Source organism: Phacochoerus africanus, chromosome 15, assembly GCF_016906955.1.
Source record: "Phacochoerus africanus isolate WHEZ1 chromosome 15, ROS_Pafr_v1, whole genome shotgun sequence".
Lineage (NCBI taxonomy): Eukaryota > Metazoa > Chordata > Mammalia > Artiodactyla > Suidae > Phacochoerus > Phacochoerus africanus.
The window spans coordinates 65,911,225-66,199,582 of record NC_062558.1 but is presented as its reverse complement, the minus strand read 5'-3'; the positions used below and the strand labels follow the sequence as shown (position 1 = coordinate 66,199,582).

General features: G+C 37.8%; 1 protein-coding gene across 1 annotated transcript; it reads right to left on the bottom strand.

The window, feature by feature from the left end:
• Positions 1-75,525: 75,525 nt before the first annotated feature.
• On the bottom strand, positions 75,526-200,322 carry CABCOCO1 (ciliary associated calcium binding coiled-coil 1). The gene is made up of 8 exons (XM_047762113.1): positions 200,034-200,322; positions 190,168-190,271; positions 184,260-184,429; positions 168,697-168,841; positions 164,092-164,164; positions 82,038-82,160; positions 81,479-81,619; positions 75,526-75,919 (listed from the first exon to the last, which is right to left on the bottom strand). Exons 1-8 carry the CDS (start codon positions 200,112-200,114, stop codon positions 75,845-75,847), a joined length of 912 nt encoding a protein of 303 aa, XP_047618069.1. The 5' UTR covers positions 200,115-200,322; the 3' UTR covers positions 75,526-75,844.
• Positions 200,323-288,358: the final 88,036 nt, after the last annotated feature.

Sequence of the window (288,358 nt, the reverse complement as noted above, 5' to 3'; positions counted from 1 at the left end):
CACTGACCCTCATGCCCACCCTGACTGCCCAGCCAAGCACCGACAAGTCAAACCCAATTTCCTCTTGGTACCTATGTGTAGCTCCTATAGGTCTCTGATCACTTCACAATCTACAGCCTAATACAAATGCAAATTAGACTTGAGGGCCTTTGGAGAAATGGAGGTCCCCTCCACTGGAAGAATGATTTGTAAGTTCAAAATGCTTTCCTGCTCAGAAATAAGATGGCACATATAAAAGTATTGTGTAAACTGGAAAGCGCTCAATAAGTGTGGCTTAGTCCTTTCACAGTCCTCTTTGGACCTCACTGTCTGGGGAATGAACAGCAGGCAATTTCTATCTCCACTCTCAAGATGGGGAAGTCCTGCACCAGAGAGGCTAAATGACTTGCTTGAAGGTATATGAATAGTTGGTGGCACAAGTGGGATTTGAAGTCAGAAAACTCACTTTTGAGCCATTATAATAGCACTGGGTACTTGGCATGTGTCAGTTACTATACTGAGTATTATGTCATTTACTTTTCTAGTCTTGTATCACTGAATACTATGAAATAGGCATTTTATAAATGGAGCAGTGGAGACTCGGAGAAGTTATTTGCTCAAACTTTTACAAAAGAACTGCAGTAAAACTTCTCAGGAGTTATTGCTGATATTTAGACATTTCACCAAAGGGGCCTGTTAGGGTATTGCCCTCACACTTTAGAGCATGTGGGCCTGCTTTCCAGTTCCAAGCTCCTGCATTTCTTTGCTTCATAGCTTCTTTTGGCCACCAAAACCTGCTTTACCTGCCTATGTGGTCAGCTGCAAATGCCCTGGAATTATTGCCTCTTAGGGACAACCTCATCCAAAGACTGATGACAGGTGATGTATAAATACCCCAGCTCCCATCTCTCTAGTGGGATAATTCTGAGGTGTGTGTTCTACACTGGCTCCCAGAGCTTTCCATGGAGATTAAGCTCAATTTTCCAACTTGTAGCTGGCTTATTAATACATCTCATGTCAACTGACCTCCCTCTCCTGTCTTGTTTTTCTGCGCCACATCTGGGGTTTCTTTTCCTCCCAAATCAGCTGCTTCTTCTTTTTTCTCTTTTTACAGCCACACCTGTGACACATGGAAGTTCCTGGGCTGGGGTTGAATCGGAGCTGCAGCTGCTGGCCTATGCTGGATCCAAGCCACATCTGTGACCTACACTGCAGGTTGCAGCAATGCCAGATCCTTAATCCACTGAATAATGCCAGGGATAGAACCCCTTGTCCTTATGCTAGTATGCCGGGTTCTTAACCAACTGAGCCACAACAGGAACTCCCCAAATCAGCTTCTTTCGTTCATCCTTGTCTCAGGGTCTACTTCTGAGGCAACCCAAATTAAGACAGTGCTTTTAAGGGCTCTTTTGTTCCATCACAGCTAGATATTTTGAATCTCATGACAATCAGCAGCAACATTTAAATTGTCTTAGGAGTTAATTCTTGGTCTAGGAGTGGTTTAACCTATTCTTACACTCAGCCTTCTGTGACTTCTGTGGGATTGTTGAGAGCTGTCACCTCGGATCTCCTAGACTCTTAGTATCAAAGAACTAAAGTACCAAACTTTCTCCTGAGAGAAAATGTTCTTACTTTGCAGGAATTTACTTTGTGAGCCCCCCTGAGGCAAAGGAGACTTAGAGAACAAGGTACTTGAATATGGTATTACTTTCCTGTTCCTGAATTTTACTGTTTCAAAGGAAGTGCTTATTGCTCTTATTGACAAAGGAACACAATAAGCAGCAATAAGCACATACTCATGCCTGTTTTGGGTGAGCTCTACCCCACAAGTCTGAATGGGTAAAACTGGGAGCCATTCTTATCTCCTTAGAGGGCATTTTCATTTTGCTGTCCAGCAAAAGCTTACTGAACTTTCATGGGGTTTGAGCCCCAGGCTAAGCAAGGTGGCATACATACAAACCCACAAAATGGCTAAAAGGCAGAGCTGCATCTAAGGATTCAGAGATCTGGGAACAGGCAATGGAAATACCTCTTTTCAGGGCTCCTTTAGGTGGTAATACATTGCATCTTGGAGGACAATCAGAAAAATCAAATTGACTTGGTACATTTGCTTGCTTTTAAAAATATAATCTCAGAGGGGTGGGGTGGGGGAAATAGCCTGTCTATGGAGACAAATGGTTACCAACCTTAAAATAGTTTTTATTTTATTTTTACCCAGCCAACAAACATTCTCTTTTAGAGTCTAACCTAATTTCCCAGAGTTGCCTGGCCTATCTTTCTCCTCCAATTTTAATGTTCTCTTAAGTCTTTAAGGTCTCAGTTGGTTAATGTTTAATGTGCTCCACGACCAGTATTTGATGTTTACACTTTATTGGGCTAACCAAATTTGTAGAGCAAATTAAAAGTGTGCAGGTCTTTGGCAAGCCACATTTAGATACGTGTTGCTCAGAAACCATCTCGTTGTTCAATACGGCATGCCCCAAATAGTTTCAATTAACTGTTCTCCTTTCCTGGCAATATCTGCAATTCTCTGCATTGCTTTTGGGGAGCTATCCTTCCTAGATTTGCAAATGTCACAGCCTCAAACCCTTCTGCTGCTAGAAAGCAATTCACAGCAGAGAGCTCCACTTCTCCGTGAAGTGAGTGTCAGCAACAGGTAACCTATTAAACCAGACTGACCAAAGACCATAAAAAAGTACATTTGAGAGGGCGCAGGGCAAGCTAGGAGGGGAAGATTTTTGTGGTGGGAGGAGAGAGTAAGAATTGAAGAGTTGGTATTTTTATTAAAAAAAAAAAAAAACCCTACATATTCCAAGAAATCATGTAAGTGTAACAGCACGCAGATTAGGTAAAGAGCCATTACTATAATTAATATATATTATTTCTTTTACCCCTGGGTTTAATTTCGGTCTCTTTTTTGAACAAACTGAATGGTCAAGATGGCATCATACAATGGACAGGGTTGGGGAAATAAAAGCTTGGGTTCTACGTCCAGCTGGGTCGGACTCCCCAGTGTGATGTTGCCCCTAACGTTGCTGGGCATCTTCCCCAAAGGAAGAGAGTTGACTGTGATCTCTGGAGTGTCTTCCAGTTCAGGTATTTTGGTATACAATGCCATCTTTTGTCCCTGTCATAAAGTTCCTAGGGAGTGGAATGTGGGGCTTGCACCCATCTTCTTAAAGGACACAAGTTTCTCAAGTAGCTTCCCAAGAGACTACAACTTAACTTTCATTTTCTTCCAAGAGATTGGGGCTGGCTATTAGCAATTTTTCTCCATCTTTCTAAGCCAATATTCTCTTTCACCTTTGCTGAGAGACACCAGATTTGACACAGTGTGAGAAGACATGAAGAAGGTTCTGGGGTATAATCAGCAGACAAAAATGAGGAATCTCCAAACTGCAGGGTCATTGATGGACTTGGGGGTTCAGGTTTCCTGGGGGGGTCAGATTTCCTCTGTCTCCTCAAGGCTACTGAGGGAGAGTCAGGCCAGGTCCGCAGTGATAGCTGCTTTCCTGGCACAGGAGCAGTGGCGGAACCCTCATGTGTTTAACAGTTGGACTTATTTTTAATCTACTGTATTAGGAGCGCAAATTTAATCAAGAACAAAATGTTACCAATGTTGTTTTTTTGTTCCCGCATATGCATATATCCTTAACACTGTTTTGCATTCCCTTGTGCTAGAAAGCTCTCCATCTGACATCTGACTTATTTCATAATTTTTTTTAAGTGCAAATATATGTGGAGAAAGACGAGAAACAAGGAGCTGAATTTCCACTTAATGCAGCCCCTCTGCTTAAAGAAATAACTGCAGTACAGATTTTAACAATTAACATTCCTGCAGTGGATGTCGTTATGGATGGAGCTATTAAATGTTTTCAAACACTCCTTGGCTCAAATACACGTTCAGCTTATTTTCTGTCATTTGATGGCATGGGTGGGTTGAGACATTCCTCAAAGTTTTTTTTTTTTTTTTTTTTTTCCCTTCTCCAAGTCAGAGAGATCTTAGCTCCCTCCCCACCCTAACTCACCCCTTTCCTCTGCCCCCCCCCCCCCCCACTTGGTGCCTACTTTACTGAAACCTGACTTGCAGGTCAGCGGGATGGTAACAGATTAATTTTACTCTGTGAGGAACACCAAGCATTTTGGCCAGGAAACATGAGAACCCTGTTATAATATTACCGTTTTTCTAAATTAAATATTAGGAAAAATTAAACCAAATTGTGGCGCATAGTGCAATGGAAAATATTTCTCTTCCAAACACTTCTCTGTGATAAATGCCTGTGTAAGTGAAAGCACAATAAATATGCACTACATTAAAAACCCAGATTATTCAGGTTTTAAGACTTATAGCTAAAAGTGGTTTAATGTTTCATGCCTAATAATAGATTACTCCTATCACATTTCTAACCTTTATTTCTCCTAGCTTTGAAGTCCAGCCATATAAAGATTGTTTGTAGAACCACACGAAAGTTAAAGCAAATATTACTTAGAATGATTCATACCAGCAAGAATTTGCAATGAAGGCAGAAGCTTTGTGTGTGTGTGTGTGTGTGCGTGTGTGTCTGAATCAAAGGAAATGAAATGTTTGTAATATTTTTTGGTTGATAAATTTATTAAAACATTTTAGAGGCTTGTAGTAGAGACACAGCTGACATAAACAGACCGACTAGAAACAGATTATATTCTGCTCAGTGGGGGAGGTGGAATTTAAAGGGGGAAAAATTCCCTGGATTTCAAAAATTGCCACCAGGTCACAGCAATACTTAATTAACTGAATACATTAACGGAAGGCTATAACATAGATGCTAAAAAGAAGGTGAGGGGGGAGCAGTCAAGTTCATTTAATCCTCTGTTCTTTGCTTACAGATTAGCCTTTTAGAATGAGCAACCTGATTTTTTTTTTTTTTAAGGATCCATTTACCTTCCAGAGCTTTTCATAGCAAAACATTTTGCATGGTTGCAAAAGAAATTAATTTGTTGCCAGTTGCTCCATACTGGCAGGAATTCTGAATAAAGAATGTAAGCAATCTATCTTTGTTTGCAAGATATAATTAATCTGGCAGTTAAAATTCTTTGGAAACATTCTGATGACTTATGTGGAAAAGTAGCACAGCATTTTCAAAGAAAACTCAGAACTGTATGCAGGGGAAGATAAAAGATATATGAAGTGTTTGTTCTAAGCGATACTATTCATTTAAAGATCATAATGTAACCCCACCCTAGCAATTATTGTGAAAAACAAGACAAATCTCTGTCTATAGCTTTCTGACACAGTCTTGATTTGAGAAACAAAATAAGCACATTACTGTTATAGTCTAATAGACTGCAAGCTGTTTTATTAGAGTCAGCTGAATCCTGTTTTGCATAAAAAAGAACTCTGTTTGCTATCAAGAACACATTTACATTAATATGACTTTGACAAAGTAAAATAAAATCGCATTAAGATGATGTAAGTAGATAAGACAATGAAATCTCTGTGAGAGAGTTTTGGCATACACTAATTACAGTCAAGTCCCTGCAGGAAAAGAACATATTTTTACACCAACTATCCATGTGTTTGAAAATGTAGAGAGCCCAAAATGCAATCCTTGGTTTAGGTATTTCCTGAATACATTGTGTTTTTGAGATAGATTTTTTTTTTTTTAAAGGAGCCTGCCTGATAAATAACACTTTCATTTACTATAATACAAGCAAGTTTCTTTCTGAATACCAGCCTGTAATCATCCTGATTATTTTAAGGGACTTTCCAATATAGGGCAGCTGAAAACAAGGTTTTAGATTACATGGTAATTTAGGAATGCATGAAAAGCTAAGCAGTTACCATAATAGGGTTCTGGATAAACTTCATGGTTTTTAGAGCAAAACATAACATATGTTTTGTGATTTGTTTCAATGATTTTTCTATATATTTTTTTTGTTCAGGTTCTATCAAAATATTTGGAGGCCTCATCTGCGTACAGCGTTTTTATAACCTTATTTTGAAAACTTTGATGTCCCTCTTTTTAGTTCAGTCATTAAAAGAAAGGCAATGATGGATGATGATAATGCTGTGGATTTTATGACTAATCAGTTCTTGGCAGTGGCCATATTTCTTCCGTAGTGAAACTTTAATATTCCTTTGGCCTTGTATAGGCCTAGAAAAAAATTTTTTTTTGGAACTGTGCTACACCAGCTACTTATTAAGTATTACCAAACAGTTATTGCACAAAAGTTAGCACTCTGATTTAAAACCTGACAAAATGAAGCAATCAGGAAAGAGTATTTTTCCTCCTTTCCAGCTACTCACAAATACTGCATGTCTTGCAACTGTGTTTTTCTCCAAGTTTTAAAGGCAAGAATGGGAAGAACAATCCCACATACAATGGAAATTTGAGAGGGAAGAGTCTCTCGAAGGGGTGAGATGGCCTGCCATCTGCATTTCCTCTCCTCAAATTGTCTTTGTGACTATGCAATTTTTATGAGGAGCCTGACTTTCTGGAATCTTTGATGTATTGTTCTTGAAGTTGCAACAACAAACACCAGGTGTCTCCACTTAGCTGAGCTAAAGGTTCTGCAAAGGAAGGCCGCTTTGCCAGGAAAAGTTGAAGCAGCCTTCCCTTTCCCTAGTGCTCTCAGCTGCAGCATGGATACATCCAGAAGGGCTGGCTGGGGTCAGGAGAGGGGTGTTTGTTTTCTCATGCACGTTCAGGTAGAGTCTGTTGACTCATCCTCCTACAAGGGAAACTGATTTTTGTATGGAAGACATGGGGACTGGTGCCTCTGGCAACACTAGTAGGCTGGGGAGGGAGTCTAGCAAATGAGGTGGCAGTGGCCCAGACTGCAGTCTTGGTCTATGCTGGTCGAGACGCACCATCTTGGAAGCCAAGAGGCCAGCACTGGGTGGATGGGAACCTTCTTGTGGGAGAGCCAACTGTAAGGGGACCTTCTGCTTGGGGACAATCAGACTGAAGACCCAGCAGCTCGTATGTTGGTTTCTCCTCTACCAATGGCTGATGCATCAATCATAACTTTAAATTTGTGATTTCCATGAAAGTGTATTCATTTCTGGAAAAAAAAAATAGTTCTTTAATCTCTAGTGTGTGTCAGGTCCAAGCGGTGAAAAAGACTAGACAAAATCTGTTCTCATGGAGCTTGAATGAAAATAATGATAATTCCATTGGATGCCAAGGGTAACAGTTGAGGTCAGTGTTTCCCACAGTGTGTTTCATGACAGTCCAAATATGGCGATAGGTATTGTGCTGAGAAAAGACTTCATATTTCATTATGCTCTGGAATTGCTGGGTAAGCAGGTGTCTTGATGCAGAACTTCTTAGTAGCCTTTATGTACTAATTTGCATTGTCCCTTTTCAGGAGATATCCTATTTCTCAAATGTATTTGGCTAAGGAATTTTTTTTGTTTTTCCAACCTAGAAATTACCTTAGATAGAAGTGAATATTTTGAGGAACATATTTTGGGGAAAATTTGTGTGGTGGACACTTGGAGTCCCTCTCCTTCTTTAGATAGACATGAGGTTAGGTTTGGAGTGTGGAAGCAAGCACAAAAACCAGAACTTGAAGGCCACCTGTCTGAGGAAGGAGAGATTTGCCCCAGAGAATGTGGCTATGGAAGAAGTACTGCTCCCTTTCCCATCTGGTTCTAAGTAGCCTTCAAATAACCATGGGAAGAGGGGAAGCTGTAGTTCCAGAACTGAGATGTGGGTTCTAGTCTCAGCTCTGCCTCTAAGTTGCTCTGTAATCTTGAGTAATTTGCTTATTACCTTTTTTGATTTTAATTCCTCATTCCTAAGAATTATCATTGACTATGTATTCAGTAATTTAATCATCAAAACAGCTTTATGAGTTAGGTCATGTTATGCCCCTATTTCATAGGTAAGGAATCTGATTAACAGGTACTTTAAGAAACTTGCTCAAGGTCATGTGGCTAAAAAGGAATGGTGCCAAGAATATTAAATGACCATCTTAGAGCAGATGGTCCCTCCTTCAAGATCTAATATTCTGTGATTTTATGAGAAAGTTTTTTACTACATCTCATCTGTGATTGGGCAGTGATCCTCTAAGTGGAAATCATTCACCACTCAGCAGATTTACTGAGCATGTACTCCATGCCAGAATTAGCCAAGGCCCTGGGGAACCCACAGGGAACAAGACAAAGTCCTTGCCCTCAGGACCTTACAGTCTAGTGGGGATTGGGGTGGGGATGAGGAAACAGGCAATCCATCTAGGTAACAAAAATATTAATTATCACCAATATTTCTATAGTGAATCATATTATTGAAGTATCATGGCAGACTATTTGGAAAAGCCAAAATGTAGAAATCAACCCAAATGCCCATCAACTCATGAATAAATAAAAATGTAGTATAGTCACATAATGGAATATTACACAGCCATAAAAAGGAATGCAGACAAGGGGGAGGAGGAGAGAGTGGGCTGGGCTGGGAGTATAGAATTAGTAGAAGCAAACTATTACATTTAGAATGGATAACCAATGAGATCGTACTATGCAACACAGGGAAGTATATCTAATTTCTTAGGATAGAACATGATGGAAGATAATACGAGAAAAAGAATATGTGTGTGTATGTATGTATGACTGGGCTGGTTTGCTATACAGCAGAAATAGGCACAACATTATAAATCAACTATATTTTAATTTAAAAAAAAAGGAATGAAGAATTCATATATGCTATAACATGGATGAACTCCAAAGCACCATGTTAAGTGAAAGAAGCCAGATACCAAGGCTACATATTATATGATTCTATTTATATGAAATATTAGGAAAACCCATGGAGGCAGAAACAATTAAGTGCTTGCCAGGGCCTAAGGGAAGGGGAGAATGGGGAGTGACTATTTAGTAGGTATAAGGTTTCTTCTTTGAGTGATGAAATATTGTGATGGTTGCACAACACTGTAAATGTACTAAACATCACTAATGATACATTTTATGCTATTTGCATTTTACCACAATAAAAAAATAGTGATGATAGGGAAGGCCAGACTTCTTATTCCCATTTCAAGTTAATGAATTCCTATTCATCACCTGCATTAAGAAAAACTGGTCTGAGCACTGTTGTGGATTTAAAGGTGAATAAAATGTAATCTCTGTCCTGACAGATTTTACGATCCACTTATTGGAAGGATAGAAGATCCATAATGAATTATAAAGAATCATTAAATCAGCATCATAGTGAAAGAACAGGCAAAAAGATGAGGAATATTTGGGAGAAAGAAACGATTTGTCACCACGGCAATGAAGACGTCATTAATGTTAAGTTCTGGCCACAAAACCCAAGGGAGCCCTCTGTGACATAAAGCAGGGGTTGGCACACAGCCACAGAGCTGTCATAGGCCAAGGGGACAAGAAGCAGAAGTCAAAGGAACCAAAGAAGGTGAAAGGGAAGAACCAAGCAACACAGTGAGAGTAGGATAAAGTTGCCCATTGCTCCAACAAGATGGCCATCATCTGAGGCACAGCCACAGACAAGTGGCAGGTGTCCATGAAGATGGGGGATGGGGGATGGGGGGTAGGAGAAACATTTCATCTTAAATCAAAATTATTAGAAAATCCTCAGGGAGAAGACAAAAAAAAAAGGAGTTCCCGTCGTGGCGCAGTGGTTAACGAATCCGATTAGGAACCATGAGGTTGTGGGTTCGGTCCCTGCCCTTGCTCAGTGGGTTGCCGTGAGCTGTGGTGTAGGTCGCAGATGCGGCTCGGATCCCGCGTTGCTGTGGCTCTGGCGTAGGCTGGCGGCTATGGCTCCGATTTGACCCCTAGCCTGGGAACCTCCATATGCCGCGGGAGCGGCCCAAGAAATGGCAAAAAGACAAAAAAAAAAAAAGAAAAAAAAAGAAAATCCTCAGGGAGGAAGCAGTGGTTCATGTGTCTTGAAGGCTGAATAGCAATTCAGTAGATGGAGAAGAGAAAGCTATCAGAAAGGATAAGTAACTTGTTGGAAGTTTCACAGCAGTGCGAGCAGGAGGGTCTGTGGAGCAGAAACTGAAAGGTAGGCTCCTCACCCTAGTTGAATACACTGTACATTTGATCCTTATTTGTGTATTCTGAATTTGCAAATTTGCCTACTCACTATAAAATTTACTTGCAATCCAAACCAATACTTGGGGCATTTTTGCAGGCTTTCATGGACTTGTGCAGAGTGGTAGATAATTTGTCACTGAACAGGAAGGTGTCCAGCTGAGGTCAAAGTGATACTCTGCTTTTCTGTTTCTTCTCATACTATAAACAAGCATCCTTTTCTCAGTGTGGTAAGCACCTTGTTTTCACACTTTGGTGCTTTTTTGTTGGTGATGTCATTGTTTAATAACAAATGTTGGAGAGGGTGTGGAGAAAAGGGAACCCTCCTACACTGTTAGTAGGAATGTAAATTGGAACAATTTCTATGGGAAACAGTATAGAGGTACCTCAGAAAACTAAATATAAAACTACCATATGACCCAGCAATCCCACTCTCGGGCATATATCTGGACAAAACTTTCTTTGAAAAAGACACATGCACCCTTATGTTTATTGTAGTACTGTTCGCAATAGCCAAGACATGGAAACAACCTAAATGTCTATAGACAGATGAATGGATTAAGACGATGTGGTATACATACACACCAGAATATTACTCAGCCATAAAAAGAACAAAATAATACTATGTGCAGCAACACGGATGGAACTAGAGGTTCTCACACTAAGTGAAGTAAGTCAGAAAGAGAAAGACAAATACCATAGGATATTACTTATATCTAGAATCTAATATATGGCACAAAGGAACTTTCCACAGAAAATAAACTCGTGGATTTGGAGAATAGACTTGTGGTTGCCAAGGGGGAGAGGGAGGGAGGGGGGAGGGAGTGGGATGGACTGGGAATCTGGGGTTAATAGATGCAAACTATTGCCTTTGGAATGGATAAGCAATGAGATCCTGCTGTGTAGCACTGAGAACTATATCTAGTCACTTATGATGGAGCATGATGGAGAATAATGTGAGAAAAAGAATATATAGATGTGTGACTGGGTTACTTTGCTGTACAGTAGAAAATTGACAGAACACTGTAAACTATAATGCAAAAAATAAAAATCATTTAAAAAAAAAGCCCCTAGCATAGTGCTGAAGTGCTGGCTACACTAGTGTTTCTGAGTGCAAACAGGATGTGATGTGCCTTATGAGCCTCATGTTAGATAAGCTTTGTTCAGTCTTGAGTTTTGATGCTGTTGACTATGAGTTTGATATTAAGGAATCAGCAATATATATTAAATAAGGTGTCTTTAAACAGAACCATATAAAAGTAGGTTGTAGATAAATAGATGGAGATGTGATCAGAGGCTCACAGGAAACTAACCCTATATTTCCTTTAGGAGCACTGGTTCAGTATTCACTAACTCGGTGCTAGCAACAACTTGATGGAACATAATGACCACAAGTAGGAGAATCAATAGTACTTTTTGTTGTTTATTCCCAGGTTTGAAATTGGACCATTCCTTCTCAGCTCATCACTCATCATTGACTTCCATCCCCTGGCTGAACACATACTCACAGAGGTATGAACACATGCATGCATGTGCACACACACAGGCACATACACTCACTCACACACACACACACACACACATGCTTCTCCCCAGAGATGCTTACATAATTTTTAGAATTCAGAGCAAAATGAAAGTGCAAGGCCCTTGTTCAATCATTAGGAAGAAATGAAAGATGCAGGAACAGAGCATTTAATCACTTACAGTGTCCTGAGCACATGTCAAATACCCACGAAGCCATCTCTGCTCCTCCCCACCCTCCATCAGTCACATCTTCACTTCTGTGCATGTGCTTCTTTTTTCTCTGGGACCAAAAAAAAAAAAAAAAAGCTCTCTGTTCACCCTATATCTTTTGAGATCAGTTTACCTAGCCAAGTGGACATACCAAATGTCTTCCGGGAAGAGGGTAACAGACTCATGACACAGTCTGTGATGACTCGGTGACTGAAGGGTTGGTTTGGCCTTTGGCCTCCTGGAGTTCTGGGACTTGGAGGGGATTTCATTTTCTCACTGACAACCAGCTGGATTCACATGGGCTTGCATGTCAGAGCACCATGGAGCTTCACGGCTCTACTTTGCCTCTCACCCGTCCCCTGGGGCCACATTCCCTGCAAGAAGTCGCCTTAATGAATTGATAAGTCCCAACTGAGCCTCCTTGAGCTTCCTGGTCAATGCTTGGGTCTGGGAAGCCCCTCTCAAGCCACCTTCCTTCAAGGACTGCAGACTCTCTAAGATAGATGTTCAGATTTCCAGGGCAGAAGTGAGGTCTGGGGTGGGGAGGGGCATTAGACTCCTGAAGTATATTTGTTTAGCTGCAGACTTGCTCTTTACAAAAGTTGTGGCTTAATTCTTCCGTGAGGAAAGGAAGGGAGAAGTGGAGTGGACATTCAAAAGTAACTCAGTGAAGGCAGATCCCTTGAGTGCAAGCCTTTATTTGGGATTCCTTTGCCTCTGCTCTTGCCTTGACCCAGTAGGAGCCCAAAGAAGTCAGGGAGTCTCACAGACTTGCGAGGAAGCAAGATGGGCCTCCTTCTGGGATCCCTATGTGCCTTTGCCATCTGCAGAAGTCCTCACTTCTCTTTGCTGTGTGGCTATATATGGCAGGGCCTTCAGAATCATCTTCTTCCAGAAAGCCTTGAGCCTTTGGTTGGGAGGATGCTGTACTATTTTGCTGGGGCTGCCTCCACAAAGTAGCAAAGACTGGGTGTCTACAGTGATAGAAATTTATCATCCCACAGTTATGGAGTCCAGAAGTTCAAGATCAAGGTGTTGGAAGATTCATTTGTGGCTGAAGTTTTGAGGGAAAATTTGTTCCACGCCCCTCTCCTGGCTTCTGGGGGGCTCACTGGCCACATGTGGCCTTTTGGGGCTTGTAGATGCATCCCCGATCTGTGCCTTCATCTTCACATAGTGCTTTCCCTGTGTCTCTGGTTCCAAATTCCCCCCTTTCATGAATATATTTATAAGATTGACCCTTCTCTGGACTGACCTCCTCTTAACTAATCACATCTGTAATGACCCTGTCCAGATTTCAATATGGGAATTTTTGGGGGGAGTTCAATTCAATCCAGAACAGAGGTGTGGTGGGAATGTGCAAGAGAGGTGGGACTTAGAAAGGTGATGCTAGCAGAGATGGGCCAGCCCAGAGTGCTTGGTGTAGAGGAGATGAGGTGGGACTTGGAAGTTTCACACAGATTGTGGACAGTTTTAAAAAGCAGGCGGAGTCAATTCAGGCTTGATGTAGATGGCAAGTGGAAGCCCTGTAGACTTCTGAGCTGACTGTAATAGTGTAAATATGGCATTTTAGGACAATGGTTGGGGTGGTGGGGTAGTGGATGGATTTGAGTATGTCCATATAGGCGGGGGTGGGAGGAGAACTGGAGTCCAGGATAACAATGGGAATGGAATGGAAAGGCCGAGAGAGTTTTTAAAGGAAAAGAAGATGGTTGGATTTGACTAATTAACTGGGTTCAGAGGATGGGAGTATTAATGATAGGGACCTGAATTGATGGTCAAGTGGAGAAGGGAAAGGTGGGGATTTTGGGGTCTGTGAATGCACATGCTCAGATGAAAATTTTAGTTTGGGATGTATTGCTTTGGAAATGATGTTTGGCAGTTTGGCATCGAAGAGGACCATGAGCTCTATGCAGAGGTCAGCAAACGTTTCCAGTAAAGGGCCCGTAAAGAGCCTACTCAACTCCCCTGTCCTATCAGGAAAGCAACCATAGGCAATATGCAAAAAACTTTACATAAAACAAGCAGCAAGCTGGATTTGGTATAAGGGCTGTAGTTTGCCAGCTTCTGCTCTAGGTAACTGGATATAGGATACAACCATCTGTTAAGAGGAGAGAAAGCATACATGTCCTTTAAAGGCTGATTTACTGATTTTGTTATGTCTTTTGGAATGATGAGTGTTCAGTATTCAATGGAAATTTATGCCCTCAACGGAAGCCTATTTATTTATTCATGCATGTAACAAACATTTTGTTGAGAACCAGCTAGGTACCAAGTATGTTCCCGTATTATTATTATTACAATCACTTTCCCCTGGCAACTTTGTGAGTTGGACAACTCTTATTCCCATTTTACAGATGGGGAAACGGAAGAAGCCCTCATAACCAATTTAGAGTTGTTAAACTTTCTGACTAGGAAAGAATCTAGGTGAAAGCCTTTTACTCAAGGCAAAATATTGCATAGACTCGAGTGTTTGCATGGGACAATGCCAAATTTAACACCTGCTTACATGTTCTCCAAGTTTTAACTTTGCTTTCAATTAACAGTCTTCAGGATAACTGGACTCTGTTCTTGCTAGGGAGTAAGGTGTTGAAATTGGGTATTATTATCTACAACCTTTCAAGATCCTAGAAGAGGAAAAACAGAGGGAAGATAACTTAAGGCTCATGTAATTTGCCCTTTTCTCTAGATTACCTACATTTGATCAAGTTGTCTGCTGAGTCACTCACAGAATCTGTCTCATGTAATTTAAGACATCATCTTGGAGTTCCTGTCGTGGCTCAGTGGATGACTAGTACCCATGAGGATGTAGGTTCGATCCCTGGCCTCACCAGTGGGTTAAGGATCTGGCATTGCTGCGGCTGTGGCATAGGCCGGAGACTGCAGCTCCAATTCGACCCCTAGATTGGGAACCTCCATATGCAATAGGTGTTGCCCTAAAAAGACAAAAAAGACATCATCTTGGTTTCTTTGATAGATTTGCTACAAAAAAGTTGTACAAATTTTGCTCTTGACTTAGCTGAGGGTTGTTACTGAAAATACTGTTTTTTACATTCTGCATATATTGCTTCCGATGAGGAAATTATCTCTGAATTTCACATAAGAAAAATCCATGTCTTCTGAGAAATGATGGTTCTGCTCCTCAGCTATGGAGAAAAATGCAATTGATCATATTTCCCTTTTGATTGGCTTTTCAGGAAGCTCAGAGCCCTGTTTAAAGTGCAAAGACAAGAACCGCCACTTACTACCAAATGTTTTCAAGGCTGTATCTCCTTTTTTGTTACTATTTTATTAATGTTATATTTCCTCCCATAAGCCACTTCAAATACTTCTTGGAGAGAGATGAGTGTTAAAGTTTTTTTGTTTTTTTTTGTTTTTTTCCAAATCGAATTGATTCAGAATCAAAGCAGTCTTTTGGCCAATCAAAATAATAACTTAGGTTCCGTTAGACTCAGGAAAAAATACTGAAAAAGACTTTATGATCAAGGGCAGATATTTGCTTTGGTAACTCCTAGAGGATACATGATTTTTACTCTCTGATGACAAATGATTGCACATCTGCTGAGTGACTTGCCTAAAGGGACTCCTATATACATGTGCTGTGACACTAGGGCTGGCTGAGGTGTTGAGACCCAGAATGAGCATAAGGTTTGGAGTTAGAAAGTCTGAGAACTCTAAATACTCATGTGTCTTCATATAAGTCCCAGAAGCTCAGCTGGATGATTCTGAATGTCCCTTCAAATGTCACTCTCTAGGAAACTAGGGCATATTTGCTGTTGTCTGCCATTCATTCACTCACACTGTTCCTGGAGTAAGTCTTACTCATCTAACAAGACTCTAAGCATCTGGGCATAAGGAGCTAGATCCCGGCTTGGCCCTATGTCTGTTGCTAAGCCTGTCTATCTACCTACCTACCTATCTACCTACCTACCAACCTACCTACACACCTATCTACCTCCCCATGTATGTATGTATCTACCTACCTACACACCTACCTACCTACCTATCCATATATATGTGTACATATATATACACATATATGCATACATATAGATATATATAGGTATACATATATGCATACACAACTATCCATACACACACGCACACACACATATTCATTGAGTTATATAACTACATTATTTCAAATTTAAGGTAGTTTACAAAGATGGATGCAAAAAAATAAGATGACGTAAATTGAGACTAAGTCAAAACCAGTTTTGTGCAGAGTGGAAAAAAAAAAGACTAGAAATATGAGAAGGTATGTAGATAGGTAGGTTGGTAAGTAGATAGTCACCTGTTGAATACAATACCAGCATCCATCTGCCTGCAGAGAACACATTCGGTTTCTGCACAAACATGAATTGCCTTGGAAACTGAAGCAAATAGTATAAAAGTATGAAGAAATCTCTTTGTCTTAAATTAAACCAACACACAAGGGAAACACAGCATGTGTTGATTGGGTGTTAAAAGTCAATTGCCAAGTCATTGATCTATCAAGGTGCTTACTGGGTGTGGTAAATGGAAATTCCTCCAGTCAAAAAGGGCAGTATGGAAGTTCAGTAGATTTGCTACATTGGGACAAGGAGAAGAGAGATTTCCTTTCAAAAGGATTGTATTTCGTGGGGGAAAAGTGTGGGCTCCTGATGGCTGCTTGTGGCTCCCAGAGAATGAGGAGCCTCTTGGAGAGGAAAGGAGAAAGTAGCAGAGAAAGTGGAAAAGTAATAAGGTAGCAGGTTGGGGGAATTCAGCAAACAGCACTTAGGAAATTAGTGAGTAATAAGATAATATAGGGCCCATTCCTCTTTATGGGGACTATTCTCTGGTGAGCTCCTCAGATGGAAAATTCTCAAATACTGTAATGCACTGATATGAAAGATTTATGTAGCAAGAAGCCAGAACAGATAGCAGAAGAAATTTGAAGCTATGAAGGTTGGCAGTCCTGCCATTAATACTTCATTCATTTAACAAATATTTATAGAGTCATTACCATGTACTAAATACTATGCCAATCACTTGAGGGAATGGGAGCAAGAGAGGAAATAATGAGTAATACTTCACATCTGTCTCTCAGAAGCATACTTCCTAATGGGGGAGTTGGCATAAAAGAAATCTGATTAATTCATTAAAGGTATTTATTGAGCACCTATTACGTACAAAGGCTAGTGCCAGGTGAGGTATACAGCGCAGTGAACTAAAATGAACATACTCTATTCTGAAATGTTAAATTAGAAATCTGCGAATCAGGAGGTTTTGTTTATTTTTTTTCTGTCTCAACAGAGGATAAACACAAAGACCTCTGAGAACCAAAGAGATTAAATGGAACTGACAGGGTTGAAGTGGATAGGCAATAAAGCCATAGGAAGAGAAACTGGACAGAACTTAGAGAGTTATTTCCTTCCTTCCCTCCTTCCTTCGTTTGTTTGTTTATTTATTTATTTATTTATTCATTCATTTAATTTTTGTCTCTTTGCCTTTTCCAGAGCCGCTCCCACGGCATATGGAGATTCCCAGGCTAGGGGTCTAATCGGAGCTATAACTGCCGACCCACGCCAGAGCCACAGCAATGTGGGATCTGAGCCGTGTCTGCAAACCACACCACAGCTCACAGCAATGCTGGATCCTTAACCCACTGGGCAAGGCCTGGGATCGAACCCACAACCTCATGGTTCCTAGCCAGATTCGTAAACCACTGAGCCATGATGGGAACTCCAAGTTATTTCCTTTCTTAGGCTATTCCTAGTGAGTTTATATGCTAGGCTTATTCTAGTATATTTACATAGGAATAACCATGTAATTGTATATAAATAGTAAGGTTTTCTTAGTCTAAAGATTGGGATTGTTGGTTACCTAAAATAGTGACCTCATACTTTAGCTAGCAGAAGAGCCTGGACGCATGCTCTGAGTCTCCAGGAGAAGAAAATCCAGAGGTAGCACGTATACAGTGTCTGTTGCAATAACCACTGTCCCAAGTCCAAGGCAGACATTATGAATGGATCACAGCACTATCTCCTGCCACGCCAGGTGACAAGGGGTGGGCTTGATACATAAGGATGGAGTCTTTTTGCCTTCTGAAGGCCCTCTGGGATTTGCCTCAGATTTACCCTAATGCTTCTTACTATGAGAAACAACTGCGTCTCTCTCGCTCTCTCTTTTTTTTTTTTTTTTTTAAGGCCACACCCACAGTACATAGAGGTTCCCAGGCTAGGGGTCAAATTGGAGCTACAACTGCGGGCCTACACCACAGCCACAGCAACGCAGGATCCAAGCCACATCTGTGACCTACACCACAGCTCAGGGCAACACCAGATCCTTAACCCACTGAGCGAGGCCAGGGATTGAACCCGCAATCTCACGGTTACTAGTTGGATTTGTTTCCGCTGTGCCATGAGGGGAACTCCAACTGAGTCTCTTTTAGGCTCGCTCTCACTCTCCTCTCATGTGCATGCCCTTGTGCTACATTACATGCATACAAACATGCTGTACTTAATGCTCACAATAACCTGGTCAGATAGGTGCTATCGTGGTCTCCTGAAACCAACTGGCCTGACATCCCACCAGGAGCAAGTAGTGGAAACCAAATTCAAGTCCACATCACCACGTGATCCCAGGGCTGAAGTTTGTCCCCACGTGCAGAGTCAGAAATGTGAGAACGTCAATCCCAGGAAGTAAGACTGTTCTTCTCAATGAAAAATTCACTCCCTCATTTCTAAACTTGAAGGCATCACCTATATCCAGGAGAAAGGATAGGGTTGGATGACCCCTCAGTCTCATGTTTCATCTTCTTGACTGGATGGAGGAAGAAACAAGATGCAGAGGCCCAGGTGTCTGTTCCTGCCTCCACCTCTCAACACAACCTCCAGTGATGTGACCATCAGGTGGAGGCAACAGCTGGTACAGAATAGGGGGAAATTGGAATGCTAATGCTAATTAGCTGATTTGAAACCCATTTCTCATCCTGCCCCACACTTATTTGGGGGTAAAAAGACAAGACAACAAGGAAGGCATTAGAAAAGAGAAACAAGAGACATAGACTTAGAGAATCATAATTCCCAAAGAATCAAGAGGTGACTCTCCAGGGGTAAACCTCAGTGTCTGAGCACATGTTCACAGGACTAAGGTGCAGACTGAATGAGAAGAACAGGAAATAAAACAATAATAGTATTTCCTGAGCTCTTACTCTATGGTGGATACTTTTTAAGTGCTTTTTGTGGACTAAAAAAACTTGCATAACTTATAAGGTTGATATTTTCTTCTCTGTTCTATAGTTGGATAAAGTGAGGATCAGAGAAGTTAAAACACTTACCCAAGATGACACAGCTATAAATGGTCAACCATGCTTCCTTAACCTCTAAAGCTCTTGATCAGTTTCGTACATCTGGCCTATGTGAAAATGGTATGAACTATCAGGCACCAAGAAACAAATTTACCATGAAACTAATGAATCTGAAGGTTCAAGGGGCCCTTTCTAAGATCCCAGGAGCAGCCTCAGTAGTTTTTAGTCCTAATTTTATACTCATTAAAGAGGTTGCCCTCACTTATATAAGCTTTGGGCCCACAACACTTGAACCTGCCATGAAGAGCACCATATTATTCTAGACTAGATTATCACATCATCCTTCCATTCTTTTCTTCTTTTCTTTTTTTGTTTTTTGTTGTTGTCTTTTCTAGGGCTGCACCTGTGGCATATGGAGGTTCCCAGGCTAGGGGTCTAATCAGAGCTGTAGATGCCGGCTTACACCACGGCCATAGCAATGCCGGATCTGAGCTGTGTCTGAGACCTACACCTCAGCTCATGGCAAAGCCTGATCCTTAACCCACTGAGCAAGGCCAGGGATCGAACACGCAACCTCATGGTTCCTAGTAGGATTTGTTAACCACTGAGCCACGACGGGAACACCCATCCTTCCATTCTTATCTCCACTGTTCCACAGAAAATCTAGTACGGCCTTTTCTTCCCTTGGGTACTATTCATCATCCCAATTCCCAGTGTTTTCCTCTCTGGAATTTCATTTTTTTTTTTTTTTTGAGACAGCAAGTTGTGTTGGGTGCTGACAGCTTCTAGCCACTCAATAGAAAGTATTCATCTTTTCTCTGGCGCCTCACATAGGACATTGCCTATTGCCTGTGGTGTGTTTGTAGCCCCTTGTAAGAACGGCCAGTCTTCTAATTATAGTAAATGCAGTCAAGGAAAAGGGCCCAGATTTTAAACAACATCCATGAATTCTGTATTTGCATGTCATGCTCTAAAATCATCTTTTTCTGAGTCACGGATTATCTATTTAGATCAAGCCACAAAAAGCATCAAGTTTTGTTAATTTAGGGCCTTTGAGAAGGGTAAAAGAATTCTAGTCAAATATCCTAAGAGATTCTGTGCTTTTCAAAGTAAAATGTCTTGGTGAATCATTAATAGTTCCTGAGTGACTACACATTTAGGGCAAGAATATATATTCATGCTAAGTGAACTGCAATTCCAGAACTGTGACAATGTAGAATGCACAATTATTGGAAGAGTCAATGAACACTGGAGAACACTGAACTTGTAAAACTTGATTTGGAAGCTAATTGGGACCATGTGATTACTGGGACAAGACTTATAAAATATTTATTTATCACTATGCATCCAAACAAACCCAGTTACGTGTAAGGGAGTATTAGATTAGGCAAGAGCAGTTACCAACAACCTGTCTGACCTTGTATAATGGTGGTGATGCTGTTGCTGATAGTGATAAAAGTTAGCATTATTGATCACTAGGTCTGGTATTGTACTGAGCACACTGTACATCCTTTATCCCATTTAATCCTCACAACTATCATAGTCATCATTTTCCAGATGAGGACACTGAGGCCCAGAAATGCAGAGTGGCTTAGCAAAGTCATTTGGTAAGCTGTGTATCTGGGGTTTCAGCAAGGTCTGTCTCATGGCAGAACCCAAGCTTGGAACTATGCTTCATGCTGTTTTGACTTTTGGGGTTCAGTTTTCCAATTTGCAACATGAGGGGCTCAGCCCCCCCCCCCCCCACTCTCCGCCATTTCCCCCAGCTCTAAAACTCTGGGATGCTATGATTTCAAGTTGTGATCCTCTGGCAGCACAAGAGTGCTTGGTTTTTCACTAATATGTTTGTTTCTCAAATTGATCTCTACCAGCTCAGGGTAATTAAAATCCTGCAGCTCCTACAGCTTCCAAATAAATACATGTGTACACGTTCAGCACTCCTCGTAGCATAGCACGTGGCTTTGTTTACACGGCGCCTGAGATAAAAGCCAAGGCTATGGTGAAAAGTGGCAAGATCTGTGCGAAGAAGGAATAAATGTGTGTATGTCCCAGACCAACAGACTGAAAGTTTCTGCTTCTTTACTGATGGTGCTCAGTGTTGACCTGATCCAGGGCTCCCAGAAACAACTTGAGATGTTCTTTGGTAAACTGCACTTTATGTTCATGGTATCTGTGCAGTGGAGTGGTGGGTTTAGAAATGCAGAGTATCATTCAATAGCGTGTAATCCAGGTAAACCTCTATTATGGCCAGAACAACAGCATTAACAGTATGAAAAAACGTGAAGTCTTTCTGGATTAGGATGTTATCATGGCAGAGTCCTTGGTGTACAACCTTAGTGATCATGAGGATTGTGATGTAGAATGCTCTACAAACGTTCTTATCATCTCTGGATTGTGAGTGTTTATTTACCCTTTGTGTAAGGTTCTATTCCCGAATGGAGGTGGAAACAGAAGAGGATTTTCCATGAGGAGCATGGGTAAGGGTTCCCTAAGTACAGTCTTTTAGGACAAGGGAGGGGATCCTTTGTTCATCTCATTAAGAGTAGTTCCTTTTCCGGCTTAGCCCTTGGTGCTATTAAGATAAAGTTTATGAGACCTTGTCCTCAGGAGCCTGTAGCATAGGTGAGAATATGTGCATAAAACTCCGTTTGTAGGATCTCCCTCCATGGACCAGTGGGTTAAGAATTTGACTCCAATGGCTCAGGTCACTGCGGAGGTGCAGGTTCCATCCCCAGCCTGGTGCAGTGGGTTAAAGGATCCAGCATTACCACAGCTACATCATAGGTCACAGCTGCAGGTCAGACTCAATCCCTGGCACCTCCATATGCCTTGAGTGCAGCCATAAAATTTTAAAAAATTAAAAGAAAAACCCAAGTCTATTTGTATGCTTACATGGTATATACTTCTTTCTCTATCTTGCCTTATGTTTATGAAGAAGATGGCATTAGATCTTGGCCTCAAAGGATAGTAACTTGAACATACAGACACTGGGGTGAGAGTGGAGAGGTCGGCAAGGTAGGAGGAGAGGTTAAATGAGCAGGACAAGGAACAGACTAGGCCTAGGACAAGCCTCTCCATATTTTTCTATTGCAGTATCAAAAGAGTTCTCGTGTTACAATTTGTTGACTGTCTCCACCAACTGGAGTGTAAGCTCCTTGAAAGCAGCGACCAGGAACAAGGACTGTTTTATTCATGAACACATCCCATGCACCTACGACCCTGTCTGATACAGAGAAGGGGCTCAGTTGATCCATATCACAGAGAGAGAGGAAGACAAGTTTGTAATGGGACACGATGAACTTTGGGATCAAAGACACATAGAAATTCAGTTGTGCAGACCACCAGAAAAGCCTTTTTAAAAAAACAGTCTAGAGACTTGCCTTGGTGTGGTCATAAAACTGGCTAAACAGATAGCAAGAATTAAAAAAAAAAAAAAAAAAGGAAAAAAAATGTAGACAGTAAGACTAGGAACAGGGATCAGAATGGGGGGCAATTTAATTCATTTCAGCCAACATGTGCCAACCAAGAGACAAGTATTACGGAGGTCAAGATGAACTTCAACAGCATTTCAAAGGAAAGAAGATTGTGTTTTTTAGGTAAATAGTAGTTTCACAGAACAGGCAATGTTTCAAGTACAACTTGAATAATGAGTAGGATTTTTCTAGAATGGAAATGGAGAGAAGAAGGTCATTCCAAAAAATAAAAATTAGAGCTGAGAAGAGAAAGAGCATTTAGGAAGAGCTGAACTATGTGTCAAGTATTTCAGTGTGGGCTTAAATCATCTTATTTCTTCTTTGCAGAACCAAATAGGGCAAGATGATAGCTGAGGAAACTGACTTTTCTAGTGGAGTTGTGACTTGAACCTTGTCTGACTTAAGTCTGATAAATGATAATAATAGTAGGTAGCATTTAATGAGCTCCCTTCTTCCTTACCCTCTTCAGAAACCCCACCCTTCATGAGTCAGGCCAAGCAGCACTTCCCTGACAATTTTGCCTGCAAACCTCTGGTATTTACAGAAATACCCTAGGTAGTTTATTGCACTATGTTACAATTGTCCAATGACATCTATTTAAAACACAAAGGATCATGAACTTGATGAGAAGAGGGCCTGGAAATATTTGCCATCTTCTATAGATGGGCTTTAGGTGGCCCCTCTTTGTGTAAACAAATTATGAATTCATCATCAGATCAGCTGTCTCATATGCATGTAACTCAATACATATGTGTGTTTATAAAAATTATTAATTATAGGAGTTCCCCTCGTGGTGCAGTGGTTAACGAATCTGACTAGGAAACATGAGGTTGCGGGTTAGATACCAGGCCTTGCTCAGTGGGTTAAGGATCCAGCGTCGCTGTGAGCTGTGGTGTAGGTCGCAGATGTGGCTCGGATCCCGCATTGCTGTGGCTCTGGCGTAGGCCAGTGGGTACAGCTCTGATTGGACCCCTAGCCTGAGAACCTCCATATGCTGTGGGAGTGGCCCTAGAAAAGGCAAAGAGAAAAAAAGAAATTATTAATTATATATTTATACATACATATAGACATAATATAAATACACACATGTGTACAAATGTGAATATATATCTAATCTGCTTTAGAAATAATGGTCTGGGTGATACCTATTTGAATCCCAATATGTATATGCCTTTGGTCTAGTTATATAATTATAGACCCAAAATACTCTTGGTACAAATATGCACCATCACACACAGTAGGGTTCAACAAACAACTGACAACAAACCAAATTAATAATGGTATAATGAAACCAGAGTGATTTATAATTAAAAAAACAAGAACAGCAGCAATTTAAAAACCACAACCAACTAACCCAAGACAACACAGGATCCTTCCCAACACGGAAGATCCAGCTGTGTGTACCTGAGCTTGTGTTGGAGCTTGCAGTCTTGCCAAGCATCATGTGGGAGCCAGGACTGTTAGCAGAGACATGAATTAGCAGCCTCAGTAAATGCATAATGTGCTAACTTTAATTTATGAAGATTAAAATTTAGTGACCCCTAATTGCCCACAAAGTAGTAAGTAGTCATGTCTATGAATTAAATCAGGATCAGTTTTCATCCACTGAAATGGCAGCTGATCAATGGGTCTCATTGGTCATAGTTTGATAATGATGAACCAAATTGCCCAACTTTTTCTATTTTAACCCTCTATAGATATCTATAAATAGATCTTCTGGCAAATACCTCCATACTTGAGTGCCCAGGCACTCAGCATCTGCTTCCTATACATTTTCAAAAAGGTCTTTGGGGATCTACCCATCACCTCTGAGGATACATTTGTTTTGCCAGGTGCTTTAGTGCTCAATGCCTTATGTCAAGGGTTTGCGGTTTGCTCCAACTCAGTGGTTAGCATCATGTTTCCTAAGGCTGGGAGCATGCCAACCCATTTGTGGACCAATAGAAGAGCATGACCAACCTGCTGCATGGATACAGTACCAAGGGAGGAAAGGGAGCTGCAGACCCTGGTGGAGGAATGCTTTTTGGATCCCTACCTGGGACAGCCTGGCCCAAAGCCTTTGTGTGACTTTTCTCTGGGACCCCCATCTGGACCACTACCCAGGAAATTTTGCTGGCTTCGCTATTCTCTCACCCTCCACTCTTGCACCCCTCCATTGATCCAAAGTAGAAAGAGGTGAAGGAAAATGAGTGACTCAGCACCTGTTCCAATGAACACTAAATAACTGAAGATGTTGAGGTGTTTTTGTTTTAGTTTTTTTTTCACATCAGCAGCATGTTGAAGTTCCCAGGCCAAGGATCAAATCCATGCTGCAGCTGTGACCTACATCACAGCTGCAGCAATGCCAGATCCTTAACCCACTGTGCCGGGCTGGCAATCAAATTCTCACCTCAGCAGCGGCTTTAGCTGCTGCAGAGACAATGCTGGATCCCTAACCCACTGCACCACAGTGGGAACTCCCTGAAGATGGTGTTTTTGAAGTTCAAGTTTGACCACTTTCAGTTTTAAATATCCTGCTGGTACAGCTGCCTATTTTCTCAGCATATATATCACTACTTAGGATACTCTGTGTTATGGGTTGAAATGCATCCCCCAGAACAAAAATATATTGAGGTTCTAATTCCCCAATATCTCAGAGTGTGATCTTTCTTGAGGATGGGGTCTTTACACAGGTCATCAGGTGAAAAGAGGTCATTAAGGATAGGCTCTAGTCCACATGGCTGGTGAGCTTCTATAAGGGGAAAATCTGGACACAGAGACAGAAGGGCACAGAAGTAAGATTGCTGAAGACACGAGGGATGCCTGAGGCCAGCGAAAGCCAGCAGAGAGGCAAGGGCCAGATTCTCCCTCATGATCCCACGAAGGACCCTGACAACACCGTGACTTCCAACTTCTAGCCTCCAGAGCTGTGAGACAATATGCTTCTGTCATGGAAGCCACTCAGTTACAGCAGCCCCAGGAAGTGAATAGATTACGTAGCTTGGCCAGTGGTATTAATTCATTAAACTTTAATTGTTTCACACGTGCCTGGAATGGTAATGGTTTAAGGGACTCCACCCTCCTCAAGCTTTCCAAAGTTCTTCTTCCCCACTGGGACCTGCACTCGGCTTCTCCTACCCTCTTCTCACTGCCCCCAGATCCCCTCAACATCCTCCATTTACTCTCCACCAGCTTAGACTTCCTGGGCCATCACTATTGCCATTTACTTGCATTCCATCAATGCACCCTCTTTCCCCTCAATTATTCTTTTCTGGAAAACCCTAACCTTGATTAAATTCCACTATCTGCCTGTAGCCATATGTTTAACTGTGGCTGAGAAAACACACATCTTAAACAGTAACACCACACTGAATTAATAACCAACAACCTGAACTACCTGGTCTAGTCTTTTCCTCCCTTTACAAAGGATTATTTAACCTCTTCTCCCTCCTCAAAATTCTAGTATCCTCCCCTGTCCCATTCCACTCTTCAGTCTGAGCCAATGACCTTGCTTCTTGTTTCACAGGCAATGAAAAGAAGACGTCTAAACACTCCAGTTTTGACATCTACCTGAACTTGTGCCATGGCCCTTGCTGGCCCCCTTGTGCTGTGGATGGGCTGTCCCTACACCTGCCTACAGCCAGCCCTGCCTGCCCCTGCCCCCGGCGCCGGCCCTCAGCTCTTCCCCCTGCTCAAGAATTGACCGCTGCCATTGCCTCCTCTCCACCATCATCAATGCTCCCTGTTTACTCATCTACCGGATATTTCCCATCAGCATACAGTCTGTGAGTTTTCACATTTAAAAAAAAATAACCTCTCCTGACACATACTTCTTCCAGCTGCCTCTCCATTTCTCAGACCTTATTTACAGAAAAAACAGTTGAACAAATTGTCTTTACTCCAGTTTCTCTCCTTTCATTCTCTCTTGCAGACTCTCCAGTCCTTTGCCCCCAGCACCAATCCTGTGAAAGTTCAATGATCTCCAAGCAGCGAAGGTCACTGGTCAGTTCTCAGCCCTCATCTTACTTCTCAGAAGTACTCAGGTCAATGATTATTTCCTTCTCGTTGAAATATTTTTTTTGGCTCCCAGACTCAATTACCTGCTTTTCCCCCATCTCTATAGCCACTCCTTCTCCATGTCCTTTGATGCTTTCTCCTCATTTCCCAAACCTCTAAATGTTCGCACGTCCCGGGACTCAGGCCTTGGACTTATTACTGTCTCAATCTACTCCCATCCTCTAGGTGATCCTATTCCACCTCATGGTTCAAATATCTAAATGCTGAGCATCCTGACTTTGTTTTTCAGTTTTTCTCTCTTCCCTGAATGCCAGGTTGAGATGCCTACTTGACGCTTCCACTTAGGGGTCCAATAGGATTTCAAGGTTAGCCCGAACTAAACCCCAGGTCTCATGTTCCCTCAGTGCTAAGTTCTTCACAACTCCTCCTGACTGTGGCTGCTTCCCTCAAAATTGACATTTAGCTCAAACTCGAATTTCATACTTAATCAAAAACAAACCAAATAGCTTCATCTTTCAAAAGGCATATAATACTCAATGACTTCTCCGCTTTTATCTCTGTCTGGCCCAAGCCACTGTCATCTCATACCTGGTTTTTGCAATAGCCTTCTAATGAATGTCCATGCTTCTATCCCTGTTGCTATATAGTTTCACCCAGGCAGCCCTGATGATAGACTGAACTTATTTTTTACAACAGTTTGAGATATGACTCACATAACATAAAATTTTCCCATTTAAAGTGCACAGTCTAATGGTTTTTAGTATATTTACAGAGTTGTGCAACTGTCAGCACAATAAATTTTAGAACATTTCCATTGCCCCCCTCCCCAAGAAACCCCATGTCCATTAACAGCCATGTTTTATTTCATCCTAATCTCCCCCGCCAACCCCCCATCCTTAGGCATTTACTAATCTGGTTTCTGTTTCTGTAGATTTGCCTATTTTGGACATTTCATATAAATGGAATCATATAATGTGTGATCTTTTGTGACTGGCTTCTTTCCGTTAATGTGTTCAAAGCTCATCCATGTTATAGTATGTATCAGTATTCCACTGTGTTTTATTACCAAATAATATTGTTACGTAGACATATTGCATTTCATTCATTGATTCATCAGTTAGTGGACTTTGCATTGTTTTCTCTTTGGCTTACTATGAATAATGCTGCTATGACCATTTGTGTACAGTGCTCACACTGGACATGCATTTTCATATATAAGGAGTGGGATTGCTGAATCATATGACAATTCTATGTTTAACCTTTTTTTTTTTTTTTTTTTTAAGATCCGCACCTGCGGCATATGGAGGTTCCCAGGCTAGGGGTTGAATCAGAACTGTAGCTGGTGGCCTATATCACAGCCACAGCAACTCCAGATCTGAGCTACATCTATGACCTACACCACAGCTCACAGCAACACCAGATCCTTAATGCACTGAACAAGGCCAGGGATCGAACCTGTGTCCTCATGGATGCTAGTCAGATTTGTTTCCCCTGAGCCACGATGGGAATGCTTATGTTTAACCTTTTGAGGAGCTGCTGGATTGTTTTCTCAAACAACTGCATCATTTTACATTCCTACCAGCAGTATGAAGTTCCAATTTTTCCACGTCTTTGCCAACACTCGTTATTATCTGATATTTTGTTAATAGCCATCCTAGTGAGTTGAAGTGATCTCTCATTATATAAGCTGTTCTTTCAAAAATGTAAGTCGACTCATATCACTCCTGTTTTCTAAGTGCCTGTATGGCAGGCACATCACTCATAGTAAAATCCAAAGTCCTTACAATAGATTTTTTAAGAAGTTGTATTGAATTATAATTGATTTACAACATTGTGATAATTTCTGCTAAACAACAAAGTGATTCAGTTATTCATGTACACACATCCATTCTCTTTCAAAGTCTTGTCACATATAGATTATCACAGAATACTGGGCAGAGTTTCCTGTGCTGCACAGCAGGTCCCCATTGGCCAGTCATTCCATATACCACAGTGTGCATGTGCCAATCCCAAACCCACAGTCATCCCTCCCCAAACCTGTCCCCTTTGGTAACAATAAATGTTTTCAAAGTCTGTGAGTCTTTTTCTATTGTGCAAATAAGTTCATTTATATCCCCTTAAAATTTTTTCTTTTTTAGGGCCACACACACAGCATATAGAAGTTCCTGGGCTAGGGGTCTAACTGGAACTTAGTAGTTTTGATCTGCATTTCTCTAATAATTAGCGATGCCGAGCATCTTTTCATGTGTTTTTTGGCCATCTGTATGTCTTTGGAGAAGTGTTTATTGAGACCTTCTGACCATTCTTTTGATTGGATTTTTTTTTTTTGACATTGAGCTGCATGAGTTCTTTGTACAATGGCTTTTAAGGCCCCATTTTAAGGTCCTGATTTGCTCTCCATCCCTTCCAACCCAAACTGTTAGCTGTACCATTGCTTTTTTCTCCTTCTGTTGGATTTGGCCACGTAATCTTTGTGGTCACTGCTCCCTCCGCCCAGAACATGTTACCTTCAGATACCTACCTGCTTTGCTCCCTCATCTCCTTTGGGTCTCTGTAAATTGCCACCTCGTCAGTGAGGTCTTTTCCAAGAACCTATTAACTCTGAGCCCACCCTCGTGCACTTTTCCCTTACACACCATGGCCAGCAAATCAAAGTGTGCAGGGCAGGAGAACTTTCAATAGGTACCCCAGGCCACATGAATTCGGCAGTCTGTACTTCCTGCTGATAAGATCTACACTGCCTATGGCCTTGACAGACTTGATACTTAATTTTTTGTTTTTTTATGGTTCCACCTTTGGCATATGGATTCCCAGGCTAGGGGTCAAATCGGAGCTGCAGCTGCTAGCCCGCACCACGGCCACAGCAACACTGGATCTGAGCCATTTCTGCAACCTATGCCACAGACTGGGGCAATGCTGTATCCTTAGCCCATCGAGAGACGCCAGGGATCGAACCTGCATCCTCAGGGAGACAAGTTGTGTTCTTAACCCACCGAGCCATGATGGGGAACTTCTTAATTTTTTTTTTTATTTCCCCAGTACATTATTTTCTTAATTTTTTTTTAATTTGTTTTTGTTTTTGTCTAGATTACTTTTAGTTCTTTCATGATGAGAGAAAATGAGGTGGAGTGGAAATGGCTCTTGGGTAGGCCACAAGATATAGCCTATAATATTTCCAAGAGAGAGTTATTGGTAGAAATTTGACTCCCTTGATTCCCTAAGCCCCCAAAAGATGATGCATTGTTACTATCTGGAATAAGAGAAGACAATGGACATGTGTGTACACATGTGTGTGGGGGTGCCCACAAGGCACCAATCCAATTCCTGCCGTGTCACTGAGTTGCTGTGTGATTCTGGGTAAATCACTTAACCTTTCTGGTACATTTTCCCTGTCTGTAAAACAAGGGAGTAGGACTATGTGCTCTTTGATGTCCCCTCAAGCCCTGACATTTTATATTCTGTCATACTCTTCGCCTAATGAGATATTAACTCTGGCTTGATTTTAGGCCTTGGGGTCCTGGGAACTGGCGGCTATCAGGAAAAGATCTCCAAATGCAATATGAACCCAGTGGAGCTTAATGTATTTTTGTATCTGGGCTTCAGGAGATCAAGCTTTGAGTTGGCAATATGGGGAATTCAGTTACTATTTTTGACAAGCGGTTGGATTTATTGAATGATACATTGCATCTGACAGCATTACTGATGAAGCAGGGAACAAGGACAGAGTTAAGAATTTTGAAATAGTTGAAGGACCTTAAAAGACTGACCCTAATGAGGACAGTAGATTCTTTGAAGAACCACAGGGTTTGTCTTGCAAAACCCTCCTTATGTGGCATGAGCTACTTAAAGACAGAGAGGGAGGTGGTCTGAGGGGAGAGAGGTTGGAGGGGAGGGTTTGGCAGGGACAGAGCTCAAGTGGGCCATGCAGGAGTTCTGTTACTCTTGCTCTTATTAGATTAGTTGGTTTCTTATTGGTGTGTGCTTGCTGGGAGGGGAGGAAAGTGATGTTCATGAAGTGAGGGTAGCAAACATTAGGGGTGGTTGGTCTCTATGTTGTTTATAGAAATAAAAGATTTTGTTCCTGTAAAACAGAAGGCCTATTTAGGACAAGTGAAGATCAGAGCTGTAAGTGATGACATGTTCTAAAATTGGCTTTCTCTGTGATAGCCTCCCCCTGGGTGATTGTTTGACATGCCCTAGAGCCGCCTCTACAGAAGACTTCCTTAGTGGTCAGGTTAGGGATGGATGGGGCTGGAGCCCAAACTTATGGATAAGACCCCTGGCCCTAGTCTAGTAAGAGGCAGAAAGGAGGAGGGGCATTGGAGAAAACAGGGACACAGTCTGGAACTTCTGCCTCAGTAGCTAAGGGTCCCCAGGTTCCTACTGACGCCATGGGCTCCTAGGACATCTACACATAAGCATCACTGGGGATACCTTGGCTTGTGACTCTCTGTACATGGTTCTGAGTATGCAATCATAGCTTGTGGGTGCAAGAAAGGAACTTTTAGTCCAGAAGTGGTCTATAGGTTTCACGTTGACTGTCAACATGGATTAATTAGTAGTGATTTCCTGGGGCACTTTGCCAAGAAGGACACAAAGTTTCTTATCTGGGCTTAGGAGAAAAGGGTACCTTCATGGATTAGCCTTGCCTCCGGTGAGTGAGAATCGTCAACAGGAAGGGCAAGCTATATACTTACCTAATTTTAGAGAGAAAGTCAGGGCTCCAAGAGGAGAGGGGACCTGCCCAAGGTCACACAGCTTGTTAGACAGCTGGGAATAAACCCAGGTCTCCTTCCTCCGAGGCCTCAAGTCATTACATCTTGCCACGCTGGAAGCAACTTTCAAAAGGCCTCTGTTCTGGAGGGTTTTCACAAAGCGCGTAGGGAAGCATGAAGCTGGGGATGACTGCCATGTGACAACACACAAACTTGCTCTTGCTTCAGCCAGGGCCAGAAGAGCATGAATTTGCTTGTGTTGTCTGTGAAAGCTGCACTAGGACAGAGACGTGCAAACACTCTTCCTGGGGTTATCCACCTTTTTAAAGGAAAGTTCACTATAGAGACACAGCAGGTATTCATATTTCTTTCCAATATTTTCCCCCTATAACCTATGTTTTGGGGCTTTTATCCTTTGGAATTCTCAGTATCTCCTTTTCTCTTAAAGGTGAAATCGCTAAGCTAACCCTGTGAAAGGTTTCCTTTTTATTATGAGGGGTTTGTGTCTAATGGGCTCTCTGGTGGATGTTGACGCTTAGGCCCTGCTGGCAGTACAGGCTGCCCGTCAGGAATTGCCTTCGGTGGCAGTGAGCTGTCTTGCCCATGGTATGGCCTCTCTCCAAGATTGGTCTTCGCTCAGGGACTGTCTGTGCAGGGGTTCAAGGGAAGCCCTGAAGGGCTATATCAGCTCTAGATCTCCCCTGGGATTAGCAGAGGCCTCTGCTGCATCCATTGAACTTCTCCCTATGCTCACTTCTGCTTTCCCCACTTTCTTAGAGGCACTGTTCCTGAGAGCAAACCACAGTAAACACTGTGCATGCAAATCTCTGTCTCTGAGTCTGTGTTACAGGGAATACCACCCGAACAGACTTTGGCGTGGGTGCTGAGCCATGGGAGACACGGGAGCCATGGGAGCTATGGGATGGAATAGAACACTGGATAAAGGGAGTTTAGTGAAATAAGAACACTCTTCTGGACAGAGGATTTAACACGCTGGCAAGTACTAGAGGAGACAGTGCCAGGATGGCTTTTGGAACCTTGAAGAATGCAATGGCTCACACCAAATGAGATGCCAGAACTGCCGAGGCAGATGGAAGAGGAAGGGATGAGAAGGCTCAGAGAAATGAGACCGCTAGGATGGATATTCCACATAAGGCCATAAACCCCATTAGCTGACTATTTTTGAGGGAAAGGTCAGGCAAACACTCTTTTACCCAAGCACTCAGGCACATGCTTGTGTGGTGGGAGCATAGGAATTTCTGAGAAGCTCAGTCTTGTCAATCCTCTGTAGGTAGGACTGACAGTAAGAGAGCTAGAACTGGGCTCCCTAGTCGGGACAGGGATGGCAGGATCCTCAAATAATAGAAGCCACATAGTTACACGTGATACCAGGAGCAAGGCAGGTGCAGTGACTGTAGAGCAGCAAGATCAGAGTGGCTGCTGGGGTGCTGGTGTGCAGAGAGCTTCAGGGGCATTAAATGGAATATGATGCTCTTTAGGGACAAGATAGGGAATCAATAAAGAATTTCTTAATTTATACAAGACCTAAAGGATAGATGGTCAGAAAGCTGAACGCCGCCACAGGGAGGAAAAGATCATGATTCTTTACCCATTTTCTGGACTTGAGAAGGTTCTTGGACCTGAAGCACATAGACTCAAGAAGAGGTCTGGCTCCTTGAGGAAGAAGCCTATGACATCATAACAAGTGTATGCAGCATCATTCCTTCCAGTTCTTTGGAATACACTCAGGGGGCCTGCCCACGCCTTTTAAAGAACATTGGATACAAGGGCTAGAATTGACTTTAATGTCCAGGGACACAAAACATCATCTTGGTCTCCCAGTCAGAGTGAGAGAGTTTAGAAGGCAGGTAATAATTGAAATCCATTCTCTGTCTGGCCCTTGGTGGGTCCACTGATTACACAGTGGTCATTTCTCTGGACCTTGAATATATAACTGCAATGGATAGACTTGGTTGTACGCAGAACCACCATGTTGGTTTCTTTGTCTGTGAGGTCAAAGTTAGCTTAGAGCAAAAGTTCAAGTGGAAGCCTCTGCAACTACCTGCCTACTCCCCTCCAAAATACTAAATCAAAACCAATAATGCATGTTGGAGAAAGGATAGAGATTGGTGTTACCCTTAAATACCTAAAGCAGGAGGCAGGGTTAATGGTGGCCATCATATCCCCACCTAATTTACTAGTCTGACCTCTACCAAAACTGAATGAATGGATTCTAGTGCTCAGCAGTGGCTGCCATAGTCTCAAGCAAGCGGTAGTCCTAACTGTAGTTGTGATGCTGGCTGAGATTTCATTGCTAGAGCAGGTTAACACAACCTCAGATGAGTAGACCTGTGTGTGGTCATTGATCGGATCAGTTGTCTTTTTCTTTTTTATGGCTGCTCCTGTGGCATATGGAAGTTTCCAAGTTAGAAGTCATATCAGAGCTGCAGCTTGGGCCTATGCCGTAGCCACACTGGATCTGAGCAGCAACTGCAACATATTCCACAGCTTGTGGCAATGCCAGATCATTAACCACTCAGCCAGGCCAGGGATCAAACTCATATCCTCACAAAGACAATGCTGCATCCTTATCCCACTGACCCACAATGGGTCTCATGCCTTTTTTGTTTGTTTTTCATCCTCATCCATAAGAAGGATCAGAAACAATTCACATTTATGGGAGTGGAATTTTTACCCCGGGGCTTTGCTATTTTCCCTTTTCACTGTCATCATATTGTCTGAGGGGATCTGGACCACCTGGCTGTGGCACAGAACATTACATTGGCCCTTTACATAGATGACATCATCTTTATTGGATAAGATGAGAAAACAGCAGCAAGTAAGTTGAAGTTTGGATAAGAGGTATGTGCTCCTGAGTGTGGGAGATAAACTTTATGAAGGTAAGTCACTACACTGGTGAAATTTTTAGAAGTCAAGTTGGGTCATGCCAAGACACCACTTCCAATTAAAAGTCAAATAAGGAGTTCCCATTGTGGCTCAGCAGAAACAAATCTGACTAGCATCCATGAGGATGCAGGTTCAATCCCTGGCCTTGCTCACTGGGTTAAGGATCTGGCACTGTCCTGACCTGTGGTGTAGGTCGCAGACTCAGCTCAGATCTGACATTGCTGTGGCTGTGGTGTAGGCCAGCTGCTACAGCTCCAATTCAACCCCTAGCCTGGGAACCTCCATATGCTGTGAGTGCAGCCCTAAAAAAAAAAAAAGACAAAAAGTCAAATTATTTAATCTCTCGTCTCCTACCACTAAGAGAGAAGAACAGTGTTCGGAAGGCAGTGCATTCCATGCTTGGGAATATTGCTTCAGTTCATTGACCAGGTGTGAATGCAGACAGCTTTGAGTGGGCCAAGAGCAGGAAAGGGCTCTGGAGTGGATCCAGGCTGCAGTGCAATCATCCCTGCTATTTGGACCATAGACCTTCAGACTCTCTGAGATGCTGCAGTGCTAGAAGACTCATTGTGTAGTTTACAGCAAGCTCTAGTAAGAGGATCACAACGCTGACACCTAGTATTCTAGAACAAGGCCATTCCATCCACAGTAGAGCACAATACAGCATTCAAAAAGTGGCTCCTGGAGTTCCCATTGTGGCTCACCAGTAACGAACCAGATTAGTATCCATGAAGATGAAGGTTTGATCCCTGGCCCTGCTCAGTGCGTTAAGGATCTGGTGTTGCTGTGAGCTGTGGTATGGGTCGCAGACATGGTTGGGATCTGGCATGGCTGTGGCATAGGCTGGCAGCTGCAGCTCTGATTTGACCCCTGGCCTGGGAACCTCCATATGCTGAGGTGTGGCCCTAAAAAGACAAAAACAAAACAAAACAAAAAACCCACAAAAAAACAGAGACTGCAGAGTTTGGTTCACAGGTGGATCTGCTCCACACTTGGATGGAAGCCAAGAATAGACAAATGCTGGGTTACAGACCTGCTATTTAAAGACGTCAGGGGGCAAATTTTCCCATGGAAAAGATATACAGCAGACTCTGTCACACATGGCTGGGCTGGTTGGACATCAGAAGCCTAGGATGTACCTTAGAAGACAGAGGATAAGATCTGGGCAAGAGGCATGTGGCTGGACCTAGGGAGTGGGCCTGAAGTGTGAAGACCTCTGTATAGCATATTAACTCCCACTTGGGTGCAGCCACCCCCAAACCAGCAATAGCATCCAAGTATTTTCTTACTGTGGGATCTTGCACGTTGGCCAGTGGTTGGCTGGCTTATCATTTCAGTTTCAGCCTATTTGCTTCACAGAGAACTTCCTCTACCACCTGAACTAAGGGCTTTCTGCTCTACTCAGCTGCATCGCCTTATTTGATTTTCTTCATCGTTTTTATGTTAAATAATCCCATTTAGTGTATGTTGCCTGTGTCTTTGATTAGTCTCCAAATCTTTGTCTATTTGCCACTTTATCTCCAACGCTGAGGACAATCCCTCACAGAGAGTATGCCCTCAATATGTATTTATTCAATGAAGGAATGGAGCTAGTCAGGGTTAGGTAACTTGCCCAAGGCCACACAGCTAATGAATGTCACAGCTGAAGTTTGAACCCAGGCTCCAGAGTGCTAGCTTTGTGACTTTGGTCAAGATACCGAAGATCTGTCTTTGTGCCTTTGTCGGTATATGGTGATAATAGTAATACCTACTTTGGGGATATTGTGAGGATAAAAGGAGTTTGTATATACAAGTACATATGATAGTGCCAGGTATATTTTTATCATGGCAGAAGTGTTGACTGTTATGAAGCAGTGGAATGGGATTTCAACTTGGGTCTGACTGGGTCTTAAGCTCTGGTGGAGACTCTAAGGGGCATTTGTGAGGGCAGTGGGAACCTGTGGGGAGAAAAGGAAAGGGTTGGTCCTTGATGTTAAGTTAACTTCATCATCTCCCCAGTCCTCGTGTATTGAGTACCTGGTGTATACAAGGCATGGTGGTGGGCACTATGGGAAACTCAAGGAAAACCACAAGATGGCCTCTGTCCTCAAGGTGGTCTTACCCTGCAAGATGATGTTTTAAATGCTTATGGTGGTATCACTGAGGCCCAGGCCATTGGGGCAGAGCTCAGGCCAAAGTGTCCTTTTCCAGGGTTAAGGACAGCCACTGCCCTGTGATACCTGCTTGCCTTTTCATACCATTGACATATTCCCCCAATCCAGATGCACAGAAATATCTACAGAATTCCTGGAAAGCCTTCCTCAGATACTGAGCACAACTTTATTTTGGCTTATGTCTCTGAATATGCCCTTCTCTCCTGAGAAGTAACTAAGGGTGGCCACCCTGTGACCTTTGCCTGGCCTTCTTTGTGTTGACCTCTGACTGCCCCAGACCTTGGGCACTGGCTAGGTGGAATTTACAGGCCAGCACTGCTTAAATTGATACCTCTGGCCCATGGAAGCACAAGGCCACATTTTTATTTCCAACGCTGAAAACTTGGCCCAAACTATTCTTAGGTGGGTTATATTGAACTTTGCCAGGTAGTTTGTGCCAGCATTGTTTGCTGAACACTCTAGTGAATGCTGAGCTTCTATTTACTTCGGGATTAAACTGTAAATTTGACTGTCTGGGTTGAACTCCCAGAGTCAAGGTAAATAACAAGGCCCATTTTGCCTTCTTTGGTAGGTTCCTTGACTGCTACATGCATGTTTGATGGGGCCGGGGGTGGGGGGGGGGTGCTGATCCCACACAGGATGCTAGGAGAGGCATTGCTTGGCTAATATTAGGAATTTGGCCTTTTCTGATGTGGACGTGTGTGAAATATCCTTATCCAGTAGTTTATTTTGCTTTTCTTTCCCCTCTGGCAATGTATTATCAGCTTCTCCTTTGCCCTTGGTCTCAGGAAAGCTTATATACATCGTTTAAACCATATGTGTACACAATGCCCATTTAGTACTAATGGGATGTATTCTTTCATCAGGACAGAATCGCCAATAGTACGCAAATCAGCACACTCGTTCTTCAACATTTGCTGAAGGCTCAGTTCTTGGGCAACATATGGTCTCTAGTCACCTCCTCACTCTGCTCTAAAAATTTTCCATTACACATCTTAATCATCAAATTTTTATTTTTTTTTGCCCTCTGCTTAAGAGATGAATTAAGGCAGTAAAAAATGAGATGACAACCATTTTTAGATTGATGAAAACCTCTCCTCCTTGCTGCTAAAACCCACTGTTGCATTTTTACATTTTTCTTTTTCTTTTTTTTTCTTTTTTACGTCACCAATTAGTGCCTCAAAGTGATTTTTGCGTCTGGCATGCATGGAGTGTGAACTATAAAAATTCTAGCTTCAGGAGTTCCCGTCGTGGCGCAGTGGTTAACGAATCCGACTAGGAACTATGAGGTTGCGGGTTCGGTCCCTGCCCTTGCTCAGTGGGTTAAGGATCCGGCGTTGCCGTGAGCTGTGGTGTGGGTTGCAGATGCGGCTCGGATCCCGCGTTGCTGAGGCTCTGGCGTAGGCCAGTGGCTACAGCTCCAATTCAACCCCTAGCCTGGGAACCTCCATATGCCGCGGGAGCGGCCCAAGAAATAGCAACAGCAACAAAAAAGACAAAAAAAAAAATTCTAGCTTCAAAGCTTCTTTTGCTCTATTCTGTGAGAAAAAAAAATTCCCCTTTATCAAGAAATTGCTCAGGCACAAGGGATAATAGTTTAAGATACATCATGAACAGCATTTGTCCAAACAGTCGAAGTAATTTTAGAAAATGTGTGGTTCTGATAAAAGTTAATCTGATGGATACCCAGAAAGAAGAAATTAATAATGAAAGAGCACCTACTATGTGTCAGGCAGTGTGTTTCATTTAGTTTTCTTAGTAGACAAGGCAACAAAAGTAACCTGCCCGAGCTCATTCATTTGATCATGCATTCTTTTACCAAAAAGTTATTTAACGAGCACTGTTTTTTTCTAGGCATTGTGCTGGGAAAGCATGCTGAATGTGGTACACTTGACCCCTATCTTTATGGGGCTTACAATCTCATTAGGACAACAGAAAAATATAACCCAACAAAGAAATAAATCAATGAAAAATAAATGGTACTTAGGTGCACCAAAGGCAGGGATAGGGAGTGAAGGTAGGGAATAGTTGGTGCTGCAGGGCGGGAGGGCCTTCCTTGACCTTGGAGGGTGCAGTGCAAGTAGGAAACAAAACCCTTGATTCAAACCCAAGTTAGTCTGGCCCCAAACCTGTTCCTTCCATTCCATTTGCATCAACTGGGCCCATTCTGAGTTCTGATCAAGACTGTGATGGCTACTAACGTTCCCAAGTCCAAACTACGTGCCACGTCCTACTGAATGTTATCGATTTGAGTGCTTCTTGAGCTACCATATGACAGGAGTTATTTTTCCTCCATTTTGCAGATGTGGAACCTGAGACTTAACAGATGTTTGTGACTTGCCCAAGGTGACACAGTACTATTTTCTCTTTGGCCCACAATGTTCATGTTCTTAACAGCTAGGTTTGATGGCCAAAATTTCTCCTCAGAGCATGAGGGGTTGTGTTCTCCTTGGGAACAGAGGCCTCAGGCAATGTGGACTGGCTGATGGGACACTGCATATTTCTCTATCTTTGAAAAAGGAGGAGGAGAAGGAAGAGGAAAAGAAGGAAAAGACACCCATGACTGGACCTTGAAACTCAAGAAAAACATAGGTTTTGAATGTTGCTTTACTTCTTTAAAAAAAATCATATGTTTTTCAGATTAAAAAAGTGACATGTGCTTATTATAGGAGACCTGGAGAAGTAAAACAAAAAGGAGAGAGAAATGCAAAGACAGGAATAAAAATCACTTGTAGTTCCATCACCAAGAAAGGGCAGTCTTTCTCAACATATAATAACAAAGATAACTGACACTTACATAACACTTAAGATGTCCCCAGTGTAATTTCACCCACTTTACACCATATTAACTAATTTAATCACCACAGTGACCCTGCGTGAAAAGGTACTATTATTATCCCAATACCATAGACAAGAAAAGTGAGGTTTAAAAAAAAAAATGGTTAGGTAACATTCTCAAGGCCACAGACTCAAAGCTACCCAGGCAGTCTGGTTCTGGATCTACACTACTCATCATTCTGCTATAAAAAGACATGTATATATTCTTTTATAAACCTGGGATCATATTTCACATACAAGTTTAGATTCTGCTTTTTAAGTTAACATTATTTCATGGGCATTTTTCCATGTCCTTATATGTTCTTCAAAATATTTTTGATGGCCGTATGGATATATTTTATATAACCACCTCCCACTGTTACACACTTAGGTTGTTTTCATCATTTTTGGTAATGGTAAAAAAAAAAATGATACAATGAATGTCTGTGTACATAAACCTTTGATCAGCTTTTTGATTAGCTCCTCAGAAAGGAGTCCTAGGAGAGGATGACTTGGTCAGAATTTTCACCATTTCTTCAAATCTGTGATAATTATTTTTAAACAGTGTTCAGTTGTGTGGCACTAAACCTGGTTTAAGTAACAAACGCTCAGGAAATTTAGAGGTCTGTGTGGGCTGGGCAAAACAATATTTCCCCCCCCCACCACAAACAAACATCAAAAAACAATCAGGGAAGACTTGCTAAGGTCGGTGGAGAATGAGCCAGTCTTGGAAGAAGAGAGGCTGGAGCATCCATCTTCCATAGTCTTGGGCAGGGTCAAAGTGAAAAAGGCTTCCCAGAGCAGAGCTGCACTCATGCCATATGAAGGTTTCCAGGCTAGAGGTCAAATCAGAGCAACAGCTGCCAGCCTACATCACAGCTCATGGCAATGAGGGGTCCTTAACCCACTGAGCGAGGCCAGGGATCGAACCTGCAACCTCATGGTTCCTGGTCGGATTCGTTTCCGCTGTGCCACGACAGGATCTCCCAGAGCAGAGTCTTAAAGGATGAAAGGAATTTTCAAGGTAGACAAGGGCTATGAGGAGAGGAGGTAGGTGGACCTTGTAGGCAGTGCAAACAATGAACAGGCAGGTCCTGAGACTTGAAGAGAACACGAAGGGCTTTTAGTTGATGCTAGAAAGATGTGGGAGATGAGTTGAGAAGAGGTAGGTAGGGGCTAAATCATGAAAAGGCCTCATACATCACACTAGGAAGAATGGTTTCTTTTCCTTTCCTCTTTCCTTTCCTTCCCCCATACCTGTTTTTTTTTTTTTTTTTTTTTTTTTTTTTTTTTTTTAGTGGTTGCACCATAGCATGTGGAAGTTCCCAGGCCAGGAACTGAGTTCGAGCTACAACTGTGGCAATGCCGGATCCTTTAACTCACTGGGCCAGGCCGGGGATCAAACTCACACCTCCACAGTAACCTGAGCCTCTGCAGTTGGGTTCTAAATCCACTGTACCACAGTGGGAATCCAAGATTGGTTTTCTTACGTAGGCAGCAGAGTTGCTTAAATAGTTTGACCTTTAAGAGAGATGTGGTAATGGTTTCGTTTTTGAGAATGCCAGGCAGTAGATGGGACAGGAGAGGGTGAGGGCAGAAGGACACCTGCTTAGGAGGATGTTGGGGCATCCCCTGGCATAGTCCTGCCTCCAGTAGCTTTGCCTTCAGTGGGGGCTGGGGTCCTCTTCCTCATGCCTCTTGCCGTGCTAAGAGGAGGAGCAAATATTTATAAGACACTGACGTGGAAATGTAAAAGCTATAGAAACAAAGAGCACAAACACTTCCTTTCTGTTGTGGAGAGTTAACATCCACAGGAAATATGCATGTATGTTAGAGCAGAAAATAATGAGGCAGTGTGCATCCTTAAACAGATTCATCCCATCATTGCTGGGCCCTAGGCAGAAGGGGGGAGTAAGGTGGGGGACCTTCCATTGTCGGCGCTCACTGCTCCTTTCCAAGCAGACAGGTCACTCCGTGCTTTCTTCTAGGCAATTATTTTCGGGATGACTGGAGATTTCGATCAACCAATCAAGCTTTTATAGGAGCCACTTTCCTTGATTATGTCTGTGATCTTTAACTCAGGGAGAGGTTTCCTCAGTGTGGCTTGACAACCTCAAGTTTTCAGTTAATTTCTCTCTCCCCACTTTCTGCATCTTGCTTTTGCTTTCAGCTGGGGAGCTGCAGAGTTCATAGGTTCACATGAGCTTCCCATGAGAGGTGTGTGTGTGTGTGTGTCTGTGTATTTTAAAGGTATCTGGGGAGTTCCCTGCATAGCTCAGGAGTAACAAACCTGAACAGTATCTATGAGGACTTGGGTTCGATCGCTGGCCCTGCTCAGTTGGTTGAGGATCCAGCATTGCTGTGGCTGTGGTGCAGGCCTGCAGCTGCAGCTCTGATTCAACTCTTAGCCTGGCAACTTCCATATGCTCCAAGTGCGGCCCTACAAAGAAACAAAAGGGGGGTTATCTGGAGCCTCTTTTGGGACCTCTCTCAATGAGGAGTGTCCTGTGCAAGAGCAGAAAGCTGAGTGAGCAGGAAGAACTGAGAAGATGTACTAATTAGTATAGAGGATTCTGATCCCTGAATTCAGGGCCAGCCCTGGGGGAGTTTAGAATGAGGCAGGATCAGTCTTTCCAAAGGCTTGAAATTTCTGCTTCAAAATACACTGATGAATATTTTGAATTTTAATGGACACACATCTATTTCAGTGTGATTTATTCCATGGAAATGACTGCCTTTCTCAAAATGAAATTATTTGCATAATATGTAAGTGAATTAAAGAAAATGTTAGGTAAATCTTGGTTCAGATGTTACGATTTAGGGGGCAAATCTCTTGAAGGTGGCATCTGAATGCCTTAAGATTAGGAGATGCTGGAATGAATTTTGGAATCAGAGAGACATGGATAAAATTCAAGCACTGACTCTTACTAAATATTAAGTAGGAAAATTACTTAGTATCTTTGTGTCTTCATTTTTTCATCTGTGAAATGGGCATGTAAAAGTCACCTTTTGGCATTGTTGTGGGGTTTGGAGATTCATTTGTTTACTTAGGTATTTATCCAGTCATTAAATATTTATTGAGTGTCTGGCTACATGCCACTCACTGTCCAGGCACAGGGAATACAGCAGTGACCCACAGTCCCTGCCCTCAGGGAGCTCACACCCTAATGGGGGTGGACACAGGCACCACATCTACAGTGGATGTGCAAGAAACTCAAGTTGTAAGAAAAATACAGTGGAGTAAGGGACAGCAGAGCATCTGAGGCAGGAGTGTGTTAGGTGTGTGAGAAGACAAGCAAGGTGGTCACTGTGAGTGGAAGTGAAGAGAAGGAGGGGGAAAAGGAGAAAATGACTGGAACAGGGAGTCCAATGCTGGGCTAGGGAGTGCCTTGTAGGGTATGGTAAAGACCTTGGGTTTGATTTTAATTGTGATGGTATGAGCAGTGATCAATACATTGTATATATCCATAATGACCAATTCAATTAATATTTGAAGAATGATTTGCCTGGTAAACCGTGTCACCTAGTTACTAGTACACATTATCTAGTGACATTTGTCGAGCACCACATTAGCCTCCCAGATTTAGGCAATACCAAGATAAGCTGTACAGAGGGGATCACATTCTTGTTGGAGAAACAGCAGTCTAATCAATGAATATATAGTATTTATCAAGCACTTGCTATGTGTCAGGCATATTCACAAGTGTTTTTAATACAGTAGCTCATGTAGTCCTTACAAAAGTATATTATTAGTTATTACACCCATTTTGCAGATGAGGAAGCTGAGGGCACAGCTTACCACCTCTCATCTTTCCAAAAAAGGAGAGTGAAATAAGTTTGAGGCTCAAAGGACAAAATAAATATTGCCCCAAAGGGGGAGAACACAGCCAGGGGGCAGCAGGTGCTCTAGATGGGAGGCTGCCAAACACTACCTGTGATGGTACCTCTGCTTCTCCTTCTGTGTCCTCATCCCTGAAATGGGGTCAGGCGGGGAGTACATCCCACAGGATGGTCCCAAGGAGGAAACCGGGCAGCATGAAGGAAATGCTTTTGCACAGAGCCTGGCATGGGACAAGTATCTCTCTAGTTCTAGCGATGCACCCAGGAGGGATTAGGGAAATGCTTCCCTTCCCAACTGGCCACCCTGGGTATCCTGGGAAGAGTGGCAGGAAGCAAAGGTAAATATGTTTTTGTTTTGTTTTAAACCTTATTAGGGCAGCACCTGCAGCATATGGAAGTGGGCTAGGGGTCAAATAGGAGCTGCAGCTGTTGGCCTATACCACAGCCATAGCAATGCCAGATCCAAGCTGCATCTTCCACCTACACTGCAAGTTGTGGCATCACTGGATCTGAACCCAATGAGCGAGGCCAGGGATTGAACCCACATCCTTACAGATACTATATCAGATTCTTTGCGGGAACTCCCAAAGGTAGCTATGTTAATTTTAGGTCGACAGAGAACATCCTGGGAAATTAACAGTGTTGAAAGTTCATGGTATGGCTGGGTGGTGGGTGAAAGTGCAGTGGACAATTCTTTCAATTCTGTTAACGTGTGACATGGAGGAGAACTTGGTGGCCAGCCTAAGTACAGTGAGCTTTTTTTTTTTTTTTTAAATAGGCCCATGGTAGCTTTGATCCTTTGGGCACTGGAAGACTGTGATCTGCCCTGTGCTTTTGCAGACCCTCCTAGCAGCTGCACGAGAAGAGCGGAGCAGTCTGGGTGATAAACACTGAAGGTCTGACCTGGCACAAGTAAGGGTGGACAGGAGACAGACAGGGACCTCACAGTGGCAGAATCTACATGGCTTGGAGCCTGATTTCACCAGCTCCTTGGAGCTACACACACACACACACACACACACACACACATACACACACACACGTGGCAAAAGAAATCCAGATTTTCCCATCCCAGCTTCTTTGTGTGTCCCCCAGAGATGAATCTACTTATAGTTCCTTAGTTTTCCCATCTGTTAAGTGGGAAAAATAAAACCAGAATTGCATGGCTCCCAATGGGATACAGTCATATGTTATTAGTGCCAAGGATCCTGTGGCAATGCAGATCAGTTTCACCCCTCTTGCTGACATACAACTGTCTTCCCAGCCCCACACAGTAGCAGCAAACTTGCATTTCCTGAGTATCAGAAAGCCATGGTTTGGGTTTGAGCTATTCACTCGCTTATGATCTGAGATTATTCTAAAAAGACTTCACAGCTTAGGCTAATTGGGTAATTGGGATGTTTCCAGATGAAATGCGACTTGTAATTTTTAAAAAATGCTTTGAAGAACTGGTTGCCATGGTGCTGTTCTGCTGACAAGATCCTTCACTCGCTCCCATGAAGCAGCAGCAATGGGCTCCTGTTTATTCTCAGTTGCAGGTCACCCCACCTGCACACCTTCTCAAAGGAAGCGAGGTAGGAACCTGGAGGAATTAGTGAGCTCCTTCCTTCGTTCTCATCCACAGGGGTGCATCTCAGCTGACAAGATTTGTCATTGCAGGGGTGGGAGGGCCTTGGCCTGGTGGTGGCCCAGCTGGCTTGGAGGGACTTCCCAGACCGCCCTCCCCTGGAGCTGGGGAAGAAACTCCACGCATCTGCCTCAGTGTAAATTGAATGGATGCTTCAGGATGAGAGCACTAATCCTCTCATTTTTGTGGGCAAATCGTTGCTTGGCAGGGAGAACTGGCTTTATTTTAAGAAATAACATGGTCTTAAGAATTAATATTTGTGTTTTTATAGTATCACTGTTCTCAATTTGAAAAAGCTTTTGTTCTAACTCAATTTTTCAACTTACTGGACAATAAATTCTTACCCATCGTCCTTCAACTCCTTGTACCGAGTATTTGTTATAAGAATGTGAAACATCTTCCCCAGATGCAGTACTGTTGGCGTCGTTAAAAGTTTCTCTAGTTCCTCTTCAGTCATGTCAATATTTACCTTGGACAATGCTTTGTATCCTTTTGTTTATAATTCCAGAATTCTCCAAGACAAACTGATTATTCATGACGCTCTGGCCTGGGTTACAATTTAAACACATCTTATGTTGGCGTTTTTAAGAGTTCGAGTCTCCCACCCCCCCAAACTATTTCCTCTACTTCTTCTCCTAAATCTATAAGTTGTAACCTTCCATGTTCATTTCACACCCTGTCTTCTCTCTGTAGGTATCTTCATCTGTTTTGTTGATTGTACTCTTAGAACAAATGAACTTTTTCTTCCTTTTCTGTTAAAGTCCCTGGATCCCTTCATCCTGCCAAGGATGCTCTTACAAAGAGGACTTGTACCCACATTCCTTGATCACGTCCATTATTTTCCCAGAGAGCCCACTCTTCCCCATGCCTACTCCCTCTTGGTGAATTTCCGGGTCTGAAGACTCTTCATTTAAACCTCTCAAGAACTAAAAGGAGGACTCAGTGGCTAAATGGGCACCATAAAGCTAAAGCCTGTTTTTCTTGAGAGGTGCGCTGACATAGAGCTGGGACCTGTTTCTTTAATCATGCAGCATTTTACCATTCTGTGCACTTCCTTCAGTTCTCTACACGTGCCTTATGGTCACAGAGGACTTAAAATTTACACAGTATTTCACATTCATTATTACATTTGATCCTTTTAACAACTTTGTGAGAAAGACCCAGAGGTGACCTGCTTGAGATCACAAAGTGACCGGAGTAAACCACAGTTTTGCCCTTGGGGATATTTATATTAACAAACCATTTGCTTTTATGTAAGTCTTTCTGTTTCTTTAAAACACAGTACTTTTTTTGATTTGGGGACATTGCATGTGCTGTTTCTTTTGTTTGAACTACCCAACTTTACCCTTTGACCAGCTGAACTCTTACCCATTTTTCAAATTTCAGCTTCGATTTCACTTCCTCTAGAAGCATTCCCTGGCCCAAGTCCAGGCTAGGATTTCCTCCTTTGTGTGCCTGTGACATCCTTAAAAATAGATACATAAGTTTATCATAGTGTCTGCCACCTAATGGACCTTGGGGAAGTATCAGTTGTTATTATCATTCCCTACATTCTCTCTTACCCTACTGTGCGTTTCTTGCTTGCCACTGCATCCCCAGTACCAAGCTCTGGGATGGCGCTCAGTAAATAGCTGTTAAATAGATGACACTCATTGTGTTTCCTGGTTGGTACAGTCCTGGATCCTTGAGTTCAAGAACAAATGCCAGACAGGGCTCCAAGAGGGTCCAGGGGATTTAATAGATTTCCAAGTTCATTCATGACACCATCTAAGTGTTGATATGTAGTGTGGCTATCTCTTGTTCGTTGTGCAAAAGATCCTTTCTCTTTGTCTTTACCTTCTGACTCTGCCCCCATCCCAATTTTGATTAGTGTTAGTCACATGTGGCTGCTCACAACTTGGGATGAGGAACTGGCCTAATAAGAACCATCTACCCCCTGGGTGCTATGACTTAACCAGGGCTGGTAACTCAGTTAAGAAAGAGTCTCATTTTCCTTCGAAGGTTGCAAGCAACAGAAATAAGCATAGAACTTCTGATTCTTTGGGAACTTGTGGAGACATCAATAAAGCTATCACAGAACAACCAGAGCCAAGAGATGGTGACAGAGGGAAAGGCATGATGACAACATGACTGAACACCTGGATTCAGCAGACTCTGATCTCTCAAATTTCTAAATTTAGGAACTATAAATTTCCTCTTTGGTTGCAATTTGTTTGAGCTGCGTTTTGGTCAGTCATGAACACCTGAGAGAGTTCTGACTAATTCAGTGAAAAATAGAACACTGCGGTATTTTTATGACTGACACTGGTGCTTTTTGTAGCTTTGTGGCTTTGCTTTATGCTTTCACTTCTTCATATATGTTTTGCATCCATGTGACTTGTCCTAGGTGGTTAATCAGGAACCAAGTAAGCAAGTATGTCTTTGGCTTATTTTCCCAGGTCCAGTGTCCTGGCAGTAGGCTCACTGGATGTGCCCTGCATCTTACTTGAGCTGAGCAGGTGCCTGGGATTCTCCTCCAGGAATGGCGATAATTTTACACAGTTGTCCACATGTCACTGTCCTACCTGTTGGTCTCTTGGGCTAAAGTGAAGGAGGATGAATACAGTGGGGTCTGGGAGGGCACCCTGTGATCTCAAAGTGATGCAAGACTCCTGAGCCTGTGGAATCAGGGCCTCAGAACTGACTCTGGATGAGCTTCATGCCTGGATCTGGGTAGACGAGGCCTTCATATTCTTTTCAGAGGCCACTTTTTGCCCCAGGTGGGTGGGGGGAAGGCTGGAGAATCACAAGAGTGCAGGCTATTGAACCTGATGGTGGGGGGACAGTGATCTCCAATTGTTGTGGTGAGCACATCCATGGGGCTTTCTGTTCTGTGGATGGAAGGAAAGAAACCTCTCTTTCCTAGAAACCCTTGATGAAATGCCAAGGAAGATTCCTATGGTGACTGTTACCATAAGCAATAAATTCACCCATTTCTGTCTACTCCCGATTCATGGACAGCATATTAGCAAATAAAGCAGGGAGGCAGAGACTAATTCCTAGCTCTTTGCCAAAACATATTCTGGGAAACTGGATCACTGAATACATCACCCTGTGATGGATAATACTTTTCATTTGAAGACTGTTAATGTTGTCGGCCACAGCTTCAGATCTATCAGGGGTGACCTTAACTTGTCACCAGATCCAAGATACAAGTGGCAAAATCTTAAGATTGTGAGATTAAAAATTTTTTTACAAGTTTTAAATGAAATATATGTCCCTTACCCATTGCTTAGATAAGTGCCTCAATTATTTGTGAAGTATTTAGATACCATATAAATATTTGACTATTACAATGTAAACAAAATGGCAATGTGCTAATTATAGAAGTGTTCATACTTTAGAATTAAATGAATTTTGCATATTTTCTTAGATTCTGGGAAGGTTTTTAGGAGGATTTTTGGATGATTCAGATCTCTAAATCACTGCCCAGTCACTTTTGAACTGCCCACCCCTTTTACATTTCCCTACAGTAAACATGAATGTGTAAGACTATTGTGTAATTAATTATGTTAGAAAATTCCTGTTTATAACAATGGTGATTTTAGTGATGTTACAGGCCCTAAACACGGGTAAAGACATGGAGAAGTGGCATGTAAATTTTTACCTGCATAGAGCAAAATTTCTATCAGCAAGAGGTATAAAACTATCCATTGAGTGGAATCCACTTTTGCTGTGAACGATATTTATCATTAGGAGGCAAAATCTGCTTCTTCCCTTGTGAGGCTGAAGGAGGCACAATGTAAGGCTCATTTCCACATGGGACATGGCCAGTCTCTTCTCGCTGGATCTGTTCTTTCCTCTGCTCTTTTGTTCTGTGGCATCCTAATGATAAGATCTGGGTTTAGGATGATGGGCAGGGAGAGGACCCAGAAGTCTTGGGCTGGGAGTTGGGCTCCAGCTTATCCTATCAGAAAGCCCTACCTAAGAGTTTGGGACACACATGACTGACAGTGAGGTGTTGATTTCTTTCGTCAAGAGCTTCTTACGCATTTGACTTCCCAAGAAATTGTCTAGGGATTTAGGTTGCTGGATCTCTAAGACAGAGTCATCTTCATTCCATCAACATTTTACATCAATTCCTAACAGAACCAAGAGAGAAAAAATTTTCTGCCTAATCCCCCCACACATACCTCCCCCACCCCACCCCGCACCGCCCCACCTCATGTTGGACTATACCTTGCAGGCCTACAAGCCTAGACCTTGCCTGACCTCGAGGCTGAAGACAGAGCCTAGAGTTAGTGACAGAGATGTCAGTGGTTTAAAAGATGGGGGACCTCACACATCTGAAGCAAGGTCCTAGAGTGGCACCCCACTGTACACAGTGGATAGTAAGCAGGACATGGCAGCAGTCTTTGCGCCCAAGAGGGAGGGGAGGACAGCAGTTATAGGAAGATTTGACATCAGGCTGGCTCATGGGTTACCAGGGCGAAAGCAGCAGAGGGGCACTCCCCTCACTGCCCCTTTGATAGGCTATCCTGGTGGAGATGTTCTAATCTAAAGGTTAGAACAATCACTAGCTGGAGTTGGAGCAAGTATTTAGGAAAGTCAGTCATGTGAGTAGGAGTAGGTGAAGCAGGCAGTAGTCGAGCAGGGGACATACAGAGAGCAAGAGAAGAGACATTTTGGGTGCCTGATCATACACTCCTCTCCCACACACCCTGTATAACCCTTACAATCTTGGTTTTCCCCTTTTCTGCAATATCCCTGGGGTCAGGTATGTGGAAAGGGGGGCACTGTAACTAGATATCACAAATGCAATACAGACACCAGCAGCTGAAGAGTATTAAGAGTTAAGATCCTAGTATGCTAAGAACAGTCATTTGCCAGGATATGGGCAAATTGAGGATCCAAGTGTTTACCAGGTCAGTGGAAAGGGAGTCAACAGTGCCAGCCTCCTGTCCAGTTATAAGGAAGGTAAGACCACCCATGCTTTTCACAAAACCAGAGCCACCCCCAGCTCTCAAAGAAACATTCTGGTGGCCTAGCCAAGACTCAGCAGTCACAGTATAGGTCTGCCACCTCATGTTATGCTGAGTGCCATTAGTGGTGGATCCATTAGATCTTTTCATACAGAAAACAGTTATTCAAGTTCCTCAGCTAGTTGGACTTGTGTGTCCAAAGCCTACCTATTCCATTCCACACAGCAGAGCCCAGGGAGGCTCCTGGACAGTCTGTTTGCACTAATATTTACAGACGAGGTCATTTTGATGTACTGGCATGTGGGACAGGAAGATTGTGAGAGTCTTTTCCCTCCATCATCAGTTATCCTCGAACAGTCACATTAGCTGAGTTGATTTTCCATGTATGTCTGGAGGAGGGCAACAACGGCATCTTACTGTAGACCTAGCAATTAGACTCATTTTGCAGTGATGACATTTTTGCTTTCCAGTCCCCAAATGGATTCCTTTGCTCAGTCTATGAATGAAATGTAAGACACCTAACAGGCACAAGGCAGGGCAGATCATGACCATTAAGCAAAATACAAGATCATGACTATTAAGCAAAGCACAATGTGAGATAACACACCTGCCTGTGGTTTTTGTCCTGGTCTGCAATACAGTTCAGAAAATTCCAATTTTCAGTAACGTGTCCACAACATGTCCAAAATCACATATACAATGGCCACCTAGTTTCACCTTGGATGTCTGAACCATAGCTACTCCATTTAGACCTTTAAATTTCCCTCCACAACGGCCAAAGCAGATGCAGAATGCATGTTTGACAGACCACAAAACAGGCCCCTCTGGTCAGAAAAGTTTAAGTTAAACTATGTATAAGCCAGAATGACTCCCTCATACCTCTGTATGTGAAGATTTTCCCATCATTTCCGCTTTTGAGAGACCAAAGTATATATCCCTTGAAGTAAGGGTGAAGGCTGCCTGACAGCCCTGGGTCCAGATCATGTGCCTCAGTGCTAGGCCTCCTTTACATTTGCCTAGTTATCTATGGTGGGGGGAAACTGAGCAGATATTATGAACACACCAGAGGTATGTTGATATGGAAACACTTAGAGGCTATACATTTTATCAGTTATAACAAATTGCTACAAAGCATTGTACATGTGCTTTTAGCAGCAGACCTACTGCAAGCAGTGTTACACATCCTGAGTAGTTATACTCTGTGACAACTCAGATGATAAATTCTCTTTTCCTCCTAATTCCAGGGCAAAAATGCAGCTAACAGAGTCAAGTTTCTTAAGTCTAGACCTCAATTAACAGGACTAGAATTTAACATTTATTGAAACATAATATTTCTGCCTCTAAATTATCTGCATCTCCATCAAACATAGCCAAATCAAGACTAATTTGTTTGCAAAATAAGTCTAATCAATTGGCCGCATAGGCTCCTCCAAACCAGCTGTGGTGGAATTCCCCAGGAGTCTTCTCAGACTGAATTCCCAAAAGGCCTCTCAAGGTCAGGAAAGCCATGTCAAAGGCCTGCCATCAGGCTCCTCCTCTCTTCTAGAGGTCCGCCAAATATTGACATTCCTACACATGCCAGGAAACAGTCTTTCCCGTTCACCTGATAAGGCTGCTTAGAACCCAGGAGTCTTCAATTTCTCAAGGGAACATATAGAGAGAAAAGAAAAATGTTTCACTTCTACCCATGGGTGTAGTTTACCCATTTGCTGTAAGTAGCAACTAACTTGAAGGGCTTCCCTATACCTGGAAAACACAGATCAAAACAAGTAATATTCCAGGCAAAACCCATAAAGATTAAAACCATACTCACTAGTTCATTCAGTAAGCAATTTTTTATTTTTATTTTATTTTTATTTTTTATTTTTTTGCACTTTAGGGCTGCACCCAAAGCATCTGGAAGTTTATAGCCTCCTTTGCTACCTACACCACAGCTCACTGCAATGCCAGGTACTTAATCCGCTGATCGAGGCCAGCTCGCATCCTCAATGGATACTAGTCAGGTTGGTTATCACTAAGCAACAGGAACTCCCCAACCCTTTTGTTAACTTTTTATGAAGCTATAAGTTTTCCCCTTAGGATTCTTTAATTTCTTATTCAGTTCAGTGGTATGCTCTGAAATTTATCAGAGATCTATACTTGTCAAAAGGTCCTTCTTGAAGAGGAAGCACTTTTGCAAAAGCATAAAAGCACAACTGTATAAATTAAAAGACTTAAAAGTCAAACACCTTATTACAAGGCAATTGTTAAAGAAACTTGCTGCAATAACTAGAATTACGACTGATTAGAATCTTAACCCCTAAAAACCTTAAATGTCTGGCAAAAACCAACAAACAAGTAACTGTGAAGTATTTGTCATACCAGCATTTCCTGATGCGGAAACTTATGCTTCAGTCTTCCTCTCCTAAGAAGGTAAAGGTGAATAAACTTAGACTCACCTAGCAATGAATGTTCCAAAATTTTATCCTTTTTGAAATGACCGAGACAGTCAATGAATCCTCTTCATTCAGCTAGCTTAGTTGCAAGTTACCAAAATCTGGAGACTATTTTAGATAGACATTCCCAAAACATAATTATTTTGATAGAATTTTAAAAGGCCTCTCTCTCTTTTTTAAAATTCACTCTCAGGGATCAGATGATTAAAGTTCCTCAGAGCCCAGATAGATCACTTACATCTCAAAGGCACAAGAAGAGAAGCTATACGTTTCTTCTATTCCTTCTAGAGAGCTAGCTTCCTCTAACAGTGCAAAAATCAGTTTTAGACTGTTAAAAAACTCCCACCCATCTTGGCCATTTTCAGGGATTTTTTTTTTCCAGTTTAAACAAATAACAGTATAGACAATAATCCATACCATTTACTCACTTTCACATGCCTCACTTTCAAAGGAACATGAATCACCATTTAAGTTACTAGGACCCCTGAATGAGGGTCAAAACCAGAAGGAGAGAACAGGATTTGGATTCAGGTATCCAGACACACACAAACTCAAGAGAAAAGCCAAACCAATTCAAAAGGCTCACTTTGATACAACAGCAGAGCCATTAGGGACCACTGTTCCCGTAATACCTCTTCCAGGGTTTGAGAGGAGTGTGGGTACATCCCCTGCACTGGGCCAGGTGAGAACTGAGAGCTGGGAGAGCACTTGGCCCTCACTGATGAGCTGTATAAGGGATGCCCGGCTTTGACACTTCTTGGCCAGTTAACACAGCTGTTAACAGCTAACATAATATCTTCCCTCCATTCCTGGGCGCCTAACCCTTGCCTCCGCTCTTAACTCAGCGTCTGTGGGCTTCCTCAACACAACAAGCAACAACCAGCCATAGCTGCGGCCACCGCCTGCCAGGCTAACTTCTTTTTCCCCTGTAATGCGGCAGCATCTTCACAACCCTTGACATTGACCGTGAGCTCTCTGGACTCTCCTGGTGGCCCTCAGCATCCAGGCCAGCACCACAGGGCCCCACATGTTAGGGGGCGGCCCCACAATTTCCATTCTCCTCCTTATTTCCTGACGTGTCCCAATCACTGGCGCTCCTCGGTCTCCTGGCTGCTCCGCCACTTGCAGGGCTGACCCCGCAGGCCTGCAAGCTCGGAACTTGCCAGACCTCCAGACCCAAGAAAGAGCCTGGACTCAGCAACAGAGACATCAGTCAGTGGTTTCATGGATTGGGGCAGGGATGGGGGTCTTACCTGCCTGAAGCTAGGTCCTGGAGAGATGCCCCACCGTGTGCAGAGGAAGACAGGAAGATGGACGGGACCTGGCGGCGGGCTTGGCTGGGGGAGAAGCGGGGAAGACACCAGCTATGCAGGAAATGACGTCAGGTTGGCTCACGGGTTACCGGGGAAACCAGTAGCGAGACACGCCGCTCACCTTCCCTTTGATGGCTACCAGGTGGAGATGTTCTGACCTAAAGGTTAGAACAATCATTAGCTGGGGCTGGGGGCAGGTATGTAGGGTGGTCAGCCATGTGAGTATGTGTAGGTGAAGTAGGCCCTGGCCAAGGAGGGGACATTCAGAGAGCAAGAGAACAGCCATCTTGGGTGGCTTGATCATACAGTCAGTTAACCTGAAAATTCAATTAAACTGGCCTCCTCCAAATAGTACAGTTAATTTGAAAGCTAACTATGCACATTCTTGGAAAGACCAAACTAGATGAAACTGACATTTTGAGAGCTGTAGTTTGCATTGAAGTAGAAATTGAAATAGGAATGTATTTTTGGTTGTTTTGATAGCATTTTATTGATAGGAAGTTTAAGATGAAGGGTTTAAGGGGGCAAATATCTAGTTTTTGGTTTATTATCAGTGAACATTTCCCCCAATTCTTACCCTACTTATTTAGTTACAAAAAGTAATATTATATTTTTGCTTTGGAGTTTCATCACTGTTTTCTCTCTTGCTTACCTAGAAGCTTTCGGGCTACTGAGCAATCACTGAGATGAGTGTTGACTTCTGCATTGGAAGGTTTTTCTTTAACTGTATCCCAGAATTAATGAAGACAACAAACAGCTGTGCTGATAAACCGGTCTGCTTTTTGACACACTCTTGCCAGAGCAATTGGCAGATAATCTGTCTTGCAGAGGATTTCAGCAGAATGGGGAAAAACACTGTTAGGAGAGAAGTGAGTGCTACTTATTTGAAGTGGTTTCTTCACTTTTCTCCTGATGCATAGCATCTTGCCTCCTAATTTTTTTTTTCCACTCTAATTACGTGGGTAGCCTCTCTTTGCCATGTATGTATTTCCACTTGGTTCTCCTTCTCTTTCAATTCCAACATTTTTATTCCTGGCACTGAAAATTTTGCCCAAACTACTCTTGGGTGAGTGTCTGGGGGGTGTTATGCCATAAGAAGCCCACAGCTTTTTTCAGTCTCCTGACGAAATTACAACGGGAAAACAGCAAAGTGAATAAAAGGAGACAAGAGGTGCTAACTGAATGACAAAGGCAATCTTGTCACCGTGGTGTTATCCTAACCTCCTGGGGCCTGGATGCAGAGTACAGCTGCCCATGCTGAGATGTGCCTGCTGCTATTTTGTCTTTGATTTTTATTAGCATGCCTCGAATGCAATTGCCTATTGGCTAACTTGTATTCCTCTTGGAACATGTTAACCTATGGCCTAGGACTTGGAGTGTAAGAAAATGACTTGTGAGTGACTCAAGTACTGAAGCCACTTTTGTAACTGGCTCCCAGAGAATATTCTTGAAATACTGACCCCATAAGGAAAATGTGTACTTCCTGGTAGGGGAACAAGCCTTAGGGGAGATTGTCAGGGTCTCCTCATACCCCAAGAACACTTGAACTATGGGATGCTGAGGGTCACTTCCAGTCCTGATATGATCCAGGAACATGAGAGTTCCTTTTCCACAACTTCCCTTCCAGGTGGAGGACATGCAGCTTTTGCTTGAGCGTCTTCCAAGAGAGGGAACTCACTACTTTTGAAAAGCATTCTTCTGGGTTTCTGTAATTGTGAAGGTCATCTGCCCACCCCCTGGATCCATCTCCCCAACTCCCATGGTTCCTCTCTTCTGGAGCAAAATGGGCCCATCAAATCCCTCTTCACCTGAAAGATCTTCGGTGCTGTCATATCTTATTTTTTGGGGGGCTAAACATCTCTGGGCTAAAATGCTTTCCAGACATTTTATCATCTTGATCACTCTTGCCTGTAGAAACTCTAACTGGCCAGGGTGTATATTAGAAAACAAAGCCAAGGACTGACAGTGCCCAGGTGACAAGATGGTCCATACTGACTGATGGTAGGATGGTATCCTAGATGTGGTCCAACCAGTGTGGAATAGGCCAGGGCTAAGGAATCCCTTTCTGCAACATTTTCATGTTCTTGCTTATAAGAAAAACATCTGCCTCTAGATACCAAAATTACCCAGGCTCATAAAGCAGTACCTAAGATCTGATATTTCTGTTTGGATATACAAAGAAATACATAAAATACAATTTATTCAAAACTCAAACCATGACTTCTAAACTGACACCACCTTTGATTCCTTGCCTTGGCTTTGCTGTTTCTGAGAGTGAGACCCCAATTCTTTTATGCATCTCTGTCACCTCCTCTTTCTCCACTATCTTCGTCCCAAATAGTTACCTTTTCTTCTCCATGGGGCATCCTGTTCTTCCTGGCCCCACTTCCTTTCCCACCCACCTTTCAGCGGACACTGGGCATGTGCAAAACGTCAGGCACTCTTGCACTAGATTATACAATTGGACCTTCTTCAGAAGTCACACGAAGGAGAGGGTGCCTGCAAAACAGCTGGCTGCTTGGCGGTGCTAATCTCCATTTTCTGAAAGTATATGTGCAAGAGGCAGAAGGGAACGAAATTATCCATCTTTTTAAAGAGCCTCAGGTTGAAAGGGCCACAAGAAGAACACATCCTCAAACTGAGGAGCCATCTACAAAGGTGAAAACAGAAGTTCCTCTGGCTGAGGCTACACCTCATGGAGTGGGGCAGAGGTTTTGATTGAGAACTTTGATTTCCTGCAGATCATTGGAGTCTTAGATGAAATTTGGAAAGGTTCCCTGACATCAAAGGCTGTTCCTTTTGGCTAATCGATTGAGTCTGTTGGGCCTGTCCTCCCCCATCCCCCCCCCCCGTGACTGGGAACATATGTCAGATTCTCCCTTTGCCAGTAATTTGGAGGCATGTGATAATAAAACATCCTTGTTCTTCGTTAAGTAAAGGGTATTCCTGGGGAAGAATGTTCAGGCAGCAGAGAGGGGCAATGACTGACGCCTCCCTGAAAAAATATACAAAGCCTGATCAATCCATATCTGCGTATCATCTGCATAATTTGAAAAGAATTGAAGGGAATAGGCCCAACCTCACTATCCTGTTCACATTTACATCTGGAACAGCTGCCAGGGCCTCTCGGAGTTGATTTTGTTCCAGTCTGCAGGGCCGACTTGAAGCCCAGGCAGAAAATGAAAGTGAGCAAATTTACCTCTGGCATTCAAAGAAATGCTTTTGGTCAAAGTGAGTATTTCTGACCATGACTCATTTTCAAAAGAAGCATTGAATTCGCTTTGTCATCTTTGCCTGGACCGGGCTCAATCGGCCCTTTTATGATTTTTTAAAATATCCTATATAGCCGGGATGGCATTTATTAGGCTTCAGCTATTCAATATTGCATTTCAATATATAAAAGTCACTGTTCAATTGAATATTGAGTTTTCTAAGGAAGTAAACCTACAGAAAAGAAATTTGCAAGAATCTAAAATAAATGAGTTTGAGGAAGATCAAACTGCCCTTTTGGCTGTTTCAAAGATCAAAAGATCTCTCTTTTATAGAAATCAGGAGCAGTTTGAATAGCTTCTTTCCTCTACCGCAAAGCCCCGTTTTTTCACTATCATTGATAGCTTGGGACTGTACCATAATGATATGAAAGGCCCTGGGAGGAGGGGAGATGGTTTCATTTCCCCCCAAAGCACCCAGGACTTTTGCGTCTGAAATAGCAAGTTTTTCATTTAATTTAGTCTCAAGCCCAGCAGAGTGAGAAAATGAAAATCTGTCTTTGGCTCCTTCGGAAGGAAGGGTAGCCTTGAAGGACATGAAAGGGTCTGTGATAATTGTTTTTAAAACCTGCAAGTTTCTTTGTCTCTGTCTCTGGAGAGGATGGATGATATTGGATTATCTATAAGGAGGTTATCTTTGGGTTTGCACTATCCTCTGTTCTGCAAAACCTTAGCACATTGTCTGATCTCCCTGGGTCTCTATTGCCTCTTGGGTAAATAGGAGATAATAACCTGTACTTCATGGGTTAAGCTCCTTCCTACCTCAGGGCCTTTGCTCATGCTGTTCCTTCAACCTAGTTTGTGATTAGCCTCCAGGATTCAGCAGAAATGGCTTTTCTTCTGGGAAGCATGCCATGTACTTCCAGACCACGTTATGCCACCTCTTCTTCTCCCATCACACGGTGTGCTATGGTTTTCCCTTGTAATAGTTACCTCAGTTATCACTGAGAATGCTCTGGGTGAGACACGTGGCATGTCCAGCTCCCTCTGTAAAGGAATGAGGAAACCTAGATAATTCATCCATGTCTAAAACAAAATCACGAACAAGATGTTCATTGAGCGAATGAAATTAATGGAGATGAAGTGCTCAAGAAATGGCAGATCCTATGATTCTCTGTATGGTGAGTTCCCAGAATTCAGGGTGAGCCTTGCCTCTCCACGAGGGTTGGGGTGGAGACTTGGCTGATCCAGGAACCTCTGTGGATGTACAGACAGACATCACTCATCATCTCTCCAGCCAACTGCCTTCTTTACCTGCTTGTTAAGTTACTTTATTAGTTATTAACTACTTACTGTAAATTGGTGTGTCAACTCATTTCATATGTGAAGACCGTGGCGGAGGGGGTGGGGGAGTAAACCTTAAGGCACTCGGTTGCTTGCGTTGGCAGGAAGTGTCCCTGTCAGAGTTTAGTTGTAGATACAAAAATTCAGTCTAGTTATTTTTAGCAAAAATGGATTTCATGCAAGGAACCAGTTGCTCACAAAAATCCCTAAAGTGCTGGAGGAAGATGCTTTTAGAACTCCCAGGAGTTGCACCCTAGAACACCTCAGAACTGACCCACTCAGCAGCTGCTGCCTCTGCCAGCATCAAGCTGGTGAAGGAGGGAATCACCTTACTATGTCCACCCCAACCTGTCCTGACAAAGCAGCCCTTGACTTGCTTCTTAACAGTCACAGTGCTGGGGTGTGGACCCTGGGGCCTCTGTGAGAGCTCCCACATGTCTCCGCACTGTGCTGGCTAGCAGAAGTGGTGGATGCAGCCTCCACTTCCATGTCTACTTCCACCCTCGGGATGTTCTGGGGGAGTGTCTGCTTGGCTGAAGTTAGGTCTCACCTGGAACCTAGCTGCAGAGTACCCTGGAAGATGAGTCCATTTAGCTTGTCAGCCTCTGTGGGGCTGAAGAGTGGCTCTGATGGGGTTGAGATGGACAAGAGTGAACCAGCCTGCAGATTCTACCATAGGGGCTACATGGTCGGCGTGTAGGAGAGTGTGTTTGAAAGAGAAATGGAGAAAGGGCTGAAAACAACGTGACTGACCCCACAACTTTGCTCTTAGAGCTGTTCCTGGCTATTCAGATGAGGCAATTTAAGAACACCACATTGGGGAGACATTGCAGTTTTCTTTGGGTGGTGGTTTTGCAGTCTGCATGTGAACTTTCTTGAGTAAACAAATACCCTTCTTACCCAATGCCCTTGGGGGTAGGGGTGATTTAAGTTCCTTTCCTACCAGAAGAGGAAAGGTGTTCAGACTGCTCTGCAACTGGGTAGCCCTTCTTTAGGCTGGGTGTCAGGCTGAGAAAACACTCTCAGGACAGTGACTGAAAAAGAAGTTTCAGATGTGCCCTAGAAATGTGTGGCAATTCTACTTACCAGCTGAATCAATATTTCCCTGGTGAGGAGACTCCAAATGAGGGCTCAAAGTTGTTCCTTTCGGATGGATCGTGGGAACCCCTCTGGGTGGAGAAAGCAGCCATCAGTGGCGCTATCCTGCCATCGTCTTTTTAACATTCAATCCAGCAAACACCTTAAGCTTTAATAAACATCTTCTCTTTTAATAGCATTGACTCCAAGCTAATAAGGCAACTAGTGAATCAAATGAAGGTAAATTTCTCATTAACAATTTATTTAAACTTGGTGGAAGAGAGCAATTCCAATTTCTGCTAATTGAGTTTGTAACAAAAAGATGGATCCATTTTACTACCACCCTCAGGACCTTAATCAAACTCTGGGAAAGGTAAAACAATGCTCATTAGCAGACTAAGAGGTAAAATCAGGGATGGGATGGAAGGTACCAGAACACAGGTTGAATCCAAATCCCCCACAGGATGATAAAGCAGAGGCTCACAGACTGGCATTTCAGATTATTTTGAATTTTATTGGCCAGAGGAAGAGACTTTGGACTTAAAGCTAAAGCCCTGTGTCAGACTTTGAAGATACTGGCTTTAGGATGTGGGTGACATGTTCAATTTCTCCCCCTTTATTTAAGATCGCTCTGCAGAATGTGGCAAAATGTGCTGGGTAGACCTATGAGAGACTTACCCTTTGCGGCTGATCCAAAGCCTTTCCCTGTGGCTCCAGGAGGTGGCTGCTATTTAGGAGTTTCGTAATGAAGGTCTGAGCGAGATCCCCTAAAGTGACAGCCCTGTGGGCAGTGGGACATGTGGCATGTCTGTGATTGGCCAGTGATTGAATTTGAAGGGATTTAATAATTCTTCTTGAAATTCTCGGCTTTTCCCTCTGACTTTCCTCGGGAAGCCTGATTAAATGCGTATTATTTCTTCTTAAGTGATTTTACAGGTCGTTTATTTTGGATTTATGAGCATCAACACATTTTAAAAGGTATTAGCGAGCTCTACTGCTGGATACTTGTTCTCTAAATCATTAACTTTACTCTCTATCAGCATCAGATAATAAGAAATCTTTCAAATATCACTTTGTTTTTTCTTCTTATGTATTCATTCAGGCAACAAGTATTTCTTAAACATCTCCTGTGTCCTAAGTTCTAGAAATACACCAATGAACAAGACAGGCAAGGTAGAAATTTTTTTTTTTTTTAAGTTTAGTTTGTGTGATTGTGAGATTGGGAGGAATGCATTTGGATTTGAATTAGCTTTCCCTTCCCATTTGACACTCCAGTCAGTGACTCAAGGTCAAATGGATGGACACAAACAGGATATGGTTCATCTGTTTTGACATACGCCCATGTGTGGTAACACTTAAGGTAGAAACGTGAGGTAGGTGGGGGTGGGGAACTACCCCGTTTCGTCTTCTCCCAAGGTACCTGTTCCACAGAATTTGAAATCGTCCAGTTGTTCTAAGGCTGTAACTCAAAAAGAAAAAATGTACCCAGTGGGGCCAGAAATCCTTATGTTGGCTGTTTGGGGCAGCATATCTCTGTTTCCACACCGTGTATAAGATTTTCTCTTTGTCTGTGTCCCATACTCAGGACTGGGGTGTCAGGGGCAGGAACCAAGGATGCGTGGGGAAAGGGAATGCAATTAAGCGAATGATTTACATCATGATGGAGAAGAGAATCAAAAAGCCCAAACCAGATAATTGGAACTACCTGGAGAGGTGAAGTCAGCAAGAGAAACAAATGCTAGTCTCAAGGTCAGGAACAAGTAGGTCAAGGTGAGGGTTCAGAATGGAGGCCGTGAGACATGTTGGGCTGGAGGATGTCATTTTTCTGTATTTATCTGGAGCCATATTTATAAGTGTCATAGGTAATGCATTTCAGGTGAAAAGCCCTTGTACACAGAGCCCACTAGAAGAGGTCAGCTATGCAGCAGCTAGAAACCTCCCCTCAGGACAGCCTATTCACTTTGCTCATGGCTTTGGGGAAGATGGATGAGGGAGAAGAGCCAAAAAAGCCACCAATTTCTCAGGAGGAAACAGTGGTTAACCTGGAGCAAGGAATTCAGCAGTGCCCCCAAAGCTTGAGACTCTACCAAGTGCTTTCGCACCCATGACACCTATTCCTCCTAAGGGCTTGGATGCAGATCGGTAGCTGGAGGGAGGATGGTTCTCCTCACTTGACAGATGATGAAACTGAAACCAGCGAAAGCAAGTGACTTTAACATCACATGACTGCGTAGGGTCAGACTTAGGACTTGAGCCCTAATCTCCTCAATTTTAGTTGTAACTCTCTTTCTAGTACAATTTGCATAGTAATCAGATATTATGCAAAAATAAGCAATAATGAAACACAGCATTAGGAAAGTGTTGACCCACTGAAACCTGCCATGGTAGCTATGTCTCTGTGGTTTCTTGGGAGACTTTGGCGATCGCCCTGGCCATCTCCTCTTTCAGCTTTCTGGCCTTGATGGGCACTGGAAGAAATGTGTCTTAGAGCATTTACTACATCTGTTCCCCACAACATGCAGACTGGCACTCTATCTATGGCCACAGTCCTCTGGGTAATTAGGATTGTGGAGTACCAGGAAACATTTATTCAGTGAGATTTCACTGATTTGCTTATTCGTTGCTGAATTATCTTCCAGGAGTAAATCAGAAGGTTTTGCCATTCTATTTGCTTGCTTTAGTTGGGAAAGGAATCCAAGTCACTCTTTACATTTATAATTAAAACTTTTTACATTTCAAGCTTTTTGATAGAAAATCAAAAGACCAGAAATGCTGTGTAGCAGGCAGCTTTGGGAAGACACACTCCGTGTGTGATGACTTGAGCAAGAAGGGTTAAAAAAAAGGCAACAACAAAAAAACCTGCTCATTTTTGCTTGCTTAAAAAAAACCCAACTCAAACCATCTCCAAATGTAGCTTAATCCATTTTCAGACTCTATACATTATGCATCAGATTTTGTACAAAAGGAATTTGAGAGGAATGTTTGCATGAAACCACTTCAGTGGATTAAATTTGTAGTTCAGCATATTAGACTCAAAAAGTACATGAGACATTTTCAGGGCCCCATCTCTTGCCTTATGTTCAAAATTCCTACTTCAGGTCAATAACTTGTTGAGAATGGGTGGGTTCCAGCAGCTTTTTTTTTTTTTTTTTTTAAAAAAAAAAAAAAAAAAAGGAAGGAAGGATTGTGTCTTCCTTCCACCTAGCTTAGCAATGGCTACAGAAGCTTGAGGAAATGAAAGCATAGTTGAAAAGGTTAACCTAAGCAGTTCTGCGGATCCTGAGTTTCTTTTAGGCAAAGTCATCCTATCCAAGGTGGAAAAAACTAATGTGAAAAGACATTCCCAGTTAAGAGGAGCTCATACAGGTACCCCTGCATAACAGCAACCCCCTTCCAGGATCAGTTCAAAGTGGTCTTGCCCCAACAGTTAAACATCTGGATGGAAAGCTCAGAACCAGTCATCTACATGTCTGCACTTACTGGGAGTCAAACATGGCTGAGACCACATCTGAATGTTCAAAGGGCCACCACCATTATTATTTTAAGTATTGGTTCATTGGGGTCTTGGAAACACAGTATCTATTTCCTCTTACCCCAGAGACCAGTACCGCTGGTGGAACACACTTTATGGTGCTCAGGCAAAAGTACAGAGCGCCCCCAAAGCAACCCATTTCTGGGCTATGAAGGATGAGCAGTCATAGATTGACAGGCAATGTCTGATTGGGAAGCATCATTACTGTTATAAACCATGGGCTGTCCAAACATTGCAAAGAGCATCTGCAAGTTTCTATAGTAACTTATTAAGTGTTGAAAAGTTCATAGTGACAAGACTAGTTGCCTGGGCTTCAGTGTTGTGTTGACAACCCTGGTCCTTTTCCTGGCAGCTGAAGATTAGGACAGTGACCAGCGAGAGAGTGGTGTTCTCCTTTGAACTTTCCATTAGGCTGGCGATTCATTTTGAGACCCACATTTTATGAATGCTATGAATTCAATGCAATGTAGCTGTTGAGGTGTCTACATACAAATTGGATTCCATTAACTTTATGGTCTGATTAAATGTCTGAATCATAAGGATTCAGGGTTGAATTTATGTGCCTTCTGAAAGCACTTTCGAAGACTGGCAGCTTCAATGAGTGTAATGTGATGCCTGGGATTGGGAGAACAAAACCTAAAAAGATACCAGCTCAAATGTAACAAGAATCTGAGAACCCAAATTTAAGAGTTGAGGTGAGCGATCACTCTCAGATGTACAGAGTGGAGCTGCTATTCAGTACACATATCTTTTCCATAAGAATACTTGATTTTGGGGGAGTTCCCCCTATAATGCAGTGGTTTAAGAAGTCGACTGCAGCAGCTCAGGTCACTGCGATGTGGGTTTGATCCCTGGCATGGTGCACTGTGTTAAAAAACACAGCTGGGTTAGCTGTGGCTGCAGCTGTTAAAAAACAAAACAAAACAAAACAAAAAACAAAACAAAACTTGGTTTTTGACATGAAGAGGGACTTGGTGGTCTGTCACTAGTGTTGTTTTCAAACTTTAATGTACTTAACCATTAATTGGGGTGCTTGTTAAAAATACCAATTTCCAAGTCCTCCCTGCTGAATCTGAAGGGCTGGAGTTGGGTGCAGAAAGGATTGTTCTCATTGGGTGAAACATTTAATCCTCTTATATCTGGAGAAGTGATGAACCTCACCTGGATTGCAGTGGTTGATAAGAAAGCAAGACAGAGCTAGATCTCTTTATGTTTTTTTCAGGTATCTTTCATTAGCTACTTAGTTCATGCTCATCCAGATTGAATTTAAGACATGGAAATTGTCAGGTGTGAAAACAACATGTACCATGTTAGACAAAGTAGAGAAAACATGGGGTGGCAGAGAGAGAGTGAATGGCACACTGCTTGCCATTTACCAAAAATGAATTCTGATATCTAAAAACTTAAAGTACTTTTCAACATAAAGGTGTTAAATGGGAGCTTCACAATGTTCTTCAGTATTTGGATCAAGTTTAGGCAGTTTGTGACATAGTCATATTGAAAATGCTTTCATTTTTGCACTTCCCTTTATGTCTTTTTTTCCTTCTTTCTTTTCCCCTTCCCTCCCTCCTTCCTTCCTTCCTCTGCCCTTCCTTCCTTTCCTTTCCTTTTCTTTTTATAGCCCAACCTGCAGCATATGGAAGTTTCCCAGCTGGGGGTTGAATTGGAGCTGCAGCTGATGGCTTACACCACAGCCATGGCAACATCAGATCTGAGTGGCATCTGAGACCTACCCAGAAGCTTATGGCAATGCTAGATCCCTAACCCACTGAGTCAGGCCAGGGACCAAATCTGCATCCTCACAGAGACAATGTCAGTCCTCAACCCACTGAGCCACAATGGGAACTCCTATGAATTTATTTTGCTTCAAATACCCTACAAATACATAGGTAGCATTTGGAAATTCCAGAACTGATAAAGTTAAAAAAATTTTGTTACTGCTGACTATTTATACTTAATCTTTTTTTTTTAAATTTCTGAATTATTTTTTCAAATCCCTTGTGATTTCCTATTGAGTTATTTGAATTTTTGAATTGATTTTAAAAACTGCTTAAAGTTATTAACTCCATATCTGTCATATGCCTTTTTGCAAGTATTTTTCTCAGTTTTTTGTTTTATTTTTATTAATGATGAATTTTCTTTTAAATGAAGCAGTTCAGAATTTTTCTGTAATTAAAAATTATTCTTTTTGCTTGTTCTTTGTAATGTCTGATTACTTTTATTTTTTAAAGCCTTCTCCATCATAAGATTGGGAAAAGAGTCACTCTATTTTATTTTAGATATTTTGTAGGGTGTATTGCTTTTTTTTTTTTTTTGGTTTCTTTGTTTTTTCTTTTTAGGGTCACACCTGCAGCATATGTAAGTTCCCAGGCTAAGGGTCAAATCTGAGCTGCAGCTGCTGGCCTACACCACAGCCACAGCAATGCCAGATCCAAGCCACATTCATGATCTATGCTGCAGTTGGCGGCAACACCGGATCCTTAACCCACTGAGTGAGGCCAGGGATTGAACCTGCTTCCTCATGGATACTAGTCAGGTTCTTAACCCAAGGAGCCACAACGGGAAGTCCCTGTTTTGTTTTTTTATGGTCGCACCTGCGGCATACGGAAATTCCCAGGCCAGACTGAATCTGAGCCACAGTTACAATGTTGGGGCAAGCCAGATCCTTTAACCCATTGTGCTGGGCAAGGGATCGAACCTGTGCCTCTGCAGTGACCAGATCCACTGCAGTTGGAGTCCTAAACCCACTGTGCCATAGCAGGAACTCTGCAATTTTAAAGTTTTAATATTTGCACTTAATGCTTTCACTTGTTGGTGTACTCTGTAAAATGTTAACACAAAAAATATAAACATACAACATATAAACATTTTCCCTAAAATAATTTATTTTCCCAGCATCATTTCTTGGAGATTTCTTTATGTTTCCATTGGTTTATCAAGTATATCATAAGTACTCTTTACTGTATACTGAGATAATGTGCTAAATGTTTTTAATGAATTTTAAATGTTAATGAATATATATTTCATTTGGTCTTTATAATGACAGGCTAGTATAGTTACTTTTATCCCCATTTTTTAGTTGAGTGACCTGATGCTTAGATCTTTGTTATGCTTATTTACAAAAGGCAGATCTGAGAAGGGATCTCAGGATTAAGTGCCTCCAAATTCACAGACTCAGTCACCCGAGTACATCTCACCATAAAGTAAATTCTTAGTATTATGGCTGTTTGGGGGGTCCTTTATTCTGTCTCACTAATTTGGCTACTGACTATACTTTTGGTATCAATGTTGACCTCAGACTAACATTAGTAGATACAAATCCTGAGTTTTTCAATGGAATTATACTTAAAACGATATCTTTACAATACTTAAATTTTGCATCTAGCAAAACACCCTTTAAGACATTAATTTTATGTCTTCGTTCACACAGGTCTTTTACATTTCCTGTTTTCACTTTAAGTATTTTGTGTGTTTGTTACTATTGCAAGAGTTTTTTTTCTATATTTCCTAACAATTATTCATTTATAGAAAAATCTGCTTTTAGTCTTTATTTTTTATCTGATCTATTTATTTCTTTAGAATTCTATTTATTTCTTTAGAATAGATTTTTCTCATGAGTTTTCAATGTAGATAATCTTATAATTTACAAATAATAGTGATTTTAGCTTTGTGTTAATTATACTTCAAATTTCTGTACCTTTATTGCAGGGGTGGGACAAGAGAAATCGGTGGTGAAACCAGCCAGCCTGTGTGTCTGCTTGTCTTCTCTTCCGTCTATAAAACATTCATGAAGTACCTACTCTGTGCCAGGCACTGTGCTAGACCTTGGAGACAGAGCATAGAACAAGAAAGAAACAGCTCCTGCCTGCCTGGAGCTAGAGCCTGGGATGGGAGATAGACATGTATAAGGTAATTATATGATTAATTAATTAATTTCAACCCTTATCTCATTTTTTACTTTAATGGGAATACATCTGGTGTTTCAGTCTAAGCCAATGTGAGATATTCTTTAACATGCTGTGTTCTTCTAACACTAGTTTCTAATTTTTTAAAGTCAAGGATGTCCCTGAAGTTTTAAGAAAAGGATTTTCAATGTTGTCTTTTTTTTTTTTTTTAACCTATTGTCAATCCATCCATTTTGTAAATAAACCTGAGGCTCAGAGGGATAATGCAGCATAGCCAACATCCTGCAGTTTATTGCAACAGAATCCTCTGTAGAATCCCAGCCTCTAGGATTTATCTTAGTACCATAAGGGCAATGTGTCTGTTTACCCAAAGCTATGCACCTGCCAATGTATCCAACATAGATTGGGAGCTTTTTCAGGACAGGAGCCATTTCTGGGAAGCATTTTGTCCTTTTCTGGGTCTAAAGAGTTCCTGCTGCTTTCTAATGGCTGCTGCTACAAAGACACCTTACCTGCCCCAGAGAGGACATTGAAAATATCCCAGCTTCCAGTGGATTGGTCCAGAAGCTGGCAAAAGGGCAATGGCACTGAATGCTAGGGTGTAGCATCAGCCTATCAGAAACAATGTTTATTTCTTTTTCTTCCTTCCTCCCTCCCTTCCTCCCTCTCTCCACCCTCCCTTCCCTCCTTTCTGTCTTTTTGTTTCTTAAGGTTGCACCCGCAGCACATGGAAGTTCCCAGGCTAGGGGGCGAATCAGAGCTATAGCTACCGGCCTACACCACAGCCACAGCAATGCCAGATCTGACTGAGTCTTGCTGTAACGCCAGTTCCTGAACCCACTGAGTGAGGCCACAGATCAAAGCTGCATCCTCATGGGTACTGGTCGGGTTTGTTTCCACTGAGCCACAACAGGAACTCCTATTTTTTACTAGTTAAAAAAAGCTATATAGAAGTATGTATAAGTATGGAAAATACAGAAAAAATTAAAAATTACCTGTAACCTCACCAGATAAGTTCCATTTTATTTGAATGCTTTTTCTTTGTGTCAATTTTTTCCTGCACAAAACACTTATCATATTTAATAATAAATTTTCCTCTAATATGTCTTGAACAATTTCCCAAGTCTATAATTGCCTCATTTTTGGTTTGTTTTGTTTCCTCAGTTTAGCCCTGGCCCTTGAGTTTTGCTTTGCAGTGCTCTGGTGATTCATCTATCTATTCATTTTGAAGTAGTTTTAACAAATAAAAGAGCCTATAAGGACACCTTGAATAAAGACAGTTAACTGAATCTAAAATGGCCACACTTGGTTGAATGAATGATGATCATGTCATCAAAATTTCAGAAGAAAGGAAATGGTACCTATAATTCAATATGAGTCTAGCACCTTAAGAGCTGAATAGGTTTGGTTTCAAAAATTTCTAGCTATTTTTCATATACATGTTGGAAAGCAGTGGCTTCTTCTATGGCAAACATTTGAAAAACTACACCCACACATAGAGATAATAATCGGCACCAGTAGCATAATCTTTGAAAAAGAAGAAAAGATCTGTTTTTTACCTATCATCTGTCTGTCTGTCTGTCTGTCTGTCTATCTATCTATCTATCTATCTATCTATCTATCTATCTATCTATCTACCTATCTATCTATCATTGATCCATCCAAATTTGGAATTGAAGAATGCTGAAAATGCCAGGACATAAATAAAATGTTGTGGAGGAAAAGATCATTTGCTGGAGTAGAAATGGCAGTTATCTGTCCAATAGCCATTTTTTTTCCCTCATGAAGAGAACCCCAGTTTTGTTCAGCTACTGGCTGACCCCATCTTTCATGGGTAGCAGGTTGGGGGGGGTGATTCCCCCACCGCAGCTGGTGAATCCTGACTCACCTAATTCCATCATGATAATTCTACTTCCTTTACCAGCATCTGGTTTAGGGTTGACCATGTGATACAACTCTAGCCAAAGGGACAAAGAAGAAACTCTCCTGGCAGGCTTTGGGTAAAGTTTTTCTTCTTTAAAAAAAAAATGTGAGAGATAAAAAAGTTCCTTTTCTTTGAGTGTTTAGTCCTTTTGTGAGGATGTGGTTGTCACTTTGGGATTCTGAGGGGACAACTCTGAAGATGAACGCCAAGGTGCTGAAGAGGATGCCACAGACAGAAATGATCTGGGTTCCCCATGATGTCACTGCGGCTCCCAAACTCTGAACTATTTTTGGTTAGATTATGTAGCATATGTTTATAATTGCTTGATGCATTTTGAATTTAGGATTTTATTTACTAGTAGCCAAAAGCATTCTAACAAATGAGGTGGTCACCAATCACAAGTAAACAACTGGTGACTGAACATGCTTTGAAGAAGAAAAATCCAAGTTCTGTTTCTTTTGCAACTCTGCATATGCTTTGACATGCTGTTTATTTTAACCTGTGGACAGTCTGCTACCCAAATCAGAATCATGCTTCCAAAATACATATTAGTCTTTAAAACCAGATATACTTAATATTGAGTAGCCAACATAATAATGTTTGCCCTAGTAAGGGCTTTAGCCAGGTTCTAGAGCAGACATTTACCAAATAATTTTTAGTGAATCAAGGAGTATTTCAGCGGAGGAATAACCTTGGCCTAAGGGGAAAACTATTACCAAATTAATAATCTAGAGTCTTGTTTATACTTATTATATTAGAGAAATCCCAAGTCACCCATAGACATTTAAAAAATTACCAGCCTCACTTAAAATAGAAAGTATTGAAGGTGTGGCCTCTCGTGGGAAATGCCTAAGTGTGCAGTTCATCGTACTTGTGAGGCTCAGGCAATTATTTCATAGGACATCGGTTTAGGAGAGACTGTGGGCTTATATAGAAACTAAGGAGTAATTGCGTTATGCATTAAAACTATAAGCAGATCCCAAATGAATTTGCTGGTTGTTTCCCCAGTTTATAGACATTGACCCATGTGAGACATATGACATACACATCAACACTGAGAGACACAGTCACTAAGTTAATTAGGGCAGGCCAGACTACTTTGCAGGTAGACTCATGGCTTCATTTGCACTCAGAAATGGAAGTCTGTTTTCTCCTCATGTGACTGTCTGGATGCATGTTCTGGGTTGGTAAGTGTCTCCTGTCATGTGGCCCTTCAGGAATGGGGGCCGCCAGCTGCTCTGTCATCATTCTTTTCCCTGCTCTGTCATCATTCCCCAGAAAGGAGAGGGAGAGAGCATGGGAGAAGTGATGTCTGGTCTCGAGCAACACCCTTCAAGTAGCACATTTCACTTGTGCTCCTGTTCCACTGGTTGAACTTAGTCACGTGGTCATGCCTCACCACAAAGGGGTCTGCAAAATGGAGACCAGCCATGTGCCTAGGATGACAGGAGAAGGGATTTGCTGGACAGCATCTGACACTTATGTGGTGGCACAGAAAGAAGACCGGGGACTGCATCCTCCCTGGACCCTTCTTCCTCCCCCCGATGGCAGTTAGCTTCTCAATACATAGTTAAAACATGCTTGTCCTTCACCAGCCACCTCCAATCTCTGCTTAAAGCCTTTCAATCTACTCTCTGCTTTTATGACGTAGGCACATTTTTTAGAAAGATTCCAATTCTACTTGGAACTGAGAAGGTAAGGAGGGGTCCAGGACTGATGACATTTGCAATTTCCTCTAAAAATGGAATGAGCACTTCTTCCTTATGAGAATTCATTTTTCTCTCTAGTTTGCAAAATGGGTATATCTGAATGTTCATGTGTCATTTAGAACAGGATGTCAGTCCATCACTGGCGAGATCTGATGGTGGACGTCTTTTCTTTTAATTAATTTTGTTTTGACCAAGATTATTTTAAATTTATAAACCATTTTTAGAACAGTTTTAGATTCACAGAAAAATTGAGTAGATAGTTCAGAGTTCCTATACAACACTCTCCCTCTCCTAGTTATTTCCTGTATTATTACTGACTACTATTGTCACTATTCTTACCTTAGTACGGTACATTTGGTATAATTAACAAATAAATATTGATATGTTTTTATTACCTGAAGTTCATAGTTTATTCATATTTCCTTATCTTTCCTACTTCTGTTCCAGAATTACATCCAGGATTCCACATTAATAGTAGTTGTGGTCATGTGTCCTGATGCTCCTTTTGGCTGTGACATTGTTTCATACTTTCCTTTTTATGGTGACCTCAGTTTTGAGGACTGCTGATTAGGTATATTTTAGGGTGCTCCTTTAGTAAAATTTACCTGATTTCTTTTTTTTTCATGATTAGACTGGGATTATGCCTTTTGGGGAAGAAGACTACAGAGGTAAACTACTCTTTTTATCATTCCATATTAAGTATATATGCCATCAACATGGTTTATGAGTATTGATGCTGACCTTGGTCATCTGGTAGAAGTAGGATTTATCAAGGTTCTCAACTTTATGTAAAGGTACTCTTCCCTCCACCCTCATCTTTCTATACTATATTCTTCAGAAATGACATCGCTATGCACAGTCCACATGATTGGGAATTGTGTTTGTCCTCTTCTGGAGTGGAGTAGCTACATCATTTGTTTGGAATTCTTTGTTTTTCTGCAGACGATATTTGGACCAAGATTCTTTTAAATGAGTAGGCTTATTTGGGTTTGGGGATTATCCTGATTGGCATTGTGTGGCTATAATTTTGCATATTAAAAAATATGATCATGTCAATGTGATGGAGTAGAAAATGCACGGGATTAGGAGTGTGAGCATCTGAGGCTCCAAAGCAACCTTGTTATTTCCCAGAAGTGAGACTCTGGATCTATCCCTCTCCCTGGAGAGTTCTTTGAATGATCAGAGGTTCTACTGGGCAAGGTCACTTTATTTGCTATCCCCACGACCTGACACAAATATTCCAAGGTGTGGCTTGTGACTGGTTCCTTCTCCCATTCTGGTCTTAGATCAAAAGTCACCCATTTCAAGAAGAGTTCTTGGAGCACCTCAGGTAAAGGAGCTCTCCCATCTCCCAGAAACTTCTATTCCAGCCTTTATGGGCATCATTGATGGTGGTCTGAGAACACCTACTTGTTCACTTTTTATCACCTGCCTCTAGATTATAAACTTCCATGAAGTCAAGGGCCTTATCTGTCTTATTTCATTCTAGCACTTAGAAAGAGGCTGAAATAAATAACAGGTTAGATTAAAAAACAAACAAACAAAAAACACCAAAAACTACCAAAATGACCATTGGAGACGTATGCACTCAATATTCACTGAAGCTAAAAATTAAATAAAATAACACAAACCTCTGGCATACCTGACCAAAAACGATGATCTGACCTCTACTGCTGGTACTTCCATGAACAAGGGAGGGACCCTGAAAGTAAAGGAAATTTTTAGTATTCTCTCTCTGTTCTGAAATTTGAATTCTGACAAGATGGTATTATTTTGATTCAGATTCCTTTTCACTTAGCAAGCTTAAATTAATAGGTGTTTTGGCTGCCACAAAGAGGTCTTGACTTCTCTTATTTAACAAATCAGTATCCAGAAAAGAAAGACTTTGATGTCCTGAAGCGGGATGTCTTCCTGGGACTCTGAAATTTGAGATGTCACAAGTATTTCTCCTCTACAGTTGTTGGGAAAAGGAGCACGTTTATTCTCCAGGGGAACTGAAGCATAATGAAATGCAATCTAAGAACACGCAAACTTATTATCTACCAGGATGGTTGAATGGTTCCAATCAAATGGAGGATAGAAATAGGGGCTTTATATTCGGATTTTGGAAAAATGACTCCACAGTTATATTTAGGCGCAACAGTGCCTGCAAATACCTGAAATAGCGGCAGTCTGAGGTGTGTTCATAACCTAGTGAATATATTTTTCTCTTTGAAACTTATCACGGGGTGAGGAAAAAAGCACCCCCAATTATTCCTGCAAATGGAAAAAAAAGGTATCTTACCGTGGATGTTGAGAGAAAGGTTGCTTCTTGTCTAAGGGAGAGGTTGATATTGTTTTTCAACTGGCTCCTCAGAGGGCTGCCTTTATGCCAAACACTGCTTAGAGTAGGTGACCCTGTGACTTTTAAAAAGTCAAAAATTTTCTTTATTTCTCCCACTCTTAGAAATTGCTAAGAAGTGGAGCTACAGCACCGTGAGCAGCAGGAGCACTTTTACGAGAATACTCTTTCCGCATCTCCACATATAGAAGTTCCGGCACCAGTGAGATGCCTTTTTAAAAATTTTTAATCTGATGTCACTCCGCTACTTAAAACTTGTCAACAAGGTCCCACTTCTTTTCAGTTCAAAATAAAAATCTGGAATGTGGGCTATGGGAGCCTGAGCGAACTCTGGCTGTGACCAATTGTTTGGCTTCACTTTATGGCCCAGGAGGTTTGCACACACTTCTCTCTCTTCCAAAAACCCATCTTCCTCCACCTTCTTCTGTCTGGCTAAATTCTACCTAACCCTCGGTGGCAAAACCCACAGGAAGCTTCTCTCACTAGATCAAGCTCCTTTGTTCAATAATCTCATAATTCCCAGAAGCTTGTCTTTATCACCGTTACTATTAGCAGTCTCCCACTACTAGATTATTAGGTCAGAGACTGCATCTGCTGGGCTCTCTAATAAACGCCCTGGCACACAGCAGGTATTCAATGACTATATAGCATGTAAATGAATGAACAAATGGAGCTGGGTGATACATTCCATCCTTGCCTACATTTTCTAAATAATATGCTTACAATAGAAATAAATTTGTTCCCTTATTGTACCTAAAAACAAAAAGAAAGATCAGTTTTCACTTTATTTCATATTGACTAGGGGAGCATTGTCACTGCTGTGGCTCAGGTCAACTGCTGTGGTATGCTTTCCATCCCTGGCCCAAGAACTTCCTCACGCCATGGGTGCGACTAAAAAGGAAAACAACAACAACAACAATAGTGTGACAGTATTTTTTATCTACCAGAATACCAAAGATAAAAAATTGGTCAATGCATCCGTTAGTAATGATGTAGAGAGTTATTATCATACATAGTTATTATCATTTTACTGTTGGTAAAATATCTTTGGGAGGTGCTTTGACAATATCTACCAAAATTGGAAATTCAAATAAAATTTGACCTAAAAAATGTCCCTCTCTAGGAATTCATCCTTAGGTATAATCATACATGTTCACCCATATCGCAGTGCAACACTGTGATAGCAAAGTACTGAAAACAAGAAAAATGTCAATAGATCTAGTTAAAAAGTTATGGAGTATTAAAATGAAGTACTGTATGGTCATTAGAAAGAACTGATAGAAAATTAACTTAAGACACATTATTTGATGGAAAAAAAGCAATGTAAAGAATAGGCAAACTGTTTTACAAAAAGACCACCCTATACAAGCATCCAATTATTTAAATAGGTAAAAAATAGTTTTCTAAGGACTTACTGGAAGCTGTGGTTGTCTCATGGGAAGAGAAATGAAGGTACCTAGCTAGGGTGAAATTTATTTTGGTCTATAATTTTTTTGGTAATAGTGAATATTTTCCTTCATCAATAAATTTAATGAAATTTCCTTCATCAAAATTAATTTAAAAGAGCAGAGAACATAGGCTAAAATTTGTAGTTACTGCTACTATGATTGCTATCTTTTTAGCATCTGATGTTAGAGTCAGGCTGCTGCCTAGATCCCTGAGCTGCTCCAGCACAAAGGATGTTAGACAACAGTGGTTACCGATAGAGGACATGCTGATCCACCAGTTCCAGTGGGGAGACAGAGAAGGCTGGAAGTCCTCCAAAGAGGCTGCACAAATGATGGGACGGTGGGTTTGGGGTAGCCTGTGAGGTAACTAGAAACCAAAACTTACCACAAACAATCCTTTAATACAAATTTCGTGAATTCTTATAACTACCTCAAATTTAAGTATTAGTCTCATTTAAGAGATGTATAATAAAGGGGGAGCAGCCTGTCCCAAGTCACATACTAGCCAATGGTGAAGCCACTATCAGATTCTCGGAGACCTACTCCTGAGGTGGGCTTTAGGCACACTTTATAGCATATCATTCTTGTGAATTTTTAGGGAGCCTACTGCTATTGTCTACTCAGTTTTAGACTCTAGTACACTTGCTCAAAATAAGCCCTCTTTATTAGAAACAGAGGTCCACTCTGTGCCAAAGACTGCACTTGAAGCTGTTTTATTCCCTATTCATTTATTCCCATTTCTCTCTAGTTTCATCTCTGTCTGCCCTGGAAAGAGACTGCAAGACTTGTAAGCCCTTTGCATGGTCTCCTGTGGCCATCTACATTGTCAGTGAGGAAGGGCAGCTCAGGGAAGAAACATCCTTGCCCATCTCCAGGCCTTACAGACTCAGAACTGCATGAACAATAAACATGGTTTCATCTTAAGGACTTCTCTTACTTAATGATCAGTGTAGTTAGAAAAATAGCAAATGCTGTCAGACCTGTCTCTGCCCCAGATAAATACATTTTGGACAATCCTCTTGGTACTTATGGAGCAAGTAAGGTTATAGCCCAAGGTCAGAGCATGGACAGAATATATTCAACCAACTGCCACCCAATTCAAGTACATTTGGTTCCAATATAAACTGGAAATATCTTGGAGGAATGGTCTCCTCCTAGCAGTTCTCTCCATTCTAGAGTACTCTGAAATTTCAGAAGTTTGGAAAGGGCCTAGATAGTAATTAATTTAATTTGTCTAACTAGGGACAGTCAGTTGGCAAATGGATATTTTCTTTTGAAATTATATTTTAATAAAAGTATTTAAAGGCTTAAGATTTTTCAATCATTCTACTGCAATATAATGGTTAATTTTTAGAGCTCTGTGAGTTTGATTTGTATTTAAGATTTTTACAATCTATATATAGGTTGGTCTTTAATAACCATTTATACATTGCTTCTTTTTATATAGGTCATGTATTCTCCTGGGAGAGTAACAAGATTAGAAATAACAAATACAGTACAGAATAAATTAAAGTGCTTCAAACTGCATTATATAATTTCAGAAAATTGGTTTCACACTGAAACATTTAAACAAGAAAACCAAATGATTTAAGAAGAAAAAAAACCCCAAAAACCCTAGTATATGCATTTGAATTGCTATTGTTTAGCAAGTTTTATCCTCAGCAGTGTGGTGGTGGTCTCTGTTCACAAGGCTTCAGCAATGTGGCAGTTCATTTGGGTCAATATGGATAAAATTATTATTATTTTTCTTTATTTAAAAAAGTTGGCTTCATTCTCCTTGAAGATGAATAACATTTACTAGTCAAAATGTCAAAGGAGTATTGTAAAAGTAATTGTATTTTTATATATAGTTCTCCAAACTCTTATATACAAAATGTTCTTATTACAGACAGCGCAATAAATTCAGAGGCTGTTATGGGACAGGAGATAGCAAAATTGGGGCCAATACTTTTCTAATTAGTTAGGATAATAAAAAGTGGGGCTTAGTTTTCCTTTCCCAACTAAATGAAGGAGATCTGGTGCTCTAGAGGGTCTATTTTTTCTGCTGGTTTTATATGTTTCTGTGAAGTTTAGTATCACTCTCCAGTTCGGAGTCCTCAGGCCTTTTTCAATTTTTCTATTCGTGCATTAAAGGCTTCTTCCTGTATTTGCAGCTTTTCGTTTATCTCGGTCTGTGAAGACAATCATAAAAAAGTGGTTATGATGGAGCTATCTTTTGCTGCACATTGTCTTTGTGGTTTTGACATACTATAGTGCCTAAAGACAGACATTATCCCTCACACACCTTCCTGTTTTGCAGACGTAGCTGTGTTTCAGCCTGTAGTGATGTGATAACACTTTATCATATTTCTCTGCACATTCCCAATGTATAGCATGTCTGCTATGAACAGGAAGTGGTATTTGGACAGCCATTTTTCACATGGCCTTGTGTTGGAAGATAGGCTAATTTATCTGTATTTTCAGACAGACTTTACCAATAAGCGCCGAATCAGAATAACTGCTCTAGGCTCAGTTACTGCAGTGTTGTTGGTATCCCCACCCCTTTGCAAGGGATGTTTTTGTCTCCTGTGTAATACATTCTAAATGGGATCCCAGGAAGCTCTGTTGTGAAATAACAACACAAATAATCTCACAATTAGGACAATTCTCATAATTAAGAGTATTCATCATACATCTAACTCTTAGAATTATACCACTTTGTGGTACAGTTTGGTGGAAAAAAGTAAGCACTTGCTGACAGGTTTTGGAGTTTGCCGTGGCTGTGATAGCATTTAGCCTCTGGCAGTGATATTCTGAGGACTGACATGGCTACCTGCACAATTCCAAAAAATGTTTTCACATTATCTGAACATTTGTAGACCTGGAAATGTCTTCCTTTTTTCCCCTGATGATTTATAAAATTATGTATAGATAAACCACTTGGGGGTAGGGAGACATGGTAAAACTGGTGCTTTTTATTAGGTGATTTAAAATACTCTACATGTGTATGTGTAGTTTATACACATAAATGTTAATAAGTGATTTGAAGTTTGGAATGTTAATGTCTATAACATAATTTGAGGTCATTAGGGTAACTATTTTGAGAAACTTGTTATTTTAATTTATACAGAAAACATTTTAAAAATCAAATACTCTTTTTTTTGGTCCAAATATAACTCCATTCTCCTTTATTTATAAGTATAATTATAACAGCTAGTCTTGAAAGGTCCATCTGGTTACCTTATCTGATGAGATTTTGTTTTATCTTCACAGTTGAGTTGCTTTTTGTGAAAAGATGACATTGGTGTCAACAATTCTGAGTTCTCACATGAGAATCAGTCTTTTTTTTTTCTTTTTCTACTTTTTTTGGTTGCACCCCTGGCATGCAGAAGTTCCCAGGCCAGGGATCGAATCCAAGCCATAGTTGTAACCACAGCAGTGGCAACATCAGATCCTTAACTGGCTGAGCTCTGAGGGGACTCTAAGTATCAGTCTTTTTTTGGCTTGAGTTTTATCAAGCCCTGGGGTCAAGTCTAGCCTCTGGTCTCATCTTTTCCTTTCTTGGTAGTTGGGTGAAAAAAGCAACGAGGAATAAACATTGTCCTCTAGGTCATTTTTAGGACCACTAATCCCTTCAGGCATAATTTTGGTAGCATGCTGAGAGGAGCAAAAGTCTAGGAGCGTGGAGACCTAGGCATTGTTTGCAGGCTTGGGCAAGCCACTTAACCCCCTGTAGCTCTTATCTGAAAAATTAAGCAGTTGAAAATGAAGTATGGTAACTTTCACATATGTTAATTTAAATTAATAATTCCAACTCCTAATCTGAATGATATACTCACCATTGTACACTATTTCATTGATAAGACATTGTGATATATTTTAAAAATACGTTACTTCTGCTTTTTATGGTGTGCTCCATATTAGATCATACAGGGGTTGAAATGTTTTGAAGAAACAATCCTTTTACAATTCTAAAGGATTGGGAAGCACTGCTCTAACCAAACAATTGACCCTCCCTACTTTCAATTACGTCTATGTCCACCAAGAATTTCATTTGTTCAACTAAGGACAGATGTATTACCTCTTTCAGCTTCTGTTTCACTATCTCACCATGTTTTTTACATTAACCTGAAGGTCTTTCAGGTATTTCACTGAAACAGAATTTATGGACACAAGTGTGGGCTCTGGGGAAAAGGCTAATGAAGGTAAGGAGCATGCCTACCAGAGCATGGGTGACAGAGGACTTTGTCTCAGATAGCGATCAGTATTTCAATTCAGATGCTGGATGACAAGAATTCCGGTCTGGTGAAGACCAGGCTGTCATTGGTCTCCCATGTCTCCATGTTATTCCTCAGAACACTGCTGAACAGATGCACTATCCCATAACCACTAGGATAGGGTATGGCTCTATTTCCTTTTAGATAAGAATGGAGAATGCCTGAGAGATGGGTTTAGTGGCCTCTCAGTGGTCAATCCTTGAGGGGATTTCTCACTCAGCTTTTCTATCCTGGAAATTCATGCTGACCTAAAAATACCTATGATCCCAAGATGGCAAACTTTCCTCAAGGTTTTCACATTATTTTACCCTATTGCTTACACAGGGCCCACAGCCAACATTTAATGTAAGAATTCAGGGCTAGCATTCATATTTCTCTGAAATGTAATTCTTTAAATATATTAAAGTTTGCTCTACTGGGTATAATTTTTATTATACAACTCAGGGCCAAAATAATTTCATTTTGAATGTATCTTTAAAATTAAAATATCTAAACTATATAAGCTTAAAATGTTTGCTCTATTCAGTCTAGTTTTAATTAACATCTCAGGGCCAAGATAACTTCATTTTTAATAAATTTCTAGAATTATAAATTGAGTCAATGGAGAAGTAAGTAGATTAACATAAAAAATTTAAGGATTCACACTATTTTCAGAAATTTCTGAATTAAAGGAAGTGAAACACGCCTGTAACCACACTGGAGAAGGAGCTCTGAAAAAACCTATTTAAAACATGAATTCTCTACTGCCTTTCCTATTAAAATAATAAAAACTATGATTTTTTTAAATAAAGAAGGAAAAAAATCTATTGGAAAATGTAAAACATCTTAGAAATAAGAACTCACTGAATGTTCCTACAGCAGATCCATGTATTCAAAAGGCTTAAATACCCTGACCACTGACATGTGGCTACCTTTGAACAGGAATGAGGCAGTTTTAAGAGTCAGGAATGCTGGAAGGCAGGTTTTAGAAGTGGAAAATAACTTACCCATCTAAAACAGGGGGAGAAATTTAGGTAAACAGAGAGTAATTTCTTGACTTGGAATCTGACCAAGACATAAGGGTAAATACTGAAAAAGTGTCACACCACTGGAGTATTAAAAACCGAAGTAGTCTCGTCGTGATCTTAGAGGTTATGTGGTTTTGTGGATAAGACTGGAATTAGAACCAGAACCCAGTTTACAGCTCCCATTTAGGGCTTTTCATCAGTTTCTGACCCTGGAAACTCTGTACAAATGACTTAATCTTTCTGGGTCTCTTAGTTTCCAATTTATCAGGGAAGTCCCTGCCTAATCCGCATGGAGTTTACTAGGATTATTGAGAGAAAATACATAAAAGGGTTTGCGATCTTGAGACACAGGATAAATCCACACCATCATGTTATTTTGTTGAAAAATTGGCAATAATTTGGCCCAGGCTAATGTCCATGAATCTACTTAATATGGCAATGATCGAGGCACCTAAAGGATCTGCATCCCTCATCTCTGGTCCAAGTTCTTTTCTCTGCCTAATTATATTTAGATGAGCCAGCTGATGGATGTCCAGACTCAGTAAGGATGTCTGCAGGCCAGTGAGACAAAAATAATACTCATACAGCAATCCTACTCCTGCTAGTGGTATAAATGCTGCACACTCTACTATTAAAAAAATTTCAACAAATAGTTAAAAACATACCGTTCACTACACGGAACATGGCCTTGGTAAAGATGTTTTCAATTTGGGGGCCTGAAAACAATTCTATTACTGTCTAGTAGTTCCTCGGCAATAATTTCAGAGCCGCGGGATCGCAAAGGAGCCCAGGGCCATGATTATACATAAACTATATTTAGATGAAATGTTATCAAATCTAAAAAGGAGATATGTTCTGGAGTCAGCTTAATTCAACTGCACTCTGCCCTTCTACACAGTAACCAGTTATTACATTCATGGGGTTGTTAACAATAAAGCTTTGTGTAAAACGTGTTCTTTCACTATTTCTGGTAAACACTAAACACCCCTTATTAAGCGGAGGACTTTGGCTGATTCTGTTGGCATCAAATCATTAAATGTTCATGTAAATAGTACATGAACATTTGATGATTAAACAAGTAACAAGGTATGCTTATGCCAAGCTTATCTTTTGCTCCTTCTAAATTGGTTTTTAATACAGTGTGCTTTTTATATATAGTCTCATGCTCAGATAACAACTAAATCTTTCCTTGAGACGTGTTTGTATTTTAAACATGTAGTATATTGTCCTATTGATTCATGGTTATTTCCACAAGAAATTAGAAATTCTCTCAAAATATGCAATTCGCTCTTTCAATCATTTTGCCTCAGAAATGATACAAGCCTTTGTGTTGAAGTAGAAACTTTCTTTTTTTCTTTTTTTTTTTGTACAGGAAAAAAAAATTAAGCATAAAGCCAAGCGAATGGATTCATCATTGGCAGCTGCTACTGAGATGGCTATTACCATCACCATTTTCATGCGTCCTTTGGTGTCAGTGATAACACTATTCATACATAGAGCCAGTAGCTATTAGTGACAAGTGAAAAGACACAAACTGTCCGAGAGGGAGTTCAAAGAAATCTGGTGAGAAGACTTAGCTAAAAATTTAGGTCTGGAGTTCCTATTGTGGCTTAGTGGTCATGAACCGGGCTAGTATCCATGAGGTTGTGGGTTTGATCCCTGGCCTCGTTCAGTGGGTTAAGGATCCCGTGTTGCTATGAGCTGTGGTGCAGGTTGCAGATGTGGCTCGGATCTGGTGTTGCTGTGGCTGTGGTGTAGGCCTGCAGCTGCAGCTCTGATTCAACCCTTACCCTGGGAACTTCTATATGCCGCAGGTGTGCCCCCCAAAAAAAACCAAAGAACTGTGGTCTGATCCTCAGAGTGTTTACTATTTGGAGATGTACCCACATTACTCTTACATGAGCAACTGCCTATAGTGTGACTGGGCATGAAGTCTTTATCATGTTATTTTTCGGGTCTTGATGCTGAATGATTCTGTAAACTGAGAACACACACCACACCAGTTGGTGAATTTATTCGGATGACTCAACTGAGAATTAGCTGGAGATTTTTTTTTTTTTTTTTTTGCTTTTTAGGGCCGCACTCAGAATATGGAGGCTACCAGGCTAGGGGTCAAATCAGAGCTACAGCTGCCGGCCTCTGCCACAGCCACAGCCACAGCCACAGCCACAGCAACATAGGATCCAAGCCAAGTCTGCGACCTATACCACAGCTCACAGCAATGCCGGATCCTTAATCTCCTGAGTGAGGCCAGGGATAGAACCCTGCAACCTCATGGTTCCTAGTTGGATTCGTTTCCACTGTGCCATGATGGGAACTCTCAAGGTGGGGATGTTAAACTGAACTCTTCCATCATCAGCATCACTCCTGCTGGCAGAGCTGGAAGAGTGTCTATAGGCATTAAGGTTAAGGTTGGCTAATTTTAACTGGTAAGAAAGCAGGTGTGCACACTATCAAGGCTGAGTACCTGGATGCCGATTAATATATCATCTGTGACTTGACTCAGAACTGATTTTATATCTTCAATGGTGAAACCAACTAATGGATCAGTCTCTGAAGTGTTGGCTTCTGGATGGGACTCTTCAGGGCCTTGTTCTTGATGCAACTCCTAGAATATTAAAAGTAAACAACACACAAGTGATTTCTGGAGTCTTTATTGATTTATATGTAACCTCAAACTTATCTTGGATACTTTTCTACCAGAAATTATGTCAATCTGGGAGGATTTTGAGTTGACATTTTCCTGTATCTTCATTATTCCTGAGCATCATGACAGATCGAGTAATGTTGCTTGTACCTACTTTGGGGAAAATGAAGGTGGGGACTGGGGAAGACGGTGCAGAAGAGATGACAACTGCTGAACCACCCTCAGCTGGCCCTTCTATGAGTCGATGCAAAAAGAAATATTTATATTTAGTTGGGAAAAATAAGAGGGAAAGAAATTAGAAAAGCATTTTGTTTTTGCTCCTGTCTCTAGAGAATATAATGCTGAGATAGGTTGAATGAAGAGATGAAAGGAAACATACCTTCATTTCCATATCCAATGTTGGAGGAGGCTCTATAAACGTTGAGTAAATATCAAATGCCATTCCTTCTTCTAGAGGATCAGGGAAAGGGTGACCTACAGGCTTTACAACCTCTATTACTTGCTAGAGGGGAAGAGAAGAGCTGTATTACAACAAAGTCTTTGGTGAGTAACCACAATTTTAGCATATATATATATATAAATCTCTCTCTCTACATATAATTTTAGCCTTCTATATAAGTTCCAAGTATATTATTTTTTAAGTGTCATCACCTCTGAATTCTTGATACCACTGACCTTTTGGTACTCTAGTGCTTTTTGAGCTCTGTATCTGATAATTAGCATTCTACTTTTCCCCACTGTCTTATTTTCTACGGTTGAGGACTTCATTTTGTACTGCCTTGATCTCAAAATTGTTTCTTGGGTCAGTGTGCTCCTCCTCTTGCCTACAGGTTTTCTGTAGGTGGAGACCATATTTTAGATCCTCTGTTTATCTTCTCCAGTTCTGGCAGAGGGTTTAGTACCTGACATACTCAATAACAGCCTGATAGTGATTGATAATACTCAGTGGAGTGTAGCTGCTTTTGGAGGCAATAGTGAAGGGACCATCAGAACCTAGTGATGAGGGCAATAAAGGCTCTAAAGGTTAAAGTATAAAGCCAGCACACAGTAAATCAGAGAGGAGATTTGCGAAGCCAACCAAAAACACAGAGGTCAAGGCCAGACATCACTGTGAGTGTTGAACAATTGTTCAACAAGGGTTGAACTTCAGCAAGAGTGTGTCAATCAGAGAGAGGGTGACAGGTGGTCAATGGTGGAAATGAAGAAATGAGTCCAAGAAGTTAATTTACACAGTGTCTATCTCACCATGACTTGGGGGAGAGAGTAGAGGTGAGGGTACTAGTGGCATTCAACATTTAATGCCTCTAATTAAAAAGTTGCTCTTTTTCTGACTTCATGTTTAACAGGCAATATTCTGATCATAATGTGACTTCTCACTTCAACTGATCTAGAGACATGCCCAGGTGAGTACCCTGATTTTTATGCCTATTACATTCCTCACTTAAATCAATGAATCCAAGCTATAGTTTATATAGCAAGGTCTCAGGAGCTTGTTTTTGTGGCCCTGAGATGAAGCTACCCACTGGATGCTGACACAGTCATATCCCAAGCCTACAAGTTTTAAGACAAAACTCTTAAATGCATAAATTCACTAAGTAATTATCATCCCATGAGGCCTGGAAAAACACTGAAATCATCATATTCATTTCTAACTTCTCTGCAATATTTCAAATAAACTTACATGTTATAATACTTCATCATTTAAATATTATTTTTTTAATTTAGGTTTTGGAATGAATTGGAGGCTAGGCTATTGCTTGGTCATTCCAATGCATTTTGCCTCAAATTTGTATTACTAATTTTAATTTGATTTTACAGGAAGTTGCTGCTTAGTATAAATATACAGAAGAACTGAAGTGTTGTAACTTTATAGTCAAGGTAATTTGGAGATCAAGAGATTAAATGATTGGCTTAAGGTCAAATAATTACTTAGCGACAGGGCTGGGAGTTAAATCCTAGTGTGCTGACTTTGTGGCCTATGCAGTTTTCAGTAAACTGCAATATGTCATCATGTTGCCACTTGTAAATTATTGATATTATTAAACTTTTAATCTTTATTCAGTTAGATGACATCATTCCAGATTATTTAATATTAAGTTGACTAAATGGTAATCAAGATAGAATATTAAAAAACCATATCAGAACAACCCCACTCTCTCTTCATATTCACAAGACATTGTTTCTTTTCCTAAATGGGACATAGAAGCATTTTCACCTACCCACAAAATTGTTTGTACCTTTATTAACCATGCTTATTTTTTATCCTCCCACATCTTATATTGCTCTTTATTTTACCAAGCTAGGAAAATGAAACAGCTAAATATACTTTAGTGTTCCCTGAAACATTATATGTAAAATAATTAAGCTGTACACAGGAATTCAGAGGCAAGGGAAGATAATGAGGTATTTACTAAGTAATCTAAAGTAGATGAAATTTACTAAAGCAGACTTTAACATAGGGTGAAACCAGAAATTTGAGGAGAGTGGTGGTAAGCTAGACATTGAAAAAAAGAAGAAAGGAATTGAGTGGAAATTACTGAATTTACTGCAGGCTTGAGAAAGCAAGCATGAGCTAATCTGAATGGTAAAAGTATTTCCTTTCCTTTCAAGATAGAAGCAGAATTCTATCTTGTTGCCCTTGCCATAGTTGGCTTGCTGCTACCATTTTCCACACATAGGCTAGGACCTTCTGGCAGATTTCTTTCCCCTTGGTGGAAGTTACCACTAGATGACTTCTCCATCCTGGTAGTGGAGAATTTTACCACCTGCCCACCTGTGCCCTTTCTTCCATCAAATTATACTCTTAAGTACTTAAGGCAAGCAGGTATTTGTGCTCAAGCATCTCATTCTACCCCTCACACCCCTATTTGTCTGGATTTCTTTATAATGCTCATCCGAACTTACCAAGAACCCAGTTTTCTTAGTCTTTGGCACTGGTGTTGTGTGTGTGTGTGTGTGTGTGTGTGTGTGTGCTCACGCATGTGTGTGCTAGGCATTCACTTGGAAACTTGGAACTCCTTAGCCCCACGCTTCTTTGATGGACTGAAACTCCTATGTAATCACAAGAACCAGAAGCTCTGACTGAGAGCTGGGCTTTTCTTTTCCTTGATTTTTATGAGTGTAGCTCATATAGCTATTCATTTGATTTAATTCGTGCACAAAAACTGGTGGTGATAATTTCTTTGCTTCAGAGTATTTTGCATACTATCAATTAACCAAACCATAGTAATGTTTTCTTCTTTCACGAAGAATTTCATTTGGCTATGTTAGTAAGATACCATAAGGGAAAGAAATGTCCCAATTTCAGATGAGGATAAATATAAAGTCATTTTATTAGTAAAAAGAAGGTACACTGTCAAATATATCATTTGAAATAAATATAGTGCCCAGAAGCACCCTAGTGATTTTTTTCCTCATTAAGTAGCCTTTTCAAAAAATAAGTTTAAGGAAAATTAGAATCAATAATTTTGGTAAGAGCCCAGAGCCAGCAAATATGTTTAAATGAAACCGTCTGATGCAATACGTTCTTTAAAAAAATACAATTAGGCCTTTGTATTTTTTTTTTTTAACAAAACCTCATGTTTTACAACATCACTGGTTCTGTAATAAAATCTATGTAAAACAGAAAGACATGGTCAGCTTTATTAAGTTAGATTTTCTGAAAGAACACTATAATTTCCTCAAGTCTATGAATAGTTGAAGCAAATTAAATAAGGCTAGTTTTATAACTATTTTTATACATTCCTGTAGAATTGTAATTGTCTGATATTTTTTTCCTCAAAAGTACAATATGTTACCTCTTAAATCTAGAAAATAAAAACCTCTTAAATCTAGAAAAAGGATCAAGTATGTTTATTAAAAAAAAAACACTCCTATTTGGTCCTCTGATTTAGCTACCTGCCACCTTTTTTTTTTCTATAAGAGAATAACACCCATAATCTTCAGATCAGGAAATAAAGAGAAGGACTTTAAGTGACTTGCCTGAGGCCTAATGCTGAGATTAAAAATCAGGAGTTTCTGATTATACACGTACATCCATTTGGCCAAATGATTGGTTTTGCTTGACTTTCAAATATCCCCTAAATATTACTTTGAATGTAAAGCAATAAATGTGTTTCTCTTGCCATTTTTGAATGCTTGCACACAAATGGATATAATAAAAACAATCATGTTGTTCCATGTGAATGCCATTTATATTTTTTCTGATAATGAGCAGACCATTTGAACCAAGGTGAGTACATTAAAAGCTCTAATAAAGAAGAGAATAGATTTCTAAACAGAATAATGAACTGTTAAGTGAACATACAATAAATAACATCTACAGATGTGGTCGCCAGAAAATTAGTTTTGCATAACTCACCAATATACATTTTCCCCAGATGTTATCTGTTACATGAAAATTAACTTAAGTTACTTATATTGTTCATTAAGTGCACATTGCATTAGTGTTATTTAAGATGGTTTATAATCTGAGTTTAGTTGAATCTTTGTGCCATGATATTTAAAGAATATCAAGTAAATGGCTTTTTAGCATAATTTAATACTTATAAGTACAAAATTCCATCACTGAACATTATTAGCTTTAAAAAAAGGATCTTTACTTATAAGCCAAATGAAATCACTACCACTCTTTTAAGAATTTATATACTCAGTACAAAATGGACATCTACCATGGGAATAAATGATAGGAATTTTTAACTTTCTAGAACTAAGGACAGTTCAGCTTAGGTCTAAAAAATGCCGTTAGGCATTAGAATCTGCTTCTGGATCTTACTGTGTCTAAGAAGAATTATAAATATTATATCTGAAAATTGTGTTACATCATGTTTCTTTTTTTCTACTTTATGTGTTAACATTATTGGTAGCATTAACACTATTTTTGCTTGTTGTTGTTTTCCTATTGTTTTTTGTTGTTTTTGTTTACTGTTACTTAATTATGATTGTTTTGCTTTAGAAAAAAGTGTAGGTGATTTGTGGTTAGTGTTTGCATCACTGAAATCTATGATTAAGATGGCAATTATTAAATTCAGTTATTAAATTACTCAAAATATTAAAAATGCCATTGAGATGACAACTTTCTACTGTTTTAAATGGCAAAAAGCAAGATAAATCTGTGAAACTCTTTTTGAGCCACAGACACACATAGAAAACTGGTATGCTTCAAAAAGACATTTGTTTGGAATTGTCAAATGATGACTTCATATGTAAATCAAAACTTACTACAAAATGTCAAAGTTTCAAACAGCAAACTTTATGGCAAACTTCTCCCAATACTAAGAAAAAACGGCACAAAAATTCCTGTCATGTTTTAACTATTTTCTCTCCTTGAAAAAAGGCATTACTCATCTGCAAGTCTAATGAAGAAGTACTGTGTTGTTCTGGAAAATTTTAACACAAATTGTAACCCGTTGCCCACAGTATACTACACATAAAGTAACAACACATGAATGCCACCTGCAAAAGGCAATCAAATCTGGTAATGTCATATTGAGGCCATAAATTTAAAATCAAAAGACAGGAAATTCAAAAGCTGAGATTATCAGAGAAACTTTAATCCATTTCTCAAGTGTTTTTCTTTTGTGTTCAGGCCATTAAAAACTTCTTAATATACCCCATAAATGTAGAATATCAATTCTGCTACAAGGGTCCTCCCCCGCTTTGCATTTTTTGACTTGGAAATAAATTCGCAAATGCAGCACATTAATTTTCTTTCCTATGCTTAATATGCAGTATTTACATTTTGAAAAGGTTCAAAATGTTGCCAGGCTTCGGCAGGGTATGAATAGACATCTAATAGCAACTTCTATTTTTATCCACAGCATACTGGTAGTTTGAACATTTATAACTTAAAGGAGCTTTGAGACCATCAGATCCACATGCTAATCACCTAAACAGTGAACGGTAACACAGTACAGCAAGTCAGAACAGGAAATGAAGACTACCCATTCCAGCTGAAGCTGCAAGGAGGAATTTAAGTTGGCAGGCTCCAGTAAACCAATTTGCAATCTGGCTAGGACACTCCAGTTAACACCTTGTGCCCATTTTATTTATATCTCTTGATTTGATCTTGTTTAACTTGGGCTTAAAATATAAAAAAAAATTTAGATAATTAAAGAAACTGATTCCAAAGTATTTTAAACATCTTTCTAAGTGTACTTTCTCAGTGTACTTCTGCTTAAGGCCAACACTGTAATTTGAAATCTGAGCAGTCCTATCTTAATGACTTCAGACAACAAAATCCTCTCTAATGAATTTGAAAAAGAGAGTACCTTCTTGTAGTGTAAATGCAATTTAAAAGGAAAAGATGTTTTGACCTGGCTCTGGTACAAACATTTCCTGAGGGATAGATCAGTCCTTCAGATACCCAGATATTTTCTAAAGATGGCAATAATCTGGAAGATAGACCAGTGAATTATAGGCTTTAGATTTGGCTCTGTTCCTAATTGTGTGATGCTAAGAAATCCCTGGGCTTCAGTTTATTTATCTGTAAAAGAAAGATAATGATAATTGCTACCTGGCTACTTCATCGAATTGTTTCAAGGCACAAATTAGATAATGTGGACAAAAATGCTGGGAGTTCTTCAAAGAGAAAGTACTATTAAACCCAAAGGTGTATACTATTATTATCATTTGTAATTATGGTTATTATTGAAAGGATCATCTTTCTAATGCCAGCCCTGGAAGACAGAGCTGCCATGTTGGGAATCCTGATCCATGCTATTTCTATATTTAATTGTTAACATTGCCTGAGCAATCCAATTAACTCAGAAGAATTTGTTAATGAGGACATGCCATCACTCTGTTTCCATATAGTCTCAATTTTTAAAATACCAAACATATATCCAATGCCCTTTTATTTGATGAATTCCTTGGACCCAAACAACTTCTCTTTCAGGACTTAGCATGACATAATTAGGTAGTTATGTGGCATAGTCAGGACTAAGGCAAACCAGCTTATTTAGAAAAGGAGAGTGTTTACTTCCAACTTTCAAAATTAGAAAATCTGCTCCTCTCCCCTCTCCCAGTTTATCACTCTTTTTATCTTTTGTTTTTCAGCATCCAATGTGACCTGTGGTTTCCCAGTTTGAGTTCAATTCAAAAAGATTTCCTTTAACAAATTTTGTCAAAAGTAGAGTTAGGGCATACAGGGCATAGTTCAACATGTCTTTTTTTGTGAAAAGTGAAATACCAGAGCTCTTAAAACTACTAAGTTCAACACTGTATGTTTGATTCTTAGATTGACCTTATTTTGTAACTTCCTCAGGATGAGAGATGGTTCCATTATAAATAGTTAGAAAATAACTAATTCTTTTCAAAAATATTTTTAGAAGCCATTGAAAGTATATTTGTTTAGCTTATTAAGTTAGACTCTAAAAAGCTTATCCCTGAACTCAGTGTAAAGTATTTCAAGCAGTTCTGACAGTGGGTAAATTTTTGTTTGGTTTTATCTAGGGTGTCTATTTAAATTTGAGGTTTTTAATATTTAAAAAATTGAGGAAATAATCCTCTAAATTATTCCTTGTTTTAAGAATCGAAAATTAAGAATTAGAATTAGTATTTGTCAATTAGTGAGAATAATAAGGTGAGTTATGTAATTATCTTTGTGGAAAGCCTATTTAAAATACAAATTTAAAATTCTGATTTTATAAATGTTGCTTTTTAATTACATCTGGTGATAGCTTATATGAAGATGAAGTTATTTCATGGCATTTATGCTTGAAAATACTCTTTTTTGTACAAGTACCTGTAATTTGCAGAAATTATAGGAGACTATAAATCATAATGGTTAGAAGAGAAACTACAATAGAAGAGCCCTAAGTCCTTGGTTCTAACCTGTCTTTTTTCATGGACTTCCTGTTATTTTCACAGTTTAAGTTATCTGAGTAAAGGGAGGCTGAAGCTATTTGGATAAAACTATACATGTAATTTACTTAACTTCAAAGTATATGGATTGAACTGCACTTCAGTCCTTGAAATCATCAGTTGGAGAGAAAAAAATCATAAAACTGTATTAAAGTTTATCTCATTTAGAAATATAAAGCTGTTTTTTTTTGATTAAACTAGAATATAAGTTCGATGAAGCCTTTAGAGAAGTCAACATAATATTATTATTCCTGACCTCTTAGACCCAAGATGTCTATTTTAAGTAATCTGACATTAAAAATGTGCTGACAAATATAGATTAAAAAACAACACAGGAAGTTGTAAATCAGTTGGTAAGCCTTAGCATCAAGGAAATAAGAGACCAAGAAAATATACTCATTCACTTCAGTCAACCTCAACCTTAATTTTTAACTAAAGAAAATTTGCAGAAGGCATGATGTTTACATTTTGGATATTTTATTCATAGTTTGTGTGTTTCCTTTTTCTCCAGTGGGCTCATAAATTATTACAAGGAAACATGTTGTCACAGTTATAAATATTTTCCTCTCTGCTTAGCTCCGGTCACCTCCCTCCCCCTCCTTTTTAAAATCTCCACTAACTGATTCTTTAACTGTATTAGGCACTCTTTGGTCAGCAGGGCAGGATTTTCTTGCTTCTGAGGAAACTGCTCCTGTTGATTACTCTTCTGTGCCCCGCATTCTAGAAACAGGGCTCTTTCAGGAAGCACCCAGGCCCTTCCTTCTCTGCAGGGCAGCCCCTTATTATTTACATGAGGGTGTCACTGTTGCAAAGACCTAAGAAGAGGCTTGTTTTCCCTTGCAAGGAACAGCTCTAGGTACTTTAAGGTTCCGAGGCTTTTCATGGAATCTGAATTCTTGGAATTCTTGGAAATTAACTACCAAACTGATTTTGTGGACAATAGTGTATACAGCAAGATTTTTTTTTTTTTTTAAATCAGAAAAGACCTTTCATCTATAAGCTGTAAATCATGCTCGTTTAGTTAAAACCAGACAAACCGAACTGACAAGAACTCTGAAAAATTTAGGCGGTATCTATATTCCAGATTTTAATGTTTCAGAAATCTGGATTCCCCCCACCCCATAAACGTGTAGTCAGTCCTAGAGTGGCTCTGCCACTCAGCAAAGAGTATGTCTGAGATGTGGTTTCTTTATTTGTAAAATTAGGGTTTAGACTAGGTCATCTCTAGTCCAGTGACAGATGTTATTTCCCATGTTAGTAAATTTCAAGTGGCTTTTTCTCTATTTATACAAGACTCACAGTCGCCGGCCTGTGTAGACCCTCAGATTCAGTGTTTTTATGTCATGATGTGGAAGATTATTTGGATTACACACTCAGTACTTACTGGAATCTTAAACAGGCAGCAGCTTGTCCATTTATTTCTACTTAACTATCTTTTCCAACCAGCTCCTCCTTCCTTTGCTTTATCTCTCAGTAACATTGCCAGCTTCTTGGTTACCAGACTCAAAACCTCAGTTGTTACCTCTTCCTTGTCACTGACATTAAATCAGTCACAAAATGCGTCGGGGGTCACACCCACCGGCTTCTTCTTCGTGACAATGCTCACTGGGTAGGTTTCAGATCAAGGTCTTGCCTTAGATATCCTGAGCTCCAGCCATACTGAACTACTTGCTTGTGCCCAATATGCACAGTGCCTGGAATATAGTGGGTGCTCAATAGATATTTATTATATGGAAAAAAAAAAGCATGGATGGGGGTGCTTTTCCAGCTCAGAGTCTTGCCTGTGTTACCTCCTTTGCTGGGAGGCCACGTCTCCCTCTTTCCTGTCAGTAGACACTCCTTCTGGTCTTCCAGGAAAGCTCATTCACCTCAGTGATGTTCTTCTTGTGCTTCAGGGTATTTTGCTTATTCCTCTTGATAGTACTTGTTACCCTGTACCTTGAGTGACAGCCACGTGTGAGAGATCTCCCATCACTTTGTGGACACTTCTTGAGGGCAGGGACCATGCCTTACTGATCTTGAGACCCTAGCTCAGGTCTTTGTACACAGGAGGCATTCATTAGGTAATGAGTCTTTCATTAGGGTTTTTCATTTAAAAATTTCCAGGGATGTTAGTCTTTTTAATCAGCTATGGTTCAGTTCAAAGTTGTTGTGAAAAATGATACCACTTGGAGAAGCAAACCTAATGGCTTACTGTTGCATCAGTGCAATGCCTGTATTTCTCAGTTATGAATGGAGCCCTAGACTACTTGATTAGCACAATGTGAACAATTGAACAGCTTTTCACTGACTTGACTATATTGCTTGACCTGACTAATAGCTGTCTTATAGACATGGTGCAGTTTAAAATTCTAGACACAGTGCAGTTTAAATTCAGAGATACCACTCTCCCACTAGTTCCTAATGGAAGTAATATCAGAAAATTGCTAGATTTCTTGAGCTACCTGACTCCAGGGGGCATGATTCACATTGCTTTCCATGGATCGTTTGCCAGCACCCCTGACACCCAACGCAATGTGAATGGTATCCACTGGAGCTGTGGCAGCTCTGGCCACCAAGGGAAAAACAATATTGATGATGAAAAAAAGTAGCTCTCATTTACTGAGAACTTGCTCTCTGCATGGCACTGGGCTAGTTAGAAAATACACTGAAATGACTAGGTCCTTCAATTCACACCATATTGTGAGGAGAGGTTTTATTGATCTCATTTTTTGTTGAAGAACCTAAAGTTCAAGGAGGGTCAGTAACTTGGTCAAGGTCAAACAATTAGAGAATGTCAAATTCCATCAGAACTTGAACCCAGATCTATTTCGCTCCAAAGGCTCTGTAGAGGCAAGGGAAACTCCATTGGTTCTTATGGAGCCCCCCAAATGTTTCTCTCCAGTTTATAAGTAAGGATATAGAGGTTCAGGAAAGTAAAATGATATATGTATACTAGATATCTGAGAGCACAGGTTCTCAGGGAATTTTAGAAAGAGAATCTGTTCACTGGTTCCTCACAGTACCACGGTGCACTGTTCCGAAGTCAGTTAACAAAAGTAAAGTGTGGAGAACTGAATTTTTTTTAAAGATAGTAAGATAGAGAAAGCATTTGGTTTATAACAAAAGCTGAGAACACGCTTAATTCATCTGTGTAAACTGGAAAGTCTAGGAGCATCAGTTTGCTTTTGGTGACTACAACTGCATGTTCCTGCTCAAATAGCAATTTGTCCTATTTGTTGTAATTGTAATTACTGTTTTCATTGGAATCACAGTTTTCTAGGAACAGGCATGCAGGAAAACAACCAATAACTTAGATGGTTAAAAAACGCACTGAGAAATGGGTATGGTTGTGTGAACAAATCTCTTGTGATTACTCTTCCACTGTGTGCTATAATGTACTTTAAATCCATTTCCATATTTTTAATTAACACTTAGTTCCAAAAAACTTTCTGGAGGCCATTTAAATCACAAATGGGGAAAAAAACAAATTTGCTTTATCAGAAAATTGACTATAGACTGTTTTGGTGGCTTTTATTATTTTTACATTTTAATGATTAAAATTAAATATAGCCCGATTACTCACAACAGAAGACAGTGAAATAATTTTCATGGCTGATATAATTTTAAAGTCAAACCTGGGTGAATAAGATACTAGTTCTGTTGTGGATGGGTTTCATTGTCTGTCCTGTAGCTCTGGTTTCTGATCAGTTCCATTCTTTTCATAAAAAGAATTAAACAGCTGTGCTGAGTTCCTCTTCTAGCACAAACCCACTGGTGCTTTGGCTCCATCTCAACAGCTGTCCTATAGGGACTGCAGTGTTGCTCTTGTCCTGTGGATTTCAGGCACCTATTTTCAGAGTCTGAATCATTCATTTCTTTGTGGGGGAGCCAGAGAATGCACAAATATTATTTCAAAATCCTTTGCACCAAAGAACCAATATTATCTGTTAACACTGAAACACTATCATTGTCACAAGCAAAAGGCATAAGTGCAACTCTCTGAGGATGTGTATTTATCTATTTATCCATCCTTACCCCTCAGCAAGGGCCACCATACTTATCTAGAAAATGGGGATAACAATAGTTACCCCCACATGGGTTTTCATGGGGACTAAATCGATGTGTGTAAAGCATCTACACAGTACCTGGCATGCAGGAAGGACTTAAAAGTCTGAAGCTTGTTTTTGTTTTTTAGATTTTCATGTCACATAGTTATGTCTACAATAAACAAAGCTCTTTGAGGGTAGAGAACTGATCTGTTTTGTGGTTCCTTACTTTACTGCCTGGCAGGTGCCTGATAAATAGTGGGAAAATAATAAATATGTATTGAATAATTAAATGTAGGAAATTGCTGTGATCTCATATGGTCAGTAAATCATTCTATTACCATTTTTCCCCTTGTTCTAGAGCTTACTGATATAGAAGGTGCCAAATTTTAAGATTTTTTTCCGTATCTCTCCCCTGCCCTTCTGTTCTGACCTATAACCCAGGCTGCTCATTATCTGGGTGTCTGGCCCACCAGGTCCCTGATTTTACTTATTCCCCCAGTGTTCGTGGTTAGATTCTTCCAAGGGGTGTCCGTGGAGTTCAGCAAAATGAATAGACTGTGGCAGTAAGACTGGAAATATTATGATGAGTGTAATACTGTAGCCTGTTCCCTGATGAGGAAATTATTCTGGCCAGGAAAACCCTTGAAGGATCGTTCTGGTTTTCACACTTGTATGAACACAGCCTTGGTATTAGGGGTTGCTAATGAAGCTGGAGAATCTGGCCCAGCATGTTAATTTACTCGATTCAGGGAACTTCCTGGTATTTATAAATGAACTCTGTACATAAGGCAGCTGATATTTAGATAAGAAAATCACAAAACAGCACATGCTGTAATATAGTACTTCCAACAGATTATAATTATCAATCAATTCTAGCAAAGCTAAATGTCATTTAAGTAATCAAAAACAAGGAAGGACAATGAGCCATTTCAAAATTCTTCTGCTTGACATAAGAAACCAGACCTGGGGTTCCCATTCGTGGCGCAGGGGAAACGAATCCGACCTGGAGCCATGAGGTTACGGGTTCAATTCCTGGCCTTGCTCAGTGGGTTAAGGATCTGGCATTGCCATGAGCTGTGGTGTAGGTCTCAGACGTGGCTTGGATCCTGCATTGCTGTGGTTGTGGTGTAGGCCGGCAGCTGTAGCTCTGATTTACCCCTAGCCTGGGAACCTCCATATGCTGTGGGTGCAGCCCTTAAAAGCAAAAAAAAAAAAAAAAAAAAAAGAAAGAAACCAGAACTAAAATCATTCAAATAATAAAAGTACATTGCAAAACTAAGTCATAGTGTAAAGCAGGTTAATCTGATTATTCAGTCTACAACTAAGCCTTAACAAATTTGGAATTGGAGTATCACTGGAAACATCAGCCCATTTATTATCATCATTGCCCTGAGAGAAGATGAAGGTTTCACCTCTGAAGGATTTGGTGTCAAGCTATGTTTTGAGGAACTGATAGGTAGAATATCAAAATGTTATGGAAAGACATATTCTATTTCTGTAGCTTCTGTTTGTATTTGAAACATTTTACCCTTCTTCAGCTCAGCAGTGATGGTAAATACCAGGAAATGACTGGGAAGATAATAGTTTACAGTAATTCATTATTCCAAAAGTACTATTCTCCTTACAATTTGTTTTGTTATAATTGGTTTGTGTATTTGCTTATTGGTAAATAATTTTATTTTGGTTTGGACACAGAGATCTAGCATCGTAACTAACATTACTTTGTCAGCTCAATTTTTCTATTGGTAGATCATAGGCATTTTATTATTTTAACAAGAATTTTAAAAAACTGTTTGCTGTTGTATCTCTGAACTTAACCATCTCACTAGCATCTGACAGATTTAATCACCTACAGAACTACCTTATAAAGATTACCTTATCAGAAAAAGTGTCATCTTGTGAGCTTAGGTGTGAGAATTGCAAAATAAAGCTGAGCTACACTAACAACTGCTGTGCTAATTTATTGTAAATTATGTGTTTTTTTTGTTTGCAGAGATAAGACATGAGAAGTGTTTCCACTTAAATTCATTTCCTATTATTTTAACATAAATACCAAACAGTTTGACAAAAGAAAGTGAGAACACAGAATATTCCTTAAATAGGTTCTAGTGACAGAGAAATGTATTTTCTAAGCTCTTGGTACCAGTCATGTCACACTGTTCTAGTTGCAAAATCCGACAGGACAATTAAGACAAAACATGGATGCTTAGGATGCTAAATGGAAATTGCCGATTGTCATGTGAAGAGTGATGATTTATAGGATATGAACTGGAAATAATTGCCTAGCAAGCTGGTCTACAACAAAGCTTTAATTCACTGGGCTGACACTGTAAACTCATAATGTGTCGACCTGGCACCAGGCATGATAGATTACGGCTGCTCTGAACACATAAGCATGTCCCTTTCATGAGCATTCTGGGAACCGTAGTTCAGATGACCCCAGTAAAAATAACTGCAATGGTTTTTAACCAAGATGGTTCTCTAAGAAATGCAAAAATCACGATGAGTCATTATATTATTAAAATTCAGAACTAGGCGGCAATGAATCACAAGAAGTTATCACCTTTAAATCATAAGAAAGTATAAATTAGGTCCTATAAAGTACCATGAGTCTCAATGCATTTTTAACAAGATGAACCTCTTACATAAACAAGATTTTATTAGTATATTTATTATTATTATTATTAAAACTAGAGTGGAATTTAGTGCTCATAAAAGTGAAGGACTAATGTTGCTAGCCTGAGACAGAAAGAGTATAGACCTGTATTTGGCTTTATAGAGCTCTGCCAATAAATTCTGACCTATTCTTATTCTTATGAGACAATGTCAAACATGAGAATTTGTACGATTCTTAATACGGTACATGGCATTAGTAGGGAGCCATGTAGTAAGAGGACCTCAAATCTATTTTTTTAACCTAAACTGGAATTTGAAATGTAGTCCTGAGAACCAGTTACAAGTCAACCCATCTGTTTCATTCCTTCCAACTTTTTTTTTTTGATACATCGGCTCTTTCAAAGAAAAGAGTGGAAATACCATTTAAAAGTAAACAATCATTCTTCTGGCTTTGTTATGATTTTCTGCTAGTAAGCTTCATGCCGTACCAGATCACATATTTAAAAGAAGATTTCTGACACTTGTATAAGATTTAGATTTCAGTTCAATTCAGCTGGCCTGGGTGCATTCCATCCAGGCAGCCACATCACAGGCAGGACTTCTGCCCTCACAGGAGTTAGTCTGGAGGTGGAGTTAGAAGGCAGGGGATATAAATACCTGTGCAATCAGTTATAACAACATGCAAAAATGGCTACAGCTAAATTAGAAGAGAGGACAACTGGACTAGTCACACTTAGCTAACGACTGAATGACTGAATGATGTGCCCGTTAGGGAATCAGCCAGACAGACAAGAGCAAGAAAGGGACGGGCAAAGGGGACCATGTGGGTAGGATCCATGGCTAGCTGCTCTTAATAATGATTACCCAAAGCCAGAAGAATAAGTGGCATTAAACCACTTGCATATGAAAACATGTTAAAATAAACTCGGCTCTTAAGAAGTGCGGCATAACTGTTAATTACTGATAAATATTACTTTAATTATAAAGAACAGAACAAATACTATTGTTGGTTGATGATTATTTTTGCTTAAAATGTTTACAGTTGGAGGGACATAAATAGCTCTCTGGTCACAGATTATGAAAAAACCATTTGATAGCTAAATATAAAAAAATCCAAATATTAATAACTACTGTCATTTATGTAGTCCTTTCCTCCCAAAGCCCTGGACAAACATTACTGACTATATGTACACAAGAGTAGCATTGAAATGCTGTTACTCTTTCAAATGACTAAATGCTAACCCAAGACAAAAGCAGTAAATGGCTGATCTACTTAAACAAAGGTGTGCATTTAGAAATAAAAACACACCACAGCACCTCCCTCTCAGAGTGTTTGACACATTTTATTTAAACTTTATTGAATTATTGGTCTTTTCAAACTCCATTCTCTTATTAGGACTATTAAGGCGTTTGTATTTTTTCTTGGATGATGGTTTACCATTATTGTACAGCTGTGAATAAGTACCAGGGCTGATGGCACCTTTCTAAGGACATCAGCTCTGACTCTTTAGTGCCTCCTAGTGTGAGGGGGAGTGATATGCCAGTGCAACATAGGAATGCCTCCCACTGAAGGCCTAGTTTTATTTCATTATGAACCAAGATTATTAGTTATTTAGAAAAACCATCTGGCTCAAACAGTTTCATTTATGAAATACCAGATCAAATGAACTGTTGTTGCTTGGCTTCTTGGTGACACTGATTGAAAAGCCACCATGTTTTTTGTTATTTGCTTGAACAAAGTGTAAGTTTTATGGCAATAATCACTTTTAAAGGCCAGAAAATATAACATGTTTAATGGACCCTCTTAAGGCTCTTACTGTAAAATATTAATTATTTTATTGAATTCTCAATTTCATTGCATTATGGAAATGACAAAAAATATGATTTAAGTTCCTGTACCAATGTTATATTTTAGAGAATTTCAATGCAGGGATTACTACAGATGATTTGCTTTAAATTTTAACATTCCTTCCTCCTCTATAAATCCTCTATGTCTTCAAAGGTTCACCTAAATTCCTAGCTCAACCTTAAAGCTTTTATAATTTTTTTTTTCATACAACAAGAAGGCACTCTGTTTTTAAAACTCTCACTTATACACTAATTTTCAGTATGCCTTTACTGAGCAAGCACTACAAACCACCACTCTCTAGGCTCTGGTTTAAGGGTGGTCAACAAATATACTTTCAAGGAGGTCACAATCTAGAGCGTACATGGGTATCTTGGTAGGGATAACACAGAAGATAATTTGTAGAGGGAAATAATTACTAGAACTATATGTCGGGTATTCTAGAAACAGAGAGGAAAGACAACTATTTCATTCTGTGGGAGGGAAGAGGAGAAGGGAGAGTGTAAAGAGGAGCCAATACCTGTATTAAATCTTGAAGGGTGAATAGGGGTTAGCATGCAGGTGTGGTTGGACAGAGAGAGAGAATCCCAGACGGAAAGACAGGCAGGCACGGGGAAAATGTATGTTCAAAGGCACAGAGAATAAGGAGAGCATCCCAGGACAAGAGATGCACATGGTGTTGGTGAAAGCTGGGGTCATGCAGGCATGGATTTAGTTCCAGCTAACACAGTTAATAACTAACTGTACAGCCTTTTGGGCAAGTTATTTAATTTCCTATAAGCCTTAGGTTTTCCACCTGTCACATGGGGGCAAGTAACCTACTGACTGACAATCATCCCAACTAGTAGGGCCGATTTTCTTGAGGATTTTGTGGGAACACATATATCAAAAAGTGAAAAATCAGAAAAAAGCAAATAAAAGTTATTGCGTTAAAGTCTAACAACAAAATGAAATTCTGTTTGAGGTGTACTAATATTTAAAATATTGAAATGTTGCAAAGGTTCTCTAGGTAAGTCATGCCTAGAAGTAAGCGGGTGTTTGTCTTTTGCTATAGATACATTGAAACGATGGAAAAAAATAAAAAGAAATCAAGGGATTTATTTTCCACATGTCCAAATAATATCCAGCAATTTTAAAAATAAGGTTAGCAAAAGTTAGAACAATGTATTTCCCTCATCATTTGCTGAGAGGAAGCTTGCTTGATTAATGTAATTAAAGGGTTGCTTGTAACTCAAGACTCAATTAAAAAAATAAATTTGGCCTTATTACTTTACTTCCAACTGGTGGTTTTCCTAGTGTGATTTTTGAGCTAAAATCTGTGGCTGCTTTGTTCATGACACATGAATTGTTTTCGCACATCCTTTCTCCTGCTGTGCATATGATTAAGAAAGCAGAGGTTAAACAGTGCAGTAAAGAATTGGGTAAATTCATTCTATTTTTGCTCACAGTGCCTTTTAGTCCCCCTCCCCCTTTCTGGTACTGGAAGATTGAAGAAACCTATTATCTTCTCCTGAAATTATTTAAGATACATTCTTAGGTTGAAAATGTAACTTCTCCCTTTCTTAACATTTTCTAGTACACTGATTCTGTGATGCCTGTGCTATAGATATTATCTTTATTGGCAAGAAAACCCAATGCAAGTTCATCCGACCATCTATTAGGTGCTCATGTGTGCTAGGCACTCTGACAAGCATTTTGCATATATTGTTCTGTTTTTTTTTTTTCTTTTCTTTTCTCTTTTCTGGCCACCCTGTAGCATATGGAGTCATGGGGCCAGGGATCAGATCTGAGCCACAGTTGTGACCAAAACCACAGCCGCAGCAATGCTGGATCCTTAATCCACTGTGCCTGGCTAGGGATAGAACCTGGGTCCCAGTGCTCTTAAGATGTCATCGATCCCATTGTGCCACAATGGGAATTTCAATATAGTTCTGTTTTTACTTGTGATAATCCTACCAGCTAAGGATAATGAGTCTCATTTTCAGATGAGGAACAAGAGGCTCTGAGAGATGTAGTGTTCAAAGACCCCACCATTAGCAGGTGACAGAACTTAAAGTGTCTGGGTTTTTGTCCCTTTGCAATTTTTTTTTTTTGGTAGTAGGTAGAGTTTGATTTAAAGGACTTAAAACCAGGAGTTCCCATGGTGGCACAGTGGTTAACGAATCCGACTAGGAACCATGAGGTTGTGGGTTCGATCCCTGGCCTTGCTCAGTGGGTTAAGGATCCAGCGTTGGTGAGCTGTGGTGTAGGTCGCAGATGTGGCTCAGATCCCGCGTTGCTGTGGCTCTGGCATAGACCAGCGGAACCTCCATATGCCTTGGGAAGCGGCCCTAGAAAAGGCAAAAAGACAAAAAAAAAAAGGATTTAAATCCAGTTCTGCAAGAGCATCTTGCATGTAGTTGGTGCAACGCATGTCAAATTCAATTGAATGAAAATCTTATGCTCAAAAAGGCAAAGAGCAGTCAGTTGTTGCCCTCTCTGAGTTTACAGACTTGTGAGGGTGTGACTATAACATAAGGTATGATATAGTAAGGAGCACGAAAGGCAGCAGAGCATAGTGAGGAAACTAGGACAAACTCAGCATGTCTAAAAGAGCTCTTTGTTTCTTCCCTTACACCTGTCCTTCTCCAGTCTTCCAGGTAATGGTGCTAACATCCATCCAGCTGTTCAAATCAGAATCAGGGCACAGGGGGATCCTGGATTCCACGCTTTCCCTCCAATTCTTCAGCCACTCTTGCCAGCTCTGTTCTGAAATATATTTGGAATCTACTTCTCTCTACTTTCCCTGTCATCACCCTTTCCAAGCCACCCAGATCCGAGCCATCACCTTCTTACTGGTCCCCCTTGTCCTCCCACCCAGTAAGAACCAGGTATAAGGAGCTGCCAGAGCAGGCTTTGTGGAGCCTGAAGCTAAATTACAATACAAAGTTCTATAGAAAAATGAATATACAGAAATCACATAAGTGAATATACAGAATTATAAAGGAATCAACAAGTTGCATATATTAAAAAGATGAAAAATTTCAAAACATTACAACATTTTACAAAATTAAAAAATGTCAACTGCTTGACCTGTATCTCTAATACATTTCACTCTACTTTTAGGGCTTCATACTCTAATTAGCTTTCCAAATGACAATAATTTTGTAATATTATTTCCCACAGAAAGCCTAACAAGATTGTCTTTCCTCTAGCTTGGTTAATGAAACTGCTATTATTATTGATATAGTTTAGAAAAATTTCAGCTTTATAACTTATTACTGGTAATACCATGTGCCATGTATCATGACTAATGTAAAATTTCAAGAAACCTATAACAAGTTTCCTTCATATATGAACTGCAGACTTAGGGTTCTTTTCAGGTTTTCTTATGCAGTGAACAATTTAAAATAATCCTTACTCCTTGAATGGATGGCACTCATTAAGCAATTCATGTCAATGTCTTCACTGTAGAGCCATATGATACATTTGATATTATCTTTGTTGATGTAATTTTTGGAAAGAGGGCAAAAAATTAAAATCGCTTTACAATGTGTTTGGGTGATTCACCCTTCTTCACTAATTGGACTATCAAGCAATCTAGCCTCTTCATTGCTTGTATTTAAAATGTATTTCTTCTTATAATTGAATTATTATTTTTGTTATGATCTGAATTTTGGGGGAGGTTACAATTTACTCACTGATGTCAGAGTAATTCTATTGATTTAATTTCTCACTTGTATTGCTCGTTTCATATTCCACTACATTATGAATTTCCTCAGTTCTTTAATACATTAACTTAAAAAAGAAGGTACTCTGAATATAAGTCCAAAATCAGAAGTTGTAATTTCTCATTTGTTGAACTAAAACATTCCCAAAGTCTGTCCAAATTACAGTTAAAATGATATATTCAAAATTTATTGAATAAAATATTTGCATTTCATTTGCATTTAGGTTGTTATTCCAAGTCTTCAAAAATATAGAGTTCTTAAAATGTCATTTAACACCTATTACAAGGCTTGAATAACTTTTTACACAGCTGATGATTATTAGAATTTTCCACAGACAAACTTCTATCTCCATATATTTCAAATCTAGTTTCTCTACCACTGTTCACACGTGTCCAGGGCCAGGCCCTAAAGGACACTCTCACATCACACAATGACCTTGTATCATAATGCACCTTTGTTTCATGATGTCCCTGTGGGTGGCAGAAGCCATACTCACACAAAGATGGTGAAAGATTATGAGTTCCCTCTCTCAATTCAATCAATGATCTTTCTAATATACTTACCCAGCCATAAATCTCCAACTATCTGTAGGAAGTTTATATTTTATCATTCCAGTATCACATTAAATTTAATGTATTTGACATAAAAGTCATCATCACAACCCCTACTATCATTATGAAAAATTGTCTTTTCTAATTATGTCAATGGCTCAATTACTTTTGCATCCTTTTGTACAAGTTTTGATTTGCCTTAACTTCTTAGTTTTTCTTATCCAGGTTGTCATTAACTTCTACGTGAAATTTTCTTTATAGTATTTCTACCATATGTCCATTCCTTTCCATTTCTATTGCTGTATCCTAGTTCCATTTTTTTAATCACTTCTCAATTTCCTAATTTATCTTTCTGTTCCTAATCACTTTTCATTTCACAATATTGTGTATAACATTGCCAAGTTACTTTGCTCAAAATACTGCTTTAATCAATTGCTTTTTATAACATTTGGATCATAGTTCTTACCAAAGATGGAATTAAAAAAGAGCTCAAATTTCTGAAAAATTAAAGTTACTTTTATATCTATCTATCCACTATTTGGATGAACTGCATGGAAAGTCATTCTGAATTGGATAGCTGTCTGATTATGGAGTGTTTTCTAAATAGAACTTTATTTCCAAGTGGTAGAAATTCTCAGCCTCTCGACCAGGATTCCCAGAGAAGTTAGCTCTCATGCCCAAGACATGTATTGTTTATAATGAATTAACTTCTCCTGTGCATCCAGAATTTTTCTAGCTATGTACCATCCTTGAGAAAATTAATAATCATTTAAACAATTTTCTGTAGGGCTTAGTTCTCTTGCAGAACCCTGTTAAAAAGATGATATAGTAACTGAAATAAACTAATAAATTGTTACAAGTAGAAGGTCTGGATCTATCTTAATGACTTAGAAAAAAAACTCCACTTCATTTATAATGAGCAATGTCCATTTGCATATACAGTGAATGCTGCCAAATTCAAACCTTGTCCTACTTAAGAGAGCAAGCGGCTGTTTATAAACAGGCTCCATGTAATACCATCTACATTATATGCCTTTGTTCTTTTATAGACTAAAGTTTTACCACTAGTGAAACCCAGGCTGATGTATCTGAAATTCTAAGTTACTTGGGTTTAAATTAGTGAGGCTTTTAACTTTTTATAATTTGTAAGAAGATTCAAACTGCTCTAACATATATTGGCCCAATATAATTGTTATACAATATACAGGGAATGGTATTTAGCTGTTGAAGCGACAGAAAACCCCAAAATTAGCAGCTTTAACATGGCAGTATTTTATCTTGTCTTCACACAAAAGTCCAGAAGTAAGCAATAGAAAGCTGCTGCTTTGGCTTTGTTTCATATGACATCTTTTGGAGTCCAGGCTCCTTCTATCTCATGGCTCCTATATGTCGCCCTTCGTTGCCAAGATTGCCTCATGGTCCAAAATGGTTTCTCCATCTAAAGCCATCCCTTTCATACTCTAACCAGAAAAATATGAGAAAGGCAAAAAGAAAGGTATTCTCCTTCCTTTTAAGGACAGTTCCATGAGGACTATACTTCTGGTTATATCCCATCAGCTAGAGTTATTTTGGTTAAGTTTACCCAGTTACTGAAAAGGAGGTTGGGAAATGAAGTTTATCCTAGTGTACTATTTGCCCAGCAAAAAATATTCTGTTAAGGGAAAAGGGGAAGAATGGATGCTGGGAGACAATTCAGAGACTCTATCACAGACCCTATTGTCCTAATTTTGATGTCTTTCAATTGTCTAATAAACCAGACATACTGAATTCTTATCTCTTTGGAAGAGGAGATGGTAAACCTATGTCAGCAGATTACCCCCAGCTGAGCAGGCAAAGTTAAGCTGCTTGTTTTCAGCCATGCTTGCACATCAAAATCACCATGGAGCTTTTAGGAACTAGAGATGCCAAACCCTATCTAGACTTACTTGAATAGAATTACGGGGGAGGGGGTGATTAAAAGTTTATTTTTAAAAGTGCTATAGGTGATCCAGGTATGGGGTCCTGTTTGGATAGGATTCCCTTGGTGGGATGTCTGAACCACAGTATTTCAGAACTAAGAGGAGGGACTATAGGAAAGACTGAATCAGAATAGTTAGCATCTCAAGTGTTCCTTTTATCCTTCATTTATCTGATTTGGTTACCTATTTTTGTCTTCCTTGACCTTCATCAAGCCTTTAGAGCAGTTTTGCCACTGATCACATGGCAGAGGATGTAGAAAGGGGAATAGGAATTTATGATTGAAAGAGAATTTCTTGCAAGGACTTTTGGTGACAGACAATGACAACATTCATGGCTATGAAATGAACCTTTGAAGGCAAGGCCTTCATTCTTTTTCAAGAGGACCTCCAGTGCCTATGCAATGGTAGAAGCTTGAGAAATCTCTGTGTGGGGTAATAACCAAGATGTACTGTTACCAGACTGATAGAGCTCTCTAAGTTTGGCTGTTCCAGGAGCTTCTGGTGGGAAACTAAGCCTCAAGATTTAAGAATTGCCATTACCAATCTTAGATAATTTCGCTTTGCTGACTTTATTTTATTTTATTGACAGAAATCTGCTCTCAGGCCTGCCTGGAGTCTAGAAAGAAAGATTGAGTTCCAGGCTGTATTCTAAACCTCAAGTGTTCCCTTTTGACTATGGACCATGTGATCCTCATTTTGTAAACGGCTTTTGAGCTTTACCCTGGATTCCTGTGAGGGAAATTTTCTGGCTAGGCCCCAATTTTATTCCATTGACTTTACTATTCTATGAAGATACCTCAGATCTTATCATTGCTTGTCAGTGCAACACGTTTATTTCTGGCATTGGAGAATCCCATTCTTCTCCTGAATTATCTTTAAAACATAAAATGATGCTCAGTACATGCTTTCTCTAAAAATCTAAAGTTACTTTCAGTTAGGTTGAGCTTCTCAATTATGGTTCAAATCTTACTTGGTCTCAGTAATGAAACTCTTTTTACTAGAGGAAACTAATGCCATCCTCCACCCTGATCCACATTATCTCATCTTATTTTTGTTTTTATTTTAAGATTTTGTTCAACACTTATAGTTTGGATAAGCTAACGCATAATCTCTTTGATCATTGCTACTGCTTCAGAAGGAGCTCCACTTACTTCTCAAGTTATGAATGTTGCCAGTTGCCTAATAATCTGTAATTACAGACATTTAAACTTTGAAAAACCAGTGTTTCTCCCTTCCCACTTGCAGGAGACAGAGTTAAAAAGATTTATGTAAGGAGACAAAAATCCCTTGTATTTGTTGTTGACATACAGTGCTGCAGATAGCTTTCTGGCTTTTGTCTCAACGTGTTTTAGTGTTTCCCCCCAAACCCCACTTCTTCAGGAAAGTCTTAATTAGGTTCTAGCTGTTTTTCACACCTGTTTAATCTCCCCTTAAAGAAGTAAGGTGGTCTTTATGTTTTGAGTATTTAGCAAGTATTCTTAGCAGAGCAAATGAAAAAGGTTGGGTAGTAAAGCAGTGGGTCACTGGAAGAAAAGACTAAATACAACAGAGACTTGGACACATAAATCCACTGGTCTGAAAATTCTGCACACTTGGGATACACACACACACACATGCATGTGCATGCCACATATAGTTATTAACATTACATTACCATGGCCCTTAAATTAGAGGAAAAGTTTAGAGCTGAGAGGAAAAAAAAAAACAAAACCCAAATTACTGTGAAATAAATATGTAAATAAACTCAGAAAAAAGTTTAAATCTTAAACTGGGGGGAAAAAAGCTTGAGTTCAAAAGAAGTCATCTCTTGCACAGTTTTTTGGTATACATAAATGAGTGTACATTCTAAACTTTTATTGTCATTTTTTTTTCTGTTGTAATTTAAACATATTACAGTCTCTATGCTTCTAACAATAAAACTCTTTTTCATGGCAGAAATCTAAAAATGTCTTAGCTGAGGAATTTATCTTTCTAGTTAAGGATTGATTATTCTCTATTTTCTTTCTTCTTTATTTTAAGGAAAAAATCAAGGAAAGAAACCCATTTCAATAAAGTAATTAAGAAATATAGATAAAAAGCCAACATGCCTCAGTTGTACTTTAAACTGCAAATCTTCTGAACCGTGAATGTCTTTATATTTTAAAAATAATTTGACACCTAGTTACAAATGAAAAAAAGATGACCATACCATATCAAACTTCAGTAATCTGAATGTAATATTTGTGTCACCTAGTTTGTAAACCATTCTTAGGGGCACGAAATTAAAGTTTTAACCAAACCTCCACAGGAGGGCACTATAGTGTGACTCTGCTGTAAACTGCAACTACAGCATCCCAAATTGTCATTATCTGACCCTTTATTAAATGCTTAAAATAGTGAGTCATTCTCCTGAATTAGAAAATTCTAGTTTCCAAAACTCAAGATAGGTAGATTTCATATTTGGCAAATTTTTTCCTTGGTTAAAAAAAAAGCTTATGGGTAATTTAATCTTTCTTTTGTGACATATATTCAACATAAAATCTTAAAATACAGCAAAATTGGTAAGATGCATGGTCTGGATGAAGAAAAATCTAAACAGATTAAAATTATAAAATATTGTAACAACAGAGATGTTTTAGGACTAGAAGGTTAAGCAATCAAAGCAAAAGACGTTACAACAGATAAATGCAGTTATTACTTATTAGTGATATGTATTTATAAATAGTATATGTAAATGGTGTACAAAGCTGGTATTATTTACAAAAAGTATAATGGTATATATTACTTATGTTTCGCTAACTAGATGGTAAATAGTAAATCGATCTTAGTGAATGTAGAAATAGAATCAAAACATAAATACCAAAGCATCTCCAAACTAGTTCACCTCATCCCAGTAGGAAGCTGAAGACATTCACTGTAATGATAAAGATGGACATTTGATCCATATTAAGATTTTTTAAATGACCCTGATCCTAACTTTCAATTCCACTAGTGTATTTTCAAGTTGTTCTCCAGGGGATAAAATGTTATGATATTTTACTAGAGTTAAATCAATATTAAAGTAACTGTATTCTTGGTGGCTGCCAAGTGTCTTTGTGGGCTGTGCTTTATTATTCTGAGGACTAACAGAATGCTGTACCAGTCCAAGAAAGCTCTATTGAGTAGAAAGTTTCATTAAATTTAAAGAGCAACAAGAGCAGTGGTTATGGACATAGTTCTGTAATGTTACATAACAAATCTGTTTCCATTAAGAAAATTACTCATTCCATTATAGTTTTGCCAAAAAATGGCATTTAGATAAATCCTAATAATGAAGGGAAATGCTGGTAGAAAGGTGCAGTGATGAAAATCCCCATATCAATGGGCTAAACTTTTGGGTAGGATATGTCCCTCTTTATAGTCTAATACTGATAGCTTCAATGTTCTGGTAATTTATAGTTGAAAGAAAATGATGTAATCACAGTACAAATTTGGACAGATTTTGGAATCTGCTTTCTATATTAAAAATTGATGGCATCATATTTTTATACAAATACAAAGCACTTACTTAAAACAGAAGAGTTCTCTAAACTTTTGATGGTTCACACCTGGGTTGAATAATTAAAGTTGTTGGTAATTAAAATGCTGGTTCATCGCTCCCCTGGGGACTCAAAGCAGACCGTTTTAATTTAAATATCTTTTCTCCTAGCTCATACTTACAGATTCTTTAGGCAATAAAGAATTCAGAAAGTAGATTTAGAAGTAATAAAAAAAATGAAAAAGTATGACTTGGATAATCTCCTTGCACATAATAAAAATTACTTTTATATATTACTCTTAAGTAAAATTGGAAAATTATATAGTCAAATATTTAAATAATAGAATCATCCAAGATCAAGGTTTTCCTTTGCTTTTTTAATCTGGAGTCTAGCTAACCAGAACATTTAATTTGCTGGATTGTTTGTTTTTTAGAATTTCTGTTTAAATTTTTTCCAGCTTTATTGAAGTATACTTTTATTTATTTATTTATTTTTGTCTTTTTGTCTTTTTTTTGGGGCCGCACCCACGGCACATCGAAGTTCCCAAGCTAGGGGTCGAATCGGAGCTGTAGGGGTTGAATTGGAGCTGTAGTCTCTGGCCTGCGCCAGAGCCACAGCAACACCAGATTCGAGTCGTGTCTGCGACCTACACCACAGCTCACGAACACCAGATCCTTAACCCACTGAGCGAGGCCAGGGATCGAACCTGCAACCTCATGGTTCCTAGTTGGATTCGTTTCCACTGCACCATGATGGGAACTCCAAAGTATACTTCTCAATAACAAAAATTGCACACATTTAATGTATGCATTTTGATGAGCCTTTCCACAGAAAAGAAAATCATGGACTTGGAGAATAGACTTGTGGTTGCCAAGGGGGAGTGGATGGATGGAGAGTTTGGGGTTAATAGATGCAAACTATTTTTGCTTTTTTGCCTGCGCTTTTGGTATCATAGCCATGGAGCCATTGCCAAGGATCAGTGTTAACTCTCCTGTGTTTTCTTCTAAGAGTTTTATACTTTCAGGTACTACATTTCAGTCTTTAACTGATTTTGAGTCGATTTTTTGTGCATAGCGTAAGGAGCCTAATTTCACACATTTGCTTGTGAATATCCAGTTTTCCTAATACCATTTCTTGAGACTATCCATCCGGTTGTATATTCTTGACACCTTTTTTGAAGACTGTTTGTCAATATATGTGTGGGATTATTTCGACTGTAGTCAAATGACTTTATGTCAGTAACTTTAAAAATGCAATTTCTGGGATGTATATTAGGGATGGCCAAGTTTTTACTGATTTTTTCCTTCTTTCTCTTTCTCCTGCCTCCTTCCCTCCCTTTCTCCACTCCTTCCTTCCTTCCTTTTCATTATTTCCCTTTCTTTCTTTCTCTCTTTCTTTCTTTCCTTTTTAGGACCACTCTTGTGCTGTTTGTGGAAGTTCCCAGACCAGGGGTCAAATCAGAGTTGCAGCTGCTGGCCTATGCCACAGCCACAGCAATGCCAGATCTGAGCTGCACCAGTGACCTATGCTGCAACTCATAGCAATGCTGGACCCTTAATCTACTGAATGGAGCCAAGGATGGAAGCCACATCCTCATGGATACTAGTCAGATTCATTACTGCTGAGCCACAAAGGAACTCCTCTCTTTTTCTTTTTCATTTTCTTTTTTTTACCAAAGTCAGGAAGAGGTAACAATAAGATTTTTCACAAAATCTAGCATGTCAAAGGAAATGCTAATTTTGATTAACCAGAATGCTTCATTTCTTAAATACTAATCAAAATTGTGCTACAAAAATCTATTTAATTCCCAACTTTGACTCCAATAAACAAATCAGCATTTTGAGGGGTGACTGATGTTTCTATCTTAAAACAAGAACAATCAGAAGGTGAAATATGATATCAGGAGTCCTAGAAACCTCCACAATACAACAGAGGAAAGAGGAAGATAATGGGATCTTTACAACCCTGGATTTTATATGGGTATCATCCTTTTGTGAATGAAATGACACACTGCCTCACTGGAGATTATGTAACAAAATTCAATAGAAAAGGGAGCCAGAACATGTGGAAGCAGCTTTTCCTAAGGGCCCACATCAACATTCTCAGTGTTCCCATTTAGACCATAAGAGTTTAAAAATATTACATAGATTTTGAAAAAAATTGTTTTACTTTTTAAAAATAACCTCCAATTTACACATAAATTATAAAAAATAATACACAGAGTTCCTGTATAACCATTGAGATTAAGTTACAGACCTATGCTGCATTTATCAGACCTCAATGTGCTTTTAAGCACAATGATACTTTCCTATATAACCACAGAAGAGCTATTAAAATTAACTCTGATCTAATATTGTCATATAATTCCCAGACTCCAATGGAGTTTTGCCAATTATCCTAATAATCTCATTTTAGGTCCAAGATCCAATCCAGAAGCATGTTTTGTATTTAAGTGTTTCTTTTAGTCTGATCTTTCAAATTATGAGTTTATCAGTCTTTCCTTATTTTTCTTGAACTTAACATTTCTGAAGCGCCCAGAACAGTAACTCTTTAGGATATTTTCTGATGTTCCTCATGATTTATGCATTTTGAGAGGAGTGCCCTAAAAGTGATGTTATATTCTCCTCATTGCAGTACATTGGGAGGCAACAATGCTAATTTGCCTCATTTCTTGTAGTATTAATGTTTATTACTTGGGTAAGATGGTATTGGGTTAAATTTCTCTGCTTTGAAGTTAATTATTCAGTCTGTTGTTCTTAAAAAATAATTAGTAACAATTTTTATGGGAAGATACATTGAGACTACATAAAAGCTCAGTATCAAACTTACAACTTCAGTTTTCACATTCTTCCACCATTCACACCTAAATCAATTATTATTGTGATGGTAACCAAATAATAATATTCTAATTTCACTATTCTTTTTGATTTATGAGTTGTCATTTCACTGATGCATCCTATTTTGCCTCACATATGTTGTTAAAACTCATGTATTTATAACAGTAATGCTTCATGGATATGTATTTTACTCAAACAGTTACAGTTCATTAATATCATAATTTATTTTGATGTTCCAATTGGCCAGCAGGAGACCCTTTAAGCTAGATCCTGTGACCTTTGGATAAGATCCCATCATTCTTTGTATATTTCTTTGCTTTCCAGTACAATAATATATCTCAGACCCATCTAACTTTTTCCTTCCCCATACCTAAGAGAGACATTTCTTTATGGAGCCTTTGTTTCTTTTATTGGACAATGGTATTTAGAAACCAGGAGCTGGGTGCTAATCACTGTTACTCAGATATTGCTCTGGGTCCTCTCAGCAGACAAAATTGGAAAAAAAATACATTACATTACACTATATTATACTATGTCTGTCTGTCTGTCTATCTATCCATCCATCCATCTATCTATCCAGCCATCTTAAAACTCTTTAGGGAGTTCCCATCATGGCTCAGTGGTTAACGAACCCGACTAGCATCCATGAGGATGCAGCTTCGATCCCTGACCTTGCTCAGTGGGTCAAGGATCCGGCATTGCTGTGAGCTGTGCTGTAGGTCACAGACACAGCTTGGATCTGGCACTGCTCTGGCGTAAGCCAGTGGCTACAGCTCCAATTCAACCCCTAGTCTGGGAACCTCCATATGCCGTGGATGTGGCCCTAAAAAGACAAAAAAAAAAAAAGAAAGAAAGAAACTTCTTTAGTTCACACTGATAGCTCCAACACCATGTGGCTTATTACAGTCTTCTGCCTTACTACTTATGTAACTTCCTCTTCTACACAGACAAAGCCCTTGTTCTTGATGTATTTACTTATTTTCACTGTGTCTCCTCCCATGTACAACCAGTTTTCAAAGCTGTGTCGGTTAAAAGTTCAACCCTAGATATACACTGCCCTCCCTCTTTCCAAATGCCCCCAGCCAAGCTCCAAGAAGGAGAATGGGAAATGCATGAAGAAGGAAGGAGGAAATGAGGAATCTTGGCTCTGGCCACGTCAGTCCTCTGCACTGCTGCCCCTTGTGTTGACTGAAACCTGGACCCTGGATGGATACACTGGATCTCTCCAGCCCCCTGCTGGGTATGCTGCCAGAAGCTTAGATTAGTCAAAAAATTTTCAAAACCAAATTCTGAAGTAATCTTTTGGAGTCTATTCCATATTAATTGAAACAATCAGGTTAGCTATATAAACATATAAAAGAAACTAATATTGTTATATTCCCTTTGCCTTGAAATCTCAAGGATTCAATATATTTTTTACCTTTCAAGTAAGGTATAAAATGCATATAAATATTATAGATTATTCTTTCTTTGTAATGGAAAAGGGAACATCTAATAAATTTACTTATAAGGCTAGCTAGCTCTCTACTGATGTGTTTTTGCCTAGAAATCTGCAATCACTTGGTGACATTAGGTGCTGCTTTGTAAATACTGACAGGCCAATTGCTACACTGGCAGATCTATCTCCTACTTCCATATTTCAAAAAGATATTTTTATTGCCAAACATTTGAGAATTGATATGCCAAGTATTAAAGGCCTTGTATATAAACATGAGTAAGAGCTAAATTTGTATGTTTAAAAGAAAACAAAACAAAATAGAAAGAAAAACCAACAACACATTAGAAAACTTAGAGAGCTAAAGAAACCAGAAAAACGCCAAGACTCGTATCTTCAGATGCATTCAAAGGCATGTTGAAACAAAGGCGGGTTGAAAAATAGTTTTAGTCCTATGACATTTTAATCCAAAAACACTCCATGTGTGTGACCCACAGATTTTAGGGCTCTAGAAATAAAATTTAAAACCAATTTTGTAACAGATGCTAATGTAAATGATGCTATAGGCATTGATAAAACACTCTGCCTTCCTCCACTAACATATTCCCTAATTATACTGTGATTTAAATAGTTTATATATAGAGAGATGAATGTGGAACGGGAGAAAAGTATTCATACATTAGCATTCAGAGTGAGTAATTCAAACATCTAATTGTTTCAGCTCAAGGAATATTTAAAAATATTACCAGTTAGGTGTTCAAAATTATTTTGGTTTTATTTTTTATTGAGTCATGCTGATCATTTACAAAATTAGAAAATGTTCTTGATCATCATAGATGCACATTATAGAAAATACAGAAAAGGAACGGAATAACAGACAATTATCAGGAAAACATTTCTGCTTTCCTTTTATCCTAAATATAGTCAAAAATCTTTTTTTTTTTTTCAATGAGCTTGTGCTATTTTAAGAGTTACGGATGAAAACAGACATTTCTAGGTTTTTGGGTTTTTTTTTTTTTTTTGCTAAAGAGAAATGCTGTCTGTAAGCATTTGAATGTGCAATCTTTGAACTCTAGAGCTCTTTAAATGCAATATAATTAACTTGAAACAGTTTAAATCTCTTCTTTCAATATTTTGAGAACAGCAAGGAAAATCTTACTATTGTAAAAATTATTCTTGAGATTTATTCAGTGGCCAATTTATAAGTCTTTCCCTTTGTAACTAGTGTAGAACCAAACTAAAATGAAGTCATTTATGTCAAAGACAAAATGGAGTCAATCAACACAGGTGGAAAAACGAATCTGAACCTAACCTGACAGGAATTTATAACTCAGCAGAGGACACCTGACAATCCCCAAATGTCAAGTCTATTCATGCCATCTCTGGATTTCCTTGTTCCCTAACATATGATCCAAATAAGAAAGAAAACCACTACGCAACAAATCAGCTGAAAAAAAGCCAAGTAACTTCTGTAGTTTTCCCATAAAAACAGCTTTGTCTGTGAGTAGCTTAGAACTCATTGCACCTGTAGCCTTGAGTTTCCTGGCCTGCAGGTTGAAAAATCTTCAAATAATCTCATCTTTCTGCTTTGTTTTATTCAGTATACAGAGTTTGGTTTTGACACTAGAATGGATCTGAACATTTAGGATCTTCGAAAATTTCAGTTTTATTATTATAAGTTTAAATATTATGACTTTTAAAAATGGTTGCTTAAGTCCAATTGGTTCAACTCAATAAAGGGTGAGTACTTTCTTATGTTAAAATCTGTAGGAGAGTCAGTTAAATAAGTAACAGCTCTAACTTCATGGAGTGTATAATCTAACAGAAAGTGATAATTTAAGTCTCATTTTGTCTTTTAATTTATATAAGTGTCACAATGTGATGTGGGAGTTCGAATGAAGTCTTCCAATTCTGGGCAATCACATATGATTTCATGAATAACAGTGTTTTCTAAATATTATAAGTAATACGTTCCCTATCACAGCAATTTCCCCACTAATGAAAATCATTTTATTATTTTGATCATAAAAATAAACAGAATCATCTTAAAAGAGATCAAGCAATAAGAAACAGTAAAAGTATTTTTAAAAAGCTAAAAATCACCAAAATCCCATAAACTATTAACATTTAACTGAACAATTTCCTAGATATTTTTCTGAGATCAAAAATATACATAAAAATAAACATGTATCTTTTATACTGCTACATTTAATATTATACATTAGTACTATATTTAAGAAATAGGATAATATGATATAGATATTAGTAATCTTTCCTTGTCAGTCTCATGTGAAAATTAATGAATTCATCATTTTTAATGGGTATATAGTCTTAAATTGGATGAATGTACTAGCATGTGCTTAATTTCTCATCCAGGGATGCTATTTTCATGTTTATAGAAAGTACCACTAAGAAGAGAATCCATATAGATATATCTCTGCACACACTGAATTATCTTCTTAGGATAAAGCCATAAAACTAGAATTGACAGGTCAAAGGATATGCATCCTAAAATTCTGATACATTTAAACTAATTGCACTCTAGCAGAGTAGCAATTTGATTTCCACAAACAGTGTGGTGGTTTCTCACATACAGGCTAACTCTCAGGATTGCCCATCTAATAAAGAGGGCATGGTATCACATTACAGTGTTTTTATTTCTTTCATTACTAGTGAGCCTAGAATCTTTTTCATATATTTAGTAGCCATTTTGTTCCATCTTTTTATAAAGTGTACTATTAATAAACTGTTCATGTTGTTTATTTTACTGGTCAGGTGTTTTTGTTATTGATTTATGAGATCTTGCAGACTTTAATCCTTTACTTAACATGTGTTAAATATAACATTTCTTTTTGAAGAAAAATTTCAAATTTATTTTTGGTGTCATCTCAGTTAAAATGTAATTTTCATTATAAAGTTATCAGTATTTCCCTTTATGGCTTTATGTGACATGCTCAGAAAGGGCCTCTCCATCCAAAAGTTTAAACAAATTAGAAATGAATTCACTCATATTTTATTCTAGTTCTACTATGGTTTAATTTTTTAATTTTATATATTTTATTTATCTGGCATTTTCTTTGATGTAAAGTGAGGTGGCGATGAGTATTTTTCCATCCTTTAGTCATTTGAATGCCATCTTTATATTAAAATCCTATATATGCTCACAGGTCTTTCTAAATCCTGTTGTGCTACAGTGATCTGTTGGTCTTTTTCAGATCCTGCGTCACTATATCTGATAAGGATACGTTTCTCTTCATTAACATCATATTTTTAGTCTTCCAATTGGAAGGATAATTTTGTTATATTCTCTTTTGTCAATCTACATCATGATGGGGGTACTCCAGCCACAAATTTTAATAGGGTTTTGAGTGGCATCAGACTTAAACATTAAGAGCTTTAAATTTCACAATATTGACTATTTCCATGAAAGAAAAAAGTATGCCTCTTTCCAGTGTTATACAGCAGAATATCATTGCTTATCCATTTCATTCCAGATGCAATAGTTTGCATCTATTAACCCCAGATTCCAGTCCATCCCAGTCCCATCCCCTCCCCCTTGGCAACTACAAGCCTGTTCTCCAAGTCCAGGGTGGGACCCTGTTCCTACAGAATTAACTTCCAGTAGAAGAAGAGACACCAGAGCACACTGTCTGTCTTCTCTACCACATGAGGACACAGAGAGTAGGCAGCTGTCTGTAAGCCAGGAGGAGAGCTCTTATCAGAAACTTAATGTCCCGGAACTCTGATCTTGGACATCTAGCCTCCAAAACTGAAAGGAAATAAACAGTCTGTGGAACTTTGTTGAGCAGAATAATATATTTCTTATTTCATCCTCTTATTAGATTGGGTATAAGCCATTAAAAAAGGTAAGTAATAGCAGGAATCCTCATCTTGTCATTATTTTTAATGGGAATACTTGTAGTATTTTGTATCTTAGCTTTTGGTATGGTAAATGCATACTTTTAACTCATTAAGTATCCTATTCCTATTTTAATAAGAGGTCCTATCAACAATATTAACATTAAATTTTATCAAAAGTTTCTTAATATTTATCAAGAAGAAAACATATTTTTCTTCTTTTCCATTAAGGGATGACATGTCAACAGACTATCCTTGCATTCCTGTAATAACTCTTATTATAGTGTGTTATTCTTTTAAAGTATCAGTGAATTCTACTTAATCAAATTTTATTTAGGTCATTTGCACCAATATTCATGAGTGAACTGCTTTGTAGTTTTCTCTTTTGGATTACATTTGACAAGATTTGGAGTCATTATTTTGACTCCAAAAATGAGCAGCCTTTCTTCTGTAGTCCTGGGAGAGTTTAAATACTTGCCAACCTTTGTCACTCGAAGGTTATAAAAAAAATCATTTCTGAAGACTTCTTTGTCTTTAGTTTTTACCTTGTAGCTATTGATTGGTATAGGCTTTCAATATCATCTTGTGTCTATTTTGATAATTTTTTCTTCCTTTTCAACCATATTTCTCTGATCTATGGCCATTTCTTCCTTCCCTCCTCTTCTTTTCTCCTTCCCTCCCTTCCTTCCTTTTCTTCCTTCCTTCCTCCCTCCCTCCCTCCCTCCCTCCCTTTCTTCCTTCCCTCCTTCCTTCCTTCCTTCCTTTCTCTTTCTTTTTGCTTTTTAGGGCATAGTCTGGAGCATATGGAAGTTCCCAGACTATGGGGCTGAATCAGAGCTACAGATGCCAGTCTACACCATGCAACATGGGATCTGAGCAGCATCTGTGACCTACACCACAGCTCACAGCAATACCAGATCCCTGACTCACTGAACAAGGCCAGGGATTGAACCCACGTCCTTATGGGTACCAGTCAGATTCATTTCTGCTGAGCCACAACAGGAACTCCTCAGTTCTCCTTTGTAACTCATATCCATTTTTGAATTGGTGCTTTTCCTTCATGTTTTTAAAATTTAGGCTACCTAGGAAAAAATAAAATTCTTTTTAAAGAACAATTACTATCTACTACTTTTCTTTTGAAACTTCATTAATTTCTGTTTTATCTTAGTGGTTTTCTTTGGATTGTTTTGTTGTTACTGTTGTTTATTGCCTACACCCTTGAGTAGAATGCTTTATTAGTCCATTTTAATTTTTTAATTGTTTCAGTTAAAACAACTTAAAGATCTTGTGTAGAGCTTTGGTTGTATCCCAGAGGTTTGGCAATTAGTATTTAGATTGTTATTTTTCTAGCAATTTTGGTTTAGATTTAATTTTTGGTTAGAGTTATTCCAGAGAATTCTAATATTTGCAAGCAGCTATTGTATTATTGTTTCTTTACACATTTATTTTTCATTCCTAATTTTAATGCATTATTGTCAGACAGTGCATTATGTACTATTTCTAATATAGAAATTTGTTGAGGTTTTCTTGTGGGGACTAAAATATTACCTTTAAAATTTCTTGATGACTGCTTAAATTAATGTTTTCTCTGCAGACATGAAATACAAATATAAATAAAGATGAAATATAAATATAATTTGTGTCTGTGTGTATGTATCACATGTTAATGACCAGAGGCCCTTCATCATGTAAGAGCTAAACAACCAAGTAGACAAATGACCCAGTCTGTTGACATCAACTAACTTTTGCCATCAGTCTTCTCACTGCTGGCATGATGCGCACATGGCTGGCCCTTTTGCCCCTATGTGGGATGCTCTGATGAATAATTCTCACTCCAGAACTCTCCAATGGGTTGGCTAAAGTTTTGAAGCTCACTGTCTGCACTGTTTGTTCAATCTCTTTCTTGGTCCAACTCTTCTTCATTCTCTTTTCCATCACAGGTGTTTATCCCTAGTGTAGATTTAGCACACAAACTCCATCTCAGTATGATTATGGGGTACTCAAAATTGTGGCAATTAATTCTATAGAATGCATAATTCCTTAATCCTCTGCTTCCAGTTGGATTTGGCCAAATGGAGACACAAGCAGGATGTAAGAGAGAGGGCAAGGAGGAAAGAGAAGTCACAGTATTTATTGCCTCCTTACCTGCCGCTTTGTTATGGTTCTGGACTATACCATGCTATTTTGTGATACCAGTTCCTACTTTGTGGCGTCTGTTTCATGAGTTCACTTCTTATTTCTAGTGAAACCTTGCCCTTACCTTTACTCTTCAGCCTTAGGGCTAGTAGCCTAGTGAGAAAAGACTGAATTTGCCGCTGTAAAAAACTTACTCCCAAACCTCAGTGACTTAGAACTACAAGGGTTAATTATTGTTCATTGGTTGTGGTGCTGCTTCCTGATGCCCACTCTGAGATCCAGATGATGGAGAAGTACAAACTGGCTTAAAAGCTTCTTCCTATCTGTTTCATGACATTTCAGCTCACATTTTTTCGGCTGAGACATGAAATGGCCAAGTTTAACTTCAATAATACAGGGAAGTATAAGCTTCCCCTGGTAAAAGCAGAAATGGGTGAATAGCAACACAATCCACCAAAGGTATTATTGCCTTCCCTGCTGTTGACTGAACACAAGCACTCACCAGGATATGGAGATTCTCATCTCTATATAAATAGATACTTTAAGTTTTTTGAGGATGTTGTCTGTTTCATGCCCAGAATTCTGATAAATACTGCGGTGTTCAATGAGTCTTTTATCATTATTTTTGAAACATGAACATAAGCTGGTTTTTCTTCCAGGAACTGTAGTAATTAATTGTTTTATTCTTTGTTGATTAGTAATTTGGCCTTAATTTTAGGCTCAGCTGAACTCAGTACTCAACCAACCATCTCTAATCCTGTGACTTTACCATTTCTGTAATTTTTATTTGAATGATTTTCTATAATCAGCTGGATTGACAAATTGATTTTTCAGAAATGTTACCTGGATGCCTGGGACATATACATCCTTAAACTTTGTACATCTGAGCTTATTTCATATTGTCTGGATGTTTGAATACCGGTTTGACCGAGTATGCTATTCTATAGTAAAATCTCTTTTCTCCCCAAACTCCACTGACATCATTCCATATTTCTTGGCATTCAAAACTGCTAAGGAGAATTAAGTCTGTGGTTTGTTTGTTTTTACATCTTCCTTTATTAGTGACTTATTTTTACTGATTAAATGCTTTAATCTTGAAGTTCAGTAGCTTCACATGTAAACGTCTTGGGGTTTGTCATTCTTTACCTTTTCCTTCCAGGACATTGACATTTTTTGTTCTTCACCTTGCAAGACCTTTGGTCAATGCCTAAATGTCCTTGAAGTTCAGTCCTACTCAAAATGTCCATGCCAAAGGGTTTTGGACTAGCTTCTTGTCTTCCTTCACGACAGAAATGTTATTTCAGTTTATCTTTGAATAATTTTTATTCCATTCATTCTGCTATTTTCTTCAGATGTAGCAATCCTATGTACATTGGACCTCCACTGGATCTTTTATAATTCTTGTCTTTATGTCTTTTCCCTCACAATTCTTATGTGATTTCTAAAACTGGCTTTTGATGTCATGGCTTGGTTTTTCTAAAGAGTCATTTCTATTCTTCACTATTTCTAAATATTTCATAGTTTTTCAGTGTCATTATTTCTCCCTCTAGAATATCAGTTTCCTTTCTATTTTATTCTCTTTTATAATTTTAAATGACATGTATTTCCTTAATTTGGGGGGAGGGGAGTACAAAGCATTATCATTTAAACTCTTTTCTTTAGGATACATTTTCTTTATCTATCTTTAGTGGATCTACTTGTTTTTCTTCATTCCTTTTACTTCCTCCTCTCTTCCCCCTCCTCTTTCTTTCTCTCTTCCTTCTCTCCTCCTCCTTCTTCTCTTCCTTCTTTCTGATTTTTTGATTATTATTGCTAATTATACATCCATTTAAAAAAAACCTGATTATTTATTTTTAATTGAGGGAATCTCTGTCTACTGCCCATTAATGTTCCCTCAAATCAGTAGTTGGAAACTAAGAGAAAAATCACAAAACAGGATGAACTCCTAACACAGAAGCATTTCCAGTTCAGGAGTTTCAAAAAATCTAGAGAAAAACACAGAAGGAAGGCTCTCATACTCTACAGCTTAACGTTTGTCCCAAGATGGCATGACTTTTGATTAAAAGGACAGGTCAGAGATAGCAGTCTCCTGCTTGGAGAAGCCATTTTCCATCTACTGCCAATCTTGCTTATCAGCAGTAGAAGACTAGACCTTATGTTGACTATTTTATAGCTTTTTAAAGCTAACAACAATAAAAAAAAAAGTAGGAATCTTTAGATGGTCCATTGTATGTCATCTGCAACTCTGTACTGTGTTGATAAACTGCAGAGTTTAAGCCTGGCGTCAGTATCCTTTCTCACTGTGGTCTAAATAATATTGTACATGATAGTTGTTCTGTGGCATTACAGTTTTCTGTTTAGGCCTAAACTTTCTCAATTTCAGTTGGAAACCAAAGAAAGAAGTTTTGTAAACATGCCTATGTGTCATTACATTTCCAAGAAGGCCATTATAACTTTCATAATTTGTTTTACTAAGACCCAGGAAAGCAATGATTAGACTTAATGTTTGGTTTAAGATACAGGAAATCAGGGCTTTATTAATACTTCCTGAAACTCTGAGGCACTTAGAAGTAAATTATATATTGGAATTATTTTACTCCATTAGTAAGTGTATCCAAAAAGTAATTTATTTAACCTAATGACTTTCTGTAAAATTAGCAAAGTGTTTTCAAAGCATATTTATGAAATGAAAAGTAACTGATGAAAGTTTTTCATTTGGCATTTTTGCTGGATTTTTATTATGAATTGGAAATCAATTTTGAAGCACCTAGAAGATATAGGCATTGGGTAGAGACTAACATTCTTTGTGAGAAATGTACCCCATCAGACATCAGATTAATCAAATTTATTTCCATGAGAGAGTGACAGGCTGTTAGGTCCCACAAAATAACACCTGTATGAATACTTTTCATTAGATAAACTTATAGGAGGTTTTCAAAATGATTTGGTTAAATATTTTTTTTTAAACCTAGTTTTTTGAAATTTTCCAGTAAATTGTCTACTTTTTGAACTGAAATGACCAACTTGATGGGCTGGTTTAACTCGATGTAGTATTAATCTGCTTTCTGACCCCCACTTTGGAAATTATAACATATGTATACACATAACGCACATATGCACACATACACACCTAAGTTCTGACCTTTGCTTCATATTTAAATAATAATCTCTTTATGTAAAACTATGCTATTTTTATACTTTTATTTAAACAAACTGAGGTTGCTGTTCACAAATCATTTGTGACTGTTTTAATTTAAACTTAGTTGATTGAGTGTTTTCCAGTGAATTGACTATTTTTTTGGACTGAAATGAAGAGCTTGCTTAGTTGCCCTGACACTGCGTAGCACTAACCTGCACCTGACCCTGACTTTGGAAACTAAAACAGCTACACACATCATCATCTTCATGGACACAAATACACACCCAAACTCTGACCTTTGCTTTATGTCAAAAATAATAATCTCTTTATGGAAAATCATGCTGAATTTATGGCAAACAAGTAGAAAGATTTCCTTCCAACTGTGCTTCAGGAAGAATTTTCCTGTTAAACTCAGTAAAGTTCCCTTTGGTTCATTAAATACTCTCACAGTCAAGTACGAAAAATGGTTTCAGGTTGTTTATTGCACAAAGCCAGAACAACACTGACAAGCATCCGTTTAGAGACTGTCATAATCTAGTCGACATTAAACATTGAATTGTATTTTCCAAAGCTCTCCAATATGTAGCCTTGCTCAAGAGCAGTAGTTTCTTTCCTGTCATCTAGTTAAAAATGGACAATTATTTTTGCCTCCATGACTTTGCTCATGCCATACTATTTCCATTTTCTTAAATCTGGATTTTTTTTTGAAAGCTTATTTATTTATTTATTTTTATTACTCAATGAATTTATTACATTGATAGTTGTACAATGATCATCACAATCCAATTTTATAGGATTTCCATCCCACACCCCCAACACATCCCCTCACCCCACAAAATGTTTCCTTTGGAAACCCTAAGTTTTACAAAGTCTGTGAGTCAGTTGATCTGTTCTGCAAAGAAGTTCATTGTGTCCTTTTTTCAGATTCCACATCTCAGTGATAGCATTTGATGTTGGTGTCTCATTGTATGGCTGACTGCACTTAGCATGATAATCTCTAGGTCCATCCATGTTGCTAAAAATGCCAGTATTTCATTCCTTTTAATGGCTGAGTAATATTCCATTGTGTATACCACATCTTCTTGATGCACTCCTCTGCTGATGGACATTATGGTTGTTTCCATGTCTTGGCTATTGTATGTAGTGCTGCAGTGAACACTGGAGCACATGGTTTTCTCTGGATAGATGCCCAGGAGTGGGATTGCTGGATCAAATGGTAGTTCTATTTTTAGTTTTCTGAGGAATCTTCATACGATTTTCCACAGTGGTTGCACCAATTTACAATCCCACCAACAGTGTAATAGGGTTCCTTTTTCTCCACACCCTCTCCAGCATTTATTGTTTGTAAACTTTATGATGATGGCCATTCTGGCTGGTGTAAAGTGGTACCTCATAGTGGTTTTGATTTGCATTTCTATAATAATGAGTGATGTTGAACATCCTTTCATGTGTTTTTTTTGGCCATCTGTATGTCTTCTTTGAAGAACTGTCTGTTGAGTTCTGCTCATTTTTTCATGGGGTTGTTTGTTTTTTTGGTATTGAGTGGTAGAAGGTGTTTATAAATTTTGGAGATTAAGCCCTTGTCAGTCACTTCATTTGCAAAGATTTTCTCCCATTCTGTGGGTTGTCTTTTTGTTTTGTTTAGGGTTTCCTTAGCTGTGCAGAAACTTTTAAGTTTAATTAAGTCCCATTGGTTTATTTTTGTTTTTGCTGTCATTACTCTAAGAGGTGGATGTGAGAAGATGTTGCTGTCATTTATGTCAGAGAGTGTTCGGCCTACGTTTTCCTCTAAGAGTTTTATAGTATCTGGCCTTATATTTCAGTCTTTAATCCATTTTGAGTTTATTTTTGTGTATGGTGTTAGGAAGTGTTCTAATTTCATTCTTTTCCATGTGGTTGTCCAGTTTTCCCAGCACCACTTATTGAAGGGGCTGTCTTTTCTCCCTTGTATATTCTTGCCTCCTTTGTCATAGATTAGTTGGCTGTAGGTGCATGGGTTTAATTCTGGGCTTTCTATCCTGTTTCACTGATCTATATTTCTGTCTTTGTGCTAGTACCATACAGTTGTGATGATTGTTGCTTCGTGGTATAGTCTGAAGTCTGGGAGCCTGATTCTTTCAGCTCCATTTTTCTTTTTTAGGATGTTTTTGGCTATTCTGGGTCTTTTGTGCTTCAAAAAAAAAACCTTTAAAATATTTTGTTCAAGTTTTGTGAAAAATGTCCTTGGTAATTTGATAGGGATTGCATTGAATCTATAGATTGCCTTGGGTAGAATAGTCATTTTGATAATACTGACTCTTCCAATCAACGAGCATGGTATGTCTTTCCATCTGTTTATGTTATCTTTGATTTCTTTCATCAGTGTCTTATAGTTTTCAGAGTTCTGGTCTTTTGTCCCTTGAGGTAGCTTTACTCCTAGGTATTTTAATCTTTTGGATGCAATGGTAAATGGGATTGCTTCCCCAGTTTCTCTTTCTGATCTTTCATTGCTAGTATATAGAAATGCTGTTGATTTCTGTGTATTTATTTTGTATCCTGAGACTTCGCCAAATTCATGGATGAGCTCTAACAGTTTTCTGGTAGAGTCTTTAGGATTCTCTAGGTATAGTATCATGTCATCTGCAAACAGTGATAGTTTGACTTTTTCCTTTCCAATTTAGATTCCTTTTATTTCTTTCACTTCTCTGATTGCCGTGGCTAGGACTTCCAAAACTATGTTGAAGAGTAGTGGCGAGAGCAGACATCCTTGTCTTGTTCCTGATCTCAGCGGGAATTCTTTCAGCTTTTCACCACTGAGAATGATGGTAGCTCTGGGTTTGTCATATATGGCCTTTATCATATTCAGGTAGGTTCCCTCCATGCCCACTTTCTGAAGGGTTTTTATCAGAAATGGGTGTTGGATTTTGTCAAAGGCTTTTTCCGTGTCTATTGAGAGGATCATATGGTTTTTATTCTTCAATGTGTTGATGTGGTGTATCACACTGACAGATTTGCGGATATTGAAGAATCCTCGCATCCCTGGGATAAATCCCACTTGATCATGATGTACAATCCTTTTAATGTACTGTTGGATTCAGTTTTCTAGTATTTTGTTGAGGATTTTTGCATTGATGTTCATCAGTGAAATTGGCCTGTAGTTTTCTTTTTTTTGTGGTATCTTTGTCTGGTCTTGGTATCAGGGTGATGGTGGCCTCATAGAATGAGTTTGGGAGTGTCCTTTCCTCTGCCATTTTTTGAAATAGTTTCAGAAGGACAGGTGTTAGCTTTTCTCTAAATGTTTGATAAAATTCGTCTGTGAAGCCATCTGGTCCTGGACTTTTGTTTGTTGGAAGTTTTTTAATCACAGTTTCAATTTCAGTACTTGTGATTGGTCCATTCATCTTTTCTATTTCATCTTGGTTTAGTCTTGGAATATTGTACTTTTCTAAGAATTTGTCCATTTCTTCTAGGTTTTCCATTTTATTAGCACATAGTTGCATATAATAGTCCCTTATGATTCTTTGTATTTCTGTGATGTTCATTGTTACTTCTCCTTTTTCATTTCTAATTTTATTGATTTGAGTCCTCTCTCTTTTTTGCTTGATAAGTCTGGGTGAGGGTTTATCGATTTTGTTGATCTTTTCAAAGAACCAGTTTTTCATTTCATTGATCTTTTCTATGGTTTTCTCTGTTTCTATTTCATTGATTTCTGCTCTGATCTTTATGATTTCTTTCCTTCTAGTAACTTTAGGTCTTGTCTGTTCTTCTCTCTCTTGCTGCTTTAGATATAAAGTTAGCTTGTTTATTTGAGCTTTTTCTTGTTTCCTGAGGTGGGCTGGTATTGCTATAAACTTTCCTCTTAGAATGGCTATTACTGCATCCCATAGGTTTTGGAGTGTCGCATCTTTGTTGTCATTTGCTTCTAGGTATTTTTTCATTTGCTCCTTGATTTCTTCAGTGATCCATTGGTTGTTTGGTAGCATGTTGTTTAGTCTCCATGTGTTTGTGTTTTCTGTAGTTTTTTCTTGTTGTTGATGTCGAGTCATATAGCATTGTGGTTGGAAAAGATGCTTGATACGATTTCAATTTTCTTCAAGTTACTGAGGTTGGATCTGTAGCCCAGGATGTGATCAATCTTAGAGAATGTTCCATGTGCACTTGAGAAGAGTGTGTATTCTGTTGCTTTTGGATGGAATGTCCTATAAATATCTATTAAGTCCATCTGGTCTAATGCTTCATTCAGGGCCTGTGTTTCCTTACTGATTTTGTCTGGATGATCTGTCCATTACAGTAAGTGGGGTGTTAAAGACCCCCACTGTTATCATGTTATTGTCAATTTGTCGTTTTAAGGTTGTTAGCAGTTGTCTTATATATTGTGGTGAACCTATGTTGTGTGCATAGATATTTAAAATTGTTATATCTTCTTCTTGGATTGATCCTTTGAGCATTATGTAGTGACCTTCCTTGTCTCTTAAAATATTCTTCATTTTAAAGTCTATTTTGTCTGATATAAGTATTGCTACTCCAGCTTTCTTTTGATTCCCATTTGCATGGAATATTTTCTTCCATCCTCTCACTTGCAATTTGTATGTGTCCCTAGAAGTTAAGCGGGTCTCTTGAAGACAGAGTATATATGGGTCTTATTTTGTATCCATTCAGCCAGTCTGTGTCTTTTGGTTGGGGCATTTAGTCCATTTACATTTAAGGTAATTTTTGATATGTATGTTCTTATTGTCATTTTATTAATTGCTTTGGATTTGTTTTTGTTGCTCTTTTTTCTTCCCTTCTTCTCTTGTTCTCTCGTCTTGTGGTTTGATGACTATCTTCAGTGTTGTATTTCTTATTTGTTTGTGTATCAATTGGAGATTTTTGGTTTGCAGTTACTCTGAAGTTTTGATATAAGAATCTATATATATATATGTGAGATCTTTTTAAGTTGTTGGTATCTTAATTGCAAGTGCATTTCCAGTGTCCTGCATTTGCACCCTCCTCTTCTCAAGATTTCTGATTTTGGTGGCATAATTGCGTGTGGATGATTTCGTATCTTTATGGTATATATATTTTTATTGATGAGCCTTTTCATTTGTGGTATTTTTGTTTCTAGTCGTGGCCTTTTCTTTTCTGCCTAGAGAAGTTCCTTTAGTATTTGTTGTAAAGTTGGTTTAGTATTGCTGAATTCTCTTAGCTTTTGCTTATCTGTGAAGGTTGTGATTTCTCCTTCAAATCTGAATGAAAGCCTTGCTGGGTAAAGTAATCTTGATTGTAGCTTTTTTCCTTTCATCACATTAAGTATATTGTGCCACTCCCTTCTGGCCTGCAAAGTTTCTGCTGAAAAATCTGCTGATAACCTTATTGGGGTTCCCTTGTATTTTATTTATTTCTTTTCCCTAGCTGCTTTCAAGATTTTCTCTGTCTTTGATTTTGGTCAGTTTGATTAATATGTGTCTTGGGATGTTCCTCCTTGGGTTTATTTTATATGGTACTCATTGTGCTTCCTGGATTTGAGTGAGTGGTTCCTTTCCCATGTTAGGGAAGTTTTCGGCTATTATCTCTTTGAATATTTTTTCTGTCCCTTTCTCTCTCTCTTTTCCTCTGGCACCCCTATAATATAGATGTTGTTGCATTTAATACTGTCACAGAGTTCTCTGAGACTCTCTTCATTTGTTTTCAATCTTTTTTCTCTTTTCTGTTCTGCATCCATGATTTCCACTAATCTGTCCTCCACCTTGCTTATTTGTTCTTCTGCCTCCTGTATTCTGCTGTTGGCTGCTCCTAATGAATTTTTTATTTCAGTTATTATATTTTGCATCTCTTCTTGCTTAAGATTTATATGTTGTATCTCTTTGCTCAGTGTTTCCTGTAAGTTATCCATCTTTGCCTCCAGTTTATTTCCAATGTCTTGCATCATCTTCAGCATCATCAGTCTAATGTCTTTTTACTAGAGGCTGAGAATTTCCTGATCATTTAGCTGTTTTTCTGGGGTGTTTTCTTTCTCCCTCATCTTAGATATAGTTCTCTGTTTTTTCATTTTTATAGGTTTTTGGTGTGGTGTCCTTTTTGCAGACTATAGAGTTGTAGCTCTCTTACTTCTGGCATCTGCCCCCCCTTGTGGCTGAAGTTGGTATGGGGGCTTGCAGTAGGCTTCCTGATGGGAGGGACTGATGCCTGCCCACTGGTAGGTGGAGCTGATTCCTATCCCTCTGATGGGTGGGGCTTTGTATCTGGGTGAGATTAAAGGTAGCTGTGTGCCTGGGGGGTCTTTAGGCAGCTTCTTTACTGATGTGCAGGGCTGTGATCCCACCTGGATTGTTGTTTGGCCTAGGGCTTCTCAGTGCTGATGGGTGGAGCCAGATTTTCCCAAAATGGCCACCTCCAGAGAAATGCATGCTGATGAAGATTCCCAAGAGCTTTGCTTCCAATGTCCTTCCCCCACAACAAGCCACATTCACCCCTGCCTTCCCAGGAGGCCCTCCAAGAACTGCAGCCAGGCCTGACCCAGAATCCCATGGAGACCCTGCTTTGCCCTGGGACCCAGTGCATGTGAAAGTCTGTGTGTGCCTTCCAAGAATGGGGTCTCTGCTTCCCTCAGTAACGTGGAGCTCCTGTGCACCAGCCCCACAAGCCTTCAATGCCAAATACTCTGGGGGCTCTTTCTCCCAGTGCCAGATCCCCACGTGTGGGGGTTTGATGCAGGGCTCAACTTTCACTCCTGTAGGTGAGTCTCTATGATATAGTTACTTTCCAATCTGTGGGACTTCCCACCTGGGATGTATGGGGTTGCTTATATCGAATAATCTCCCCTCCTACCTCTCGATGTGGTCTCCTCTTTGTCTTCTGGAGTAGGATATCTTTTTGAAAGTTTCTGGTCCATTTGGTTGAAGATTGGTCAGCATTTGGTTGTAAATTTTGTTGTTTTTATGCGAGAAGTTGAGCTCCAGTCTTTCTATTCTGCCATCTTAATCCCATCACCAAATCTGGAATGTTTTTTGCAAACCTTTTTAAATTCTGCCCACCTTTGTAGGCCTACCTCAATTTCTAACTCCTCAAACAAAATCTTATTTTGCTGTTATATTCCATGGTGATTCTTTTCTCTCCTGACCTTTTATTTTATTTTTAAACTAACATCTTCCTGTTCATTTCATAAATATTTAATTGTATTTTTTCAAAAAGTCTATATAATCTGATATCAGGTACTACATTACACTCATTTTTTATTTTTCAACAGTCACAGGAACACAATACTTTTTGGTTGTAAAACAAAGGTATCAGAAATGTGTCTACTTTTCTCAAATTATAAGATTAGACTATTACCTCTAGGTAGAACATAATGTTTTTGAAAACTAACTTTGTCGGGTTTCACTTTTCCTGTATGGATGATTAAAGGGTTTAGCATTATATTAAAAACCACTCTAAGGTAATTTGAAACCCTGCAAGTTCCAATACAGCATTAAACGGATGATTTTGCTATCAAAAATTAGAATTCATGAGATAGACTCTACTCCATATAATAATGGGGATGTGTAGGTTCTAATTCAGAGGCAAGATGCCCTTTTTTCCCCTCAAGTCATTTCCTGAGTATGTTCTTAGTGTGGCTTTCCTCATCATGTAACCAACTTATGTCAGAATTTCAGAGGTGTTGGAACTCTTCAGGGTTCTACAGGATACATTTTTTTCCCCTGTCTCTTTTGTTTCCTTTGTTCTTCATTCCTTGGTTATTTCTTGCTTTTCTTCAAAACCTTGTAGGGGGAGTTCCCATGGTGGCACAGTGGTTAACGAATCCGACTAGGAACCATGAGGTTGCGGGTTCGATCCCTGCCCTTGCTCAGTGGGTTAAGGACCCGGTGTATGCCGTGAGCTGTGGTGAAGGTTGCAGACGTGGCTCGGATCCCGCGTTGCTGTGGCCCTGGCGCAGGCCAGTGGCTACGGCTCCAATTCAACCCCTAGCCTGGGAACCTCCATGTGCCATGGAAGCAGCCCTAGAAAAGGCCAAAAGGCAAAACAAACAAACAAACAAACAAAAAAACCTTGTAGGGCAGTTAGGAGAATAAAGTTCTCAGAGCTATGCCTGGCATATAGTTAAGAGCTCAGGAAGCTTTAGCCACTGTGTTATTTCTTTTTGTTTTGTTATGACATCCACCCCAGCACCAACATGAGCCTGGCAAAATATACACCAACATTATTTAGTGTCATTTTGCCTATTGGTATTTAAAAAATATAATTAAAGATAAGGAAGAAAGGGACAAGGCAAATGTTCTCAGAAGTACCTAATATTGGCCTATGAGGAAGTTTATATTTTATTCTAATCTTCCTCAATAGATGCTTACTAATTATATGTGTAAAGCAGTGTGAGTGAGGTGCATATTATCAGAAACAGATGCTGATTATTTTCTATGATATGAATTTCTTATTTAAGCAACTAGAAATAATGTTATTTGGAATGTAGAAGAGATAAGACTTAATATATAAATAATTCAAGGTTGAAAGTTAAAAGTTCCCCAAGAAAAGTACAGATAAAACGAGAGTTCACAGGGGGAAATGGAAGAGCTATTTTCAGTTTAGGGGGTTAATAATTCATAAAAGAAAGAGGATTTGAAATGAACTTTGATGATACAGCTAGTTTTGGACAAGCATATATTTGAGGGAGGTGGGAAGATGTGATGGATTATGGATGCTACAAATCCTCTGTTACTCCCCATGTTGAGAGGTGGAGTTTATTTCCTCTACCTTTGACACCTAGCTGGTTCTGTGACTGCTTTCCCTGGTGTGACATGATCAAAGTTACACTGTCAATTCTGAGCCTCACCTCCAAGAGGACTGGGCAGCTTCTGCTTCTTTCCTCTTGCAACCCTCACTTCTGGGATCCAAGGACCAGGCAATGGGCCCAGCTAGCTATGTGAGAATACATAAAGAGAGGTCAGCTTTTAGCAGTTTCCTTTCCTTTCCTTTCCTTTCCTTTCCTTTCCTTTCCTTTCCTTTCCTTTCCTTTCCTTTCCTTTCCTTTCCTTTCCTTTCCTTTCCTTTCTCCCTTCCATTCCTCTGTCTGTCTGTCTGTCTTTTTAGGGCAGCAGCCACAGCATATGGAGGTTCCCAGGCCAGGGGTCAAATCAGAGCTGTAGTTGCTGGCCTATGTATGCCACAGCCACAGCAATATGGTATCTGAGTTGCATCTGTGACCTATACCACAGCTCACACAATGCCATATCCTTAGCCCACTGAGCAAAGCTGGGGATCAAACCTGTGTCCTTGGAGTTCTCGTTGTGGCTCAGTGGTTAATGAATCCAACTAGGAACCACGAAGTTGTGGGTTCGATCCCTGACCTTGCTCAGTGGGTTAAGGGTCCGGAGTTGCTGTGAACTGTGGTGTAGGTTGCAGACGTGGCTCTGATCTCGCGTTGCTGTGGCTCTGGTGTAGGCCAGCTACTACAGCTCCGATTGGACCCCTAGCCTAGGAACCTCCATATGCCATGGGAGTGGCCCAAGAAATGGCAAAAAGACAAAACAAACAAACAAACAAACAAACAAAAAAACCCAAAACCTCATGGATGCTAGTCAAATTCATTTCTGCTGAGCCACCACGGGAATTCCAGTTTGCATTTTCTTGATGACGAATAAAGTTGGACATACCTTCTCATTTGGATACCTCCTTTGTGAAGTATATGTTCAAGCTTTTGCTCAGTTTTTCCCCCATTGGTTTATCTGTCTCATATCTTACTGATTTGTTGTTCTTTATCTATTGCGAATGTCTTTTGCCACCTACATTTTATGGCTAGTATTTTCTCCCAATCTACTTGAGGTTTTATCCTTTTGTGTCTGTTGTTGAAAAAAGTCTTTAATATTAAGTAGTATAGTTTATCAACATATTTTTTATGGTTAGTATTTTTTGTGACTTGTTTAAGGCCATAATGATATTTATTTTTCTGTTTTCTTCTGTTAGCTAAATGTTTTACCTTCATGTTCAGATCTGTAATTCATTTGGAATTTATCTTTGTTTATATTGGGATCCCAACAGTTCAGATTCATTATTTTTCTTTTGGAATATACACTTGATCCAGCATCACCTACTGAACAAATCATGTTTTGCCCTCTGCACTGCACTGCCACCTTTGTCATAAACTAAAACTAAAAGACCATGTTAGTTTGGGTCTCTTCCTATACTCTTTTACTCTCTTCCAGCGATCCATTTGTCCATCATTAAGCTAAATGCAAGCTGTTTTAATCACTGTAGATTATAAGTCTTGAAACACAGCAGTATAAACCCTTAAATTTTAATATTCAAGATTGTTTTAGCTATTTTTTCCTTTTATGGTTCTTTATACATTTTAGAATCAGGTTGTCAATTATATGCACAGAACAGGCTGGAATTTTTAACGAGGTTATCTTGGATATGCAGATAAATTTGGAGACCACTGACGTCTTTATATTGAGTCCTCCAGTCTATGACCATTGTATATTTTTCCATTTGTTTAGATGTTCTTTTAATTTCATTCAATAATGTTTTGTAGTCTTCTATGTATATATGCTTTACAAACTTCCAGTTCGGTATCTCATGCTTTTTAATGCAACTGTATATGTTGTCATTTTATTAAGTTTTATTTCTTAGATGTTTCTTGATAATATAAACAAAATTTTATTTTTGCATTGGTCACGTCCATTGATTTACAAAATTCTTTTATAAATTTCAATAATTCTTCTGCAGATCTTTTGCATCCATTCCACATACACAATTGAATCATCAAATGTGAAAATAAAGTTTTAAATCTTACTTTTTCATTTCTATATCTCCAATTTTTTCCTGCCTTAGTGCACTGGCTAGGATCATCAGTGAATTGTGAATGGAAGCAATGAAAGCAGACATCCTTATGCTCATTCTCAGGAAGACAGGTTTCAGTATATGACCATCAATTACGATAATTAAGAACATTATTTCTTCTATTCCAGGTTAGCAGATTTTATTAAAAAATGACTGGGTGTCAGATTTATGAAATGATTATTTTGCTTCTAATGAGATCATATGATTGCCTTCCTTTATTTTAATGTGGTAACTTACATTGATTCTCAAATATTATACAAACCTTTCATTCTTGAAATAAGCTTACCTTACTCATGGTGTACTAACTTTTCATATAGAATTGGATTTGATTTGTTAACATCTTGCCTAGAATTTTTGCATATATATTCATAAGGAAGATATGTCAAGAATTTTGGAGTTCCCACTGTGGTACAGTGGGTTAAGAAGCCAACTGCAGGTGGTTTGGGTCACTGGAGAGGTGCGGTTTGATCCCTGGCCCCACATAGGGAGTTTCAAGATCTGGTGTTGCTGCAGCTGCAGTGAAGGTCACAGCTGTGGCTTGGATTCAATTCCTGGCTCAGGAACTTCCATATGCCACTGGTGCAACAATAAAAAAAAAAATTCCTTTCTTGTAATGTCCTTATTAGGATTAAGTATGTTTATCTTTTTCTGAACTCAAAAAGATCATATTAGTTTTCTTTCTTTTTATAACCCACTGCACCAGATCCTTTAACCCACTGTGCTGGTGCAGGAATCGAATGTGCGCTTCCACAGCGACCAAAGCCGTTGCAGTTGGATTCTTAACTTACTGCCACAGTGAGAACCCCGGTTTTATTTCTTTCTTAAACATGAAGCTATCTGCCCTTAGAAATTCCCTTGGGGAAAATATTTTAAGTTAATTTTTAAAATATTTCAATTAAATTCAATTTCTTTGATATAGAGCTATGAGAATTTTCAAAATTTTATTTTATCTAGTATGAAAATTTAGATATAATATTGCTTATCTTATTATCTTTTTAATGTCATGAATCTTTAGAGATGTTCAATTTATTAGTTACATTGTATTTGTGCCATCTCACTCTCTTTTATTTTTCTTAAATAGTTTTGCTAGGAGATTATCAATTTTATTAGTCTTTCTAAAGAATCACCTCATAGATTTCTTAATTTTCTTTACTGGTTGTATATTTTCTATTTCATTAACTCCTGCTCTTAGCTTTTTTTATTTCCTAGCTTATCCTCTGAGTGTAATTTGGTATTTAAAATTTTTATTTCTCTAACTTGGTCTCTTGCTCAGCAGTCTGGGTTCTTCTGCAAGCATCCATGAAACCTGGACAGCTAACTTCTAAGGTATCTAAAATTTCAGTCCCTTCACAGATCTTGACAATACTATCCCTTTATTATGCTTTCAATATTTATAGAAATTTTAGTGATGTAACATCTATTATTGCTGATATTGATAATTCTCTCTTCTCTCTTTTTCCTTGCTCTGTCTTGACAGAAAATTTATTAATTTTATTGACCTTTTAAATAGCAGCTCAACTTTTCAAATTTTATTTTTTGTTTTATTAGTTTCTGTTCATTATGTTTGGTTTTCCTCTGTCTACTCTGTGCTTAATCTCTTCTTTGCTAGTCTCATAAGGCAGACATTGAGGTTGGAGATGAGGTACTTTTTGTTTAATGCTGCATATTTTTCTATAAATACTGCTTTAGCTTTATTCTACAAATTTTGATTTTTTAAAATTTTCATCCAATTCAAAATACTTTAAAAATTTATTTTGGATTTATTCTTTGATTCATGGGTTATACAGAAACTGTGTTACTGAGTTTATACATATTTGGGGATTTCTGTTACTGATTTCTAATTTAATTCAATTATAATAAGAAGATTTTTTGGATAACTTGAACCCTCTGAAATTAATTCAGACTTATTTATAGACCAGAAATAGACTATCTTGTAGAAATAGATCATCCTTAGTGTACTTAGAAGAAATGCCTCTGTTGTTGAATTATGTTGAGTTATTTGATAATATTGTTTGTCTTCTATATGTATATTAATTTAGTTTTCTTGTTCTACCAATTATTAAGAGAGGTATCGAAATCTCCCACTGTAATTGTGAATTTATCTATTTCTTCTTATAGGTTTGTTGTTTTTTGTTTCATGTATTTTGCATCTCTCTTATTGCACACATACATGTTTAGGATTGTTGTCTTCTTGAATTGACCCCTTATCATTATGAAATGACTTTCTTTCTCAATGGTCAATTCCTTGCTCTAACATCTATTTTATCTGATACTTACAAATATACTCCTCCTTGCTTTTAATTAGCATGGTCTATATATTTTCCATATTTTTACTTTTAACCTATTCATGTCCTTCATATTCAAAGTGTATTTCTTGTAGGCATCATATAGTTGGCAACTTTATGATCTTTGCCCTTTCATTGGGTTGTTATATTTAGCATGATAATTCATATGGTTAGGTTTACATTTCAATTTAATGTGATAACTCATATGGTTGAATTTAGGTATACCATCTTACCATTTGTTTCTATTTGTCCCATATGTTCTTTGTTCTCTTTCTCTAACTTCTTTTGGATTAGGTGTATTTTTATTTCACCCATCTCCTCTGTTGCATATTAGCTATAACTTTTTGGTGTGTTTTTGGCAGTTGATTTTGTACATACCCTTAATCCAGACTACCCTAAGTGATACTGCACCACTTTATATACAGAAGTTTATAGCAATACACTTCCATCTCTCCCTTCTTGGCCTCTGTACTATTGTTGTCATACATTTTACTTTCTTTATATATTATACATCCAACAATACACTGCTTTTATTTTTTCTTTAAATAGTCAACTACTTAAAAATTTTTAAAATTATTTTATATTGACTCATATCTTTACCCTTCCAATGCTTTCATTCCTTTGTACAGATCCAGATTTCTCTTTAATCCATGGGGCATGATTTTCCTCTGCCTGAAAGACTTTCCTCCTAAACATTTCTTATAATACAAGTCTGCTCATGATGGAATTTTAAGCTTTTATATATTTGGAAGAGTATTTCACCAGCAGTTTTAAAGATATCTTCACTGAATATAGAATTCTAGGTCAACAGTTTATTTTCTTTTAGTGCTCCACTGTCTTCTGGTTTGCAATATTTCCAAGAAGAACTCTGTTCTCATTCTTACCTTTGTTCCTCTATGAGAAACAAAGACACCATGTTTTTATTCTCTTGATGCTTTGAAGACTTCTATTTACCACTAGTTTTTAGCAATTTGATTACAATGTATCATAGATTAGTTTTTTTTTTTTCCTTAATGTGTTCGGGGTTTGACGAGTTTCTTAGAACCGTGAGTTTACAATTTTCATGAAATCTGGATTAAAATTTTACTCTATTCTTTTCAAATATTCCCCCCATTCTTATTTTCTCTTTCTGTGAGTCCAATTACACATAAATTTGGCCTCTTCACATTGTCCTACAGCTTGTCCACTTGTTTTATCTTCCTCTAGACAAGCAATGAGTAGGAGGTCACCTTAATCCAATCATGGACTAGAAAATCAAGGGGCTGGTTTTCAAACATTGTGAGGTTTAGTATATTCTTAATTCACCCCTATTTATATGGCTAAGTGTACCTTTAATTCACTCTCCATTCTAGGATCCCAACTGACCAGGACCCTCCCCTCTCTTGGTTTCGAACTTTAATTTGTTATGCTTTTAGCAACGTAAGACTCTGAAAGCTCTGTTCTTCTATATGGATACCCTCTGCACAGTGTATGGACCATTTTCCTGCCACAGTTTAAGATTTAGCACATGCCTGGAGTGGATGGCTATTACAGAGTGTCAGGTTCACTTCTACCACCTTCCTTCCTCCTTCAACTTTTATCTCTTAATCCTGGCAGCCATGGCATGTCCATACTCTAATTTTTGTTTTCCTAGTCTTATGAAATTGCCAGAAGTTTTATTGACTTCTCTGCTTAGGGACTGCCTTCTGCCTGCTTCTCAACTTCTTGCCTTATACTTCCTAAAACAAATGCCCCAGGAGATAAACAGCACACATACTTGGGCTTACTTCAAAAATATTGGGCTCACTTCTCTCTTGGATCATGGTCTCATAAGTCTTGACTATCTTGGAAGATATCCAAAGCCTTCAAATGGATTTTTAAAAATTTATCCACTTTTCTATTTGTTCTTGATTAGAGAATGATCTGTTTGTTACAAGATACTCCATCATTGCTAGAAGCAGATGTGTCAGAATGATTATTTTTTGATGAAGCATTTTTTTACACTGGAAAGATATTACTTGTAAAATTTATGCTTTTTTGTTTGATGTCCCCAAAGAACATATCTCTACCATTTTGAAAAGTGAGAATATTTTTGAGTTTCCTTTATATTCAGAGAATATCAAAAGCATCACAACTGATTTAGGATCCAAACTGTGTTCAACAGAAACTTAGGGTTTTTCTAGTTAACTATAAAGAGCTCCTTAAAGAAGCTATTATAATAAAGCCTCTATCATTATTTCTTTTTCTATGTCTAACTCTCTACACATACATATACACACATAGAGATAAATAGACTGACACACAGACACACACATAAATTCAGCATCCCAGTCATAATCCGTGGCACAGAACAAAAGGTTTCTATTGACCATATACAGAAAACTCACTGGAAAATTTATTTAAAATAGTAATTAAGTTTCTTCTTGTTTTTGGTGAATCAATGCATTACATTCTTAAATTATTGTCTTCATTTTGAGGTAACAAAAATTTAAATTTACAAATTATGTAAAATGCTTATTTTATGAAGTCATTCATGCTTTAATTCATGGCTTTCACCCTTTAATAAATTTTATAAGGCAAATGGAGCTTATGTTACCACAAACATGTTCTTTAATCTGAAAAATGTGTTTTTTGAAAAACCATTCAACGCAAATAAGGCTCTAAGTAAGGCTTCTTTTTCTAAATCAGTTAAAATTAGTTATATTTTAGAGAGTGATGCAGAGCTGGAGCCCTAAGAAAAATGAAAGAAATGGCATTGAGTTTTGTCAATGATATATATTTTTTCTCTATTTGAAGGGAAGAAAGAAGTCAAACCAATACTGATTTAGATGACTTTAAAACAAATCTTTCTTCCCTTTGTCTTTTGTTTTTCAGTGGTTGTTGGAGTTTCTTTTAGTATGTAAAATGAATTTGTGTAAAGGCATTGATTTAGTGTAGTTGTAAATTTATGTAAAGGCATTATGCATTTATTGTGAAAATTTAACTGAGTTTTTATGGCTATGGCATACAGCTAATAAAGCAATCCAAATATTTTAGCCATGTCTTAATTAAAACTGACTATCTTAAACTGACTTAATTCCAAATGTCTGGCCTTATTTTAACTTAATGGCTCTATGTCTAAGCAATAATCTAATTTTAAGCTTTTTGTTTATTTCAAGTAAAGTCAAACAATATGTGCATTTGTTAAGAATAATCTTTGGGCAACACTTGAGTTGATGTATCCCATTAGAAATGATTTGGGGAGTCTCTTTTGAATAACCTACCCAATTGTCTCTCATTATGATTTGTAGAAATAAAAGGGATAAAATTAACTATCTCTTCTATTCAAAATTAACTGTTGAATGTTGAGTATTTTCCACATCAATCCATTTTGGATTTATTAAAATAAGTTTCAGAAGTGGGGCCCCTTCCAAATTCTTACAGAATTTTAACCATAAAAGGCTTAAAAATATTTTGCAATCCCATGGGCAGTAATCTGATATTTAGGAGTTTTTTAAAGGAATGAATGGGGTATAAGCTTTCAAAATTAGAACTTCATGTGTGCCCATCATAGACAACATTTCAGAGTTTATATTATGCCAGGAACTTGAGATAAAGGAAGTAAAGGTAAAAGGAAATAAAATTTATGTAGTAATCTTTATTTTTCAGCTCTTTTAACTATTATCTAACTTATTTTTTACAGCCCTCCTATGAGAATAAAAAACATTATCTCAATTTTAAAGATGAAGAATCCACAGCTCAGGAGGGCTTGGAAATTTGTCCATGATTACCAGAAGGATGGAGATGGAATTTAAACACAGGTAGAGAAATGGAAAGTAAATAATAAACTGACCGCTTTCATTTCATTATCAAAATAACACATTTACTTATTCATTCACTCACACGGCTAGCGTCTGGTATGTGTCTATCTATATGTTGAACGCTGAGGATATAAAACAAGTAGACACAGATCCTAAACTCAGGGGTTTGCAGCACTGTATGAGATACTAGACAATTAGTGCTATGAGAGAGGAAAGCCCAGGAGAAGGCAAACTTAATTTGCTTGTTGCTTTCCTCTTATCTTGCTTATCCTCACAACTAAGAGAGGCAGATATTATTCCCCTCATTTTGTAGATGAAGAATTTGAGCTTCATAGAGACTCATCAATGATAACTCAACTAGTAAGTGGGGAGGGCTTATCTTTGAACCAAGCTCATGTATCAGCTTCTATTTCTACTTTGTGACAAACTTTAAACAAGACTCAGTACATTTTTGTATCAATTATACAGAGAACATTCATTACAGCATTAGTGACCAGTATAGATTTAACTGGAGATTTCTTTTAAAAGGGGGTTCCATTGTAGCACTCTTTTCTCCCTAATATTAAAAAAGTATAAACATGTCATAGGAATAGCAAGTGTGAGCTACATCCCAAACACAGCTCCCAGCCTCTCACCTCTTCAAAAAGCCAGCCTACAGAGAACCAACACCACTGAGTGACCAGTGACGGTAGTAACCCCTCATTTATTGCCCTGATGAAGAGTGTGTCCTCTGGACACTCCTAGGGGTAATGGTTAGCAAGTGGCTAAACAGGCTGTACATTATTTCATCATCCTGAACTGTATGAATTTTTCCTCTTCATTATAGCATGGAAGTTCTAGCACAATATTCTATTTGACTGTAGGCCACCACTGAGTTCATCCATCAGTTGGCCAGCCTAGCAGACTAGTAAAACCACTCCTGGGTACTCAAGTCACACTTTCAAGTCCTGAATCCTAGGTGAGTACACTCACATCAGTACATTCATCCTGCTCAACCTCTATTGTCTTCTCTTTTGTTTCATCCTTTTTTGTCTGATTCCCTAAGAGTCAACTCAATCAGGTTCCTGAGTGCTGCATCTCTATTTCCAACTCCTGTCCAGTAGGTTATCTGGACAATAAATTATCCAGATATTTATCCAGATATTTATTTGGAGAACTCAGTTCAGAATCCCATTTTGAGGGTCTGTATCCTGAGGCCACTCTTGCTATCGATTCCATAGTCAGGTTTCTATGAGAAAATGGCACACCAAAGCTTGGTGATTGAGGAAGGCATGGAAAGAGGGCTATTTACAATAATGCAGGCTGGTTTGGGGGAAAGAACCCAGGATGGTTTTGCACTCTTATCTGTTCTCATCCCAGGGCCAAGTAGGGGAAGGAGGGAACAGTTTCCAAAACACAGAGAGAAGAACTGTAGAGACAGGACAGGAACACCAACCTTTTGAAAAAGGATGCACCCAACCTTCGGTGACCCAATAGGGAGGGAGCCAGGCATGAAAACACCTCAGTCTCTCTCTTCTCCCACCCATGTTCCCACACTGGCCCAGTGAGAAGTCAGAGGGTAAGGAGCCTGCTGATGATTTCCAAGAACAGTGGTTTTCTGAGGCACAGAGTAGAGTAGAAAAGGGAGAAATTGCCTCTGAAGGAGCAAACAAAACATTCAAGCAACAGGCCAAATATTTCATGTAGGATTGTTCATGGTATTTAAAATCTATTTGGGCAACAGCTATATTCAATTATCATTGTTTTCACCTAGATAACTGATTATATTGAATAGGTGGCTGTATTCATTTTGCGAAAATAGAACAATTAAATATTCAGAACTCCAGTCAGAGTTTATCTTAAAAAACATTTCATGTTTTGAAAAATTTACATTTATATCAGTTATGTTCATTTACATTTAATGATCACATTGCTTCAAAACATTCATTATTTAACAAAGAATAATGAAGTACTTTTCACTTCTCTTTTCTCAATTTTGGCTGTAATTTAATATACAGTATGGTGTCCATGTTTATAAATTATATAAGCAGAAGCATACATATTTGGTTAGCAGTATTTATCATATAAAAAAGAACACCATGGGGTCCTGAGTAGAAAACATAAAGAATCTGAACAGGTTGTAAAAGTGATGACTATTTTAAAATAATTTTGCTATAATATTATTTATATATATGTATTTTTTAATATAATGATTTTTATTTTTTTTCATTATATTGTCAATTTTCTACTGTGACCAGACATAATTCCCACTGCTGTATTTTTGAGTGCATGTTTGTAAGGTGATAAAGTTAAAATGTGTCCTATTTTGTGTTTTAATGGCTTTAACTTCTGGGGGTAATCAACATTATGACATGCTGTTTAACTTAAAAATAGTCTAGATCATCTTTATCATTCAAGGCTTTCTTTGGTGCCCCTTGGGATGAAATCAAAACCTTTGCAGAAGTTTGGGACAGTCATTAAGCATGTGGACCTCAGTCCTCAGGGATCCTATTTCCAAGACATGGTTAAAGTGTTGCCTCCCTCCCACAGTTGCTGTGGAGGCTGCTGGCGTAACAGTTCTTAGACCATTCCTGGCATATAGCAAATGCTCAACTAACTTCCCTGTCTCCTACACTTTTGCCTAGTTAACTCCTATTATCTCTAGGTCTCCACCCAAAAAGACAACTAGCCCATAGGAGCCTTCTGTGACCCTCTAGTCCTCAAATTAGAGAATATTCTCTAATTCCTTCTTTACAATAATCTGTATTTTTCCTTTACAGTATGTGGCTTGTAATTATATGCCTGCGAGTTTATTAAATTAATGTTCATTTCTCATACTAGTCTATTTATTATGAGTAATTTGATAACCAATGTCACATATTGGTGTAAAAGTAATATCTGTAAAAAAATGAACAGTAAATTCCTGAAGCACTTAGTGTGGTAGGCATATTCCACTTGTTTAATAAATATCTTGATTATTAAAAGTGACAATAAACACCCTGAAGATAACAGGCAACATCTACAACTGGAAATGCATTTAGAAGACAGTGATCTTGACCCTATAATATGTTCCCTGGGGCAAAGTACTTGTTGAGCTTAAGGTGCATGGCAGCTGTGCCCACTTGGAGCTGAAACACCTACCTACTCCTGTTCCTGATGCCAAAGAGCACAATGCATCCACTATCTGCTTGGCTCAGGCTCCAGGTGAAGTTGTATAGGTATCAGTAATAAGTCTTGCTTATAAAAGTCTTAGCTCCACACATTGAAACATGTCTCTCTATAATGCTAGTCTGAGTAGTTAAGGAAATACTATTTTTCAAATAAATGGTTTTGTTGGCACACATCAAAACAAAGTGAAATTTCGTTACACTATGAACAGACATTGATTAAGCATCTATTATGAACCACATCTAATTTGGGAGATGAGCCGTTCGTGGTAGAGAAATTTACTTTCTACTGGAATTCCAGGGGCTTTTCTGAGAGCAGAGAGCAGTCAGAGCAGACCAGAGTGAGTTGCACAGGAGCGGCTTGACTCACGAGGAGAAAATGAAAGATGAGGAAGTAAATACTTGGAGGGTCACTGAAATAAGAGGTGAACACTTTCACAGAGAGATTGTTCACCTACTGTGGCAAACAGGAAATGTAGTAGTTACCTGTTGCTAGGTAACAAATTACCCCGCATCTAAGGGCTCAAGACAGCATTTAGAATAGCACTTTGTGAGTCAGGAGCCTGGGAGGAGCTCAGCTGACTGGTCCCGGCTCAGGGTTGCTCACTCCATTGCCCTTAGCCTGCTGGTAAGTGCTGAGGTCATGTCAAAGCTCACCTTGGGGAGGATCCCATTCTGGCCATAGGCAGGCCATGGGTCCTTGCCCAGTCAGTCCCTCCAGAGTGTCCTCAAGACGTAGCAGCTGGATTCTCCCAGTACAAACGACTCAAGGGAGGAACAGCAAGAGAGGGCAAGCAAGCCTCATGGAGACAAGATGGAAGCCACAACTTTTTCAGTCTAATCTTGGAAGGGACATCCTGTCACCTCTGCCATATTCTATTCTCTAAGTCCAGCCTGCATTCAAGGGGAGGGGAATTAAGCTCCACCTCCTGAGAGGAAACAAACTAAAGAATTTGTGCACATATTTTGAAAAGGGAAAGAGGAAACATGGAGGTGTATGAGGATATACAGATCTCAGCATGATGCCTTATGGATAATGTCTGGGCTGACCTTTTAGAGAAAACTAAATGTGTCTAGAAACTCACCATTTCCCTCAAGCTCCTAGGAACTAACTGTGTGTTTATGTGTATGAATGTGTGTGTCAAAAGGCCTGGACAGGCCTTAAAAAAACCCAGCTATAATCAGATGACATATATACTAACACTGCAAGGTAAAATGCCTTGGTGTCAAATTTCAACAGTGGTTTATAGGAGGGAGAATTTAGCATGGCCTGTGGAAGTCAGGGATGGCTTCATAGAAGAAACATGAGTTGCTTTGGACTATAAAGTTTAATATGTGATATTTATTTAATATATATTGCTTTTTGTTAAAGGAAAGATAATTCAAGTCAGATTTTCACAGTTTTAAGTGGAGAAAAATTATCTGCATTCATTTGTTAGCTGCATGCGTCATTTTCTTCTCATCTAAAATACATCATTTATTTAGCTGAAAGCTCCTAATTCTAAGTTACTCTGTATTGAATAAGGGTAGAAAAACTTTCTCTGGATAACAGAGCATCTACTTTTTTGGTTCTTCCTCTTTTCTCTTTTTAAAATGTTTGTGTGTGCATGCACACATGTGTATACATGTGTCTCCCACAAACACTGGCACATCCTGTGGATCCTGGGCATGCAAATCCTAATGTAAAGTAAAGTAGGGTGCCGCTCCCATCTTAGTCTAAAAGCCAAACTCTGGGAAGTGTGAAACTCTAGAGTCATCAGCTAAACTTTACACTTTTGCTATGGTCATTAAGTACTTCAAGCGGAGAGGAGAAATAAGCCATGGGGAAAAAAAAAAAGCCAAAACCCCCACTCTACCTCATCTATTCTTACATTATTTCCTTGATCAACACAGAGCTGGTCTTCCACAGAAAACTTTGGGTTTTTTTTTTCCTCTTCACTCCTATAGTGTCAGTGGTGCTGATGCAGCTGCATAATTTGCATAGAAAGTTGCTGGATTCTGTAGTCGGAATACCAATAAGGTGGCCTCTTTCTAAGGCTGTTTATTCTCCCTTGATAGACTCTTCACTTGCATGCTTTTCTGCACAATGCATACTTACTTGCACATTCTCAGCCATCTGTCAAACATTCACCAAGTCTTAAGGCTGGCCTAGTAATCAAAGTTGAACTCTAAGGAAACACTGGTATATGGCTCAATATTAAAGAGCTGTGACCCAAATCTTCTTTTTGAAGAAAGTAATCAATAAAATTACATCATCCTATAATCTGAGTTGACTTACATTTGCTTACATAAAGTTATTAACATTTAAGTCTGCATTCACCAAGATAGAGCTAGCTATATATTTATAGTAAATGACTTTCTAGTTATAAACAACTGTAGTTCTCTATTCATACCAACTGTAGCAGTCCAACATGATTTTCAGTCTGTAGAAAGAGATCTATTTTGTCATTCTATTAGTTATGCTCCCCAGAATAACACAGCTCATCATAAATTTGGGACTTTACCACCAAGAAGAATATTGGAAGTATACTCAAAGGAAGAATAGGACAAAAACAGTTTAAATTGGAATTATCTTGGAAAATCCTAGAAAAATCTAGGATAGATAGTCACCATACCTACAGATGATCTGGCTTAATTTTGCATTCACTGCTTTAAACAATAACAAAAACCATATAGTTAAATTTAGAATATATCCAATGAAGATACAATTTATTATCTCTCAATTCATTCATTATAATTTATTTGGTGCTTTCTGTCTGTCAGCACCTATGCTAAAGCATAAAAGTGAGGAAGACATGGGCCCTTCCTTTTCCCCTTTTACTCCTTCCATTTCTGGGTATATCCATTATTGAGAAAGTGCCTGCATTACTTGGACAAGACCTTCTATCAGAAGAGCCAGCCACTGATCTTTCGTCTACTATCTGGAAGTTACGCAGAAAGGCACATCTCTTTTTTATCTTGTCAGACCTTCAGGTCTGGAGACAGCTATTATATCTTCTCTCTCTGAGTGTCTTCTCCTTCAGAGACCTCTGGTCCTGGAAAAATCCAGATTATATCCTCTGGACACATTTTGATTTGAATATGTCCCTTTTCAAATGTGGGTTACTGAACCTTAGATAATCTATTTTAAACCTGTCTGGACATCTTAGAGAAGAATGAAAAGATGAATTTCCTCTAAACCAGAAACTTAGATTATTAATGGATTCTGTTGAGCATATAATCACAGAATAGATACATACTGATTTTTCTTAAGACTCCATTCAATTGCCCCACCCCCACCCGGCTTCTTGCTATCTATTGGCCAGATAGTATCTTAAATAATAGAGAAATTTCCTGGAGCTAGAGCCCTTGTTTTCTAGGTCTTATTGTGATCACCCTGGACATTTTGGTGATTTATATAACTCATGAATAATAAGATGCTCATCCTCAAGTAACAATTAAATCTTCATTTGCAATAGAACCTTTTGCTTTAGGGAAAAAGAACACTGCCTAATCACATAAACATGAAATGCATCTCTTCAAAATAAAACAGACATTTTCATAATGTTATGCAATCTTTTAAAGTTAAATAAGCAAGAAAAAAAGAAATAATGCTGAATAAGGAAAATAAAGGGAAATGGAATAAAACTTCGCTAGTTAAAGTCTTTACTCTTAAAAAACAGCTGTGTGTTGTAATACATGCTGATTGCAAAAAATAAATTCAGGACATAGAGACGTGTCAAGGGCAAGCAAAAATTCCCTAGAATACTATCAATATCAAGTGACTGTTGCTAACAATTTGATGTATGTCATTCAGGACCTATTCTCTATGTATATCTACATAAATAAGGATATAAAATTATAATTTGCAGCAACAATAGACACATGTAGTAGACTGGATTTTTCACTTACTTAACATAGTGTGAATAACTTTCCAACATAAGTACACTATATGAGTACTCTTAAAGATGACAGAATTATGTGTATAGAGACACAACGAGTTTTTAAAACATCCTTCTAATAACAAACATTTAGGTACTTCACAGTTTGAGGGTTCTTTCATAAACAAATATATGCACTGATAGTTCTGCCCATGTCTGATTATCTCCTTGGAATAAACTCAAAGAATAACTGCTGGCCCAAAAGATAAACACATTTTAAAATACAATATTTCTTGCCAAATTGCTCTCTGGAAATTTTACCAATTTACACTCTATGTTCAGTATACATGACTGCCAGTTCACCATACTCACAAGACAGTGCATTATCATTTTAATTTTTGAGAATCTGATACTTCTAGTTTAATCTGAAGTTGGAGTTCTCCAAAGGGTGAAAATCTGCAGAAGCTTATGGGCTATTTATATCTTTTCTTCTAAATATGCTTTGTTAATTTTTCCATTAGTATGGCTACCGCTTTTTCATTGCTTTGTAAGAAATTATTACATACAATATTAACACTGTATGCTTTTCTTTCATTTATACTGTACACTTTATTTTTAGAGTGTGCATGATTTTTGTTGATGGTGTTACCTCTGAAATAAAAATTTTTAAATTTTGATATGGTCAAAAATATTAGTGGCTCTCAGAGTTCCCATTGTGGAGCAGCAGAAACGATTCCGACTAGGAACCATGAGGTTGAGGGTTTGATCCCTGGCCTCGTTCAGTGGGATAAGGATCCGGCGTTGCTGTGAGCTGTAGTGTAGGTCTCAGATGCAGCTCGGTTCTGGGTTGCTGTGGCTGTGTCATAGGCTGGCGGCTACAGCTCCGATTAGACCCCTAGCCTGGGAACCTCCATGTGCCACGGGTGTGGCCCTAAAAAGACAAAAGCCAAAAAAAAAAAAAATTAGTGGTCTCTGAAGTCTTAGAGTCTCAGTGTATAACAGGCGTTCCTATTATATATTCAGCATTCCCAAGGTAGCCCATATAAAGCAGGTTCTCCATAATTAAAAATGATTCATGTAAGCATATTATCTTTTAATTATGACTTTTTATGTTCTGGTAACAAGTTCAATGATTGATATCTTAAAAGGCTGGTTGATATTTTTCAGTCTATACACCAAAATAATATTCTCCAAACATAATGTTCTGAAATTAGTCAATGAAATAAAATTTTCCTTCTTTTACATTAAATGATTTACTGAACAATTACAAAACACTAGGTGAATGAATATAAACAGGTCCTCTACTGAGAAATACAGTAGAAAAAATGTCAGAACATGTTAATTAATTTCCCAGAACTATGTAATTAATTTCAGGAGATGCAGTTCCATTCTTAGAAGGTGTTCGGAATACTCAGCAGTCATAAAAAAGAACAGAATAATGCCATTTGCAGAAAACATGGATGCAAATAGAGATTCTCACACTAAGTGAATTAGGTCAGAAGGAGAAAGACAAATGCCATATGATATCACTTATATGTGGAATCTAAAGTATGGCACAAATGAACCTATCTAGGAAACAGAAACAGACTCACAGATATAGAGAATAGGCCTGTGGTTGCCAATGGGGAGGTGGGGGTGGGACGGACTGAGTTTGGGTTACTAGATGCAAACTAGTCCATTTAGAATGGATAAGCAATAAGGTCCTACTGTACAGCACAGGGAACTATATCCAATCTATTGGGATAGAACATGATGGAAGATACTATAAGAAAAAGAATGCATATATATGTACTACTGGGGTCACTATGCTGTATAGCAGAAATTGATTTAACACTAAATCAACTATACTCTAACAAAAATAAAATAAAATTAAAAAATAAGTAAAAAGGTATTTAATGCTAAAGAAATTAAAAGTTAAAAGTAATATTAGAGAAAGTCCATTTGCCCATCCTTCCTTCTTTCTTTCTCTTTAAAAGAAGTTTCCCTCAAACAGCTATTAGTGGAAAATAAATTTGGGTGGGTTGAAGAGCATTTCAGGCAGCAGGAAAAGCTTAACTTCAAGATAAAAATAAGCATGAAACCTGAAATTATGAAAAGACCAACCTCTCAATCGGAGACCTAGTCACAGAGGAGCTGAGATTAATACTAGTGGGCCAACAGATGGAAAGACTTGAGTGACAGGTTCAAGAGTTTAGGTGCCATGTGATCTGTGATGGAAACCATCTTTAAATTGTGCTCCTGCCATTTATCAATTATTTTACTGGAGACAGATTACCTGAATTTCTCTTAAAAGATTTATATTTAGGGAAGGATTATTATTTTTCTAAGCTTTGGACAAAAAGGACTAGAGAGAAGTTTGATAAATTGTATGCCCAAGCGTCAACCATTTTCTTTTAGTGATAGATTCTAAAGCCAGTCACATATGCCAGATAGAGCAGATAGAGTTATTTTAACACAACAATTTCTGATTGATTTTCTTTAGTAACACCCAATGTGAGTAGGTCAAACTACAAATTATGTCCTGTATGATTTTCTCCTTCCAGCAGTTTGCTAATAGGATCATCCAACAAGGAAAAAAAAAAAAAAGCTTTTCTCAAGATTAAAAACCATCATTTGGGTAAGTTTAGATTATTTTGATAGGTACATCTCAAGGGTAAACTAAAGAGAAAAAAGATATCTTTATGGCTATGCTTCAGCTGCCTTAATCTGTTCCAAAATATGATCAGACATGCAATGTTGTTTTTTGCTTTTTTTTCATTAAAAGGGGGAGTATTTACATAAGTCTCATATTTTGTTTATTCAGGACACCATAACTTTATAGTTTAAAGAAAGAAAATAAAATTTATGTTTCTATCTGGTTATTTTTCCCCTCCAAAGCTAACATTTTTTAAGTACAGTGTCATTAACACCCATAATCTATGTGGGTTTTGAAATAAGGAAGAAAAAAAGTATTTTCTTTATTTTGTTTTTGCTCTAGGAATAAGTGCTCAGAACATAAAATTATATACAATTGACATTCACTGATTTTAGAGAGGTCTGAATTTTCTATATTTGCTGACTTTAAGTGGTATTATTTTGGGTTATGAAAGGCTGCCAAAATATGACTCTAGGCAAGGTAACCACTTAGGTATATTTATCATTCTCTTTAAATATCTTTCTGAGTATGCCTTATTTATAATCAGATTCTGCTACAGTACCACTTCTGAAAACAGGGCCTCCACCAAAGGAGGCTGTGCAGGCTGTGTAATTCACAATGCTGTGCAGGCTGTGTAATTCACAGTGCCATTAATCACATAGACCACAATGTGAATGGCGCCCCCTGGAGTTGTACAAAGGGGGGATTGTGTGAAAATGTCCATATTATAAAGTTCCGAAACATTAAGTATGTTGGCTTAAACAATTAGAAATAAAATTATACTTATCTATTACATTTGTAAATTAGGGAAACTATTAAAGCAGACAATCTTATGAGGCTTTTTATATTCAAACACAAATATGTATATGTGTGTATGCATCTGTTTAAATATGTATATATAATATAACCTTTGAAAGTACAAATGATCCAAGATTTGATGTCACTTTGGTGAAATTAAACTGAATAAATATTTTTAAAATGTTCTATGTATACATAATTCATGATATCAATTTTATTTTCTTAGAGAAAATTTGGGACGTTATATAGCACAACACCAGATTTTTAATCTATAAATGACTTTTCAGCTAAACCTAGTTTATACTTAAAATATGGCAGCAACACACTTGTAAAGCATTTAATTTTATGGATCAAGAGTTCACCTATTTTTTCTATGTAGTCTTTCATTTTGTAAACACCTAGATGATGACTCTTTATCAGTCAACATATTAGTGTGGAAACATGTTTATATGCCTGCACTTAATTTACAAAATGTGCCTCACTACTTCTTGGGAATGAACTAGGGAAAAATTTTATTGCCGTACAAGTAAATACCTGAAGTCATTCACAATGTAAAAGATTAACACAGTTCTGAAATACATAGAATAAAATGTCCCTCTTCATATCCTATTCAACTCCTGCTTTCACTCCATTGCCCAAAGGCACACCAGGAAAAGGTCAGTATAAATCCCTCTAGTCCTTCATTCACATGTACGTCTAAATATTTTCATATTTGCCTGCATCTTAAAAAGAAATGTATACACTATTTACATAGTTTCCCTTTTTTTTTTTTTTTTTTTTTTTGTGGCTACACTAGCAGCATATGGAAGTTCCTGGGCCAGGGATTGAATCTGGGTCCCAGCTGTGACCTGAGTCATAACTGCAGTACTGCTGGATCCTTTAACCAACTGGGCCGGGCTGGGGATTGAGCCTGCACCTGCACAGCAACCCAAGCCACTGCAGTTGGGTTCTTAACCCTTTGGACCTCAGTGGGAACTCCCTACTTCTATACTTTTTTTCATTAAGAATATGTTTGAGATCTTAAAATAACTATACATCAGGATTGGTTGGATTCCTTCTAAAGACTGTATAGTATGATTATACTTCATTTTATTTAACCCTTTCCCTTCTTATTCATTCTCTGAAATTATTAGCTGTTATAAATTATATTCTGATGAACAGTCATGTATAAATAGCTTTATAGAAGTATGTCCAAAGGGAAGATTCTTATAATCTTTGGGGGACAAAGGATATTTACCAATCTGCTTTCCAAAACACCTTTACAAATTTAACTTCTCACCAACCTCTCTCACCATAGAGTTGTGTTTCCTTGTTTCCCCATTAATACTGGGTATTAATCTTTTTTATTAGCCAATTTCATAGTTGAAAAATAGTTTTTTTGCACTTCCTTGACAACTAGTAAGGCTGAATATTTTTGTATCTCTTCATTGGTAACATTTATGGTCTGTTCAAATTATTTGCCATGTTTCTCCTACTCTGTGTGTCTTTTACTTATTTTACTTATAGGAACAATTTGTGCATAAAGTAATTTTGACCTTTATATTACCAGTTTGCAAGTTTTCTTCAGGTTCCTTTTTAAAAATTGTTTCTGTTCACAGTGTCTTTATTAAATTTTTACAAAAAAATTAGGCACCCAATCCTACAATTAAATTTAATCTCACAATTAGAAACATTTTCCTCCATATTTTTCTGATGTTTTTACATGAGAAATTTTAGATTTAGCACTTTAAACTAACAGATTTTATTACTCCATTTTCTTCCTCTGCTAGCTTAGCATTTATTATTTATGCAATGCTTACTCTAGAGATTACAATATGCATCCTCAACTTATTAAATGTTTATAAATCAGTACTTTAACTTTTCTTAAAAAAAGTCAGAACCTTAGAATACATTAACTCATTTACCTTCCTTTCAATTTATAAAGTAGCATCATTGTTTAATTCTCTATGTATTTAAACCATATAAAACATAGGTTTTTATATATTCAATATTTTTAAAAAATTTCTCCCTCTATGTATCTATCTATTCCATTTTACTTATTTTCATTCTTTCCTATTTCTCTTACTTTCCATTTGGAACCATTTTCTTTACGCCAGAGAACAACTTTTAGTATTTTCACAGCGTGTAACGAATTCTCTTACTTTTCATTTGTATGTATGAAAATACCTCCTTTAAAATTGTCATTATTTTTATTGAAGTATAGTTGATTTATGTTACATTACTTTTTAGCTATATTTATGTTGTATTAGTACAATAGAGTTATTTGATATTTTTAAAGGTTATGCTCCAAAGTCATTATAAAATATTAATTATATCCCTGTGCTGTATATTACATCGTTGTATCTTATTTAACCTAGTAGTTTGTACTCTTAATCTACTTCTCTTATATTCCTCCCACCCCCCCCAATCCCAACCCACAGTGGTAATTACTAGCTTGTTCTCCATATCTATGAGCCTGATTCTGTTTTGTTATATGCATTCATTCATTTTCATTTTTAGATTCCACATGTAAGTGAAAACATTGTATTTGTCTTTCTCTTGTTATTTCATTAAGCATTATACCCTCTAGGTCCATGTGTGTTGTTGCAAGTGGCAAAATGTCAGTCTATCTGTGGCTGAGTAATGTTCCATTTACACACACATATATATTTATATATTATATACTATATATTATTAATTATATGTTATATATATCACATGTAGACATCTTTGTCATATCTTCTTTATCCATTCATCTGTTAATGGACATTTATGTTGCCTTCATATCTTGGCTATTATAAACAATGCGCCAATGAACATCTTTTCAAATTAGTATTTTCAAATTAGTATTTTCATTTTCTTATACCCAGGAGTAGAACTGCTGGATCATCTGGTAGTTCTATTTTTTTATCATTTTTTATTGGGATATAGTTGATGTATAATATAAGTTTCAGGTGTACACCATAATGATTTACAATTTTAAGGTTATACTCCACTTTTAGTTATTATAAAATACTGGCTATATACCCTCTATGTCTCTTTGTAGTTTACTTATTTCATACATAATAGTTTGAACCTCTTAATCCTCACTCCTATCCTGCCCCTCCCCTCCTCCTTCTCTCTTAGTTTGTGATCTATATCTGTGAATCAGCTTCCTTTTTGTTATATTCACTAGTTTGCTGTGTTATTTAAATTCCACATGTAAGTGATATCATATAGTATTTGTCTGTCTTTATCTGATGTCTTTAACTTAGTGTAATACCTTCCAAGGCCATCCATGTTATTGCAAATGGCAAAATTACATTTTTTATAGCTGAGTAATATTCCATTGTATATATATGAATCACATTTTATTTATCCATTCCTCTGTCAATGGACATTTAGGTTGCTTCCATGTCTTGGCTATTATAAATAGTGCTTCAGTGAACATTGTGGTGCATGTAACTTTTCAAATTATGGTTTTCTCCAGATAGATGACCAGGAGTGGGATAGCTGGATCATTTTTATTTTATTTTTAAATTTTTTATGATTTTTATTTTTTCCATTATAGTAGCTTTACAGTGTTCTGTCAATTTCTACTGTATGGCAAAATAAGCCAGTCACACATAAATATACATTGTTTTTCTCACAGTATCCTCTATCATGTTCCATCATAGGTGACTAGATATAGCTCCCTGTGATATACAGCAGGATCTAATTGCTTATCCACTCCAAACACAATAGTTTGCATCTATTAACCCCAGATTCTCAGTCCATACCACTCCCTCCCTCTCCCCCTTGGCAACCACAAGTCTGTTCTCCAAGTCATTGGGTTTCTTTTCTGTGGAATGGTTCATTTGTGCCATATATTAGATTCCAGATACAAGTGATATCAAATGGTATTTGTCTTTCTCTTTTTTACTTACTCTGCTTAGTATGAGGTCCATTCATGTTGTTGTGAATGTCATTATTTTGTTTTTTATGGCTGAGTAGTATTCCATTGTGTATATATACCATATCTTCTTAATCCATTCATCTGTTGATGGACATTTGGGTTGTTTCCATGTCTTGGCTATTGTGAATAGTGCTGCAATGAACATATGGGAGCATGTATCTTTTTCAAGGAAAGTTTTGTCCAGATATATGTCCAAGAATGGGATTGCTGGGTCAATATAGTTCTATATATTTAGGGACTGCTGGATCATATGGTAGTTCTGTTTTTAGTTTTTTGAGGATCCTCCATACTGTCTTCCATAGTGGTTGTACCCATTTACATTCCCACCAACAGCATACAAGGGTTCTCTTTTTTCCAAATCCTCTCCAACATTTGTTATTTGTGTTCTTTTTGATGACAGCCATTCTGATAGGTGTGAGGTGATATCTCAGTGTGGTTTTAATTTGCATTTCTCTGATGATTAATAATGTTGAAAATCTTTTCACATGCCTGTTGGCCATGAACTATATGTCTTTGGAAAAAAGTCTACTAATGTCATCTGCCCATTCTTTCTGAGGTCTTTGTTTAATTAGGGCCCACCTGTCTCTTTTAGATTTTGTTTCCTTTGCCTGAGAAGACAGATCCAAAAAAACATTGCTAGGACTTATGTCAAAGAGTATTGCCTATGTTTTCTTCTATGTTTTTTTTGTTTGTTTGTTTTTTGCTTTTTTTTGTCTTGCATTTGGATCTTTAATCCATTTTGACTTTATTTTTATATATAGTGTGAAAAAAATTCTAATCTAATTTTTTACATGTAACTGTCCAGTTTTCCCAACACCACTTACTGAAGAGACTGTCCTCTCTGCATTGTATATTTTTGCCTCCTTTGTCATAGATTAATTGACCATCTATGTGTAGGTTTATTTCTGGGCTCTTTATTCTGTTCCACTGATCTAGGTTCTTGTGCCAGTACCACACTTCTTAGATTACTGTAGCTTTATAGTAAGTCTTAAAGTCAGGTAGTGTCAGTTATCCATGTTTGTTTTTCTCTTTCAAAATTGTGGTTCTGGGACTTTTGCCTCTCCATAAAAACTTTAAGATGAATTTTCTGATATTCATAAAATAACTTTTTGAGGTTTAGATTGGGATTGCGTTGAATCTATACATATGAACTTGGGAAGAACTGGCATCTTGACAATATTGAGTCTTCCTATCCATACATGGAATATCTCTCCATTTACTTAGCTCTTCTTCATTTCATTTATTAGAGTTTTATAGTTTTCCTCATATAGATCTTGTACATATTTTATTAAACTTATACCTAAGTATTTCATTTTTGAGTGCTAATATAAATGATAAAGTGTTTTTAATTTAAAATTCCACTTGTTCTTTGTGGTATATAGGAAAGAAATTGACTTTTATATATTAACTGTGTGTCCTGCAATCTCATTAGAATCACTTAATTGTTTCAGGAGGGTTTTTTTTTGTAGGTTAGTTTTTTTTTAAATTCTTTCAGATTTTCTACCTAGACAATCATGCCATCTACAACCAAAGACATTTTTATTTATTCCTTCCCAATCTGAATAAATTTTATATCCTTTTCTTGTCTTACTGTGTTAGTTAGAACTTCCAATACAATGATGAAAAGGAGTGCTGTGAAGGAGTACCACACCTTGTATTTAATCTTAGTGGGAAGCTTTGAGTTTCTCATTTAATGATGTTAGGTTTTTGGATATTTTTTCAATCAACTGAGGAAATTCCCTTATATTCATACTATTCCTTTTATCTTGAATGGGTGTTGAATTTTGTATAATGCTTTTTCTGCATCTATTATGACCATGTGTTTTTTCTTTTTAGCTACATTATAGATTATACTGATTATTATTATTATTTTTTATTTTTAGAGCCACACCTGCAGCATATGGAAGTTCCTGGGCTAGGGATCCAATCAGAGGTGCAGCTGCCAGCCTGCACCACAGCAACATGGGATCTGAGTCAAGTCTGTGACCTATGCTGCGCTTGCGGCAATGATGGATCCTTAACCCACTGAGCAAGGCCAGGGATTGAACCCAGGGATTGTATCCTCATGGATACTAGTCAGGTTCTTAACCTGCTGAGACACAAGAGTAAGTCCTTAATTGATTTTTGAATGTTGAACAAGCCTTGCACACCTGGGATACATCCCACTTGGTCATGGTGATCCACTGTTGGATGAGATTTGCAAAATTTTTGTTGAGTACTTTTGCATCTATGTTCAAGAGAGATATTGTTTGTAGTTTTCTTTTCTTGTGATGTCTTTGTCTAATTTTAGTACTTTTGTAATGCTGGCCTCATAGAATGAGTTAAGAAATATTCCCTCTACTTCTAATTTCTGCAAGAGATTGTGGACAACTGGCATAATTTCTTCCTTATGTGTTTGTTAGAATTCACTGGTGAACCCATCTGATGCTTGTACTGTCTCTTTTGGAAATTTATTTATTTATTTAATTTATTTCACAGATATAGGCCTATTCAGATCATCAACTTCTTCTTGTGTGAGTTTTGGAAAATTTGGTCTTTCAAGGAATTGGTCCATTTCATCTAGATTATCAAATTTGTGGGCAGAGTTGTTCACAGTACCCCTTTACTATCCTTTTAATGCCCTTTGGGATGGAGTGATGTCCCCTCTTTCATTACTGATATTAGCAATTTGTGTCTTCCCTCTTTTCTCCTTAGGTTCACTGAGGCTCATTAATTTCATTGATCTATTCAAAGAACCAGTTTTTGGTTTCATTGATTTCTCTATTTGTTTTCTGTTATCAATTTCATTTATTTCTGCTCCAATTATTATTATTTCTTTTATTCCGGTTACTCTGGATTTAATTTGCTCTTATTTTTCTAGTTTCCTAAGGTGAAAACTTAGATTACTGATCTTACATCTTTCTTGTTTTCCATTATAAACATTCAATGCTATAAATTTTCCTCTAAGCACTGCTTCTGCTGTATCCCACAAATTTTGGCTAATTTTAGTTTTATTTTCATTCGGTTCAAAATATTTTGAACTTTCCCTTGAGATGTCTTATTTGACCCAGTATTATTAGAAGCATGTTGTTTAATCTACATACTGTGGGATTTTCCAGTTACCTTTCTGTATTTGGTATGTTTTATGGTCTATCTTGGTGAATGTTCCATGTGAGCTTGAGAAGACTGTGTATTCTGCTGTTGTGTTGATAAGTGTTCTACAGATGTCAATTATATTCAGTTGATTGATAATGTTGTTGAGTCCAGCTATATCCTTAACTGATTTTTCTGCCAGGTAGATCTATGTACATATGACAGAGCAGTGTTTAAGTCTCCAACTATGACAGATGATTTATCTATTTTAAGATAACTAGATATATTTACTTGAATTCTATTAATTTTCCCTCACACAGTTTGATGTTCTGTTAAGTCACTTACACATTATGAATCTTCACGTTTTCTTAGAGAATTAACCCCTTTATCATTACATAATGTCCTTTATACCTGATAACTTTCCTTGAAGTTATCAGGTATAAAGTCTGCTTGAAGTCTGCTCTTTCTGAAGTTAATATAGCTACTTCTGATTTCTTTTGATTAAGGTTAGTGTGATATAATTAGGGTTATCTAAGCTCCCTAGAGATAGGGAAGTTAATTTGGGGAAATTTTCATTCATTATTGCTTCAAATATTTCTCCTGCTCTTTTCTTTCTTCCCACTTCTAGTGTTCCCACTATGCTTATGTTACACCTGTTGTAGACATTCCACAGACTTTGGATATTCTGTTTTTGTGTTTTTCGGTATTTGTTCTGTATGTTCTTTGGTTTGAAGCTTCTTTTGATAATATGTCCTAGCTCAGAGATTCTTCCCTCAGCTATTTCCAGTCTACTAATAAGCATAAGATACTCTTTATTTCTTTTACAGAATTTTAGTATGAACTATGTAATTAACCAAATATTGAAGGAGAACAATAAGAAGGCATTGCCATAGAAGATACCAAGAAATTCTATAATGCTACGGTAATTAAAACAGGGTGGTATTTGACAGGGACTGCCAAAGAGACCACTGGGATCACTGGTCAAAATGAGACAATTTTAACATTAAGGATAGTAATTGAAATGAGTAAAAAAACAATAAATACACGGCAAAACACAATAAAATCTATTTTAGTTTCTTATTCCTGCCGGCTTAAATCAACATAAATTTATTTTACAGTTCTGGAAGTCAGAAGTTCTCAATTTAATGTGTTGATAGGGCTGCATTCATTCTAGAGGCTCTAGAGAAGAATCTGTTTCCTTGCCTTCTCCAGCTCCTAGAGTGCAATGGAATTCCTTGGCTCCTTGCCTCTTCCTCCATATTTAAATCCATCAGTGTAGGACCTTCAAATATCTCCTTCCTCCCTTTCCCTCTTAGATGGAACATTATGATTACATTGAGCCCACTTGGATAACTCTCCCATCTCAAATCCTTTAACTGAATCACATCTGCAAAATCCTTTTTACCATGGAAGGTTACATATTCATAAGTTCTAGGAATTAATATGTAGGCATCTGGAGGTGAAATGGATTATTCAGTTTACCACCATCACTTTTGGAGGATACTTAAAAATCCAACTTATTATTTTGAAAACTATTAAAGAAAGGAAGAGAATTAAGAACTTATCCTATCTTTTCTATATGAACTATATCTCAGTTTAATACAAAAACTGAAGATTGGAAGTTTCTATTTATAGAAGCATCCAGCTCATAAATGAAGAAAGGATGACAAAATAAAATATCAATTTCAACCATCAATGAAATATTAGACCTAGGCAATGATGATCAGTGGTTGCTAACATCACAAAAAAAGACAACAGCAGACGTCATTTTCCTCCGTAATAAAAGTGTACCAAACCACCTATCAATTGTTCTTGCTAAACAAGTGAACTGAAGTCTAGTCAGTTTTCCAACATTAACTACCCATGTACTGGAAATATGGAAGATAGAGGTACATCTTAGATACCACGGAAATGCAATTAGCAAATAAGACTGGGGGAAATTTTATAGGAAAGAAGATCTGGAGTCTTCAAAAAATAAATTACAAGGAAAGAGAAAAAATACAAATAGTGAACCTATAAATTAAAAATGACTTAAGAATCTGATTGCAAAGTATGTATCATTTGAATGCTAGTTCAAACAAACAAATACACATAAATAAAACACAAACATAATGGGTTATAATCAGGGGCTCTTGAAAATTGGCTATATGTTTATATTTGATGATTTCAGAGAGTCACTTAAAATTTACTAAATTTTAGATTCATATATGAAAGCATTTAATATTTATGGACATAAGTCCATAAATGTTGATTCTAGGTATATGAGTTAATACTATTCCTTCTACTTTGTATATGGTTGAAATGTTCTGCAATAAATTTTTTCTTAAAGAATTACTTGGTAAAGTGCCACATTAATCAAGGCATTTTGAGTGTATTATACCGAGTTTACAGGTTAGAGTTTATGGGCTAGAGTGACATGACATCTTCATAAAATTGAGTCTCCTCAACTGGGAACAAACTGGCCCTTCCATTTATTCAGAGTTAAAGAAACTTCATCTTTACTAAAACTGCTTTCTTTTCTTTGTATTATTCTTGCACATTTTTGTTAGGTTCATTCCTAAATATTTTATGGTTTTCATTATTACTGATGTGATCCTTTCATAACAGGTTATTACTAAAATAGAGGTGATATTTTCTTTTTTTGTCTTTTTAGGGCTGCACTGTAGCAGATGGAGGTTCCCAGGCTAGGGGTCGAATTGGAGCTGTAGCTGTCAGCCTATACCACAGCCACAGCAATGCGGGATTGAAGCCACGTGTGTGACCTATACCACAGTTCAGGGCAACGCCGGACCCTTAACCCCTGAATGAGGCCAGGGATTGAAATTGTGTCCTCATGGATGGTAGTCAGATTTGTTTCTGCTGAGCCATGATTGGAACTCCCAGGTGATATTTTCTTAATGTCAGTTTCTTATCATACCATTTGCAAACAATGGCAACTTTGTATCTGGTTTTTCAATACCTTTCTTTTTCTTTTTATTTCTTTGTTTTATCACATCAGCTAGGAACTAAAAAGCAATGTTGATTAAAAATTATCAGCCTGTTTTGTTTCTTTTGGGTATTTTAATGTTTTAATTAAGATATTTTAGTGAGTTTTTAATTTTGGGTATATTCTGTGAGTTAAGAGTGTAATTCTGTTTTTTTGGTTTTTTTTGGCTGTGCCCATGGCATGTGAAAGTTCCCAGGCCAGGAATCAAACCTGCCCCACAGCAGTGACTGGAGCCACTACAGTGATAATGCCTGATGCCTAACCTGCTGCACCACAAGAGAACTCCAAGAGTGTAATTCCTTATTGCTGACTAACTAGAATCTTTTTAAAATGAGAAATGGATATTTAACTTCATCAAACGGCTCTACCATATCTATTGAGATGATTACTTGTTTTTATTTCCATAACCTGATAATGTACTAAATGACATGAGTAGACTCCCAAGGTTAAAGCAGCCTTCCATACCTGGAATAAACCCTATTTAAACATAGAATCCTCTGCCCTCACTTCCTCATACTTTACTTAAGGTTCTTGCCTCTGTTTTCACAACTGAGATTGCCTATGACTTTGTGTTATTCTTTTCCATATTTGGTTATAATTCATTATCAATTTATAGAGTAAGTTTAAAGGATTATACTAACTTCAGGATTATACTAACTTCAGAGAATTATACTAACTCAGAGATTATAATAACTCAGGATCATACTAACTTCAGAAATGAGTTAAAAGCTTTCCATCTCCTTCTATTCTCTATAATAATTTATGTAAAAGGGAATTACCTATCCTGAGAAATTTTGGTAAGACTAGTTTGTAAAGCCTTCTATATCTGATGTCATTGTTATGTGCAGATTTTTCAGTATCTTATATGGTTATCATTCTATTAAGGTTTTCTACATTCTCTCAAGTAAATTTATAGTTTCTCAAGTGAAGTTTGCAATTCCCTGAATACTATTTTTCCCTAGATTTTCAAGGCTATAAACACAAAATTTATATTTTTTCAAATTGAATTTATTTATTTATTTATTTATTTTTGCTTTTTAGGGCTGCACCCACGGCATACGGAAGATCCCAGGCTAGGGGTTGAATCGGAGCTGCAGTTGCTGGCCTACACCACAGCCAAAGCAATGTCAGATCCGAGCCGCATCTGCAACCTACACCACAGCTCACGGCAACGCAGTATCCTTAATCCACTAAGCAAGGCTGGGGATCGAATCCATATCCTCATGGATACTACTCACACTCATTTCTGCTGTGCCACAATGGGAACTCCCGACAAACTGCATTTTAAATAAGCAAGAACTCTATCAGTTCGTTTTTAAAGAAAATAATGAACTTTCAAACTTTTCTAAGAATATTAATCAGATTTAAGGTCTTCTACCACTTGCTCTATCAACTCTGTCCCTTAGCTACTGTTTGATCTATTCATATAGTTGCATGGCTCTCTTATGATTTTCTTTTCCTCAACTGCTTATTGATCTTGTGCTGTCAGCTTATCTTAACATAGATGATCCTAGCTCATTTGTGTGGGGATGTTTGCTTGCCTCTAGAGACTGTAGGGGAGAGGTGAAGAATGATGTAGGGAGGTGTGCCAGTAGCTTATATTCAGGGTCTATTCACTGTCTCTCCTGAAGGTCTGTGGCCACTTCAGAACTGCCCTCCTCTTTGGTGTCAAGGTTCACAAGAGTTTTTTTTAGCTCTGGAGCAAATGCCATGCAGTCCCAGTGCTCTGCACCAGCAGCCAAAGGTAAACAGTACAGTTGTTCTGCATGCTTTCTTTGTTTTCCCACTAAAGCTTTCTCCCATTTCAGTATCAACTGAAGATACTCACGAAATGTAGCATTAACTTTGCAGCATCTTCTCTGTAAACATGAGGCTATAGTTTCATTTAATCAATAATCTATAATTTTAGATGGCATTAAAATCTCTTCTCTAGAGCACTATGGATTTTGAAAATTTTTGGTCTTTTACGGGATTTGGGATGGAAGAGGAGCTGAACATGTGCTCTTAGTTCATTCTTTTGATAAAATCACTATTCCCTTTTGCACAAATTCTTCCTGCTTCTTTCGGGAATCTGCTCATCCTCTGTCACCCATTCAATACAGTCTACTTGGGTCTTCTAATAACACTACTTCACTTCTCTGGCCACAGTGATTAATTGCGAGTGGATATACAACACAAGCACAGACAATAATATTAGAATGTCTCTTTCTTTTGGAGTTGCTAAACTGGAGCTGCCTTTTTCATGTCTCCCAACAGCTGGAGGAAGCCTATCTGCAGCAGAAGGGAATGAGGCCCTTCAGAAAAAAGAAATGAGAAAAGTCTAGGAGACACGTGCATGTATACATACAACCACATGTACATACACACTTGGTATCACTGTTGACTACTTAGATCCAGCTGATTTTAGTACAGCTCTTTTTTTTTTTTTTTTTGGTCTCTTGTTTTTTTAGGGCCGCACATGCAGCACATGGAGGTTCCCAGGTTAGGGGTCTAATCGGAGCTGTTGCTGCCGACCTATACCAAAGCCACAGCAATGCCAGATCTGACTGCGTCCGTGACCCGCACCACAGCTCACAGCAATGCCGGATTCTCAACCCACTGAGCACGGCCGGGGATCGAACTCGCAACCTTATGGGTCCTAGTCAGATTCGTCTCTGCTGCACCATGATGGGAACTCTGATTTTAATCCAGCTTTCATCACGTGTATTTACTAATCTATTAACACACTATCCCCCTTTTTATTAACTGAACTCTTTTGAGTGGAATTTCTTTCCATGCACTAATATGTATGTGTATATATATTTTTTCTGGCTAACTCATTCACAACCCTTAGATTTCAACTCTTAGATTTCACTTGTTACTGGAAGCCAGCTTATATTATAATTACTTGTATAATCATCTCTCTCCTCTCATTCTACATTAAGCTTCTTGAGGACCAGAATCACTGCTTGTCATTGTATATCCCTAGAACTTAGTACAAGGCCTAGAGCATAACAGGAACTGGATAACATATGTGGAATAAACAGATAAATAATTGTTATAGCTATACCGTCTCATTTAAGTAGATGCCTGGCAGTAGATACTTGGTTAGAACCGTGACATTGGGTATCTGCTATGAGTTTTTGATTATCACCATTGCTAATACCAAGAAGGGTTCTTTGTGAGCAGTTATACAATGCTTCCCATAGTTTCCAGGTAACAAAAGCAAAGGACATAGCAGTTTCCAGGTTTCTTCTGGGGGAGTCCTTAAACCACAGAAAATATATATACATTAAGGAGATTCTGGTTCCCTCAGAATTCTTATGTCTGTTGGTCTATGGTCTAACTGTATTGTCAGAACAATAGACTTGGAGAGCTCCTGGCTTGGGTAATTAAAAGGGAGTCCTCCTCTCTATCGATGAAGTGTCACATAATACTTTACCCATTAAGATGGCTACAACTGCAGGTATCTGCTGCCTTCGTTTCCTGCTCCATTCTATCATTATTCTAGCTCATTCTGCCTTTTTCAACATATATGATATGTGAACCATTGAATGAACTACAAAACATGCTGCTTATAGAACTGTATCTACTAGATTTCTAGATTTTGAAAAATCTAAGTGAAGAATAATGACCCACTTAAACTGCCTCTGTGATCTAAAAATAACATGAAATTTCTTGGAAAAGGTGAGTAGGAATAGCTAGAAACAATTGTTAAATTCAAAAACACAAATTCAATTTTCTTTAAACTAAAACCCAAGAAAAGCATCAGTATGATTTATTTATGTTCTCTATTAATAATTAAAATTAATATTTAGCAGTTATTCTTAGAGGCAATTTTATGCATTTTGTTATAATCAAGTATCCACAATCAAGAAAAAACTAAAATTTGTCAGAGCTATTTAACTTGAATGCTTGCCTGAGAGTTAAATCTGAAACGTTTATGTGGTGTTTGTGTGGCCCTTGTTTGGTCCCAGAGCCCCAAGGTCAGCATGAATAATTACATTAGCAGGGCATGCCCCTGCCTCCTCTATGAATGGTTGTTAATTAAAAACGAGGTATTTGCACTAAAGGTTATCTGACACTGTTTTGCTTAACTTGCTTCGGTTAATCCTTTAGAAATCCATGAATGGTCTAATTTTTGAAGACCGAATATCTTTTAAGGATTTTTTTTTTTGGTAGTTCTACTCAGCTTGGAGAAAATACAAAAGACAATGGAAAATAAATGAGCCAATCCTTGTCTACTTTCTCCATTTTATCTTTCCATAAGCATAAATGTCACCTAAATATATCCTTACAATGAAGAAGAAAGGCACCATTGTGTAATTAACAAAAGGAAAAGGGAGTTCTTTATGAAATTTTTTCTTGATGATTCTAAATATGTGCTTATGCTGCTGTTGAAGCCACTCTCATTTTCCCAAAGTTTTGCTGAATGGATGAGATAGGGCTGTATTCCAAACAGATAATTATTGCAGTGCTGTCATACTATATGATGTAAGTCTGAAATGGAAGCGTTTTCAGTGAAACTCTGTCAAATGACACCTAGTTTAAGCAACTGTATGAAGAGATTGCAAAGAAGAAATTTTAAGGAACGTCAAAAGCAAAAAGGGTTCCTTGTTTTACTTCAGCTCATTTAAAAGGCCAGCATTAGAAAAAGTACCCAAATGGAGTGTGGGACACGGTAACCAAGGTATTTATGAAGCAAGTAATTTATAAATTCCAGAAAAACAATACTATGAAAGATAGAACAGCTGGCACATTCCATCCAGTTCTTAATAAAGACAATATAAATATCCCCTTATTCACTCTATCTCTAACCATGGTCACTCTTGTCTCTTATACTTTTAGGCAATACAGCTTCCTCAAGGAGTTGAGAATTGAAGAAGCCCCTTTTAATGATATCTTTAGCTTCCTTAAGATGTTCTCTTACCCAGGATTCATTTCTAGTCATTATAAATATGTGATTACATATAAGGCTGTTTAAAAGTACCTCACTTCTCACTGCAATTCTATGCACTGTCACCGAATCACTTACGTGTATAGACAGGTATGTCCTGCATTATACTATCTGCTGTGTAGAAAAACAGCACAAGATCCTTGCCTTCAAGGAAATTATAGTTGGATCATATTAACCATATCAATCCACAGGAAATAATTAGAAAACCACGTAACATGGTATAGATTTATGTGCTTATTTGTGTGTTAAGAGTAGTCAATATTCAGCAAAAGAAGACCAACTGGGATAAAATAATAGAATGTGACTGAAGAGTCTGTCTAAACCCTTCCTTTGAGATGCAATGCAATTAAGGAAGGTTTGCTTCTTTGAGGAAGTGAGATTTGAATTAGGCCCTAAACAATGAGTAGACTGAAAACAAATGTGAAATTAGAAGAGATTTAACTGAATTAGTTTATCTCACTGTCCCTGGTTTTATTTGTATGAAGACGTACACGCTCTATGCAATTGAGCTTTGTCAAATAACCCATAAATACATAAAGTATATGTAATTAGCAATGCTTTTAATGCCAGAAGACAGCTTATTTTCTTAATCCAATGCTCCCTTTATATAATTATTCTTTTTGCAAACTACTAGTTGGTTATATTAACACTTGAGTAATCTTGACAAGAAGTTGCTTTAAGCAGTTAAAGATCCAGATGCTGATCAGCATGCATTAAGTGATTCAGCTTAATTAGTTCCATCTAGATAAATTACTTACCTCAGTTCCTATCACAATTTCTTCCCTGGTAGCGTAGAACAGAAACTCATATAGCTTGTAGTGTTGAAATAGGCTGAAATACAAAATAAATGTGAAATTCAAATAAATTTATTTTGGAAAAAAAGCAATATGTAAGAATGTACACACACACACACACACACATACACACACACACACACATACATATATACATACATACATACATACATATATCTGGCCATGCCCACAGCATGTGGAAGTTCCTGGGCCAGGGATCAAACCTACACAGTACACAGTAGTGACCCAAGCTGCTGCTTTGACAACAGTGGATCTTAACCCTTTGTGTCACAAGTTAACTCTCATAAGAATATTCATTAAAGGAAAATTGTTTGTATTGACCAAGCTAAAGACATTAAACACTGATATGCAGTTAGCCACGTTCTTTAATCCAAAATAAGTGCCCAGAAATTATAAGAAATTAAAGATTTATTTTTTGAGACATTAACAATATAACATATTACCTAAATGAATATCAGTAAATTAATCTGTGATGAGTGGATAGATCTGTGACAAGGGAGCAATTAGACTTCATCTTGATTCTTCCTGGCTCATAACCAAACAAAGCACTGGCCAAACTTATACCAAACATCACATTCTTTTTCAAGTTTTGCTCCAAACTGGAGTCAGTTTCCTTTGGTATGAATGGCACTGAACTCTATAGTCTACTTCCATATCAATTATTTCTCACATACTCAAACTGTTTAAGATTAAAATAATATCTGATAATAGCTGAAAAATGATGTAACATTAAGTGAAATACTTTTTAGAAGATGTCTGATGTTCTTGAAGAACATTCAATTACACATCAAAGAGAGGAATTAATTTAAGAAAGAAAATTTCTTCAGTTCCTACTCTAAAGACTAGGTGGTCACTGTATAAAAACTATGAAGAGTCAAAAGATAGGAGTTTCTTAAAAAATACATTTCTAGTGAGTTTAAAGATCTCAGCAATGTGTTATTGAGAGTTAAAAATTTACTGAAGGGCTGACTTTTAATATCCTGTTTGTGATAATAGTTGAATTTTTCTAATTCTCTTCCTGCTGGTTGGGAAAATTAATAGACTCATAATACAGCAAAATGCTGAAGAACAAAAAATTGTCTTAGTGGTTTCTCTTTCACTCTGGTGCCTTTTGCTATTTAAGAAAATTGATTTTAATATAACTGAGAAATTAACATTTGCAAAATGTAGCTACAGAGCATGTATAATAATGGTTTCTCCTGAATGCTGTAATGGATCAAAGTTTCAATTCATTTGAAATCAATGAAGAAATCCTCAGGCAGCTGGGTCTCTCTGAGTTAAATTAGCAGTTGATCTCACTACTAACATAATCCATTAAAATGTGATGGGTGTGTAGACTCAGTCATGGGACTTTTTGAGGGAGGAAAAACGCTTGTACATTCAAATTAGTCATCAACATTCAAAAAACTCACTTAGCTTTTGACATTACTCTGATTTGTTGGCTAGAAAATACATCAAGATTAGTGAAGTTTGATGATTCAATGAAGCAAAATAAATTCAAACTCTCCTTCCCTTACATTGGGTTACCTAGAGAAAGCTTTAAGGTTAAAAATATTACACTGGTAATAACTGACTTTGAGTAGAAGAATTAAAAGACTGTAGAGTATTTTGGAAATAGCTTGGCTTCTTCTCAGCTAACCAGGGTAAAATTTTCCTTTCCCCAACTTGTGCCACAAATGAAGTTAATTCATAAATCTTCCTTCCCACAATTTTATAATCTTTCAGGCTTACTCTCCTCATTGCATATATTTATTAGATTGTTTCATGCCAAAAGAGAAATTCACTTCTATCAATGAAAATAAAATGCATGACTTGGATGCAGCAGTCAAATATGCAAGGTTGGGCAAACCTATGGTGAGACAGATGAGGGCCATGAAGGCTATGGTGAGATGGATCAGGGCCTTTAGGAAGCACTTTACTCAGGGACAGGTCAAATCACCTCCACTGCCTCATTCTGTCCCCCACTATGGTTGATGTTCTCTAACTTTACCAAGGAGCTATTAGATGGCTCTGCTATGGGAGTGCATTTTTTCCCCTCTTCCTTTGGATTTCCAGCTGCTCAAACCCCTAGACTATTTTGTCAGACATCTTGCCTTAGTCCTAAATCAAAGGAAGAATACTCAGAATTAAAACAGGTCAAGATATTTGGCTCCATGGCAGGGAGTGCTCTTGTGTAAAGAGGGACAGTGTTGATTTTCTTATATTGAGAATATGCCTTCATTTGATTTTCAGGGATTATGTAGAATACATAATGATACAAGTGTTCCTGAACCAGGTATAGATCTAAATGTTGTCTAATATTAAAAAGCTACAGTAAGTACTTATATTTGTTATGCTATACAATACATACAAATGTAGATTACACAGTACTCATTAGCAATGTTAGGGAAGAATTTTGGTATTAGTTTTTTCAGTTCACAGACACATCATATAAAGTGTAGATGCTATTAAAAGCATCATATGGGACTTCTCTCATGGCTCAGCGGGTTGAGGATCTGGCATTGTCATTGCTGTGGCTGGGGTTGCTGCTCTGGTGTGGGTTTGATCCCTGGCCTGGGAACATCTGTCTGCCACGGGTACAGCCAAAAAAAAAAAAAAAAGGCATCATGTGAAATTTCAACTTTACTGTCAGTTAAGTTTTGTGTGCTATAGGTCATGTTCCAAAAAACGCTCTCCCAAAACTGACTAAGGCTTTTACTGGTTGAGTAAACTTAATCATCAGATCAAACTGAAACATTTTTATACTTTTGATAATTAAGATAGCTCCATACTTATCAAACTTTTTTGTAGTCACTAAAATGAAAAGTATTATATGATTTAACTGCCTTTAAACTTACATTTGTGGACCTATGAGATATCCTGAACAGGTGTTGTAGAAAAACACATTTCTCTACACAATGACAGTATCAATTCCAGAAATCCTACTTACCAACTGATACATTATCTTCTGTGACAGAGTCACTTAAAACATGTAATTTCTTTGAAATTACAATATGAAAATTTAACAGTATCAAAAACTATTTACTTTGGCTATTCTTTGAATTTTTTTTTTTTTTTTTTTTGAGAAGACTAGGTATTTTGGGTATGTGAAGTTACCCTGGTTAGGATTTAAAGGTGACTAACACTGACATCCCCTCCTCTCTGAACCATTTTCTGACTGTCAATAAAACGTCAAGAAATGCATTAATGAAGATGCGATACATGAGAAAAGAGCCCCAGCTTTCATCATTCAGAAGGTGCATGGGTTTTGCTACTTGGTTAACTGTCAGTCCTTGGATCCCATTACAAACCTCCTGCACTTAGAGCTCAGCTGAAAAATGTGTTCTGCAAGAGAAACCTGGTTCAAATAGAGAGAGAAAGGAAAGAAGGATGCTCTACAAATGTGCAGAGAACTGCCCTTGCCCAGTGATTTCCAAACCCTGACGGGCAGAAAGAGCCCGGGGGATAGGTTCTCCTCCAATTCCGGATTTCCATTTCCCACACAAGGATGTCTCCTTAATCTAATTGATATGAAGACTACTGTGGTTTTTAGTGAGAGACACATATTAGGAGGTCTGTTGTTATGTTAAGCAATCATATTATTTCAAATGCTATTACATAAAAATATGTCATACACCATTAATTCATGCCAGAAACCAGTATATAAACCTTATCATATTAAACACATTAATTTTTAAAAAACTTCCAGACTACAACCAGGATCCTTGCCAAGCAAATCATAAGCATGTCTAGAACATCATGCAGCACCATTTATTTTGGAATTTTAAAACTTAAAGTTGGAAAGCACTGCAGTATACAGTAATAGAGGAACAAAGATATTTTGCAGAGCTTTTAGTTAGGCAAAAGAAAGATTTTTACCAACACTTGTTTAAATATTTGCTAACTTTATAAATGTCCCTTGGGAGAAATGCATGACTCTACTGCAGACCTTGTGACAAAACATATAATAAGACAGATTTCTCAGTTCACCAATGAAGAATCACTGTAATAAAAATACTCTTCCTCCACCCACCATCACTTTCTATGCAGAAAGGAAGACAATGAATTTAAAATTGGTCAATAATACAAAATATTTCAGGGCACATAATAAATTTGAGGAAGTATATACCTAAATCTCTTCAATTTCTAATATGAATCACTTAAACTAAATGTTTAAATGGAAATAAATGTTACTCTTTGAAATGTAAAATTTTAATGTCAAGGTCAACTACTTGAAGTCTATTGTAATCAAATTTGAATAATTAGAATCATTTTATTAATAAAAACAGTGTTAGAGACTCAGAGAAAAAGAAATCCTTAGGCAATTTTAGATGAAACTATATTTATAAAACACAAACCTTTTTTTAAGAATGCAAGTTTAACCAAAATGTTCAATGTCCTGGTTTTTATTTATTGGGTGGATGATCTGAATATAATTACTGGTTGGGGTTAGTTATTGCTAAATTCTGTAAATGTCTAACCTTATTAAAAACTGAATTAGTTTCTATTTAATAGACATTTTCTAGAGAACCTAAAATGAGAAATAAATACTACTGAAAAAATCCATACCTGACTTTTAAGTAATCAACAATAGCATTGGTTTGTTTTATATCAAAGATATTCCACTCCTCATTTTTTTGTGAATGGGATGGTCCTATTTCAGCCATAACTTCTCCAAGCCATTTTATGCTGTCTTCTAAGGACATACGCAGTGCTGAAATAAAATCCAGAGAAATCTTAAGCATCATTTTATTAGATGTTCCGGAAACAAAATAATCCAAGATCCCCTTGATGTGCAAAAATGTCCTTTTTCAGTATTAGTAGGACAAATGGTAAAACTATTATTGCTTTCTTATGCCAATTAATAATGACATTTTTTGTAGAAGAATAGCAGTTGACACACTCCAAAATTTTAAATTACCATAATGCTATACAATTGTCTAAAAAATATTTCTATTTTAAGATATTAAAAAAATTCAATCTATCTAAAGATTACTTTAGAATGGAAAAGAAAAGAAAAGAATTTTATGATCTTAGACTAAGAGTATAGATGGAAATGACACAAAGGTTTGTTGGATCAGCTGATAAGGAAAGCCAACGTGATAGAGTCAGCCACTCTAGACAGCAGAACTGAACTCAGAGCTGAAAATGTAAATGAACAGAGAGTCGACCAACACTTGGCTTTAGCTGATTGTAACCATGTGGGAATTTGGGCCTGAAGATTTTCAATAGATGCCAGAAATTCGGATTTTATGTAAAATATCAAGATTTTTTTTCCTTTTCCAAGCTATAGACATAACTTATGTAAGCTTTTTCTCAAACGTATGCCTGATGTGGTGGTGAGAGCCAGATGACACTGCAAAAAAAGAGTGACACTTTTGCTGTGCAAAAGCTTTTCAGTTTGATTAGGTCCCATTGGTTTATTTCTGCTCTTATTTCTATTGCTTTGGGAGACTGACCTGAGAAAATATTCATGAGGTTGATGTCAGAGAGTGTTTTGCCTATGTTCTCTTCTAGGAGTTTGATGATGTCCTGTCTTATATTTAAGTCTTTCAGCCATTTTGAGTTTATTTTTGTGCATGGTGTGAGGGTGTGTTCTAATTTCATTGCTTTGCATGCTGCTGTCCAGGTTTCCCAGCAATGCTTGCTGAATAGACTTTCTTTTTCCCATTTTATGTTCTTGCCTCTCTTGTCAAAGATTAATTGACCCAAATGTCCATCAACAGATGATTGGATTAGGAAGATGTGGTATATATACACAATAGAATACTACTCAGCCATAAAAAAGAACGACATAATGCCATTTATAGCAACATGGATGGAACTAGAGACTCTCATACTGAGTGAAATAATTCATAAAGACAAAGACAAACACCATATGATATCGCTTATAACTGGAATCCAATATACAGCACAAATGAACATTTCCACAGAAAAGAAAATCATGGACTTGGAGAACAGACTTGTGGCCATCGGGGGGAGAGGGATGGAGTGGGAAGGATTGGGAGCTTGGGGTTATGGGATATAACTTGGAATGGATTTACAATGAGATCCTGCTGAGTAGCATTGAGAACTATGCCTAGATACTTATACTGAAACAGCACAAAGGGTGGGGAAAAAAATGTATACATGTAAGTGTAACTTGGTCCCCATGCTGTACAGCAGGAAAAATAAATAAATTAAAAAAAAAAAAAACAGTGACACTTGACACCACCATTACCAAAAATAAACAAGTCAATGGTTATGGTCTATTCTTTGCAATTTAAAGCAAACAAGCAACAAAGTAAAACTGTCTTCTTTGGCATCTGTCCAGTTGAAAAAGTAAAGATATGTTAAATGCCTTAGACTTAACTTTCATAATGAATAGAGTACAAGCATTAACTTTCCTCTTCTTTTCCTATTGGTTATATTATTCTCATTTTTACTTGTGGTAGGCAAATACTATTTACGATACAAACATGGCTCCCCATGTCCTGAAGATGAATCTAGGTAACTGAAGTGTCCAAACTGTCTTTTGTTTGCTGACAGGTGAGGTATGTATGGACCAAACAGCATGGGGGTGAAAAGGTGAAAGGCTCTAGCGAAAATGAGGTTGGATTGGCTGCTAGCTGGAGGCAATGGTCAGCAGGGGCTTGACTGTCTGGATGAGGGCTTAAGGGAGAACTGTGCTGAAAGATGTTAACTCCACCTTCCCAATCCCAACCAAACCTCTCTTTCTTAGGAAAGCACTAGTAAACTTTCCATGTTTTTGTTTGGATTTTTTGGAGAGGTAGAAGGGGAGAGTGCAGAGGAGTTAGAAGAACACAGGCCAATTTTTGGATCCAGTTACCTCTGGGTTACATAGCTACTTTTTCTGGGATATAAGTGCTTGGTCCCCAAATTACTAATAAATGACAGTAAAGTAATTTAAAAATTTGGAAGACACTCTAAACACTAACTTGTAATTTGTTTAGTCTGGATTCTTTTCTATGTGTAGGAATTAGAAAAGAAGCATAAACATGTATAACAATTAAAATCTGGATTCATGAATGACAACTAGTCCAATTCTCATAGCCTCCTTCCAGATCTTTTTTTACGTCTATCAGAAACACAAATTATTGCTGGATAACTAGGCTTTCCTATATTATTCTAAGTGAAGCTCAATTATAGAATATTACTTTATCCATAATAAAATTCTTTTGAAAATAAGAGTAATTTCAGAAATGAAAAATCTGTTGGATAAAAGCAATTTAGAAATGAATGGATTACAATCTGAATCATTTTATTAATAAAACGGTATTAATTCCAGATGCAGAGAAAAAATTTAGATGATTATAATTCTAGATGTTATTATACTTATCCAAGCTTTAAAACAGTTTTTCTATGTCTAATGTCTTTCTATAGATAATGGCATTTATTTATTTATTTATTTATTTATTTATTTATTTATTTATTGTCTTTTGTCTTTTTAGGGCCATACCTGCGGCACATGTAGTTCCTAGGCTAGGGGTCCAATTGGAGCGGTTGCTGCTGGCCTATGCCAGAGCCACAGTAACTCCAGATCTGAGCCGTGTCTGCAACCTACACCACAGCTCATAGCAACGCGGAATCCTTAACCCACTGAGTGAGGTCAGGGATCAAACCTGCAACCTCATGGTTCCTACTTGTGGATTCGTTTCTGCTGCACTAAGATGGGAACTCTGATAATAGCTTTAAAAACTAGGAATGTTATCATTTCACTACGTAACTGAAATGTTTGCTCTTTTAAAAATCACATTTAGTGATGTGATTAAAATATGAAAGATTAACCAATTAAATAGTAAAAGTTGCTAGAAATAAAATTTTTCCATGAAAATTCAGGGTAATGAAAGAATACACTAGACTTATAAAAGACTTAGATTGGTACCTCATAACTGCCATTTATTAGTTAGGTGATCTGAGTTTCATTTTCCTTATTTGTAAATGAGAATAATACCAATTTTCAAAATAATAGTGCCTTGTGAAGATTAAATAAGAAATGCATGGGAAACACGTGGTCATCTAAAAAGATACATACACAAGTGTATAGTGCTTCTAGAATTCAGCCCAAAGCTGGGCAGATTTGATGCACAAGTCAGAAGGATGGGCTCTTGCTTACTGGGGTTCAGATTTAACCTCTCTGAATCTCATTTGTTTTTCTCATTTTTAAAATGAGGAGATGGAGTTTCCTTTGTGGCTCAGTGGGTTAAGAATCTGACATAATATCCATTAGGATGTGGGTCTCACTCTGTGGGCTAAGATTCTGGCATTGACATAAGCTGCATAGGTCATATATGCAGTTTAGATCCGCGTTGCCGTGGCTGCGGCGTAGGCCTCAGCTGCAGCTCCAATTCGACCGCTAGGCCAGGAACTTCCATATGCTGCAAGTGCAGTCCCAAAACAAAAAAGAAATAAAGTAAAATGAGGGGAATAATAGAACTATCTTATAATGCTCTGACACAGTGACACAGTATCTGAAAAGCAATTAATTGACACAGTATCTGAAAAGCAAATGGCACTGTGAGTGACACAAGTTAATTCTACATAAATGTTAATTATTATTATTATCATTTCTATTTGGAGGAAAAACAATTCAATTTCAAAGAACTAAAACGTATTCTATGGTTGTTTCCTATAGTCATGTTATATAGAGGAGACTCAATCTAGGCCCATTGACCTGGATGGAGGCCGGATATTGAGTGTTATCTAATACTCTGTATCTTGTCCTTGGTCAGGTTCTGGAAAAACTAGACCTCAAAATACATTTTGTTAAGGTAACTGTACAAATCCTATGTTTTATAATCTCTTAGTTTGATCTACCTTGGTTCCAGGTGTGTTGTCTGCTGAATGTCTTATAGTTAATGCAGTATAATCTGAGACAAGAGACAGATGAGAAACCTAGTCAGTATAAAATGCAGTCAGTATAAAATGCAGATACTAGAACTTCGTAATAGTAGACCACAACTATAGCTCACAGCACAGACTGCTCTTCAGGGCTTTTTCTATGAAGATGTTGCTCCAGAGGGGAGTGTATGCTAGGTGCCCAGGACGTCACCACCTCTGAGTTTGAGTATAACCATACTTTACTTCCTTCCCTGGCACACTTGGCTAAAATTACATTCTTGCCTGATGATCATGGATAACCTTGCTAGATTGAAAGGTTCGAGGGGATTTTTTTTTTTTTTTGTCCTGCCAGAAGGAAACACTAGTTGCCTTGCTTTTTTTCTGGTTAGGTTTTACATATATGTACTTTCACCCTCTCATAGTTTATGTGTACTTGGACAGGTCCTGCTCAAGTTTTAAAAAATCATTTTGGAACTGGTATCAACAATATAAAGTTTCACATAAAAGGAATATTCTTGAGTCAGTTATAAGTTATGGAAAAAGTTTAAAATGGAAATTTATTGTCAAATTTGAAATATGAGATCCATGAAATTTTTTAACTTTCCTTTATTCTGTGCCTAGTTTGCAAATAGTCAGCTCGGAGGCTGCAAAGGTTAAGTCTGTTTATGCCATATATTTCTTTTTACAATTTAATTCATAGGTGATATATTCACATGGTTTAAAAAATATATTCAAAGATGTGACATGAGAAGACCTCCTCCAATCCTGTTGTCCATGTGCCCAGTTCCTATGCTCTTCACACAGAAAATTTTGATTAGTTTTTTCTGTATTCTTTCAGCATTTCTTTGTATATATTATAAAAACATGAATTCATTTTTTCTCTTTTACAGATAAAAGACTACAAGTCTGTACCTTGTTTTACTCAGTAACAAATTAGGATACTTAGAAAACTTCCTCATTCTTTCCTTTTCTTTCTGCCACAGCCCTCATCATGTGGAAGTTCCCGGACCAGGGATGGAACCCATGCCATAGCAGCAACCTGAGCTGCTGCAGTGACACTGGATCCTTAACTCACTGCCTCACAAGGGAACTCCCCTCATTCTTTCCTTTTCACAGCTGCATAGTATTCCAATTTAGGTATAAGGTAATCCCTACAGATAAACTTGTAATTTTAGAGTAGTTTTTTGATTTATAGAAAAGTTGAAAGAATATTACCAAGTTCCCATATAGCCCATAAAGTTTTCCCCATTGTGAATATAGCTATGATGCATCTGGCACAACTAATGAGAAAATATTGATATATTATCATTTAAGTTCATATTTTGGATTTATTTATTATTTTTCTGTTCCAGGATCCCCTCTAGGACACATTATGTTTAGTCGTCATGTCTCCTTAGACTGAACTGTTTCCTAGACGTTCCTTCTTTTTAATGGCTTTGACAGTTTTGAGAAGTACTAGTCAGATTCCCTGCAGTATGCCCTTAAATTAGGGTTTATCTGATATTTCTGTCATAATTAGACAGGGGGTAAGGGTTTTGGGAGAGGAAGACTACAGTGTCATTCTCATCCCATTATATCGAGGGTATTGCTATTGAACATGGCTTATTCCTCAGTGTGTCGGCCTTAGTCACCTGGTTGAGGCTCTACTTGTCAGGCTTCTCTACTGTCAAGCCACTGTTTTTCTCCCTTTCCATACTGTCCTCTTTGGAAGGAGTCCCTGTGTAGTCCACACTTAAGGGGTGGGGAGTGGTGCTTCGACTTCTTGAAGGTGAAGCATCTACATATATTATTAGGAATTCTACCTAGGAGATTTGTCTCTTTTACCCCAGTTAATTTGCAATCACTAATTTTTATCAGTGTGGATTCATAAGTGTTAATTTTGTACTTTGGATTATAATTCAACACTATGTTATTTTGTTCAAATTGCTCTAATTTTGGACATTGGGAGCTTTTTCAGTTGGCATCTCTGTTTCTTTGACATATCCCTCATCATTTTGATTTGTGAGCACTTACTTTTGGTCACAAGCTGCCCCAGGCTCATCTTTTATGTTCCTCATTCCAGGTCTATGATCCTTTTTCTAAGGAGCCCTGGTTCCTTTATTTGAGAATGAAATTATACACCAAGAACTGGGTCCTGGGTGGTATGCTCCTTGCTACTGGATGTTATTGCTTTTGGGGCCTCTTTGTGAACAGAGCTAAGAAGTATGTGTGTATATGTGTTTACACTTAACTATTTATACATCTGTATTTCTATTAAGTTAAACAAGAGTTCACACTGATTTTTTCAAATGATATTTTTAGTTTTTTGTTTTTTCAAACATTACTGCAACTAATGACTTTACATATATATCAGGTTACATGTGTGCAAGTGGATTTGTAGGATAAACTCCACAAAATGGAATTGCTACATCAAAGAGACAAATTGAATGGATAGTTGCTAACCTACATTCCACAAGGGGGTTTTCAAATGTATACTTCCATTAGCAATATAAGATTTGTTTTATAACAGCTTTGACAGCTGAGAATGCTACCAAAATGTTAGTTTTGTCAGTCTGATATATGACAAGTGACATTTCTGTGTAGTTTTAATTAGCAATTTTATTATCTTGAATGCTGAACTTTTAAGAATAATTTGTATTTATTTAGTCATAGCCATGTCATACTCTTCTATAGCATTTTTGGTCTTTTTCTTCTTGCTTCTGCATGCTCTTTTTATATCATAGAACTTAATTGTTTGTTGGTATCTGAGATGCAATGATTTTCCAGTTTCTTATTCTTCTTCTGATTGTTCTTTTGGTATTTTTTTGAGTGCAGACTTTTGACAAACTTAACTATCTTTGTCTTCATGGCTTCAAAATTTTGAGGCATAATTATAAAGGTCTTCCCCATTCAGGTTATAAATAAATTAACCTCTGTTTTTCTCTAACATTTTTATAGTTCCTTTAATTTTACATTTAAGTATTTGGTCCACTTGGAATGTATTCTGGTTTATGGATAGAGACAGGTTGGAATCCAGTTTTATTTTATTTTTTTTCTAGATGGATACCCAGTTGCCCCAGTATAATGTATTGAATAGTAAATAATTTCACCAAAGATTTGGGATGTAATTTTACCAAATATTGAATTCCAATGCTTGAGTCTATTGCTAACACATTCTGCTTTGTCTCTTTGGTCTGTTTGTACAGTGAGTTACCACTCTGTCCAAATATTTGAGATTTTTATAATACTGCTACTACAAATACTACTACCACCACCACCACTACTGTCACTGCTACTACTACCACTACTACTGCTACTACTGACTACCACTACCACCACTGCTACCACTACCACCACTACTGCCACTGTTACAGCTACTGCTGCTGCTACCAATACTACCACCACCACTACTACTACTATTATTGCTCCTGCTGCTGCTACTACTACTACTGCTGCTACTACACTTACTACTGCTACTACTGCTACTAGTATTACTGCTACTGTTGCTACTAGGATATGCTATAGCTTATTATACTTTTTAAAGACAGTTTTTCTGGCTATTTTTATTGCTCTTCCATATTTTTATTATAATCACCTTGCTTAGTAACCTACCCCAGGTAAAAACATTAACCAAAAAATGTCAGTATTTTATTGGAATATTAATATTATAAATTAACCTGACAAGATTCATCATTACGATGTTCAGTCTTTCAAAAAATGTTGATTTTTTTCCTAATGTTGAAAACTTTTTGTGTGACCTTTAAAATGCTTTGACCTTTTATTCATTAGGGCTTGCACATTTCTTTTTAAAGTTTATTCTTACATAGTTTCTCTTTCTTGTTAGAGCATATATTTTTTCTTTTCTTTTTTCTTCTCATGCATGAGACCATTTTTATTGAGTATAATTTACAAGGCTGTGATAATTTCTCCTGTACAACATGACCCAGTCATACATAATATACATATCCATTCTCTCTCAGATTCTTTTCCCACATAGATTATCACAGAACACTGGGTAGAGTTCTCTGTGCTATACCTCAGGTCCCCATTGGCCAATTGTCCCATATACCTCAGTGTGCATATGCCAATCCCCCAGTTCATCTCTCCCAATTCCCCCACCTGTCCACTTCAGTAATCATAAGTTTTTCAAAGTCTGTGAGTCTATTTCTGCTCTGTAAATAAGTTCATTTGTATCATTTTTTCTTTATATTCCACATATAGGTGATAGCATAAGGTGTCTGTCTTTCACTAATTTCACTCAGTATGATAGTTTCTAGGTCCAACCATGTTGTTGCAAATGGCATCATTTCATTCTTTTTATGGCTGAGTAATAATCCCTTGTATATATGTACCATATCTTTATCCATACCTGTGTGGATGGACATTTAGGTTGCTTCCATGTTTTGGCTATTGTAAATAGTGCTGCAATGAACACTGGGGTGCGCCTATCTTTTCAAATTATGGTTTTCTCTGGATAGATGTCCATGAGTGGGATTGCTGGATCATATGGTAGTTCTATTTTTAGTTTTTTGAGGAGCCTCAATATTGTTCTCCATAGTGGTTGCACCAATGCACATTCCCACCAATAGTGTAAGAGGGTTCTCTTTTCTCCATGCCCTCTCTAGCATTTATTATTTGTAGACTTCTTAGTGATGGTCATTCTGGCTGGTGTGAGGTGGTATCTTAAGGTAGTTTTGTAATAATTAGTGATGTTGAGCATCTTTTCATGTGTTTTTTGGCCATCTGCATGTCTTCTTTGGAGAAATGTCTATTTAGATCTTCTGCCCATTTTTTGGATTGGGTTGTTTGTTTTGATATTGAGGTACAGGAGGTATTTGTATATTTTAGAGAGTAATTCTTCACCAGTTGCTTCATTTGAAGATGGTTTCTCCCATTCTGTGGGCTGTCTTTTTTATCTTTGTTTTCACATATAAATGTTTTTTAAATTATCATACAGTAAAACTGAATTTTCTTTTGATGTACAGTTCCATGGACTTAAACTTGGATAGGACACATAACTACCACTACAATCATGACACAGATCAGTTACATCACCTCACAAAACTCTGTCATAATATCCTTTCATGTCCTCTCCCCACCCCAACCTCTGGCAAACACTGACTTTGTGTCTTTTTTAGAATTTCCTGTAAATGTTGTCAGACAGTATACAATCTTTTGAGGCTGACTTCTTTAACTCAGTATGATGTTATTGAGATTCATCCAAATTGCGGTATCATGGCTAATTCACTTTTACTGCTGAGTAGTGTTACACTGTATATTCACTGTATACCATAGTTTATCTATTCACCATATTGACAGACATTTGGATTTGTTTTTAGTTTTGGACACTTATGAAGAGAGCTGTTACACAACACTCATGTACAAGTTTTTGTGGGAATATATGTTTTCTCTTCTTTAGAGTAATGCCTAGGAGTGGGATTGATGGAACATAATTTTATCGGAAACTGCCAACTATTGTCGAGAGTTGCTGTGCCACTTCGCATTTCCACAAGCAAAACATGAGTTCTAGTTGTTACGTATCCTTGTCAGCACTTGCTATTGTCAGTATTTTTTATTTTAGCCATTCTAATAGATGTGTAGTGGTATTACACTGGTTTTCTTCTCATGAGAAAAGAGAAGAATTTTACATTTTCTTAACGACTAATAATGTTGAACATCTTTTCATGTGTTTATTTGCTATCCTTATATCTTCTTTGATGAAGTTTCTGTTGAAATTCATCACCCATTAAAAAAAAGATAAACCTTATATCAGAATAGATTTATATTTATAGAAAAATTACAAAAATAGTATTGTGAATTCTTGCATACTCCACATAGTTTCTCTTAATTTTTTTCTATTTTTAACATCTTACATTATCATGGTACTAATAAAACAGTTGTACACATCATAATTAACTGAAGCCCATATTTTATTAGATTTCCTTAATTTTTACTTACCATCCTTTTTCTGTTTCAAGATCTCATCCAGGACACCACATTACATTTGTAGTCATATCTCCTGGGATTCCCCTAGATTGATAGTATCTCTGACTTTAGTTGTTGTTTGTTTTGTTTTGGCTGCACCCAAGGTATGTAGCAGATGTTCCACAGTCAGGGATCGAACCAGCATTGCAGTTGTTACCTACACCACAGCTGGGGTAACACCAGATCCTTAACCTGCTATACCACAGAGAAACTTCCTGACTTTTCTCGTTTCTGATAACTGTGTCCATTTGAAGAGTACCGGTCAAATATTTTGTACAATGTTCCTCAATTCAGGTTTGTCTGATGGTTAGAAGTTATGGGTTTTTATGGCTTTGCCCATTTTTAATTGTTGTTTTCTTATTGTTGAGTTTTGAAAGTTCTTTATTTATTACAGATACAAGTCCTTTTTCATGGATATAACTTAAAAATAAATTTTTACCTGTCTGTAGCTTGTCTTTTCATTCTTTTAGCAATGACTTTCATAAAACAAAAGTTTTAAAATTTGATAAAGTCCAATATATCCATTTTTTTTCTTTTATGGGATATGTTTTGGGGTTCATGTCTAAGAACATCTCAACAACCCCAGGTCATGAAGATTTCCTTCCACATTTTCTTCTAAAAGTGTTATAGTTTTACATTTTAAATTTATATCTATGATCAAAATGGAGATAATGGTATCAAGTGAAAAGTTTTAGGTTGAAGCATTTTTTTAATATAGATGAGTAGTTGTTCCAATAACATTTATTAAAAAGGCTACAATGAATTGCTTTTGCATATTTATCAAAAAATCAGATGACAATTTTTGTGTGAGTCTATTTCTGAATTCTGTCTTCTGTTCCATTGACTTATGTGTTTATCCCTTCAATAATTCCACATTACTACTGTAACTTTATTACCATAACTTTATAAGTAAAGGAAATAAAAGCAAAAATAAACAAAGAGACCTAATTAAATTTAAAAGCTTTTGCACAGCAAAGGAAGTCATCAACAAAACAAAAAGACAACCTACCAAATGGGAGAAAATATCTGCAAATCATATGACTGATAAGGAGTTAATATCTAACATATATAAAAGGTCAAACAATTCAATATAAAAAAAAAAACCCTAACAACTTGATTAAAAAATGGGCAGAAGAACTGAACATTTTCCCAAAGAAGAAATGTAGGAGTTCCCATTGTGGCTTAGTGGGTTAAGGACCCAATGTAGTCTCCATGAGGATATGGGTTTGATCCCTGGCTTTGCTCAGTGGGTTAAAGATCTGGCCTTGCTATCAATCTGTGGCATAGGTTGCAGATACGACTCAGATCTGGTACTGCCATGGCTGTGATGTAGGCATGCCACTGCTTAAGAACCCCTTGCTTAAGAACTTCCATGTGCCACAGGTGTGGCCATAAAAAAAAGAAATGTAGATGCCAACAGTACAGGAAAAGATGCTCAGCATCACTAATCATTAAGAAAACGCAAATCAAAACCACAAAGAGATATCACCTCACACCTATCAGATGGTTATCATCAAAAAGAATACAAATAACAGGAGTTCCCATCATGGCTCAGTGGTTAACAAATATGACTAGCATCCATGAGGATGCATGTTCTATCTCTGGCCTTGCTCAGTGGGTTAAGGATCCAGCATTGCCATGAGCTGTGGTGTAGTTTGCAGACACTGCTCGGATTCTGTATTGCTGTGGCTGTGGTGTAGGTCAGCAGCTACAGCTCCAATTCGACCCCTAACCTGAGAACCCTCATATGCCATGGGTACGGACTTAAAATGGCAAAAAAAAAGGGGGGAGAGAATACAAATAACAAATTTTGGTGAGGATGTGGAGAGAAGTGAACCCTAATACACTGTTGGTGGGAATGTAAATTGGTGCAGCTACTGTGGAAAACAGTACACAGGTATCTGAAAAAACAAAAACAGAACTACCATAAGACCTGGCAATTCCACTTCTGGGTGTATATCCATAAAAACCCAAACCACTAATTCGAAAATATATATGCACCTTAATGTTCATAGCTGCAATATTTACAATATCCAAGATGTGGAAGCAACCTAAATGTCCATCAACATATTAATGGATAAAGAACACACACACACACACACACACACACACAATGGAATACTATGTAGCCATAAAAAAGAATGAAATTTTACCATTTGCAGCAACATGGATGAACTTCCAGTGCATTATAAGTGAACTAAGTCAGAGAAAGACAAATGCTGTATGATTATATGATAATGTAAAAAAAAAAAAAACCCAACCAACTGGGGTAATTTCTGTAATTTCTTCTCCTTCTAGCCTTACTCCCCTATCTTTCCTCTAAGATTTTCCCTTCTCTTTCTCTTCTCCTCCCTCCTTTACATACTCCTTCTCTCTCTGTCAGGTTTTGGTAAAAGATAATTCTAGCCTCAAAACATTGTTAGGAAATATTCTTTCCTCTATTATTTCTAGAAGATGTTATATATAATTGGTGGTATTTCTTCATTAAATGTTTAATGGAACTTTCCAGTGAAAACATCTGGGCCTGTAGATTTTCTTCCAGAAGTTTTTAGCAACCAATTCAATTTATTAAATTGTTAGAAACTATCAGGTTATCTATTTCATCTTGGGTAAATGTTGTTAGTTTGTGGTTTTTGAAAATCAGTAATTTCCTTTTTGTTTTTTAGTTTACATATTATAGGTGGTATTCTCTATCATCTTTAGGCCTTTAGTTATATCCCTTTTTTTTTTAATACCTGGTAATGATAATCTGTGCCTTTTCTCTCTCTCTTTTTTTTTGTTGTTTTGCTTCATGTTTATCAGTTTTACTGACCATTTCAAAGATCAAGATTTAATTTCATTGGTTTTCTCTATTGACTTTCCATTTTCAATTTCATTGATTTCTGTTATTATTTCTTTCCTTTCTGTTTGATTCATGCTTTTTTTTTCTGGTTTCCTAAACTTCAAGCTTATATTATTTATTTCAGATTTTTTTCTTTTCTAATATAAGCATTGAAATTTTCATCACCATTGGCTCAGATGCACCACATAAATTTTCATGTATTTTGTTTTCATTTATTTAAAAATCTTTTCTAATATATGTTGAGATTTTCTCTTTGACTCATGAACTATTTAGAATTATGCTGTATAATTCCAAGTGTTCAGAGACTTTTCAAACATAGCTCTATTATTATTATTTTCTTGTTTAATTCCATTGTGGTCAGAGAACCTATCTGTATGAGTTTTTTAAATTTATGGTTCTGGCACAGGATATGGACCACCTTGGTGAATGTGCCATATGAACTTGAAAAGAATTGACTATTGTGTTGTTTTGGGGTGGACTGTTCCATAAAAGTCAATTAGATTCAGTTAGTTGATGGTATTTTTCTTTTGGTTTATCCTATTTGTGGTCTAGTCAGTCTCTTGAATTTATAAGCCTATTTTATTGAAAAATGGGCAAAAGACCTGAATAGACATTTCTCTAAAGAAACACAGATGGCCAACAAGCACATGAAAAACGCTCAACATCACTGATTATTAGAGAAATGCAAATAAAAACTACTGTGAGGTACCACCTCACACCAGTCAGAACGGCCATCATTAATAAGTCCACAAAGAACAAAGGCTGGAGAGGGTGTGGAGAAAAGGGAACCCTCCTGCACTGCTTGTGGGAATGTAAACTGGTACAACCATTATGGAGAACAGTATGGAGGTACATTATAAAACTATACATAGAACTACCATATGACCCAGCAATCCCACTCTTGGGCATATAGCTGGACAAAACCTTCCTTAAAAAAGACACGTGCACCCGCATGTTCATTGTAGCACTATTCACAATAGCCAAGACATGGAAACAACCCAAATGTCCATCAACAGATGACTGGATTAGGAAGATGTGGTATATATACACAATGGAATACTACTCAGCCATAAAAAAGAAAAAAATAATGCCATTTGCAGCAACATGGATGGAACTAGAGACTCTCATACTGAGTGAAGTAAGTCAGAAAGAGAAAGACAAATACCATATGATATTATTTCCATCTGGAATCTAACATATGGCACAAATTAACCTTTCCACAGAAAAGAAAACCATGGACTTGGAGAATAGACTTGTGGTTGACAAGGGGGAGGAGGAGGGAGTGGGATGGATTGGTAGCTTGGGGTTAATAGGTGCAGACTATTGCCTTTGGAATGGATTAGCAATGAGATCCTGCTGTGTAGCACTGGGAACTATGTCTAGTCACTTATGAAGGAGCATGATAATGTGAGAAAAAAGAATGTATACATGTATGTGTAACTGGGTCACCATGCTGTACAGTAGAAAAAAAATGTATTGGGGAAATAACAATTGATTACAATTAAGACTACTCGAAAAAAATTTTAAAAAAAGAAAGAAAATAAATGGGAAAAAAAAAGAAATTAAAAACAACCAAACAACTAAAAAGGAGAAAAAAAAGGAAGAAGAGAATGAAGGAAGGAAGAAGGAAGCTGTGTTCCACTGACACAAGCATGTCTTTCAATTGAGACACAAACACCTCATTTTTGCTATACCCTGGAACAAAACACCTCATGTTTATTGTGCTCATTGTCTTTTGATTATACACTCTAAGAGCAAGTTCTAGTTCTGCCATTTCCCAGATATGCAACCTTGTTCTCTAGACTACTTGCTTAACCCTAAGATAGTGGTTATGACACCTCCCCATTGGAGTTGCTCTGGGTTCCATAATGTATGTTAAAGATTACACTGCCTACCACTCAGAGTTGGCAATAAAAAAACAATAGATTTCCTTGCTCTCCTTCTAAGAAGCAATTCTATTTATTCTCAAACAAAAGTCTTTAATATCTAAAATTGCTCCAAGGAAGAATTTCCAAATTTCCTATAGTAACTCATCAAGGGTATATATAAAAAAAAAGTCACAAGAGCTAACAAGTATATTAGTAAAGTCTATTTCACATGGTTTTGATATTGACCAAAATAATTCCTCTTAACAGTAATTCTAAGATTTCCCAGTAATACTTACATGATAGTTCAAACAACAAAAAACTGCCTAAATAAATCTGGATTTCTTGACATTTGGGGAACGGATGACATTGATAAATTTTAAAATAAAATGTACATATCTTTGGAAAATTAATTATTAAGAGAATTTTAGCCCTGTTAAGTATTACTTGAGGTTTTATAACTTAATGAAGATATGAACTATATTTTTGCTATACCCTGGAACAAAGCATAATTTTCACTGAAGGAATTACTAAAAATTAGGAACTTTTGCTTAAGAACATTAATTTAGACAAATACACTAAATTTTCTTTTCTTAAAAAATAAAAAATAATATACTTACTTCTAAGATTATGAAGTAACATATCTAGTAAAGTTATAAATTTTGAATATTGAATAATAGAAAAGTCCATTCCTCTAGCCCACAAAAATCCAGATACATAATAATCCAGTAGAATGGCTTCCTTTAAACAGGTGTGAAGGTTTTTGAAATTCAAAAACTTTTCCAGTTTCCTGCAACAAAGAGAAAAATCCAGATATTAAAATAGATTAAATACTGACCAGTTCTTTTTCTAAGTTTCAAAAAAATATTGTTCTTGAATGAAAATTCTGTAATGCTCATAATCTAAAAATACTCATAGTTATATAAAAACCCTAAATGTAAAATGACATTCAAAAGAAGCGGGGGGCGGGGAGGGAGAGGGGGGGGAGAGAGAGAGAGAGAGAGAGAGAGAGAGAGAGAGAGTATGCAAACTCCTCTTGGTCTTCCTTCTCTTCCTCTTTCTCCTAAATCTCTCCTCTCACCTCCCTCTTCCTTACTCTGTCTTTCAAGTATAGTAACTTTACTTTTTTTCCCTCTCAAATTCAATGTCGTTTTCCATTTATATGATCAAGTTTCTTTTATTTATGACAATGTACTGGAACTAGATTGTTAAATATTGTTTTCTTTTTTTAAAGAATTCAAATTATGTATATATTACCCACTTTTTTCTATAGCTTTAATTTTCTCTTTAATCTTCAAAAATTTTTTCAAATCATTTGATTTTCATTTTATATACTTCTGTCATTACTGTCTTCGATGTCCTTTGTGTTTTCAGCAGTGTTAATTTTCCCTTGGCCTGCTTATAAATTTCACCTCTAAAAGATCATTCCTTTTCTCCTTTTTTTAATGTTTCAGCACCCTTTATTTTTTTATTTCTATCTTCAGTTTTTGTATCTCTGGTTTGTACTCTGCGGTTGCTTCATAAGTATTCTTAATTTATGATAAAGATTGACATTTTGTTATCTGTTCATGGGCATATTTTTCTGGTGTTTTTTTCTTTGCCTGCCAGTCCTTTTTTCTATTTTCAGGTTTTTTTGTTTTTGTTTTTTGTTTTCTGTTTTTTTTTTTTGTTTTTTTGTTTTTTTTGCAATGTCTTTGTAATGTGTACTCCTTGCTTAGTACTCAAACCTGGCTATATTAAAAGATATTTTCTATATGAAAGGTTTCCATCAATTATTCCAGTTTTTTATTCTTTATTCAATTAGCAAGGAAAAAGAATAAAAGAGTCATAAGTTCTTTTTACTATTTCATAAACCACCTATTTCTTGTAAAGATGGGAAGTATCTGCTCAAAGTCTGTATATTTTGGTCTTGCTGTTACAAACAAGGGTTCTTGGAATGGCACTTCAGGGCTTTCTCCTCACCTGGAAGGGTAAGTATACTTTTAAGCTCATTCTAAGTCTTCGTTCGACTATGTGCATCCTCCTTGTACTATCTTCGGTACTTTTGCTTGATCTATAATGCTGCTGGCAGGCATTCTCACCTTTTGTGGTTTGGGCTTTCAGCATTCTCCTTGTTAGAACAAGGATGGAGTTGGTATTTGCTTGATGCTTATATGTGATTCTGAGGGAGTGTGTATATGTGTGTGTGGTGAGAGTGGGGGATTGTGGCAACTTCATACTGTGCCATTTTCAAAAAAGAGAGTCCTTCTTATTCATAATATTGAAATAAATTATATGATCAGAATAATAAATACAGCAAGACTAAACAAGTTTGGGAACAAAGTAAGCTGATGTTGTGTTTAACCCACTCTCTAACATCCATTTCATTTACAGTGGTATCAAGGTAGACCTCAACCCACAAAGTGAGATCTAAGTGTTCTCAGCCCATCATGGTAACCTCATCTCCCTCTCATAATGCCATACAATGCCTTTCAGCTTATGATATTCTCTGTAATTACTCATCTATGGTGGGTATGCTCCTAAACTGTTCTAGTGAATTACAACTAATAGTAAGATTCACTTGCTTCTGTGGAACAAAAATACAAAAGAGTAAATCAATACCTTTGATTGCTACTGGCAGTTGTCTTACAACCATAAGAAAAATCAATTCTAAGATTAAGCCTCATTTCTTGATACTATTGAGGATTTGAGTCAACCAATCCTGGAGTCATTATACCATTTAGTCTTAAGTGAAGGTCAGTAAGAAAACTTCCATAGTAGTAAAAATTTGTGGCATTTTAATGGAATCAACAAATAGGCCAATGGAAAAGGGAGAAAGCCCAGAAACCAACCCAATATATATGGGAACTAGTATATGACAGAGGCAGTATTTCAACTCAGTGATGGAAGTATGAAATCTTTTAAAATGGTGCTGGCAGCACTGACTCTCCACATAGAAAATAAAATAATACCTCACCCAACATACATATTAACATATGTATGTAGGTATGTATGTATGTTACATAGATTAACTAAATACACAGATTAACTAAAACAACCAAATTAGCATTTTATTCTGAATTATATTCTGACTCCCTAAATTTTGGTTACTTGTCGCTTTACTCATTTCTGCTACCTAACATTCCTAAGGAAAAATCTGAGGCCTAGCTGATAATTTTATTCTCTAGGTGACTGGCTTTGTCTCAGAGATAACGCATGAAGTTTTATTATACTAAAATACTTAAATCAAAGCTTTTAAGAAGTTAATTTTTTTTTCTGATCCATTATGTTGGATGTATAGTCTACTAAATTCTAATTGCTTTGACCTGCATTTTGAAAGTTTTCTTAAACTTGTTTTCCATAATATTGACTTGATTTTCAGCAAGGTCTACACTGGTTTTACTCTACCTCAGTTTCTTGCCTTTGTTCTAAAAGCTTCTTATTTACATATTTTTATAATCTTTTCTTTCATTTTTGTTTTATGGAATCAATGCCCTCTTAATCATCAGCTTTTGCCTTACATTTTCTTCTGTTTCTAGCAGTTAGTCTTCCTTCTAAGTGTATTCTTCATTTGCAATCAGCATATTATTGTTTTAATTAATAACATCAATACTTTGAATGTGTTCTTTGCTTTTATTTTTTCAATGTTTAACAGTCTATGAAAGAAGTCAACTGCCTCTGAATATTTTTGGTGAAATATCTTTGAGGTCCTTCCACTTTGCTCCTCCCCAATGTCTCCTCTATCACTTCCCCTGGTACCATTTGAATCTTAACCTTCAACTTGAGCTACAAAGTTAATTTTTTAACATTTATTTTCTTTGTTCAATTATTTCACTCCAAAGGAGACTATGCAGGGAGGCATTTGGAGCAAGATATGGCTGCAGTTTGAATGCAAAGTGTCCACACATTTTACTGGGAAAATTTGTAAGCTTTTCCTCTGCGGATAAAGGGGGATGGAACAGGGGAGAGGGGAGAGATGGCCACAGATGTAACATGAAAGAATGTAGGGAAAGAGAAAGATGCTTAATAGTGATTTAGGAAGTTTTACTATAGTGAAAGATGATGGAACTATCTATGCTTTGTCTCACCAAGAATTTCAGTAAAAATATTACTTTACTCTTGCTTGCTCTTGAAATTGGAGTGCACTTTATTCTTTAAATATGATGACACATAGAAGTAAGCCTTAATGCAGGAGCTGAACAGCTCATGGAGACTAGTCATAGAAAGGTTATTAAAAGATATCTCCATGTTATTTCTATGTTTAAATAGTTATTTTCAATTTAGTCCCTACTTTTTTTTCAAAAGGGATTTGGGTGGATCTGTAAATAAAATCAGGGTTATATTAAAATACAAATGACTGACAGTAGTTAGGAGATTGTGAGAAATATATTCAGCTATTTAACTTTGCTTGAAGTGTACTCCAGAAATATATTTTAATCATATTTTAACATTTCATCTGGTTGGTTGCTTTTATGGAACAAAATTTTTAATTTTAAACAGTAGGGAAATGTGCTGATGTCCTATAATTTACCTAAGTACGTTTACAGTGTGGTAGACTATATCATTTTGGCATACTTCTGCCACTTGATGACAGGATACCTCAAATATATTTGTCATTGTGCAAGGTATATAATCCCTATTTATAATAATGCCATTTTAAATAGAACGTGAATGATTGACTGCAATATTTCAGGATTACTGTTACAAAAATCATGTAACAACCCTCGAGAAAACTGCTTTGTAAAGAAATGGCTCCTTACATAACACTTGGTGTCATTTACACAAACTCTATGTCCTAAAATTTCTTACTTTAGATGAATTCCATTAATGAGTTGGTCATAGATGCATGCTAAAAGGATGATTTCTTTGGTCAATGTGCTGTTGAATCTAGTTGTTTCTATGTTGCTAATTTCTGTATCAATCTCTGTATTATTTACTTTCTCCTAGAGCTCACCTCTTAAAGATTAAAAATACTTTTAGGATTAGATATTTAACAACAAAGAGAGTCAGTAATTGAAAGAAAGAAAAAGACTGTCACAAAATACTGTCATACACAGTACAACTTAAGATGTGGTGAGAAATACACGTCTAAAAAGCATTTGTTTGAAATGTATTTTATTTACTATTAACTGCATTTAATATAACATCTTTTATTTATGATTTAATACAAATAAATTATAAACTATGTTAAATATATGTCATTCATATTAATCTACTGTTGCCTAGTTAAAAATCTATATGGGGTTACCTAGAAATTGAAGATAACAGTTACTTGAAGTTTAAATAATCAGTGATATTAATACAATCAATGCATTTTTCTAATCAATTCTGACACTAAAAATAAGAATTCCCAAAGAGTATTTGTTTCTATAAAAATGATAAAATCACCATGAAATACTTGTTTAAAACCTGTGAAATTTTTAACTTATAAAGACGCATTTAGTAAGCAGTATGGTAAATCACGGATCACCAGGATTTCTAGCAGGATTAAAAAGTAGTGGAGGTGAAGAGCATCTTGGGAAAAGGCCTGTCAGTGTCATTCGCCTGCTCTTAATATGCCTTCCCTTCTCAGTCTTCTCTTCCAGCCAGTACATCGGTCATATTTCCTTCTCAGTAGTAAATCACCTCCATTCCATAATATTTGTAAGATTTACAAATGATAACCACTGACAGAGTCATTTTCTCTTTGCCCATTATGGTCTACAGTACCCTGCTTACATCCAGAGGACAGGCCTACAGAAATTGTACCCTGGAACATTACCGTCCAGAACATCACCATATCGCCCCCACTTTGCACACATTACTAACAATCAGGCTTCCATTATTACAGTGAGATAATTTTTAAAATGAGTATTACTGAAAATACCTTTTAGGAATTTGTGGGGTAGATATATCTGAGTACACATTAGAGTTCTAAGCCAATGATCTACTGTAGAAATCAGCTTTAAGAAAAAGATGTACATATATTAGAATCAATGCCTATAAATTCAGCTATATTCATGTATTTAAACAAAATGTATGAGATTAGTTAGAGTACTTAATAGAGCTTCATATAGAGTAAAAATCACAGGTGGGTGGCTAATATTTAGGATTTCCAAAATTATAAAATATATTGACTATTAATATTACAGAAAATACAATTTACTCGTCATGACGATACAGAAGACCTTAAAGGTTCTTGTGTGTACTGAAAGTTTCACATGTGAAAGAGGAAAGAAGATGGCATGTGTTAGTGGCTGCTTTTAACAATAAATCCCTAACTCTGTTAAGATTAACAAGTTGGTTTGAAATCCATTTCTCTCCATGAAGAAGACTGCTGAGCAGTGCAAAAAGTCACATCTTTGAGAATTTCTGTGTTCCAGAGTCTGGAGATCGATCGATCGATCGATCTATCTATCTATCTATCTATCTATCTATCTATCTATCTATGCACAATACAACAACAAATAATTTGAAAAGAGGGTTAAAATGTGTAATAACATATCATGGTCATTCACAGATGCAGAACTAGAACTGCTCCATGTTCAGTTTTAATATTGAAGTACTTACCGTTGAACTCCATCTGCATCCTCCGCTAGCATTTCTGTGATCTGGGCAACTGAAAGAAAATCGGGAGATAGAATCCTTTCATGCTCCTGGAATTCAGCTCCATTCTACCAAAAAAAAAAAAGAAATAAGTCATTTCAACCACATGTTTTGCATATGAATCCCAGTGACCTCAAAATTTGTTCTTACTTTCGTCTAATTGCAATCAGGAAAAAATTTAAAACCAATAGTCTCCAAAGTAACTACTTTTCTTTTCCATTTTGAAGTGATGGTACCTCTCTTCTGAAAAGCTGAAGTACTGGGTGATGGTTTTCAACTGCCAAACATTTTTGAATATCTATATATTCCTCATTGAACTCGGGGCTCAAGAGGAGGCAAAAGTAAGTAAGAAAGACTTGTTAGCCTCAAGAAGCTTAAGATCTAGTGGGAGGAACGAATCAAAGATGACTTTAAAAAAAGAAAACAAAATGGTAAGTGAGCCATAATAAAGGTGTCATTCAGGCTAAAAAAGGAAGGGACAAGGACAGGATCAGGACAAGGAAATCTATAGAGAAGAATGGTCTGTGAGACTGAGCATGCATGCTGCCCCAGGTGACTGAATCAGCAATACCAAGGTGATAAAGACAGGACAGTTGGGCATCAGTTCTGTAAACATCAAGTGGTGTTCACAGTGGTGCCTAGGGGGACTAGTTGAACCTAAATGGAAGATGGGCATTTGGAAGAGATTGCAGGAGATCTGAAACTTAATAATCCAAGAAATATTTACTGAGTGATTATAAGACCCAAGACACTGATTAAGGCATCATACATATTTTAGACCCTGGTTGGTTGATGAAGAACAGGCTAAAAAGTCTGTTCTTCATAATATAGGCAAGAAGGAACCATGAAGTTTTTTAGCAATGAAATGACAAGATAAAACTACACTTTACTGAATGGGAACCTGTAGCAGGGCGAAGGAAAGACAGATGTTAAGAAAGGACAAAAAGGAAGAATTAAATGAAAAGGTCATTAAAACAGTTCAGGAATAAGGCAGTGGGCTGCAATGGGCTCCTAGCAGCATGCATGAAAAGAAAGGGATAAATGCAACATATTATGGATGGGGGGGCTAAAAGAGGAAAGAATGAATGGAGATTCTAGATGACTGGAAGAAAAAGGAGGTGATCCTCTGAGCCTCCATAAGCACATATGCCACCTCTGTGTGAACTAGACAAAGGCATCCTCTCTGGGTGGAGGAAGTGCTAAAAGGCTTAAGGATGATGAAGCCCTGCACCCAAGTGCACTACCTGTGAACAGTGGTGCTCACCTCCTGCTCTGCCCTCAGCTAAGTCCTTTTGTTTGCAAAAACATACATGACACTCTCATTACATGGACAGAAAGAGGACTTCTGGAGGAGTTCCCATTGTGGCTCAGCAGTAATGAACCTGACTAGAATCCATGAGGATGCGGGTTCCATCCCTGGCCTTGTTCAGTGGATTAAGGACCCAGGGCATTGCCGTGAGCTGTGGTCTAGGTTGAAGATGTGGCTCAGATACCACACTGCTGTGGCTCAGGCTAGCAGCTGTAGCTCTGATTTGACCCCAGCCTGGGAACTTCCATATGCCGTAGGCGCGACCCTAAAAAAGGACAAAAAATTTTAAAAGAAAGAAAGACAGAGAGACAGAAAGAAAGGTGAATTTTTGGAAGACGATGGTAGTTTTAAGAAGGCAAGATGATGAGTTTGCTTCCAGTGGTTGAATGTAAGGTGGAATATGCATAGCAAGAAAGACATGTTTAGAGGTTAACTAGAAATGTGAGAGTTGGAAAGGTCAAGCTGTTGGTTTAGGAGTTAGTACCAACATAAGAATGGGTGAAACTACCCAAAGCCAGAGCTTGGAGAAGAGCTATAAATGAAGGATGGAAGAGGAGATAGAGAAACAGAGGTGAGATAGCAGCAGCTAAACAAAAATCAAAGAGATTTGGGGGAGAGAAGGGGCAAACATTTTCAATTCTACAGTTATTTATCCTCTCATGTGAATGATCTCCAACAAATAAGAACAGTAGGAAATGTTTTGCTATAGTTAACAAAATCACATCCCAAGTTTTTCTTATTCCTTTTTAAGAACAGAAAAATCCCAAAGCTAAGACTCATTGGTAATGATAATCAGCTTAATGTTTGTAATTTAATATTAGGTTATTATGATTTTATTTTTAAAAACCCAATTTAGAAATAAAATGTGCTATTTTATTAGCAATCTTTTTGTAATCTAGGGGTAGCAAATTAACCTAAACTAGGTCATACTATTAGATTATAAATTCAATAAGAAAACATATTTTAGTATCTAATATAATACCTTGCACCTAGTAGGTTTCAGATATTTATTAACTGAATTAAATGAACTCAGTTTTTAGAGTGGATAGGATGTTAGTCCACAATGTATGGTTATACATTTGTTTAAATATTTGTTGGTTACATGTGTATTTTTTATTATTGGCAGTAAAGTAAAGTGTAATTATTACTACACTGTTAACCTCATTAGATGGTAAATTCCTTAGGAACAATCATTCAATCTTTTACTTCTGTTTAGAATTCTGCAGGTCTTAGTTAGGTCAACATAGGTTGTTAATCAACTGTCTGAATTCATCTCCATCCCGTGATGACACTGCTAGATGATGGAACATGAAGAAAAGCCAGACTTGGATTTGGGGATCTCATGATGGTCTGATGAATTTTGTGACTGATGGGAAAGGATTTAAACTTAAATTTGGATTCATGTAAAAAAATCACTTTGATAGGTTTTAATACACATGAGATTGCTATCATTACTCATAATGAATAAAGATATACATGAAAGGTACATTATATAGACATTCGGATCAGTTTTATTAGGTTTGAAAATTCCTGAATATGAGAAAATAGGTCACACAAGAATTGTGTGAGAGAGAATACAATAATCTTAACCTTCTGTACAACAATAATTCTAGCAAAGATGCATAATATTAATGCCTCTTTTTATAACTAAAACTTGATAGCTTAAGATAATCATCTTTAGAAGGATTTACCTCTATTTATTTATTTTCTTTTGTTTAAAATTGAATTCCTGGGCCTATTTTAAAGAGAGCTTTTTTATTTGTTTATATACTGCCTTTCTATAGTAGAAAGGATATAAAGTGGCTAAAAATTCAATACATATATCCCAATTTATAAAAATTAAAGATACAATAGAAAATTCATAAACAGACTAATAAAAATATAAATACATAATTATCATTTTCCCTATAAAATTACATCTCTGACTAGGAGACTATGTTAGCTAAACTTCACTGTAACTCATTTTATTCCACCACCTGGTGGATTTTAGCTGTTATTCCAGAAGCATTAAAACTGTAAGCCTGATATTATTTGCCAGATAATCTTTTCTTTGAATTTTTTCTCTGATGTTACCTCAATTTTCCACATTTGTATATATGCCTTTCCTTTAGAATTTAAGCTTTTGGGGGCATCCAAAAACTGATAGTGTCTTAAAAGGGTCTTAATAAATGTTCACTACAGAAATGTAGCACAGCTTACCAAAGATGTCTAAGAGATGTTTCACAGTCATAGAGAACACAGGCTGGTCTAACATTTCCACACTTTGAAAGGCTTTCTTCAAGCCTGAAAACAAATGAACTAAGAAGCAGCACTGTGCTGATACATGTCGGAGCCTGAGGTAAAAAGGAAAAATCAGTAATACTATTGCTGTCTTTATTTAAAATTTTGATCCATTATGGACTTTTTTGCATTAATTTTGATTTTTTAAATATTGAATTAAAATATAGTTTCTCTTGACTACTGACTTTTTGGCATCCCTTAAATTTTGTGCCCAAGGAGAATGTCTCAGTCACCCCACTGTAGTCCTGGATATGGTAAAGAACCAATTTAAGAAAAACAGAAAAAGTAGTTGAAAGAAGGATAAGTAAAATCAGGAGCTAGTTCTTTTAAATAATGAAGAGAATGGGTAAATCTTGGGTAAATGTGATTAAAGAAAAAAGTATGTCATATTAATTGGAAATATATTTGAAAATTACAAGGAAATGAGTGACTTCCTAGGAATATATACGTCATCCAATTTGACCATGAGTAAGGGAGCACATGGATCTGACCACACATGAACTAAACTGGAACCCTACTTTTTATAAGGTCATAATGTCCAGATAGCTTTACACTTGAAGTTCTACTGAACAATCAAGAACACATAAATTGCTATAGACTGTAGATAAGTCATTTTTTAGAAGCCAGCATAGTCCATACACAGAAACCCGAACTAGCACAGAAAGGAAATTATAAGCCAAAATCATTAATGAATTCAGGTGCAAAAGTTCAACTTAAAATGGTATCTCAGAACACTGAATCCAGCATTGTACTAAAAAAATAATAAGCTGTGGGAGTTCCCATCATGGCTCAATGGTTAACAAATCCAACTAGAAACCATGAGGTTGTGGGTTGAACCCTGGCCTTGCTCAGTGGGTTAAGGATCCAGCATTGCTGTGAGCTGTGGTGTAGGTCACAGATGCAGCTTAGATCTAGCATTGCTGTGGCTCTGGCATAGGCCAGCAGCAACAGCTCCGATTAGACCCCTAGCCTGGGAACCTCCATATACCATGAGTATGGCCCTTACAGACCAAATAAATAAATAAATAAGTAAATAAAATAATAATAAGCTGTTATTATGACCAAATAAGGTTAATTTTAGAAATGCAGATCATTAATAGGTTTCACATACTTCTGTCAAATTAAATGATTAAACATAGTATAATTATATAAATAAAAAATAAACAGGCACTTGCTAGAATTCAGCAGCAAAACTTTCACTAGAATATGAATAAAAAAAGCTAAACATGAAAAAGGTTATATGCCAAAATATTATATTTAATGAAGAAATACTGAAGTATTTTTACAAAAATCAGGAAATTTTTTATTTCTGACTAGTAACATTATTATATTTTAACACACTATAGAGGGTCTAACTAGTACAATAAAAGTACAAAGCATGTGACTTAAATATTAGAAATGAGGAAATTAAAAAAATCTTTATTTAAAGATTACATGGTTCCATACCTAATAAACCTCCAATTGTACTAAAACGGTTTTAGCTAATAAGAAATTTTATAAGATGGTTACATATAACATAAATATATGAAGGCCAATTACTTTCCTCTATATAAGAAATTAATTACAAATGGAAATGTCAAAAACTTGACTAAAAATATAAGAAAGGTATAGGACCTAAAGAAATTATAAACTTTATCAAAAAGTTAACAAGATTTGATCAAAGAAATTTATTGGAAACCTTCAAATTAAAAAAAAATTAAATCCTTCTCATATTATAAATGTAATGCAAGGACAATCTCAAAACTCAACTGTATCATTCTGGAACTACACAAAATCATTTTTTACAGTTCTTATGGAAGAAGAACTTAAAAAGTTCTATGAAAGAGTACATATATATTGAAAAAAATAATAAGAGGGACTTTCCAAATTAGATATTAAAGTTAAATATAAAATAGTCTGGCAGTGTTTAGACAAACAATGGACAAACTGGTCAGTGTAAAAAAAAATGGAGAATGGAAATTTAAAAATATACATATATGTATAAATTTAAGCATATACAGACATATTCTCTATTCTGTTCCACTGACTCATTGGCCATGCATGTGCCCATTCATGTACATATATAATGTGACAGTGGCAGCGGGTCCATTCTCAATGCGAAGAGACAGAGGATGGCTTACTGAGTAAACAAAACTGGCATAATTGATGGTTACTGTCTGGAATAAAACAAAATTAGATCTTCATTTCATATGCGCAAAGTACATCTATCAAAAATTAATTTTAGCCGTGTTAAAGACCTAACTTTAGTCAAATAAAACTTGAAATATTAGAAGAAGATTGGACATGATTTGTGGAACCTGAAAGGGAGGCTGGAGTGGGGAGGAGCAGCAGGAAATAAGACAGGACTGAGACAAGAAATCCAAAGACTAGGAGTAGGATGAAAGTGAGCCTAGATGTTGTCAGCGCCTCCATGCCCACCCATAGCCAGTATTTCCAGAGGTTCTGAGTGTCTGATAAATAATACTACTGTGTATTTGCATGTTGAGGAATATCAGCACTGTTCTCTTAATATTTTGAGCAACTTTTGGGCCTCCCCCCCAATAGCTCTGCACAGGTCCATCTACACTATGTGCTGTGAATGGCTTCAAGAAATACCTCCTGAATGATATTGCAATTGCAGGAACTTGCTCATTTTGGTGCTCACGTAGAGACCCAACTGTTTCTCTCTAATCTGCCAGTGATGAGGTGGCAGCTATTTTCAAGGTCTGTAGGGACCGAATGTAGAGAGAATTGTCTATGCCACACCCTTTCCCAACATGTTGAAGATCTCAAGACAAGTGACATCATCTTTCCACTCAGGATTATGTAAGTGTCCCCTTGTCCTGATAAAGTCCCAAAGACACAGCAAATGTCATCCGTTAGGGGATTTGTTAACACTAAGAGACATTGTTCAGAAGAAGCAAATGGGAAATAATCATTTACACTTTCTTTTAGGTGTCTGAGTTAGTTGAAGTATGGTCCTTTAAAGAATACTGCTTAAGGGGAGTTCCAGTTGTGGCGCAGTGGAACCGAATCCAACTAGGAACCTTGAGGTTGTGAGTTCGATCCCTGGCCTCACTCAGTGGGTTAAGGATCCGGCATTGCTGTAAGCTGTGGTGTAGGTCCCAGACACAGCTCGGATCTGGCATTGCTGTGGCTGTGGTGTAGGCTCGCAGCTGTAGCTCCAATTAGACCCCTAGCCTGGGAACCTCATATGCCGTGGGTGTGGGCCTAAAAAGACAAAAGACCAAAAAAAAAAAAAAAAGAATACTACTTACATGATTATATACCCCAAATAGTATTTTTGAAAACATTAAAAGAAAGTCAGTTTATGAACAAACTATTGACAAAAGATTGATGACTGAATTCTAAGTATTCACTTACAAATTCACTTATAAATTAACTTACAAGCATTTCACTTATAAATCTATATATAGCAAGTCTTTATTTTCAGACTGTCATCATTTCTCTGGTCTTGTACATTTAAACAAATACCTCCCCAAAGTTTAGCCTTATCTTTTAGAAGGAGGCATTTTCTCCCATGTTACTAAAGAAACTGGACTGGTGGGATTCAGAAGGTTGGCAAGAAAAGTTTATGCTTAAATTAAAAAAAAAATTATTAAATTTTAAATTAAAAAAAAAAACAAACTTCCTGGACCTGCATCTCATGTTTGCTTGTTCAAGGGATCTTATATGGTAGATTTTGGTCTATGATAACTACCTTTCCTGGCATACATCAGACCATCTAGAATATCGGTTAGTTATATTTTATTGAGTATCTACTATATGACTGGGATAACTGGTTTTATTTTAGGTATTGACAACAAACAACAAATGGGAAACCTCAGACTATTGGAAACTTATGCTTTATTTCCAATACACTTGTCAAGAAAAGAAATATTTCACTACTTGGCTCAGATGACTGGATGGTCTTCTGGTAAAGTCAATTTGGGTACTGAATTATTAAGAAATAATACTACAAGGGACCAGCTTTTGGGAGATCAACTCTGGAAAGAATCTGATCTGAGCAGAATCTTTCAGCATCTAACTGGAAAACTGTAGCCTTGGGAAGAGAGACAATGAGAGAGAGGTTTTTGTCATCTTTTCTATCTAACCCCTGAAACTCATCATGGGCACAAATGGGTGGCAGGCAGGACTTATTCTAATGAATGACACAGCTTTAAGAATGAACTGTTTTTTCCATAAACCACAGGAACTCTGCTTTCATTAGAATGGAAAATGGAGTTTCCATCATGTAGTACTTTTTTTTTTCTTTAAAAAAAATTGTTTTTGGCCACGCCTTCAGCATGGAGAAGTTCCCAGGCCAAGGATCAAACCTGTGCCACAGCTATAATCTGAGCCACAGCAATAACCTGAGCCACAGCAGTGACAACAGACAGATCCTTAACCTGCTGAGCCATAAGGGAAAGCCATAGATTCCTACAAGTCCTTCTCTCTCTCTCTCTTTTTTTTTGGCCCTAGTCTGTGGAAGTTTCCAGGCCAGGGATCAGACCAACACCAGAGGAATGACCCCAAACCACAGCAGGCAGTGATAATGCTGGATCCTTTACCAGCTGAGCCACCAGGGAACTCTCACAGCAGGTTAATCTTAGTAAATGAGCACAGTTAAGTGAGTCCAAATTCCGACTTGATTCCTTCAGTTTGTTACAAACTCAAAGTCTAAGCATGTCCAGAATTGACTGTCATGGGAAATACCTGCTCCTCCAAGAAGTTTACAAATGTGCCCACTGACAGTGCTAAAATGACAGATAATCACTTAAGGTCTATAGCTGGTTCATTCCTTTGACTCATCCATGACTCATCCATTATTAAAGTGATTTTATTTTATTTTTTTCCTGGAACATGGCACTTCTAATCTTAAAAAAAAAAAAATTGGGTTTTTTTTTGAAATGCACATTCATTAATCCCAAATTATCAGTCTTTCTCATAAAGGACATTATCTACATGCATATGTATACATGTCAGATGTACACGGACAACTGTACATAAAGTAAGTTTTTGTACATATTTAAATAACACGATGTAATTGGGAAATTTCCGAAGCCACTTTTGAAATTGTATTACTTACATTAGAGATCACAAGGGAGTAACTGGCTTAGTAATCAGTTTATCACATTAAAATGTATTTTTAATGTATGTTAATTTCAAAAGGCTCATAGGAGAGTCAGCAAGCTTTAGAAGTCTGCATTTATAGCATTGGGAAGAACCTGTTGGGAGTGACTTCAGTATCTCTGGGCAAGGCACTGAATTATTGGCTCTGTTTCCTCATTTATAAAATTGCAGCTAATATTTATCTTCTGGACCAAAAAAAAAAATGTTACTTAGACTAGGTAATAAAGCCAGCAATATTAATTATAACATTATTATTCACCTTCAGAGTCATAAAAAAAAATGAAGAAAAAACTTCTTGGAGAACATGATTAACTCATGTGAAGATTTAAACATTTTTAGTAATATCTGGCATAGCAGATACATTTTTAATTAAAATCTTAGGATACTAAGTTTATAAGTAATTCGTTACCTAGAACCCATTTATTACTGAAAGCTGGTGATGGGAGGGGCCTGAGAAGAAATCTTTATATTACACAAGAAATTCACTGGAGCCCAAGGACGTTAAATAATTTTCCCAAAGACAAGGTGATGATCAGCAACCACGCCATAACGGGAAGGTCGAATTTTCCAGGCGTTTCTCCTTTGTCCTATCCCCGGTCATATATTTATTTATTTAGAGAAACTGTAAAATAATAAGGAAACACTAAAAGTTCTGACCCTCAGATATTAATCAGTCCACTACCAATGCGGAGTTGCTATTCCATGACAGCTTTTCAGCAACTGGAACTGTAATCATTTAAAAAGAATTATAGATTTCCAAAAGAGACGGGCCCATTTTAAATTTCCAAAATTCCCTTTTAAGTGCTGAGAATCCGGGGGAGAAGCGCGTACTGAGGCATCTTTATAGGCAAGGAACCGTCCAATGGGGGAATTTCTTATGTGAGGACAGATAGAGGAGACGCGGACCCCGTAGCTACAGGGCTCGGGCAGCGCGGGGCGGTGGCTCCCGGACCCCCTCTCACTCCCTGGGGCCCGCGTCGCCGCGGACCCACTCCCAAAACTGCCGCCACTCGGGGCCGAGCACAGAATCCGGGCGTGGGGCGCCTCCCCGGGACCGGCCTCGGCTGCAGACCCCGCAGGCAGGAGTGGTTGTTCAGAGGGTCATGGATACCGGGCAGGGGCGGCGTACCTCCGACTCGGGCGTGGTTCCCGCCGGAGTCATCCCGGCGGGGGTCGTTCCCCCGGGAGTTGTTCCCACAGATGTCGCCATGATCCCGCCAGAGCGCGGCGGCCCCTCGTCGCCTAGGCAACCGGGGCGGGGCCGGGGTCACTGGGCTGGGGAACGGAGACCCACGCAGAGCGTCTTCCGGGTTCGGAGCCGGGTCCTCACCTGGGAAAGGGCTGGGGTCGGGCGGTGGGAGCCCGAGGCCAGGCGGACCGGGCCGCTGCGAGGCGCTCTGCTGGGAAGGCCCGCGGCGGGGCTTTGAATCCTGGAGTACGAATTCTCCTTTTCAGTAAGAATGAAAAAAAGGAAAAAAAAAAAAAAAAAAAAAAAGCAGTGTAAACGAACTCGTGGCGGTGTCTAATGCTAACACTAATCAAGTTCTCAATAAGTATTAAAGTGAGGTATATTATTGGAATTGGCCGTTGATTGATATTTGCTGTTGAGGAATTGTCATTTTAAGGTGTCTTGATATTACTGTCCTGTTTAGGAGGAAGAAATGCTCTTATCGTCTAGAGATAACATTCTGCAAGATTTAGTGATGATGAAGTGATAAAATGTGCGATTGATTCCAGAATAATGAGAGGTGGGGCATGGATTAGAAGAATCAAGATTGGGTACATGGGGGTGGTGATCATTACACCATTCTTCCTATTTTGTATTGAATTTTTCCATAATAAAAATGTTGAAAAACAATGTGTTTAGTAATAGTACGAATGTTCTTCTCTGAGTGATAATACTTGCTTTGATAATGAAATGCTCTTTGCTGTATTAACCTGCTTGCGGGTTGCTTGCTATGCAGGAAAGCTTAGTGCAAAGATCAGACATTATGTAAGTGCTTCACTTTCCCCATCTGTAAAATGAGATAATAACAATGTTTGCCTCATAGCATTACTGGGAGGATTTACCATGTTAATATACAGGAGTGTTTAGAATAATGTCTGGTACCTGTAGTTAGATATTATTAGGATTAGGATCGGTTTGTACGTTTCTCTTGACTTTTGTCCAGCTTGTCCAACATTTGCCAAAATTGTATTTCCATTGTGGCCCTTTTTTATATTTGCCTACTGCTTTTCAGACCAAATCACTTTAGCTTTACATAACCTCATGCTAATTGTGCCATTTCCGGTGGTACTAAGATTATGCAATTTGTACTGTCACCTGGTGTTCATGATTTGTCTCTCTACTTTTGTATATGTTTGGCCAATCTTTTAAGTGGATTGTAGAGTACTCCGTACCTTGATTTCACTCCTAAAGAAACTGGTTTAGTTCTTAGTTCAGAGTATTCACTCAACTATGAGTTTATGACTTCCAACCCCATTTTAAAAGGGCTACATTAGAACCTCCTCAATTAGTGAAAATATAGTCCATTTCTAGTGATTGCCAGAGTTAATACAGGAGCTACCACCTTACAAACTCATTACAATGCTTAAATATTTGACTATTTCCTTCTGATCACTACTTCAAAGAAATTGAGAACAACGGGTCACCTTCTGCTAAGAACACTTTGCATTCTTTGAATTCAGCCTTTGGTAAATTGCTAAAGCATTTATTTCTCTAAACTATAGTTCTAGTTTTCTCAAAGGTCTGATTTATTGTTCTGGCCTTTCATTGTTCTGCCATTTCTTTGATAGTTTTTTACATTTTCTGCACCCCTTTTTGGTTTTGGACCCCAGCACTAGATGGAGGATTCCATTAAAGATGGAATCAATTCTAACAGTGACAGAAGAGTGGCCTCAGGGAGGGGATAATTTTTTGTAGGATTTCAATTTTACTGTATTTAATATTGTAATTTATTGGATAAGTCAGTTTTGAGGAGGTAATTTAATTTTATGGGGCACAATTTTTTTTTGCCCAGTAAGAATGGTGTTGAAAACCCATTATTAGCCTGAAGGTTACTTTTAATTTGCACACGTTGAAGCTGATTTTAGCTTCTCACTTTCTTTGTAGGGAGGTGCCAACAAGAAAGACAAATCTCAGTAGGTGATATGCTTTCTCACATGGAAAGGTCAGTTAAGTCTTCCTTCTCAAGTCTCTTTTGAAGATAAAGGCTTCTCACCAAAGCCTGCAAAATTCCTTTTGTTATCTTAGTTTATTGTTTTATGGTTTGCAGAGAAAAGGAAACATATGGGTCTTGTGGTTTATAATTTTTTTAAAAAAAAACCTCTGACTCTTAGCACATCACAGTGAAATATGAGGTAGCTTGATGCTATTATTTGCTCAACTGAATTGGCCCTTGTTCTAATGAAAGTACTCCAATCTCCACACCTATAAACTGGTGAGTAGCAGATTTTACAAATGGAATCAGATTTTCTTGTAGAGAGGGGCATTTTCATAATTTTATCAGTGGAGGTATTAGATATTTAAAATAAACCATTGTGGTTCAGTGTTCCCATTATGTTCCCATTGTGGCTCAGTGGGTAAAAGACCGGACCTTGTCTCCATGAGGATGTGGGTTTAAATCCTGGGTTAAGGATCCAGTTTTGTTGCAAGCTGCCTTGAAGTTCACAGGTGCGGCTTGGATCTGGCATGGCTCTGTGGCTAGGCCTGAAGCTGAAGCTCTGATTAGACCCCTAGCCTGGGAACTTGCATATGCCACAAGTGTGGCCATAAAAATTAATTAATTTAATTAAATTAAATAAGCCATAGCAAAGAAATATTTAGGAAAGGGCTAGATAATTTTCTGATGGGTATTGATGGTCTAGTGATGGCCTATTGCCTTCATATAAGGCAGTGAAAACAGACAGTGAGATTTCAGCTGTTTTCTTAGGGTAGGAAAGCATTTCTACTCCACTCATGATTTATGTGTTACTGGCTCATTTTAAGTGTAAATGAAGTTCTTTAACAATAAGTGAAATAATGTCACTAATGAGATTAATGATATATTAGTAGTTCTAACACTGCGATTCTGAGGTCTTCAGTCTATTAAGTGACACTCATGATAGTGTTAAGAGGATCAGCCTGGAAAAATTCCAATTAGTCCTTGAAATAGTACTGAGAGACCCTCAAGTTTTGGGGATGGAATTTAGATAACACATTGAATTTTAGTCTGGAAATACATTTACTTGTAAGATGTAGAAAGAAAACAATATATAAAAAGACTTTTACTTTGTGAATAATTGGCTTCACTCTTTGTTACATATGTAATTAACAGCAAGTAAAGTATTCCAATAGCTAATCAATTGTGAAATATATTTAGCTTTCTTAACCTTTACCTAATCCTCATATCTGGTCTTCTCATTTCAATAAAATGCCTTAATCTGTTCAAGTCCTCTGTGAGAACATTTTAAAGTCTAACTTTAATAAAAACACTTTAGGAAATGGCGTAGTAAACCCACTACAGTAGGATACATTCTAAGATTGACTCATTATTTTGGGTGGGGGGAGGGGAATGTAATGATTTCTAATAAACCATCGGTACGATTTTGACATTGTTCATGTAATGCTGCAATTTGTCTTCAAAACTGTATTCTTTTTGTGGGTATATCTGTTTTTCTTTATCCAGTTAAGCCCTTTATGATGGATCCTTATTCCTTTCAGATGAAAATTCTTTTCCCCAAATCAGAAAAATACTCTTTTCCTAACCCAGAGACCCTTTCAGATAGTTTTATAATTTGTTCTTTTTCTTTCTGATCAACTTATAAGAAAAAATAAAGCTCTCTTACTCCTCATCTCTCCTTAACTACTCCATGCCATGTAACCAGCCTCTCACCTCCTTTGCTCTCCTAAAGCCATCCTCTCAAAGGCTGCCCATGGATCCTGTCTCCCTTGGAGTCTGGAATTCTCTCTTTGCTTCTCCTATCCACTCCCTACACTTGGCCTTATGCCCTGGAAGGCTGACCCATCAGCTGGGTTTGCCACGTTCCTCTCCCTCAGACTTGCAGTTGGGTTTGGTCAGTGGGAACACACCAGCAGGAGATTGAGGGTGGGAGAGTGAGGTTAGGGTCATTTATTCTCTCTGTTTCCCTTCCTGCAGGATTGCAGTTGGGAGGAGATGTGTTCTCACACCAAAGGCCTTGCTGGCTACAGCCTGTCCCTCTACCCCCATTTTCCCTTCCAGCCCAGGGTAGTAATGGCTCCCTCCTGCTGCTCAGCCCAGAGATGCTTCCCCATCCTGTGGTTTCCCTGATGTCTGCTCACTGGTTTATCCATATCTCCTTTACCAAAGTTTCTTCAGCTCTCACCTTTGTGCCATGTGTTTCCTGTTGGTACCTTGATTGGCATCAGCAAAAATTAGCTCCAAACATTTAGACAAAGCCTGGCTCTGTCAATACCATTGCTGTCTACCACTTAGTTGTTATGCAGTGAGCAAACCAGTCTGTAAGTGACCTTGAACAACGATCTAGGTAGGACTGTATCCCACCTCAGTCCATTCTGCACTTGGAGGGCCTGCACCCCAGGACTGACGGTAGACGGGGGATGGTGATTACCCATGTGTCCTGTGCTATCCATGTCCTGGGCAGCCACTGATCCTGGTCTCAACAAGACTTCCTTAAAACTCGCCCTATAAAAAAGGTAAAATAATAGATCACTTGAGCATGGATGATGGGCGAGTGTGAGAGAGGAGCAGTGCTTTTCTCTTTGCTTGTTGATCCTGGCTTTGAAGGTTTGACCTTTCCTAAGAGAACCTCCCCTGTGCCCTGTGATAGGGAATTCACCTGTAAACCAGGAGGTAGAATGCATGTCCTGCAGATTCACTTGTTCCAGCACATTTAGATAGATAATCTATATTTGCATACAAGTCCCATTAATTATTTTCATTTGCACATTGTTCTTTATTATAGTCTTTACCTTAGCATTTTTTACCACTCCTTTTACACTTTCAGTGAACTACTTTTCCATCCTCAAGCCATATTTGTGGACTGGTAGTTAAATGCAAAAAACAAACCTCAGCAACGATGCGCACATTAAGTGAAAATACTTTCGCTGACAAAAAGACTGCACCCTGATTCCAGAATGTTAGTCTGGGCAGCCTGATCCAAATTCCTGAAGTACAGGCAGAATCTTTAAACACATGATTTAAATTAGCCATAAAGAGTTTTTGTAAAAATCAAAATTTATCCTACTTTTGCATATATGAAATATGTATGATCAAAACAATTTTTTTGGTTTTTTTCCCTTCTAAAACTGCCTAAAAGTGACCACCTAAGTGCCACTTAATTAATGACAGGGGGCTCCATTGCTCTTTGAATATATTTTTGAGAAAATTTATCCTGGGGGATTCTGGGAAGTGCCTTGACTGAGCAAACATTGCTCTCTTCCCTGTGCTACCTCCCACCCCACTCCACTTTTAAATATAGCAAGTCTAATTTTACCTGTTTTACATAATAGCTTTCTTACGCATTTTGTTTGAAGGAAGGATTTTGAGCTTTAAAAAGTTTGAAAGCCACTAGGTAATCTCTAAGGGAACTTCATCTCTGAAAATTCTATTACAATGTAATTTCCCACAGCAGTCATAGTCTGAAATGTTCATGCTGGCAAATGCACAGTATTGCTGTTATTAAACATGTCTTGTGTATATGCTTGTTTATGATTTGAGGGAAAGAAAATAATGTACATTATCTCATTTAATCATCAGAAGCCACTGTCCTGGTATACCAAACAGCATTGCTTTTGATTGAGAAACTTACTTCACAGCAGAAGTGCAGCAATGGGCTCACGCTTATGGATTGACTGGTCTTACCGTATTCCCCACCCTAATCCTGAAGTAGTGGCTTGGTGGAACAGTGGAAAGGCCTTTTGAAGACTCAGTTACAGTGCTGGCTAGGTGACCATACCTTGCAGGGCTGGAGCAGAGTTCTCCAGTTGCTTGTACAGGCTCAGAATCAGCATCCGATACATGATACTGTTTCTCCCACAGCCAGGATTTGTGCACTGTGGAATCAAGGAGTGGAAATGGGAATGTCACAACTGTAATGTTATAATGACCCACTAGCAAACTTTTGCTTCCTGTTCCCACGTCCTCATGCTCTGTTAGCCTAGAGGTCTGAGTGCCAGAGGGAGGAACGCTTCCATCAGGAGACACAACACTGATTCTATTGAACTGGGTGTTAAGACCACCACCTGGCCACTTTGAACCCCTTTTAAATCCCTGAATCAACAGGCAAAGAAGGGAGTTATGGTGTTGGCTGGGGTGATGAACTCTGCCTACCAAGGAGAAATTGGGCTGCCACTTCGAGATGGAAATAAAGAATATGCCTGATATAAAGGAGATTATAGCCTCTGCTAGTATTACCATGCCCTTGGGTTAAAGTCAATAGAAAACCATAAAAACCCAATCCAGGCAAGACTACTAACAGCCAGGCCCTTGGGGAATGAAGGTTTAGATTACCCCACCAGGTTAAAAAAAAAAAAAAGAAAAGAAAAAGAAAAACCATGACCAGCTGAAGTACTTGCTAAAGGCAAAAAGAAAACATAACATGTGTTAGAAGAAGGCAGTTATAAATACTACCACCACTAATCAGAGAAGTACAGAGGCAAAGACTATAATTGTCTAGAATATTTTCTCCTTATCTTGTTATGAATGCATTTGTGAGTGTTTTCTCTCCTTTCTGATTCCCTTATGTAATATAGTATTTATATATTATTAATTTCACATTGCAGTATTTATGTTACAGGATATTAAGGACAAAACTAAACAGAAAAAAAGACAAAAACTCTGTTTGCTCAAAAATTCCATTCTATAAATAGGTTCATTTGTGCCCTATTTTAGATTCCACAGAAATTGGCACAACATTGTAAATCAATTACACTTTAATTTAAAAAAATGGAAAAGAAAAAAATTCCATTCTAATGAGGTAGTAAACCTAGACTCTATTTCAGGAGATAAGAACCCACTGATCAGTATTTTGAAAGGCTTTTTATCTGTGCAAACCTGAGAACTTGAGATCTGCAAAGAGCTTGATATTAAACGTGATGTTTCTTTAACTGGGAATAATATCCTCTTGGTTGATTTATTAGTAGTTTTTTAGAAAGGGATAAATGCTATGGGAAAAAAGTAGGTTGAAGGAAGATCAGAAGGGGAGAGTTGGGAAAATCTGTGCATGTTGAAGTATTAAGTAGGATGGTGAGGCTAGGCCTTGGGAAATAGGTGAAAAAATGAGCAAGCTTATCACCATTATCATAGCTAGCATTCTGGCTAACTGCTTTCTGTGCATTATCTTATTTAAATTTCATAACAGATATCGTCACTGAAGATTAAAGAAGCTAATTATTTACCCCATATAACGCGGGTACTTAGGGGAATCTACAGAATTCAAATTCAGGAGTATCTGATTAAGGGCCCAAGTTGTGCCTTAATGGGCTGTCTCAAAGCGGTGGTTTACTGTGTTTGGAGGTTGCAGTGAAATTTGATTTGACATTTGGTTTTTCAAAGCATCTATTATTAGCCATATCTTCAAAACTCAGTTTAAAAACATGTACTCAAATATATAATAACTCATATATTAACATATTGGAGGTTCTCACCCTGTTAAACTGAGGGTTTTTTTTGCACATGTGCAAATATTTTTTCCACTTCTAAGCATATGTTTGAACATTGTACAAATGTTTCATTGATTAGGAATTTTTAAATTTTGCATTATTAAGAAAATTCAGGGAGTTCCTGCTGCAGCAAAGTGGGTTAAGAATCCGACTGCAGTGGCTCAGGTTGCTGCAGAGGTGAGGGTTTGATCCCTGGCCCTACACAGTGGGTTAAAGGATCCATTGTGGCTGCAGCTCACATTAAATACCTGGCCTGGGAATGTCCATATTCTGCAGGAGCAGCCATAAAAAAAAATTCAAGTGTTAGCAGGTCTCTTCTCCATAAAATTGAAAATAGCTCATACCTAGCACAGAGTAGGATTAGGAATGTCTGCTGATTACATGTACTCATCACAGTGGAATTATTAACTTGTTGAAAAAGAGAACCCATAAAATGTTTATATAATGTCATATAGAAGGTAATTCTAGCACCATTGGTTAGGTGTAGATGCTTTTTACCTGCCTTATAATTGATAAATAATCAGTAAAGTTGATTTTATTTTAAGCTCAGAATTACTTAATTGAAGAATATTCTGAGACTGCAGGAAGGTTTTCTTTTTTCCTTAAACCTACCACTTGCAATTATTTGTGTAGATCAAGTTTCTTTTAAAAAATTAAGAAACCAAGTCAGAATATTAGAATAAATTCAATATTAAACACTGTCATGGCTGGAATAGTCTCATTATGTTTGTTTTTATAGTTATAAACAAATCCATGTTATAATAAGTAAATATGTTTTAGTTATAATAAATACATGTTAAAGTAGACCATATACAATACATTCATATAAATAATATAACACTTTCATCTATTTATATTGAAGCTTAATTTAAAAAAAATTTAACAGGTGTGAGTATAGTGTGAAATCCATTGATATAAACATGGAAGTAGTTTCTAAAATGACAGTTACCTAGGGAATTAGAAAATAACATAGATTGTGCCCATAGATGCCCTAAAAGAAACTGGGAAATACTTTCTTAACAGATATAAATAGTTCAATAAACAAAATAATGGTTTTCTGTTGGTTATTTTAGTCTATATAATCATGCCATTAAGGAACTAGAATAGTATAAACTCCCTAATGATTTCAGTCCTCAGTCATTGACTTTAGATGACTGAACTTGGAAGGAGTTTACTGCTGGTGCGTTGGTGATGAAGGGACAATTCACTTGAGTTTCAGATAGCCACCGCTGTGTCCACAGGTCTCCAGACATTACTCTTCATCCCTCAACTCCCTTGGGGACTTAACACCTAAAGTTCATCTTATCTGGACCAGAATGTAAGTTGTTCTTGCTAAGAACATGAGAAGTGGGCATTTATAATATTATTTCCATAATTATTACTTTAGCCAGTAGAGTAGATTATATTCAGTGATGGATTAGTAAATTGAAAATGATTTCATTTATGTGGAAACCACATCTTCATGTGGAAAGATTGAGATAAAATATTAACCAACCCTAAATTTATTTTACATTGGATTAGTGGAATTATCGAAATGGATGTGAAGTAATAAGAAAACCAAAAACGCCCCAAGTAAAAAAAAAGATAAGAGTGTATATTGGCACATCTCCAAAGAAGAAATATTCATGAAAAGAAACAGATGAAAGAGGTTCAACCTCATTAATGATGAAAGACACACAGGTTAAAACAATCACAGCATCTCTTGCTGATCAAAATTGACAAATGTTTGGGGAAGTGGACACTCTCAGGTAGTTCCTGTGGACCTGTGATTTAATAGTGTTTCTGGACATTCATATGATAATATGCATAAAAATATAAAGATTCACATAATCCTTGACCAGGAAATTACATTTTTAGAAATTTATCCTATAGGCATAATCATAAATATCTGAAAAGCTCATCTATAATTTTTTGTATAGCATTGTGTTTAATTGTAGGGTGGGGGTAGAAAAATAATTTCAAATAATGGGGTAAAGATAAAAGCCAATCAAGTTAGATCCATAAAATGAAATCTGATATGGTTTTGAAGTATCATGTTTGAGAAACTGCTCATAATTAATTAAAAGAAAGCCCAATACAAAAATAAACACAGCGCGATACTCATTTATGCACCTGTATCATGTAACAATATATATGTATAATATAATATATAATGTATTATATATCTGTTTAGTAAAAGAAGTGAAGGAATGTTTATTAAAATATGCAGTGTCTTTGGGTGACCTCTTTTTTTGCTTATTTGTACTTTGCAAATTTTTTTTTTTCTTTTTAGGGCTGCATCTGCAGCATATGGAGGTTCCCAGGCTAGGGGTCAGATCAGAGCTACAACTGCCAGCCTACACCACAGCCACAGCAATGCAGGATCCAATCTGCATCTGCGACCTACACTGCAGCTCACTGCAACACCGGATCCTTAACCCACTGAGCGAGGCCAGGGATCGAACCTGCATCTTCATGGATTCTAGTCAGGTTTGTTAATCGCTGAGCCATGAAGGGAACTCCCACATTTTCTACACTAAAGAGACAACATTATTTTTTGCCTTTTAATGGGAAATTTCAAACTTAAACAACAATACAGAGAATAGTACAGTGAGCCTCCATGTACTTGTCATTCCATTTCAACAACTATCAAGTAAAGTTAAAAAAAATTTTTTTAAAGTGCAATCATCCACAAACTGTTGTGCCCAAAGCACCTGGAGCTAATTACTATGGTTCTTCATAAAGGATTTCTCCTATTTTCTCTTGAAAAATATTTTGTTTCCATTGCCCAAATCCTGTTTCCCAAACATGGGCTTAGTCACGAAAAAATTTTTGTTAGAGAAAGCTCAAAGCATTTTAAAGTCATTAATGAAAACAGTAAATCGATAATGTGAATTTTAAATTTTTTTATCAAAGTAAAAGCCATATCTCTGCTTTCTGGCAGTTTGTCACTGTTTTTCTGAATGTATAAATAAGAAGCTTATGAACAAAGAGACCCAAAAAGTGATGTAGCCGGTTGTGTGAGGTCTTTGCATCTCCTTCTTCATCTAGTTTAGGGATTAGTCATAATCTGGAAAAACACATTTAAGTACAAGGGTCCATAGACTCTGCCATCAGTTTGGGAAGCACTTTCATTCTTGAACTCATAATCTGCAATACAGAATGTGTTGTACAGATGCTGATGAGGAGTTTTTAGAAGTTAAGAGCCATGTCTGCTCCAAAGAATGATGCACTGCCCTGAAAAAACAGACTCCCACGAGTTTAAATATTTTCCCCACTGACAAATAAAAGACACAAAGAGGTGCAACATCTGTGATCTAGTATGGTTATAACAAAAAACCTTTCTTCCGGACTCCTGGTTTTGTACCAGTTTTAAAAGAACATCTCCACAGTGTGTTAGAGGAAGTGTGTGCATTTTGATGGACTAACCTGTCTGGTGAACTTTAAATGTGTGCTTTTTTTTTTTTTTAAATCCTAGATAACTTACTTTTGGCAAGTAGAAAATTGTTTATTTCTTTTATTTCCATAAGACCCAAATACTTGTGCTTCTAATGCACTCAGTAGAGCTGGACTATAAAAATAATAAATGTGTGACAACATGAGTATAAACATAATAAATGTCATGCTTTCACATGGCAAATTGTCAATATCTATTGACATTTGTTCTTATGGCATCTATTAAGGCCATACCATATTTATTAACTCTGGTTTGATTACACTGCTCCATTAACTTGGTAATTTCATTATAGTCTAAGAGGGATTTTAGCTGCGGAATTAGTTTAAATTTTATGCACAAGCTCAGAAGTCCTTGGACAGTGAACACATTTCACATATATATAATAAATAATTAATGAATAAAAGCTCTTTGAGAGAATCAGACAACAATTAAATCAGGATCAGATAACTTTTTTTAATAAAACAAACTGAGAAATTGCTCATAGATGTTATAGTCATAAACTGTGTCAGGTATGCTCCTAAGGCTTGTTAGTAATATACTTTGGGGGAGAGAATACCTTTATCAGAGGGAAACATTACTTAAATCTAGAAATAGATATTAAGCCCACCTGGATTGTGTGAAGCGATAAAGGAAGAGGTGTAGAAGGTACTAGGCTGAGTAAATTTGTTTCTGAACTAATTTTAAACATGATATTGCAGAAATTTGATGAGAAATGTGTTCCACATCTGATAAATCCCACAAAAGTAGCCAAAAGGACCAGGTAAGAGATGATATACTGGCTGAGGTCTTTGTGACTGAGCAGGACCCTATAGGGCCTTCCCAGGGCAGACCTCTCCTCCATCCTCAGCTGTATCTTCTCTTTGAGGCACCTAGATAAGACCACCTGATGTGTATTTCCTGAGTTGTTTTACAGGTGCTAAAATCCCACCAAATGGAAGGAATTAACTTGATGACCATGAGATCAAAGAACCCTGAAGGATTAATTGATCCTGCCCTGTTACACCACCATCAACCAATCAGAACATGTGCTCATCACTTGCCTTGGGAGGCCCCACCCTCACCTAGCCTTTAAAAGTGCCTTGCTTGTGCTGAGAATTCCGGTTTTTCCCAGTTTGAGCTGTCCTAGGCTCTGAATCTGGTATCATGCAATAAATGCTGCTCTTTCTTTCACCACAACCATGTGTCTGTAGCCCCCCTGTGTACTTCATGTGGCCAAGTGAACCCAAGTTTGTTTCAGTAACAATTTTGGTGTCCACCTGAGGGGTGTGGTACCCAATGGACCTCTTCCCCTCCCATCCAGCTGCTACCTGAGCTTCTTGGCCTGGAGGACGTCCCTGAGTGTTTGCCACCACCCAGGTGTCACAGGCCCACAGATTCTTTTGATATTTGTGGTGAAAGAAACAAGGAACATACATCAGCCTGCTGAGACATCTTTGGTGAGTAAAGGGGCAGACTACCCTTCCCTACTGCATTGGCTTTCCTTATAGCAGAGCACTGGTTTGGATTTTCCCTTTCAGGCAAAGTCATTTTGGCTTCATCTCCAACTGGGGTATTGTTTGGAGTTCTCTGCTTGGGATTCAAGCACGGTCATGTGGCTTCATCACTGGACTGAAGGATCATTGGTTGTACCTTAGTGTTTTTGGGTTGTTTTGTTTATATACCCAGGAGTGGAATTGCTGGATCATATAGTAGTTCTATTTTTAGATTTTTAAGAAACCTCCATTACTGTTTTCAACAGTGGCTGTACCAGTTTGCATTCCCACCAACAGTGTATGAGGGTTCCTTTTTCTCCACATCCAAGCCAATGTTTGCTATTTATAGTCTTTTTTTTTTATGATAGCCATCCTGGCAGGTATAAGGTGATATCTAATTGCCATTTTAATTTGCATTTCATGATAGTGATGCTGAATATCTTTTCATGTGCTTGTTGGCCATTTACATTTTTTCTTTGGAAAAATGTCTCTTCAGTTCTTCTGCCCATTTTTAAATTGGGTTGTTAGCTTTTTTGATAAGTTGTATGAGACGTTTATATATGTTGGTTATTAACCCCTTCTTGCTCATATCATTAGCAAATATTTTCTTCCATTCAGTAGGTTTGTTTTTTTAATTTGTTGATGTTTTCCTTTGCTGTGCAAAAGCCAAGTTTAATTAAGTTCTATTTGTTTATTTTTGCTTTTATTTATTTTAAGATTGGATCCAAAAAATTATTTCTGCTGTTTATGTCAGAGTCTTCTGCTTATATTTTCCTCTAGGAGTTTCATAGTATCTAGTCTTATATTTAGGTATTTAATCTATTTTGAGTTTATTTTTGTGTATGGTGTTAGAGAAGGTTCTAATTTCTTTTTTACATCTATCTGTCCAGTTTTCCTAGCACCACTTATTGAAGGGACTGTATTTCCTCCATTGCATATTCTTGCTTCTTTTGTTGTAGAGTAGTTGCCATAAGTACATGTGTGGGTTTATTTCTGGGCTTTCTTTCCTGTTGCATTAATCTGTGTGTGTTTTTGTGCCAGTACCATACTCTTTTGATTACTGTACCTTTGTAGTATACTCTGAAATCAGGGAGTATGATTCCTCTGGCTCTGTTCTTAAGATTGTTTTTGGTGATCCAGGATCTTTTGTGTTTCCTGTAAATCTGAAAATTTTAGGTTGTGTGAAAAATGCCATTGGTATATTGATAGGGATTGCATTGAATCTGTAGGTTGTTTTGGATAGTATGATCATTTCAACAATATTAGTTCTTCTAATCAAAAAGTACAGTACATCTTTTCATCTGTATCTTTAATTTCCTTCAATAATGTCTTATTATAGTTTTTGGAGTATAGGTCTTCTGCCTCTTTAGGTATGTTCATTCCTAAGAATTTTGTTATTTTTGATGTAGTGGTAAATCTCTGATACTTCATTGTTAGTGCGTAGAAATGCAACAGATTTTTGTATATTTTGTATCCTTAGAGTTTACCAAATTCATTGATGAGCACTAGTAGTTTTCTGGTGGCATCTTTAAGATTTTGTAAGTAGTGTCATGTCTACCTCAGACATTGTCTTTCATTGTATCTAGGTTGCTGAAAGCCAATAAGTTCATGCTATTTTTATCACAGATTTTGTCAGCAAAAGAAAAAAAAAGGTATGAGTTTCATCAGTTACAAAATAAAAGTGAAAAGAGTTTTCAGGTGAACTCTTTTAGGAATATTTATGTTTTGTGTGTGTGTGTCTAAAATACTTTGTCTAGACTTGAGTTTGCTAAGTTAAATGATGGGGGTTCATTGACCATCTAGGTCATTTCAAATAGAAGCTATGGGATATGTTCATAAATCCCAATTGGGAAGTGCTGGCATGACAGTTCACAATTGCTTGCTTCTTGGTTTCGCTAGAGATTAAGATGTTTAGGGGTTAAATTGTAATATATATAATTAAAGCTACTAAAATAATAAGGGGAACATTTCAGTATGCCAGGAAGTTAGGATGTGTGTTTCCATTAAAAGAAGGTGTGAAAAACACATTTTTGTCAAAGGGGAAAAAAGAGTTTATTTTATCCTACAGCTGGTTGTTTCTGGCTGGAAAAATAAGGGACAAACTAATATGGATATAGATAGTTATGGAAGGTTTGTAGAATGTGAGCCTTGAAGAAGGAGTTCTGTGCATGGTTGGGCTGGGATTAAATGTAATGTGGTAAATGGATTTTGTTAATTAAAACGTAGGCTGGTGTAGGACAAGATTTGGTTCCTCCCTATTAAAAGGGGACAAAGTTTTCTTAAAATGCTGCTCTTGGTACCAGATCGTGTCAACTTCCTTGCCTTGAAGTGATCTGTATGTGCTTTGGAAATCTTTTTATTATTTTGATTAAGTGAACAAATATTCACAGTGACTTATGATTCTATTTAAGTGTTTTGAAACGATTTGGTATTTCTAAAAAACTTGCAGCTCATTAAACATTCATTGAACAACTGCTTTGGCCATTGAGGAGGGGAATGGATTTGAAAGTAAAAATGGAGTGACTATAGTTTAGACATCCAAGGTAGAACTAGGTGGCCATTGTGGACGTGATTTCTGATACATCAGTATGTTGCTGAGAATTAAAATTTTCCAAACCATATCAGATTAAAAGACACCACCAGCCATTCTCAAAACAATATCTGCTAGCAGCTGCCAACTGTAACCTTACTGACTGAAGGTCTTCTCTAATAACCATGAAACATTTCTCTTACTTGGAATAGTAGTGACAAATGACACAGTTCAAGCTATAGTCTCCCTGCAGAAGGCACTAGATTCTTTAGAGATATATTTAATATCCGTGGAAATTAACTACTTGATGACCATGAGCTTATAGCCCCAGACCTACTAGAGGTGAAGGATGGCTGTTAACCCCTCTGGCCCCACCCTGTTACATCACCATTAACCAATCAGAGAACTGTGCATGAGCTGATCACAAAACCCTGGGACTCCCCTCCCTCACTGGGCCTTTGAAAATGCTTTGCTGAAACTCATCAGGAGTTCAGGCTTTTTGAGCATTCACTGTCCTGGATTCCTAGCCTGGCACCCTGCAATAAATGGCTGCACTTTCCTTCACCACAACCCAGTGTCTGACTGTGTGAGGACAAGTAGATCCAGGTTTTGGATCTATAACAGCTGCTTTGGCTTATAGTCAGTCTCACCTTCATAATACACAAAATATTCATCTGTTATTTTAGCTACTATCTATTAACAAGTCATAGACTACACTTGAATTTGACCTTTCAGCTCTGAGTTTACTAATTTGTTTAATTTATTGTCCTCTCCGAAGGCACTTAGAACATCCCAAAAAGAAAATGTTTTAAAAGCCTTGAAAAACAAATGAGTAAACACATGTTTTACTTATCATTTTGTCAGGCTGAACACAGCTCTCTGGAAGTGCTCAACAGTGCTTGATGGGGACAAGCAGGATTGGTTAAATAGATGAACGATTTCACTTTTTGGGATCAGAAAGTTTCAGCAAAAGCGATTGATTTTTATGAACATTAACCGACAAAAATATATGTATTTGACATAATCTATGTGTCTGTAAAACACTCCCTCCCTCGTAACATCAGGAACAGAGAATCAGGCAATTTAGAGCAAAATTGCAGCATATGGTAGGGTCTTTACAATGGTGAGAAGAGAGGCCAAAAATTATGTTTGTAAATTTCTGAAAATGATTTCCAGAAACCCGTTACAGGCTAAGTGCTTTCTACAGTATGTATTGTTAGCAGGTGTTGTGAGTACTTTATTTCTTGCACACAATGCTGACATTTTACTCCTTTATACTCTTTAAGGGAACAAGCAGCATAATTGAAATTCCTTTGAGAATGATTTGTTAGTTATTTTGGACCTTGAGAGGGAGTAAATGGTAAATAAGAGCTGAGTTTTTGGACATTAGTATCTATTGGTTGAGCAGATTATACTGTAAATTTTAAAAAGGAAGGGCAATTTAGGCAATGATACTAACAGCTGCACAGTTATTGTGTAATAGTGGCCCACCTGGGCTGAATTGTGAATTGCAAAACAAAGCTGAATGCTTTCAATTCCGTGATGTATTCTGCTACGAGGGAAGCTCTCAGCTAAGCAAAAATGCAGAGCTACTGTCAGACCATCCCTCTGCCAAATGACTACTGCCCTGAAAAATGATGACGGTGATGACGGTGATATCACTTGGTGAGCTCATCTCAGTCTGCTTCTCTTAATGTTTCCATCATTCCTGATACCAATTATACATCTCAGAAAATTGTTTTTTTGGTATCATTTTCTCCTCCTTCCTTATAATAATTTTTGGTAGACTTTCAACTAATCTTTAAAAAACCTATTCAGCTCTTTGAACGTTTGAAGTTTTCTCCCACTTTCATCACGAACAGTCTAATAGATGAACCATATCTAGGCGGTGAGTTACATGATTTGATTTATATATATAATGTGCAATTATTTTAAACATGAAGGATGTGGGGTTTTTGCTTGTTTTTGACCGTGCCCATGCATGTGGAAGTTCCCAGGCCAGGGATCAAACCCACACCACAGCAGCAACCCAAGGCACTGCAGTGACAATGCCCAATCCTTAACCACTAGGCTACAAGGAAACTCCAGGAATGATCTTATAAGTGGGTTAAACTTGGCCAAAGCAATCCTATTGCACTTAAAATTTGCTAGCAAAAAATTGGTTAGCCTTCTGTAGCTTAAAGGGAAATACTCCTTTATATCTCTATCTGGGCCGCTACTCCACATTTCTCTTTTTTTCTGTCCTTAGTGTGGAAGAGAATGGTGGAGGCTCTAGAAACATGAGCTCTCAGAAAAAGTAGTTGAGCCATCAGGAAACCATGTGGTCTCGCTGTGAATCATCACAAATAGGAGCCAGAGAAAAGCTGGGCAGTCTATCAAGCATTGTTTTCTTTCCAGGTTTTGCTAAATCTGGCTACGTTTTACAAACACTTCAGGGCAAGTTCAGAGTTCTGCATCTTATTCCTAGATCTTTCATATGCCCCTGAGAAGTCACTTAAAGCTCACAGATGTGTTGGAGATAGATTTTGAACCACCTTTCAAAATCAATCACCAAAGAAAAGTGTTCATTCGGTTGCTTTCTCTTCATACATACTCAGACAAAAAAGCAGGAATGGGTTCTTGTTTCTTCTGTTTTGATGCAAAGAGTAATTCAAATTTTTAATAAAGCCAAATGGCTGCCTGGATAAATCAGTTCATCAGTTTTTTCTTGTTGCTTGTTTTCTTTCAGTAATGTGGTTTCCATTAGACATTTCAATTCTGTTTCATTGCTGGTAAGCATCTGTTTTAAAATACAGTTAAAAATTGGTACTGTTGGTCCAATTCCAAGGGGCAAAATCAGGAGGCATAAGTAATCCCACAGCCTTAAGAAGAACCTTCTAAACAAGGAGGAAAAAAACTAATAAGTACTAAACTTTGAATAAAAGAGACATAAATGAGTCTGGAAGCCTCATTTACATTGTAATGTGCATACCAGCATGATGTCATTATCAATTAGTGTGAGTATTTTCTAACAGCCATCTATTTTGAGTATATAGTCATTTAGTTTATGGTTATGATTGTGGGGTATGTGTGTATGTGTGTGTGTGCTGATATTAGACAGCAAACACTAAAACAGCAATGTCCATGGGAAGTAGTAATATGGAAAAAATTTATGCCAGCCATGAATCACTCCTACTTCATTTAATGTTACTTATTTATATGAGGTAAATAAAACATCTCAATGATCTATGCGTGTTGAATAGAATAATACAATCTGGCTATAATATAATCTTTCTTCCATATGAGTTAAAGCAACAGATAAATATATATCCATAAATATATATATGTCAGTCCCATCGTTGCCAAAGCCTGGCTTCTATCCACTAGTGCTGAATAGAAACTCAAGAGACAGAGTTTGGGGTGAAGGAGAAAATGAATTCTTACTGCTTTGTCTGGCAAAAGAAGCCACAGCATACTAATGCCTTAAAGACTGCCCTCCCTTGGGGAAGACTCGTGAGGAGTTTTATAGTGAAAAAGGAGAAAAACAGGGTTCCAGATAAGAGTCAGGGCAAATATGCATTCTACTTTCTTTGGGGAAATCTTGGTCATTGAGGTGGGTGAGATCTCAGCGTAATCCTGGTGGTCTTCTGGGCTATCTTATCTTGATTTTTCCTAGAATACATAATTATGAAGAGGGTTTATTCATCAGAGATTAGGACAACCTAGGGTAGTTCCCCCCAAAAAATAAAAAAAAAATACAAATAAAACAACAAAAAAACCCTATGTGCTTATAGTCTTTGACCCGCAGGCAATTGTGTTCAGGGTGCCTAATCTTTAGCTCACAGGTTTAGGGTGCTTAGGGTGCAGTCAAGTCAGGGAGAGGCACAGGAAGAGCTCCAAGCTATTCAGTTTTAAATAAGTCATTTCTAAAAGAAGCATAAGGAATGTAACCTTTCTCTTGGGTGTATGAGATGCCTGCATCACCATCACAATGTAATGTTTTTTTCTTCTGGATTGTGGAATACTACAGGTATTGTCAAGACTCCTATTTCAGTTCGTGTCCTAATGTCTCACTCTCTGTGTTTAGATTATGTTTTAGGATTCCTTGTGCACTAATTAGTGAAATGGGGTGTGAGGTGAGACTAACCTCTTGAGTTTAGGGTTTGTTTTTTAAAATGCGCGGCATTCTGGGATAACATAGGGCAATTTGAATGGACATTGATAATCTGAGTAGAGATCTTGATGAGAATCTGTGCTTCTTAGGTCCATTTTCTTGGTGTGGGGATATCTTTTAAAATTAATTGTTTCTACTTTTTTCTGTATGTTACGAAATATTCCATAGCTTTTATTATTGTTGGTGTTAACATTTTGTGCTTTGCTGCATTTCCATTTATTAACTCAATGATTAGGAAATTTTTAAAAGTTAAGACTTCAGAAGATAAGTATTTATGACTGAGACTTACCAGTGAAAGATATCCAGGTAATTCATATCTTAATGGGGAGTAGTTCTCAATAATATTGATTAAAATATAGAAGTGTCACCTGGGTAATGTATACCTTCCTTTAAAAAAGACTTAAAACAATGCTTGGTTTACCTGTGCAATAAAGGGAAAGTAGTAAATAAAATAAAGCAGCCACAATAAGAAAACCCTATTTCTGGACTCTGCTCTAGTGAAGTATTTTACTGGTGGAGTTGGTTTGCTTGGGGATAGTGGTATACATGCCGTCCTTTAGGCTCTCCAGCTAAGGCTGGGGCTTTGCTCTGGATCACCCTGCAATTGGGTGATCTCTGTAATGTTCTGTGCCTTTGTTAATCTCACAATGGAAGAGCTCAATTTATTGGGTCATTTGCTTTATTACTACTCCAGAACAGCACTGCCAGGAACTGCAACTGCCTTGGGGAAACTTTCTCAGAGGGAGTTATTCTGGAGGCAGTCTCTTTGTAAATCCCTCCCTTCAATTCCTATAAATGGCACCAATGCATTCATGCTACAACTTGGTGAAAAGATAACATGACCCTTTGGAGAAGCTTTCCTAGTGGAAGTTGTTAATGCTGCCTTTAATAATCTCTTCATGGTGTTATCATACTAAATGGCTAGGGTGGTAATTGACTGGGCTAATGGATGTGAGTGCTTTGGGACAGTGCCTGGCAGATGAGCACTCTGTGCTAAATAACCAGCAATGGTGCTGGCTACTGATCATGTCACACTACACATGAGGTTTCAAATGGACATCTGCTTTTTTGAAACCTGTCTGTGCCCCTCCTTTTTTCCCCCAGCATATAAATGTGTATTTTTTTAAAAAAATATAAAATTCTTTGCTTTGATCTCATCCTCTCTCACTGTTTCCTAGACTTAGCTCCATTAGCTCCAGTGTCACTTCACTGTCTCTCTTGCTCCACCATCCTCTTTTCCACAATTCCTAAGTACCCTCAAGTCTCCCTCCAAGTCCTTTCCATAAAACATAGTGCTTATCTTTGATCTTAGCTACTCTTTAAGTAATTGACTTAGTGTGATTCTTTCCCTCATAGCCAAACCTCTTTACAAAGACATCTACTGGATGTCATCTTCCAACTCTCTGCATCATTTGAAAAGCAGCGAGTAGTATGATGGGACAAATAGAAAGGCTTAGGGGTGTGTCCAGCAAACCTGGGATCAATTGACTATAGGCTGTTAACTAGAAAAAGAAGATGCTGCCTCTAAGTCAGCCTCCCAGGATCTAAATTGTGAGCATAGATTATGAGAACGTATTACATACTGTGGGGGATGCCAAGTGAGGCAACTTGTGGTTTCTTTCTCTGAGCTGCTTATGAACTAGTTTTGGAAAGGACCACGCATATAGAAATATAGCAGAATGAATGGGAGGGCCTTTGGTTAGGAGGGGAGATAATGGCAAGACCAGAGCTGGGTCTATAGAGTGGGCTGAATGTAGCAAAGTTGAAGAACTACAGCTCCAGGTGAGGGAAAACTACATAAACGTGGTTAGTGATGGGAAAGAGGTAAACTGTGCTGGGTGGACAGGATCAATCTTTCTAGGAAACAAAATTCTTATGGGAGAGTGGCGCCAGTCCATGCAAAAATTACTACTCAATATACACTTCAATCAGTAAATATACTCCTGGAAATGGGAGGGAATAAGGACTACTGTATCTAGGTCTTTTAGAAGTAATGACAACCAGCTCTCTCTCATCAATGAATGAATGATAAAGAACAAAGTTCTTCTGTTTCCAGTCTGCACTGGAAATGGGGCAATTGCATTCATTCTTTCCAGCCTTTAGGTGATATATCAGCGGCTGTGTAAATAATTAACTGGCACCTACTATTTAATATACTAACAGTGAATATGCAATGCTATATTCAGTGCAGAATTGTGGGCCTCTTGGATGTTATTTTAATATTAGAATGCTATTCATGTCAACCCAGTTTTTAGTATTGACTATTTCAATAAACATTTGGGTTATGTGGGACTCTTTGAGACAAATTTAGGGAGGAATTAGACCAAATTTATAAATTACTAGGGATCTCACAGGTCCTTGATTATTTGCAAATTCTGCCAAGTTCATTAAATTGATAAAAATAGAATCTTAAAGGAGTTCAATTAGCCTAACTTTTCCAGGATGTAACTTACTCTTCGAAGCCACATATCAGATTTTACATGGCTGGAGGTTCATTTAATAAATGACTTCTTACTTGCACTAGATTGGACCCAAGAGACTTGGAAGTGTTCATGTGACTTCCAGTCATCCAGAGTTTCTGTGCTTATTTATTGCCCTATAGCAATATTTTATTGATATACTATATGTCAGTTTGTCATTTGGGATCATTTGTGTAATGTTAAAGAATATTCCTGATTTTTGTCTCCCTTCTGAAGACTGTGTTCCTCTAAAGAGCTTATATGCAATGCTTATCCATTAGCTATTTGGAGAGTTGATGAGGGTGAGGGCTAGAAGCCTAGAGGTAGAAGGGGTAGACAGGTTTGCTGGTTTATACGCACACTGGTAGATATTTGAGGAAGATGGAGTATTATTATTGAAAACATTAGATCAGGTCTTAATTCAGTGACTTGATATTAGCCATTCATTCAAAACATCATCAAAGGGACTCTGTGACACACCTAGCCAACTCTGATCTTTTGAAAGCAATCAATCTGGGTCGAGTTTCCCTTTAACATCTGAGTTTGACTTGGAGTTCTTGAGCCAAAGGGAAAACAGTGTATTAAGACAAAAATAATAAGAGAACATAAAATACTCAACTTCTTCCTGATTTTTTTCCTATTGGAAATTCAAAATCAGCTAGTTACTGGCAGGAAAATCCCCAGTATTATAAGTAACATATTTTAAGAGTTACATAATGTAATATAACAGAATCGGCAAGCAGTTGATTAGAAAAATCGGGGCTAGACCAAACATTGTCATATACGTGGAAGACCATTAGCCATATTTCTTTGCACAGAGTCTTATTTTTCTTAATTGTATTATTCCATGGACTAATTTTGGGGATTGAAATTCTTTAGCCATGGTTCAGAATCCTTTTAATAAAGTTACAAAAGGAATATCTACTTAATTATCATTCAAAAGAGATGATTATAGTTCCATATTTAAAGGCTAAAAATGTAACTTGAACATACAGTTGCTCTGAAATCTTCCCTCTGACAAGGCTTACCAGATTCTATGAGGTGGAAGAGAATCTTAAGAATTATTCAGTTTACCAGAATTATTCTGTTTGTAAGATGAGGAGACTGGGGCCCAAGGGTAATTGAATTACTCACCTTCCTGCAACCAGGCCACATCTTTTCCTGGCACCAGGCTGTGACATGTTCAGGGTACGGGATTCTAAAAATTTTAAGAGTCTACGGGTCTACTATTGTTTTATGCTTTGATATCATTTGATTCTTTGATCAGTTTTCTTGTGACTGAGGCATAGATTCTAATAGACAACTTTTAATCAATAATCCTGTTTAGGCTACTGAAGTTTGGATACATGATAAGTTCAGAGCATGAACTTTACTGACAGAAGCGATTCCAGTTCTGGATCTGCCAGTGATTTGGTGACATTCGACAAGTACCTTAACCTAAGCCTGTTTCCTCATAAGAAAAATAGCTTTTAGTTATATGAATATACTGAGTGATCAAAAAATATCACTCTTATTATCAAATATTTATTGGTCAGTTGAGTCTAGGAAAAATGTCTGGGGCTACATTATTAAGGTGATAATGACAGTATTTAGAGACAAAATTTGTGAACATGTTCAACTGTGTTCCTTGTAGGTAGTTTGCTAGATTTACAGCTTTCATGACCTCATCTGTATAATACAGAAAAAAACAACCCCAAAGTATTTTATTGACTTCCTGGTGGGTTGAAGAAAGATCAGAATTCAAGTGAGGTTTGATTTGGAAATAAAGTAGTGTTAGCTGAGATGCCATTTTCTTTTTTTATTATTTTTTTAATTATAGTTGATTTACAATGTTCAGTCAATTTCTGCTGGACTAGAGATGCCATTTTCTTTCTTACTATCCTCTCTGCCTGCCAAGTGTCTGTTTCAACCCAGAAGGGCTCAGCTTTGGTGAACTGAAAACTTCGTACTTCACTTTAAGCAATAAAAGAGAAAAGATCTCAAAGAACAGAATGGAAACATACTTCTTCAGAAATTCTCAGCAAAGATCTTGTGTTTCATTGACTCTGATTGGCCTCTGATCATGAGGTTAGAGATTGGACTTGCTGACTCATTTTAGATAGTCATCCCCTTCCCTATGGCTGGGGTTGGTTGAGTCAGCTTCTCTTCAGAAAATGTTGCTGCATTGGAGGTGGAAGGATACTCAAAAGGAAATCAGTATACTTATTAAGAGAAAAAGGAAATGGACAATGGGTAGGCCAAAGTGTCCACTGCATTTCCCCAAACTAGTTGTATGTCCCAAGTTTGTGATACTGTTAAGATATAACCATAGCTCTTTACACATCATCAAATTCTTTTGCTTTTGTACAGATTAATACTGGGTATGGACATATGTATGTCAACATGGAGATATTTAAAGAATTACATTTAATTTCTATTCAAATTTTCTTTCTTTTTGTTTGTTTGTTTGTTTGTTTTTTGCTATTTCTTTGGGTTGCTCCCGCGGCATATGGAGGTTCCCCGGCTAGGGGTTGAATCGGAGCTGTAGCCATTGGCCTATGCCAGAGCCACAGCAATGCGGGATCCGAGCCACGTCTGCAATCTACACCACAGCTCACGGCAACGCCGGATCGTTAACCCACTGAGCAAGGGCAGTGACCGAACCCGCAACCTCATGGTTCCTAGTCGGATTCGTTAACCACTGCGCCACGACGGGAACTCCTCTATTCAAATTTTCTTAATCTTCTCCGAAAGCAGCAGCCTCTGGAACACTTTACTGCCATTGGACAGGAGGTCTAGATTCATTATATTAAGTTCAGCATATGTCAGAATCTCTAGAGGGTGGTATTTGAAACTTGAGCCCAAAGATGAATAATTTGCATGATTGTGTATGGAAATGGAACTGAATTTCCCTCTGTAGAAACAATTCTTATTAAGCAAGATGAAAGTAAATTGAAATGAAATTCATTTGAATCCTTTTAACCACAAACACAATTTCTGCTTTTAGCAAATCCTAGTGTTAATATATAATCCTTCTTATTTTCACACAAAGTATTTAGCAAAATATTAGTCACATTGTTGTAACTTCTTTTCTGTTTCTATCAAGGCGTCTTAAGCGCTCAATTCTGACATCCTCTAAACACTGTGGATCACACTGCGGGGGTGTTTGAGGATACAATGTGCATGCAAGCTGCAGTAGGCTAAAAATAATTATGGCTCCAAAGTAGTTTGCATCCCCATGGAGCATACACACCTCACTCACAGGAAGAGTAATCACAGAACCAAATGATGCCAAGTAAAACAAGATGATGCAATCAGGCAATCTCAGAACTTTCAGAATGAGGAATTTGACTTATTTGGAACTTCATGGTTTTTAAGTGCACCAGGGTCAGGATAGTGATTGAGTAGCCTAGAGGAAGGCAATTCTAGGGGACAACTGTTAGGGCTTGGAATCATGAATTCTTCGAACATTGAAGGAAAACTACCAATGCTCACACCAGAAAAATGCTCCTCTATCCAAAATTTCACATATAATTTGGGAGGGGGGGGTTCATGGATTCCTTAAAGCTCATTTTTAGACTCAAGTATGTACATACACATTTTAATCAGAATGTAAAAACTGAATTCCTTGAATTTAAAAATTTTAATATCTAGCTTCTGATAGGCATAGCTTTTTATTTTCTTTTATTTTTAATTATTTTTTATTTTTTTCTATAGGATTTTTTAAAAATTTTTTTAAATTACTCAAATGAATTTATCACATCTGTAGTTGTATAATGATCAAAACAATCTGATTTCACAGGATTTCCATTCCACAGCCTAAGCACATCTCCCCGCCCCCCAAATTGTCTCCTCTGGAGACCATAAGTTTTTCAATGTCTGTGAGTCAGCATCTGTTCTGCAAAGAAGTTCAGTCTGTCCTTTTTTCAGATTCCACATGTCAGTGAAAGCATTAGATGTTGATGTCTCATTGTATGACTGACTTCACTTAGCATGATCATTTCTAGGTCCATTCATGTTGCTAAAAATGGATAGGCATAGCTTTTTAGAGATTGGAAAGAACTGGGTTCATTGTTCCTCAAAATACATTTCTGGGAGTTCAGTCTAACAGTCCTAAGATTATGTGAAGGAATAAGAAACTTGGAGCATTAATGGATTCTCCCAATGCCTTGCACATGGTAGGTACAGTGATTCTTGTATAAAGTAATGAAAAATCAGTCATAATTCTGATTTATGGCATTAGAATTGAGCTAGTATAAGTAATACTAGATGAATATTTATTAAAAATTCTTTTATTTTGTCATAATCTACTTTTCTTACTATCTAATTTTTAGGCTTCTAGGTAGGATTTTTTTAAACACGTGAATTCATGAGAATATACAAAACAAAGTACCAGGGTACTTCCTTTCGATTTCTTGCCTTTCTAACAGTGAAATTTTTTCAAAAGAAACAATATGCCATGGGTATATTCCAATAGTTTCATGAAGAATGTTCCTTATGTTTTGCATGTTCATGGCTATTTAACTCTATTTTTTGATTTTTATAATCTCTAATAAGCTGTTTTATAAAATCAGCACTCTCACTGGAGATGATCCAGCACGTCAACTCAAATGACTGAAAAAACATGATTGGTCCTAACACTGAGCAAAACTATGTGGAAAACTTGTAATGATTTGTAAACATTTTCACACTTATTATGATTCAGATATGGACTGTGGCCCAGAAAAGATGTGGATATATTTTGATATTCCCTGTAATTAGCTCAGCAATGTTTTTCTAAGTTATGATTTCATGCTGACTATTAGAAATTGCACATTGTTGAGATGCCACATGCAAAGATGGACTGGTATTATATGGCAATAATTAAAAACACTATTAAGTAAATTAAACAGGATTTCAAACCAAGAAAACAAAGTAAATGTGTCATAAAGAAAATTGATCAGGAGAATATCTCATCTTAAGTTTTAGATAAAATTCTAAGCACATAGCCAAACTGAATTTTACTGAAAAGTAGAGCAAAACTGAAGTACTGTTGGGTCAACAGAGAATATAGACTTGACTTTACCATTATAGGCATCAGTACAGAGAACAGGAAGCATGCCTTGGCTTAAACATTACACTACTAATGTTTTCTCCTAGGGTGTGTGACAGGCAGGACTGGCTCTCTAATTGCTGGGATCCAGTGCAGAATGAAAATGCAGGACTTGTAGAGATCAACATTCATCTAAAAAAAGAATTCAATATGGCGACAGCAATGCATTAAACCAAGCACAGGTTCCTGCATACCTGCCAGTCCTGGTGACAGAAGAATGGAGCTGTAGAAAATCTTTGGAATCCAGTGTTATTCCCTCCCCACACCTCCCCCTCCTTCTCCCCTCCCAGTCCCCCGCAGGCCCTGAGGAGAGGCTCAGTACAACACCAGGAAAATTGCCCCCCTCTTGGTGTATTTGTGAAGGCAATTGAGATGACAAGGACTGTTCCTTCTCAATCTATCCTTTAGATAGGTTGTGAGGATTAATGAGTTAATATCAGAAATAGCTAGAGGGCAAATATTCACTTGCCCAAAAGTGCATAAAATTTTTATTTTGCCTTTTATGCTTTCTGACAATCCCTTCAGTCTGCCACTAGGCTTTTAGTGGAGCGTGTGGAGAATTTAGGACAAGATGATGAGTCTTACTCAAGGGCATCTTGATAGCTTTGCAAACTTAATGTAATAATATAGGTCTTGGGCCCTGTGTCCTGGAATAAACGAAGACAGCCAAAACTTGAGATAAAAGAGGCTATAGCTCATCAGCTGTTATTTAGGAGACAGATTTTGACAATGAATATTTAACTTTTAAAATCACTCTTATCATTGTGGTTGCTCAAAATTAGGTAGATATGCAAAGTTTAAAAGATACCCTATTGAGTGTATAAGGCTCTCTATTCTTTTAAACAGTGAGTAGAGAATACTTCAGCCCCTTGGAAAAAACAAACAAACAAAAAACAGGTTGTACAGCTTGGAACAGGGAAAAGCCCCAAACATAACTGTTGGAAGAGCAAGGACAAACAAAGTTGCCACAACTTTTAATTTTGCCACACACTTGAGAATGGGGTCCTGAGCCATTGCCACAGCAGGAGGGCTCCTTGGTTGCCTTAAAAGACCCTTCAGGGCATCTACTCTTCCAGATCACTAGGAAAAAAATGTGTTAATGAGGCACTTAACCCTTGTACTTCAACTCCTGAGCTGAAAAAGAGAGGCTGAACTAAAGTGGAGATAATAGCCAGCGGCAGCCAACAGGGAAAGAGAGAGGGAATGGGAGCTGGGGCAGCAATAGCTAAACATCAAGGCCACCTTCAGTGTGATGTTTGGCAGTGTCTCTTTGCTCACCATCCACTTGGCTGTGTAGTTCAGTGAGTGAAGAGAACTTTTGATGTCTTCCCTTCAAGAAACCCTTGGAGATGGAGTGATTCAGTTCCTGCCTTGCAGGAGATTTGCAACTGGCAGTGGAGATAAGGGTAATCAAAAATGCAGAAAAGGACCAACCGAGAACATAAGAGAGTTGAGGAGGAGGAAAGAAAGAGGGAGAGTAGGAAAGTTTACAGAGTAAGGCTGTCAGGTGCCAAACCTTGAGGGCCTTGATGGGGCAGGGCAGGCCGGGGTGGGCTCTGGGGGAGGTGGCAGAATGGAAGGAAACAGGGACAGTGAAAAAAAAAAGCTATTACAGAACACCTACTGTGTAGCTGAATGGAATTAAGAACTTTCTGTAAATGTGTCTTCTGTGATCTTCATGATACCTCTGAGAACCCAATGCTTCATTCTGAAACCAAGTTTTCTTTTTTTTTTTTTTTTTGGTCTCAAAACCCAACACACAATGAGACGATTAAGACTGGTAAAACAGCTAAGCAAAAAGATTACAGTACCCCCTCTTAGATGTAATTAAAAATAGTTCCTCACACAATACTTGCACATGTATGGTAAAGTTAAAATAACTTATTTTCAGATTTATCTCATGGCTAAATCCTGAGTAAGTTAATTGAAGGCACACATGTATCACATTTGAGGGGCTCCTGTTCTGCTGTTTCCTAATTATATGGTCAGCACTGTGCCCAAGGGTGACAGAGTATGTAAGTGGCAGAGAATGGATTTAAATTTAGATGTGTGTGATGCCTGGGCTTTTGATGATGTGGCTTTCCCAGTGCACCCTGCCTAAGGTGTGTCCAAATCCTGGGCATGTATTCACCTCGTGGGAACCCGCTCATCACTAGGAGAAGTCTTGTAAGTGGAGACAGAACCTGCAGGAAGAGGCAAGAGTCTTCCTAGGACATTCTCCTACTGTTCAGCACAGGAGACTATATCCAGTCTCCTGGGGTAAAACATGATGGGAGACAATATGAGAAAAAATGTATGTGAATGATGGGGTCACTATGCTATAAAGAAGAAATTGACACAACATTGTAGATCTACTATAATAAAAAAAACCAAAAACACCCCACACTGGGACAGGGAAACAGAAAGATCTTTGTTAACCACAGAGCCATTATAACAGCCTATATGATCTACCTCTGTACCTTTTTAATGAAAAAATAAATAAATTTCCATTTCACTTTTTTTTTTTTAAACCTTCCTAGGATGCTCTGAAACTGGGTCACAGGAGTTTTGTTTTGTTTTTTTTAGAGGTAATGTTCTCATTTTCTTTTCATTTTTTTAATTATTACTTTTTATGGACATAGAGTTGATTTACAATACCATGTTAGTTTCAGGTATGCAGCACAGTGATTATGTTGTGTGTGTGTGTGTACACACACATGTATACATCTTCAGATTTTCTTCCCTTATAGGTTATTATAAAATATTGACTATAGTTCTCTGTGCTAGCAGTAGGTCCTTATTATTTATCTATTTTGTATATAGTAGTGTGTATATGTTAATTCCAACCTCTTAATTATCCTTCTCTCCACCACCCTTTTCTCTTTGGAAACCATAAATTTGTTTTCTATGTCTGTGGGTCTCTTTGTTTTAGAAATAAGTTCATTTGTATCTTTTTTTTTTAATTTTAGATTCTACATATAAGTGATATCATATTGTATTTGTCTTTCTTTGGCTAATTTCACCTAGTATGGTAATCTCTAGGTCCATCTATGTTGCTGCAAATCGCATTAGTTTATTCATTTTTATGGCTGAGTAATATTCCATATATTGTACCATATTTCCTTTATTTATTCTTCTGTTGATGAACATATAGGTTGCTTCTGTGTCATGGCTATTTTAAATAGTGCTGCAGTGAACATTGGGGTGCATGCATCTTTTAAAATTATTTTTTTTTTTTCTGGGCATATGCCCAGGAGTGGGATTGTAGAATCATATGAGGGTTCTATTTTTAAGTTATCCGTAAGGAACCTCCATACTGTTCTTCATAGTGGCTGTACCAATTTACATTCCCACCAATAGTGGAGGAAGTTTCCTTTTTATCCACACTCTCTCCAGCATTTATTATTTGTAGACTTTTTGATAATGACCATTCTGACCCATGTGATGTGATACCTCATTGTAGTTTTAGTTTTGATTTTTTCGAAGTGGCCTGAACCTTCCCTGTATCTATGGCATATTGTTAAATGAGAAAAGCACATTGCAGAGTAATGTTCACAACATAATCCCCATTTTCCCTAACAAAATGCTCCTATATCTATGTTTATTGCTGTTATTATATGTTTGCAGAATTACCTTGGGTACTGGAGGAAGATAAGAAAAAAAGGGCAGAAAAGTAAGTCATTCCTAGTACAATGTGAAGGGAACATGAGTAATAATGCAGTTTGTTCCACACCAATTACTGAAAATAGCCAGTCACCAAATGTGCCCATGCACAAGATTGCCAGGTAACACATTCAAAGACAATACTGATTTGTTGAGGTGATGGGGCTATAGGTAATTTAGGTCTAGGCTTCCTTCCTTTTGTTGTTGTGGCTTTTGCTTTAAGGCAAACTGTCAAAACAAAGATTTCCCCTAAATCTGCATGGAATAGTTGTATCTATAAGTGTATCACCAACAATGACACATCTGGACACAGAAGTTCCTCTCCCAGGCCTCTCAAGTCCCCTCTGTGCTTCTGGATGGGGAACAACCCATTCTGTTACCCTGTCTCCCACTCCACAGTAAACACTAAAAAAAAGGAGGGTGTCCCCTGGGAGCCTGAGGAAGGGTAGCGTATCCTCCCATTGAAAGGGGGCAGCTGCTGTTCCACTCGTGGAGATGGTTGCATTGCAGGATGGTGAGCCCAGTAGTTTTATATCTTCCAGTTCTTTTAGGAAAGCACAAAACTCTTTGTGAACATTCTATTTTTAATGATCAGCACTAAGTCACACCTGAAAAGATGGTATGCAAGTCACAGTAGATGCATTCACAATCACATGGCCATGAACCTTGAGGGGAAAGGGTCTAGTTCAATATTTGGACAGGAGCTCAGGAAAGTTCAGGCCTTTGCATCTTGGGTGGAACACAACACTGTGAGTGTGGTGGTAGGGTGGGATGGTTAGGATGGGGAAACTGAACATCAAGAGAATCACAAAGTCACATCTTGGAGGAGAACGGTAGCTGTGGACCCAGAAAAAGACATTGATGATATCTTCTGCTGATTTCAAAGTATTGCTGAATGTCTGTCTTTCCTCAGCTATTTATTCTCTCCTAGATCCACTGTTAAAATTGAACTGTGGAGCTCAAACTTTGAGAAGGTCACTTTAGTAAGGAGTGAAGCCATTCTCTCTCTAACCCTAAACACACACGCACACACACACACACCCCACACACATTCCAAACATGTGAAAACATGGAATGTTTTTGTGCTCCTTTTATTACTTAAGAGTTGGACATGAGAATGAGCTGAAGAGGGAAAATACTACACTGCATCATCTCATGCTCTGAATTCCAGCATAATTCAAGCACCTCCCATTAAGAGTTGTCATGAAGCCTCTAGGCAGGACTGTTCTTAAAAGTGTTTTGACATGTGAGTATCTGTGGTATTCATTAAGCCCTCCTGGAAAGATCTCCCTTAAAATACTCAAACTATCTCTCTCTCCAAGAATGAAGACGTGCATCTCCATCAAAAAGGTGAAGGTATAGCCTCCACCCAGCTATGTATTAAAGGGCAAGAAAAGTAGGTTACCACATAGGGAGTAGAATTAAGTCAGCACGAGCAAGTATTCAAGAGGCAAGTCTTCTGTAGCTTGTGACTTAGTATCAGCAAAACCCTCCTCCCCACTCTGTGTCTTCAGAAAAGGGCACAGAACTTCTGGAACATCATACTCTATTAATTTTGAAACGCTGCTGGAAATTACTGCTTTTAAACATTGCAATATTAAGATTTGTTCTGTACCGAAAACAGATATTCTTATTTTAGAAAGTGCTTCTTCACGAACTATCACAACATTCTTTTGCAAGGAACTAGCTAAAAGGGAGTCAAGTTTTTTCTGCATTGCAAGTCTGTCTCCTCTGTTCTGGTTGAAGCCAATAACTCATTTGATGCAGCCACAGACCAAGAATTTTGAAATTTCGGAAGCATCACTGGAATAGCATTTTCTCCATGATCCCAAAGACACATTTCTTGATCACACATTGATTACTAAATCTCTAAATGGATATTTCTGGTACATTGTCTGTCTAGCAGGCATATATTCCCACCTATTTGTCTGGGTAATTTCTGGCTCCAGAAGAACATATGGGCCATATTCACAACTTCTAACCATTTTCAGTGTTTATTCCATCAAATTTCTTAAGAATTTTTTTCTATTTCCCTTCTGTCTCTCATTCTCTTCATTTTTCTTGAATGCACTGATTAGTAATTCATTTTGGTAAAGCTCCAGTTTAAAAGTTGGTGGGGTAGACAAGCTCATTACTAAGAAAATGGTAAACCCACAGGCTGAAATTTTCATCTTTGCTGTCTTTTTTTTTTTTTTTTTTTTGCTTTTTAGGGCCTCACCCGTGGAAATTCCCAGGCTAGAGGTCAAATAAGAGCTATAACTGCAGGCCTACACCACAGTCACAGCAATGCAGGATCTGAGCTGAAATCTGTCACCTACACAACAGCTCACAGCTCTGCCAGATCCTTAACCCACTGAGCAAGGTCAGGGATTGAACCCACATCCTCATGGATACTAGTTGGATTCATTTCTGCTGTGTCACACCGGGAACTCCATGTCATTATTATTATTTTTTCTGTCATTGTTTTAACATTAATAGTTTATGTAGGAGTTCCTGCTGTGACTCAGTGGGTTAAGGACCTGACATTGTGAGGATTGGGGTTTGATCCCTGGCCTTGCTCAGTGGATTAAGGATCCAGTGTTGCAAGCTGCAAGGCAGTTTGTAGATGTGGCTTGGTTATGGGGTTGCCACGGCTATAGCATAGGCCAGCCGCTCCAGTTCTGATTTGACCCCAGGCAGGGAACTTACATATGCCATAGGCGTGGCCATTAAAAGTAAAATTGTGTAAATCACTAAGCATCCTCATGCTTTAGAGTCCCCACTAACCAAATGCAATAAAGGCAGTCTCCTCCTGCCAATTTAGCAAAAATAGTGTGGCAATGATTAATACATGTGAATTACTTTGAGACTCTTTGGAAAAATATCTGAGTTCTTGACCCTGCCAACAGTTCTGTTTGCTGCTGTGCACGTCACTTTGGTCACATTGATTGTCCTTTGCTTTGGTTTCTCCATCTGAACAACCTGAGTAATTCTTTCTCTACCTATTTCATAGAGTTGACTGGGTCTCAATAGGCAGTTGTGATACTTTGAAAAGACAAACACTACTGAGAATTGAAGGCAGTGTGGCCTGGCTTATAGAATAGAAATAGTAATGAACACTGTGGTTATTAATGCCCTGTGAGGTGCGGGTGCCCATGCTTTGTGCTAAAATTACGTGATCTCGTAATCTTTGCACTGTCTCTGCAATTGTGATCTGAGGAGCTCTATTTTTATGCATATAATAGAAACTAGGGTGTGGTGTGTGAAAACTAATTTATGGCCACCAAAGTAGTAAGAGCCTAAACTGGAACTTGAACCTCATTTGTGAGTTTTTGAGTATTTCTTTTTACTTTAAAAATGGCTATGTATTGACTTATATTAATTGTTATTCATCATATTGGTGTTGGTACAATTATCTTTTGTTACAAAATTTTTGGAACATACAGCAATGTGGCCTAAACTACTGCATGTCATCTGGTCATGCATCAAAGAAGGCGTTAACTTCAGAAACACCTTGAGGGCCAAAAAAGGAGTGGAGTGTTGCTTCTAATGAGGGTTAAAATATAGATGCCACTAGGAAGTGCTGGCCCTACCTAATCTTTCATGATAGAAATCAGAACATTGATGGCTGGGGGCCAGACTTAGTTGGGGGTAAGCTTGGAAAAGGCACAGGGGAAACTTTGGGGTGATAGCGGTGTTGTATGTCTTCGTTGTGGTAGTGGTTACACAGGGCCATTCATTTATCAGAATTCACTCTCCACATTTGCAATGGGAACATTTACTGTAGATATATTATGTCTCAATAGATTTGACTTTTTAAAATACAGGTACCATCATCTGCTTACTGTCTGAGGAGGCAAGCTCCTTCTCCTATCTCTGTCTTAGCTTCCTTCTATGAAAGTGGAGATACTAGATGAATCCACCTCCAAAATGGAGGGGACTATCAAATAAGATAAGCCATATAAAGAGCTTACTATCAGACTTGTCCAGAGTGAGCCCTCAACACATGCTTATTGGGAAAAAAAATTGTCAGTGTTCTCCTAGGTGTGGAAGAATCAGTGGTAAATGACAATTTCTGCCCTCAAGGCACTTGTATTCTAGACTGGAGGAGGCAGATAAAGGCAAGCTGACAAAGAAATGACCAAGATGCATTACATCACAGGAAGAGCTACAAAGCCAGTGAAACAGTGATGTGATAATAACTGAGAAGGGTGAACACTTCCATGAGTGGTCAGCAAAGAAGTGGCATTTCAAATGACACCTAGATAATATCAAGGAGGTAGCCCCAGGAAATTCTGGAATCAAGTGTTCAGGCACAGAGGGCAGAATGTGCAAAGGACCCAAAAGTACAAGTGCAGTTCCCATGAAGGAGCCAAAGTCTGGGGGAGATGTCTAGGATGTGACTTTGGAAATCTCAGGAGCTGGGCAACTCCTCTCCCTAATGGGAAAACCCGGAGGAAATTCAGCACTGGATGAGGTGTTCTGACTTGCATTTAAAACAATTTCTTTGATTTTTGTGGAAAGTCTGGATTCTCAAAGGGCAAGAGACGCTACAAGGACAGAAGGCAAGAGATGGTGGTGCTTGGATGAGGATGGCAGGAATTAGTGACGGTAAAACATGGCCAGATTTGGGATCTATCTCAGAGTAGAAAAAGCAGAATTGCCAACAGTTTGGATGTGGCAAGAGATAGAGAAATCATTTTTTGGCTTAAAGAATGAGGTGCTATTTACTGGCTTGACATTTACTGATATTTAGTTATAATTATACTATTTTTTTCCTGAGCAGCCACTTGCTGAGCTGTTAGGTATTATATTGTAAAGGGCTTCTGGGCTGACTACTGATCTTAAAGTGAGTGTATGTGCTAAATGCTAGGTTGGTGTCAAATTCTTGGCATTAATCCTTAGTTGTCTTTTAGGTAATTGGTTATGCTGGAACTCATTTGTGTGTGTGTGAGAATGCATGGGTGTGAATGTGTGTATAAAGTGTTCTTGAGGCTGACGAGCTCTGCTGGTTGGGGGTGACATTCAAGGACAGAGCCAATCTTGAAGTTGCCTCTTGCTCACTTCACTTAGACCATCCTATGCTCTCTGTCATCTTTATGGAGCTAAGACTCTTCCCACCTGTGGTTCTCTCCATACCATTTTAAGTTTCTAAAACAACTAGAATTCCAAGTCTTCCTCAGTATCTCTGAAGTGGCAAATGGAACCATGTTCAGGAGACTTTTTATTGTTTCTTTCCATGGTTTAGAATTCAGAAGCTGCAGATTAATTGTATCTCTTTGGGGGAGAGGCTCAGAGTCAACTTCTCAGTCACTGACTCATGGAGTTTTCTCTTCCACCTTCACTTTCTTCCTTCCTGATTATTCTCCCTGCCTTCCTCCACTTGCTTGCATTTCTTTTTGGAGGAACTCCTGGGAAGTTTCATTCAGTGTGAAGGGACTACTCTGTGATTGGTCAATGAATCAGATGCCCCAGGAGTCCACTGACAACTGATAGAACCTTTAATTTAATAATTGAGTCATCGTCCTCTGCTGAGTCCACACTACCCGGAATGCTTTATAGAAGTTCTCTGCCTCCTAATCCTTCCAGCAAACTCAAAACTCTCTTGTACAGACTTGTAAAACTCTCTTATTTTCCACTTTTACAGGTTGAGAACACAGGCTCAGAGAGAAAAGTAATTTGCCGAATGCCACACAGAGCCTGGAAATGACAGAATTGGAACTTCAACTCAGGTCTGTCTGGTTCCAGATCCCAAATTTATCGTTACTAAGCTGTAGGGCTTCAATCTATCTAAACTTTGAGTATTGGATGTTGCAACAAGATTGCTCAGAATCTTGATGGATTACTCCATCAACCGCTATTACTGACCACTGTTGCTGTCACAAACATGGCAGGTGCTGTCTTAATTAATGACCAGATTTTGTGTGTCACTTAATATAGAAGGATCTGCTTGTTCTGTTCTTGGCCTTCCATCAAGGCATAGAAAATAGGATCCTCTTAATTTTCAGACTCAGAATTCTCTGATTTTCTGCTGATGACTACATTTTTTAAAGGGCACTTTTGACCCACTATTAATTCATTAAAAAATTGGCCATACATTATGAACCCTGAAATTTTACATTCACCAAATCTCTGTCAGATTGAATGTTTTTTAGTACTTAGTGTTTTTACATGATGTTTTTACCTCAGACATAGAATGTTCAGCAAGTAAGTTCAAATAGAGAATTGGTGATTGACATATACACAAAAGACTATCTTCAGATCCATGTTGCTTTAAGTTCTGGCCAGAACTACTTGTGAAAGGAAACAATACACACACACACATTTCTACCATACTTTTGAAGGATGAAGTATTTGGTTTATATCCTGGAAGCTGGCTGTAGAACCAGTCCAAACAAAATCTACAGTTCTTCCCTGGCTCCTTGCAAACTTTATTTGTTGGAAATGGAGGGCCCCAAATTATTCACCCTCCTATGACAATTTGCTATTCAGAGACTATGTCTTTATGTGACTCAGATGCACTTCATTCAAGTAATGGAGAAATGAAAGTCTGAATCACAGATTGCTAACAAAGCCATGCAGATGAATCTATTAAAATATATCTCCTCACTGTTTTGTTTTTGACTTCCAATTGGCACTTCTTCTTGCCTCTCAGCTTTGAAACTCAAGAATAAAATGCCTCTGGAAACAAAGCAAAGCGAGCTGAAGTGTGTGTGTGTGTTACACAGAATACTGAGAGTGATCGTTGTGTTGGGCACAGCTACAGCTGTCACCGATTTTTCATCTACAGTAAGGTCAGCCAGACAAAAAGCCCCAAGACAACACATTCAGTAGCATCTTTGTTCTCATCTCAGTCTAAGAGAGGTAACTTTCAGTGACTTCCAATTATGGTTATAGCGATTTTTCAGCACAGCATCAGATTGAATATTGTTGGTCAGATGGGGGAGTTCTTTCAAGCTCATCAAATAAAATAAACACGTAGCTTTCATTAAAGATGTTAACTGCAAAGCCACAGGGATAAATGACTTAACTCTCCATGAGGAAAACTGATTGGTTTAACCCCATATTGTTTTGTGGGGCTAAAGAGTGGGTAGGAATTCAAAATGATTTTCAATCATAAAGAACCTACTCAGCAGTCAGTGTTTGGTCCCATAAATTATTATTGAGATTTTTGGGTCTTTTTTGTCTTCCATGTAGTTTTCTCCATCCCTTTCCACAACAAATGGCTGGAGGACATCAATTCTCTACTTCTTAGTTACCTAAGGAACAGTAAATAAAATAAGATTTAGAGATTATTGAACTAATAACTCCTGGTTGTCTGTGGCCACTAAAATGTCAATTTTTTGTACATTTTCCTTTCTGTTAATATTGACCCTAGTACAGCTAAACAAAAAATGAGAGCTTCTAATTTTTGAGACTTCAAAGACGTGCTTTGGAGAGAGACTTCCTCTTTCTTGAAGCATTTTACATGATAAGAATGTTTATTTTTGGTGATGAAATGAAATGGAGAGTGCCAACTTAATTTTTCCCGGTAGACGGTTATTATTTTCTAATGTTAAACTTAAGCTTGAATGGAACTCAGTGTCTTCCTAAAAGATTGTTTCATGTTCTGTCTGCTTCCAGAGTATTGAATTTTATAAAAAAAAAAAAAAAGTTCTAAGGGAAGAAATTGCACACCATCCTACCAAGACCAATGCAAAACAGTGTTTTCCTTGTGGTGCTACTATTTACCTTTCTCTCTCTGTTCCTCATGTGGTTATGTACGGAATGGAAAAAAGGTAATGCAAGCCTTCACAGACCTCAAAATCTATAATTAAGACTGCCTCTGACAAGAGGTGTGGTTTTTTTTTTTTTTTCCTACTGACAAATTAATGTCACTTTTAAAGGGAATAGAACAGGAAGAGTGATAAAATTAGGCAAAAGGGCAAACATTCTTCCCTCTCTTTCTTCGTGGCAGAATACAGGAGAGTTTTTTTTGTTTTGTTTTGTTTTTTTGATAAGTACTTACAATGACTACACTGTTGACTTGGCATGCAGATCAAAAGACTGACAGATTTAATTCATGTTTCTGTGCTATACAAACAATGACATGTACGAGCCAATCTGTGCTCCTTTCAGTAAGTAATTGAAGGTAGTGCAAACACAGACTTTAAAGGATCAGTGGTGCCCAACGGAACGATTCGACAAAAAGAGATCCGACAGCGCTTATTCTTTTTCCTGTTTCGCTGGGATTCTGCTTCGCCTGGCCTCTGCCCTGTCCTTACTCTGCTGGAATTAATAGCGACTGAGAGTCTGGGCATTGTGTCAACAGAAATGGACACACAAGCACTTTCTATTAACTTGCTTGTCTGCTACTGGGGAAAGAGATAAACTCTCAGAGTGTACAAGAATAATCTGAAGACATTTGGAAGTTAACTGCAAGAAATCAATGTTTGCATAAGCGTCCATTACACAGGCAGCTTTTGCTTTATAAGGTTGGGATGGTCTGGGTAATAAGGTAGTATATTCATCCACAAATGTAGAAAGGATGACCCTGCAGGATTTTGACATGACATTTTTCTGCAGATCTAACTTGGTTGGAAACTACAGGCAGCATTTTTCTTCAGTAATTTGTGTACTTCGTGTATTTTTTTTTTCCCAAATTGCATGGTGCCAGCAATTTGGCTTTTAAATACAATAGTCTTTTGAAAAGTACTGAAGAAAATGAATAGAAAATCACCAGCATCATAGCAAATTATCCTAGGTCAACACATAATGCCTTCATTTTCCAGATGTCTCAATTCAGGCAGCTACTTTGGGCATTTTTATCTAAGGATGCTTATAAGTATTCCAAGCTTAATAATACATTTTCTGTTGTGTGTTACGGTAGGCTAACATCATTGTATGTGTATCTTCCACATTAAGGTTCTCAAAGAAATGGATTTAAAACAATGTACCCAGAGTCAGTGGTTTTGCTCAGATGTTTCCAATGAATTCTTTGTTCAAAGTTCTAGCCTTTACTTTCATACCATGAGTAATTTCTCATAATTCTGTGTCAATTATAAAGCTATAATTGTTTTTGTACCAAACGGCTTTGAAATATAATTTCCAAGTTTTTAATTGCCCTGAGTTTAAACATTTAGAAGTTGTCTAGGCCATAGTAATTAATTGACAAATTGTTTTAAAAATATCCAATATTTCTTATGACTGTCTTAGAGTTACATAAATAATGCTGGCTCACTGTAGAAAAGTCAGAAGCTTCAAATAAGCAAAAACAACAAAATGCATCTGTAATACTTTAATCCCAGAATAATTATCATTTGGATTATGTCTTGTTAAAGTTTAAAAAATAGTAGTATGCGCATCTTTTGGGAAGCGAATATATATGATTTTTCTTGTCTCAGAGTTGTATAGCAAGTATTTTTTGACTGCAAATGTCTGATAAGTTTTACTATTTTTGTTAAGTATTTTTTTTTTTCTGCAATGGGTCTACTTTTGGATTTCTTAGCATCTAGAGTTTTGGTGTAAGAAGGTACAGCCTATGCATGTTGGTTATAACACAGGTTAGGAAATGATTAAGAAATATTACCAGGATTACATAGGTTGGTTAGTGACAAAAAGAAACCAACAATGGGAAGTGATGGGTAAGATTTGCACAGAAAGGTGAAATATTTGAAAACTATGTTATGCGAAGGATAGCAAAAGAAATTGGGCATGTGTAGTCAGATACAGGGCTTCAGAGAAATTTGATACCTGTCTACCTGTCTTTTTATTTGAATGGTTGGCATGTTCAGTTCTTCATGAGTGCTATTTTGGTTTGGGATGCGATAACAAAAATACCCTAGACTGTGCAGTATTTATTAAAAACTAATTTCTCACAATTCTGGAAGTTGGAATTCAGAGGCCAGAGTGCAAGTGTGGTGAGGCCCTCTTCCTGGCTCAAGATATCCCATCTCCTTATGTCCTTGTTTAGTAGAGAGAGAGAAAGGAAGCAAGATAGCTTCTGTCCCTTCTTACAAGCGCACTAATCTTACCATGAGGGCTGGACCCTCATAACCTTATTACCTCCCCAGGACCCCACCTCGAACTACCATCACATTGGGGATTATAGTTTTGGCACATGGATTTTGAGACAAATAAACATCTAGTCGATAGCAAGTGCTCTAGAAAAAAGAGAAGGAAAACTAGGCTACAGGGTGGAGATTATCACACAGGGAACTTGGGATCCTATTGAAAAGGAAGAAGGTATCAGCAACTCAAATATTCAACTGTGTGATCAGTTGTTTCCAGTACTAACCCCTCATCACTGAAGACAATGCTGAATGGCTATTGGTCAGGAATGTTAGATAAGGGTTAGCTGCCTGAGGAGAAGTGTTAAGACTGTGAGAGAAGCCTATTCCTTTTCCAGGACCATATTTACTTTATTCCAGGCAATCAGAAGGGCCCAAATCTTCAAGGATAAAGTTGCATGTACACATCATTGGAAATATAATGACATCTAAATAAAAACTAAGAGTAGAAACAAAATCAGTTGGGGGAGTTCTTATTGTGGCTCAGCAGGTTAAGAACCAACAAATATCCATGAGGATGTGGGTCCGATCCTTGGCCTCACTCAGTGGGTTAGGGATCCGGTGTTGGTGCAAGCCATGGTGTAGGTGGCAGACATGGCTTGGATCTGTCTGTGGCAGTCAGCTACAGTTCTGATTTGATCCCTAGCCAGGAACTTCTATATGTTGCAAGTGTGGCCCTAAAAAGAAAAAAAGAAAATCACTTCTGGTTTACACAGCTGTTTGGATAAAACTTGCAGTTATCAAACTATTAGCAGATCTTTGGCTCTGCCCGAGGTAAGGGGTATTTTAATTCTAGAAACATAAACTCTGGAAGCTTCAAAGACATCAATGGAAATTATCAGGGTTTTGACATTGGTGGTGTGGATTCCGTATCCCACCTCAAGAGAAGAAGCCACAAGGAAACCTAAAGAAACAGGGAATTAAATGCAACACCCTTGATTACCTGAACTGGGTTCCTTTCTTTCTGTGCAGAGACTAATCAGTTAGTCTGTATATGAAACCACTGCAAGAATATAGTCTAGAAGCAAGCAAACATAAATCACCACTTTGGCAACAAACCAACTTGATTGGGAAGGAAACAGAGATAATTCTTAAGTAGTGGAATAACAGCATAACCCAAGATGACTTTATATTATTACAGAGACAACGGGATTGAGCATTCTTCCTAAATACTGCAATATCTGCAAAGGTGAGATGATCATTGTAAATCAGGATGTTACAATGAGAAGAAAAGAGCTGTAGCTAGAGACAGATGCTCCAATTAGCAAGATATCCATTTCCAAATTATTATGTTTTCAAATAAATTCTGACACGCAATTTTGGAACACTGGAAAATAATACTAAACCAGTCCAAGTAGAAACAGGAAGTAAATCTTGGCAGAGCTATTCGCCCTGAGCATATTACTAATAATTCATTCCATTGCTGAGAAAGGGGGGGTGGTGGTGAACAGAATGATTTTAAAACCAGCCTTTAGCTTGAGATGGTTTCCCCAAACTTGGAGTTAAAAATCGAAACTGTCTCAGTCAGAAAAAAAAAAAAATCCTGTAATTCCTAAAGCAGATAGTTCAAACAGATAGTTTAAATTGATCTATAAGGACCCTCATGTTCCAAAGTATCACATACAGCTGAAAAGTCTTATGAGCTTAATTTTACCCTCTGGTACATGACACACATCGTTATGCATCTGAGAAAATCTATTCTTTTCCTACATGGAGGCATAAAATTCTGTTTGCTTTTTAGTAAGTCCATTCATGCTGTCCAGTCAGGACCAGGGTAGGCCCATAAAAATATTAACCCTACTCCCAGTCTTTCTGACCCCTCAAACACATAAGCTAGTTGTGATGGAATGAGGACATGATAGTGCATGTACTGACTTCAGAAGGCTGCTCTCTTGAAGTAGGGGAAGGAGGGGGAGTGAGGCGGGATATTTCAAAGGATGATCCTATGTAAGAATCAGCTGTTTGGCTTCCTACTGAAGCAGTTTTCTAGAACCATCCCAGTCTCATGAAATAAGATTCTGTGAGGGCTGGACCTGCATCTAAATAACAAATTATTTATTTGCCCCCCCCCCCTTTTTTTTTTTTTTTTTTAGGGCAGCACCTGTGGCATATGGAAGTTCCCAGGCTAGGGGTTGAATTGGAGCTACACCCACTGGCCTATACCACAGCAACGAAGGATCCGAGCTGTGTTTGCAACCCACACCACAGCTCATGGCAACGCCACATCCTTAACCTACTGAGGGAGGCGAGGGATTGAACTCGCATCCTCATGGATCCTAGTCAGCTCCGTTAACCGCTGAGCCACAAAGGGAACTCCAATTTATTTATTTAAATAATTTATTCAAATAATCTCACTCAGGAGTTTATCCCAGGGTCTTCTGAATATCATTGGCTTAAGTGGAAGTGTGAGGGCTGCCCTTTCAGCATCCTCTATAACCTGTAGAATTTGTGGGTGCTGTAAAATCAGTAATAGGGAGTGAATGCTGGGAGTGAAAAAAAAAATCCAGGGGAGAAGAGATGAGGAAGACAAAGATGAGGAATGACAAGTCTGAGATTCAAATCATTTGAAGTCTGAATGTCTGAGTACTGACTAATGTATGACATATGTAGACACAAGCTATTGAAATCAAAAGTAATGGTTTGGGGAGAGAGTGAGGGAAGGATATAAAATGGCTGTGTTCTTAAGCTGTCATTTGTGTCAGCCTATTGCCTGTCACTGGAAATAAGCTGAGAATCCCCTTTGTATAACACAGCAATGAATCTTGGAAATTCTTACAAGCGTGTTTAAGTGCCGGTTGAAACTTAGCTGAAGCTTTTCTGTTGGAGTTCAGTTTATACAGCTGTTGCCAATGTGATACTAATAATGATGTTTTATGCCAGGCAATATTCAAAACCCTTTAGATGTATTATCTCAATTAATCTTTTCTACGCTTTTCTGAGGTTGATGCTATTAATCTTCCTGTTTTACAGATGAGGACATTGAGGCCTAGAGAAGTTAAATATTTTACACGAGGTTTCAGTTACTTAACAGCAGAACCAGGCTTTAGACACAGAATACCGACCTCAGATCCCTTGTTTTACATCAGACTATTGGAATTCTCTCTGGTGGCTCAGTGGGTCAAGGACCTAACATGGTCACTGCAGTGGCCTGGGTCATTTCTAGGTTGGATCCCTGGCCTGGGAACTTTTACATGCTGCAGATGTGACCAAAAAAATAAATAAATAAGCCAGGATGTTATTCTGCCTTAACCTTTGGGACCACATTATATAGTAGAGGTCAGCAAACTTTTTCTGTGAAAAGGCCAGATAGTAGATATTTTAGGCTTTGTGGGCCATACAGTCATTGCTATGATAGCATGGAAATCATAGAGAAACCATAAATCAATGGGCCTAGTTGGGTTCCAATAAAACTTTATTTGCAAAACACAGATGGCAGGCTGTGGTGTGCTGTTCTATTGTGGGTTTTTTTTTTACACATATATATATAATATCCATTCCTTCATGATGATGTAGGAGAACTACAAGTTTTTTTTTTTTTTTTTTAAAGGGAGTTTCTTCTGTGAACAAAAAATTTACATTCTCTCTTCTGGTGCACATAAAGTTTTCTCCCATTCTTACTGCCAAGAGGCAAAAGGGCATGTGCTTAGAAGAGACTTCCAAAAGTTGTTTGGCGTTTTCTTTGAAGTGTCCACACTGTCTCACTTAGCTGTTCCTGTGATCAGAAACATGGATTTATGAAACAGCCCACTGGACTCCAGGGTGGGACTTTGTAGAAGGGAAACATATTTGGCACTTGGAGAATGTGACTCACCTCGGAGAAGGATCATACCTGTGATCCAGGCTTGTTCATCTCCCTATTTTAAAGGGGGTTTCCAGTCCAGACAAAATCAGTGTTCTGAGGACTAAACTGCTGTGCTATAGCTTTTTTTTTTTTTTTTTTTTTCCCCTCCTCGCTTTACACACTCACATCTGAACAGAACATTGCTTGAAAACATTTGCCAGGAGTTTCCACCGTGGCTCAGTGGTAATGAACCTGACTAGCATTCATGAAGATGAGGGTTTGATCCCTGGCCTCACTCAGTGGATAAAGGATCTGGCACTGCTGTGAGCTGTGGTGTAGGACACAGACAGATGTGGCTGGGATCCTGCATTTCTGTGACTATGGTGTAGGCCATTGGCTACAGCTCCAATTCAACTCCTAGCCTGGGAACTTCTATGTGCCGTGAGTGTGGCCCTAGAACGACTGAAAAAAAAAAATTGCCTTACATTTCATTAAAATGAGGATTCCTTTCTAGCGTGAACTCTTTTAGCTGTCCGGTTAATGAGTGATTTACAAATCAAAAATATTGGTAGTGGCTTTCAGAAATTCTCTAAACTCTCTAGAATTTGATATCTCTCCATCTGTGAACTGAGACAATAAGAGTAGCCATGCTACACAGAACTGTGAAGTTGAATAAGAAAATAGGCACTCAAAACCTTGATAAGTTCAGAGGGTGAAACAACTTTTGTTGTTAAGGGTATTTTTAAAATTGTTTGGAATCAGGTAATTATGCACACTCCTTACATGTCTACATGTGCTTGGTGAGTGGATGCAGCAAAGTAGGGTTCTCACTCTTCAGTGGCACAGTATACAATAGAAATAGGACAGTATTTTCAACAGTTCATGTAAGAATTCACTCATTAGAGTCATTGTAGAACAGTGGAAATGTTTGAGGGTGAATCTATATGTACTGTAAAGGGGAGTAAAGGCTTTCAGGCACACCACGATGAAATATGGCAAGAGTGGATGTTGGCTTTGCATCCACAGGCCTCACATTGGAAACTGCCATTTTTTTGTGTGTGCAAACAGTTATCCATGCTTTTAAAGAATACATGTGAAAGAAGGAGTATGTTGTCATTGTAACAAACTGGAATAAGTTGCACTGTCTTCCTATGAAAGGAAGTGGCAGAGAGAGTGATCCCTTTTCCTTGCTATTTACAAGCTTTGATTTTAGAAACATTAGCATTTATATGGGCATCAGCATGTATTTTTCTAGTGATCAGCAATTACTTGGTATTACGAGGGAGATTCATAGAGAGAAAACAATTAAGATCTATGCAGCACCTCAAGGTGTCCACAGATTAGGTTCATAGTTAAGCAGCTAGAGGTATATTAATGCATATGAGTTTTAAGTTCTTTTTCTTTTTTTTTTCTTCTTTTTTTCTAGAGGAGCTTAGGTTGATGAGTGAAGGTGAAATAAGTATAATAAGGAGTAAAGGAAAGGTTGCTCAATAATAAACCCACTTAAATTTTCTGAATAAAGTATCTAATTTTTCTTATAAACACTCCCTACTTATTGAGCACTTTAGGTCAGTAGCTGTGATAATGGCATTTCATCAATTATTTCACATATCCAACTCCATCTCAATGGGGTAGGTGATTTTATTTTCCACATTTTTACAGTTCAATAGAATGGCCAGAGGCACACGGCTCATAAGTGGGATTTCAACCCAGGTCTGTCGGATGCCAAAAACCATAGCACTTAATCACTAGGTAGAAAAAAATACAGGGATAACTGAGGACTGTGCTTGGTTTACATGGAATTGTAACTAAGGGAGTGGAGCTCATGAATAACATGGATGTCATAATTAAAGGAGAGGGAAGACAGCATTTTTCTTTTCTTTGGAGAAGGGACGCAGGAGGTCATGGGGAAGGCACTTTCCCAGCTAGGGCCCCAAACCAGGGTAAATGTTTCCTCCTCAGCCCTTCCTTGGCCACTCTGCAGAAAGGCACACCTGCCCTTTATTTCTTTTTCTTTCAGCCTTCTGCTTGATTCTGTCACACAACTTGTCAGATTTGAAAATTTTCAGTTATACATATTTTGTTTCATGTTCATTTGGATCCCTACACTGTGAACTCCCCAAGTCCTGATTCCCAGTTGGCTTTCTCTCTCTCATTTCACCCCAGCACCTCTCATGGTGCCAGACACATAATAGGCACACAACACCCATTTGTAATAATAATCTTGACTGAGCACTTGCTGTGTGCTGGGCACCCTTCCAACACTCTACATGTATTATCTGATTTAACCCTCATACTCTTTCTGCTCACATTGGACCTGGAGGAAGAGGCCATGCTTTGTAGAGCTGCTTTTACTCCTCACTAGCCTTTTTCATTCTCTGTCCTGTGGCTCCACTGCCTGCCATTTCAGCGTGTTTTCTTAAGTCTACCACAAAGCTGTTAATATTTTAAATTCTTGATTGCTTGCTTATTATATATTATATCTATCTATCTATCTATATATAATTTTATGGCTGCATACATGACATACGGAAGTTCCCAAGCAGGGGACTGAATCTGAGCCACAGCTATGACCTACACCACAGCTGCAGCAAAGCCAGTTCACTTAACCCACTGCACTAGGCCTTGGATGGAACCCATGCTTCTGCAGCAACCTGAGCCACTGAAGTCAGATTCTCAACCCACTGTGCCACAGCAGGAACTCTTACACATGTTTATTTTTATCAGATAATAATATATCAAATACACACATATAATCAAAGGGATTTATTCTTTCTCTTGTGAAGCTGGGCTATTCTTGTTGGACAAATCTCAGATGACACCAGCCATGAGACTAGATTAAAGTCACTTTTATATACCAGCTTAAAAAAAAAGAGAGAATTAAGTCAGCTTCTGAGAAAGAAAATCATCTAGAAAAGGAATGGATACAGGCTATTTCATATATATCTACTGAGTTTCTAGTTTATTAATATCCCTGGGCTTGTGAAGAGTAGAAGGGAAATTCAAGACCCAGTCTCACCACTAAGTTTACTTTTTAAAATTTTTTTTATTTTTGGCCACACCCTTGGCATGCAGAAGTTCCCAGGCCAGTGAGTGCACCTGAGCCACAGCAGTGACAATGCCAAATCATTTACCTGCTGAGCCCCAGGGAACTCCAAGAAGGTTACAGTTTTGCAAGTTGTAGAGGTAGGGGCATTTTTGAGAGAAATCTTTGAGTAGATAAGTCAGCTTATGGGTAAAAGGTTGTACAGAGAATCATGGTGTGTAGTTTGGTAAACATGTGCTGCAACAACCACCCAGTGAACATATGGGAGAAACAGAGCTTTGATGACTAACAGCAAATGTTTAATATAATCTTACATTATCATAGAGAGTGAAATGGAAAAATAGGAGCTGAGCAAGGTTCTGGCCTAGAGGATCTGGGAGTGATGATAGGCAGAAATTAGATAAACATTAGATAAAGCTGAAGTAGTTCAAGTATAGAGGGTGAAATTATTAAGAGTCTTGCACACAGTAAATATTCCATAAACATTTGTTTTGACTAATTGGATTTCAAGAGTGCTTATGAGAAGAAATGGCTTCCCTCTCCACCCACATGTCAGTACAAGTCTTTGACTCAAGCAGAAGGAAAGATGAGCTGTTTATTTTTAATCATCCTTGAGCAAGGCTCAGGCAAGTGGTTGCTTTATTCTCTTATCTTCCCGCACCATCCCACACTTTGACCATCATAAATCACTCTCTCCCCCTTTCTCTGTTCTCTGCCCATGGGACCTGTGACTTCCATTCTTAGCTACATCTATGCCATATGGGTAAAATAACAAAGCAAGGAGTCATTTCCTTTATCTGTTTTTATAAACAGCCCAGAAACATGAGACAGGATCGAGGGAAGTTGATACAGGAAAATGAATGACGTAGTTGAATGAGGGGCTAAACACAGGGATGGTGACTGAAGGAGATTAGCAGTATCACCTTAAGGGAGAGCCTAAGGGGAGAGGCTTGTTATTAAGAGATAATTAGAATTTGTTTAAGATTTAAATTAGTCTGCTTTGCTTTTCACTTAGTTGAAGAGAATCAATTAAAGGCATGCTCAAGAGGCATGTAAAAGGCATGAATCTAAGAGTCCAAATCCTCCCCCTGAAAGTGTTGAATGGTCATTGGTAGATGCCAGGCCAAAAAATATTCCTCGGGAAGCCCTGTCATGGGCTTGTCACAGGAGAGCTGGTCTCTATCTTACCAAGATGGAAATCTGGAATGGCTTTTGGAGGAGTTTGATTTATTGGGATGTGCAAGGGTCAGGAGGCAATATCTCTGATCATGATGGGTTCTCAGATTACTTCAGTAGGCTTTAGAGATTTAATTGCTTATTTGGCTATAGAATAAATAGAAAAATAGGCAGATGGTCTTAGCCTTTGGAGGACCACAAACCTGTACCTTTGCCCCAAGGCACATGCCATCACTCTACATCACTGGATAAGCAGAAGAAAGGCAGAAGAGTAAATCCAAGGAGGACTTTCCAAAGGAATCATTGGTCTGCTTTACTTCCTTGATAGCTGTGATCTCAGGTTATTCAGAATAATGTTCTCTGTCTCTTCCTTTTTCTCATTCTCTCTCTCCAGGAGAGTTATGAAGGCTCCATAATTCTACAATATATATTCTGTATGTTTGCCTCCATTCCTCACCACTGCCTTCCTCTCCCTTTTTTTGGGCTAGCAACTGATAAGATTTGTACATACTTGGCATGCTTAAGTGTGTTGTGAAATATTTGACTATTTTTGGGAACGAACAGGGCCTCAGAGATATATTGATATATAAAAAATATCTTGGAAAGGGTCAAAAAATGAGACTAAGCAGATTTCATAAATTAGGCATCTGCCAATATTGTAATTCTGTTGCAGTGGACAATTGTTGGAACAAGAGTGTTTCCTTGAATAGTTGGATCCTTGAGTAGCCTGGGAAGGGAAAAAGTATTTTTTGGGGGGTGGAGACAGTATTTTGCAATTACTTTAGAATTTCTCTATTCCTAATCAGGGAGAAAGGGATTGAGCTTAATTTTACTATCAAAAACAAACACAAAACCCACACATTTAAATATGATTATTTCAAGGGAACCTCAAGTTGTTCCTTCCTTGGTGGACAGCAGAAAGGGTTGGGAAATTCTTCCTTTGATTCTCTAATATTTTCTAGAGCCCATGGTAGGGATCTCGGTAATTCCAAAATGTTAGACTTAAAGGGAACTTGTGAGACGCCACTTGAGGGAGAGCGTACAGGCCCTGAGAGCCTGCATGCCTTGCCTGATGGCAAACACCAGGGGTGTCATGCTCAGGAGAAGAGGACCAGATCTGAAGCGGGGACTGGGAGGGGAGTTCAGCCATCACTCGGACTGAGCTCTTCCATGAGAGATCTGTTCACACTGAGCCTGTTTCCTCCTGTGAAAAACCAGAGATTCTAGAAATGCTCTGGCGAAGGCGAGAAAAGAGCTGTGCACATTTTAAAGCACTATGTACCGATGAAGTATGCAGATAGTAACATACATGAATTAATTAGATGGGAACTTCTACTTATATGGTTCTTTTTTTCTCCAAGTGAAAAAAAAAAAAAAAATTCAGCCAGGTTCTGAGGCTGGATTCACTGCTAGGGTAATTAATCCTTTGGGGATCGAGAGGCTTCTACAAGAAGCTGATTCAAACAATGGATTCTCATTGCAGAGAACCTGGCCAGTGTGCGCGCATGCGTTTCCTCTCCTCTCCCTCCCCCCTTCCCCAATACACTTACATGCACATATGACATGCGCACATGTCCTCTCTGCCTCTGCCAGCACAGCAGAGAGGACTGAGTGTGGACTCAATGCTCACTGCTAGACCTGGGTTAAAATTCTAGCCCTGCTACTTAGCAGGGCTCTGGATTTATATAAGTTGCTTAACATCTTTGAACTTCAGTTTAATTTCTTCAATTCTAATACAGAGCTAACACCCACCCAATGCGTCTCTATGTTTAATGGGTTTATATACTATTAGGTTGTCAATAAATGGTAGGAGTAGTAGTTACTACAACTATTTTTATTAATACTTTTATTTTCCCCAGCTTTGAGATTTCGACTTGGTATATGCCTTAAAGATGCTGCTGTTGTGGAATTTTGGTACAGAGATAAAAATGGCCCCAGGGAGATTTTCAATTTTGTCAATTTAGAACAAAGAAAAATTTAGCAAATATTTAAACCCCACTAGTGAATATGTTCCCATTTAATTTGCGAACATTGAGTAGCCATAACCACTAAAAATGTTTTTACTGGAAAAGGTAGATAAAAATGTTTAACAGGCTGACAAATGCAGTAAATCTAATTTAACATTTTTAAGACAGAACTCTTGTCTGGGTAATGCCTATCATTTAGACTTTCATGGGGATATAAATTTGTATGATATTTAAGATAAAAACATTATGAAGTCAGGCCCAACATGAAGGGTTATATTTCTGGGGTATTTTACCTTCCTTTGTCAGTTTCCTTGACTTCCGTATCATTTTCCCTATTTTGAATATACCTTTGTATATAGTAAGCACTCTTTTCTTAGGGGCCATTTCTGTCTCATTTTTTTCTTTTAAATTGTTTCTTTTCCCAAGGTTCTGATGTTAGTGTAACATCTAACATAATTTGGATTCCCCTTTTGCATTTGGTTTTTAACAATCACATCCAGATGTTGTTTGCATTATAGCCTGCTTCTCATTCAATAAGGTTTGGGTATTTGAGAATATTTTATTATCAAAAGCCTCTTTCACATTCCTTTCGGATCACAGTGATTTATATTTTCCCATAATCTGTTTGGTTCCAACACAGGGTCATAACACTGAAGGGGACTTTAGAGGTCATTTAGTCCAATCCCCTGTGTTAGAGATGAGGAAATTGGGCCCTGGGGAGACTTTGTGACCAATGCTAGTTATACAGACAATATTTGGCAAATCTAGGAAGAAACCATGGATCTTTTTCCCCCCAGGCCACTGCAGGCTTGAATATTACATGGTTGACCACTAAAATATTTTTGAACTTATTAAAAAAACTGTTTCTCTTATTTATATAATATATTCTAAACCCAACCAAGAAAGATGTTCCAAAATCCTTAAGAATGACTGCAAATTAAATGTTATATTGTGACTTTTCTTGAAATATGTAATTTTTAAAGTAAATCATTACTTGTGTGCCTCTGAATTTGAAGCAAACTTATACTTCAACTTCAATGTCCTTTGAACAGTTTAAACAAAGAGGTCAGTTTTTAAGCAGTGAGCCTTTTCCATTTAAGTAGTTTCTGAATGTAAATTCTGCAAATGAGGAGAAGTGAAGTCATGCATAGATCATATATCATTTAGGGGCATGTGTAGAACTTTAATACTTTTCTCACTAGAAGAAGAAAAGTTTAAAATTTAATTCATGTGGAAAAGTCAAAAAGAACTAAACCTTCTGTTAAACAAGACCAAAAAGAATATAATTGAGAAAATATATACTGTAAATGCTAGTGTATAAAATGCTCCATTTTAATCACAACCCACTTTCGATTTAACTGGTATTGAAATGAGGAATGCAAAGGCAAGTTTAAAGTCTTTTAAAAATGGGATATCTGCCAACTACTAGCAATGGAGTAATTATTTTCCCCGTAGGACACTCTGGGCTCATTGGAATGTGGCTTAATATAATAATCAGATTCAAAGAAATTCTGATGCCAACATAATATGGAATTTGGTCATGATGTTCTTTTTCAGTAACAGCGTAACCTTTATTTTGAGAAATGTGTTCAAGTTCTGTTTAGCAGGATGCACTACGGAACAGAAGGGACTTGCAATTGGCCGTCAGCTCCATAGAGGCCTTCATCTGTAGTCTTAGAAGTCTCTAATTTATTCATTGTCTTCAGTAATAAACTTCTGGAGTAATAAACCCTATAAGGGGTACTATGCTTGAAACTGAGGACAGAAGTTGATTCTGTTGAAATCAGTGTTATCCTCAGTCGTGTTTAGTAGAATACTAATTTTTGAGAAGAATAATGTGGGACTGTATGTAAAAACCCATGATGACAGCTAACATTTAGACATACCACGTGCAAACAGTGTATTAAACACTTTGTACTGTTAGCCATTTCCTATCATTTCCTTTAGTTCTCACAAAAGCCCTAAGAGTAGGTATTATTATATTTCTTTTTTTTGGAAGGTCATTGAGGATTAGAAAGGTTCATAAAGCTTCCAGGTCCTGTAGCTAATACATGGTGAAGCTGAGCTTCAAGCGCACTATGAGTTTAGACCTGAAACTTTTAACCCTGTAACAAAACAGCGTAGACTCTAGAGAGGGCCTCAATGGTTATTTCCCATGATGGGTTGGTTTAGTTGATTCTGGATTTTAAAGTGAAAGTTGAATTATTTATATCTATTCGTGGAATCACGTTGAAGCAAATTTTGATGTACCTAAGATTTAGTATCTTTTAGGTGCATTTTATTATAGCTGAGCAAACCGCAGCATCCAGAATTGTGACAACCAATTTGCAATTCAAGTACTGTGCTGCTTCTGCAAAAAAGGCTTGAATGCTGAGTGGGTCACCCAAAGATCTGGGAAGCTAAAGGCTGAGTGTGTTTCATAGACTAGGACTTCAAGATCCTCATTTCCTGATTGACAGCATAGTTTCTAACATGAGATGGTGATGACATTCTAGGGGGGCTATGCACATTGAACTTGTTCTATCTGTCTGTGTCATGGATGTGCATTATACGCTAAAGAACTGGAATGATTTGAAACACGGGAGTTGTGAAGCACAGCTCTGTGGTTTGGTCAACCAAATCCACGTACTCCAGCATCACACAACTTCAGCTCATAGAACACATGTAGTGAAAACTTGAGGAAATGAGTGGGGTGAAAATTCTGTAATATCCAATACAGGATTCAGACCTGGCACCACTGGTCTGGACTATGGCTTGTTCTGGACCATACAAACAAATTTTCAAAGAAGTAGGAGTTTAAGAAATTTGGAAAAAAAATGAATTAGTAGATTAGTTTCTTGCCCCTAGATTGAAGGATTGGTACTAGGGTGAGATTGGGCTGCTTACACAAAGACAGGTTAGAAGTATCAAAAATGACAGGCTAGGAGTTCCTGTTGTGGCTCAGTGGGTTGTGAACCCAACTAATATCCAGGAGGATGTGGGTTCAATTCCTGGACCTTTTCAGTGGGTTAAGGATCCAGCATTGCCTTGAGGTGCGGTATAGGTCACACAGGCAGCTTAGATCTGGCATTGCTGCAGCTGTGGTGTAAGCCTGCAGCTGCAGCTCTGATTCAACCCCTAGCCTGGGAATTTCCATATGCTGTAGGTGCAGTGCTAAGAAGACACAAAGAAAAAAATGATAGACTATATTTTGCAGAAGAATCTTGCCTTTTTATATTTTTATCATCTAATAACATATATATGGAAAAAAACCCTTTTAAGATAGCATCGTATATGTCCAATTTTGGAGTCACTTTGTACCTTCATATTGTAAAGACATGGAAAAGTCTTTATAGCATTTAACAGTGTTTCTTAAGCGTATTTGGCCATCTCTTACCATGTTCTGTCAACATTATTAACAGGGAACTAGTATTCTGTGGAAGATTGTAAGGTTCACATGGGAATAACCATTCTGGTACCAAATATCTCCTTTCCCCCATCCCACTGGTTTTTTTTTCTTTTTAAAATTTTGCAAAGTGACGAGTCCCATATACCTGTCCTTTTGATATAACAATTACTTAGATTTTGCCGTTTTGCTTCCCTTATTTGCGGGATTATTTAAAGCAAATCCAAGACAACCTAATTTTTTCTCCTTAAATATTTCAGTATGCTATTATAAACAAATAAATTTCTTTACCTATGTACCATGCCATTATCCCCTCCAACAAAATTAACGTACTTTTTTTTAGGGGGGGTGCTTTTTAGGTCCAAACCCGTGTCATATGGAGGTTCCCAGCCTAGGGGTCGAATTAGAGCTATAGCTGCCAGCCTACACCACAGCCACAACAACGCCACATTCAAGTCATGTCTGTGACCACTGAGAGACGCCAGGGATCGAAACTGCGTCCTCATGGATGCTAGTTAGATTCATTTCTGATGAGCCACAGAACACGGGAACTCGTAACACTATCACAGTTGATATTCTGATTTTTCTAAAGTAAATGTATCATATGTCTTTGTTAAATGTAACATTTAATAGCTTTTAGCACAGCCATCACTGCAATCAATTTTAGAACACTTTCATTAGCCTCCCTCCACAAGACATCCTACTTTCCTTAGCCATCACCTCCAAATCCCCATATCCTTCCCAGCTTTAGGTGAACACTAGTCTACTTTCTGTTTCTGGAGATGTGCCTATTCTGGACACTTCATGCAAACAGAATCATACAATATGTAGTCTTTTGTGTTTGGCTTCTTTCACTAAGCATAATTTCCTGATTCATCCATGTTGTACACATACTTCATTATTCTTTATGGCCAAATTAGTATTCCACTGTGTGTATATACCACATATTATCCATTGGAGTTGTTTCTATTTTGTAAGATAATCTTTATTATGAAACTTTCAAACATATGCAAAAAGAAGAGTATGGTAACCCCCAAGGAGGCTCATGGTTTCCACACTTAACAACTTCTGACCTACCTGGTTTCATCCATAGTTTAGCATTCCCTTGCTCTCTAGATTATCTGAAGCAAATATAAGATAGTATATCATTTCATCCATAAATATTTCAGTATGTGTTTACAAATGATAAGAACACCTTTAAAAAACAGCACCATTATCACATCTAAAAGTAATTCCTAATTCCATTGAACAGATGGTTTGCTGATATGTTAATGTTCATCAAGATGCTTGTCTTCCTATGTTAGATTTGACTAACTTAGTAGGTATTGAACTTGTCAAAGCCAATTGATTGATAGATAGAAGCATTTCACTCTAGCATATTAAGTGTTCCTATTTTTCTTTGAAATTATAAGACATGAAGACTTTACATGGTGAGAACTATCACCTGCAGAACTGGCCTGCATCTGTCACTCCTAGATCCCCCAACTTCCCTTCCCCAGATTTAGAGGTTCATGAGTGTAGAGCTCAGAGATCAGAATGCTGAGATCTAATGGACAAGCTGTGCCAAGACTCAATGAACTGGAGCCTGGAGACATTGTTCTGCTATAACAATGGTGAACTTCCAACCAGGAATCCTTTCTGTACATCCAAGTATTAGAGTAGAGTCTGGGCTGGGGCCATAGCCATGAGGGCAGAAGCAGTACCAGCAGTACCATTAGCCGAGATGGGGGAGATGCTTTGGAAAAAAAAAAAAAAAAAAAAAAGGATAGAATCTGCCCTTTCAGGCAAAATATCTGGGATTCACTGATTTATGTTGTTTTTTTTTCTTTTTTTACTTTCTTGGAGAAAAATTATGCCATTTGTCATTGAAATCACAACTTAGTCTTTTAGAAAATTTATTGGACTATAGCTGACTTCCAGTGTTGTGTTTTAGGTGTACAGCAAAGTGAATCAGTTATACATATGCATATATCTATTTTTTTTTCAGTTTCTTTTCCCATAGAGATAACCATCTTTAAAATAACTTTTAGAAGTCTTTACTGTTATTTTGAAATACAGAAATGTGTGTTTCACCTAAATGAAAGGAGGAACAATTCTACTCTTTCTGTTGAATGGTTCCAGGTTTTTTTTTTTTTTTTTTAAACCTTGTTATGACTGGACCTATGGCATATGGAAATTCCCAGACTAGGGGCTGAATGGGAGTTGTGGCTGCTGGCCTATGCCATAGACACAGCAACACCAGATCCAAGCCACATCTGTGACCTACACCACAGCTCGTGGCAATGCCAGATCTTTAACCCACTGAGTGAGGCCGGGGTTGAACCTGCATCCTCATGGATACTAGTTGGATTCTCAACTTCCTGAGCCACAATAGGAATTCCTGGTTCTAGTTTTTGAGAGTGTGTATTTTTGTCCCATGGTAGAGTAATAAACTTAACTTGTGGTTAAGTTAGCAAGTGTTTTGGTGTGTGTTACTGACATTAGTGTGTTCATCTCACAATTTTGTGTCACTGATGTGTATCGTGTTAGAGTGAATGCTGAGGATAGGGGAAGCATGACACTAACTTTTTGTGGACTCTCAGTAGCTAATGAACGAGGAGGATTTTGACCTAGAGCAGTGGTTTTTAAGCATGTGTCTCTAGGTCAATTTTAGGAACACCTGAAACTTTTGTAATAGGATGTAAACAACTTGTGTCTGTCTGAACTTAGGTTTTTGCTTTTTGAAGGTCCATAGTGTCAATAATTTCTTCAAGAAGTCTGTGATCCTTCTCCTCCAAGAGGTTACAATCCAGTGATGTGAGGGTTTAATAGGAGGAGCCAGTGAAGTTCTTTGAAAATAATTTCCCCCCTAATGTATTCCTGTGATCAGATACGTAAAAAGGCCAGGCACAAATCAATATTTGTTGAATGAATGAATGAAGTTAACAAATAGCTACTTATCTTATTTTATTCAAGTTTTTGAGAGTTTGGTCAAACAGTGATTATTCATGGATTGCTCCACTGAAAACCCCACTAACACTGTAACTGTTCAAAAAGAGGCAGAGGGAGTTCCCATTGTGGCTCAGTGGGTTAAGAACCTGGCTAGTATCCATGAGGAAGTGTGTTTGATGTCTGGCTTTGCTCAGTGGGTTAAGGATCTGGCCACATATGTGGCTTGGATCTGGTGTTGCTGTGGCTGTGGCATAGGCTGGCAGCTACAGCTCCAATTCCACCTCTTGACTGGGAGCTTCCATATTCCTCACGTGCAGGGGGAAATAAAGGCAGGAATGTAGGGAGAAGACTGTGTGTCCCATAAGGGACTCAACACTTCAAGAGGTCTCATGTCCCCTCTAATGATCTACTACTAATGATCTAGTAGTAGATCATTACTAATGTGGACATGCCTATGGAATAGATTTAAATGATAGATTTTGGATGCAGTGGTGTTGCTCTGTAACTGTATTTAAGGAAATGCTGGAAATAATTTAAATTCACCCAAAATGATGTGTTTGGCATGCAGGAAACAGCTTGGATCTATCCACTTTCCATTAACATTCTTAGAGAGATGAACTATTACAAATGAAAAGTATTTTGTGATCTAATGGATTGTCATTTGGAGAAACCCAGAGTAGAGTCAAATTCTGGGGCTGGCAGTTCCTTTGAGATTGTTGTTATTAGTGTAATTCTATGTTTTATTAATTCTGGTCTTTTGACTTGTTAGGAGAAATGGAACTTTTAGCCCTAAAAAAGCAAAATGTGATACTGTTAAAGACAATAAAGGCATTAAAACATGAACACTGACCGCCTTAAGGGATCAAATGGCCTTTTCACCTTGACACTCAAAATGTGTCTGAACCTTAATCCCTTTATCTTAACAAGCACAACTCTGCCCAGGGTGTCCAGCTTCTGGATGAAGCTGTTTACCCAGTCACGAGGTTCTATGATACGCAACATTTTCCTGTGAGAACATGTAACTGCAGATTAGAGCAAAAATTGTAGACTTATTCTATTTGGAACCACAGGGTAGTTTCCCTTAGCCAGAGTGTCAGTATTTAGTCAGAATACTTATAGGACAAGTGACCTAATGTTCTTAGAGGCTCTTATGGGTGACAAGACAGATCTACATTTTATTTGAAAAAAGCAGTCTAAAAACAAGGGATTAATCTGTCTTTTTGTGCCCACCTCAATTTGCATTTTGGAACCAAGAGAAGGAAAATTCATTTAAAATAGATTATCTGATGACAAGGAGTCAGACTCATGAAAAGAATATTTAAGCTTTATACCAATGAAAGGAAAGATAAAATATATTTCTGACTGGAGCATAATCTTCATGAAATTAAACATGTATAGTGATTGAACTCCAAACATGTCAAGAAGCCCTGTAATAACGATGATGTCATAAATGGAAAAGGCAGGAAAACCGTGATGTCAGCAAAGAGGATATATACATACATAGACATGCATTCATACACTTTGGAAATTCTTTTGCCCTACTACATTAAATTATTATATAGATAGTAAGATTAATATTAAGGAAATATTAGTTTCAAATTACTTCCAAATGAAAACAAGGTAAAATATTAAATTTAAGTATGCCATGAATTTCACAGATGTCCAATAGATATCTTGATGAAAATGATGATAAAACATTGTCTTAGTACATTTTAGGAAAATTCACTTTTAGCATTTTCTCTTGCAACTAAATTCAGCTCCCTAAAATTCTGTTTGCTGCTTATATTTAGATATGTCTTCATAAATGTGGCTGCCCAGAAGAAATAGAATAGGCACAGAAATAAAGATACAGAAATCAAGTCAAGTAGAGTGTGCTAGAAAAAAACAGTTGATTAGGAGTTAGGAATCCTGGATAATTATTCTTCATTTACATTTAAACTAGTGGTATGACCTTGTGCAGGCAGCTTAATCTCTTTGAACCTGGATTGTTTGAGCTATACAATGGATTAGTTGGGCTAGATTTTTTTTTTTTTAATTTGATGTGTCCTTTCGGTTCTTAAAAAAATAAAATCCTAAATTATTCTGTGAGCTAAATCAACATTGGCAATCTGGTGAACTTTGGGCCTCCAGCCCCTTTAAAATAGAGAGTAGTTTCTGTGAATTATTCAAAAAATAAATAAAATGGATTCATCTCTTCTCCTTTCCACTTTGCCTTTGAACACACGGTTTCAGATTTTTCATCTGTAGGGTGGTATTGTGGGCCTATTTGTTTTTGCAGAGACCTTTTACTCTGATTATTTGATAAGAAACAATATATTTTTTTCAAAAGGTATTGAGTTATTCCCTTGGTTTGCATTAGGGTAGATAAGTCCTTCGAGTTTTTAAATGAGTTTACATTTTCATTCCATCTCTTTGATTCAACTTTGAAGGGATTCTATTTTGGCTATTTTATCTCTCTGCCCCTAGGAAAACCAGACTTTAAGTTATCCCTAAGGTATCACTGGCTGCATTCCACACCATCTGTAATGTATAAATATATTCAGTTATTCAGTATATTCCAACTTAGCCAGCTCTAGTAATTTTATATTATTGGAGTCGTTGAGGAGAAAGGCATTCCTGCTCTACTGATTTATTCCTTTTAGTTCTGAACTTTTGATTCAGTTGACATGTAATCTAATACAGAAACAAAACCCTAAAATTTTTCACAATGAGTTAGGTACCGGGAAGTTCTGGAGCCCGTTCATTGTCTTTATGGCAGTTGACTGGCTGAATACACTTGAGCACCTGTGACAGATTCCAGGTTTGAATTTAGGAAACTTAAGGCAGGTCAAATCACTCTCAATAAAGGGTGCTTTGTCTTTAAATCCTCTCACTTGATGAAGCCTCTTTTCACTTTCCTGACAGAGGTTCATAGTCGTTTCTTTGATTATTTCCTATCTATTTAAAAATTCCTCTTTTCTTTTTCACTGTAATAAAAGAAAACACACCTTCCTCCCACCCATGTTTGGCTACAAAAACTTGCTTTTTAAATTTAAATATTGAATAGGAATTTTTTTTGAAAAAATTTTTTGGCTGCACTTGTGGCATGCAAAAATTCCTGGGCTAGGGGGTCAAATCCCTGCAGTGACAATGCCAGATCCTTAATCTGTGAGCTACCAGGGAACTCCTGAATTTTGTTTCTTTATAGGTTATCTTAAGCCCCTAAGATTTGGAATAGTTTATTAAGCAGCAAGAGCGAAGTGATATTGGACCACCTGAATATGAATTTTTTGGACTCACGTACATGCACAGACAGCTTCACCTAAATGAGAGCTTGTAAATATAGAAAGCCTTGGTTGCTATAGATGACCTCTTGTAAGTATGAGCTCTTAGGAGAGAAGTATATTGGAGAATGAAGTCGTGAAAAACATCAATGATAGTAAGAAAGACAAGAGTTTTAATAACCGCCCTCATTATGACCTTGAGAACATATTAAACTTTTTTAGCATCAGTTTTTGTCATCTGTAAAATGGGCCACCTGTTGTAAAGACTAAATTTTATTAGTCTATGAAATTTACTCGGCAAAGTAGGCTTTTGATAATTAGAAGTTATACATTTTAAGAACGTCTTGTCTATCTACCATTTACTCTTGCCTTTGGATAGAATACAGAAAACTCATAAGGTATAACTGTCCTCAAGAGTTTACAATTCAGTTGAAGTTAAGAGTTTGCTCAGATATATTTATTGCAATAGGCTTCATATACCATTCACTCTTTCACTCATTTATTACATTTATTCAACAGATGTTTCTTCTATATGCCCAATATTATCTTCAGTGACTGAGAATAAATCAATGAGCAGAAATACATAGTTAGAATCTATGAAAATTTACAATTTATAATTACAATTGACTTTTTTTCCCACTTAGGCATAGCACAGTTTGTACATTAAAGGGGTTATGAAGACATTCTGGCTTCATGCCACCTTCATTTAAATCTCAAATCTATCATGCACTACCTGGTTATTTGGGGGCATGTTACTTTTTAAATATTTCATTGGAGTATAGTTGATTTACAGTGTTGTGTTAATTTCTGCCATACAGCAAAGTGACTCAGTTCCACATGTGTATGTTCATTTTCCTGTTCTTTCCTATTATGGTTTATCACAGAATATTGAATATAGTTCCCCATGCTATACAGTAGGACCCTCTTATTTATACATCCTATATACCAGTTTGTCTCTTCTAATCCCAAATCCTCAATCCTTCCCTACCCTACCTCCTCCTCTTCCTTGGCAACCACAAGTCTGTTCTCTGTATCTGTGAGTCTTTAACTGCTATGAGCCAAATATTTTCATCTATGAAATAAGATAGAGTCATATATACTGTGATATGAAGATTGAATGAATTAGTTTACATAAAGTACTTAGAGTAATTCCTAGAACATAGGAATTACCTTGGACCAATAAAATGTTTATTATTGTTGTGGTTAATATCAGGCACTATTTTCCAGGTGTCAGATTCTTAATTTTCCTTAGAGAACAACCTGCTCTCCATTATCAGTCCACATTTTGGCTGATACTTGTGACTTAAGCTTAAGGTAATAGCTTAGTTAATTTTCCTTTCTCATGGTAATTTGTTAAGTTAGGACAAAAGCAAGTCGTTCAAGATGAATCACAGTCTTTTCTGGGGCTTTTGAGATGCATGTTCCCTTATCTAGTAGAACTGAAACTATTGGCCTGGAATTCCTGGTAATCTTGCTAATGTTCTTAGCCAGATAATGAAACCAGCATGGAACAAGGGACAGAACAAAGTTGGCCAAAGTCCAGACACTAATGATAACGTAAAAGTTTCTAGATCAAACAGGACAAAACCATTACTCCTGAACTTTCAGTTTTATGTGCCAACCAATTATAATTTCCATATCCTATTTTATTTTTTATGATTTTTATTTTTTCCATTATAGTAAGTTTACAGTGTTCTCTCAATTTCTGCTGTACAGCAAAGTGACCCAGTCTTATATACATAGTCTTTTTCTCACTTTGTCCTCCGTCGTGTTCTATTACAAGTGACTAGATATAGTTCCCTCTGCTACACAGCAGGATCTCTTTGCTTACCCACTCCAAATGTAATAGTTTGCATCTATTAACCACAGACTCCCAGTCCATCCCACTCCCTCCCCCACCCTCTTGGCAACCACAAGTCTGTTCTCCAAGTTCATGCTGTGGAAAGGTTCATTTGTGCTGTATGTTAGATTCCAGATATGTCATATGGTATTTGTCTTTATCTGATGTGCTTCACTTAGTATGAGAGTTTCTAGCTCCATCCTTGTTGCTACGAATGGCATTATTTTGTTATTTTTTATGGCTCAGTAGTATTAAGTATATGTAGCACATTTTCTTAATCCATTCATCTGTCGATGGACATTTAGGTTGTTTCCACATCTTGGTTATTGTCAGTAGTGCTGCAATGAACATAGGGGTATATGTGTCTTTTGCAAGGAAAGTTTTGTCTGCATACATGCCCAAGAGTGGGATTGCCAGGTCATGGGGTAGTTTTATATTTAGTTTTCTGAGATACCTCCATATTGTTTTCCATAGTGGTTGTACCAATTTACATTCCCACCAACAGTGTAGGAGGGTACCATTTTCTCCACACTCTCTCCAGCATTTGTGACTTGTAGCCTTACTAAAGATGGCTGTTCTGAGAGGTTTAAGGTGGTACCTCATAGTAGTTTTGATTTGTATTTCTCTAATAATCAGTGATGTTGAGCAACTTTTTCATGTGCTTGTTGGCCATCTGTATATTTTTGGAGAAATGTCTATTCAAGTCTTTTGCCTATTTTTCAATTGGGTTGTTGGCTTTTTTTTGCTGTTGAGTTGTGTAAGTTGTTTATATACTTTAGAGATTAAGCCCTTGTCAGTTGCATCATTTGAAACTATTTTCTCCCATTCTGTATGTTGTCTTTTTGGTTTCCTTTACTGTGCAAAAGCTTGTCAGTTTGATTAGGACCCATTGGTTTATTTTTGCTTTTATTTCTGTTGCTTTGGGAGACTGGCTTAAGAAAAGTTTTATAAGGTTGATGTCAGAGAATGTTTTGCTATGTTCTCTTCTAGGATTTTTGACAGTGTCTTGTCTTAAGTTTAAGTCTTTAAGCCATTTTGAGTTTATTTTTGTGCATGGTGTGAGGGTGTGTTCCAGTTTCAATGATTTACATGCGACTATCCAGTTTTCCCAGCACCACTTGCTGAAGAGATTGTCTTTTTCCCATTTTATATTCTTGCTTCCTTTGTCGAAGATTAATTGACCATAGGTGTCTGGGTTTATTTCTGGGTTCTCTATTCTGTTCTATTGGTCTATATGTCTGTTTTGGTACCATTACCACACTGTGTTGATGACTGTGGCTTCGTAATATTGCCTGAATTTTGGGAGAGTTATACCTCCTGCTTGGTTTTTGCTCCTCAGGAGTGCTTTGGCAATTCTGGGTCTTTTATGTTTCCACATAAATTTTTGGATTGTTCTAGTTCTGTGAAAAATGTCATAGGTGATTTGATAGGGATTGCATTGAATCTGTAGATTTATTTGGGTAGTATGGCTGGCTGTTTTTACAATGTTAAATCTTCCAACCCAGGAGCATGGAATACTTTCCATTTTTTTGAAATCTCTTTAATTTCCTTGATTAATATTTTTTAGTTTTCAAGTCTTTCACTTTGTTAGTCAGGTTTATTCCTAGGTATTTAATTTTTGGGGGAGTGATTTTAAAAGATATTTTTGTTTTCCTTTTCTAATGTTTCATTTTTAGTATACAGAAAAGCCACTTATTTGTGAATGTTAATCTTATATCCTGCTACTTCTCTGAAATCATTGATCAGTTTGAGCAGGTTTTGTGTGGAATTCTTAGAGTTTTCACTCTATGGTATCATGTCATCTGCATAGAGTCACAATTTTACCTCTTCTCTTCCAATTTGGATACCTTTTATTTCTTTTTTATGTCTGATGGCTGTGGCTAGGACTTACAATACTATGTTGAATAAAAGTGGTGGTAGTGGGTATCCTCGTCTTGTTCCAGATTTTAGCGGGAAGGCTTTCTGCTTTTCTCCATTGAGTATTATGGGTTTGTCATAAATGGCTTTTATTGTGTTAAGGTACATTCCTTCTATATACACTTTGGTAAGATTTTTCATCATGAAAGGATGTTGGACTTTGTTAAATGATTTTTCTGCATCTATAGAGATGACCATGTAGTTTTTGACTTTTCTTTTGATAATGTGGTGTGTGATGTTGATTGATTTGTGTATGTTGAACCATCCTTGTGAACCTGGGATGAATCTCAATTGGTCATGGTATGTGATCTTTTTTATATATTGTTGGGCTCAGTTGGCTAAAATTTTGTTGAGAATTTTTCCATCTATATTCATCAAAGATACTGACCTATAATTTTCTTCTTTGGTGCTATCTTTGTCTGGTTTTGGTATTAGGGACATGGTGGCTTCATAGAATGCCTTTGGGAATATTCCTTCTTCTTTCACCTTTTGGAAAAGTTTAAGAAGGATGGGTATAAGTTCTTTGTATCTTTGGTAGAATTCGTTTGTGAAGCCATCTGGTCCTGGGCTTTTGTTTGTAGGGAATGTTTTATGACATATTCAATTTCATTTCTAGAGATAGGTCTGTTCAACTTAATTATTTCTTCTTGATTCAGTTTTGGCAGGCTGTAAGTCTCTTAAAAGTTTCCCATTTCTTCTAGGTTGTGAAATTTGTTGGCATATAATTGCTTATAGTATTCTCTTATGGTTTTTTGTATTTCTGCAGTATCTGTTGAGATGTCTTCTTTTTCATTTCTTATATTGTTGATTTGAGTCTGAGATGTCTTCTTTTTCATTTCCTTTTTTTTTTGTCTTTTTGCCATTTCTTGGGCTGCTCCCGTGGCATATGGAGATTCCCAGGCTAGGGATTGAATCGGAGCTGTAGCTGCCAGCCTACACCAGAGCCACAGCAACTAGGGATCCAAGCTGCGTCTGCAATCTACACCACAGCTCACGGCAACGCCGGATCGTTAACCCACTGAGCAAGGGCAGGGATCGAACCTGCAACCTCATGGTTCCTAGTCGGATCCATTAACCACTGAGCTACAATGGGAACTCCTCTTCTTTTTCATTTCTGATATTGTTGATTTGAGTTCTTTTCTCCTGTTCTTGGTGAGTCCAGGCAGAGGTTTGTCAATTTTGTTTACCTTTTCAAAGAACCAGCTCTTTGTTTTCTTTTTCTATTTTTTTGAATCTCTATTTTATTGATTTTTCTCTCTGATCTTTATGATTCCCTTCCTTCTTCTGACTTTAGGTTTTATTTGTTCTTCTTTTTCTAATTCTTTTAGGTGGTAGAAGAAGATTTTCTTCTTTTTTGAGGAAGGCTTGTATTGCTATGAACTTCCCTCTAAGCACTGCTTTTGCAGTAGATATTCAATGTTTATGTCTTCCTTATCATTTGTCTCAAGATATTTTTTAAATTCCTTTTTGATGTCCTAATTGACCCATTGTTTATGTTAGCAGCATGCATTTTAGTCTCCATGTAGTCTCTCCCCACCACCCCCCCCATTTCTTTTCCTGTGGTTGATTTCTAGTCTCATGCCACTGTGGTCAGAGAAGATGCTTGAAATAATTTCTATATCTGAAATGTGTTGACTTCAGGTATGTGCTCCAGTATGTGGTGAATCTTTCAGGGTGTTCCATGTGCACTTGAAGAGAATGTACATTCTGATTTTTTTTTTTTTGCATGTAATGTCCTGAAAATATCAGTTGAGTCTAACTTTCTATTGTGTCATTTAGGATATCTGTTGCCTTACTGATACTTTGTCTAGAGGATCTATCCATTGATGTGAGTAGGGTGTTAAAATCTCCTATCTTCATTGTATTCCCATCAATTACTCCTATTATGTCTGTTAGTATTCATTGTACATATTTGGGTGCTCCTATATTAGAGGAATATATACCAACAATTGCAATATCCTCTTCTTATATCGATCCTTTCATCATTAAATAGTGTCCTTCTTTATCTTTCTTTATGGCCCTTGTTTTAAAGTCTACTTTGTCTGATGTGAGTATTGAAACTCCCACTTTCCTGTCTTTTCCATTCACATGAAATGCTGTTTTCCATCCCCTCACTTTGAATTTATATATGTCCTTTGCCCTAAGTTGAGTCCCTTGGAGGCAGTATATTTTAGGCTCCTGTTTTTTAATCTAATTTGCCACTAGTGTCTTTTATCTGGAGTATTCAGTCCTTTAACATTTAAGGTAATTATTGAGAAATATGTATTTATTGCCTTTTAAAACTCATGTTCCAGTCAGTTCTGTGTTTTCTCCTTTGTTCCTTTCTTTTTTTGGGGGGGGGCGAGGATTGCAGGATTTCCTTTTATTTTATGCGTGTGTCCTCTTCTTTTTAGTTTTTGTGAATGTAGTATTTTGTTTTGATTTGTGGTTGCCATGTTTTTCAGGTATGTTAACCCCTTCCTACATCTGCTTGCTTTAGCCTGATAGTCATACAGGCTTAAACACTTTCTTAAAAAAAAAAATCTAGACTTTCTTACTTTCCTTCCCCATATTTTATGATTTTGCTATCCTTTTTTACATTTTCATGTTTATCGTCTTCTGTTCCTTGGGTTTATCATTCCTTTTATAAATAGTTTGTATTTTTTTTAACCTTTAAGATATGTATACTGCCTTATTTATGTGATTACTTTTCAATTATAATTTCCTCCATCCTATATCTTCTTAGCTCTTTGCTATTTAGAGGAGACTTCTCAGTATTTCTTTTAGAATGGTATTAGTATTGCTGTATTCTTTTAGATTTTTGTTTGTTGGGGAAATTTTTATCTTTATATTTAAAATAATTATCTTGCTAAGTAAAGTCTTATAGGCTGCAAATATTTCCAGTCACAGTAGTTGGTTTCCCTAAACTCAAAGAAAAATAATTGAAGAAGCTCAGGAACCATTCGCAGTTAAAAGTATAGGATAATTCACCTGAAAGAGCAAGCAATGAAACAGACCTCTGCAGTCTAACAGAAACTGAGTTCAAAAAGGATATAGTGAAAATACTGAAGGAATTTATGGTGACTATGAAGGAATTAAGAGCAGATATAAACAGCAATGCAGATTATTTCAGAAAGGAACTGAAAAATATAAGGAGGAGCCAAGAAAAATTAGAAAATTTATTTGCAGAGATGCAAACCAAGTTTAAGGCATTAAAGAGCAGAATGAATAATGCGGAGGAACTAATTAGTGACTTGGAAGATAGAATAATGGAAATCACCTAATCAGGACCACAGAGGGAAAACTTAATGAAAAATCATGAAAGCAATATAAGAGATCTATGAGATAATATAAAGCAGGCCAATCTACACATAATAGGGATTCCATAAGGAGAAGAAAAAGAAAAGGGGATTGAAAATATATTTGAAGAAATTATGTTTGAAAACATTCCAAATCTACACAAAACAGATATGAAGATAAAGGAAACACAGAGGACCCCAAACAAGTTGAACCCAAACAGGCCCATACCAAGACATATTATAATAAAAATAGCAAAAGTTAAAGAGAGGATACTAAAGTCACCAAGAGAAAATGTGTTAATTATAAGGGAACTCCTACAAAGCTATCAGCTGTTTTCTCCTCACAAACACTACAGGCCAGAAGAGAATGGCAAGATATATTCAAAGTTCTAAAAGGGAAAAATTTGCAGCCTAGAATACTCTACCCAGCAGGAATATCATTTAAAAAAGAAGAAGTAAAGATTTTCTTCAACATAAAGTAGAAAAGCAATACTAAACCCATCTTAAATACTGACAGGGCTTCTCTGATTAAAAAAAGAAGTAAGATGAAATAGGATGGAGGAAATCACAACTGAAAAACAATCACTTAAATAAGCCAGTATACAGATCTAAAAGGAAAAAACAAAAACAACGATTGTAAAAGTGATGATAAACACAATGAATGGCAAAAGGACAAATATGAATATGTTAAAAAAGGACTTCAAAATCATAGGATGTGGGGAGGGAAAGCAAGAAAATCCAGACTCTTTTTTTTTTTAATAATGTGTTTGAGCCTATATGACTATCAGGCTAAAGCAAGCAGATGTAGGAAGGGGGTTAACATACTTGAAGACAGGGAAACCACAAATCAAAACCAAACATTACATTCACAAAAATGAAAAAGAAAAAGACACAAGCATAAAATAAAAGGAAATTATCCAACCAAAAAAAGAAAGGAAAAAAAGAAAAACATAGAATCAACGGGAAAACAAGGTTTAAAATGGCAATAAATACATATTTATCAATAATTACCTTAAATGTCAATGGACTGAATGCTCCCATTGAAAGACAGAGTGGCAGATTGGATAAAAAGCAAGAGTTTACAATCTGCTATCTGCAAGAGACTCAACTTAGGGCAAAGGACACATGTAAATTGAAAGTGAGGGGATGGGAGAAGATACTTCATGCCAATGGAAAAGACAGGAAAGCAGAAGTTACAATACTCTTATCAGACAAAATAGACTTTAAAATGAAGACCATAAAGGAAGACAAAGAAGGACACTATTTAATAAAATGATCCATTCATGAAGAGGATATTACAATCATCAATACATATACCCCTAATGTAGGAACACCCGGATACCTACAACAAATACTAACAAAGGTAAAAGGAGAAATCGATGGGAATGCAATGATGGTAAGAGACTTTAACACCCCACTCACATCAGTAGACAGATCCTCTAGACAGAATATCAGTAAGGCAACAGAGATCCTAAATAACACAATAGAAAATTTAGACTTTATTGACATTTTCAGGACATTATATCCAAAAAAATCAGAACATACTTTCTTTTCAAGCGCAAATGGAAAATTCTCAAGGATTCACCACATACTAGGGCACAAAACTAACCTCAACAAATTTGAGAGTATATAAATCATTTCGAGTATCTTCTCTGACCACAATGGCATGAAACTAGAAATCAGCCACAGGAAAAAAATGAGAAAAAACTGACTACATGGAGACTAAACAACATGCTACTAAAAACCAAGGGGTCAATGAGGAAATCAAAAGGGAATTTAAAAACTACCTCGAGACAAATGATAATGAAGACACAACCATTCAAAATCTATGAGATGCTGCAAAAGCAGTTTTATTTTCTTTTTAGTATGTGACTAAGTTAGCCAGAGTTGGTTTCCATTACTTGCAAATAGAGAAACCTTACAATTCAGTAACCAACTCAGTTACTTAGTGGTTGATGTAGGTTTCTGATTCTGAACTCTTTCCTCTCTTTCCTTTTCCTCTCCATCAAATGTAGTCATCTCATGCCACTTTGTCAGCATTTATTGAAGTTTCCCTTTGGGTAGAAGCCTATGATTATCTTTCCTAGGACTAGAGCATTTTGGAATCTACTTGAGGTGACCAGAGCATAGTTAGGAAAATGACAAGGTAAAGAAAGCTATAGATCAATTCAATTGGGGATAAATGGTGTCTTTTTGTACTTGGCAAAGAGCAAAACTGAATAGTACAAGTTTGTTTCTGAGAGTGTGTCATTATGCAAGCCCTGGCATATTTATTCTATAAAACCCAACGGGATTAAAGAAGGACCATCAGTTAGGCTAAGAATTAAATATATGGTTAAAAATTTTAGCAAGTGATATGAGGGGCAAATATAGAGCACAGATATTAGAGCGAATAACCAGAATATTGTCTCATTCTTTTATGCTTAGGATATGAAAAAGGTCAGCAACCTTTTGAAAGTGGCATGTGAACTGCTTCATCTGTGACTGACTTCATTGTTCTATCATCATAACAGTATAGCTGATAAAGGATATAACAGTATAGCTGATATCATTATAGCTGATAATGAGCCCTTAAGCATTCTGAGTAAGTCCTTGCCACATAAAATTAACTTGACTCATTCCATGTGTATGGGTGAAACTCAAGGATCCTTCTTAACTTCTATGAAAGTTTTTGGGGTCGTAGGCCTAGGTTTCTCTTTCTGACTCTGATCATTTTCTTCCACTGATTTTTAAAAACATATTTGTCTGGGGTGGGTTTTTTTTTTTTTTGTCACTGATCAGTCATCCCAATGCTAGATTTCACTTTGGATTCTTATCCATCAAGGGACAAATGAAAAAAAAAAATGCAGTATGTAAGATATTTGTATAAGAGTTGGGTGTGGGTAAAGAATACATTATATAATGTGGAGTGTTTTATATTTGCATTTTTGCATGGTAAATGTCTTTAATATGGACATACATCATCCAGGGTCCATTAAAGCCTCTCAGCTGTTCTTGGTGTCCATTATCCTCCCTGCTGTCATGGCCTCTAAACCTGTCTTGCCAGCTTTCTTCTCTCCCCTCCACCCTGAGCACTTCTTCTCCTGAACTATCTGCTAAAAACACGTTATTTTTAAAAATACTTAAAACCACCCATGAGTGGTCTCTATTATTAATGTCAGGTAAATGAATTTGTCCCACTAAAATCTGGGGTTAGGAATTGGCAGCACATGTTGAGGCGAGGGAAATTCTTTGCTTCAACACATCAGCATGTGACAGAAGCAGCAGAAGACATTTACCTTCCTGACTCCAAGGTGAGCTGGTCTGCATAGGAGGAAGAGGTCTAAGTAGAAGAAATAGAGGTTATTGAAAATGTGAAAAAAAATTAAGAAAAGCTTTGGAGTTTTTAGTTTGTTTTTCTTTTACAGTGGCACCTGCAGCATATGGAAGTCCCTAGGGTAGGGGTCAAGTCAGAGCTGCAACTGCTAGCCTCCACCACAGCCACAGCAATGTAAGATCTGAGCCATATCTGCAACCTACACCACAGCCCACTGCAATGCCTGACCCTTAACTCACTGAGCAAGGGCAGGGATTGAGCCTGCATTTTCATGGAGACAACATCAGGTCCTTAACCCCTGAGCCACAATGGAGCTCTCTTTGGAGTTTTTATAATGTCTGATTTGTGGGTTTGAACATACATGGAACTAATTAACTGGGAAAATCATTCCAAATCTAGGGACAAATGCCCAGAGATGTAAAGAAATTCCCCCTTCCTCCTTCTCCCCCAGCTTTGTCTTCATAGCAGAGCCATTGCTTGTGAATTCCCTTTTTATGACCACACTGTCAAGGTGCATGGCTTCCTCTAAGGCAATGAGTTCTGATGTGATGACTGTTTGGTTATTTGTAAAGAAAGAGCTCAAAACTTTCTCCCACCAAATTTCTCTTATCTAATGTTAAATCATGATATTTGTGTGGAAATGCCTATTCTGCTCATTCAAATTTATTCACAAAATGGCAATAATAGAGGAGAGTTTATCTGTAATAATTATGATAATGTTGGCAACAATGGGAAATATTTCTTGAGCTTTTACTGTATGGCAGGCACTCGGGTTTATGTAGGCATTATCTCACTTAAGTCTCCCAGCAATTCTGCAAGAGGCTTTTATTACATATGTCCATTTGTATAGCTGAAGAGGAGGAAACAGATACAGGACAATTAAACGACACCTTCAAGGTCACATCAATCTTTGAGTGGTCAAACTGTTACTTGGGTAGTGAAAGCTAACATCGTAATGATTTTGTTCCTAGAAGCTTCCATGTTCCATGGAAGCATCATTCTAGATGCTTTCATGGTTAATTCTATTGCAATCTGATACTTACATCACCAACTGGTGAGCCAAGCATTACCAAACCTTTCTTTGCTATTTTATAGTTCATGATTTCATTTTGAAGAAATAAAGGAGAAGGAAAAGAATTTGTCACACAAAGAAATAATTATAGAAATTTGAGAACAATTTTAAAAACAGTTTCCATAAGGATAAACAATACAACATGAAGAAATCTGAGGCACAGCTATGCTGACTTGCTCAAGGTCAAAGAGATAGTTATATAAAAACATTTTCCTCTGTCAAAGAAGTTCGGTGTTTTAAGTAACTAATTTATTTTAATATTGGAAGATCTCTATAAATCTTCCTGCATTACTTAGATAAATAATTTGCTACTAAAATTGTTTTCCAGTAATTTTGTTTGGCTATTTTAATGTGTGTTTCTCATAATCTCTAATGCTGAAATTCTCATCAATTCAGCCCTCCAGATTTTATTAGGTTTTGCGTGCTTGGGAAATAACACCATCAAAGCAGAGTTATTGTCACATACGCAAGACAATTATATTGATATATCATGTGCTGTATTTTAATTTCAAAATTACTGCCTCATTGTTTTCTCTTAGAGCCCAGTTTTATTTCTTTCTTCTTATGGTTAAAGGTACAGCGACAAGTAATTCACCCTTTAAAAAAAAGGAAAGCTTTGCTTTAAAAAGTGTAGCTAGAAAAATCTCCCACAGAGTGAATTCCCACAGTGTTATGGAGGATGTAAATTTAGCCCTGTGTGAGTCAAACAATCAAGTCAGGAATTTTAATTTAATGGTTTGTTCCTTTGAATTGTTAGACAGTCACCTCCTTGTGCAAGTTGTGTTTGAATCAGAGAAAATTAAACTAAAAAGTGTTGAATTTGCCCCAATCAAGTTATTCTGGGAGGTCTGATTCATGAGCCTAGTGATGGGCTAGAAAGAATGAATCAATAAACGAAAGGAGAGGAGGCTTAAATTATTTCATTTTAATAATGACTCTCTTATCTCAATATTTTAGAGTTTAAATATTTGGTTTTTGCAATGGCTATATCATTTTAGCAATTTAAATAGGCTTGGGGAATTAGCTTATTTTCATTTCAACTCAACCCAGAATCCCATATTCTTGGTATATTGGTCAGAAACCTCAATGCCTCACAGATTAGAGGCTTTGTGAATCAGTTTCTGCCCAGCTGGCTTGGTTGTGAACAAATAATATGCTGGAGGAGAAAAAAATGTTGGATGAAAGAACAGATGAGAATAAGAACCAAGGTTTTTTTGTTTGTTTGTTTTTTTAATGATAGCTTAGGGAATAGTCCAATAGGCCAAATGGCTCTAGACAATCATGGATCATGTTTGGAATTACAATTGTGAGATTTGGTTAAAGACAGAAGTTTTCTTGGAAAGTAAACACATAAAAAAGCCCATCAAGAGGGAAGTGACTTGATTATAAGCCTTTTTTATGTGTTTACCCATAAAGAAAGAAATATTAATAGAGTGAGCCCTTTGACAGTACAACAGGAATTCTTACCACTTAGAGGCTTTAAAAGTTAGACCTGATGGGGACCTTAGATCCACATGCACTGTCCAACTCCATTTCATAAACACGGAGACTCAGGCTCAGACATACAGTGTGTGGTACTTAGGGTCACGCTGGCACCGGCAGAGTTAGCAAAGGTATTTCCTTTCTTTTCATGCGTTATGGCTTCTGGTTGCCTCTCAGGAGCACTTACAACTCAAATAGTTGTCCTTGAGACACTTTCCTTGAATTTCTTTTCAGCGTTAGTTGATGGCTCATACCTCTGCTCTTTTGAATGATCCTAACTGTTGCCACACATTATGGTGGCATAATTATTCCAACCACAAGCACTGATAATATAGTAACCCAGGACTTTTTCACTACCACCATGGTTCTGAAAGCCTTATCCCTCCCTGCAGGCAGATCCAGATCCTGTAATGTGGTAACTGAGCCCAGAGTGTGCTTCCTCAAAGTGTGTGTGTGGGGGGGATGGCTCTGATAAAGGTCAGCAGAGACAGATGGTTCTACATACCTCATTTCAGCACTTAAAAAAGGCATTTCTCATGTGTGGATGAAACATGTCGATGTAAATAGGCCATGCAGAACAAAATGACACTGAGAAAGCAAACATTTGGATAGAGATGGAATATTCAGTTTTTTGTACTGACTTTACCAAGAGCACCAGAAGCCAGGACACTTGTTCTACTGAAGAACTAAGTGTCTTTAAGCTCCTTGACTTCTCCAAATCTTAGTTTCTTCATCTGTAACCAAAGGGTTTGGATTGGGTTATTGCTGAAGTCCCTTTATGTTCTAGCAACCTCCTTTGAAACACAGACATCTCTGTTAGCATCTTTGAATTGTGAGAAGAATTAGTAAAATGGTATAGACTCATCATTTTTTTGGATCCTGATTGCAAAATTTCTCTCAGCTAAGATTAACCTCATTTATATGGTCTCCCATTGGGCTTTAATACCTAATAAAAATCTGAATGCTTTTCAGTTTAATGTATGTTAACCAATGACTTGTTCGGTGCATAGAATGATAATTTTAGGAAATATTTTCCTTTCCAGATCCTCAACAAGCACCAACTGAGTTCAGGGTACTCTTGGCATTGAGAGTTCAAAGAACCATAGAGTTTGCTTGGGGTCCTCGGGGGTGGGGGGTTTACAGTGCTTGTGAAGAGTGCAGAATTGTGACTGAGGGTACACTTAAGTAAGTGACAAATGAGTGATCTAGAGAATAGTTTGTAGCCTGTTTTTAACTACTTAATTTTCCTATATTGAGGATTTCTGATTTTTAAACTTTATCATTTTTAAACAAATCTATTAAGAATTGACTCATAGAGCAGTGAATCATTCTCTTGTTTTCTTTGAGATAATTCTCAGATTAAAAAAATTCTTGGCATTTGTGTCTAATGATGAAGGCTGTGGGAAAGAAATAATCCTGATGATTATGTCTAAAGAAATATGTGTTATATATAGCTTTTCTCTTTGCTATTCTAAGAATGCCAAACCACATACTAATTAAAATAGTGTGTAGAATTATTGGCCAAGATCATATGCAACCACTGAGTAACATTTCAGATTCTGTAACACTGCTAGTCACCTGTGTCATTTATTTGCCCCCTTATTTATTAATTTATTTTACTGACTAAATGATATCCAGTTTCACTTGGTGTGGCAATGTCATGGCTTTAAAAAATTACATTTATCAATTTCTCTTGTAGCAGAGGTAGCCAGCCATGTGACGTCGACGTCATCCTATCCAGTGAGATACAAAAATGTCAAAGGATGGGGCTCCCATAAATAAAGCACATTAAAGTTAAGGAAGAGACTGACCCAAATGGCACATGCTCTTTGCTTTCATCCTTCTCCTTTTCAGAGATGTGGACACAGTTCTGGATGTAGGACAGCCATGTTGAATTCACAAGTTAGTTCTGTGAATGATACACCCTAAGCATGTCAGTGTGGAGAGCAGGAGAGAGCCTCATCCCAAGTGACATTGTAAGATGTCATGCCAGCCATGGATTTCTTCTCTCTAGGAGTCTCATTCAGTAAAGAAGATAAAACTCCTAGTTCATTTCAGCTCTTTCGGGGGAGGGGATTGCTCCTATCACTGTGGCTAAACACATCTTAAAGGATATGAGTATACACTACGTGCAAAGTGCTAAATCTTAGCGGGTACATAGAAGGACTTAGAAGGACTTCTAAGAGTTGCTAAGTCTCCTGAGGGACATTGTGTATATATGTGTGTGTGTGTGTGTGTGTGTGTATATATATATATATATATATATATATATATATATATAAAATCATTTATACATATTATCTAGTGACAGGTATGATTCTAAAGAACTCTGAATTATAGATGAAGAGCTTAATCTGCCACGATATGTAAGAAGGCTTCTTAGAAAAGGGTTCATTAAGCTTACTGTTTTTCTTTGTAAGGTTGGATATGAGACTGCAGCAAATGGGAACTGGAGAGACACCTGGGGCAGAGGAACAACTTGGTTGATCCTACAGATTTTCTAGTTTGGTCTCACCAGCTTATTAAAGATAGAGAAAGCAGTATAGAATGTTTCTAAATTGCCTTGCTTTTGCTCTGGTACAGATCACAAAGTTGGTTTGAACTGGAAATTGAAATTAAAGTTGTAGTCTGCAGAGTTCCCATCATGGCTCAGCGGTAATGAACCTGACTAGAACCCATGAAGATGTGGGTTTGATCCCTGGCCTCTCTCAGTGGGTTAAGGATCCAGTGTTGCCTGTGAGCTATGGTGTAGGTCATAGACATACCTCAGATCCCACGTTGGTATGGCTGTGGCATAGGCCGGCAGCTGCAGCTCTGATTTGACCTGAGAATTCCCTTCTGTCACAGCTGCAGCACTAAAAAGACAAAAAAAAAAAAAAGTTGTAGTTTGCATGTGATTCCCATAGTGGCTTGTTTCTTGATTGACCTCCTTACTGGGGATCTAACCTTACTTATTGTTTCATTGGTATATTGCAGTCTGCAGGGACAGCCACAGGTAAGCAATACTGAGAGAAGAGAACTAAACCCCATTTCTATTCTTGGTGATTTGGTTTGTTCCAAACCTTTGCTTTTAATCCCGTAGGAAGTCACACCTGAGCTTGATAGTTAAAATGAACTGGAGAGAAATTATGATAAACTGCATCATTTTTGAATTTCCTAGCCCTTCATCTCTCATGTGCCCCCAAATGGTGATTAATTTCAAGGAATTTCTAAAATAGAGGCAGGTGAGAGTAAGTTAATCAGTGTGGTCTATGGTTTGCATATTGATAGGTGGCATTCAGCTATGTACACTCATTTAGACATCAGCCACGTTCATTTAGATACCACACACAAACATATTCAGATGCCCCCTTTCGGAATCTGTGTAAATGAGTGGTTAAATTCCGTGTTTGAGCTTCTGTTACCAGAATCTTCATTTTTACCTGAAATTCTTCTTTGGGGAACTTCTGCTTTCCATGGCCAATTTTCTGGTTTCTTTCTTGCATTCATCTTACTCTAAGACAACTGCTCTTACATGCAAATGATGGCATGAGTCTGGAACCAGAGTGTTAACTACATGGCAGGTACTGGACCCTCTTACTCCATTCCCACACCTGTAGTATCCATGTTGCCCCTGGGATTCGGGGCACTTTCCCTCTCAAATTAGACTCCCTCAAAATCTTTTAAAACATAGTGCTCCAAGGGTGGCTACAAAAACATTTGAATTGAGACTCAAGATGAAAGTTACTTGCCAACCATTGAATAGGTGTGGAGCCTGGTACACTTGTCTTTGCATGTATCTGGGGAAAACTCAGTATTCAGAAAGTCTGAATTTCTCTTTCAAGGACCTGAGGATCATTTTCCCAACAAATGGCTTCACACAATAATTTGTGTCTAGCTATGGTTTTATACCTGCCTGCTCATCCACAACCCACTGCAGTTTCCTTAGTACTAGAGTAAGTTGGTAATCGCATTTGACTTCCTTATCTCATAAATAGGAAGGTGTTTCCTTTAAAATTATGAGAAAAAAATTCCTACAAAATGCTACTTCATATGTAGCTACTTTAATAGTTGCCTATAGCTCCCATAACCAATGACCACACACACAGTGGGCTGAAACAATAAGAATGTATTTTCTTATAGTTCTGGAGGTCCTAAGTCCTAAAATCAAAGTAAGATTATGGCTGCATTCTTTCTAGAGGCACTGGGGGAAAATCCACATCCTTGTCTTTTCTGCTACCTGAGACCACCTGCATTCCTTGGCTGGTGGGCCCTTCTTCCACCTTCGAAGCCAGCAATAGAACATCTTCAAGTTTCTGATTCTCACTATCCTTTGGGATCAGATTGAGCCTACCTAGATAATTCAAGATAATCTTTCCTTCTCAACTGTTCTTAAATTAATCACATCTGTAAAGTCCCGTTTGCCACATAAGGTAGCATATTCACAGGTGCCTCGGATTAGGATGTGATTATCTCTGGGGAGTCTTTATTCTACCTGTGACCCATAGCCAATTACGTCGTCACTTGATTGCTAATTCATCTTCCCTAGTTTACACACAGATACTCATTGTGCACAATGTTATCCTGGAACATAACAAGGAAAGCTGCATGGATTTTTTTTCTCTTTCTCTGGAGAAGAAAATAGAAATTCAGAACAATTAAATTAGTTGTCCAAAATGGAGAGCTGGGATTGAAACCCTGTACCTCTAACTTGAAGTCTGGGATTTTTGGTGGTATGCTGTAAAATCCTCAGATTTCATTCACAATCAGGCAGTGATTTTTCAGACTTACTTTCGCAGCAAAACCTTACATTAAATGAAATCGTATCCATGTAACCGATATGTCCCAACTTCACCATCTAGGGGTTCACTGCAAGGTCATCGCTCTTTTAATATTCAAATTAGGTTACCCCAAGCTTCATCTTGGTCTCACAGAAAGAAATGTCTTTCTTTCCTGCTTGGACCCGCCTTCCTATAACAAACCCAAGAATATTAGAAGTGTGTATTCAGCCCATGATATAACATGGAAAAGAAAATCCAAAATAGTCTAATGTGTTTACCAGGAGCCATGATCTCCACTGCTGTTGTGGCCACCTGGTGTCACTGCTGGAGACGGGTGGGAGCAGATCTGTCTCTGAAGGCGCGGCAGAGACCTACATTCGCACAGTGACATCTTTGACTGGTGGTGGACTCTAGATGTGGGGAGTAAAAAGGAAACCTCTTGTGCACAGCATTAGACAGTTATGGTCACTCATGCACCCGCTCTTATGGCTTTACTAAGAAATTGCCCCTTAACAATAGATTTTAATGCCATTTTCCCAAAGCAGATCCTCCATCAGTGTCTGGGGAGCTGGGGGATGAAGGTTTTCCTATCTTAGCAACAGCTCATATCCTGAATCAGCTTTCTGTATAACATCGGCATCCTAGCCCATGTTATGAGAGAAAGTCCTCTCCTGGTCCCATTTGACGCCTCCACATAATCGATATTTCTTTAGAGGTACTAGAATTAGATTAGGCTGCAAGGAACAAATAAATATAAACACCAAATAATAATGGCATGAACAAGACACAAGTTTCTTTCTTTCCCACATTGTATCTTATTGCTCTACCATGTGGTTCTTACTTTCCCAAAGTCAGCTCATAGACCAAGGTGTTCACTAAACCTGGAAGCTGGAGTCCAGATTCAAATCCATATGCCAGCCGAGAAGGAAGGAATGGAAAAGGAGAGAAACAGTGTAACCCTCTTTTTAAGGTTATTTTCTTTATATCCAACTGTTTAGACCTTCGATGGCCAAATGGCCTCACCTATCTTCAAGGGAGCAATGGGAAATGTGACTTATATTCTAGGTGGTCACCTGTCCTGCTAAATTCCCAAGACAAAAGACAAAAGTGAATGAAGAAGCTAATAACCAGTAGTCCCCTTCAAAGAGAAATTCCCTAACTTATTAGTGTCACCTAATTTTTTAAAACAGAGAGGAACAGATCCCTCTGTTAGAAGCAGAGGTGGATTTCTAGAGCCATGCACACTCTGTTTTCAACACTTTTGCTGGGGTTCTTGAGAGGCAATGCTGAGAAATATGGGACTGCAAAGCTCAGTTTGAAAAGCCATATGAAAAAGGTGACAGCCCACAGCTCAAAGGTTACCTGCTCCCTGCTTTTGACAGACACGTGTACTTATTTTTCCTGATTAAAAACTTACAGAAAAATAAAAAGAACAATATGGCTATAATAGTACACCTACCACCCAGAATTACTCCATTGCATATGGTCCTAGTATTTTAAGGAAATAAAACACTTCAAATTTAGCTTGAATTCCCTTAAAATATCACAGTTGCATTCTCCTCCTCTATTTCTGTGTCCAACTTCGTCTTCCCCAACCTGTACCATAATATTGGTATTTATCCTTGTAATTTATCTGAAAAAATTAACTGAAGTCCACAGTATTTTGATTTCCTTTGTTTTTACATAATGTAGTTTTTTTGTCCCAGGATCCCATCCAGGCTATCACATTCCATTTAGTAGTTATGTCTCCTTAGGATCCTCTTGGTTGTGACATTTTCCTACTTTTCTGTTTTTAATGACCTTGACTGTTGTAAGTATTGAGTGAGGTATTTTGTAGACCATCCCTCTATTGGAATTTGTCTGAAATTTCCTCATGATTAGACTGGGATTAGAGGTTCAGGTGAGGAAGACGGCTGAGGCACAGAGCCATTTTCTTTATATCTTATCAAGGGCACATGATATACACTTGATTTATCACTATTGAAATTGACCCTAATAACTTGGATGAGGAAGTGTTTGTCAGATGTCTCTATTGGAACTCTATTGGAAAGTTACTCTTTTTATTTGCCTTTTCATACTGTACTTTTTAGAAGAAAGTCACTAAGGTACAGCTCACACTTAAGGAGTGGGAATTTTGGGGGAGTTCTTCTGCATGGGAGATTTGTCTCTTCCCCTACCCATTTATTTACTTATTCAATCATTGATTTATGTCAGTATGGACTGATGGTTATTTATTTTATACTTTGAGTTATAGTCCAATATTATTTATTTCCTCAAATTGTTCAAGCTTTGATCATTGGGAGCTCTTTCAGTTGGCTGCCATGTCCTTTTGACATACCTCCAGTCTCCAGTTGTCTTTTTAAAAATTCATTGATTCATTCAAGCATTTCTTTATTTCTTGGTACTACAAAATGCTCTATCCTCATCATGCACCAGTCCTAGAATAAGAAAAGAGCCCTGGCTCCTTTTATTGAAGAATGGTATTAAGAACCAAGATCTGGGCACTAGGCATGCTTGAAGGCATGTGTAAATAGATACATAGTATATACAATATATATATAGTATATATATAATGTGTATATATATGTATTATGTATATATAGTATGTATCTAATAGGTATAATGTATATATATTATGTGTATATATGTATATTATATATACTATACATCTATTTACATAGCTTTCAAGCATGCCTAGTGCCTATTTACATATGATTTCAAACATGCCTATAATATATACATTATATACATAATGCATATATATACACATTATGTATGATATATGTATTATGTATATATTGCATATGTATAACAGTATTACCCCCACATATGTATACATACATATGTATGCATTTATGTGTGTGTGTATATGTGTGTGTGTGTGTGTATACACACATGATTTTTACTAGGACTTAGTAGTAAGCTAACAGGAGTAAAAATCTAACTGGGATTTTTAGCATTAATGGAATAGGTGGCAGAATTTTTAGGCTGTGGTCCTTGGCTAACTGTCCTCCTGTGTCACATTAGTAAGAGACTGTGAAAGCAGTCATTTATTCATATTAGAATTTAATCTTTACCTTTAGTTGAGTCACAAACTGCTTTTGAGATCCTGTTGAAAGATTCACGGACCCATTGGCCAGGAAAAAATTTGTGTAAATAAACACAAAGAGAATTTAGTCCAGGATTCCTGAGGTGAAGGACTTCTTGAAGTCTGACCTAGGGCATCAGTGACCCCTGGTCAGGGGGTCCCTGGTGCTAGAGGAAGGAACAGAAAGTCCACATGCCTTGCTGCTGGGTTTTCCAAGCCTCATTTCCATTGCGATCTCTTCTCTGGCCCAGGAAATGGTGTCATTTAACAAATAAATCAGAAGATTCTGATCCAATAATGCTTTCTTCATCAACTACTTAACAAACATTTCTTTTAATGTAAAATCATGATGGAGTTGTTTGGGGTTCTTTTGGTTTCCAAACCAAGATTTAAAGAAAAGATTTGAGTTAATTTGCATAGAATTCTTTAAGTCACATTTCTCTTCATTTTGAGTCACTTCCTCTTGGCATTAAAGGTTCCTATTTAAAACCAGGAAGGAGGTTGTACTTAGCATAAAACTGACATAGATATAGGACTGAAAGAGTTAATTGGGTTAAATCTCAGTACATTTTTCTGAAACTGTGTTTAACACTGATTATTTCAAGGTGGTTTTTATAATCACTTCCAAATGTTTTAATGAGGCTGTTTTCATTTTTCATAAGACTTTAGAAAAAATTTTTTTTTTCCTTTCCATATTGATTTTCCAGCTCCTTTCCTTAATGCCACTGTTGGCAGGCCCAGTTATGCACTTTGACGATTTGTTCCGGAAGCTTTCATCCACCTCCCAGCCCCATCTCTCTTCCTGTCTCCTGGGTGCTCTTCCTCAAGGGAGCTCTTCTGCTCTCATCGCTCACAGTTTCTCACGCAGCCCACATCCCAGGCCGTGTGCAGCTTTTATTTCAATCTGTCAGGCGCAGTCACAGCTACCTCCTGTTGTCATCTTATTCCTTTAAGATCTCCCTGGAATAGGATCTACAAGATGTGTGACTTTATCTAATCCATTGATGATAAGGGTGGGAAGGGGACTGAGTTTGTGTTTGCGTTCCTTTGGTTTTAGGCTTCACCTTCTGGGTTTCTCCAGCCTGGCCAAGGGCCCCTTCCCTACAGTATCAGGCAGCGATAGGCAGTGAGGCTGCCCAAAGAAGGCAGAGGTATGACACTCATCACATGCCACAGCTTTCAGACAGCTGTGTGCAAACACATTACCAGCCCAGGCTGATGTCAGGGATTAGAGTCTGCATGTGATGTCGCTTCGCCCAGAGGTCGTGTTAGATCCTGGTCATCGGCCCTGAGATTTATGGTCCCAAAGAGGAAAACCAGTTCCCTAGACTATTGCAGTCACCTGGATGCTGACCCCTCTCCTTGCAAACATCAGGACCCAGAATTCAGATCATTCATCAAATGTGTTCTTGTATCTTGAAGCAAAGAGTGTTGGGTATTATTGAGAAGGTGGTAATCATCAATGGGCCTTTTTTTTTTCTTATTATCTTTGCCTTACTCATCAGTTTGAGTCAAGAAACTGATCATTATACAACTTACAGATGTGATAAATTCATTTGAGTAATAAAAAAAGGTAAAAAAATAAAAAATGTCAAACTTACTACTTAAAAAAAAAAAAAGCCTATTCTCAATTTAGTCCAATGTCTTCATAAAGAGAGCTTTTTTTTTTTTTTTTTTTTTTCATGAACTGGATGACTCGCACAAGCTCACTGAGGAATTCTGTGCTTATATTTCACAGTTGAAGTGGTCAGGGTACAGCTGTTTTTCATGGAGAAAGAGGGTGTGTCTCAGGTTGACATCAATATCTCTGGCCGAGGTGAGCAGAACTGAAAGCATTACTGTAGTGTCCCTATTGCTTGGGCAATCACGCTTGCTCTCCTGCCACTCCCCTAAGATGAAGAACTTTTGATGTATGAATGATGGTAAAGGAGCTCTAGCATTCAGTGGGGAGAAGGCTAATCAGTTAACTTGTTTGGGAAAACTTTAAATTTGGACTCTGGTACAATGTTAACATTAATTTGAAAACTAAACTACCAATTTTTCAATGTAGTAATTGGAAAATAATAATAAATATAGACAAATAGTAGGAATCCACATTTTTCTAGGGCCCTTTGCATGTAATAGTAAAGACTGTCCAGTCATTTAGATAAACACGGTTCCAAAATCCCAGATGTTTTCACTCCTTATATCTAAACACCTATTTGAAAATGTCCATTTGGGGGTTGATTATTTTCTGCTCTCAACCAGATGTTTGGTATCCTGTGGACAGGGCAGTGTATCTGGCTGTGAGGTTAAAAATTCTGTATGAAGCAAATTTATCAGCAACAGAAGTGAAGGACAAAGGCTCATCTGAAAAAAAAAATCATTGAAAAAAAAAATCAGTCTCAGGGTCTGTGTAACATGAACTGGGTTCCCAGGCAACAACACCCTTTCACAATTTCTTCGTGAATACCCATGGGAACAATTGATTTCACTCTAGTCTTAGTCAGCTTGAGCTATTCCAAACCCAAGGAAAAATGTTATTTGATTCTGGGGTCTTTTATTAATAAGATTAATTGCCATAAAATTGAATAATTGAGAGAGGATATCAAAAAGGAAGATAAAGTAGGGGGTTCTAATAAGAACCAGATCCCCGTCCTCAAAGAAATAAACATGAGCACAGATGCGGCATTAATACAAAGAAAAGGAAGAATGTGTAGCTGCCTCATGTAGTGGCAAGCTCCTTTCTAGGGTAACAGACTGGCTTCCAATTCTGTTCCCCCTATTATCTCCAACTCGGAAAAAACTCTGCTTTTGGAGGTGAAATTCGCCATGCTCTGTTCTGCCCCCAGGGAAAGCATTCAGTTCTGGAAGTTTTTATTTTGTGAAAACCAAATCTCTTTTGCTTTTATCTAGGCAATGATGTATTTTAACAAACCCGGGACTGGCAGTCCCAGCAACCATTAGTCCACTCCCTGCATTACTCCATGAGGGGATGGGAAACACCAGATCAGTCCCACTGGCATCTACATCCTTCTTCATGTTTTATCCTTTCTGGCATGCCTTTCTTTCAGTTTGTTTCTCTGACCAATGGTAGGGTGAGCCTGAATTCCATTTGTTCCATTAAGTCTTTCTGAAGGATTCTGGGTCCTTTGATCTCCCTTTCCTTTAGTGCTGATTGACATGGACTCATGATTTAGCCCCTGGTTATACACCATTTTCTATTTCTGTTTCTCCCTTGCCTGAGATGTGTTAGCCCTAGTCTCATTAGCCAGACTAAATGGCTGCTTGCGAGACCAAAAACCACATTGCCCAAGAAGGTCTCTTTCTAAGAGCAAGCATGATGCTGGCCAGGTGAGATTGTGCTATGTGCTACATGCTCACATGTGGGTTTGATGGGCTTGAGTAAGTAGGAGAAGATCTCCTTCTTAAGAGAGACAGAGACCCTGCCCCAAAGAATCTATTTGAAAATATTTCCTAATTACAGTGTTAATAGATTATAAGAAATGATGATTTTTTTCTTACAATATGTTCATAGGAACTTTGTCACCAGCTAATGATTATCTGCTTACTGTGAATACATTTCAAGAATTCTTAACTCCAGTTTTTTTTTTTTTTTTTTTTAGACAAAATATTCCTGACATCATTGTTCCTAACAAAGCTGTGTTCTTCGTCATCTCCTGGGACACAAACTGAGTCAGGTTAGCACTTGACAGAATGTTTTTCCATGTGTTAAGAAAATCAGTTATCCCGCATTTTTAAAATAACACAAAGTTTTTCATGATGCCATTTTCCCAATTGGAACAGCTCCCATATTGCACTCAAACTGTTTCTAAGAATGGCTATCACATTTCTAGGCTAAGGTGGGTGAGATGTCTTAGGGAGGTGCACCAACAAACATTTTTGGTTTTAATTAGAATCCATTTTTATATGTAGTAGAAAGTAAATGGCAGGGATATCAAACCTTGATTCATGGATCAAGGATATTACTCAGGATAGAGTATGCAAATACTGTGAAGCTGAGTAAAGAAAACTAGTAAGGGTTTAAGTATTTACTTATTCTTTGTATGTTGGTGCATACAATGATATAGCAAAAATTGTAAATTTAGTAGAAGAGATCACTTAGAGGAAATACACCTTCAAACCAAGGCTAAACTGGAGTTCCTGGTGTGGCTGAGCACAAATGAACCCAACTGAATGAAACTGTGAATGAACCCAGTGAACCCATGATAATGTGGGTTCAACCCCTGGCCTCTTTCAGTGGGTTAAGAATCTGGCATTGCTGTGAGCTGTGGTGTAGTTTGCAGATGTGGCTTTGATCTGGCATTGCTGTGGCTGGTGGCGTAGGCCAGCAGCTGTAGCTCCAATTTGACTCTTAGCCTGGGAACCTCCATATGCCACAGGTGCAGCCCTAAAAAGCCAAAAAAAAAAAAAAACCCCAAAAACCCAAAATGAAACAAAACGAAAAACCAAATGTAGCTTTCTCCAAAGAAGGAAGGGAAGAATTTATTAGCACTCATGTCAGTTAGAGAGCTAGGCCCCCTTGCCCTACGTGCATTTCTAACGAGGGCCTTCTGCATGAGGCACCTAGGCTGCTCACCACGAGTTGAACACAGCCTGAAGCCACTGATGACCCAGCTCTCCACCTGGCATGAATTAAAGAATTCTAAACTTTGGTGTCACCACACTTTGATGTGTCCTGTGAAGTACATCATAAACAATCTGCTAATGAGAAGGATTTATTGTATGAACATGGATAGGATTTACTGTGAGTTATAAACTAAGAGATCCTATGGCATCTCTCTAAATGCCATTACCTTTATTTGCATGTAGTATTTTTTCTATAGTAGGAGAGAAAAAATGGGGAATTAAAGAAGACAGCAGGAACTGAAATCACTTTTATCTTTGGGCCCAACCTTGGGTTTGTGTGGTACTTGAGGCTGTTGCTTATTCTGTGTGGCCATCATTCTTCTTTTCTTTTTTCTTTTTGTTTAATGATTTTTTTTTTCCATTATAGGTGGTTTACACTGTTCTGTCAATTTTCTACTGTACAGCAAGGTGACCCAGTTACACATACATGTATACATTCTATCTTCTCACATTACCATGCTCCATCATAAGTGACCAGACATAGCTTCCAGTTCTACGCAGCAGGATCTCATTGCTAATCCATTCCAAAAGCAATAGTCTGCATCTATAAACCCCAAGCACCCCATCCATCCGACTCCCTCTCCCTCCTCCTTGGCAACCACAAGTCTGTTCTGCAAGTCCATGATTTTCTTTTCTGTGGAAAGGTTCCTTTGTGCCATCTATTAGATTCCAGATATAAGTGATATCATTTGGTATTTGTCTTTCTCTTTCTGATTTACTTCATTCAGTATGAGTCTCTAGTTCCATCCATGTTGCTGCAAATGGCATTATGTCATTCTTTTTATGTCTGAGTAGTATTCCATTGTGTATATATACCACTTCTTCCTAATCCAATCACCTGTTGATGGACATTTGTGTTGTTTCCATGTCCTGGCTATTGTGAATAGTGCTGCAAGGAACATGTCGGTGCATGTGTCTTTTTCAAGGAAAGTTTTGTCTGGCTATATGCCCAAGAGTGGGATTGCTGAGTCATATGGTAGTTCTATATATGGTTTTCTAAGGTACCTCTATAGTGTTCTCCATAGTGGTTGTACCAGCTTACATTCCCCCCAACAGTGCAGGAGGGTTCCCTTTTCTCCACACCCTCTCCAGCACTTGTTCTTTGTGGACTTATTAATGATGGCCATTCTGACTGGTCTGAGATGGTATCTCATGGTAGTTTTGACTTGCATTTCTCTAATAATCAGGGATGTTGAGCATTATTTCAAGTGCTTGATGGCCATCTGTATATCTTCCTTGGAGAAATGTCTACTCAGGTCTTTTGCCCATTTTTCCATTGGGTGGTTGGCTTTTTTGCTGTTGAGCTGTATAAATTGCTTGATATTTTAGAGATTAAGCCCTTGTCTGTTGCATCATTTGAAACTATTTTCTCCCATTCTGAATGTTGTCTTTTCATTTTCTTTTTGGTTTTCTTTGCTGTGCAACATCATTCTTTTTTTCAATTGAAGTATAGTTGATTTACCATACTGTGTTTCAGACGTACCAGCATAGTGATTTGTTGTGTGTGTGTGTGTGTGTGTGTGTGTTTTCCCAGATTATATTCCACTTTAGGTTATTACAAGATATTAAGTGTAAGTCCCTTTGCTCTATAGTAAATCTTGTTGCTTATCTATTTTGTGTACAGTAGTTTGTATCTGTTAACTCAATAATCCTAACTTGTCCTCTCCCCTTCCCTTTGGTAACCATAAATTTGTTTTCTATGTCTGTGAGTCTGTTTCTGTGTTTTATGTAGATTCATTTGTATTATTTTTTTTAGACTTCACATATGAGTGATACCACACAGTGTTTGTCCTAATCTGACATTTCACTAAGAATATTGTTCTCTAGATGCTTCCATGTTGCTGCAAATGGCAATATTTCATTCTTTTTATGGCTCAGTAATATTCCATTCTATATAAGTACCACATCTTCTTAGGCTAGTCATCTGTTAATGGGCATTTGGCTAGTTGACATGTCTTAGTTATTGTAAATAGTGCTGCTGTGAACATTGAGGTGCATATATCTTTTCAAATTAGAGTTTTCTCCAGATATATGTCCAGGCATGGGATTGCTGGATCAAATGGTAACTCTATTTTTTAGCTTTTTTAGGAATCTCCATACTGTGTTCCATAGTGGCTGCATGAATTTACACTCTCACCAGCAGGGTAGGAGGGTTCCCTTTTTTTTTACACCCTCTCCAACATTTATTATTTGTAGACTTTTTGATGATGATCATTCTGACCAGTGTGAGGGAATACCTCATTGTAATTTTGATTTGCTTTTCTCTAAAAATTAGCAATATTGAGAATCTTTTCATGTGCCCATTAGCCATCTGTATGTTTTCTTTGGAAAAGTCTCTATTCAGGTTTTCTGCCCCTTTTTTGATTTTTTTTTTTTTGATCTTCAGTTTTATGAGCTGTTTATATTTTAGATATTAACCTCTTTTTGGTCACATCATTTACAAATATTTTCTCCCATTCCATAGGTTATTGTTTCATTTTGTTGGTTATTTTGCTTTACAAATGCTTTTAAGTTTTAAGTTCCATTTGTTTATTATTGCATTATTTCTTTTGCCTTGGGAGACTAATCTAAGAAACTATTGCTATATTTTATGTCAGAGAATGTTTTGCCTATGTTCTCTTGTAGGAGTTTTGCAGTTTCATGTCTAACATTTAGGTCTTTAAACCATTTTATTTTTGTATACAGGGTAAGAAAATGTTGTAATTTAATTGTTTTACATGTAACTGCCCAAAACCATTGGTTGAAGAGATGATTTTTTTTCTCCATTGTGTATTCTTGCCTCTTCTGTTGAAGATTTTTTTTGTGTGTCTTTTTTTTCTTTTTCCCTTTTCTAGGGCTGCTCCCATGGCATATGGAAGTTCCCAGGCTAGGGGTCTAATCAGAGCTAGGCCACAGCCACAGCAATGCGGGATCTGAGCCGCGTCTGTGACCTACATCACAGCTCACGGCAATGCTGGATCCTTAAGCCACTGAGCAAGGCCAGGGATCGAACCCGCAACATCATGGTTCCTAGTCAGATTCATTAACCACTGAGCCATGACAGGAACTCCTCTGTTGAAGATTAATTGACAGTATGCATATGGGTTTA

Excerpts from the sequence above, each read along its gene's own strand:
- CABCOCO1 (XM_047762113.1), bottom strand. The coding sequence starts at position 200,114 with ATGGCGACATCTGTGGGAACAACTCCCGGGGGAACGACCCCCGCCGGG. Across the intron at positions 190,272-200,033 it reads GAACCACGCCCGAGTCGGAG|AATGGAGCTGAATTCCAGGA; the intron begins GTACGCCGCCCC and ends TTTTTTTGGTAG. Across the intron at positions 75,920-81,478 it reads ATATATTAATCGGCATCCAG|ACCGAGATAAACGAAAAGCT; the intron begins GTACTCAGCCTT and ends TTGTCTTCACAG.